The 288358-nt window shown below is 43.5% G+C and overlaps 3 protein-coding genes and 1 non-coding gene across 5 annotated transcripts; 2 read left to right on the top strand and 2 right to left on the bottom strand.

Moving 5' to 3' along the window:
* Window positions 1-15354: 15354 nt before the first annotated feature.
* On the bottom strand, window positions 15355-15426 carry trnah-gug (transfer RNA histidin (anticodon GUG)). The gene has a single exon. It is a non-coding gene; the product is annotated as a tRNA-His (tRNA).
* A 53551-nt stretch (window positions 15427-68977) lies between these two features.
* Window positions 68978-106816, top strand: tbxa2r (thromboxane A2 receptor). The gene is made up of 3 exons (XM_052037724.1): window positions 68978-69166; window positions 98274-99112; window positions 103040-106816. The coding sequence occupies exons 2-3, from the start codon at window positions 98321-98323 to the stop codon at window positions 103289-103291; spliced, it is 1044 nt and encodes a 347-aa protein (XP_051893684.1). The 5' UTR covers window positions 68978-69166; window positions 98274-98320; the 3' UTR covers window positions 103292-106816.
* A 22015-nt stretch (window positions 106817-128831) lies between these two features.
* On the bottom strand, window positions 128832-201715 carry LOC127582735 (PDZ domain-containing protein GIPC3-like). Its single transcript, XM_052038298.1, has 6 exons — window positions 201431-201715; window positions 192470-192655; window positions 189348-189528; window positions 145746-145858; window positions 141988-142069; window positions 128832-129040 (listed from the first exon to the last, which is right to left on the bottom strand). The coding sequence occupies exons 1-6, from the start codon at window positions 201713-201715 to the stop codon at window positions 128889-128891; spliced, it is 999 nt and encodes a 332-aa protein (XP_051894258.1). The 3' UTR covers window positions 128832-128888.
* Window positions 201716-243241: 41526 nt separating this feature from the next.
* On the top strand, window positions 243242-279334 carry peak3 (PEAK family member 3). 2 transcript variants are annotated; one of them, XM_052037721.1, is made up of 4 exons: window positions 243242-243292; window positions 243452-243612; window positions 255371-256071; window positions 273213-279334. In XM_052037721.1, exons 1-4 carry the CDS (start codon window positions 243267-243269, stop codon window positions 274335-274337), a joined length of 2013 nt encoding a protein of 670 aa, XP_051893681.1. In that variant the 5' UTR covers window positions 243242-243266; the 3' UTR covers window positions 274338-279334. The 2 variants fall into 2 exon arrangements, with proteins under 2 accessions (XP_051893681.1, XP_051893682.1); XM_052037722.1 differs by lacking the exons at window positions 243242-243292; window positions 243452-243612 and adding an exon at window positions 244434-244563.
* The last annotated feature ends 9024 nt before the right edge of the window (window positions 279335-288358 follow it).

Below are 288358 nucleotides of genomic sequence, written 5' to 3'. Positions count from 1 at the left end.
GGGAACCCCTCAATAGTCTTATAACAGGGGGGTGGAAGCTGTCCTTGAGCCTAGTGGTACGTGCTTTCAGGCTTTTGGATCTTCTGCCCAATGGGAGGGAGGATAAACATGACATTAGTAAACCAATGTACCAATACCCCACCACCCAAGTCAACGTGGGGTTTATTGACATATGCACAAGTACATGTGTGCACAGGTGCAATGAAAAACTTGCAGCAGCATCACAGGCACATGGCACTAGAGACACAAGAGTCACAAGAAAAGCATAAATTAAACATAAATTATACAAAATTATACAAGAAAGAACACAGAATAAATAAAGTACATTGCAGTCGAATATGATCACCTGCCCCAGACCTCGACTCCACTTCTGTGTCAGTTCCCCAAAGCCTTCAATTAACCAATTGTTCAAAAATGTATCTACCTCCTTAAGTATCTCCCGTGATCTTGCATCCAAAACCCTCTGGGTTAGAGAATTCCTGAGATTCAGCCCCTAGGATTAGTCACTGCATGGAATCAGAGGGCTGAAGCTGCCTGTTTCTGCGCTTGGCGACTCTGTGGCTATTACCTGCCCAGAGTGAGATTGAGATATCTTTATTAGTCACATGTACATCGAAACGCACAGTGAAATGCACCTTTTGCGCAGAGTGTTCTGGAGACAGCCCGCAAGTGTCGCCACACTTCCGGTGCCAACATAGCATGCCCACAACTTCCTAACCCGTACGTCTTTGGAATGTGGGAGGAAACCGGAGCACCCGGAGGAAACCCACGCAGACACGGGGAGAACATACAAACTCCTAACAGACAGCGGCCGGAACTGAACCTGGGTCGCTGGTGCTGTAAAGCGTTACGCTAACCGCTACATACTCCCACTGGGCATTCAGTGCATGCCAGTTCAGTATCAGGTGTGACAAGTATGCACACATAAAGCAGACATTATTTCAGTCCTGTAAGGACCGAAATGTGTCCACTTTCACTCCCAACAAGATCATGGTGAAACTGACGGGAAATTGTGTTTGATCACAAGCCAATCTTCACACGAAATTATAGCATTCCAGAGCGGCTGCCTGGAAGTTCATAGGCTTCTCTTCTAAGCTTTTGCTTCTATTAAGTGCAGAGCCAGGCCACCGTGGGAAAATGTCCTGTCTGGTCACTGAGGATTTGGAAGGGCATCACAACTCCATTTTCATCCAATAGCCCATGTCAGTGACACTTTTCCAGACAAATTCCAGCAGTGACTGGAAAGAATCTCCAGTGTTGGCTTCAATGAACTTTCTGTGGTCTTCATGTGAAGAAGCAAGTCTGACAAGCAGAGACCTAGGCAAGTCTGCTCCAATCAGCTTTGGCATCATTCAGTCTCCCAGACCAGGAGAGTTAATGATCTGAGCTGAATCTCCAAGTTCAAGTTCAAGTTTATTATCATAGGCATACATACCCAGGGTATAAATGCCATGAAAATTAGCTCTTTGCAGCAACGGCACAGTACATTACACACATGACAAATGTAAGTTTACATAAACTTAACATAAATTATACATAACCGACAAAACAAAATAAATATAATGACATGAGTGCAAGTTGAGAGAGAGATAGTCCAGGGTAGTGATAGGGTTTTTCAGGTTAGTTCAAGAACCTGATGGCAGTGAGGAAGAAGCTGTTGTTGAACCTTGAGGTGTGGGTCTTCAGGTCCTTGTACCTCCTGCCTGATGGCAGCATCAAGAAGAGGGCATGGCCCGGATGATGGGGTCCCTGTGATGGATGTCGCCTACCTGAGACATCGCCTCTTGTAGATGTCCTCGATGGAGGGGAGAGCTGTACCCATGATTTTTGGTCTTTGGGGAGGAATGGGAAGGGGAGAGAAAAGTGGGGGTGGGGAAAGTAGGAAAGTGAGGAAAAAGTATGATGTTGACAATAGAGAAGAACACAAGCGAAGAATGAAGGGAGATGGATGAGGGAAGGGTAAGTGTGGGGTCAAGGGAGAAATGTGATTTTTGATTTTATTAGATGTGAAATTTGGAATGTTTGTGTAGTGGGGAATGTTTTTTGGCTGGAAGGGAGACTTCAATCGTTTGCATGCATGGTGTCACATTTTTGTGTATAATTTCAAATCTGACAGTCTGCTGTCTAATAGCTCACAATTCTGCAAAGTCGCACATTCTGTTCACTGACATCCCAGCTTCAAAGGCTGAAACATTCCAGCCTTAAAAGCCTTAATTTTCCCTTCCCTAAGGCAACACAGTCCTGTCTCCATTAAAAATCTGGAAAGACATTTCCTCTAAACCTCTGTGACAATTTTAAATGGAAATGTCCTTCAACACCAACTCCTATCCAGAGAAAATAATCTTTCTCTTTTCACACTGATGAATTCCTCCATTAACTCTCCGCAAGTTTTCTTCACTTCACTGAAAGTTTTCTCAGTATATCACACTGCTCCTCATAGCCACAGCTTGTTGTCCTTGTTCATGTTCTATCGCTTTCAACATACCTTCTCTTGGGCCATGTCTAAACTTCATACCAAAGTATATGGCATAGACATTGCATTGTATACAATGGGACAGGGAGCATCTGCAGAGGGAAGTGGCCAGTCGATGTTTCGGGTCAAGACCCTTCATCTGGACTGTGAATGACCTCGACTTGAAATGTCGACTGTCCACTACCCCCACAGATGCTCCTCGACCCTCAGAGTTCCTCAGCGGTTTGGTTCTTTGCTACAGATTTCTGGTATCTGCAGTCTCTTGTGTCTCCACTGCTTTGTGTGGATGTATTATTAAGCCTTCACACTGAAACGTTAGCTTTCTAGTTATTAATCCTAAATAGAGCCTAGTGTTATACAGCACGGAAACAGGCCCTTCGGCCCAACTGGTCCATGCCAACCAAGATGCCCAATCCAAACTTGTCTCATTTGCCAGCATTGACCCATAACCTTCTAAACCCTTCTAATCCATGTACCTGTCCAACTGTCTTTTAAAAGTTATTAGTGTACCTGCCTCAACCACCTCCTCCAGCAGCTCATTCTACATACATACCACCCGCTGTGTAAAAAAGTTGTCTCTCAAGTTCCTATTAAATCTTTCCCTTCTCACCTTAAACCTATGCCCTCTAGTTCTTGATTCCCCAACCCTGGGAAAAAGACTGAGTGCATTCACCCTATCTATGCCCCTCATGATTTTATACACCTCTATAAGATCACCCCTCAGTCTCCTGTGCTCCAAGAATAAAGTCCTAGCCTGTCCAACCTCTCCCTATAACTCAGTCCCTCAAGTCCTGATGACATCCTCGTAAACCTTTTCTGCACTCTTTCCAGTTTAATAACCTCTTTTCCACAGCAGGGCGACCAAACCTGAACACAATACTCCAAGTGCGGCCTCACCAGCGTCCTGTACAACCGCACCGTGACCACCCAACTTTTATACTCTCTGCCCTGACTGATGAAGGCCACTGTGCCAAAAGCCTTCTTCTCCACCCTGTCTGCCTGTGACTTCACTTTCAGAGAACCATGTACACCAATTTCAGCACAGCCTTTATTTTATAACCAGGTTACGTAGAGTGCAAGTACATTTCATGCACACTAGGAGCCTAAGGGCACGTACCACCAGACTTAAGGACAGCTTCTAACCCACTGTGATAAGACTATTGAACGGTTCCCTGATACGATGAGATGGACTCTGACCTCACGATCTACCTTGTTGTGACCTTGCACCTTATTGCACTGCATTTTCTCTGTAGCTGTGACACTTTACTCCTTACTGTTATTGTTTTTTACCCGTACTACATCAATGCACTCTGTACTAACTCAATGTAACTGCACTGTGTAATGAATTGACCTGTACGATCGGTTTGTAAGACAAGCTTTTCACTGTACCTCGGTACAAGTGACAATAATAAACCAACACCAATACCAACCAATACTTGCCTTGAATCTGAATTTCCTTCCCCTCCTATCACCCGTCATCACAGCTAAATCTCCATTTTAATTTGCTCCCATCCCATTTGTTTCAGATTGGGTTAAAATGACCGCTTTGGTTTTCAACTGCAATGCAAAAACCGCTAGAGGAACTCAGCGGGTCAGGCAGCATCCATGGAGGGAAATAGACAGTCGACGTTTTGGGTTGAGACCCTTCATCTGGACTGAAGGATAGGGATTGAGTTAGCCAGTATAAAAATGGTGGAGGGAAGGGGTGGAGCAAGGGCTGGCAGGTGATAGGTGGATCCAGGTGAGGGGGGTGGTGATTGGCAGGTGAGGGAGGGGAGAGTAAAAATGGGGCCAGAAGCTGGGAGGTGATTGGTGGAAGTGACATATCGCTGAAGATGATGGAATCTGATGGGAGAGGAAGGTGGTGCTTGGAATCAAGGGAGGGAGGTGGGGAGGGCAGAGGGCAGTAGTGTGGAAGTGAGAGGAGAGTACGGGTGATGGGCAGATGAAGAGCTATGGTCTCAGCACAACCTCAGAATAAAGGGACGTCCCTTTAAAACTGAGCTGAGGAGGAACTTCTTCAGCCAGGGGGTGGCGAATCTGTGGAATTCGTTGCACAGACGGCTGTGGAGGCCAAGTCATTGGGTGTATTTATAGGTTCTTGATTGGTAAGGGGGTTAAAGGTTACTGGGAGAAGGTGGGAGAATGGGCTGGGGATAAAAATCAGCCAGATTAAATGGCTGAGCAGACTTGGTGGGCCAAATGGCCTAATTCTGCTCCTATAATCGTATGGGCTTATAGTTTTCACTGCTGACTATCACTGTTTGCTCAATGTTATGGATCTTTCACTAGGACACATCACTTGCCCTACCTGACACAGTGATTGGCATTTGACGTCCAATTTTCCAATTTTAGCAGTCTGTGTTTATTTGTTCACAAAGTGCAGGTGTCAATTCTAGGAAGAGTAACTGAACATTTTTAGAATTCACAGCTTGGTTTGCCTGATGGTTTTACAAAGAGCTTGCTTCAACTTCAGTGTGCCAACTGTTAGATACATCTCTGCATGCAATGTTATATTATGTGTAGTACAACTTCTGTTGTGTCAAAGTGAGATAAGATAAGATAAGATCTTTATTAGCCACATGTACATCGAGACACACAGTGAAATGCAGATAAATAATATCTGAACAACTGACAGAAACAGACGTTGTCATACTTTGAAAAGCTAAATATTTGGATGATATTTCATCATCACAGGGATGCTATGGTTAGATTTGTTTGAACACACTGAACTTTCACTCTTGTGAGGAAGACAACAAGTTCATTGACGTCAAGACTCAATGGGTAAGTGTTGTGCAAGAAGGTGTAGAAGTCAGTCGAATTTATTTTGTATAATTTATCAGGCAGAATAAAGTTCATAACTGGCCGCACTTCACACTTTGGTAATACCTTTCACCCACCCACCTCCGTATTCACTGGCTATATTGGCTCCTGGTTAATTTTAATACTTTTCCCTTGTTTTCCAATCCTCTCTATGGTCTCACCCCTCTCTAACTCTCTATCCTCTTCCAGTCTGAAGACTCTCTGAACTATCCACACTCCACCACCCCTGCCTTCATGAGCATCCACATCGATATAAGATAAGATTTCTTTATTAGTCACATGTACATCGAAACACACAGTGAAATGCATCTTTTGCGTCAAGCGTTCTGGGGGCAGCCCGCAAGTGTCGCCACACCTCCGGTGCCAACATAGCATGCCCACAACTTCCTAACCCGTACGTCTTTGGAATGTGGGAGGAAACCGGAGCACCTGGAGGAAACCCATGTGGACACGGGGAGAACGTGCAAACTCCTTACAGACAGCAGCCGGAATTGAACCCAGGGAACCAACTATGCTGATGGTTGCAAGAATGAATCTGATTTTCTATCGTTGTTATATCTCCAGAGGTAGTAATGCAGTGTTTACGGAGAGAAGGAGTAGCCCTTGGAGTCCTCAACATTGACTCCAGACCTCATGGTATTAAAAACACAGGCAAAAAACCTTCTCCTGATTACCACCTCCAGCCCTCCCTCAGCAGATGAATCAATGCTCCTCCATGTGAACAATACTGAAGGTATTAAGGGCACAGAATGTACCCAGGTTGTCCGTCAGGAAGTGCAACTCAGTAAAAGCACCACAGGCTGAACTGACCAAGTGTGGAAGAATGTAAAAAAATGTTCAAAATGCTCAGCAGGTCAGGCAGCACCTGTGGAGTTAGAAACAGAGTCAATGTTTCCTGAAGGACTTGACTGTGAGACTGGGTCTGCAGCAGGTAGTGAGTGAACTAACGCAAGCAATAAATCTACTTGACCTCACCCTCACCAATCTGCCTGTTACAGGTGCATCTGTCCACGATACAAGTGGTAGAAGTGACCATAGACAAAGTCCCATCTTCACAAGTGTGCCATATGGAATAGATTTAGAACAGATCTGGCAGCTGAAAACTGGCCACCTACCAGTTACTGTGCACCATCAGTACCAGCAGGAATGTACCCCACTACAGTATGTAACCTCGTGTCCTGGTTTATTGCTTGCTGTGCTATTACTGTCGAGCCAGGAATCACCCCTGGTGCGGTGAGGAATGTCTGAAGGGTTTGCCAGGAACAGGACTGTGCGTATCTAAAAATGAAGACACCAGAGACTGCAGATGCTGGAATCTGAAGCAAAAAAACAAGCTGCCGGAGGAAGTCAGCTGGACGAGCAGCATCTGTGGAGGGAAATGGACAGTCAAAGATTTGGGTGGAGACCAGATGAAGGGTCTCAACCTGAAACATCGACTGTCCATTTCACTCCACAGATGCTGCTCGACCCGCTGACTTCCTCCAGCAGCTTGTTATCTTTGTACCTAAAAACGATGAGGTGCCAGCATGGTGAAGCTGCAGTCAACAGAGCAAAGTGACCTATGGATCAGATCAGAGCTCTGCATTCCTACCACATTTTACTGAATATGGTATCAAGACATGACCTTGCACCTTATTGTCTACCTGCACTGCACTTTCTCTGTAACTGTGACACTTTACTCTGTACTGTTATTGTTTTTATATGTACTACATCAATGCACTCTGTACTAACTCAATGTAACTGCACTGTGTAATGAATTGACCTGTATGATCAGTATGCAAGACAAGTTTTTCACTGTACCTTGGTTCAAGTGACAATAATAAACCAATACCATTACCAAATGATACTGGTCAACTGACATCAAAATGAATGGCTGCAGCTTGCACTATCTATAAAATGCACTGCAATTACTTGTCTAAGTTACCCTGACAGCACCTCCCAAACCCATGACCCCTACCACCAAGGGCAAGGGGAGCAAGTAAGGAGGAACACCACCAACTGCAGTTCCCCTCCAAGTACCACCCTGAATTGATAATATGTCGCAGTTCCTTCATCATCACTGGGTGTAAGTCCTGGACCTCCCTATCCAACAGCACTGGGGGAGCGCCTTCACCAAAAGGACTGTTATAGGAAACATGTTATTAAACTAGTAAGAGTGCAGAAATGATTTACCAGGATGTTGCCTGGACTTGGGGACCTGAGTTACAAGGAGAGGTTACGCAGACTAGGACTTTATTCACTGGAACGTAGGAGATTGAGGGGTGACCTGATAGAGGTGTATAAGGTCATGAGGGGCATAGACAGGGTGAAAGCACACAGTCTTTTTCCCGGGGAGTGGGTGCTAAAAACAAGGGGCAAGAGATTTAAAAGGGACATCAGGGGCAGCTTCTTCACGCAAAGGGTGGTGCGTATTTGGAATGAGCTGCCAGAAATAGTGGTTGAGGCGGGCACATCAGCAACATTTAAAAGTCATCTAGATAAGTACATGGATAAGAGAGGTTTAGAGGGCAATGGGCCAAATGTGGGCAGATGGGACTAGCTTGCTGGGCAACACAGTCGGCATAGATGAGTTGGGCCAAATGGCCTGTTTCCCTGCTGCTTGACTCTCGGACCGCAGCAGTTCACCACGTCCTGGTCCAGGGGAATTAGGGATGGGAAATAAATACTGGCTTTGCCATTGATGCCTGGTTCTTGAAAAATAGACAAAAAATATATTTGCTTCTGCTGCCAGTTCTGCTCAAACAATCTCACTCAAACGGTTGGACCTCAGCCTGTTAACCCCATAAGGTCCTCTCTTGTACTGTACAACCAGCACAGTGCAAGTGTCACATACTGAAGGGGGCAAGTTACCACTGTGACATCTTTCAGCAGGAATGCACAAATCATTGTGAACAAAGTGACTGAAACTGAACAAAATTCCTATCCTATGATGTTATGTGGAACCCAGTGTCAGTGAACTTTTCACACAGACTGTCAGATGAAAGGAAATCTTGAAATAATCATTCATACAAACACAAGCTATGCCCTCTAGATCCCTGCAATGTAACAATGTCACCATAGGTCATAGGTTGAAACACAAGTTACAGGAAGGTGCCAAGATGTGTTTACTCGTGTGCCCAACAAGCATTTGGAAGTGCAAACATCAGAATATTGTCAAGAAAATGAGCCACTAACAACCTTAAGTAACACTGATAAACTCGAACCTTTACCCAATTTGAAACATCTTTCTTGTGTTAATGGTTGACTAACAAATATTCTTATATTGGACAGTTCATGGCCTCCAGCAGGAGGCAAACAGAGGGAAGAATGTACAATCAAAATGTATATGGAATGTACAAGGGAGGTGGTTGAGGCAGGTACAATCATATCATTTAAGAAGCACTTGGATAGGTGCATGGAGGGGTGGGTCTTGGAAGGATCTGGGCTGAACACAGGAAATTGGCACTAGCTGGGTGGGCACCGTGGTCGGCATGGACTGGTTGGGCAGAAGGGCCTGTATCCATACTGTATTCCTCTATGACTCTATAAAAGAGAAGATTGAGTCCCTCAATTGTCACAAGTCTGATTTTTGATTCGTATGGCAAGGAGGGTTTGTGGCAAATCTTAAGCAACTTGTCGGAAGCTGTAAATAGAACTTTGGTACATGTTCAGCACTCATTGGAGTGAGTGCTGTCTAAAATCCTTTAGAGTTAAAGAAGGGAAGGGAACTATGGACAAGGTTAACTATCTGTATAAAGACAGAGAGGTGTATGTGAGTATATGTCCTGGGTTACAGTTAAGGGTTAAATCTATGTCAGGTACAGAAGACAAATAGTACTCTAATGCCCATGCCAGTATATGACAGTTTGTAGTGTTTTATGTCATATCTTCAATAATTTCATATCACATCTTACATCACATTATTTGTAGTTGTACTAGCTTCTGTTGTATTTGCTTAGTCTAAACAGGCTTTGAAAAGAATTCTGGATTGTGTTGCGTTGTAAGTCTTGACTAGTTTTACCTAACTTGGAGAGGTTCAGGCTGAACTCAAAGGATAGGTATAAGCGATAACTACCGACACTATTTGACGCCCCTATGGATTCAGGGGTGTAAGGGGAATTGCATTTAGTTGATGATACCCCCAAGATAAGTAACCCGTCTTCACTCACTAATTCACATCCAGAGTACAGGAGAGCAGCCAATGTTCCCTGAAACTGTACCCCAGACTGAATTATTACACAAACACAGCCTGTATTGCATGGAATTTAGAAAATTAGTGGTGATTTGACTGAACTGTGCAAGATGTGAAGAGAAACCAGTCGGGTAGATCAAAGAAAACTATTACTACAGGATGCAAATTGTTCACAAAACGAGCCTGATTTTTCAGAAGTGAGGCTAGAATTTATTGTTACCAGCAGAAGGTATTGGAAATAAGGAACTCTTTTCTACAAATGGCAATTGATGGCGAAGCAATGTCAGTTTTGATTCAGAGACTGATAAGTATTTCCTAAATAGAGCTATTAAGGGAAATAAGCAAAAGGTGGGTCACAGATTTGGCAAGATCTTAGTGAAACTTGTTCAATAACCTATTCCAATTCTCAATTACTAAGTTGGTGTTTTCAGTGGAAAGAAAATTGAAGGGTTTGTTTAGTCTTTGATAAAAACCTATATCATTTTCCACTGATTAATCGGAATAAGTTGCTCCGTGCAGCAAGAAACTGTGGTCAGCTGAAGTCTTATCAGCTGTATTAGCAGTGTGTGATTATTGGTAGCAACAATTTCATCATTTGATGCACAAAACTGCTTCTCGGCAGAAGACTTCAACTCCAGGAAGAGGCCAGAACTGACCTTAACCACTGATAAGAAAGGGCTGAGTGAAAGAAAGATAGAGAAAGCAAAACACAGATAAAAACCCTTTAGTTCATTTAATTGTACTTGCAAATCACAAAAATCTATTAAACACAGGAAACGATGGGGATAAACACTAAGTTAACTGACTTCACAAATCATCAAATACTAGCTTCTGCCAATATCTGTATGCAGTGGACTTATTAAGGAAGAATAAATACTGAGAATTTTATGTGCTGAGGGTAACAGTTATTTCAGGAATATAACTGGGAAAAAAAATGCTTTCTGGGAACAAAGAACCAGACAGTAATATTACAGGCTGATCTAATATGCAAAGGAATTCAGGAGAAAATTCTGTACTTCAAGAGTGGTTGGAATGTGAAATTTGCTATCACATGGAATTATTGAGACAATTGGATGGATGCATTTGTTGGGAACCTGGGGGAGAAAGTATGAGAGGTCACACCAAGAGATAAGATTGCATGTAAAGTTTATATGGAGCATAGATAATGGCAATATACCAGCCTCCCCTCCATTGACTCTGTCTACGCTTACCACTGCCTCAGGAAAGCAGCCAACATTATCAAAGACCCCGCCCACCCCGGTCATTCTCTCTTCCATTGAGCAGAAGCTACAAAAGCTTGAAAACATGCACCACCAGGCTCAAGGACAACTTCTATCCCGCTGTTATAAGACTCTTGAACGGACCTCTTGTATGATAAAGGTGAACTCTTGATCTCTCGATCTACCTTGTTATGGCTTTTGCACGTTATTGTCTACCCGCACTGTATTTTCTCTGTAACTATAACACTATATTCTGCATTCTGTTATTGCTCTTCCTTTTATACTATCCTGATGTATTTATGTTTTGAATGATCTGTCTGGATGGTATGTAAAACAAAGCTTATTACTTTATCTCGGTACATGTGACAATAATAAAGCAATTACCATTTACCCATAAAACCTGTTTAAATGGCATAAGTTCAGGGTAATAAGGGATAGATTTTCAAATGCTGGACTATGGAATAACAGGCAAATTCCAGTAGTGTTTCCACCTTTTTGTTTTGTCCTTGGGCTTAGCTGTCTCAAAGAATCTACGTGGTCAGATTGGGTCCACCTGATTTTATTAGACTATAGACTGAAGCTAGCAGCTCCTCACCTGGACCAGGAAGTTTGGGACTCTTCTGCGATTGAACAACTCCCGAACTCGCTGGGCTGAGATCTGCTGAGGACCTCCCTGCTGCACTTCACCAATGGGCTGCATTTGGAGTCCAGGGGCAGAGAATGAAGCTGCTGAGTTCCCCAGCAGTGGTGATGAGGAACCTGCCAGTTGAACCTACAGAACCAGTCAATCCATTTATTTGAATGGAGATGAAAGGCTCCAATGGAGAAGAGCCTTAGTGGTGGTATATCTTTGATGGGTGTCGGTCCACATCTTTGCTGTATTATGGGATGTATCTTTGAGGGGTGACCTTTGTGGGGATTTGTGAAGCAGGGCTCAAGACTCTGTACAATCGGACAGATCTCAAAGGCTTTTGCTGATCGTTGGTATCAGATTTTGCAGAAAGTTCATTTGTGTACCTGGAATGCAGAGTCCAAAACAAAAGAACATTAAGAAGGAAAGGACCTTTGTGCTTTTATACAAGAATCTCCAAAGTTTCAAGACTAGTACCCTGGGCTTTTACCAAAAACAAATGGTATATATTGTAAAGAAAACTTAACAAACACCACCAAGCCAATGGCCTTCATTGGGGCTTAGAGGACAGGTTGATGTATGAGATTTAGCTGAGGTGTCTGAGGTGTCTAAAAGCCCAGACTCTGTCCATGAGCATCTGACAATTAGAAAAACTGCTGATTCAGGATGGAGGAATTGCTCAGTCATGGGTTGCCCAGCGTTGGTGGGTGCAGTCTCTCGTGCGTGTGGCTGGTAGATGAAGGGTGACCAGGGTCATAATGGTGACTTACACCTTGAAAGTGCCTTGATTAGCCTTTCTCCTGCCTATTGTCTTCCGTAATTGATATGGCCACTCTACCTTCAGCTGAAGTAGGCTCCAGGTTCTAGAATTCTTCCCTAAACCAGTCCATCTCCCACACGTTCTTTAGGAGCTTCCTTAAAAGCCCACCTCCTTCACCAGCTTGTTCCTGTATCACCACACTTACGTCTTCCAACCCTATGTAATATCTCCTGCTTTGGTTCACCATCCATGTCCTTAATTTTTTGGGGATGTTCTACAATCCATTTACATGAACATCAGAAAAAAAACTGTTGGTGCTAGAAATCTGAAACGAAAACAGGAAATGCTGGGAACACCCAGCAGATCAGGCAGCATCTGTGTCTCAAGTTGAAGATCCTTCATCAGAATACCACAGATAATTGTTCTTGTGGCTAAAGTGAGGAGGTCTAGGATCAATCTGGTACAAGGGCATCCACATTATTGGCATCCACAGAACTGTCCACCAATCAAGAGCGGAGATAAAATCCAAGCAATGGTCTGGGATTTCTACACCTCTCCCTCTGGAGTTATGATGGATGAAAATTAATGCATCTCGAAGGCCTTTTGAAGAGCAGGGAATATTGACAGAGCTGATGAACAATTACAAACACATTTGTTCAAAGTTGAGAAAAACAGGGATGCCCTTCCTGTAGATTTTGCCGAGCGCATTTACAGAAAGTAGATGGTGAAGTTCACGGTGCGAGGCAGGGGCAGTGAGAAGGAAATTACCAGCCAATGAATAACATCTCTAACTGTTCCCACTTCCTATTAACTGCAATAATAAACCAAGCCCAGGAAGGAATGAAAACGATGCTGACACAAGGGACTTAAATAACCGGAGGGCAGGAGAAAAGAATTCCCAGCCATGTCAAACCAGAGCAGAACTTAAACTTATGTGCAAATATCATCACCAGAAAGTAGTAAGCCTCAGAAGTCAGCACAGTAGCTTCCTGCCATTTGAGTAACAATTCTTTTTTACCGCACATAAATAGTATTCAACTTCCTATAGTCCTCCTTATGACTATCGAGGAAGATATTAAGATTGCAACAGCTGTCCCACAGACCACTCAACTAACTGACCAACAGTCATAACTCAAATATTATAGCTTGCGGTCATCATTCCAGACTTCTCCATCAGAATCCATGGGTACATTCTGTTCCACTGCTGGAGAAACCTTCCAGAATGGGTGATACAGGAGTGAGTGGCCCTGAAGGCTTCAGTGTTGACTCTGAACACCATGAAGTGTCATGGTGTCTCCTCAGACGCAGGACAGAGAAACATTTACTGATTAACATATACTTCCTTCCTCAAATGCCATAAGACCGTAAGATATAGGAGGAAATTAGGCGATTTGGCCCATTGAGTCCGCTCCGCCATTCAATCATGGCTGATATTTTTTCAACCTCCTTCTCCCTGTAACTCTCAACCCCCTTACCAATCAAGAACCTGTCAACCTCTGCCTTAAATAAATTCAGTGAGTTGGCCTCCACAGGCCTCTGTGGCAACAAATTCCACAGATTCATCACCCTGTGGCTGAAGAAATTCTCATCTCAGTTCTAAAGCTGTGCCCTCAGATCCTAGAGTGACCTACTAATGCAAACATCCTCTCCACGTCCATTCTATCCAGGCCTTTCAGTATTTGGTAGGTTTCAATGAGATCCCCCCTTCATCCTTCTGAACTCCATCGAGTACAGGCGCAGAGCCATCAAACACTCCTCATTTGCTAAGCCTTTCAGTCCAGGGATCATTCAAGTGAACCTCCTCTGGACCCTCTCCTTCGATGCTGAGTCAGTACTCTTCAAGTTGACAGCAGTTGGAAGGGATACTGACATAGAAGGTAAGGGCATAGAATGTACGCCAGATGAGTGACTTTAATGAAGATTACCAAGAGTTGCTACGAGAACCAATACTAACTGAGGTGGCCAGGCTGATATAGCTGCTGGATTGAGAGAGTGGCAGGTAGATTATGGAATTGGTTTGTTACTGTCACATGTACTGAGGTACAGTGAAAAACTTGCCTTGCATACTGTTTGTACAGACCAATGCATTACACAGTGCATTGAGGTAGTACAAGGTAAAACAATACAGAATGCAGAATAAAGTGTCACAGCTACAGAGAAAGCGCTGTGCAGGCAGACAATAAGGTGCAAGGTCATAACGAGGTAGATTGTGAGGTCAAGAGTCCAGTTTATCGTACTTGAAGACCATTCAGTAGTCTTATAACAACGTGATAGAAGCTGTCCTTGAGCCTGGTGGTACGTGCTTTCAGGCTTTTGTATGTCCTGCCCGATGGATGAAGAGAGAATGTCCAGGGTAGGTGGGGTGAGAATAGAAAAGCAGCAGACTCTAGAAAAAGAGAAAATGTTGGAAACACTCTTTAGGTCAGGAAGCACCTGTGGAAAGAGAAACCGTGGTAACATTTCTGGCTGAAAACCCTTCATCAGAGCTGGGAAGGTTTTAAGCTGCAGAGAAGGTGGGGAAGGATGAACAGAACAAGGGGTAGATCCCTGATAGAGTGAGGCCAGTGTTTCCCAGTTGATCCGAACGTTTACGGAGTGGACTGGTTAATAGACTAAGGAAGGCAGCTGGACTGAGAGAAATCAAAAGGATATGTTAAAGCTGTGAAGTGCAGAGCAGAACTGTTGCTGAATCTGAAACCAAATTTTGCCTTAATTGTCCGTCCCATTCACTCTCTGACTTCTTTGTGCATGAACTCTTAACACCGTTCCATCAAAACCCAGCATAAGTTTGAGGAGCAGAACCTCATCTTCCATCTTGGCTCATTGTATCCTGCAGGACTTAATATCAAATTCAACAATTTCAAGTAGCACACTTATTTTTCTGTTTGTATCAGTACTGACCATTTCTGCTGTGAAGTTGTCCATCTAATAAGATAAGATAAGATCTCTTTATTAGTCACATATACATCAAAACACACAGTGAAATGCATCTTTTACGCAGAGCGTTCTGGGGGCAGCCCGCAAGTGTCGCCACGCTTCCAGCATCAACATAGCATGTCCACAACTTCCTAACCTGTATGTCTTTGGAACGTGGGAGGAAACCGGAGCACCTGGAGGAAACCCACGCAGACACGGGGAGAACGTACAAACTCCTTACAGACAGTGGCTGGAACTGAAACCGGGTCACTGGCACTGTAGTAGCTTCACGCTAACTGCTACACTGCCATGGCTGCCCAAAAGTTTAGCTCCCAATGCTGTGTCATTGCCTTACCGCAATGCCATGACTCGGATTCGAACCAAGGTTGCTGCAGCCACAATGCAGAGTACTAACCACTATACAATCATGGCGAGCTACTCAGGAGCTACCGTCACCATCTGTAACATTAACTGTCTTTTCTCTCTCTGCAGACACTACTTGTTGTGCTGGGCATATCTAGGGTTTTCCTATTGGTTTCAGGAACTGAAATGTTAATCCTGTTTCTCTCTCCACAGATGCTGCCTGACCTGTTGAATGTTTCAGACAGTTTGTGTATTTAGTATGAGGGGCAACCTATTTGACCTTGTCCTTACCAATCTACCTAAAGCAGATGGATCTCTCCGTCACATTATTGGTAGGACTGAGCACCACAGTTTCTGGCTGAGACCTTTCATCTGGACTCATGAACCAAAATGTCAACTGTTTATTTCCCTCCACAGATGCTGCTTGACTGGCTGAGTTCCTCCACCATTTTGTGTATTGCTCTAAGATGAAGTAACCTGACTGACTGACACTTCACCCACCACCTTAAACGTTCACTCCCTCCCACACTATCCCACTGTGTACCATTTACCAGAGACATAGTGGACACTTGCCAAAGTTTCTTCAGCAGCACCTCCCAAACCCACTTTGGGAAGACCAACAACATCAGACAAAAGGAAAGGCTAAAATTCCCAAATATCTTTCCATGTTACACAACATCTTGACTTGAAACATTTGACAGTTTCTTCTTATTGCTGAGTAAACATAGAACATAGAGCACGACAGCACAGTATAGGCCCTTTGGCCCACAATGTTGTGCCAACATTTTATCCTGCTCTAAGGTGTATCTAACCCTTCCCTCCCACATAGCCCCCTATTTTTCTATCATTCATGTGTCTAAGAGTCTCTTAAATGTCCCTAATGTATCTGCCCCCACAACCTCTGCAGGCAGTGCGTTCCACGCACCCACCACTCTCTGTGTAAAAAACTTAGCCCTGACAGCCCCCTTATACCTTCCTCCAATCACCTTAAAATTATGTCCCCTCGTGTTAGCCATTGTTGCCCTGGGAAAAAGTCTCTGACTGGCCTCTCGACCTATACCTCTTATCATCTTGTACACCTCTATCAAGTCACGTCTCATCCTCCTTCTCTCCAAAGAGAAAAGCCCGAGCTCGCTCAACCTATCCTCATAAGACATGCTCTCCAATCCAGGCAGCATCCTGGTAAATCTCCTCTGCACCCTCTCTAAAGCTTCCACATCCTTTCTATAATGAGGCGACCAGAAATGAACACAATACTCCAAGTGTGGTCTGACCAGAGTTCTACAGAGCTGCAACATCACCTCGCGGCTCTTGAACTCAGTACCCCGACTAATGAAGGCCAACACCCCATACGCCTTCTTAACAACCCTACCGACCTGCACGGCAACCTTGAGGGATCTATGGATCCCTCTGTTCCTCTTCTGTTCCTAAACGTTCTGAATCTCTTTGTCCAACAGCACTGTAGGTGGACCTTCACCAATGGAGTTCAAGAAAACAGCTCCTCACCACCCTCTCAAGGGGACAATCAGAGAAGGCCAATGAAAGTTTGTTTTCTTTGAATAAAAAAATTAAGATGGACGGAGAGTCCATCTTCCCTGAAATGGAAGAAGATAGCATTTTCTTTTCATAAGGGGATAATTCTGACCTCTAATTTCAAAATAAACCTCCAGCAAAGCATCATTTAAAATGTGCTGATTTTCACATTCATTACTTCAACTGACTTGTACAGAAGTGGAATTATTTTAGAAGCTTCCAGATGTAGTTTACTAATTTGGTTCCCGTGACGACAGCTAGTAATTATTTTGGATGCATATTCGGTTAACTATGTTCAAACCGTTTAAGCTTTGGTTAGAGAACACTTGGAGTATTGTGTGCAATTCTGATCACCCTGTTACAGGAAGGATATGGAGGCTTTGGAAAGGGGGTAGAAAAGGTTTATCAAGATGCTGCCTGGATTTGAGGGTATGAGCTATATGGAGAGGTTATAGAAGCTGATAGAAGCTTATAAAATTATGAGAGCCATAGGTAGGGGAGAGAATCTTTTTCTCAGGGTAGAAACATTAAGTGTTTGAGGACATGCATTAAGGTGAGAGGGAGAAAGTTTCAATGAGATGTGCGGAGCAAGGTTTTTTACACAGAGAGTGGTGGGTGCCCGGAAACGGGCTGCCAGGGGTAGTGGTGGAAGTAGATCCGACAGTGGCATTTAAGAGGCTCTTAGATAGACTCATGAATGTGCAGGGAATGGAGGGTAATAGATCATTTGCAGGCAGAACAGATTTAGATTCGTCATTGTGTTTGGCTCAGACATCGTAGGCTGAAGGGCCTGTTCCTGCGCTGTACTATCCTATGTTCTCTATTGCTGCAACTGGACGGCTTGAGTTTTAAGGAGAGACTGTATAGGCCAGTGCTGTTTTCCCTGGAGTGAAACAGGCTGAGGGGTGACCTTATATAAAATCATGAGGGTCATAGATAAGGTGAATTGTCACTGTCTTTATCCTGGGGTGGGGGGGGGGGGGGGTGAGGTGGTCTAAATCTAGAGAACACAGGTTTAATGTGAGGGGGTAAGTTTTAAAGGGGACCTAAGGGCCAGGTTTTTCACATAGAGGGTGGTGGATATATGGAATGAGCTGCTAGAGGAAGTGGTAGATATGAGTACAATTACAACGTTTAAAAGACACTTAGACAGATACATGGATAGGAAAGGTTTAGAGGGATATGGTCCAAATGCAGGGAGGTGCAACTAGCTCAGGTAGGCACCTACTAATGGCTTGGACAAATTGGGCTGAAGGGCCTGTTTCTGTGCTGTATAACTCCCTGACTCTGTGTTCCTGGAAACTAGATAAAAACATGTCACTAAAGGTTTACTTTGTGTCATTCTTTGTGTCAGTGAAGGAATAATACAAAGGGTTGCATCATAGTGAGCACCTACATTCTCATTTTATCTGTTAAATAGCCTGTTATATCAGAGCAATAGAAGATGCAATAATATGTACTCCTAGTCTTTTTGGTTTGATCTGGTTTGGGCTGCATGTGGTAGGAACCCAAGTATCTGTATCTTCCAAAACTCATATCCAAGTGGAATGTTCAAAGTCAAATAGTGGAAATACATCAGGGTATTGGAACGGGGAAAGGTTTATGGATTTGCTTCTCCTCTATGAAAGAGCTGGAATAGAAATCAGAATGGTTAACATTGGCTATCACGCAGAATCATTAACATGACATAGGAAGTTCCACCTGTCACACAAATGGACATGAAGATATTTTCTTTCTTTTGCTTTTCTTGCCTTTTCCTTCTCTCTGTAACAGAAGTTGGCCTGGGAGTTTTGCTTCTGAACACCAGGATAGAATCAAAGACAAAGCAAACTCTTGCTCTTCAGAAGGTAAGTCGGCAAATTTTGCCGAAATAGTTAATATTTGTTGAAAGATAGGGGGCTCTGATGGAGTGGCTGGAACATTTCCACCATCAGACCAGAGATCCTTGGACAACAGTTTCAAAGGTCCCTACTTTAAGTCTGAGGCTACAAGATTCCCATGCTCTGTCAAGACCCCAAATACTGGCATTCACAAATGTGAGATCAGAAGGTTCCTATCCTCAGAGGGAGGTCCACATCTTCAGTGGGAGAGCCCCCATCAGATGGAAAGCTGGAAGGTCTCCACTTGAAGGGAATATTCAGAGTTGATGAATGAGGCACTTGGACAGTGTTATCGTGACTGGCTTCCAAGTTAGGAGCATTCAAACTAAACCTCACATCACACTCTTCACTGTGAGATTTTGTACTGTATCATAGATTATAGATTACCCAATTGATAAAGGAATAGAGATTTGTTAATTGATTAGTTCTTTATCAGTTCTGCTGTGCTACACCAAAATCTGTGCTCAAGACTGTAAGATAGATACTGTAGGCTGTAATGTACAGCTAGCCTGTTCTCAACATCTTAGTGAGTTTTATTTAATTATAAACCTGTTCACTCTTACTTTCTGGAAGATTATTTTTTACAACTTCCCACCTGAGAACAAGACCAATATGTCAAGTTCTTACAACATCACTCAGTTAATCTATCCATTTCTAAGTTACTTGAAGGTTATTTGATATCTGCAAATAAATTCTCAGATTCTTAAAACTGCTTCTAAAGGTTGAATGCCACCTGTGTTAAGAAAAAAAACTGAATTAATTGTGGCTCTGCTTTGGCTCCCATGGGGTTAATTTATCAACGTGGAAAATATGCATTCTTTATAATTTCCCAAGCCTTTCTCAATTATATCTTTGAATCAGAACTTATTCAGAACAACAAAATCTCCTCAAGTGTCCCAAATTTTCAATTTATTTTCTGAACAATTGCCAATTTTAATATCTGAGAATCTCCCAGCTGGCATTGGAGATTGTCATAGAACTCACAATTATAATCAGAATTGCACATAATCATAATGGAATTCAGGCCCCTATTCCAATGTGTATTTTTTCTGATTTTGATTACTATTTGGCAACTGATAAAACAAGACACGAACTAAACAAAGAGAGACACACAAAGACAATGCCTATAAACTAACCCAATATATTACAACATCCTTCTGATATCTTTGGATTTTTTTCAAGCTACCGGAAAAAAAATCTGAATATAGCGGAGAAAATCAATTAGCACATTTATTTTACTTTAAATTCTATGAAACAAAAACAACCACTAGCTATAACCTAATAAGTTAAAAACCAGATACTGTAGGCTTTCAGGTACCATCTTATCTCTGGAACAGAAACACTTAAACTCACGGAATATTCACACCATTTACATTGTTTACAACCTACAACATGACACAAAGATCTGAACAATGCACACACACGGACCATAAACTTTCAATAATGCCCAGATGGGCTAACAAGTTCCTGGGCCCAACACATTGATGCAAGAAGGCACGACAGTGGCTCTGCTTTGTTAGGAATTTGAGGAGATTCCATATGTCACCAAAGACCTACAAATTTCTATAGATGTACAGTGGAGAGCATTCTGACTGGTTGCATCACAGCCTGGTATGGAGCCTCCAAAGCACAGGATCACAAGAGGCTACAGAGGGTTGTAGACTCAGCTAGCTCCATCTCAGGCACAACCCTCCTCCCTGTCAAGGACATCTTCAAGAGGCGGTGCCTCAAGAAGGCGGCATCCATCACTAAGGACCCTCACCATCTGGGACATGCCCTCTTCTCATTACTACCATCAGGGAGAAGGTACAGGAGCCTGAAGACCCATACTCAATGCTTCAGGAACAGTTTCTTCCCCTCCGCCATCAGATTTCTGAACGGTCTATGAACACTACATCATTATTCCTTTCTTTTTGTACTGTTTATTTATTTTTGTAATCTATAGTAATTTTATACCTTTGCACTGTACTGCTGCCACAAAACAACAAGTTTCATGACATGTATGTCAGTGATAATATATCTGATAATAAATTTTGAGGTTCATGTGCGTATCAAGTCAACTCTTTGGTGTAATCAAAAAAACGATTTATAGCTGTATTTTCAGGGGCTTTTCCTTTCAGAATATATATTGAATAAACTTTAGATGTGTAATTTTCAGTTGCATGCCAAACCACAGCTTAATATGAACGTTGTTTAAGATACTTTTGCAAAAAGCAAATACTTATGTTTATAGATCACATCAGTGTTTTACTGTCAATAATTTACTTTGGAAGAATTATCATAGTTGTGATGTGGGAAATGATGCAAACAATTTGTCTATTGCCTGATGCTCAAACAACAACATAACCCTCACCAGATAAATCAGGGTTTGTTGCAAATAGCAAATTGCTGGAGGAACTCAGATGGTCAGGCAGCATCTGTGGAGAGAAATGGACTGCCAATATTTTGGATCGAGACTCTTTGCCTGGACTTCCAGATTTTGTGATGTTTGCAAATACAACCTGGAAACTGGGGAGGAATAAACCAGAAAATGTTGAACATACACAGCAGGTCAGGCAGCATCTGTGGAGAGAGAATCAAAGTTATGTTTCAGGTTGATGACAAAACCAAGCACTAGGTGTAACCCAATAAGTTTAAGAGCTGTTACTGTAGGCTTTCAGCCACCATCTTACCTCTGGAAAAGAAATACTTAAGCTCATGGAATATTCACACTGTTTGTTTACAATACAAAACATGAATAAATGTTGCAGAGAGAGGGAGGGGTGGAGGGAACAGAGGGAATATCTGTGAGAGGGCAGAGACCTGGAGAAGAAATTACTGCTCTTCTTTCATCAGTGCCTTGCGTTTTTAACAGCCATTTGAGAGGCAGACATCTTATTCAAGGTGGGCTTCTACCGTGTCACATTCATTTAGTGCTGCAAGGGGGCATCAGCCCACAATCTCTCCAGAAGGCACCATCTTCCGAATGAGGGATGAGCCACAGCTGCCAACTGAGTGAGGCAGCACCTTTAACTCCTGTTCTGGTGCTGAGGTAGGTCTCCCACTACAAAATTTGTTTATTTTCTCCCTCTGTGGTGAAGTGGGCTACAAAAATGCTGGAGCCACTGGCATCTAGAAGAGAGAGAAGTCCACAATTTCTTAAGTTCATCTTCTGCTGTGAGCTGAATTTGTTCAAGGATTGTATCGAGCACAAATGATTATGCTGAAGTGAATGCGATTTTCTTGGTTAGATATTACAGCAGTCTCTATAATAGTCATTAGTATATCAATTAATCTATTGAAGATATAGGATTTTAGCAATAGTACTTTCTTAAGCACAGAAATCACATCAATAATATTTTAATAATCTTATGATTATTGCCATTACTGATCATTGTAGTTAGTTGATAGTTGTATATTTTATAAAATTAACCAATTCTGTCTCACTTTTCCTATTTGTTATCTGATATGCAATGCATCTGACCGCTTAGTTCAAGAACTTGTCGCAAAGAATTCTGTCCTGACCTCTGATAAAATTGAAAGCGACATATTTCATGTTTCATTCCATTAACTGTGCTTCATAGTGTAAACATACCCCAGAATTGCAGGAACAACTGTCATTCATACCCTGGGAAAATATGGGTCTGAAATGCTGCCATCAGAAAGGAGTTGCTGGCTTCTGTAATGGGCTTTAAAGAAGAGCCACTCCCACATACTTGCTGCCAACTAAGGAATCTTCAAAGATGAGAAATCCTTTTTCAAAATGCACAGCACAAGAGGGACACTTTGAATCAATGTGACAAGTACAAAATACAAATGTATAAAGAGTGCAAGTGGGAAATGGGCCATTGATCAGAGATGCTCAAAAGAAAAGTTCCCACAGCAGCAGAGCCAAGGAAATGGAAGACAACCCTTGTCGTTGCTGGTTTAGTTAATCTCAGTTGGAGTATTGGAAGGGGTATCACAATTTCACTGAAGTTCTTTCTTTAAAGGCATTCATGTACATCTTATGTAAGCATTGCCATGCAGTCTGTGTCATTCACATTCTCAATTTCCTAGGTGTTAATATTACCAACAGGTTTTCCTGGTCCAACCACCTAGATGCTATGGCCAAGGAAGCTCACCAGTGTCTCTACTTCCCCAGAAGGATAAGAAAATTTGGCATGTCCCCGATGACCCTCGCCAATTTTTAGAGATGCACCATAGAGAACATCCTATTCGGATGGATCACGGCTTGGTACAGCAACTGCTCTGCCCAAGACCACAAGAAATTGCAGAGTTGTGAACACAGCCCCGTCCATCATGAAAACCAGCCTCCCCTCAATTGACTCTGTCTACACTTCCCGCTGCCTCGGGAAAGCAGCCACCACAATCGAGGATCCTTTCCACCCCAGTCATTCTCTCTTCACCCCCCTGCCAATGGTTACAAGATACAAAAAGCTTGAGAACATGTACCACCAGGCTCAAGGACAGCTGCGATCCCGCTGTTACCAGACTCTTGAATGGACCTCACATACGCTAAAAGATGAATTCTTGATCTCTCAACCTACCTCATCGTGACGCTTGCATCTAATTTAACCACCTGCGCTGCACTTTCTCTGTTACTGTAACACTATATTCTGCATTCTGTTATTGCTTTTCCTTTTGTACTACCTTGATGTAATTACGTTTTGGAATGATCTGCCTGGATGGCATGCAAATCAAAGCTTTTCACTGTACCTCAGTACATGTGACAATACCAGATCAATTATAGCACTGAGGAATTTGAAGGCTGCAGACATAAGTGAAAGTCTCTGATTTCAAGAGTGAAGATACGTTGTCTGGGTTTGCCATGGCAACTGGAAAGTAAACCACCTAACCCATCTAAACAGCAAGACATGTTGTCAGTGGTAAAAGCTAGAAAATAGGAACTCAGAGATAAGGACAGGAGGCACTATTTCAATGAAATTAAACATTACAGAGTATGACCTTTGATGTTTTGGTTACGGGCTTTGCATTTGTTGGTATTGAAGTAACATAAAAGCACAAAAGTGCCCAGAAATGCAGAGAACTATCATGTTAGCAGCGTACGAGGACAAGAACTCTGCTTTGTTATCACACCATGCACACATAAATGTACAGTAGGACAAATGGCAAATATCCTCCTGAGCCTGAGAAAATAACAAGCTAAACAACTTTCAGGTACCATCTTGTCTGAAAGTGACTGCAGACGCTGTAATCTGGAGTAAAACAATTGCAGGAACTCAACGAGCAAGTTGGCATCAGTAGGGGTAGTTGACGTTTCGGGTCCAGACCCTGTATCGGTCCCGATGATGGGTCTTAACTGGAATCGTCAGCTATCCCTTTGCCACAATTTAAACAGTTTTATTAACATATGGCTGTTTCCGGGTACACACTGTAACCTTTGGAAATTCAGGCAGTGCATGTTGTCTCAAAGCATTAGCTCAGAAATGTATAGAGCTGTGCATCACATATACCTAAATTTCCTGATGCATTGTGATAGTCAAGATCATTGGAAGTAGAGACACCAGATGCAGGAATCTGGAGCAACACACAATCTACTGGAGGAACTCAGCGGGTCGAGCAGCATCTGTGGGAGGAAAGGAATTGTCGATGTTTCAGGTCGAAACCCTGCCTCAGGAAGTAGAGTGATATCAGAACATCATTTCCCAGTGATGCCTCAGCACTGACTTTAGGTAGCTGAATCAGCATAAAAATGGCGGCGTAATGCAGTGATCAGAACCTAACCTTAACTCTCCACTTGAACTATGAGCCCCCTTTCACAGCCCATTTCACACCAGTTTTTGTGTAAAGTGTAGTTTGAAAGCACATGTGGCACCAAAACTACTGGGAATTTGACAACTTGTCAGGTTACCTCTTGATGTTATCAGTAAACAATGGCTCAGTCTATGCTTTCCAAGCATTAAGATGAACAGGTCTCTGGGTTTGGGCCAAAATCAGTAAATTAACCAACTTACTATGAATAAAATGGTTCAACAGAGAGATACAGTAAACAAACGCAGAGTAAAATACAACAGAGCATGTTTAAGTCACCAAGTCATAGAGTCACAGAGTTGTACAGTGCAGAAATGAGCCCTTCGGCCCATCACATCCATACTGACCTTTTTTGCCTGTCTACACTAATCCCATTTACTCACACTAGGTCTGTACCCTTCTATGCCTTGCCTATTTAATTGCCTGTCTAAACATCTCTTATACATAGTGATCGTATCGGACCACCTCTGGCAGTGAGTTCCAGATTTCAACCACTCTGTGTAAAAAAAACTTCCCCACACCCCCACAAATCCTCTTTAAAACTCCTTCCTTGAACCTGAAACATACATCCTCTTGTTTTTGACACCCCTACCATGTGAAAAAAGATTCAGCCTATCAACCCTATCTGTATCTCTTTCAACTTTATGCACCTCTGCCAAGTCACACCTCAGCCTCCTTCGCTCCGATATAAACAAACCTGGTCTATCTAACCTCTCCCCACAAGTAAAGTCCTCCAATCTAGGCAGCATTTTGGTGAACCTCCTCTGCACTCTCTCCAGCGCAACAACATCCTTCCTATAGTGTGGTGACCGGAACTGGGGGTCCTTGTGCAGGATACCCTAAAGGTTAACCACCAGGTCGGATTGGCAGTTAGGAAAGCGAATGCTGTGTTGGCATTCATTTCAAGAGGAATAGCGTATAAAAGTAAGGAAGTGTTGATGAGGCTCTATGGGGCACTGGTGAGACCTCATTTGGAATACTGTATGCAGTTTTGGGCCCCTTATCTTAGAAAGGATGTACTGATGTTGGAGAGGGTTCAGAGAAGATTTACAAGGATGATTCCCGGAATTAAAGGGCTTACTTATGATGAGCGTTTGTCTGCTCACTGGAGTACAGAAGAATGAGAGGGGACCTCACAGAAACATTTCGAATGTTGAAAGGACTGGACAGAGTAGATGTGGCTAAGTTGTTTCCCTTGGTGGGTGAGTCCAGGAAAAGAGGGCACAGTCTTATGATTAGAGGGTACCCATTTAAAACGGAGATGAGGAGAAATTTCTTTAGCCAGAGGGTTGTGGATTTATGGAATTGTTTGTCACATACAGCTGTGGAGGCCCGATCATTGGGGGTGTTTAAGGAGGAGATTGATAGGTATATAATTAGTCAAGGTATTAAGGGATATGGAGGAAAGGCTGGGAATCGGGGCTAGGTGGGAGAATAGTTTAGCTCATGGTGAAGTGGAGGAGCAGACTCGATGGGCCGAATGGCCTACTTCTGCTCCTTTGTCTTGTGATCTTGTGAACTGCACACAACACTCCAAGCACAGCCTAGCCAGTGTTTTGTAAAGTTGCAACATAGTGTGTGCGTACATCAAACTCAGCTAAGTTACAGACATTCATGTTTTAATCAGAAACATTGCTCCCTGTATTATGACAGTGGTTATATTATTGGTTTGTATCCAGAGAATTCAGCTATTACTTTGAAGACGCAAGTTCTGGGGACAGCTGGGGAATTTAAGTTTGAGGAATCAAGTGGCAATGGAATTTGTTTGAAAAACATCTTTAATCAGTCATGGTTACCAGGGCACAGTTGAAACGTCATTACAGAAGAGACATCTAGTTCAAATCTCTCAGAGAAGGAAACCTGCTGTCTTCAATGGTCCGCTCTGTACGTGATTCCAGCTAAATCAATGTGATAGAGTCATAACTGGCCTCTGAAATGGTCAAGCAAGCCACAAAGTTCAAGGAGAGATAAGCCAGTGTTGCCTACATCTGGTGAATGGATAGAAAAACTCTGAATACAGTAAGTGTGGACTCTGTCTACACTTCTCGCTGCCTCGGTAAAGCATCAAACATAATCAAAGACCCCTCGCGCCCCAGACATTCTCTCTTCTCCCCTCTCCCATTGGGCAGAAGCTACAAAAGCCCGAAAGCACGTACCACCAGGCTCAAGGACAGCTTCTATCCCGCTGTTATGAGACTATTGAACGGTCCTCTGGTATGATAAGGTGGTCTCTTAACCTCACAATCTACCTCGCTATGGCCTTGCACCTTATTGTCTACCTGCACTGCACTGGAACTGTAACACTTTATTCTGCATTCTGATATTGTTTTCCCTTGTACTACCTCAATGCACTGAGTGATGAAATGACCTATATGGATGGCAGACAAAGCTTTTCACTGTGCCTTGATACATGTGACAATAATAAACCAAAAACATATGAATCAGAAACTATCCATCCAGTCCATTTCGAAATCCCAATCTTTCCTCATCAACCCAAAGACTAGCTTTGTTTTTGTTGGGCTTCAGATGTGCTTATATCCTGTGTTATTATAAGCGACGATTATAATAATTACCAAGTTATTTCCTTTTCTTCTTGGACTAAATAATCATTTCAAGATATAAATGATAGGAAGTAAACATTGCAAGAAATAAAGTGAAAGGTTAAACATAAAGATCATCCTTGATTCTATTGTCAAACACCTGCTGAATATCATGTTATAGGTTCTTCATAAACACTATTCCTTCCAGTTCTTAGGAGATTTTCATGTGCAATGTTTAGTAATCTCCTACTGTCTTTGCAGGGTGTGGGGTTTATTTTCATAATTCAGTTTACCATCACTGAAAGTAAAAGTAAAAATTTCAACCATGAGCAGGGATTTCCATTGATGGGAGATATTCATTGGTTCATGGACGATGTGTGGTTGGTTTAGATCGGGAATAAGTGGCATTCCTCTATTTGATTCTGACTTTCCTGCTGAAATATATGTTGATTTTAATCCTTTAGGCTCATTAACATGGCACTGAGCCTCTCCTTGCTCACAGCAAAGGGGAACTGGATGCAAAGTGACTTCTGGCATCCAGAAACATTGGATGCTCCTTTGATATCCAGGTGGAAGATCATGGCGAATGGACCTGAGGAAGGAGCTGGTGGTGGTGGAGGGGCCGGGTGGTTGGTGGGGGATTGGAGGAGGGAGAGCAAGTCCAGGGTATCAGAGACCTATATACTTCTAATGAAACTGAGAGCAACGTCCTCCCCCTAAAAAAAAGGAAAAAAATAACAGAACTTTCAAGTTCTCATCGCAGCCTGATCCTCTGCCTATTTGCTTCAGTCTGGTGAGAAACTATATTACACACCTTTAAAGGAAGACCCACCAGCTTCAGAGAAGCACTTATTGCGTGTGCTTGGGAAAACAGGTTAAAGTCAGGATTGTGGGAACAAGGTGAATAATCAGTCAGAAGAACACTTGGACATTGTAACTGCCCTCCTCCACGAAAAATCTCCATGCCAGGGCTCTGCCATGTTATGAATGGTAAATGGGCAGCATGCTGTGTGTCCCAATGTGTCTCAGTACTTATAGACTTGGAGAGTCATAGAGTCATACAGCTCTGAAACAGGCCCAACTAGTCCATGCCGACCAAGATGTCCATCTAAGCTAGTCCCATTTGCCCGCATTTGGCCCAGATCCCTCTAAACCTTTCCTATCCATCTACCTGTCCGTGTATTTTAAATGTTGTTATACTTCTCATTCTATTTTTTATCTGGATGTCCAAAGCATCAAACTGTGAAGCATAGCCTTGTACGATCCTAACAGCATTGTGCGTATACCCACACCTCAAGGACTGGGAGAGGTTTAGAGGGGTATCAGCCAAACACAGGCAAGTGGGACTAGCTTGGATGGGAAGCTTGGTCGGCATGGAACAGATGGGCTGAAGGGCCTATTTCTGTGCTGTATGACTCTATCACTCTATGACTGGAGCGGTTCAAGAAGGCAGCTCACCATCACCTTCTCAAGGGAAACTAGAGCTGGGCAATTAAATGCTGGCTCAGCCTGTGAAGCCCACATCCCTTGAATGAATATATAAAAACAACAAGGAAGATGAGAGTTAATTAAAAAGATTTTTTAACGCATATGTCAGTAATGACTGCCACAAAATTTGCTGGATTGTAAACACAGTTGGAAGTGTTGGTGATGTGGTTAAGGAACACAGCTGTCTTTGAGACTGGCCAAGCGCTAGACAAATCTTCTACTCCTTTTTATAAATGATTGCAAGAACATGGTGTATGTTCAGTTATTGCGGCCTTTGAAAAGCCTGGTTGGATGCCACCCCTTTATCAGTTAGAACCTGGACTTTACGGCAATGGGGCATGGAGTAGGCAAAGGATTGGAATGGGGTGGTAAGGAGGAGGGGTGCAGAGCCCTCAAAAGGAGAAGGGTAACGATGCAATAGCGGGGTGCTGTTATGAAAATGAATAGTAGATTTGACTCAATGTTTATATAGAGGAGAATGAGGATGGAGGTTCAGCAGAACCTAACCTCTCTGAAGTAGATCATGGCTAAAAAATTTTAGGAGCCTCTGATATAACTCATTTGTTTTCCAACTTTTTTTTTCAGTTCAAGGATGTCTTTCATTATTGCCTTGGTTTTTTTTAAATTATTCAGAGCAAACATTTCAAGTGGCATATTCATGTCAGGCTGCTAGATCAGTATTGCTTATGATTGAGACCATGAAGATTTATCTTAGCTTGTTGAAAATTGTTTAGCTGATGCAATAAATTCTCATGGAACCCTTTGCTAATGTACGGTGAATCCGAGAGAGACTTAATGATATGGAACAAACAAAGCTGAAGTTTAAATTCAAACTATGCAACCATGCTATGTGTGTGTGATGCTGCTGCAGGTAAGCTTTTCATTGCACCTGTGCATACATGTATTTCTGCAGATGACAATAAACTCCACTTTGACTTTGACTTTGAACCCATTCATTTTGTCAGAAATAGTGGTGATAGTGGTGTTTAAGAGACGTTAGACACATGAATATGGAGGCAATGGAGGGATATGTATCGTGTGCAGGTAAAAGAGATTTAGTTTAATTGGATATCATGCTTGGTGCAGCCATTGTGGGCTGAAGGGCCTTTTCCTGTGCTGTACTGTTCTATGATTGATCTATGCACCTGAATGACAAATACTAAGGAAACAGAATGGTGGGTTGGATCTGAATTTAATGGCCAAATGAGTATTTTTGCTTTGCCTCTTAGACCAGTCAATAAATAAATGTTCCAGATGAAAGGGAGTACTAACTTAATTTACAGAGTACAACCAGTTTAAAGGTAAGGCCAATCTCTAGTTGCAGGGTTGGACTGTGTACTCCTGTAGTCAGCTGATTCCAGGAATAACAGATGTCTTAAAGGTTTGATAATACTTGTCTTTGCTGTCAGGTCAAATGATGCATTATCATCATTGGCCTTGGTTCCCTATTGATGCTGGGCTTTTCATTAGGATTAGTTCTATTTAATTATCCTTTTTCTGTCTTTCCTTTACAAATACTTATACAATGCTTTTGAGATTAGTTTTATAATTTCCAATAACCTGTGATGGTAATGCTTAAACACTCCCAGAGATGGTCCTACACTCCAATGTTGCCCATTCACCATCCAGTGGAAGCCATCTTTCACACTTTACTTCTAAAAGTGTCACAGAACTTCAACAGATTCCTCTTAAGCTTTTCCATTACATGAAAAATAATTACAAACCTCCCTTCATTTCCATAATCTCACCTTTCCTCTGTCCTTATCAAAGACTCCTCGTAGCCCAGTCATTCTCTATTCTCCCCACTTCCTTCAGGCAGAAGATACAAAAGCTTGAAAGCATGCACCTCTAGGCTCAAGGACAGCTTCTATCTCACTGTTATAACTCTTGAACAGACCTCTTGTATAATAAAAATGAACTCTTGATCTCTCAATCTACCTCATCATGGCCCTTGCACCTTATTTGTCGACCTGCACTGCACTTTCTTTGTAACTGTAACTGTAACACTATATTCTGCATTCTGTTCTATATTACCTCAATGTACTTATAGTTGGAAAGATCTGTATGGATGGCATACAAAAGTTTCTCACTGTATCTCGGTACATGTGACAATAATAAACTAAACCAATTATCAACCTCCTTATGGCCCCTTCTCTCACTTTAATTTCCTTTGCATTATTTGAGAATTACATGCAATAACATAAATCAAAATAGGAGTCTCACATAATCTATGTGAAACATATTTACTGTGAACTCATGTTGGCAAGTGAAAGTAAGGAGTGCCATGTTTGGAAGAGACAACATCTGAGCTCAGTTTGCTGATTAATCATCCAGTATTGGTTTATCCATAATGTGATATAAGCAGGAAATTCAGAAACACCATGGTCATTTTCCGTACAAGCAACATATCTACCACACTGCACTCTTCAATTTATACTGTGAGCTGTCAAAATCAATTTTTATCTCGTTTGAAATCACATTCTAAAATAATAATACTCTAGAATAATTTACATTTTGCCTCTGAGAATGGGGGCAGAGAAAGGTGGGAGAAAGATAGGAGAGGGGGAAGATTACAAGAATAAGGAAGTCACGTTACAGCTGTATAAAACGTTGGTTAGGCCGCACTTGGAGTATTGTGTTTGCCCCATTACAGGAAGGCTTTGCAGAGGATGCAGAGGAGGTTTACCAGGATGCTGCCTGGATTAGAGGGCATGTGCTTATAAGGAGAGGTCGGACAAACTTGGGTTGTTTTCTCTGTAGCAGCAGAGGCTGAGGGGAGACCTGATAGAAGTTTATAAAATTATGAGAGGCACAGATAGGGTGGAGAGTCAGAATCTTTTTCCCAGGGTAGAAATGTCAAATACGACAGGATATGCATTTAAGGTGAGAGGGGGAAAATTTAAAGGAGATGTGCAGGTCAAGTTTTCTTTTACCCACAGAGAGTTGTGGGTGCCTGGAACGGGATGCCTGGGGTGGTGGAAGCAGATACGATAGTGGCAATTAAGAGGCTTTTAGATAGACACATGAATATGCAGGGATCAGGTGCAAGCAGAAGGGTTTTAATTTAGTTTGGCATCGTTTTTGGCATAGGCATTGTGGGTCAAAGGGCCTGTTCCTGTGTTCTCTGTTCTAAAGGGAAGGAATGGAGCATTGCCAACAGAGAAAGGTGTCGGGGGGGATAGGGGAGGTGGCGTGCTACCCTGAGCCAAAGGCCAAAGGTGGGCAGTGAATCAACTGAGCACTGACGTTCAGTCAAAGTGTTTATCTGGACTCCATCCCTGGGAAAGACTGGTCAGTCCTTAACTGTATCTCCCCTTCCCCCATTCGTTCTCTCCCTACCTCCAGCTCTCCCATTCACTCTCACTGCCTTTCTCATTCTGCACCATTTCCACCCTCTTCCCCTTCCCCCTCCTGAACCCTCCAATATCTCTTTCCTCCTTCCACGCTTAACTCTTTCATTCCCTCACTCTGCTTCTACCTCGCAGCTCCTCCACTCTCTCATTGCCTCCTGTTCATCCTCAAAACAGACATCTGTCAGATATTAACAACCACCATTTAGAACCTGCCCTGAATCCCCACTCTGGGTCCCTTGCCAGCCAGATCAATAATTCAGTACATAAGAGTTTCAAATGCCATGGCAATCATGATCTGTCGAATGTTAGGAGCAGCCTTCTCTTGTTCCCATGTACGACACTAACATGGATATAATCTTGTTAGGGGAAGCACACATTTCCCAGACTGAAATAACTCCCAATCCAAATAAAATATATTGATGCTGGAGCAAAGTTAATCAACAAAATGTAAAATCAGAAAAAAAATGCTTACTAATTTGATTCAGCACCACAACATCTATCAAAAGTTTAACTTGTTTATTATATTAAAGTCAAAGCATGTAAGCATTGTTTCAGGAGCAATTTATTTTGCTTCTGATGACTCTGTATCTTTCTGGTGTGAGATAATCCGAAGGAACGTGTGAGATAAGATAAAAGATAAGACGCAATCAGATCATCACTACAGCTGGCCTGACATCTGTCTCGATGTATAATCGTATTGCTTATCCTTATTGCGACAGAGCTTGGGATCCGTGCATTCCTGTGTGATGCCTAAGCCAAAAAGAGTGAGAAGAATTGATGTCAGACCATGCCCTGAGAATTAGGGCTATTTTCCAATTGGTTCCTCAGGGTCAGCAGTTAATGCATTTTTGGCTCACACAAAAAAATAATCCTTTTTAAGATGTTGGCTCTGGGTTAGTTTACATCTCTAAATGACACATCATGATTCTAACAGTGAAAACAATTCAAGAAATTTGGAACATAAGAGCATGGCCTAATTATATTTTGCCTTTATTTCATCTGGTCCTGACCTATATTTAAAATGAATTCGTCAGATGTCCAAATTTCCAATGCACACTCCCATTGTATGAAATTTTCCATTAGGATCAAAGTAATGGTCAATTAACTAATTAACCAGTTGGGGGATTTTAACATGAAGGTGGATTGGGAAAGCCAGGAAGGTAGTGGATCTCAGGAGACAGAGGTTGTGGAATGTCTACGGGATGGTTTTTTTGGAGCAACTTGTTGATGAGCCCACCAGGGGATCAGCTGTTTTGGATTGGGTGCTGTGTAACGAACCTGAAGTGATTAGGGAACTAAAGGTAAAGGAACCATTAGGAAGTAGTGATCACAATATGATTGAGTTCAGTTTCAAATTTGAAAAGGAGAAGCTGATATCAGGTATATCAATATTTCAGTGGAACAAAGGAAATTACAGTGGCCTGAGAGAGGAACTGGCCCAAATTGATTGGAGATGTAAGCTAGTTGGAGGGACGGCAGAGCAGAAATGGATGAAATTTCTACAAGAAATAAGGAAAGTGCGGGACAGATATATTCCAAGAAAAAAGAAGGTTATGAATGGAAAAGTGGCACAAATGTGGATAATGAGAGAGGTTGAGGCTTAAATAAAAGCAAAAAAGAGGGCATACAAGTAAGCAAAAATTAGTGGGAAAACAGAAGACTGGGAAACTTTTAAAAACTTACAGAAAGAAACTAACAAAGTCGTTAGGAAAGAAAAGATGAATTATGAGAGGAAGTTGGCAGATAATATACAAAAGGATACTAAGAGTTTTTTTAAATATATGAAGAGTAAAAGAGAGACACGGGTAGATATAGGACCAATTGAAAACAGTGCAGGAGAGATTATAATGGATAAAAAAAGAGATTGCAGAGGAACTAAATGAGTATTTTGTATCGGTCTTCACTGTGGAGGACATCAGCAATATACCTGATAGTCAGGGGTCTCAGGGGATAGAACTGAGTTCAGTCAAGATTACTAAAGAGAAGGTGTTTGGGAAGCTAAATGAACTAAGGACAGATAAATCTCCTGGACCCTCGGGTTCTGAAGGAGGTGGCTTTAGAGATTGTGGAGGTATTGCTGATAATTTTCCAGGTATCAATAGACTCTGGCATGGTTCTGGAGGACTGGAAGGTCGCAAATGTAATTCCGCTGTATAAGAAAGGTGGGAGGCAGCATAAAGGAAATTACAGACCTATTAGTCTGACATCGGTGGTTGCAAAGTTATTGGAATCGACCCTCAAGGACGAGGTTATGGAATACCTAGAGGTGCAAGACAAGATAGGTCCAAGCCAGCATGGTTTCATGAAGGGAAGATCCTGCCTGACCAACCTATTGGAGTTTTTTGAGGACATCTCAGGTAGGGTAGATAAGGGAGAGGCTGTGGATGTTGTGTATTTAGATTTTCAAAAGGCCTTCGACAAGGTGCTGCACAAGAGGCTGATTAATAAGATGAGAGCTCACGGAATTACAGGAAGGACATTGGAATGGGTGGAGCATTGGCTGATAGGCAGAAAGCAAAGGGTGGGAATAAAGGGATCCTGTTCTGGTTGGCTGCCAGTTACCAGTGGTGTTCCGCAAGGGTCGGTGTTGGGGCCGCTTCTTTTTACATTGTACATCCATGATTTAGATTATGGAGTAAATGGTTTTGTGGCTAAGTTTGCAGACGACAGCAAGATAGGTGGAGGAGTAGGGAATATTGAAGAAATAGGAAGGTTGCAGAGAGACTTAGATAGTTTAGGAGCATGGGCAATGAAATGGCAGATGAGATTCAATGTTGAGAAATGTGCGGTTGTACACTTTGGTAGAAGAAATAAACGGGCAGATTATTATCTAGATGGGGAGAAAATTCAAAGTACAGAAGTGCAAAGGGACTTGGGTGTCCTCATACAGGATATCCTAAAGGTTAACCACCAGGTCGGATCGGCAGTTAGGAAAGCGAATGCTATGTTGACATTCATTTCGAGAGGTATAACGTATAAAAGTAAGGAAGTGTTGATGAAGCTCTATGGGGCACTGGTGAGACCTCATTTGGAATACTGTGTGCAGTTTTGGGCCCCTTATCTTAGGAAGGATGTACTGATGTTGGAGAGGATTCAGAGGAGATTTACGAGGATGATTCCCGGAATGAAAGGGCTTACATACGATAAGCATTTGTCAGCTCTTGGACTGTACTCACTGGAGTACAGAAGAATGAGAGGGGACCTCATAGAAACATTTAGAATGTTGAAAGGACTGGACAGAGTAGATGTGACTAAGCTGTTTCCTTTGGTGGATGAGTCCAGGACCAGAGGGCACAGTCTTAGAATTAGAGGGTACCCATTTAGAACAGAAATGAGGAGAAATTTCTTTAGCCAGAGGGTCATGAATTTATGGAATTCTTTGCCACATACAGCTGTGGAGGCCCGATCATTAGGGGTGTTTAAGGAGGAGATTGATAGGTATCTAATTAGTCAAGTTATCAAGTGATATGGGGAAAAGGCCGGAAATTGGGACTAGATAGGAATAGTTTAGTTTAGCTCATGAAGCAGACTGATGGGCCGAATGGCCTACTTCTGTTCCTTTGTCTTGTGATCTTGTGATCTTGTAACCAATCTTCCATTTGGATTTTGACTGTCCTGAGAGTGGCCTAATGTAAAACATTAGTAGATGCAATAACATAGCTCTATATTTGTAAAATGATTTGTAGAGCACTGATTTAATAGTACATCTGTTTTGTTATAATGTAGATTTGAAGACGAAAGTTGCCAATGTTTATTTAAAATCCATACCAACATAAGGAATCAATAATGTAATGACAAACACTGCTGGAGGAACAAGACCCAAACAAAGTCTGGAGAGTATTAAAGAGACACAGTCATCAGTTAAACATTTTTCACTTAAGAGTAGAAAAAAACACAGAAAAGTCCTGAATTATTTTGTTTCAGAGGCCTCTCATGAAGGAACCCAATAATGGGACGGATCACTGTTGCTTGTCTCTGGGCCACCATCTGTAACAGAGCCTGGGGCATAATCTTTCCTGTGTGATGATTTAGCTAAAAGGACTGAAATGAATTGATGTCACACAGTATACTGAGGAAAGTAGGTCTGCTTCCCAACCGGCTCCTCGGTGCCAGCAGTTAGCTCAATCATAGCTCCGGAAAGAATCTTTTCCAGACTCTGTCGCTGGGTTAATTTCTTTGAGCATGCCTTCCACTAAGTGCCACAGTGTTGTGACGTACTACAACACAGGCAGCCAGCTACATTCACAGATCTGGGTGGGATATTGAGGGAAAATCTCCCCCTTGGTTCCCATCATTGTGTTTTGCACTTGCTAGCACACTGCTAGATATTGACATGCCTCTTTTTATTGACTTCTTTAATGCATCCCTCTACCAATTTTTATAGGTTAGTGTACAGATGGGTGGATTAACAAGTTTGCGGATGATTCCACGATCGGTGGAGTGGTGGACAGTGTAAAAGGAATATCAAAGAATACTACGGGATATAGATCAGGTACAGATATGGGCAGAGAAGTGGCAGATGGAGTTTAATGTGGGCAAGTGTGAGGTGTTGCACTTTGGGAAGTCAATTGAAAGGAGAAAGTGTACAGTTAATGGTAGGCCCCTTAATAGCACTGAAGTACTGAGGGATCTTGGGGTCCAAGTCCATAGTTTACTGAAAGTGGCTACACAAGTGGATAAGGTGGTGGAGAGGGCATATGGCGCGCTTGCCTTCATTGGTAGGAGTGTTGAGTGTAAGAGTAAGGAAGGCATGCTACAGCTGTATAAAACTTTAGTCAGATTGCACTTGGAGTATTGTGTGCAGTTCTGGTCACCTTGTTATAGTAAGGATGTGGAGACTGAGGAGATGGTGCAGAAGATGTTTACCAGGATGCTGCCTGGATTAGAGGGTATGAGCTATAAGGAGAGGTTGGACAAACTTGGGTTGCTTGACCTAGAGTTTTGGAGGCTGAGGGGAGACCTGATAGACATTTATAAAATTATGAGAGGTATAGATAGGTTAGAGAGTCAGAATCTTTTCCCCAGGGTAGAAATGTCAAATATCAGAGGACATGATTTTAAGGTCAAAGGGGGGAAGTTTAAAGGCGATGTGAGGGGCAAGTTTTTTATACAGAGTGGTGGGTGCCTGGAATGGGTTACCAAGGGGTAGTAGTGGAAGCAGGCAGTTTGGTGGAGTTTAAGAGGCTTTTAGACAGACACATGAATATGAAGGGAATGGAGGGATGTGGATGATACACAGGAGGAGGACATTTAGTATAAATTAGCATCAAGATCGGCACAACATCGTGGGCTGAATGGCCTGTCTGGCGCTGTACTGTTCTATGTTCTATGTTAGATGTTACATGTAGCACTGTTAACATTTGGGATAAGTTTTCCTCTGCTATTACAAATATAATCTTTTCCTTGGCTGCATTGTTTGTTTGGTATATGAGGCATCACCTCACTGTGAGCTGAATGGAAGGAGGCCCTTCAGCCCCTTGCCTACTTTCCCATTCACTCAGGAAATTACTCATCTTCACTTTAGACCCATTTACCCTCTTTGATTTCACAATCATTTGATTCACTTACCCGGCGGAAATCCATCCTTTCTGCTCTTAACATCTAACAACCACGGGTTTTACGAGGAGATAATCTGAATGCGCAGGAAAGTAAGAAGCTGAAGAGAGTAGTGGACTCAGCCCAATAGATCATGGGCACATCCCTCCCCACCATCGGTGGTACCTACAGGAGGCGCTGCCTCAGGAAGGCAACATCCATCGTCAAAGATCCCCACCATCCAGACCATGCCATCTTCTCACAGCTACCATCGGGCAGGAGGTACAGAAGCCTGAATTCCCACACCACCAGGTTCAGGAACAGCTACTTCCCTTCAACCATTCAGTTCTTGTACCAACTGGCAAAACCTTAATCACTACTGCAGTATGGCAACATTGTGACCACCTTGCACTACATTGGACATTTTTTTGTTCTAATTGTGTTCTTTCTTGCATAATTTTGTATAATTTATGTTTGATTTATGTTTTCTTGTGAATATTGTGTCTCTAATGCTATGTGCCTGTGTTGCTGCCACAAGTAACCTTTTCATTGAACTGGTACATATGACAATAAACTTGACTTAACTCAACTTGACTTGAGAAGAGAGTACTGAGTTACAAGCATCTAGTTGGGGATTCTCTTGATCTGAATGAAGGTGCCAGAGGAGAGAGAAGAACAAGAGAGAGGGATGCTAAGGCAGAGCAAAATAACGGACCGCCCACTTCTTCAGGACTTGTCTGTCAGAATCTCAGTGCCAAGTTGAAGAATCTGTTCTCTCTCTCTCTCTCGTGCTCTCTCTCTCGCTCTCCTTGACTAATGTATTGCTGTGTGCCAGTCAAACGCCCACCACACCTACAGAGGTGGTGAGGGCAAAGAGCCTGCAAATGAAGTTAGCAAAAGTAGATGAAATGACCTTCCTGTATCTTGCTGGTATCAGGACCTACAAGATTACCAAGTTCTGCAGGCCATTCATTGGGGTCATAGAGTCATACAGCAAGGAAACAGGCCCTTCGACCCAACTTGTCCATGCCGACTGTGTTGCCCAGGGAGCTAGTCCCATCTGCCCACATTTGGCCCATAGCCCTCTAAACCTCTCCTATCCATGTACTTATCTAGATGGCTTTTAAATGTTGCTAATGTGCCCGCCTCAACTGCTATTTCTGGCAGCTCATTCCATATATGCACCACCCCTTGTGTGAAGAAGCTGCCCCTGATGTCCCTTTTAAATCTCTCACATCTGATCTTAAACCTATGCCCTCTTGTTTTTAGCACACCCTCCCTGGGAAAAACTATGTGCTTTGACCCTGTCGATGCCCCTCATGACCTTATGCACCTCTATCAGGTCACCCCTCAATCTCCTACGTTCCAGGGAATAAAGTCCTAGTCTGCGCAACCTCTCCTTGTAACTTAAGCCCCCAAGTCCAGGCAACATCCTGGTAAATCATTTCTGCACTCTTTCTAGTTTAATAATATCCTTCCTATAACAAGGTGACCAAAACTGTACACAATATTCCAAGTGCGGCCTTACCAATGTCTTGTATAACTGCAACATCACTTCCCAACTCCTACACTAAGTGCCCTGACTGATGGCCAGTGTGCCAAACGCCTTCTTCACCAGCCTATCTACCTGTGATGCCACTTTTGGTGAACTATGCACTTGCACTCTTAGGTCCCTTTGTTCCATAGCACTCCCCAGGGCCCTACCATTCATTGTATAAGTCCTACCTGGTTTGATTTCCCAAAATGCGATATGTCACATTTATCTGGATTGAAAACCATTTGCCAATCCTCAGCCCACTGACCCAGCTGATCAAAATCCCCCTGTAATTTTTCATAACTTCCTACACTATCTACAGCACCACCTATTTTAGTATCATGTGAATTTACTAACCATGCCTTGTACATTCACATCCAAATTGTTCATATGAATTACAAACAACAGTCCCAGCACTGACTTCTGTGGCACACCACTAGATACAGGCCTCCAGTCTGAGAAATAACTCTCAACCATCACCCTCTGCTTCCTACCACTGAGCCGATTATGAATCCAATCCACGATCTCCCCCTGGATCCCATCTGATCTAACTTTCCAGACTAGCTTACATTGAGGGACCTTGTCAAAGGCCTTGCTGAAGTCCATGTAGACAACATCCACTGGCCTACCCTCATCTACCCTTTGGGTTACCTCCTTGAAGAACTCCAAGAGATTTGTGAGACACGACTTCCCACACACAAAGCCATGCTGACTGTCCTGAATCAGACCCTGTATCTCCAAATGTTGGTTGATCCTGTCCCTCAGCATCCCCTCCAGCAACTTACCCACCACCGACGTCAGACTGGCCTGTGGTTTCCTGCCTTGTTTATGCTGCCCTTTTTAAACAATGGTACCACATTAGCCTCTCTCCACTCCTCTGGAATCTCACTTGTGGCCATAGATGAAGCAAAAATCTCTGCCAGGGCCTTCACAAGGATTGAAAGGCATAGTATTTTTTCCACGTCTATTATTATTTTTGCTGACTAGTTTTCCCTCTTTCCCAGTTCTAATGAAGGATCTTTGACCTGAAATATTAAATCTTCTTCTCTTCCTACAGATGCTGCCTGACTTGCTGAGTGTTTCTAGCATTTTCTGTTTTTATTTCAAAGTTCCAGCATCTGCAGTTTTTTTTTGATTTTCATCTTACACATTGTGGGTTCAGTCCCTGGTTGGTATGAGGCCGTTGTATAAATAGCAAGCAAAACATTCACTAAGCCCTTAAAAGGCATATTGATTAGGCTGCAGACAACCTTATGGTTTATAAACCACCTTCAATATAAGTACTATGACACATAGAACTATTTCTTATTGAAGTCCATCCATCAATATGAACATATATCTACTGCCTCTAAACTTCTAATTATCCTTATAAGACATGAATGATTGTTTACGTGGAATTACAGCAATGATGGTCATTATGTACTTTTATTGCAATGGAATCAGTTAACAATATTATAAATTCAGTCTGTTACATGTATGTGCTTGGTTCAGTGACATCAGGAAGCAGCTAGCCTGATTTTAATTTGTTATGGGAGTTCTGATGCACCCTGCATTTCTTGAGGGATTAGTGGGTTCCTTGAGCACGATATTGAATTCCTTCATAATTGGAACCAGATCTCTGCCCTCTACACCAAACACAGGGAAGTTTAGTATAGTGGCTAATCTTTTGTATTCTGTGTTCTGCAGCGGGAAGAACATAGAGAATGCAGAATTATGATGAGATTCACACCCCAATCAGTAGAGTTTTTGTTTGATTCAATGAAATAAAGCATTAAGGGAGAGATGGATAAGGAGAAATGGATAGAAAATTGAAATGAGATTCAGATAAAGAGTCATTAAGTCACAAAGCATGGTAACAGTCCTTCAGCCAGTTAAATCTACACTGGTATTGGGCACCCAGTTACACTAATCCAACACTAATCCCATTTTCATCTCAATGCATCTACTAGAAAGCACACCAATGCCTCTACTTCCTCAGAAGGCCAAGGAAATTTGGCATGTCCCCAATGACTGTCACCAATTTTTTAAAATGCTTGATAGAAAGCATCCTATCCGGACGCATCACGGCTCGGCATGGCAACTGTTCTGCCTAAGGCCACAAGAAATTGCAGAGAGTTGTGAACACAGCCCAGTCCATCACACAAACCAACCTCCCCTCCATTGACTCCATCTACACTTGCTGCTGCCTCGGGAAAGTAGCCGACATAATCAAAGACTCCTTCCACCCGGTCATCCTCTCTTCTCCTCCCTCCCATCAGGTAGAAGATGCAAAAGCTAGAGAACACGTACCACCAGGCTCAAGGACAGCTTCTATCCCACTGTTATCAGACTCTTGAACGGACCTCTTATACGCTAAAAGATGAATTCTCGATCTCCCAATCATGGCCCTTGCACTTTATTTGTCTACCTGGACTGCACTTTCTCTGTAACTATAACACTATATTCTGCATTCTGCTTTATTTTTTTCTTTTGTATTACCTCGATGTATTGGTATTGGTTTATTATTGTCACTTGTACCGAGGTACAGTGAAAAACTTGCCTTGCAGATCAATTCATTACACAGTGCAGTTACATTAGGTTAGTACAGAGTGCATTGATGTAGTACATGTAAAAACAATAACAGTACAGTGTAAAGTGTCACAGCTACAGAGAAAGTGCAGTGCAATAAGATGCAAGGTCACAACAAGGTAGAAACAGGAGGATCCGGTACAGAGAGTCATGCAGTGCTGGTCTGAGGAAGCAGATGAGCTCCTACGTGATGCTTTGAGACAGTGGACTGGTCCATGTTCAGAGACTCAGCTGACAGCCTTAATGAGTATGCCACCACCGTCACAGAGATTATCAGCAAGTGTGTGGAGGACTGTGTACCAAAGAGGACAATACGGGTGTTCCCAAACAGGAAACCATGAATGAACCGGGAGAGCCACTCCCGTCTGAAGTCTTTGAGCATGTACTTCTGTATGGAATGATCTGTCTGGGTAGCACGCAAACAAAAGCTTTTCACTGTATCTCTGTACACGAGACAATAATAAACCAATTACCAATGACCATTTTATTCTCCACACATTCCTATCAATGTCCCACACCACTAGGTTCAAGAACAGTTACTTCCCTTCAACCAATTGACCCTTGAACCAACCTGTGCAACTCTAATCACTATCTCAGTATAGCAATACTGGACCACTTTGCACTACAATGGACTTTTTTTTTGTTCTAATTGTGTTCTTTCCTGTAAAAATTGTGTATAATTTATGTTTAATTTATGTTTTTCTTGTCAATGTGGTTTATCTGATGCTATGTGCCTGTAATGCTGTTGCAAATGAGTTTTTTATTGTACCTGTGCACACATGTACTTGTGTGCGTGATAATAAACTTGATTTTGACTTTGTCCCAGACACTATCACTTACATACACACTAGGGGCAATTTACAGTGGCCAATTAACCTATCAACTCATGCATTTCTTGGCATGTAAGGAGGAAACCGGAGGACCCAGAGATAACCCATGTAGTTGCAGGGAGAATGTGCAAACTCCACACAGACAACACCAGACGTCAGGATTGAAGCTGGGACACTGCTGGCATGAGACAGCAGCTCCACTAGCTGTGCCTTTGTGTCTCCCAAGAGGGGTGGAAGGAGGGGATCAGAATGGAGTATTAATATTAACCGTGTCCCAGCCCTCTACACAGGCTTGGCCACTGGGGCAGACTGTCCTGTTTCATAAATCCTAGAAAAGAGGAATTTGTCTTTCATCACCAACTCTTGTGTGAGAGGATTGAGTGTTGACATTCTCACATTTATATTATTGCCAGCAACTATAATCACACCCATCCCACCACAGCAAATCTTTGCGTTCTCGGAAAACTGGTGATAACATTCCTATGAAGACCATTCAAGGCAATTCTTACCTAATATAGAAATGTAGATTTGCTCTGCTTTCTGTCCCCCCCCACCAATGCTGAGATTATATCCACCTTGAAGCCTTTTTGCTGCCTTTCCCCCTTCCATAAACATCCTGATGTGCTTTTCCATTTCAGAGGATGATTTTCAAGATCCCGGAAACCTATCTACTCCTCAAAATTACGGAGTAGAAAACACAAATTGGGCTCAATTCCAGGGCTGATTCTGAATTCCTGCCCATTTTGATTTCCAGCAGAAAAGATGGGAATCATAAGCATATCTATAAGTCAGAGTCAGGCAATACAGTTGGACCACCAATGTCTCTGACATCTCCACCCACCCACCATTCACCAGAAGCATGAGTTAGGAGATGCTTTGTGGGAGTGTGAATTAAACCACAGAAAACTGGGCATAGGTTTAAAATGTATCATTCATGGTAGATGGTTAAAGGTTTTGTGCTGACAGAAAGAAGTTGAATTTATATAGTGCCTGTTCCTACTTCAATTGGCCTAATACATTTTATAGCCAATTAACTCTTTTTAAAGTATCATTTCTGCATGATTGTCAAGTCTCAATGTCCCGGCAAGCCAGACTATGGCAGTCATAGCGTTTCATTGACAAACTTCTTCTGATAGGGGAATGGGTGCAGTTGAGTAGTAGTTACGTTACTGAACGAGTATCTGAAGACAATTGATGCTGAGATGCGAGTTTGGTAAATTGGTTTATTATTGTCACATGTACCAAGGTACAGTGAAAAACATTGTTTTGCATGCCATCCATACAGATCACTTCATCACATCAGTGCATTGAGGTAGTACAAGGAAAAACAATAACAGAATGCAGAATAAAGTGTTACAGTTACAGAGAAAGTGCGGTGCAAGGCCACGATGAGGTAGATTATGAGGTCAAGAGCCTGTCTTATCATTTTATTGAATGGGGACCATTCAAGAGTCTTTTAACAGCAGGACAGAAGCTGTCCTTGAGCCTGGTCGTACGTGTATTCAGGCTTTTGTATCTTCTGCCCGATGGGAGGGGGGAGAAGAGAGAATGTCCGGGGTGGGTGGGGTCTTTGTTGAATCCAACCGTGAGAGCTGAGGAATTTAAATTAAATAAATCAGGAATAAAGGGCTAATATCTGTAATTGTGACCATAAGAAGACTGAATAGTTGGACCAACTCATATAGTTTACTAATATCCTGCTGATGAGGAAGTATGTCATTCTATCCTGCAAATGTAACATCCTTACTTGTCCTGGCCGATATGTGACTCCAGACTCATAAGTTGTACCTGATTGCTCGAGTTGCCTTTTACCTGGAGGGTAATTAGTGATGAACGATATATACCGACCCTGCCAGTGAGACCAATGTCCTGTCAAAGAATAACCTGTGAAAGAAACTCCACCAGCACCCAGTATGTTAAAGCATGCACTTCTATTTAAATTCAAAGTGCTGCATGGCTATTTTTCACCAGCAATATTTTGAACCTTTCGCAGGAAGCTGTGAGCCCTTAGCATTGTGCTTGCTTCTCACCTCAAGAGACGGGAGCTGCCTTTTGGGGGCCATTATACTGGGGACCCAGAGCTTAAGTTAATTGTGGCCCTCAGGGGACCCACCAAGTCAAGTCATTGCACAGGTACGGTGAGGTACAGGTACAATGAAAAGCTTGCTTGCAGCAGTATTGCAGACACGAATGTTCAATACATCATTGGCACGTGTCTCCCCACCATTGGTAGTATGAAGGCAACATCTATCATCAAAGATCCCTACCATCCAGGCTATGCCATCTTCTCGCAGCTCCCATCGGACAGGAGGTACAGAAGCCTGAAGTCCCACACCACCAGGTTCAGGAACAGCGACTTCCCTTCAACCATTTGGTTCTTGAACCAACCGGCACACCCCTAATCACTACAGTTTTAGCAACAGTAAGACCACTTTGATCACTTTGTACTCTAATGGACTTTGTTTTGTTTTTGTTCTAATTGTGTTCTTTCTTGCAAGTTTTGTATAATTTGTTTAATTTGTTTTTCTTACAAATGCTGCTTATATGGTGCGAGGTGCCTGTGAGGCTGCTACAGGTAAGTTTTCCATTGCACCTGTGCACACATGTACTTGTCCATATGACAATGAACTCAACTTTGACTTTGATTGAATTCTTTGAAGAGGTAACAAAGTATATCGATGAGGGCAGGGCAGTGGATATGATTTACATGGACTTTAATAAAGCCTTTGACAATGTTCCACATGGGAGACTGTTGGTTAGGGCCTATGGGATCCAGGGTTAGTTGGCCACTTTGATCACTTTGCACTAAAATGGACTTTCTTTTTGTTCTTTCTTGTAAAATGCATATAATTTATGTTTAATTTGTGTTTTTCTTGTGAATGCTGCTTATATGATGCAAGTATGTTTTTCATTGCTCCTGTGCATACATGTACTTGTGCACATGACAATAAACTCGACTTTGACTTTAGACAACACACAGAACATAAATTATACATAAAATATACAAGATCGTGAAGAGAAATAAAAGGCTGTGCAAAGCAAGACCAGGTGCCCAATACCAATGAGAAAGGACACGTTACCCCTGGTTGCTGTGTTGACCTTAACCTTTTCTCTCATGGGGAGCAGAATTCAGGAAAACCTGTCAGTTCCAGGATGCTTTCTTGGTCAACATCTACCTTGCGCTCTTTATAAATTTTAGCTCTTCCAAAGTTCTTCTGTCGATGTCCTAACGGATGTTGAGTCCACCCATCACTCACGTAATCACTGACATGCATTGGCTAAGAGTCAAGAAACAGGACCTTCATCCCATCAAGTCTATACTGACCATCAACCACCCATTTGATCCCATTTTATTCTCCCCATCAACTCCCCCCTGGCTTTACTACCCTCCTACTTTGCCAAGATGGTGTCGGAGAGAGTGGCGACTCTTTGCGAGCTACTCTCCTTAGACCACTCTATACCAATTGGGGCAGTTTACATTGGCCAATTAATCTACCAATTCACATGTCTTTGGGTATGTGGGAAGAGACCCGTGCAGTCACAAGGAGAAGATATAAATTCCACAAAGGATTCTGATCTGGCAGTGCCCTAAGTTAGAATTTGCATCAGTGTATTCAAATCCCTCTATGGCCACACATATGGCCTTCTCTGTGACCTCCTCCAGCCTTGCTACTCTCTGGGGTTTCTTCAATCCTCTAATTTCCAAAAGCAATGATGACTTCAGAAACTCTGAGCTGCATTTCTCATTCTCCATCTCTATCTCTGCCCATAAGAAGCTTCTTAACATTCACCCCTTGAGTCAAGTGTATTATCTCTTTTTATGCCTAAATACAACATTTTGTCTGATCTCTAGGAGATGCCTAGCACAAAACAACTTTATATTGCCCCTTTATTGTAATTTATAGAACCATAGAACCATAGAGCCATAGAACAATACAGCACAATACAGGCCCTTCGGCCCACAATGTTATGCTGACCTTTAAACCTTGCTTAAGACTATCTAACCCCTTCCTCCCACATATTCCTCTATTTTAAATTCCTCCATATGCTTATCTAGTAATCTCTCGAATCTGACCAATGTACCTGCCTCCACCACTACCCCAGGCAGCACATTCCATGCACCAACCACTCTCTGGGTGAAAAACCTCCCTCTGATATCTCCCTTCTACCTCCCACCCATTACATGGCTTTAAAGTAACGGGTGGGAGGTTCAGGGGAGATATCAGGTGGAGGTTTTTCACCCAGAGAGTAGTTGGTGCATGGAATGCGCTGCCTGGGCTAGTGGTGGAGGCAGGTATACTGGTCAAGTTCAAGATTTTGTTAGATAAGCATATGGAGGAATTTAAAATAGGGGGATATGTGGGAGGAAGGGGTTAGATAGTCTTAAGTGAGGTTTAAAGGTCGGCACAACATGGTGGGCCAAAGGACCTGTATTGTGCTGTATTGTTCTATGGTTCTATAAACTACAATAAAGGGGCAATATAAAGTTGTTTTGTGCTAGGCAGCTCCTAGAGACATTTTTTCACACAGCAGGGGAAGAGGCCCTTTGGCCCTTTGGCCCTGCTGACCAACAAGCACCCATTGATACTAATCCTACACTAATCCCATTTTATTCTCCTCACATTCCCATGAGCTCCATCACTAGCCTACGCACGAGGGGCAATTTATGGTGGCCAATTAACGTGCCAAATTGTATGTTTTTGGAATGTGGGAAGAAACTGGAGAATCCGGAGGAAACCCATGCACTCGCTGGGGGAACATGCAAGCTCCGCACAGGTAGCAAGTTCAAGTTCAAGTTTATTGCTGACATAGGCATACACACCCGAGGTATAGAACATAGAACACTACAGCACAGCACAGGCCCTTCGGCCCACAATGTTGTGCCGACATTTTATCCTGCTCTAAGATCTATCTAACCCTTCCCTCCCACATAGCCCCCTATCTTTCTATCATTCATGTGGTTATCTAAGAGTCTCTTAAATGTCCCTAATGTATCTTCCCCAACAATCTCTGCCAGCAGTGCGTCCCACACACCCACCGCTCTCTGTGTAAAAAACTTACCCCTGACATCCCCCTTATACCTTCCTCCAATCACCTTAAAATTATGTCCCCTCGTGTTAGTCATTGTCGCCCTGGGAAAAAGTCTCTGACTGTCCACTCGATCGATGCCTCTTATCATCTTGTACACCTCTATCAAGTCACGTCTCATCTTCCTTCTCTCCAAAGATAAAAGCCCTAGCTCACTCAACCTATCCTCATAAGACATGCTCTCCAATCCAGGAAGCATCCTGGTAAATCTCCTCTGCACCTTCTCTAAAGCTTCCACATCCTTCCTATAATGAGGTGACCAGAACTGAACATAATACTGCAAATGTGGTCTAACCAGAGTTGTATAGAGCTGCAACATCACCTCACGGCTCTTGAACTCAATACTCCAATTAATGAAGTCCAACACTCCATACGCCTTCTTAACAACCCAATCAACTTGCACGGCAACCTTGAGGGATCTATGGACGTGGACGCCAAGGTCCCTCTGTTCTTCCACACTGCTAGGAGTCCTGCCATTAACCTTGTACTCTGCCTTCAAATTTGATCTCCCGAAGTGTATCACTTCACACTTATCCAGGTTGAACTCCATCTGCCACTTCTCAGCCTAGCTCTGCATTCTATCAATATCCTGTTGTAATCTACAACAACCTTATACACTATCTACAACACCACCAACCTCCGTTTCATCTTCAAACTTACTAACCAACCCTTCCACATCCTCATCCAAGTCATTTATGAAAATCACAAAGAGCAGGGGTCCCAGAACAGATCCCTGCGGAATACCCCTGGTCACTGACCTCCAGGCAGAATACGCTCCATCTACCACCACCCTCTGTCTTCTATGGGCGAAACAATTCTGAATCCACGCAGCCAAGTTTCCCAGGATCCCATGCCTCCTGACTTTCTAATCAGCCTTCCATGAGGAACCTTATTAAACGCCTTGCTAAAATCCATGTACACCACATCCACTGCTCTACCTTCATGATTTGCCTCATCCTCAAAGAATTCAATCAGGCTCGTGAGGCATGACCTGCCCCTTACAAAGCCATGCTGACTGTCCCTAACCAGCCTATGCTTCTCTAAATGCCCAAAAATCCTGTCTCTAAGAATCTTCTCCAGTAATTTGCCCACCACTGAAGTAAGACACACTGGTCTGTAATTCCTACTCCCTTTCTTAAACAAAGGAACAACATTTGCCACCCTCCTATCACCTGGCACTACTCCTGTGGCCAGTGAGGACGCAAAGATCATCACCAAAGGCGCAGCAATCTCTTCCCTGCTTCCCGTAATAACCTTGGATATATCCCGTTCGGCCCCGGTGACTTTAAATGCCATGAAAGTTAACGTTTTGCAGCAGCAGCACAGTACCATAGAACCATAGAACCATAGAACAACACACAGTACTTTACAAACGTGACAAATATAAGTTAACATCAACTTAAATTAACATAAATTATACATAACTTACACAGTCATCAGGATTAAGCCCAGGTCACGGGCACTGTGAGGTAGCAGTTCGGCTGCTTGTGCAAACGTGTCACATTGAGTAAGCACCACTAACAGATGGACCGCTGATTGGAACAAGGCTTAGTCTTCACTTTGAACAGTCCTCAGTGTCTCCCTGGAGGATAATTCAGCCAAGTCTGTGGCTAGTATTGGGCACAACCCTACTTCAAACACAACCCATCTGGTTTCTATCCATGTCTCCTGAGCTGTGGTAGCTTTGTAAATTAATAAAAAGCAGGAAAAGAAGTTTGGTTTTGTATTATTATGTTTTACTGTCAAGTTAAGAAGTCTGAGGTGTAATACGTTCTCAGAAGACCAAATATATCAGTCTCCTGGAAACGGATCTTATAGCAGACTTTGTAAAAGTGAGCATGATGCATTACCTACTCTCCAGAAGCTAGTTAACTTGAAATGTTCCCTTAGTTACAGGACAATCTCTAAGTAAGGGCTCCTAGCTAAACCCACACAGGAAGGAACCGCCGATTATCTGCAATGAGGCAGTGATCTCTGGATTCAATTAAAGTAAATAACCTGCCAAGACTCAGACAACAAGAGATGAATAGTCTTATTTTAATCAGAAACAAGCATATTTTGGGTTGGTGCTACAGATCCACAATGTATCCATTTCTGGGAAGATTGGTTTATATCTGGAGATTTTCTGGATAAAGAAAAAGAGCGGGCTGCTGGAAAATCCACCACAGTTGGTAGACCTCCCTTCTCTTTCTGTTGAGATTAGAATTCAGCAACAGAAATTATGTTGTGTATATATAAATAGAGAATTAAACTGATGGACAACTAGAAACTCAGGGTCACCCTTGCCAACAGACAGAAGAGAGGTGTTCTGCAAAACAGTCATCCAATCTGTGTCTGTTTTTTATTTCAAAATAAATTTTATTCACAATAAAAAAATAAACACAGTACAAAACTATTTTTATGTCATTTGGTTGATACATTCATTGGTGTTAACATTTTTTTTAACATAGCACCAATGCCGCTTATGTGGCCCTCATGGGTGATGCACCTTTCTGTTGTTTGAGGGGCTTCCCTACTGGATGCAGCCCCTCAATGTCCAGTAGTAGAAGGAGTCTAGATTGTGATCCTTCCCCACAGAGCCTTTCCACTGGCTGCACTCAGCACGTACTCCTGCAGCCTAGAATGTGACATTCGGCAGCATTCCCTCACGGACATCTCGCTGTGCTGGAAGACTAACATGTTTCGGGCAGACCAAAGAGTCTCTCTCACTGTGTGGATGATCTTCCAGCAGCACTTGATGTCCGTCTCTGTGCGCGTTCCTGGGAACAGCCCATAAGTCAGAGAGTCATCTGTTATGCAGCTGCTTGCGATGAACTGAGACAAGGACTCTTGCATCCTTCTGCACATTCTCTTAGTAAATGATTTCTCTAGTGTAAAGGAGACCATATCCTGAGCTCTGAATGCAATACACTAGACTGGAAGAAATGCAAGTGAATCCACTCCAGTTCTGAGCTAACTGTCTGTGTTCTCTCTTTATGATTCCAGTGAGAAATGGCATGATCTTGAGGAACAACATTTCTTGTGTATGGGCAAGTTTCAGCTTTTGGGAACCTATATTAGATCAGACAATTTCAGATACCTTGTTTCTCATGTTTGTATCAGAACAAGGCATTTCTGTAGCAAGGATATCTATTTGTAATATTAACTCTTTTTGCTGTATCCTCAGGCACAAGTGTTACTGGCCAAGTCACGGGTGGTGATGAGTCAGCGTACAGGAGTGAGATGCTGTAATAACAACTTTACGCTTAACATCAACAAAACCAAGGAGCCAGTTGTTGAATTCAGAAACTATCAGTTCTCATTGGTGGGTCGGAGGTGGAGAGAGTAAGCAGCTTCAAATATCTGGGTGTTAATACCTCAGATGACTGTCCTGGGCCCAGCACATTGATGCAGTCATAAAGAAAGCACACCAGTGGCTCTGCTCTCGTAGAAGCTCAAGGAGATTTGGCATGTCACCAAATACTCTAACAAACTTCTACAGATGCATCATGGCCTTGTAAGGCAATTCCAACGCACAGGGATGCAAGAGGCTGCAGAGAGTGGTGGTCACAGCACGGGTCCATCATGGGCACACTCCCCACCATTGACAGCATCTACAGGAGGTGCTGCCTCAAGAAGGCAGCATCTATCATTGAGGATCCCCGCCATCTGGGTCACTGGGTCATGCTCTCTTCTCATTGCTAACATCAGGTACAGGAGCCTGAAGTCCCACACCACCAGCTTCAGCTACTTTCCTACAACCATCAGGTTCTTGAACTGACCTGCACAATCCTAACCCTACCTCAGCAACAGAACACTACGGACCACCTCTTGCACTGCCGTGGACTTGCCTTTGATGTGGCTTTGTTTTTTCTTTGCACTGAGGTCTTGGATTTGCACAGTCATTTTTTTTGCTGTGTGGTATAATTTTATGTATAACTCATACACAACTTATATTCTGTGTGTTGTCTGTACCTACAAGTCTGTGATGTTGCTGCAGGCAAGTTTTTCATTGTACCTGTAGCTCAGAAAGAGTCCCAGTGTCTCCAGACTCCCTCCTTCCCACAGGATGAAATCCATGTCACTTTTTCCTTTATAGAATGAATGCCCCTCTTCCTATCGTCAAGTCATTCCAGTACACTCTTTAGCAAACACTAACATTTCTAGGCAAGGGTCTATACAGCAAGTAGTAACCCCTCCATGACCTGTAACAAGTAATGATTCACATACCATGTAATGTTAATCAGTGGTGATGTGGGTATGGACGTAACAGATATAAGTGTGGTCTTCTTGTTGACGATGGTGTTCCAGACAGTGCACTCCTGGGATGGTGTGTCACAATGGAGAATTCATGAGGCACAGCTCTGTCACTTTAATTCTGTGTTGGCAGTCTCACACTGCCAAAGTTCTGTCAACATTTATTAGGTGCCATTTCCTATCTTAAAGCATCTAATGTAGCCGAACGCGGTGCGTAGCAGAAAAGAAAACTCAAAGACGCAGAGGCTGGACCGGAGCACACTTTACTGACTGAAACAAAACGCGCGCGCTCGCAAAAGTACCCGAGAGCCTCTCCGGCGGACGTGATGTAAGGTCCCTGCTGGAAGGCCCGCCCAGCGGTTAGTCTACGCCACACTCCCACGTATGTGCCCGTGGCCGCCGATGGCGGTTCCAGTCCTGCGGGTCCGGGCCACTACACCACTACCCCCCCCCCAGAATTGACCATTGGGGGCATGGGATCCCCAGTCTGCGTGTCCCTCTTGGGTGGCCTGCCCCGCCGGTGCGGTGAGGGCACCTTCACGGGCTGCCCGATGTCCAAATGCGCCAGTTTGAGGCGGTCCACTGTGAAGGTCTCCTCGCGGCCACCCACCTCCATGACACACGTAGATCCGTTGTGCCGGATCACCTTGAAGGGTCCTTCATACAGCCTCTGCAGAGGTGACTTGTGCATGCCTTCGAATGAAAACATACTCACAGTCCTGGAGATCCTTAGGGATAAAGGACGGTGTAGTGCCATGTCTGGAGGTCGGAACCAGTGCCAGGCTCCCCACCTTGTCCCGCAGCTTCGTCAGCACTTCCACCGGCGTCCCTGCTGGACCTTGGGCCTCTGGCACGAACTCGCCCGGGACCGTCAGGGGGGTGCCGTAAACCAAATCCGCCGAGGAGGTACCCAGGTCCTCCTTGGGGGCCGTGAGGATGCTCAGTAGAACCCAGGGAAGCTCATCTGCCCAGTTGGGCCCTCTGAGGCGCGCCATCAGGGATGACTTGAGGTGCCTGTGAGACCGCTCGACCAAGCCGTTGGCCTGTGGGTGGTACGCCGTGGTGTGGTGTAACCGGGTGCCCAGGAGCTGCTCCAGTGCTGTCCACAACCCTGACGTGAACTGTGCCCCTCTGTCGGAGGTAATGTCCGCTGGGAACCCGAACCTGGCGATCCAGTTTGCGATGAGCATCCTGGCGCAGGACTCAGTGGACGTGTCTGCTAGCGGCACGGCCTCCGGCCATCTGGTGAACCTGTTGACCATGGTGAAGATATACCTGGCACCCTGGGAGATGGGCAGGGGGCCGCCGATGTCCACGTGGATGTGCTGAAACCTGCCGAGTGTCGGTTGGAACTGCTGGAGGGGAGCCTTCACATGCTGCTGGACTTTAGCGGTCTGGCAGTGTACGCAGGTCCTGGCCCAGTGTCCGACCTGCTTACGCAGACCGTGCCAAACGAATTTGTCTGCTACCAACTTGATAGACGCCCGAATGGACGGGTGGGACAGGCCGTGTAGCATGTCGAACACCCGCCGCCTCCATGCTGCTGGTACCATGAGCCGAGGTCTGCCAGTCGACGGGTCACACAGGATCCAAACCGCTGTTGGGCCGAAGGGGATGTCCTCCAACTGGAGTCCCGAAACGGCGGTGCGATAGGTGGGGATCTTGGTGTCCGCTTGTTGTGCCTGCGCCAGCGCAGGGTAGTCGATCCCTGGGGCTGAGGTGGTCACTGAGTGGATGTGGGGACGAGACAGCGTGTCGGCGACCACTTTGTTCTTCCCCGTGATGTGGCGGATGTCGGTGGTGAACTCTGAAATAAACGAGAGGTGCCTCTGCTGCTGAGCCAACCATGGGTCCAATACCTTTGCAAGGGCGAAGGTGAGGGGCTTGTGGTCTGTATCCATGGTGAAATCCCTTCCTTCGAGGAAATACCGGAAGTGCCGGATAGCTAGGTAGAGCGCTAACAACTCCCTGTCGAAAGCACTGTACTTCCCCTCCGGTGGTCACAGGTGTCCACTGAAAAAGGTGAGTGGTCGCCACTGACCCTCAAAGAGCTGGTCCAGGGCTCTGCCGACCGCCGTGTCGGAAGCGTCGACTGTGAGCATCGTGGGTACATCGACTCTCGGGTGTACTAGGAGGGCCGCCTTCACCAGAGCCTCTTTGGTCCACTCAAAAGCTTGCATGGACTCCGCGTCCCATTCCACCTCCTTGGCCTTGCCGGCCATCAGACCAAACAAGGGTCTCATGATGCGCGCCACCGCCGGCACGAACCGATGGTAGAAATTTACCATCCCCGCGAACTCCTGCAGGCCCTTGACCGTGCTGGGTTTGGGAAACTGGCGGATGGCCTGGACCTTGTCCGGCAATGGGGCGGCTCCTTGCTGGTTGACCTTGTGGCCCAAGAAGTCAATTTCCATCAGCCCGAACTGGCACTTCACCGGGTTGATTGCCAGTCCGTGGTCGCTCAGGCGCTGGCAGAACAGGCACAAATGTGCCACGTGCTCTTTGCATGACTTGCTGGCCACCAGGATATCGTCTAGGTAGATGAAGATGAAATCCAGGCCTCGTCCCACCGAGTCCATTAGGCTCTGGAAAGTCTGAGCGGCATTCTTGAGGCCAAAGGGCATCCTTAGGAATTCGAACAGCCCGAAGGGGGTGATGAGGGCTGTCTTGGGCACATCATCGGGGTGCACAGGGATCTGATGGTACCCCTGGACCAGGTTGATTTTTGAAAAGATGGTCGTCCCGTGGAGGTTGGCTGTGAAATCCTGGATGTGAGGCACCAGGTATCTGTCCGCGGTTGTGGCGTCACTGAGTCTTCTGTGGTCCCCGCAGGGCCTCTAACCTCCTGTGGACTTGGGCACCATGTGCAGCGGCGATGCCCAAGGGCTGTCCGAGCGGCGGATGGTCCCCATCTCCTCCATCTTCCGGAACTCCTCCTTGGCGAGGCGGAGCTTGTCGGGTGGAAGCCTACGGGCCCAGGCGTGCAGCAGTGGTCCTTGCGTGGGAATGTGGTGCTGCACGCCGTGCTTGGGGCCGGTAGAGGAGAACTGTGGGGTGATGATGGAGGGGAAATCCGCCAGCACCCTGGCGAACTCGTCACCTGAGAGTGTTACGGAGTCCAGGTGGAGGGCCGGGAACTGGGCTTCCCCGAGCTGGAAGGTTTGGAAAGTCTTGGCGTGGACCAGACGCTGGCCCTTCAGGTCAACCAGAAGATGGTTGGCCCGTAGGAAATCTGCCCCTAGTAATGGCCACGACACCGCTGCTACCGTGAAGGTCCAAGTAAAACAGCTGGGGCCGAAACGCAGTGGGATGGTACTCGAGCCGTACGTCTGGATGGTGGTGCCGTTCACAGCAGTGAGGTCGGGGCCTGGGGCCACAGTACGGGTGTCCATGTCTGAGGGGGGAAGGACGCTGATCTTGGCCCCAGTGTCCACCAGGGAACGTCGCCCGGAGTGTCGGTCCCAGAGGAACAGGAGGCTTTCGCGATGGCCAGCCGTCGAAGCCACTAGCGATGGCCGGCCCTGGCGTTTCCCTGAAAGGCACACGGTGGACAGCAGTGGCGTGCGTTTGACCCCCACCTCTGATGATAAAAGCACCATTGGTCCGAACTCTCATCCTTGTCCCCTGTAGGTCTCGGCGGTTTCGGTTGTGGGGTCTTGGCCTTAGGCTGCGCGGTTGTGGTTAGGCATATGGAAGCCGCTCCCCGCTGCTTACTCTGCCACAAAATGTCTGCCCCGGCTGCAAGGCTGCGTGGATCGCTGAAATCTTCACCCGCGAGGAGGAGGCGAATGTTCTCTGGCAGTTGCTCGAGGAACAGCTGCTCGAATAGGGGGCAGGGCTTATGGTCATCCATGAGCGCCAGCATGTCGTCCATCAGCTCTGATGGCTGGCGGTCGCCCAGGCCATCCATGCGCAGAAGCAGCGCGGCTCGTTCGCGGTAGGAGAGTCAGAAATGCGGAGGAGGAGTGCCTTGATCTTAGTGTACCCGTCCTCCGTAGGTGGATGGTGCAGGAAGTCGATGATCCGGCCTGCCATGTCCTGGTCGAGCGCGCTGACTACGTAGTAGTACCACGTGACGTCGGCTGTAATGCCTCGGATACTGAACTGGGCCTCAGCCTGCTCGAACCAAACGTGGGGCTGAGTGGCCCAGAAAGTCGGGAGCTTGAGCGAGACTGCGTTGTGCAAGTCGTTGGGATTCATGTCGCGGGTTCCAGATGCCGTCTGGGAGCGTCGGGGTCACCAAATTTAGCTGAACGTGGCGCGTGGCAGAAAAGAAAACGCAGAGACGTGGAGGCTGGACCGGAGCACACTTTACTGACTGAAACAAAACGCGCGCGCTCTCAAAAGTACCTGAGATCCTCTCCGGCGGACATGACGTAATGTCCCTGCCAGAAGGCCCGCCCCGCGGTTAGTCTATGCCGCGCTCCCGCGCATGCGCCCGCGGCCACCGATGGTGGTTCGAGTTCTGCGGGTCCAGGCTGCTACACCAAATACTTTCATGGACATTTGGATGTCATAGCAGAAAACATACGCTTTCCAATCTCATGAACAAAATCAGAAAATGCTGGGAAAATCTCAGCAAGTCAGACAGCATCCATGGAAAGAGAAATAGTCATTGTTTCTGGTCTGCAGCCCTGCGTCAGAGTTGGTACAGAGAGAGATACCGGGGGTGGGTCGGTCAGGGGATCTCCTAGTCGGTTTGCTCCTGGGTCTGGCCAAGGTGGCCATTCATAGGTCTGGGAGGCGGGCAGACGAGGGTTCTGCCCAATCTGATTGCCTACCCCTCTTCTGGGGTTACGTCCGTGCCTGTGTGTCCCTGGAGAAGGAACACGTGGTATCCACAGGTACAAAGGGGGATTTCCGGGACCGGTGGGCCCCACAGGGGCTGGAGTGTGTTCTGGATGGTGATGACCGTGTTATAATTTGAAACTGTAAATAGTGTGAATCATGGAATACTGTAATATTGTACTAATGTGATTCTGTAATCACTGAAGAAACCACCTTTGGAAAAGGAAAACGAAAGAGACACAAGTAGGTTCTATCTCTCTCAGTCCCAGTTCTGACCGAGGGTTGCAGACTTGAAATGTCGACTGTTTCTCTCAACACGGATGCTGCCTGACTTACTGAGTCTGTCCAGCATGTTTTGTTTTTGTTTCAGATTTCCAGCATCTACAGGTATTTTTTTATTTTCAACCAGTCTCAGGATATTCCGCTCAGGCACGTAAATTACTTGGCCAGTGGATTACTTAACTGCTGATGTGACAGAAGGAAGAACTTGCAATTATATAGCAACTTTCACACACAGCAAGTTCTAGAATCCATGAAAGTATGCTCACTTAACAAGGTAGGCGCTAGCCCAAATTTTCACATCTACTTTAATTGGTATAGCACCCAGATAGTCCAAATGATGTCTTTGAGTGTTACTGGATAAAGTTTGACCAAACCACACAATGTGTTATTAAAATTGCTGCCAGCTGAAGTGGTGGACGCGGGTTCAGTTGTATCACTTAAGAGAAGTTTAGATAGGAATATGGATGGAAGGGGTTTGGAGGGATATGTTCCGGGTGCAGGTAGATGGGACTAGGCAGAAGATCAGGTCGGCATGGACTGGATGGGCTGAAGGGCCTGTTTTTGTGCTGTAGTACTTTATGACTCCATGACTCTAATAGGTAAGTAAAGGCTTGGTCAAAGATACAGACTTGCAGAACCTTCCTTTCCACTCACAGGAAGAATGAAAGGGCAGAATATTGTTTAAATGGAGAGAATGCTATAATATAGAAAGGTCTGGGTGTTATTACAGATGAAACAGGGAGTTAGCATTTAAGTACTGCAAGTAGTTAATAAGGAATGTGAAATATTTGCCTTTATTGCAAAGTGGTCTCCATAAAAGCAGAGTCTTGTTCCAATGGTGTAGCCATTGGTGAAATTACACTAGGAGTACATAGAACATAGAACATCGAACACTACAGCACAGTACAGGCCCTTTGGCCCACGATGTTGTGCCGACATTTTGTCCTGCTCTAATATCTATCTAACCCTTCCCTCCCACATAGCCCTCCATTTCTCTATCATTCATGTGTCTATGTAAGAGTCTCTTAAATGTCCCTACTGTATCTGCCTCTACAACCTCTGCAGGCAGTGCGTTCCACGCACCCACCACTCTCTGTGTAAAAAACTTACCCCTGACATGCCCCTTAGATCTTCATCCAATCATCTTAAAATTATGCCCCCTCATGTTAGCCATTGTCGCCCTGGGAAAAAGTCTCTGACTGTCCACTCGATCTATGCCTCTTATCATCTTGTACACCTCTATCAAGTCACCTCTCATCCTCCTTCTCTCCAATGAGAAAAGCCCTAGCTCACTCAACCTATCCTCACAAGACATGCTCTCCAATCCAGGCAGCATCCTGGTAAATCTCCTCTGCACCCTCTCTAAAGTTTCCACATCCTTCCAATAATGAGGTGACCAGAACTGAACACAAATCTCCAAGTGTGCTCTAACCAGAGTTCTATAGAGCTGCAACATTACCTCATGGCTCTTGAACTCTGTACCCTGACTAATGAAGGCCAACACACCACATGCCTTCTTAACAACCCTATTGACCTGCGCAGCAACCTTGAGGGCTCTATGGACGTGGACCCCAAGATCCCTCTGTTCTTCCATACTGCTAAGAGTCCTGACATTAACCTTGTATTCTGCCTTCATACTGCGTACAGTTTTAGTTTCCTTACTTAAGGAGGTATATACCTGCATGCAGGAAGTTCACTTGGTTGTTTTGTTGGATTAAGGGATTATTTTGTGAAGAATCATTAAATTGTTGAACTGCAATAAAGGGGGAAAGTTCGAAGGAGATGTTGCGGGTCAAGTATTTTACACAGAGAGTTGTGGGTGCTTGGAGTGCACTACCAGGAGTGGTAGTGGAAGCTTATACAATAGTTACATTTAAGAGGCCCTTAGACAGGCACATGAATATGCAGGGAATGGAGGGATATGGATCATCTGCAGGTAGATGGAATTAGTTTAATTTCATCCATTCCCATGCACACCCATTCCCCACATGTATCTAACCCAACAAGTGGACCCCACATGCATCCATTAGCAGATAACCCAGTCAAAGTTGAGTTCAGAGTTGAGTTTATTGTCAGACGCACAAGTCCATGTGTGCACGGGTGCAATGAAAAACTTACTTGCAGCAGCATCACCGGCACATAGCATCAGACACTCAACATTCACAAGAAAAACATAAGCTTATTTGACCTTCTGGACATCATAAACAAATAAACTCATTGGCCAGAAGAGCACATTTTCCAGCAGTGAATGTTGCCGTGTTTTCACTTCAAGGTGTATACCACCTGGGAGAAAGTCTCCTTTGGGTTCTTCTCCCCTGTCCCATTGGGCGGAAGATACAACTGCGTGAGAGCATGTACACCAGGCTCAAGGACAGCTTCTAGCCCACTGCTATCAGACTCTTGAAAGAACCATTTGGGGTCCACTAGTTGAAAATGCTTGACGATGAACTCTTGATCTCCCAATTTACCATGTTGTGGCCCTTGCACTTTATTTGTCTGTCTGCACTGCACTTTCTCTGTAACTGTAACACTGTATTCTGCATTCAGTTTTCCTTTTTACTTCCTTGATGTACTTATGTACGGAATGATCTGTCTGGATGGCACGTGAATGAAAGCTTTTCACAGTTCTTCAGTATATGTGACAATAATAAGCCAAAACCAGAACCAAAACCAAACTAGGAAGCAGGAGGCACAGGATGGTTGGAATCTTGAAGAATCTTGAAGAAGGGTGCACATGATGAGACTAGGCAGACAACTAGGGGAAATACACTGCCTCTTCTCCCATTTTTACCTCCCGCCACCCTTGCTTCACACCCACCTTAACCCTCCACAATCCACCCTTTCCTCACACCCAATCAAAGTCAAATCAAAATTGAGCTTAAAGTCGAGTTTATTGTCACATGCACAAGTACATGTGTGCACAGGTGCAATGAAAAACTTGCAGCAGCATCACAGGAACATAACATCAGATTCACAACATCCACAAGTAAAACATAAATTAAACATAAATTATACACAATCTTTACAAGATAAAACACAATTAGAACAAAAAAAGCAAAGTCCATTGTAGTGCAAAGTGGTCATAGTGTTGCTATACTGAGGTAGTGATTAGGGTTGTGCAGGTTAGTTCAAAAACCAAATGGTTGAAGGGAAGTAACTGTTCCTGAACCTGGTGGTGTGGGACTTCGGACTTCTGTACCTCCTGCCTGATGGTAGCTGTGAGAAGATGGCATGGCCCAGATGGTGTGGATCTTTGATGATGGATGTTGCCTTCTTGAGGCACCGCCTACTGTACGTACTACCGATGGTGTGGAGGGATGTGCCCGTGATGTATGGGGTTGAGTCCACTACTTTCATGCCCCATACCACACTTTTGGTATACACCAAGCCTTCCCCATGTTCCCCCAACACCTCACTGTCCATTTTCACCCCATGGACACCCTTACCCACACTTGCCAGTACTGATCCCCGCACCCCTCCATTAACCCACACCCAACAATTACCCTTCCCCATATCTATCCCTCCCTCACTGTTAACCAACACTGCACACCCATCCTCACCCCCGCACTGATTATAGAAATCAAGCCCTTCAAAATTGAATGTTGATTCCAAAAAGTAAATGAATGAATGAATGGAAGGAAGCTATCCTTGTTGTGACTGCTGAACTGAGTCATGCAGACACAGAAACTGGTTGATATAAAAGGTTTTTTTTCATTATGACAAGCAGGAATTCTCCTGGAGACCCTCTCAGTAGAGTCTTCCAGAGCTCAAAGTACATCAAGTTTTTATACTCTTAAAAACAAAGATAACAGCAGGTGATTCAATACAAGTTCAATAGCTACAATGACATTGTTTACTTCAATAATCTGTGGTTGACAAATGGTTCCATTGAATTACATACTTACAGTGGGAATACACTGTACCTGATAAGACACCTTTGAATGTTCAAACACCTTTGCTGGGACTAAGTAATCCACATGGTTGGTCCAAACGCTTCTGAGGACAGAGAACCCAGACACCAGATTAGTGAAGTGAGGGTTGATTCCCTGAGTACACAAATATCCCAGTTATTGATAGACAGAGCAAAGGTACCTCTGATCACGTATGATGTGCTAAATGATAAAATAACTTAGCTGGTATGGAAGCTGCCTTGAACTCAGTCACAATGGTGCAAAATGACCAGTTTAATGAGGGCCAGTTAACACACCCCCATTGTCTTACGTTTGGCTGATGCATACGAGAACATGTTGTGATCATGTCAGTTTGCAAACCGTATCACTTGAGCAGCCACCCTCCTGCTGTGTGCAACACACAAAGGAGCTGGAGGAACTCAGCAGGTCAGGCAGCATCTATGGAGGAAAGTGGACAGTCAACGTTTAGGGTTGAGATCCTTCATCAGAGCTGGCAATCTCCACAATACTTGCACCAGAGACAATGGTCTTGATGTAATTTTTTTTGTTCAAGTGACTGTAACTAAGAGCAATGGTCAAGGGTGTAACTGTGTCACTGGAAATTGATCCTCTGTATAAAACAGAGACCATTGGAGTACATCAGCTCAGAGTGTCTGCCAGAACTGTGGATTCCTGAGCAACAGAAGTCACAGCTTCTCGCTGAAATGGGATATCACTTTTTTTTGCCAGTGAGAGTAGCAAAATCTGCTAAGAGCCATTCACAATTAAACCATGACTTTACAAGAGGAAGTTTATATACAGTGGCAGAGGGTTTGTAGCATCTCCCTGGGGTAGGTTCGAACTTCATCTGTGGTTGATGATAAAAGTACAAAGTGTGCTGAGTTCCAGAACACAGAAGACAAAACAGAAATACGCTGTGTAATCAGCAGATCAGTGGAGAGAGAAACTGAATGGATGCAGAGTTTGGTGATTCCCTGAGCAAACCAAGCAGCTGGAAATGATCAGACGTCTTTGATGATGTGTGGGGATTGTTAGGGATTCAGGAGTTATGGAATTATATGAATTATACTGGGCATTAATTCAAACGAGAACGGGTTTTCAGTTCTTAATGTAAATTGCAAGCAGTAATCAGTTTGAAATGAAAAGGGCAGCTTTGTAAACAAACAGTACTGTCTACAGAACGCACAGCGGGAGGGAGACGCAGGAAACTGCAGACGCTGGAATCTGGAGGAACACAAAAGGTGCTGGAGAAACTCAGCGGGTCAGGCAGTGTCTGTGGAGGGAAACGGACAGTCAATGTTTCGGGTCGAGACCCTTCACGTCTTGTTTTCCTTCGCTGTCTATAATTTATGTATAATTGCAAGCTACCCTATCTATACCCCTCGATTTTATAAACACAATCACATTCTGCACTCTTTAACTTCTTTCACTCCAGGGAGAACAGACCTGGTTTCTCCTGTCTCTCCTCATAACTGAAATGTTCCATCCCAGGCAACATCCTGGTGAACCTCCCCTGCACTCTCTCCAGCATAACCATATCCTTCCTATAGTGTGGTAACCAGAACTGCACACAGTACTCCATTTGAGGTCTGACTAGTGTTCTATAAAGTTGGAGCATGACTTCCCTTTTAAAAGGTTCTATCCCACTGTGATAAGACTATTGAGTGGTTCCCTGATAAGATGAGATGGACTCTGACCTCACAGTCTACCTTGCTGTGACCTTGCACCTTATTGCACTGCACTTTCTCTGTAGCTGTGACACTTTACTCTGTACTGTTAATATTTTTACCTGTACTACATCAATGCACTCTGTACTAACTCAATGTAACTGCACTGTGTAATGAATTGACCCGTACGATCGGTATGCAAGACAAGTTTTTCACTGGACCTCGGTACAAGTGACAATAATAAACCAATACCAATACCAAAAGACTTAAGGTCACAAACCTGACTACACTTAAGTACTTACAAAGTGCAGCCACTCTTTTAATGTGGAAAATGCAACAACAAGGTTCGGCCAACTGTGACAAAACAGAAAACGCTGGAATCACTCATTTCAAGGGTCCCCCATTTAAGACAGAGGAGAGGAGAAAATTCTTCTCTTAGTGGATGGAGAATCTTTAGAATTCAATACCCTGGAGGCTGACAAGAGTGGAGGTCCAGCTCCTGAACATATTTAAGGTTGAAATAAATGAACTATAAGGGAGTCAATGGTTATGGGAAGCCAGGACAGAAGACGAGCTGAGGCCAGAGTCAGATCAGTCAAGGACTTTTTGAAGACTCAGGGAGCCATTTAGCGTCAGAGAGTCATACAGCACAGAAGCAGGCCCTTCAGCCCATCATATCCATGCAGATAATGAAGTCCCCATCTACTCTAACTCAATTTACCAGCACTTGGTCAATAGACTTATACCCCTTGGTGATTCAAGTAAACATCCTGATACTTTTAAAATGTTTCCCACCCAGAGAGTGGTTGTGCTGTGAGGCAGCAGCACTACCTGCTGCACCACTGCGCCATCCCCATGTCCTTATGTTCCATGTGGGATGCTGGGATGCTTGGAACCTAAGTTCCCTGTCCTATCATTGTTAGTCGAAGAGACTCGAGCTTGTCTTGCTGCTGTTCCCAGCATGTGGACGTGTCTACTAGGTCAATGCAATGAGACAGTTCCATGGCAAATGACTTGGATTTAATTGGATACCACTACAAAATGGGTGGGAGATCGCAAGGGACAATTAAACAATGGTTGAAAATCAAAAATAAAGCTGCAGAGGTCGGAAATCGGGAGGTGAAGCAGCAAATATAGGAAGGATGTGGAAGCTTTAGAGAGGACGCATAGGACATTTACCAGGATGCTGCCTGGATTAGAGAACATGTCTTATAAGGAAAGGTTGAGCCAGCTGGGGCTTTTTTCTTTAGAGCGACGCAGGATGAGAGGTAACTTGATAGAGGTGTATAAGATTATGAGGGGCATAGATAGAGCAGACAGCCAGCACCTTTTCCCCAGGGCTGCAATGGCCAATACCAGAGGACATCTGTTTAAGATCAGAGGAGGGAAGTTTAGGGGAGATGTTAGAGGTAGTTTTTTTACACAGAGAGTGGACCGCACTGCCAGGGGTGGTGGTGGAAGCTGATACAATAGGGACATGAAAGAGACTCTTAGGTAGGCAGAAACATGGAGGGTTATGGGCTGTACAGGAGGGAATGGTCAGATTGATTGTGGAGTAGGTTTATATAGGTTGGCGCAGCATCGTGGGCTGAAGGGCCTGTACTGTGCTGTACTGTTCTATGTTCTATGTAAAACACAGAGTGAAGTCTGTGGACAGAGAAACAGAGTTAATATTTCAGGTCAAGGACCCTTCGTCAGAAATGTTTCTTTAAACTGGTACAGGGAACACACCACATTTGGGCTCATTAATGTGGCTTTATCATCCATCCAGCTTAACTAAAATGATATCCGAAACCTGGCTGCACAGCCGTCAAATTCTCACACTTCTGGCAACTGCTTCCCATCCCTCCATTTTCCCTCCATTTTCTTTTTTCTCTCCTCCTGATCCACCAACACCCGTCACCCACTCTCTTTCCCCTCCCCCACCTCCTCCGTCTGCCCATCACCCACAAACTCCTCCCACCGGACCCCCCCCCCCACCTCCCTCCCTCTATTCCATGCCCCACCATCCTCCCCTATCAGATTCCATCACCTTCAGACCTTTGTCACTTCCACCTATCACCTCCCAGTTTCTGACATCATCCCCACTCTCCCTCCTCCCTCATCTGCCTATCACCCCCCTCACCTGGATCCACCTATCACTTGCCAGCCCTTGCTCCACCCCTTCCCTCCACCTCCTTACACTGGCCGCCTCCCCTCTACCTTTCAATCCAGATGAAGGGTCTCGACCCGAAACGTTGACTGTCCATTTCCCTCCATAGATGCTGCCTGACCTGCTGAGTTCCTCCAGTGTTTTGTTTGTCTCTGTGTTAACCAAAATATTGCTGAGGTTAGCACATATCCATGAGCTCAGTTCTGTGAGCAGCTAGCAACAGTTTAGTTTGGCTGTTACAGATTCAAGCCATTACACATCTCTTAGAGAGAATTTGTGGTTCCAACCCATAATTGGTTCACCTCAAGACCCTGGTAGCTTGTTGATAGGACACAAGCAATCATCCCAATTTTCCAATGAAGTTCTAGTGGTCGAGGTGGAGACGAAGGAAATGACCTTCTACTCATAGGGGGCTAGATACCCTCCAGGCCACCATAGGTGGCAGTGACAGAGGTGAATGCAAAGAGTCAAAGGTATAGACGCAGTTCTGAAGGAACTTTAATGAACTTATACACAAGTTCCCTGCCTCCTACAAGGTCTCCCTTCCATTCTCTTGGTTCCTCCATCTCCAATGCATTTCTCCAAGGATAAGGTGTTCTCCACAGGTGCCACTGAATCATCTTCCATACTCCTTAACCACAGTGTCCCCTCTATCATCGTGGATAGAACATTTGAACGCATCTGAACTATTTCTCACACCTTTGATCTCACCCCTTCTCCTCTTGGACTGAGCAAGAACTGGCCCTCATCTTCTACCCCACCAGCCTTCACATTCAACAGATCGTCCTTGGCTTCAACAAGATCCCACCACCAGATACATCTCACCCTCCCCTCCTTGTTCATCACTTCTAAGGAATTGGTCTCATGACTCCCTGATCTGGTCTTCAGGACATGTCCGCCACGTCTCGTCATATAGCACTTGCAACCACAGGAGGTGCAACACTTGTCACTTCATCTCTCTGGATAATGATTTGTTTCACATCATACACAGAAAAAACAGCAGGTTCAAATCACATTGTACTATTATTCAAATAGAGATGGAAGTTCAGAAGAAACAAAAAACTTGAATTTAAATGGTTATTTCAGTATATTTTGATAACACTTGGTAAAGTTGCAGAGTTATTACAAATATAAAATAGGATGCAAGTTGGCAGTTTTGATAATTTCTGTGATCCTTGTTAGCAGCCAATCTCCCTTCTTATTTGGTTCACAAGCATGCACCTTGAGTATCCAGATGCCGCCTGAAGATGATATATACCGACCAGACCTACTAATGCCTAGTTTCAGCAATAAAGTAGATAAAGGGTGCCTTTGACTTCCCTATCTTAGGAGCTCTCTGAAAATCTATCACAAAGAATGCTTCTTTATACATCATACTCAGTCAATATCAAAGGTACATACCACTGATAAGACCCTTGGTGTATCCATTCCCAAACTCTTTGAAGATAGTCTCTTCATATAAACAACTGTTTTCACTCCAAATCTACTTCCCTTTAATTAAACAATTCTCCTCATTTTTGGAGGTCACATAACTAGCCATTCATTATCTTTGTATATTATAGCTATAGATCCCTTCTCCCATGTACACTACCCTATTCCCTGAATTCATTCATGGAAGATATTCCTTGCACAAATATTTTGTGTGTTCAGCACACCAGACTTTAAAGACAGAAGACAGGCTCTGCTTTCTATTCACAGTTCTTCAAAGACATTCCATGTATCCCAGAAAGTCTGTATCTCCCTGACACAAAGCTCAACGGTTAACCCTCAACTCACCAGGAAGTTCAATGCGCAACTTCCCACATGTCCAATGCTTATAAATAATCATAGCAAGTAAAAAATTGCTGCCCCACTACAAATTTAGAAACTTGGATATTTTTATTAACACAGGAATATGAAATTATTTGGAATGATTAAGGAAGTTATTTACTTTCTGAGAAGTTATTTGCAGACTTATAGATTTAGTCCACCAGCTCTGTTGTAGGATTGCATTTGCAAACATCTTTCATTGTCAATCTTTATTCTGTCCTCATGCACACAATTTGTACTCACCCACCTCACAGAGCATCATTTCATTCAAACACATGTAGTGTGCATCCATTACACACGAAATAGCATGTGCTAGGTGGAGACACAAGCGACTGCAGATGCTGGAATTTGGAGCAACAAACAATCTGTTGGGTGATCTCAGCGGGTCAGGCAGCCTGGGTTTCAGCCCGAAGCGTCGACCATTCCTCACCTCCCACAGATGTTGCCTGACCTGCTGAGTTTCCCCAGCAGATTGTTTGTAGCACATGCTAGGTGCTGTATATTTCAAAGAAATTACTGAAATGAAGCAATTGAGAAAAAGCCAAACCAGCTGGGAGTCTAAAATTAACAAGCAATTTATTGACCTTAGCTAGTTTCTGGGGATGCAGTTACGAGGATTCTCATAGGGGAGTTTACTAGTGGTGTAAAGGGGCAAACAGTTCATCGAAACATCATCAACCTGAAACATTAACTCTTCTCTCTCTACGGGTACTCTCAGGTCTGCCAAGTAACCCCAGCAGTTTCTGTTGTTATTTTGTTTAAGCAGTTATATTCCCAAATACCATCTGGACACATCTGTCAGTATTTTCAACCTCTAGATCAAGTATTTAAAAATTCATCCTTCATTGTTAATGTTGGCACTTAGTGTAAGCCAACTGTGCAATACATTGCTGCCTTAGATCATGGAATGTAGATCTGTACATCACTGGACAGGCCATTCTGTTGTGCTGATCTTGGTGCCAATTTATACTAAATGTCCTCCTCCTGTGTATCATCCAGTATTACCACTGGTAATACTGGTGGATGAGTAGGAAGTGTATTGCCACTAGTTTCATCTGCTTGATGACCAGTTTAACTAATGGTCAATCTGGCTCCACAAGTGGGTCCTAGAGCGCGATTTGAAAGAGAGGCCAAATTGATTGTGGAGTTTACAGCATGATTGTAAAGCCTCCTTGACATCCTGCAGATCTTCTATGTTATTATGTAAATGCAAATTGCTTCCCCCCTCTTTGTGCAATGCCTTGGGCAGTTGAGGAATATAGTTTATGATCTCATACAATTAACGGTGAAGACCTTTGGAGAAATGGGATTGGTAAACAAGTCTGTTGTTGCTGCCACTCACTTTTCTTCAGAGCTGTTACACTTTACACCTCAAGGATTTTAATGGATTTTTGATGGTCGGTGTGCATTCAATGGGCAGAGTGGCCTGCTTCCAAGCAATATGTCTCAATTAGTCTAAGGCAACCAAATGTGTATTTTCAATGGTTCTATAATAAACATCATATGACCAATGTAGACTTCCTTTCAGCCATTTGGTCCTTGAACCAACCTGCACAACCTCAATCACTACCTCAGTATAGCAACACTATGACCACTTTCACTACTTTGCATTACAATGGACTTTTTTTTCCAATTGTGTTCTTTCTTGTAAAAATTGTGTATAACTTATGTTTAATTTATGTTTTCCTTGTGAATGCTGCTTATCTGATGCTATTGTGCCTGTGATGCTGCTGCAAGTAAGTTTTTCATTGCACCTGTGCACACATGGACTTGTGTCTGTGACAATAAACTCGACTTTGACTTTGACTTTCCTGACTATCATATCACGGCAAAGAAATTAATCAAAATTTAAATAAAATTAAGTTTATTTCCCTCCTGACCTAACCTGCTGAGTTCCTTCAGCACTTTGTGTGTGTGTGTGTGTGTGTGTGTGTGTGTGTGTGTTGCTAAAGAAATTAATCAGACTTTGTCAAATCAATTGATATATTACTGATCATTCTTGGCATTATTGACAGACATTTTTAATTCATTCATCATTTGATACACATTCTTCGATCTCCAGCCAATGGTAATTGGCTTAGTACTGCCACGTGTACCGAGATATAGTGAGAAGCCTTTGTTTGCTTGCCATCCTAGAGGTATAAAGCAGTGAATATAACGCAATTTGAAGGGGATAAGGTACAACAAGTCTAATTATTAGCAGCGGAAATAAGATGTAAGATTTAAAATCGCAGCCCCTACTGACTCCCCTCTCCCCGCTAGAGAACGGAACGAGGGCACTTTTGGCTTTGGGCGAGATTGCCCTGCTGTTTGGGCGAATAGTTAACGCTCACTCTACAAACCCACGCTGCAAGGCAGTGTTCTGAGCAGTGTTGAAGTACATCGTGTTATCCCTGGTCCCTTAACGCTAGCAGCTAGCAACAACATCATGTCCGCTGCGGTAGATTTAACCCCTCCGTGCGGATGTTGGTGAATCTTCTCTATATTTAGAAGGGTTTTCGTTTTCACAGCAACTTGCAAAGTCCGCGGGGCAGAGGAAGAGGCGCCGTCCCCACCTGCCGAGCGGTCGGTGTGAACGGTGCCTGACGGGCGCACCTGACTCACTGAGCCACTCCAAGGGGCGTGGGCTGGGCGGGCAAGATCCGAGCTGCGTTTCCCGGAAAAGGGACGGGCGTGGGATGGAAACCGACCTCTTATAAGAGGCTGGCGACGGATGGGGAGTTCAACCCTCTCCCATCCTTCCTCGGATCCACAGTGAGATCTTCACCCAGCCAGAGCAAGATCTTTTGGAGCGGAGATCCTAACATTGGGGCAGGAATTGTGGCGTGAAGTCTGTGGACGTTACCACATCGGGAAAGTCGGTAAGTCTCCGGGCAATACTTGTGATCAATGTTCAATACTTAATACGTAAAGGTTGATCTGAGATTAGAGATGTTTGTACACACTTTGGAAATCAAACCTCTGTCCCTGAGTTTTGAGGCTTATTCTGTTATAATGCAAGGTGTTATTTCTTAAAGTCCAAACAAAATGCTGGAGGAATCCGCATTTTGTTTGTTGCTCCAGATTCTAGTGTGTGCAGTCTGTCTGGTGCCCGGGTGTCACGGCTCAGTGGCTGCATGCATTCGATGTGGGTACTTAGTTCGCTCTGCTTGTCAATGCTGGAAGTTAAGGTTAGTCCAGAAATTCCATTAGTTCATTGACCAAAGCACAAGTAGAGGTGCTTCAGAGTAACCACAGAGAGTGGTGGGTCGCTGGAATACGCTGCCAGGGGTGGTGGTGGAGATGGGCCAGAGGCGTTTAAGAGGCTCTTAGATAGGAACATGCGTGTGGGGAAAATGGACATTGTGCAGGCAGAAGGGATCAGTTTAGTTAGGCTTTTAATTATCAGCTTACAGACATAAGAGACACTGCAGATGCTGGAAATCTGGAGCAACACACAACATGCTGCGGGACTTCAACAGGCGCTGCCCGACCCGCTGAGTTTCTCCGGCATTTTGTGTAATTAGTTCGGCGCAACATGGTGGGCCGAATGGCCTGTCCCTGTGCTGTTCTCGGCTCCATGTAAAAGTAACAGGGCGCGGGAGGGGCACGTTGTCGATCCGGAGGTGTGCACTTGGTCGGAGTCACATTCGCAAGCCAACACAGTGTGTGATGTAGCGGGAACAAACGTTTCCACCGATACACCGGGCGGCAGGTGAGTTACAACCGCTGAACACACCTGGTGGTAACCGGCTCGCCTACTACGGATTCCCTGAATGCACATTTCTTCAATCGACTCCAATGCTATGGCTTTGCTTTCGGGGCTGTTGTAGGGGTTGGAATAGAAAGGGTTAATAACTAGTTAAATAGGATGTACAGTAACAGCGGGGAATCACTGGTAAACTCCGGCAACAGAGAGATGGGGTGCATGTGTAGCTGGTCCAAGGTACAGAGGTTTGATGATTATGTTGTCACACACCACTGTTGTGCCCGAAAGTTAGGTTTGCTGTTGACTGGGTTAGACTTATGCATAATTATGTGGTTTACTCTGTAATGTAAACCTAGTTCTACTGTAATTAAGGGTGTAATGATGCAGTCGGAGAAATGTAACAAACAAAACTTAGTTCATTGAGTTTTCTGTGTAATCACGGATGCAGAGAGGGGTATAAGGCTGTCCCGAAATCGTGTTGGAGTAGATCAGCTTTGGTGGGCACCAGTTTACAATAAATCACCAACTCCTTTGTCCTTCGCTCCTGCGGGGGCTTGCTTTTTTCCCCCCAATGCTGTTAAAAGAATCGCTGTTACAGTGTATGTGAGAACGTATCCCCATGCCGAAATCGTCTGATGATTTAGCCCAGTAAACGGTGTCTAATAATCAGTAGGAGCGAGCTGGCAGGGAATGTTGGCGAATGCTTCCTCTCCCAGTGATCACATCATCCAGCTTGTCTGCATTAAGGTTTGGGGAAGGGGGTGGGGTGGGGGGGGGAGGGGGGGGTGGGTAGAATAACAGGAAAGTTTGTCAAACAAATCCAACAAATGCAAACCGGAGGAACATCACCTCATATTCTGCCTGGGCAGCCTACAACCTGACGGCATCAACACCGAATTCTCCAATTTCAGGTAAACTGCGCCCCCTCTGCCCCCTTCTCTTGATCCACCCACGTCCTCTCTCACACCCCCTTCTTTCCACCACCACCACCACCCCCCCCCCCCACACCCTTGGTTCTCAGTCTCTTTCCCCTCCCTCACCTGGTTGCATTTACCTACATCCCCGCACTCAACCCACTCGGTTCCCTTGCCCTCCCTTACTGTCCCCATCCACCCACCATCCTTCCCTTATTTGGTTCCACATCACTTTCCATCAGCTGCAGCCCTCTGTTGTCTCCACCCATTACCTCTGTCACCATCTCCACCCTTCCCTCACCTGGCTCCATCTACCCAGCAACCTCCTCCCCACCTGATGCCATCATGAAGAAGGTGTGCCAGCAGCAATCCTTCATTAGGAGTTTGAGGAGATTTGCAATGTCACCAAAAACCCTTGCAAATTTCTATCGATGTACGGTGGAGAGCATTCTGACTGATTGCATCGCCGCCTTGTACGGAGGCTCCGATGCATAGGGTCGCAAGAGGCTGCAGAGGGTTGTAGACTCAGCCAGCTCCATCACGGGCACAACCCTTCACACCATCGAGGACATCTTCAAGAGGCGGCATCCATCACTAAGGACCCTCACCACCCGGGACGTACCCTCTTCTCGTTACTACCATCGGGGAGGAGGTACAGGAGTCTGAAGACCCACACTCAATGATTCAGGAACAGCTTCTTCCCCTCCGCCATCAGATTTCTGAACGGTCCATGAACCCATGAGCACTACCTCGTTATTCCTCTTCTGCACTATTTATTTATTTTGTAATTTATAGTAATTTTATGTCTTGCACTGTACTGCTGCTGCGAGACGACAAATTTCATGTCATATAAGTCGGTGATAATAAATCTGATTCTGATTCGAATTGCCAGCTTCTGCCTCATGCCTCCCCCTCACCTCTTTATGTGGGCTCTCCCGAAATGTCCACCATCCTTCTACGTCCACGGATACTCCCTCGCCCACTGATTTCCTCCAGCAGCTTGTTTTATGCTTCACAAATCATTCCACTGGTGAAGGTTTCCGTTACCACAGCCACACGCTAACTGCACCTGGGGAGGGATGGTTCAGTTAATGGCAGAGACCGGAGAGGCTGCGTTTGTTTCCCTTGCAGCAGAGGAGATGGAGGGGAGACCCAGTAAAGGTGGTTATAGAGTAGATAGTAAGTAACTCTTCCCCATGGCAGAGGTGTCTCAGTCCAGAGGGTTAAAAGTGAGGACTAAGAGATTTAGAGGGGTAAATTGGTTTATTATTGTCACATGTACCAAGGTACAGTGAAAAACTTTGTTATGTATGCTGTCCATACAGACCATTTCGTCACACTAGTGTATTGAGTAGTACAAGGGAAAAGCAATAACAGAATGCAGAATAAAGTGTGACAGTAGCAGAAAGTGCAGTGCAGGCAGACAATAAGGTGCAAAGCCATAACGAGGTAGATTGTGAGGTCAAGAATCCATCTTTGAGGTCCGTTCAGTAGTCTTATAACAGCGGGATAGAAGCTGTCCTTGAGCCTGGTGGTACGTGTTTTCAGGCTTTTGTATCTTCTGCCCGATGGGAGGGGGGAGAAGAGAGAATGTCAGGGGTGGGTGGGGTCTTTGATTATGTTGGCTGCTTTACTGAGGCACCTTCTTTCATTCAGAGGGTGGTTGGAACCTGAAACTCACTGCCAAGGATGTGGTGAAAGCAAAGACTCTCACAACATTTAAGGATCTTCTATGTGAGCCTTTGGAACCCCAGGGCAGAGAAGGCCATGGACCGAGTGCTGGTAACTGGGATTAGTATTGGTACTTGATGGTTAGCACAGACAAAGTGGGCTGAATGGCCTGTTTCTATGCTGCATGACCCTCTGACTAAAGCTAAGAAGATAGATAAAATAGAAAAAAGTCTGAGTTGGAGTACAAGATGTTATGGAAAGCCATCTAAAGCATCAGAAGGCAGAGTCTGAATTCTTCTGTGAAATCTGTTCACTTGTGGCCAACTGCTGGAAATAAGTATAGATTGTCATCAAAAGTTCAAGTACTTCACAGATGCCTTCAGGGAAAAGGACTGGAAATTCCCGCTCCTGTCTAGCCGGCACATATTTCCATCCCCTTGTTATATTGATGGATAACATGCTGCATTGCCGGTGTCACCACCTGCCAAGAGTAATGTAAAGAAAAGTTGCCTTTAAAAGACAATTTTTTTGACTGTAGTTTGAGACATAGGGGTGGGTCAGTGAACAACAGGTCAGTGGGACTGAATTCTTCTTTAATGAGCAGCCTGAAGACCCACACTCAGGAGCAGCTTCTTCCCTTCCGCCATCAGATTTCTGAACGATCCATGAACCCATGAACATGACCTCGTTATTCCTTTCTTTTGCACTATTGATTTATTTTTGTGATTTATAGTAATTTTATGTCTTGCTCTGTACTGCTGCCGCAAAACAACAAATTTCACTTCATATAAGTCAGTGATAATAAATCTGATTTTGATTGTTAGCTTTATTAATCTTCCTTCTTCCTAGGAGTTATTGTATTCGTTCCCAACCAAGTGAATAATAACACGTTTGAGCACCTTCGCTCCATCTGCCGGACCAGCCAGGATCTCCCGGTGGCCAGACATTTTAATTCCGCTTCCCATTCCCACACCGACATGTCTGTCCACGGCCTCCTCTGCTGCCAAGTTGTGGCTAGACGCAGATTAGAGGAATAGCACCTCATATTCTGCCTTGGTAGTTTCCAACCTGACGGCATCAACATCGATTTCTCTAACTTCCCTCTGTCCCCTCTTTTACCCCACCAGTCCCCATCACCCATTCTCTTTCTCCTCCCCTGCCCTCTTGATCTGCCCATCACCCATACACTCCTCCGTCCTGTTCCCCTCCCCACCTCCCTCCCTTTATTCCATGGTTCACTGTCCTGTCCTATTAGACTTCATTTTCTTCAGCCCTTTGTCACTTCCACCTATCAGCTCCCAGCTTCTGATACGATTCCCACTCTCCCCCCTTCCTCATCCGCCTATCACCCCCTCCCCTCACCTGGATCCACCTATCAACCGCCAGCTCTTGTTCCACCCCTTTCCCCCACCTTTTTATACCGGCCATCTCCCCTCTTTCTTTCCAGTCCTGATGAAGGGTCTCAACCCAAAATGTCGACTGTCCATTTCCCTCCATAGATGCTGCCTGACCCTGACCTGAAGACCCAAACTCAGGAGCAGCTTCTTCCCTTCCGCCATCAGGTTTCTGAACGATCCATGAACCCATGAACATGACCTCGTTATTCCTTTCTTTTGCACTATTTATTTATTTTTGTGATTTATAGTAATCACAAATTTATGTTCCTCCAGCATTTTGTGTGTTGCTCCAGATTTCCAGCATCTGCGGTCTCTCTTGTGTCTATATAGTAACAAGAAAGTGAAAGATTCCAGGAATCTTAGTACTCAGAAAATAAATAGGTTTCTCATATCCCATGTAAGTTACAGTCTTGTCTGTTTAACTTTTGCTTACTGACTTGTAGCACTCGTGGGAACTCTGGATCTAGCTTTGAATTTGCTGCATAGTGCTTTTGCCAAGAGTGCTAAGTCTGGCAATTTTTCTGCATGGAATTTTAACTCTAAGAAATCACATCAGTGAATGACTCCTAATCTGAATTATGGGGGAACAAAACTTGCTGTTTTGCTGATCTAAATTAAAGATATACCTTTACCTACCTCCTGCTTTGGTAAATTGGCTTATTATTTGTCAAAGTCAAAATCAAAGATGAGTTTATTGTCACATGCACAAGTCCATGTGTGCACAGGTGCAATGAAAAACTTACTTGCAGCAGTATCACAGGCACAGAGCATCACAATGTTCACAAGAAAAACATAAATTACAAACAATTTTTACAAGAAAGAACATAATTAGAACAAAAATAAACAAATTCCATTTTAGTGCGAAGTGGTCAGAGTGATGCTAAACTGTAGTGAGTAGGGTTTTGCCAGTTGTTTCAAGAACTGCATGGTAGAAGGGAAGTAGCTGTTCTTGAACCAAGGTGCAGTGAAAAGCTTTGTTTGCTTGCCGTTCACACAGATCATTTCATCACATCAGTGCGTTGAGGTAGTGCAAGGGAAAACAATAATAGAATGCAGAATAAAGTGTTACAGTTATAGAGGAAGTGCAGACAATAAGATGCAAGGACATAACGAGGTAGATTGTGAGGTCAAGAGGTGGCAAATACAAAATTATTATTATAGTAAGGTAATTGCCACCTTAAGCAGGAGAATTATTTGAATCATAAACACAAGCTGTCGAGGTACTGCTGGGTGAGCCGTCCTCAGGATGCATCATCAAGAGCACTTGCTTCCAAATCCATTCATGGAACAGATATGGAACCAAGGTCTTGGTTATTAGTAGGCACAATGCCACACAAAGTTAGTGCACCCACAAAAGCTGGAAAAAGCTTTCTCAGCCAGCTGAGCAACACCCCCAGCTTAGCCAGCTGTCAAAACTGTTGAACACACTGAGTATTTGGTTTCAACCATTTAAGAACATTAAAAAACTATTATTTAAAAAAAACATCAAATATTTTTTAAAAATATTAAAATATTTTAAAAGATTTAAAAACTTTAAAACAATAAACACACTTTTGAATCGTATTTATTTCAATATTTGAGAATTAACAAAGTCCAAAATAAGAACAAAAGAGCTAGAAGAAAAGTCAGGCAGCATCTGTGGAGAGAGAAAGAGTTAACACTTCAGGTTGAAGACTGTTGCCCAGAACAGGGAATGATAGGAAAACAAGTTAAAGCTAAGTTACAGAGAAAGGGAGGGAGATGGATGGATAGGAGAAAAGGGGATATCTATGATTGGATGAGGCCAGGGTTGCCCTGAGGATAAGTTCTATTTCCTTATCCACAGATGCTGCCCAACCAGCTGAGGGTTTCCAGCATCTTCTGCTTTTAATTTCAGATTTCCAGCACTTACAGAATATTTTGATTCCCACTTACCAAATTTCCTCCTGATGAAGAGTCTCGACCCGAAACGTCAACCGTTTATTTCCCTCCATAGATGCTGCCTGACCTGCTGAGTTCCTCCAGCACTTTTTATGTGTGTGACACACAATTATCTACACTGTTTTCATGTACAAAAACAGTTTGTACAAGCACAACTTGCTTGTGTGCTGTGGGACACAATAACACTAACAACATTATGGACTTTGGAAAAGTGAAGCGGTGGGGAGATATTGCAGACAGGGCCAACAAGAAATGAACCTGACAATAGCATGTGTGTCTCAGAGAGTGCAGAGAATATTCACAATTTTAAGGAATAGGAGTTTAAAATAGCACAATCTCCTTCTTTGATGTTTAATTTTGCTGAGAATATAGTTAGACCTTTCAGGGTCAATGTGTTTTTCAGATGCTGGTGCATTGCTGTGTATTTACATAATGTTTGTTTTGTTGTGTCTAGATTATTATGAGCTGATTTCAATCATTATTGTTTTTTGTGCTTCCTTCCTTGTTGTTTTTTATTCCTCAACATTTAGGGATTGCAACTGACCACTTGGAGATTGCTGAGCGATGCAGTGAATAATCAAGTACTGGAAAATATTCTTGTGCAATCGAATAATTGTTGAGTTACTTAACATACATTAATCAATCATCTTAATGCCACATGGCAGGACATGTTACTTTTGTGATTAATGTGGTAATTTTCCAATTCCTCATCTTGCTGTTCAAAATGTTATATAAATTTGGCTATTTTCTGTAAAACAATTTTAATGTTGTTTAAAATCAATCGTTGGAAAATAATACAGAACAAACATCTCAGTTTCCATTACGCACAAGCTGTCTGCCATACTTCTTGCTGTTAAGTTTCTTTTTAGTTTGAATGTGGAGTTGCAGGATGATATGTCACTCTGGTACAATGATGCAGGAATGCACTAGTACATGTAGTGTAGAACTTAACCTAACCAGTAACCTGCATTTAACATTTCATTGTATGCTGACAGTGCCATTGAAAGGAATGGCACTGCCCTCCATATACCCCCCATGGCTAGTGAAAAGCTAAGAGGCAAGATGTGACCCCTTAGCCAATGTTGTTTGTATTTCACACCTGGACGCAGTGCTCAGTCCAACTGTGGAGTGGAAGGTCATGCAGCCTCGATTGCATTCTTGACTTCTTCACTGCAATGCGTGGGTGCACCGGTCAGGAACACGCTGATCTGTGTGGTGCTGTCGGCCAGCACTTCTCTGCAGGGGAGCAGCCCGATCAAGGCCAATATTTTTCATGCAGTGAGAGGCTCGGAACCACTGGTATTCAGGGAGATCTGAGCATCCTTGCACACAGAATGTTAGCTTGGAAGTATAGCAAGCAATTAGGGAAGCAAACAGTATGTTAGCTTTTTCATCAAGCGATTGGAGCAAAGGAGGTAAAATATCTTACTGCACATACATGGGGGCTTGGTGAAGCTAGCACCACAGTTAGTGCAGCTGCTCACAGCTCCAAGGACCCATGTTCGATCCCATCCACCCATTCCTCTTGCCTTTACTTTCCTGTAGCCCTTAATATGTATCAGTAACGACATATTAAACAATATTAATGCACTAAATAACGTACATGTATGTTGACGTGCTGAATACACCTATATTATTACACATAGTACTTATGCCCATATACATTGTCGACAGAAGTCTGTGTCTGTCTGTGTGGAGTTGCCACATTCTCCCTGTGTCTGCAGAGGTTTCTACTGGGCGTGCTAGTCTCCTCCCACATCTCAAAAACGAGCTGCTGGATTAATTGGCTATTACCTGTTAATGTAGGCAGATGAACAAGCAGGGAATGGAGTGATACGGATTATGTACAGGCAGATATGATGAGTTTAATTTGGCATCATGCTTGGCACAGGTAGCATGCATCAAAGGGACAGTTCTATGTTCTATGTTCGAATTGATGGAAATTGGTTGAGAGAGTCATTTTTGGGCTACGGGGAAGTAAAGGGGAATGGAGTGGGTGTGATTGCTCTAATGGGAGCTAAACTGAACTGGATAGGGTCCTTCTGTGTTGTAGCAAGATCCCACATGGAATATTATGGCTATGGTCTCCTTACTTCAATAAATAAATAATTGTCTTAGAAGGATTAAAAAAAAAGGCATACTCAATTAATTTATCAGATGAGAATGTTCTATACACAAGTGGGTTTATTTTCCTTATTTAGAAAAATTAGAGATGTATTTATCGTAACAGCATTTTCTTAAGGATCCTGTGTAGTGCTGTGAGGATGTCGTTCTCGTAGAGCAAAGGGAGGTTGGTGACGAATTTCTTGCGTGGCAAACAGTGTATAAAAGGAATGGCACTGCCCTCCATATACCAGCCAAGGCTAGTGTAAAGCTAAGAGGCTGGATATGACCCCTTAGCCAATGTTGTTCGTATTCCACACTTGGACCCAGTGCCATCTATCCCCATGAAGGACATTGTATTAGTAGATTACTTTAGCATGCTGGATTTCTCCTTCTTGCATTTGTGTTTGATTAGACTTGCTAATAAGGTCAAGCTTGTTGTATGGTAGTCGTACTGGTCCCGTGTGATATGAGTTTACCCATTTTCAGTGGCAGGCACGGTAGTGTAGCAGTTAGCATAACACTATTACAGGACCAGTGACCCGGGTTCAATTCCTGCCACTGTCTGTAAGGAGTTTGTATGTTCTCTCCATGTCTGTGTGGGTTTCCTCCGTGTGCTCTGGTTTCCTCCCATGTTCCACAGATGTACAGGTTAGGAAGTTGTGGGCATGCTATGTTGGTGCCAGAAGCGTGGCGACACTTGTGGGCTGCCCCCAGAACACTTGACGCAAAAGCAGCATTTCGCTGTGTGTTTTGATGTACATGTGACTAATAAAAATATCTTATATTTCCTTAAAAGAAAACCAAAAACTCAATGTTGTTGGAAGTCTGAAATAAAAAGAGAAAATGCCAGAAAGAGGCAGCAGCTCAGGCAGTAACTGTGGCAAGTGAAGCAGTCCAGGATCCTTTGTTAGAACCCAAAGTTGTTCTATTATTTTGCACTTCAATGTTCATTGTTTATTCAGTAACTTTATTTCTCTTTACAAATTCAGATGAAGATTTAGTTCAGAAAAATAGTTAAAGGTTACAAGCATAAGCACCAGCAGTGTTTGTGTCTGGCAGGTGAAGAGATGACGCTGTGACTTCTGTACTTTGCAATGAGCAGAGTGCTGCCAAGTATCTTTAAGCCCCTTAGAATTAGAAGTATGTTAACATGTTAATTGTCAGGATTGCAGTCATTTCAATGATGATGACAGAAAAATGGTTTATGTTCCATTTTAAAGCAAAACAAATGTGGAATGGATGTCATGAATCACAATGCTTATGCAATCAGCTGATGACAGGCTGACATTTTGCTTGCTTTGAAGTTGATCCTAACCCTTTAAAAAATTGCTTTTGTTAAATCCATCAGATTTGGAGAAGATCAGATAAAGGGCTCAGCTTTGAGTTCATTTCTGAGCTCAGTTCCTTCAGCTAATACCAGTGGGATTGGGACTTTCCCACAGACATTGTCCAACAAACTAGCATTATTATAGCCTTAACCTAACTTGTTTTTCGCTCTTTCCCAGTCCTGATGAAGGGTCTTTGACCTGAAAGGTTGATTCTGTTTCTCTTTGTACAGCTGCTGCCTGACCTGCTGAGTGTTTCCAGCAGTTTCTGTTTTTATATCAGTATTAAAGCATGTCAGAAAGATCCGTGGCTCAATTTCATCAAATATGTACTTTCAAATAATTTCCCACCCAAACTTGCATTTGGTTCCATAGCATCAATTATGTACAATTTGTGTGTTGTGGTCAAATTGCAAGTGAGTGTTGTAAAATGATTGAAATCCGACACAAGTGTATAAAATTGGAAATGCATTTTGGCCCAAACAATTGGATTGTCAGTACATGTTCTTCAATGCACCCAAACCTTCTGCAAAGTCAGTAACACTATTGTTATAGCATGTCCTGTATCTATTGAAAGGTTAAATCGAGCATTTGAATGCACACATCAGATAGCAGTGTCAGTTGTTGTGGTATAATGCACCTTTGATGTCTGTATGTCAAACATGGCCTCCGGTACACACTTAATCCTAAATTTGAACCACATACAGGAAATCAGGACAAGGGCAGCAGATGCAGAGCCACAGCCTCACTATCTAAGGCATCAATTGCTTACAAGCTCAGGGACTGAGCTTGTGGAGACTTTGTTGGCCTCAGACAAGCCATGCAGTAGAGCTGCAACAGTGTAGACATTCCATTTTTTCTGCTGAGATAACACCTTTCTATTTTTTCATCCAATAATGGGTGCTCCAGTCTTAGTCCTACTAAACTCAGAACAAGAGAGAAGAGACCAAATGCAGAGACTCCTTCAGAGAGGAACACGGAGGAGAAGGGCTTTTACCAACAGACCCTCACCGCAAGAGTTTTCCAGGGGCAGTATTTCCAGCTCCACCTGCCCAAGGTTGATTGTATCCAGTAAATTTTTTCAAAGTGATGAAGATGTCCCACTGCTGGCACAGCTGCTGGCTCACAGCTGCTGACACTAGACTTGTGTGGAGGTGAAGGTCATGTTGGTAAATTGATAAATTGGTTTATTAGGCACATACCAAGGACAGCTTCTATCCCACTATTGAATGGTACCCTTATATGATGAGATGGACTCTGACCTCACGATCAACCTTGTGACCTTGCACCTTATTGCACTGCACTTTCTCTGTAGCTGTGACACTTTGTACTGATATTGTTTTTGCCTGTACTACATCAATGCACTCTGTACTAACTCAATGTAACTGCACTGTGTAATGAATTGACCTGTACGATCAGTATGCAAGAAAAGTTTTTCACTGGACCTCGGTACAAGTGACAATAATAAACTAATACCAATACCAATATATGTACTGAGGTGCAGTGAAAAACAGTCTTGCATACCGTTCATACAGATCAATTCATTACACAGTGCATTGAGGTAGTACAGAGTAAAACAATAACAGAGTGCAGAATAAAGTGTTACAGTTACAGAGAATGTGTAGTGGAGACAGACAGTAAAGTGCAAGGTCATAATGAGATAGATTGTGAGGTTAAGTGTTTATCTTATTGTACCAGGGAACTGTTTAATAGTCTTATAATAGCGGGATAGAAACTGTCCTTCGTGGTATGTGCTTTCAGGCTTTTGTATCTTCTCTCTGATGGGAGTGGGGAGAAGAGAGAATGTCCTGGGTGGGTGGGGTCTTTGATAATGTTGGCTGATTTACCGAGGCAGTAAAGCAGCCAACATAATCACAAGACCCCACCCACCCCGAGAAGTGTAGACAGAGTCCATGGAGGGGAGGCTGGTTTCTGTGATGTGCTGGGCTGTGTCCACAACTCTCTGCAGTTTCTTGCGATCATGGGCAGAGCAGTTGCCACACCAAGCCGTGCTGCATCCAGATAGGATGCTTTCATGAAGGTCATGAACCTCCTGAACTTTGGATCACCCTACATGGTGTCAGTTGATGTGGGCCACACGTTGTAGATAGCAGTGCAGCTCTACTCCAAGGAGGAGGCTTTATCTCACCCTCTCTGAGCGGTAAGTATTAAGCAGTGGGTTTGGGGAACTCAGCGGGTCAGGCAGCATCTGTGGAGGCAAAGGGATGGTCGATGTTTCAGGTCAGGACTTTGCATCGGGATTGAGAGTGCAGAGGGGAGTTGTCCAGGAAAAGAGGTGAGAGGGAGGGGTGAGGCAGGGGCCAGAAGATGACAGGTGGGGCAAGGTGAGGACGGGCTGATGGAGCCAGGTCGGGGAGGGGTGGAGTTGGGAGAGAGCAGCTGATGGGTGATAGATAGAGACAGGAAAGGAGAGAGGAATGGGGAGGGGCACAGATGGAGCCAGGTGGGAGAAGGAGATAGAAGGACCAGAAGGAGCAGTCTGTGGGTGATAGGCAGGTGAAACTAGGTGGGGAAGGAGGATGAAACTGGGTGATGTGGGGGGCTGGAGGGAAGAACTAGGAGGAGAGAGGGAGGAGCACATGTAGTGTCGGACACCTGAAGTCGGAAAATTCACTGTGCGTACGACTGGCTTGTAGACTAGGCATCAGAATATGATTTACTGTTCTTCCAGTTTGCGTTTGACCTCACTCTGGTAGTGCAGGAGGTCTGGGTGTGTGGGTTTGTCCGGATTACGGAATTCCAGAACTGGGGAGTGATGGATTGCACGCATGTGGTGCCAAGTATGTGAACCCAGGGATATCCATTAATGAAGGAAGCTGTGGCCTGGAAGTCGTTGAGTGTGTAAATATGGGTGGGGTTCGTTTCAGTTTCTTCCGCGACTGTGAGTTGTGGTGCTCAGAAGGTGCGAACTGAGCTGCTTTTCAAAACCCTCCAGTCAAGTCTGTGCTTCATCATTGTCTGTTGCGTCCTCCACAATGTTATAGGAAAGCTGGAAAGATGCAAAGAAGATTTACGAGAATGTTGTCAGGGCTCGAAGGCCTGAGTTATGGGGAGAAGTTGGGCAGGCTAGGACTTTATTCTTTGGAGTGTAGGGGCCTGAGCGGGTGACCTCTTAAAGGTGCCTAAAATCATAGGGGGCATAGATAGGGTGAATGCACACAGTCTTTTTCCCGGGGAAAGAGAATCAAAAACTAGGGGGCACAGGTTTAAGATGAGAGGGGAAAGGTTTAAAAGGGACCTGAGAGGCAACTTCCTCACACAGAGGGTGGTGCATGTGTGGAACGAGCCGCCAGAGGAAGTGGTTGAGGCAGGTGTAATAATAACATTTAACAGACACTTAGACACGTACATGGATAGGAAATGTTCAGAGGGGAATGGGCCAAACGCGGGCAAATGGGACTAGTTTAGATAGACGTCTTGGTTGGCATGGACCAAGGGCCTGTTTCCATTGCTATACTCTATGACAATCTGGTAACAAGGAGATACAATCCTTGCTCACTGGTTCATAGCTGAAACATGTCAAACAAGGTAAGTGGTAATGAAGATGGCCCTTCCCTGGATGTGCTCTTCATCTTATCCTCCTTTGGTTCATATGAGGATTATACTCCGCCAAAGGAGGACACAGGCAAAGAGTCAGCCATGTGCAAATAAAACGAGGCTTTCTGCTGTTCAAACATGGGATGAGAGTGACAAGTTAACATCGTTCTACACCAGTGTAAACAATGACCGCTCCCATCAACAGGAAGTCTCACCACTTCCTGTTGTCACTGCTTTCTCGTAACGACTTGGAGATCACCACCGACCAGAAACTGACTTGGTCCAGGGACGTAATTACTGTAAAGGCAAACCGGAGGTTGGGCGTGACACATTGACAGCTCACATGGCATTGAAGGACATTGCTCTCTGCTTGCATCAACAATGAAGAAACTTTAATTCAATCAGCACAAAACATCCTGCTGTACTGCTGTTCCTCTCAAACACCCTAAACTTTTATCACAGTCCACGTTGGCACATTACACAACGTATAATGGATAAATATATAGGCTCCACTTGTCAAATCCTCCTCCCCAGCACAACCTGTCCAACCTTGAAAACCTGAGCCAGCGGTTCCTTCAGTGCTTGAACACCGGAGAGAATGGAATCCACGTTCTGTACCACTTTCACCTCACAATATATATCCCTATTCCCATCTCCAAGGTAATACACAACTCCAATGTCCAACCCTAATTAGAGGTGTCCTGTAACAGCATGAGAAGCTTCCCTCACCAAAAGCACCGAAGCAAGTTAGGAAAACAATTAGGGATGGACAACGTTTTCTGGCTCTGTCGTGTTGTTGCAAGCAGAGAGCATTCTTTATTGCTACACTCCCAGTAATGATCATCTGTCAGAAATACAACAAAATAAAACTTTAATTAAACCAAAACTGGATCATTTTTTTTAACAGGTTGTCCAGGACAGAGCCATTGACTGACCAATCCCATTGACCAGGTGTGGTTATTCATCGTTGAGCTCCTGCTGCCTTGTCTACAGTAAGGTTCAAGAAGGCAGCTCACCACCACTTTGTTAAGGGCAGTTAATGATGGGCAATAAATGCTGGCCTTGCCAGTGATACCCACATCCCCCCCAAAAAATGAATAAAACAAAGTCTTGTTCCATTCAACTTGCCAGCAGAACAGAAATATTTGGGTTTTTTTTTACACAGTGAATGGTATCAAATAGGATTTCACAAATAAGTTTAGTGTCTCTAATACTATATGCCTGTGATGTTGTCGCAAGTAAGTTTTTCATTGCACCTGTGCATACGTGTACTTGTGCGGATGACAATAAACTCAACTTTGACTTAGTAAATGGTTGCTTAATGGTTGGTGTGGACTTAGTGGGCAAAGGGGCCATTTTCCGTGCTGTATGACTCTACAACTCTGTGGTTAGGGGGTTGTAATGGAGATAGATTCAATCATTGAGTCCAAAAGTGAGCTGGTACAGAATGATGGTCCCATAGGTACAGAATGATGGACCAAGTGGCCTCCTTGACCATTCTGTGATCTGCTGGATTGTTTGTGTTTTACCTGAATGCTGATTGGTAGGTTTCACTATATTACCTTCTTGCAACAGTGTTTCTGTAATAAGACTGAACTCTCCTCCTCCCTCCCCATTATTCTGAAGTTTTTCCTGTAAACTCTAATCCTTTCCAAGTAATCCACTCTCAGTGTTTAGAAACAGACCTACCACAGTGATTACTTGCCCGTTCCCTTGTATAAAAATATTTTAACAACACAGTTACTCTTTTCTTTGAAGAACAAAACCTATAAGAAAGTAAGATTAAGAATTCTTTATTAGTCACATGTACATTAAAACACACACTGAAAAACACACACTTCAGGAGATTGAATTCGAAGGCAGAATACAAGGTCAATGGCGGGACTCTTAGAGTGTGGAGGAACAGAGGGATCTTGGGGTCCACGTCCATAGATCCCTCAAGGTTGCCACGCAGGTTGAAAGGGTTGTTAAGAAGGTGTATGGAGTGTCAGCCTTAATTAGTCAGGGTGTTGAGTTCAAGAGCCACGAGGTGATGTTGCAGCTCTGTAGAACTCTGGTCAGACCACACTTGGAGTATTGTGTTCAGTTCTGGTCGCCTCATTATAAGAAGGATGTGGAAGCTTTAGAGAGGGTGCAGAGGAGATTTACCAGGATGTTGACTGGATTGGAGAGCATGTCTTATGAGGATAGGTTGAGTGAGCTCGGGCTTTTCTCTTTGGAGAGAAGGAGGATGAGAGGTAACTTGATAGAGGTGTACAAGATGATAAGAGGCATAGATCGAGTGGACAGTCAGAGCCTTTTTCCCGGGGCGACAATGGCTAACACGAGGGGGCATAATTTTAAAGTGATTGGAGGAAGGTATAAGGGGGATGTCAGGGGTAAGTTTTTACACAGAGAGTGGTGGGTGTGTGGAACACACTGCCTGCAGAGGTTGTTGGGGCAGATACGTTAGCGACATTTAAGAGACTCTTAGATAGACACATGAATGATAGAAAAATAGAGGCTATGTGGGAGGGAAGAGTTATATAGACCTTAGAGCAGGATAAAATGTCAGCACAACATTGTGGGCCAAAGGGCCTGTACTGTGCTGTAGTGTTCTATGTTCTATGAAATGCATCTTTTTTGTGTAGAGCGTTCTGGGGGCAGCCCATAAGTGTCGCCACGCTTCCGGCTCCAACATAGCGTGCCCACAACTTCCCAACCCGTAATGCCTTTGGAATGTGGGAGGAAACCGGAGCACCCGGAGGAAACCCACACCGTCAAGGGGAGAACATACAAACTCCTTACAGACAGTGGCCGGAATTGAACCCAGGTTGCTGGCACTGTAATAGCATTACGTTAACTGCTGCAATACCGTGCCTGCCCTCTACAATAAATTTGTCAGTATATAACTCAGAGGCACACAGATTTAACATATAAATAAAAAGGTGTAATGGTGATATTAATGTGTGATTATTTAATGTATTCAAAGGGAATTATTCTGCCCTTTTCAGAATCAGAATCAGGTTTATTATCACTGACTTATCTGACGTGAACTTTGTTGTTTTGCAGCAGCAGTACAGTGCAAGACATAAAATTACTATAAATCACAAAATAAATAAATAATGCAAAAAAAGGAATATCAAGGTAGCGTTCATGAGTTCATGGACAGTTCAGAAATCTGATGGTGGCGGGGAAGAAGTTGCTCCAAAATCGTTGAGTGTGGGTCTTCAGGCTCCTGTACCTCCTCCCTGATGATAGTAACGAGAAGAGGGCATGTCCCGGATGGTGAGGGTCCTTAGTGATGGATGCCACCTTCTTGGGGCACCGCCTCTTAAAGCTGGTGGGGAGGGTTGTGCCCGTGATGGAGCTGGCTGAATCTACAACCCTCTGCAGCCTCTTGCGATCCTGTGCATTGGAGCCTCCATACCAGGCGGTGATGCAACCAGTCAGAATGTTCTCCACTGTACATCTACAGAAATTTTCAAGAGTCTTTGGTGACATACTGTATCTCCTAAAATTCCTAATGAAGTAGAGCTATTGGTGTGCTTTCTTTGTGATTACATCATTGTGCTGGGCCTAGGATAGATCCTCTGAGATGTTGACACCCAGGAACTTGAAGCTGCTCACCCTTTCCACCGCTGACCCCTCAATGAGGACTGGTGTGTGTTCTCCCGACTTCCCCTTCCTGAAGTCCACAATCAGTTCCTTGGTCTTGCTGACATTAAATCCGAGGTTGTTGTTGCGACACCACTCGACCAGCCGATCTATCTCACTCCTGTACGCCTCCTCATCACTTTATAAGCTTCATTTTATTGTCATCACAGTGAAATTTCATACAAATCCATTAAACATTCACAATTATTTGTTATATTGAATTCTAAGAGGTCAATTTAAATAATTAAGATACTTTAAATTTCAATACTATATGATTTAATAACTTCACTGGCTACGGACATAAACACAAGGAATAAATCCTTATTTGGTGTTTTGGTAGAGATTAATGTTTGGAATTGCTTTGTGGTATGTTGAAGTTATACAATGTTTGCAGATGGTGTTTGTGCATCATTATTTCCACTTTTCAAAAAGCCTTCTTGCCAAAAATTGCAAAGATGTGAAGCTTTGATTACTACAGAATTATCAATTTCCGTGATTGGTCCTAATTATCTTTCATCATTTTGTTCGTTTTGTGTCTGAATTTTTTAAAAAAGAAGTTGGTGTGAATGCCATTACTTTGGTCTCATTCAAAGGCATCACAAAAAAAACCTAAAATGTTTGATGAAAGCATGTTTCAAGTAAACAAGTTGTTGTCCAAACTTTGCAATACTGTAATGTGTTCACATGCTTAAATTCAGCTGCTGTGTACAAGTGTAAATGATAAGTCTCCGATTACATCATTCTCTTGGCTTCCATCTGACTAGTTTTAAGTTGAAGCTTTTTATGGTAATTTGGAAAAATTGTGTCCATTTTAGCTTGGTGCTTTATCCTTTGTGGAAAAAGGGAAGGGTGTTGTCATGGTTCTGAGTGCTGGCCCTCGATTCGGCTCCATTGATGGTGCCTCGTTGTGCAGCACATGGAGTCTATGCACGACTAATCACATAACGAGACACACCTCAGCCCCATCAGGAGACTAGCATAAGAACCCTGGTTTCACTAGGACTAGTTGCCAGAGTGTTTGTCAATCTTTGGGTGTATTTTGTCTCCTGGCTGCTTAGAGCTGCCCACTCTAGAGCAGTCCTGGTTTTGCTGTTTCTCCTACGATATCCTGTTTCTGTGTTGGGACTTCACCTCAGAGCCCTGAGGCAAGATTCCTCCTGGTTGCTGCCTGTGTTTGGTTCTGAAGAAGCATCCTGACTCCAGTTTTGTATTGGTGCACTGCATTTGGGTTCTCTGTGATCTTACCCTTTGTTTGACACTGACAGGTGTCATCTATGTTGCTGCTGTCTGATATTCTTTCTTCTTTTTCATTCAAGGGATGTAGGCTTTGCAGGCTGAGCCAGCATTTAATTGCCCTTGAGAAGGTGGTAGGGAGCTGCCTCCTTGAACCACTGCAGTCCTTGAGGTGTGGGGATACCCACAATGCTATTGGGGAGGGAGTTCTAGAGTCCTTGAGGAATAAAGGTCAGAAGGCGGTGGCACTTAAGTAAAACACATTAAGAAGTAACTTTTCTCCTTCTTGGGCAGTCCTTTGTGACTGAGGACACCTTGCTTCCATTCCAGTTCTGAGGTGGTCAATGAGGCCAACTTTGGAAATATGAACTCTCCCAAAGATGGAGTATGAGGTGCCTGCAGGAGAGGGTGGCTAGGCAGTTTGTGAAGTTGCCCTCCTTTGGCTGCTTGTACGGTGTTCCTGTGTGCATCCAATAAATGGGCATGAGGCTCTCAACACCCTCTTGAATGCAACATGACTGGTCAAGGGCCAGAGATTCCTATGAGTCAGTTGAGGACGTATCCAAAGGGTTAATGTAGAGTTAGCAGTGCTTGGCGGTTTAGGAAGAGAATTCCAGAGTGCACCAACAGAATGAGTAAACTTTGTGTCATCAGAGGAAATGTTGGGAAAAGTAGGTGGAGTGGGGAATTTATGGAATGTGGACTCGGTAAGGATCAAACAGTTATGATGAGTGAGGTCAAGGTTTGAGCAGAAAATGAGGATCAAAAGGTGAGGCAGAATGAATAACTGAAGGGTAGCAGTGTGGAACTTAGTGGAAGGTGGGGTTTATAGCAGAGTTTCAGGCTGGTTTTTACTTATGTAAGAATGAAATTAGCCTTGAAAGCCCAAATGACCAGACTCAAGAAGAGCTTCTTCCCCACCGCTATCACACTCCTGAACCAATCACCTCTCTGACATCCCCTTCCTGGTGGGGCTGCCACACTCTCAGACTCTGAATTCCACCTCTTCCATTATTGTCACTTTAGCATTTCTTTTTGCACTACTGCAGTTTGCACTTCTATGTTTAGCAGCATTCCACCATTTTAAACTCATCACTGTATTTATTGTTTCCATATATACAGTTTACTCTGGGAGCTTCACACAAACAAGGAATTTTGTTGTATATGACAATAAGCTAAACTAACTTCAGTGGCAGAAATCAAGCTAGATAGAGAAAGAATTTAGCCGTGGTGGCTATGCAGAAAAGTCCCACAGGAAGAATTTTGCCTTAGTTTCCTGGCATTAAGTGTGTGGAGCAGTATCGTCCATTGATTACACCCACCTTCAAGTCCACTGGCTTCAGTAGGACTGATGTAAGAGTGATTGCACTCACGGCCAATAGTGGTGTGACAAGCATGACCAATTCTCTTCCCCCCGCCCCCCACCTTGCTTTGGTCGAAGAAAGATGACGATAAACTGGATGGGAAATTGGAGCTCAACCAGCACTCAGACTGTGTATTGTTGGGTTTACCTTTGCAATGCAGTGAGGAAGGGGATTGTTGGGGGAAGACGGAGATGGTCATAGAATCAAAGGAGGTGGAAGGAAATGAAGATGTATGTTTGTGGCACACAGTTGGAAGCAGATTTCATGCTTCCAGATAATGTCACTAAGAGACAGTTTGTTTAAAAAAAGAAAGGTGAACGAAGGATAGATCATGAAGCATAACAGGAATGATTGCGGGACAATGAAAGAAGTAATTGCTAATTCATGGTGTTGTTGGGAACAGTTTAACTGGAATCAGAACAATTCACAGAAGGGAGGTGGTGAAAGGAGACAGAGCTTAATCATATTGAAAGCTACAGTGAAGATGAACAGGGCTGGCAGTTTGCCATGAAGTTCAACATCTTTACTCATTGACGTAATCCTCTCTGATTATTCTGCGTGAGTCTTCATGCTCTTAAACCATTGTTCTTGCCAGAGATCAGATCACCACTGGTGCTAACCACTGCCCCTGCTGAGAGAGAGACAGTCGGTAACCTCTCTCACAGAGGGTGTCTCTGAATCCATTGATGTCACTGAACTTTAATTAAAGATTGTACCTATAAGTTCAAGGGAATACTCTAGTGGTAACTAGGAGAGGAAGTGCATGTACAGTAAAAGAGTATTCTAGAAAGACTTCTGCATAAAAACCATGCATTGAATGCTGAACACTAGTCAAACTGCGGATCCCCTTTGAATGGCAGAGTAGTGGTATCCCAATAGTGTTCCACTTGCTTCGTTATCCAACTACCCCCATTAACTCATCAACCAGATGACCTCTACAACTCATCCCCATGGCAACTCCAGCCTCACCCGATTGAAGATATTACCTTTGTCCTATCCACCCCAACCCCAATTTCTCTGCAATTTAAAATTAACTTGCTTTCTCTTTCCCAGTTGTGAAGAGGGATCTTTAACATAAAACATTAACTCTGTTTCTCCCTCCGCAGATGCTGCCTGACCTGCTGAGTGTTTCCAGTATTTTCTATTTTTATTTCAGGCCTAGGTAGTCCAGGTGACAGCAAAGTTCCATCCAGCACACATTGCTCCCAAACATTTAAGTTCCAAATTGCTCAAATGCTCCAAGTTTTCTTCAGTATGTCAAGTTTTCAGTCTAATAGATGGAGTAAACTGAGTAGTCCAGCTAGAGGAATTACATCCACCAGTAATTAGATCCCAAGGTACTGTGGAGAGATATTTCTACCTCCCGGTCAAAGAAGATGGAAGGGAAATGTTTAGAGAGATACGGGTCAAACGCAGGCAAATGGGACCAGCTTAGATGGCCACCTGGTTGGCATCAATGAGTTGGGCTGAAGCGCCTTTTTTCTTGCTGTGTTAGTCTCTGACTCTGTGACTCTAAGATGCTGTGCCTGTAAGCGGTGCAGGTCATGGGTTGTATATACACTTGTTCACGTTAACCATGCGTTGTGAGTGCCAGGCATGCATGACTGGAGCTCTTAAGTAGACTTTTCTCTACTAGAACCACTCCTACAAGCACTGGGATGGCTTAGGGTGACATGTTGTGAGGAGCCTCAAGGGGCATGGAGTGGTGTGATGGGGACCAAGGCAGTAGGGGTGGAAAGGGTTAGAATACTTGGGAAACTCGTTCACAAATGTAGAGGGCCTCACCTTAATAATGGAAAACAAATAATGTTGCAGATGCTGAATCTTAGACAAAAACAGAAATGCTGGAAGAACTCAAGAGGTGTACAAGATGATAAGAGGCATAGATCGAGTGGACAGTCAGAGACTTTTTTCCAGGGCGACAATGGCTGACACGGGGATATAATTTTAAGCTGACTGGAGGAAGGTATAAGGGGGATGTCAGGGGTAAGTTTTTTTACACAGAGAGCGGTGGGTGTGTGGAACACACTGCTGGCAGAGGTTGTGGGGGTAGATACAGTACATTAGGGACATTTAAGAGACTCTTAGATAGACACATAAATGATAGAAAAATAGGGGGCTATGTGGTAGGGAAGGGTTAGATAGATCTTAGAGTTGGATAAAATGTCGGCACAACATTGTGGGCCAAAGGGCCTGTACTGTGCTGTAGTGTTCTATGTAACTCAACCTGTCGAGCAGCCCCTGTGGAGAGAGAAGAACAGTCAATGTTTTGGGTCAGGGTCCTTTCCTCAGAACTGGGGGGAGAGTGGAGGGGTTACAGTTTTCAAAGCAGAGCTGGGGGGGAAGGGTGAGGTGTAAGACACAAGCCTGTCTGGAGATGGGTCAGGGCAGATCAGGAACATGACTGCTGACTATTAGTGAGGCATTTTCAGGAAACGGAGAGAGAGGTTCGTGCTCCTTATCACCTATCTCCATTATAGAGCAACAAACAACCTACTGGAAGAACTCAGCAGGTCGAGCAGCATCTGTGGGGGGAATGGAACTGTCGATATTTTGGGTCAAAACCCTGCATCAGGGCGGTGCTGATCTCTGTGTGTCTCCATGTGATCCCGTTATCTCCACACAGCTATTCATCTTACACCTCACTCTCTTCCCCCCACCCCCTTCCCCCAGCTCTACGTTGAGAAATATAACCCCTCTGCTCTTTCCCCACTTCTGAGGAAGGGTCCCTGACCCAAAACATGGACTGGTTTCTCTCTCCACAGATGCTGCTTGACTGGCTGAATCCTTCCAGCACTTCCATTGTTGCCTCACCTTAATATAGTTCAGAAATCTGATTCACTGGAGCTGAATTCACCTTCATCTTCTTTAAGACTCCCCAACAATGATGCAGGCAAATCTATCCCTTATGAGAGGGGCCACTTCTGTTAAAACCTGCTTACAGGCTCATACTATCTCTCTGGCTCACCATCCTGTCATCCAATGATGATCAAGGTCACTAAATGATGAATCTGCTGCTTGTCCAGTGCCTTGCTAGGTGAGGTGCAAGAGCCCACACTACACCGTAGATGGCTGGAAGTCCCAATGGCATTCATCAATCAAACTTGCCCCTCAATTCTATCACATAGCACATACAAGTATGTGTTAGGCAATTTCTGGGCCAATAAACATTCACTTATGGATCAATTGATCACACTCACAACCACATCATTTTGCATTTGTGAATGAACCTACTCATCCATCTCCATCCTTTCTGGCCCACGTGCTTTTTTGCCTCACGGAATAATAGAATTAAAACCTCCAAGTTCGTCTTCATCTCATTCGAGCTGTACCACAGCCTCATCTACACTTGTATCTCCCCACCGCACCATTCATTTCTTTCATCCTACCTTCCGTAATCTTGTGGCATAGACGGGGGCCATTGGGATCAAGACTGTGTCGATTCTTTGAAAGAACAGTCACGGTACTCCCATTGCTCTGCTCGTTCCCTGCAGCCCTGCAACTTATTTCCTTTTTTTTGCTATTTATCCAACTCCCTTTTAAAACCTACTGCTGAGTCTGTTCCAACCATCTTTGAGTGAATTCTGGATCATTTTTTATCTAAAACAAAATCAATTGTGATTCTAAATGTTAAATGCATATCACAATTATATTTCTCAGCTGCATTTTAAACTGGGCCTGCATAGCTATAAGCATGTTTATTCTAAACTGGAGTGCTTCTTGCCTTTTATCAAAGACTAATTTTATGTTGCTACGAAATATCTAAATGATCAACCATTGCATATTACAAAATAAGATAAATATTTGTGAGTTAAAATGGCCAGTGAAATCAGCCTTGCCAAAAATGCAAGAGAACTTTGGATGACCTCCTAAAAAGGAAGGTTGTTCCTACCTCGCTGCTGTTTGAAAGCTCAGGAGATCTGCTATCTTTCTGGTTGTGTCTTCTAATTGACTGATTGGAAATAATTCATTTATAATACATGTGCCATGTCAGAAAACCATTTCCTGAGTTCATCCCTATGCCTGGGGTTGAATTAAACCTTGAGCTGGAGTTGAACCTAAGATATGCTTATAGTTTTGTGCCAAAGCAAAACTTCAGGAGATCCATTCATTACATCTATTATAAACATTTATGACAACTGCTCTGCCCAAGACTGCAAGAAATTGCAGAGAGATGTGAACACAGCCCAGTCTATCACAAAAACCATCCTCCCCTCCATTGACTCACTGCTTTAGTAAAGCAGCCAACATATCAAAGACCCCTCCCACCCCAGACATCCTCTCATTTCCCCCCTCCCATCAGGCAAAAGATACAAAAGCCTGAAAGCACGTACCACCAGGCTCAAGGACAGCTTCTGTCCTGCTATTATAAGACTATTGAATGGACCACTTGTACATTAAGATGGACTCTTGATCTCACAAGATACCCCGTCATGGCCTTGCACCTTATTGTCTGCCTGCACTGTACTTTCTCTGTAATTGTAACACTTTATTCTGCATTCTGTTATTGTTTTTCCCTTGTACTACCCTGATGTACTGATGCACTGAGATGATCTGTACGGATGGCATGCAAAACAAAGTTTTTCACTATACCTCAATATCTGTGACAGTCATAAACCAATATACCAACTTACCAAATAAGGTACAAGTGCCATAGACAGAGAGATCAAGAGTTCATCTTTATTGTACAAGAGGTCTGTTCAAGAGTCTTATAAATGTGGCATGTGCTGAGCTGTGTCCACAACTCTCTGCAGTTTCTTGCAGTCTCGGGCAGAGCGGTTGCCGTACCAAGTCGTGATGCATCCGGATAGGATGCATTCTCTAGTGCATCTATAGAAATTGGTGAGGGTCAAAGGGGACATGTCCAATTTCTTTAGCCTCCTAAGCAAGTAGAGTCATTGGCGCATTCTACTTTGTATTTGTTTCCCTGTACTGCACTTTCTCTGTAAATGTAACACTATATTCTGCAATCTGTTACTGTTTTTCCTTTTGTACTAACTCAATGCACTTACGTTTGGAATGATCTGACTGGATGGCATGCAAAACAAAGCTTTTCCCAGTATTTTGGTGGGTGGGTGGGTGCCTGGAATGTTCTGCCAGGGGTGGTGGTGGAGGCAGATGCGATAGAGGTGTTTAAGAGGCTCTTGGATAGGTGCATGGATATGCAGAGAATGGAGGGGTATGGTCTTGTGTGGGCAGAAGGGACTAGTTTAGTAGGCTTTTAATTACTAGTTTAATTAGTTCGGCACAACATCGTGGGCTGTAGGGCCTGTTCCTGTGCTGTACTTTTCTATGTTCTACGTTCTATGTTCTCTGATGTAAAGGAGGTTGGGAGATGCATTACTGATTGGGGAGAATGTCACAGCGACACTTAAAGAGGACATCTCGGAGGACTCATCCAGTGAGGCCATATGGTTAGAACTCAAGAATAAGAAGGGTGCAACCACTATCATGGGGTCATTCTATAGGCCTCTCAATAGCCAGCGGAAGCTAGAGGAATGATATGCAGGCAGGTCATGGGAAGATATGAAAACAGCAGGGTTATTGTTGATGGTGATCTTAAGGGGCTTAGGGCAGAATCTGTTAGTTGTAGAAAACTTTGGTTTGGCCACACTTGAAGTATTGTGGAGATTTTGGAGAGGGTGCAGAAAAGTTCATCAGGATGTTGCCTGGATTAGAGAGTATTAGCTATAAGGAGAGGTTGGACAAACTTGGGTTGTTTTCTCTGCAGCGTTGGAGGCTCAGAGGCGATCCGATAGTATGTAGAAGTACGAGAGGCATAGATAGGGAAGGTAGTGAGAGTCTTTTCCCCATGGTAGGAATGTGAAATACCAGAGGGCATAGCTTTAAGGTGAGAGAGGGAAAGTTTAAGGGCATTGTGTGGGGTAAGTCTTCTTTCTTTTTACACAGAGCGTGGTAGGTGTCTGGAACTTGGGGCTGGGTATGGGGCCTCTGGGGAACAAGGCTACTGAAATAATAACAGGAAGCAAAGAAATGGCATATATGTTCAATCAATTTTTTGCATTAGTCTTCACCATGAAGGACACTGCAAATATCCCTAAGATATTTGCTAATTTCAAATAACAGAAAGAAGCTTGTAAAAATCCCAATCACAAAGGATAAATTATTTGAGAACCTCATGGGAGTAAAGGTGGACGTATCACCAGGACCCGATGGTCTGCCCTCAAGGAAGTGGCAGCAGAGATAGTTGACCCATTAGTTGAAAATTTTCATAACTCACTAAACTCTGGGAGGGTATCAGAAGATCCAAAAGCAGCCAATCTGACTCCCTTGTTAAAAAAGGAAGACGGAAGGCAGGGAGCTATCGTTAGTTTGACATCTATAGTTGGCAAGTTGCTAGAGCCAATAATCAAAGATCAAATCTAATCATTAGGAAAATATACCACTGATCCCTGTACTCATTACACCTTAGCAACCAGAAAAAAGACTCCTTTATGCCTTTTTTGCCTTTTCCATTAGCCAATCTTTTATGCATGTCAATACTTTCAAGAATCCAATTGAAATTAATAATTTACTTATTAACTAATCAGTATATTTTTCATTTCTAACATGATAAAGAAAGAAGCCAATTGGTCCGTCAGGTTCTGCTCATACTCAACAGAGCAATCCCATCAATCCTGTTCTTCCTCTCCTTATTTCCCTGTATCCCTGCAACTTATTCTTTCCCACATTCCCATCAGTTTACCTCTGAATCTTTTGTCACTTACCAACACTAGGAGTAACTTACAGTAGCCCGTTAACCTGCCAGCATGTCTTTGAGATATGGGGGGGAAACTGGAGCACCCGGAGGAAACCCACACAATCAGGAGGAGAACGTGCAAACTCCACACAGGCAGCATGCCAGGTCAGGATTAAACTCGGGTCAATGGAGCCAATAAGCAGCAACACTAACTGCTGCACCACTGTGTGTTGCCTGTTGTTTAATGGATAACCAATAAAATAATGACAATAATTTGTATTATCTGTAATATTATTTTATATTAAATATATAACATACTTACAGTCACCAAGGACCTAAGACCTGTGTATTCAATTTGTCAGTTTGTGTGAATAACTGGTGTTTTGTATTTTTTGAACAACAATCTTTTGGACAAATCACTTCAGAAGAGAATTCCTTTAATGAGTGTTAGTAAATTATGACTAAAAATATAATTAGGGGTGATAAAAGAAGTTGGGCTGCTTTAGTGTACCGTACCTGGGTAGCACAGTGAATTCAGTTCTGACCAATATGCATCTCATTGTAATTCAGCCTGTATTTTGCATAGGACAATTATTGCAGGAAAATAATTTCCCCAGAAAGGGATACATAATTCACTTCTCTTTGTGAGAAGTTGCATGACTAATAAACAATTCATTGATTCAACTTGATATTATATAAGACTCAAGGGCAGGACAGGACCTTATTTCCCTTAAGCCTTATCCATCATTCAGTAACATCCTGACTGATATGAACTTGCCTTTTCCCATAACCCTTGATCCCATGTAGACCAAACATACGTCTATTGCAGCCTTGTTATAATCAATGATTCATTGTCAGGGATAGAGCAATCCAAAGAACCACGATTCTTCGTAAGAAAAAATTCTTTTTTTATCTCTGTCAAAAAAGGGACATTAAGGAACAGTTCTCCTGGAAATTGGCATTTGTCTTCTTATGCAGAAGATAGCAAAGCACCATCCTCACTCTGTTTCGTGGAACTAATGGAATAATTTACTCTGTATTTTAATTAAGAGAACATTAATCATTGATTCTGCAACAAAGATAGAAAGGAAGATACTATGCTCAAAATGATCAAACCAGCTGTATTTTAACGCTAACACAAATTCTTACCAATTTAAATATAGCCTTTAACACTGTCCCTTTTAATACGATTCTATATATTTAAAAGGATTTCCATCTTTAACAATAAATGTTGCTCCTGATATGACAGCCAGGGTTGCCAGCTCAGGATCCTGGTCTAAAGCAAATGTAGCTTTATAACATGAGACTAACTTAATGTGAAACAAGATGCTTTTCTTAATTTGGAGTTTGTAGACCTTGAATTTTTACGGGCTTTTCATTAGTGTTTGGCACATTTCATTGATTTTGCCATTTAAAAAGAGATCAATTTCCCTTTGGTCTCAATAAATTGAAAATTATAGTAATGCAGGTTGAAATCTCTGGTCCGACAACTCCCCTGGTCATGTTTTGAATCTGTACTAATTTACTAACCCTAACTAAGATCTAAAATCAACTAAGATCTACACTACTCTGTAGCTAATTTACCTACCAATGCAACTTCTGCGATCTTAGCTGACAGTATTCCCAATTTACAGAAAGTTTGGGTTATGGACAGTTCTTGGAATCCTGACGTGACCCAGTGAACGTCTATACTTAAAAAGAAAAGTTCTCCTACTCAGAGGAAGATGATCAGGGGCAATTTCTGTGATCCTGTGATGTTCAGGTCCCAAGGGTGCCAGGCCAGAGAATTTCAAACTGCATTCAGGTTCACCATAACAGCTTTATAATAGTCTTATAGTTATAAAACTATTGAATGGTCCCTAGTATAATAAGAATGGACTCTTGACCTCACAATCTACTTCGTTATGGCCTTGCACCTTATTGCCTGCCTGCACTGCACTTTATCTGTAACTGCAACACTTTATTCTGCATTCTGTTATTGCTTTTCCCTTGAACTGCCTCAATGCACTGATGTGATGAAATGGTCTGTACGGATGGCATGCAAAACAAAGTTATTCACTGTACCTCAGTACATTGACAATAATAAACCAATTTACCCATTTACCAACTTAACAATTTATTTCTTGAACAAAATCTTCACCTCCTCTCATGTGAACACACATTTAATTTTTCCACTCTATTTCGACCTGTGTTTTGACCCTCCCTGTCATTTTCATCCCTTTCCTGCATTGATGGCAGAACCCTCAAACAGATGAAATTGGTTGGTGTTCCTTACTGCATCCAAATGAATATAGAAATTATTGACATCATTTGTTGGCTTTGAGTTTTCTTGGTGAAATAAAATTTAAAACAGTTTTTCCAGGTAGGTCTTTGGGTTTTTACTTTTGTTTTTCAATGGTTATTGCAGTTAAAATACCCTTATTGATGCACGCTAAATTAACTTTATTTTCTTGCAGGAATTCTGAAAGTACATAGTGGGAACTTCAGAGAGCTCGGAAACATTATGAGTGAAGTCTCAGTGAAGCCACACATAGGCAACTCAACCATGCTGAATCTAAACATCAGTTCCAATTGCAGTACACATGCTTCCCCTTGGTTTTCAACTGCATTTTCAGCTGTCGGACTTTTGTCTAACCTGATCGCATTGGTCGTGCTAGTAAGCGCTTACAGAAAAGCTCGGAGTAGGTCCCGATCTTCCTTCTTGATTTTCCTGTGTGGCCTGGTTTTGACAGACTTTTTAGGCCTTGGAACAACTGCGTCCATCGTTCTGACGTATCATCACACCAAATTCAGCTGGGAGAAAGTTGACCCTCAGAACCACCTGTGCAGATTTTTGGGATTTTCAATGGTGTTTTTTGGACTCACTCCTCTGTTGCTGGGGGCCACCATGGCAGTGGAGCGTTTTTTAGGAATAAACAAGCCATTCCTGCGTTCTACCAATGCCTCAAAGCGACGTGCTTGGTGCACGGTCTTCCTTGTTTGGCTGTTTGCGTTCTGTATTGGGCTCTTGCCCATTTGTGGTCTTGGACATTACACGCACCAGTGGCCCAATTCCTGGTGTTTCTTCAACATGACAAATGGCACAAGTGATGTTGCATTTTCAATATTGTTTTCTAGTGTGGGATTGTTATCTCTCATACTGTCTGTTTTCCTGAATACAATCAGCGTGGTAACACTGTTCAAAGTTTGCTTTAGGAGACTGGCTGTTGAAAGGAGCAGAGATCACGAAGTAGAAATGATGGTTCAACTCTTGGGTATAATGGTTATTGCGACAGTCTGCTGGGCGCCATTATTGGTACGTATCAATTAATTAGGTCTCTGTTGTTAATTACTGGATACATTGCTAATTGACCTCTCCAATACAGATTAGTAAACACAAAAGCTTATATACTGTGATGTAAGGCAAGACATTCGTCCTCCATCATTAGTGTTAATGTGCAAACTATTGCATCAGTGCATTTTAAACTTCCTTTGAAATTCTCTCAATTGACTTAAATGCAGTGAATTTCAAAGGCAGAGCAGTTAGCACTGACCTGCTTGTATAAGGTTGTTTGCATTAATTATATGGTGGGAATTTCCAGGCCACTTTTCTGGTACTCATGCTAGCTGATAACATCATCCTGTGGCTCTTTAATAAATGAAGGTTTTGTGCTAATTTTGAGTGTATTGGTTGTTGATCTTAGATGGAACTCGAGAAAAAAACCAATTCTGAAGCTCAGCTAAATACAAAACCACTGTGAAGTGGTTTCAAAACACCCAGCTTGGAAGGTTCAAGTATCTCTTGATAATTTTCCTTGATGATGGAGAATCATTAACAGAAGCTCTTGAGTTAAAGCCCTGTCCACATAAAGTGCAGTAAACTGGGCCATTAATTGTTGTCTTGTTATAATCGCTCCTGAATGGCTTCTTATAAATGCTTGAACTGTTTATTTTGGTGACATTATTTTCATCAGTTTGGATGAGAGATTGCTGATAAGACGTTAAACTGAAGCCTCATCTAATAAAAGAAACAAATTGATGTATAGCTTTTCAAGCTCAGGAGCTGAAGGAGCAACTATTTTATGCTGCAGGGAAATTTTGAAGCTGGTTTATACACACCAGGATGGGATAAATTTTAAAAAATTTTTTTTACATTTTATTTACAGCGTGGTAACAGGCCCTTCTGGCCCAACGAGTCCGCGCTGCCCATTTTAAACCCATATTAACCTACCCATACATCTTTGGAATGTGGGAGGAAACTGGAGCACCTGGAGAAAACCCACGCAGATACAGGAGAACGTACACACTCCTTACAGACAGCAACGGGAATCGAACCCCCGACCGCTGGTGCTGTAATAGTGTCGCGCTAACCGCTACGTTACTGTGCCGCCCAAGAAGGCCAAAAGGCCAGATAAACTCCCTTTAATGTTTGGAGCAAAAATTTGCAGATTCTGACAATCCAAAACAAAACAAAATAGAAGCACCCAAAATATTAGGTAGCATCTTTGAAGAGAGAAACCAAAACATGTTTGCATGTTCAAGAAGTAGACACAAAAAATTCTATAGATGCTGGAATCTAGAGCAATACACAAAAAGTGCTGGAGAAACTCAGCAGGTCAGGCAGCATCTATGGAGGGAAATAAACAGTCGACGTTTCAGGCCGAGACCCTTCATCAGGACTGGAAAGGAAGAGGGCAGAAGCCAGAATAAGAAGTTGGGGGGAGGGGGAGATGACATCACAAGCTGACACGTGCCATGTAGAAGAGGCAAAGGGCTGAAGAAGGAGGAATCCGGTAGGAGAGGGCAGTGGACTGTGGAATATAGGATGGGGGAGGGGAGGAGAGGAGATGGGCAGGTCATCAAGGCGGGGGAAGGGAGCCATAGGAATAAGGGAAGACAAAGGAGTTGGGGGGGGGGTGTTAGAAAAAGAAGGGGTGGGGTTACCAGAAGTTAGAGGACTCGATGTTGAGGCCATCAGGTTGGAGATTGTCAAGGCGGTATATGAGGTGTTGTTCCTCCAACCTGCATCTGGCCTCAACGTGGCAGTACTACAACATGGTCAAGAACCCTTGTCAGAGCTGGAAAAGTGAGGAAAAAGATGATGTTTTAAGTTGCAGAGGAGATGAGTACTGCAGGATTCTATTTACCCAATCACTTAAGTCATTCTTATCTTGACATCTTTGTCCTGCATCCCATGAAACACCAACATTCCCCTCTCCAGAGCTTTTTCTCTTGCATCCTGCAACCTCTTTCCCTCCCACCGTCCAGCGACCCTTCCAGGCGAAGCAGTCAGTTGCCTGCACATCTTCCACTTACTGCATTTGGTGTGTGGTGTCATCTACATTGGAGAAACCAAATGCAGCTGAGGTGGTTGGTCTGCAGAACCCCTCTGTTCAATCCACAAGGGTGACCTTGGGTTTCCAGTCACCTGGCACTTCAATCCTCTGTCCCCCTCCCACTCTGACCTCTCTGTCTTCAGACTCCTACTTTGCACCGATGTAAACTCAAGGAACATCACCTCAGCTTCCATCCAACCACATTGCAGCTCTCTAGACTCAATATTGAATTTAACAATTTTGAGAAACCACTTCTTTTCCTCTCTCTCCTCAGATGTGGTTGCACTTTTCACTTTCAATTTGCTTCTTTTCCCTTTCTCTTCTGTATCTAACTGCCAGTTTTTTAAGTAATTGTTACCTTGACAAGTTTGGTCTGAACCTTATCACAGACAATCCCTCTGTACTCTCCACCGCCCCTCTCTCTGCAGCTAGATGCACATCTTTATTCCCACGTTTCCAGTTCTGAAGATGGATCCTTGACCCAAATTGTTGACTCTCCCCAAGGAGCTGCCTGACCTTCTAATTGCTTCCAGAATTTTCTATCTCTTTTTTTAGTGTTATTGGTTAGATTTTGGTGGAACAGAGGAAAAATCACAGCTATTTTATTCAGGCATGGAATCTTTTATAACTAGAGGGCACAAATTTAAGGTGAGAGGGGAGAGGTTTAATAGGAACCTGAAGAGCAACTTTTTCACCCAGAGGGTGGTCAGTATATGGAATGAGCTGCCAAAGGAAGTGGTTGAGGCAGGTACATCAACAACATTTAAAGGGTACTTGGACAGGAACATGGATAGGAAAGGTTTAGAGGGATATCAGCCAAACGTGGGCAAATGGGACTTGCTTAGATGGGAATCTTAGTCGGCATGGACCAGTTGGGCCGAAGGGCCTGTTTTCATGATGTATGACTCTATGACTAACTAACCCAGGAGGCAAGTATGGCCTTTGTTCAGTGTTTCATGTCAAGGAAAACACCTCCCACAATGTGAAAATAGACAGTGCTGTAAAATAACTGAAACACTTTCAGACATGTCTGAAAGATACTGCATGCAGTTCTGGTCACCCTATTACAGGAAGAATGTGGAGGCTTTGGAGAGGGTGCAGAAGAGGTTTACCAGGATACTGCCTGGATTAGAGAGTATGAGCTAGAAGGAGAGGTTGGACAAACTTGGATTGTTTTCTCTGGAGTGTTGGATACTGAGGGGAGACCAGAAAGAAGTTTATAATGATTTATAATGAGAGGCATAGATAGGGTAGACAGTCAGAATCTTTCTCCCAGGGTAGAAATGTCAAATACTAGAGGACGTGGATTTAAGGTGAGAGGGGAAAAATTTCAAGGAGATGTGTGGGGCCGGTTTTTTACAAGGAGAGTGGTGGGTGCCTGGAACAGGCTGCCAGGGGTAGTGCTGGAGGCAGATAGGATAGTGGCATTTAAGAGGCTGTTGGATAGACCCATGAATATGCAGGGAATGGAGGGATATGGATCGTTTGCAGGCAGAAGAGACTTAGTTTAAGTCGGCGCCATGTTCGGGGCAGATATTGTGGGACAAAGGGCCAGTTCCTGTGCTGTACTGTTCTGTATAAAAATGCATTGTGTGAATCTAAAGGTTAGAAAGCAGCGCCTAAGTAGGTTTACTTACTGCAGCACCAAAGGGGACCATGCAGCCCATCAACTCAATGCCAGAATGATTCTCAGCTTTCCAAGCAAACAGAATGAGTCGAAATTTGCTCAATTCAACTTACTGTCTGAGCTCATCCTAATGCCGACTCCCACCCTTACTAACCTGGTTAGGTAGCTCTTTTTCCACTGGCCCAGATGTGATGGGCTGAATGGCCTCTTTCTGTAACAGCATTTTTCCCTGATTCTATGACTGTATGAAATAACACCGGTCGTCTGTTGATTCCCACAGATACTCATCTTCCAAAAGACCTTGACGGATTTGCCAGATAATGTACAACTGGGTAAAACCCTAATCACTTGCATTCGAATTGCCACGTGGAACCAGATTTTAGACCCCTGGGTTTATATATTGTTTCGAAGATCAGTTTTGAGAAAGTTCAACCCGAGTCTACGATCAAGACCTTCAATATCGTCATTATATCCCACTATAAATGCGTCATATAGTAGAAGGTTTACACAAGGCTCAGTAATGACCTCCTAGTGCACAGGTTTGGCTGAATTCTAAGAAGGACTTCCACCAAAGTAGACTAAGATGTACTTATTTGTAAATAATATATGTTGTATTATATTAAACCTGCTTCTTTGTAGTATATGTAATATTGGTTGTAAACTATAATTGTCTCTTTAAGGCTGCCAACCCTTTAAGAATTGTGTTACATGACTAACTGCTCCGTGGGTTGGAACATTATGTATGGAAAGTTCTTGAGGCAGTTTGTAGCAGGCTCTTGATAAACAATACATTAGCTTATTTTGACCACCTTGTGTCTTACACATACATCACAGTGAAATTGGTTAGAAGAACACACTGACCACATATATTTTATCAAGTATTGGTAAAGCACAGAGTGACCTGGTGTCTTGCACAGACGTACACAGGCTTTTGGCTGTAAAATTGATCTCATTTGTGCATTAAAAATGCTTTATTTAAATTCAGTTAACTTTGGGTTAACGTTACACAAAGGAAAATCTATATAATTTGCCATCTGCCATTCAGTGTATACTGAGGTAAACAGTCCACAGTTAAAGCCACATGTTAAGTGATAACTCATTAAAAATATTGGACTAATAAAAGCAAAACATGTTTTTGGTTTTGTGGCATATCAGAGCAATTTGTACAAAAATTGCCATAGAAACAAATGCTTTGTGAAGAAAATTATCAGATAAAAGAGACTTTAGAACACAAAAACTTTGTTGCAACAATTATACATAGAAACAAACCATAGAAAATAATGATGAGAAGGTTTCATATTTTACATATTTATGACATGTTCAGTTTTTGCTCAAGCTTTTAGGTTTTGACTGCATTTGATGTGAACTTGGATAAATATTTCAATCACTTCTATTAATGGTTATATTCCAAAATCACTTTGTTTTCCAGTTGTATAAAACTGTTTCCATACCAAAAACATAGTTTGTGCTTCCAGTGTGATTTTTAACTTGGCAAACTGGGATTAGTGAAGTGCTAATGATTTCAGTGTAGTTTCAATAAACATGCTGCTCCATTTTGTGGCAGTTTTGAGCTTGTGCCATTTTGAAATGGGACCAGAATAGTTTTAATTAGTCCTATGGGATCAAGAAGAGCAAAAGGGCAGGAACTGCCAGCTGGCCTGTGTAAGTATCCCTCACTCCAGAGCTCGCTTGTTCAATCAGCCTCTTACCTCCCAGCCTCCAGCTTGGGTTGATCTTGATGGGCAGCTCATCAGTACTATTTCACCAAGTCTCCTCCCTTGAAATGGGCCTGATGTGTACAGGTGGGGAACGAGATTGGTCCAGAATCTCTCCCATCATTCAATTAATTTTTGGACAAAGACTCTCCAATCAGACTGCAGTGGGTCAGCCAGTCACCCCTATAGGTTTTCTTGTTTGTCTGAAGGCAGTGTGTACACTGGGAACTACTTTAGCAGCCCTATGTACGTTAACACCCATGCCCTCCCACTGTTTCCCCTCCCCTCTCCCCAATGTGATCACTGCTCTAATGATGGCCAAGAGTCGTTTCGCCAAAGCCTTCATCCAATTGTGACCTGACTTTTTTTTTCCCCCTTTGAAACGTGAAGTGAGAAGGAAGGTGATGAGATCAAAATGTGTGATGGGGAGGAAGGATTTGTAGCTGACAGAGGTAAAGAGGAAACAATTTTTACACTGAGTACTTTTCTTATGTGTTATTGCCTGGGAATATCTATGGCATCTGGATCCCATCTACTAGCAACAGGCAAAAATAAGAAGAGCCAATTTTAAGGGAAGGGACCAATTCAATGAGATCACAATGACGTAAAGATTCCAAAACACTGTAGTCACAATTACAGTGAGTTTGCAATAGGACATAGAACATTACAGAACAGTGCAGGCCCTTCGGCCCATGATGTTGTGCTGACATTTTACCCTGCTCTAAGCCTTCCCTCCCACATAGCCCCCCCATTTCTCTATCATTCATGCAGCTATCTAAGAGTCTCTTAAATGTCCCTAATGTATCTGCCCCCACAACCTCTGCCGGCAACACGTTCCACGCACCCACCACTCTCTACATAAAAAAACTTACCCCTGACATCTCCCTTATACCTTCCTCCAATCACCTTAAAATTATGTCCCCTCGTGTGAGCCATTGTCACCCTGGGAAAAACTCTCTGACTGTCCACTCGATCTGTGCCTCGATCTTGTAGACCTCCATCAAATCACCTCTCATCTTCCTTCTCTCCAAAGAGAAAAGCCCTAGCTCACTCAACCTATCCTCATAAGACATGCTCTCCAATCCAGGCAGCATCCTGGTAAATCTCCTCTGCACCCTCTCTAAAGCTTCCACATCCTTCTTATAATGAGGTGACCAGAACTGAACACAATCAGTGAGTGGAGTCAATGCATAAATTGCCTAATAGTAGAAGACAGAGACTGGTTTGGCTGCCACTTAAGGACTTGGAGTTGAGCCATTGGTCTGTTCTGGAAGAGGATGGAAGGTGGAGGTATAGAGAGGTTAGACAAACATGGAGAAAATAAGGTTATAGCTAAGAAAGTAGAAACTGTTATCTACAGATAGCATCAGAGATTCACTGATATAAATGAGAGGACACTCAATAAGAGAAAGGATAGGGTCAAAATTGGAAGAGAATTGAATGGGGAAAGAACAGGTTGAAACATTGGACCACTTGCTTGTCAATCTTAGTGGAGAGGAAGAAGCAAGCTTCATGATGCTAGGAGTCTATGTGCTTAGAAACCATGGAAGAGCAGTATCTGGAGGCAATGGGTCAGGAAAACTCTGGGAGATAATGGCTGAATGTTCAGTGATATGCACATGGTCTAAGGAAGGGATAATGACGTGTGAGATCGATCTTGAGTTCAACTTTAGAAGGTAGAAGTCAGTTTTACAAGTAGCAGCAGCATCACCCTTGTGGGCAGGTTAAATAGTAATGTTAGAGTTAGCCCTCAGCGAGCAGAGTGCTGCAAATTCACGGAGGTTTAGGTGAGTGCAAGCAGCTGGAGGGGGAATATTGAGAAGGTCAAATGCACAGCAGAAGTTTGCAAGATAAATGTCAAGGGTTGAGAGGCTAAAGGGAAGGACATTTACACACGAAGCTATTGGAAAACAGTCACCTGCTCTGCCTCCCCGTTCCCCGATGGAATGAGAGTTTGGTGAATCATGGTGGGTGGAAGTACAATGATTACGCAGCTGCACTTGGTGAATGTTAGGTAGCTGCTTTTAACGTGAGGGAATCCTAATCTGAAGGTCAAGTATGTTGTCCGATGTGAATATGAATGATTATTTAGGGAAGTTTTACTTTAGATCAATAAAATTAAGTCTTATCCACTTTTCTATGGAAAGACTGCATTGACTGTGAGAAATACCTATAATATTTTACATCCTTGTAAAACCATGTGATTATTAAAAAAGTAACAATTTTAATGTGAGTAATAATTGTACTTGTAATGTTTTACCAACGTTCTCTAAATCATATAATTTATTCCCATAGAGTTGTATGCATGATACACATACTGCACATTAAAGATAGGAAATGAACACCTCATTTGCTTTTGGTCATTCATACTGGAAGTGCATTTACCCATGGACTGCACATTGACGTGCTCGGTCCCAACACTGCCCCAGTTGGATTCAGTCACTGATTACCTGGAATGCCCCAACATCCTAGGCTCTTGAGCCTCCACATCCCTCACACATTGCATTGCAGAAGCAATGGCCCACCTTGTCCTCCTGAAGGTTTAACACTCTGCATCCATAAGAAGGTAACAGGAGGATGCACAGGTCATAAGAACAATGAACTTTCTTGGTCACTCAGTGGAAACCATGATCGTTGGATTGTTCACTACACTCCACTTTCTTGCTGAACCCCAATGACCCTCGATTCCCCAATACTCCAAAAAGTCTGTCTCAGCTCTGAACACTTAAGAAAGAATTTTATTTAGAGGAATAATTGACCACTGCACCAATTGGCTTACCTGATTATTTCAAAGGGATTTCCTTCCCAGTCATTAGTGAGTTTCTTTCAATGATCATTACCAGCTTCTTTGTCCCATTGCATCCTAATTTGATCACTTGAATTCAGCTGCCATGGTAGGGTTTGAACACTGGATCAGTAGTCTAGGTCTACGTTATGCTGGTCTAGTAATTTAACACTATGTGACCATATGCATCTGAGCAAGGCAGCAGCTGGGCAGGCCCATGAGGATTGCGTGAAACGCTCCCAAAGACTGTCCCAAAGTGAATCTCAGTCAACTTCTAAAGCACATTTCAGAGGTCCAGTGTCTGAATGACCAAGTATGTCAGAAGCATATACATATACTGTAATAAATAATCAATGACAGCCAGCACCATTGACTGCACACCACAGACACACTAAATCCTTTTGCTGGTGTATGGGTTTAACAGAAAATATTTTAAGGACATCTACGGGAGGAGCTGACTCCTTTGAAAATAGTTTCCTTGGGAAGTGTGTGTGTGTGTGTGTGTGTGTGTGTGTGTGTGTGGGGGGGGGGGTCATGTGTTTGTGTCTGTGTGTGTATGTATGTATATATTGGTGGCATGGCTAAATATATTATGCCCTTTTATCAGGTATCACGGGTAAACACCTTAAAAAAAAGTGTTAAGACCCTGAATACATCCATTTTGGACCTTAACCCAATCAGAGGATACCTTAATGAGAGGGGAGAGATTTAATAGGAACCTGGGGGGCAACTTTTTCACCCAGAGGGTGGTTAGTATATGGAATGAGCTACCAGAAGAAGTGGTTGAGACAAGTTGTGTCTGCATTTGCGCGTGTATGTATGTATGTGTGTATGTGTGTGTGTGTGTGTGTGTATGTGCGTGTGTGTGCGTATTTGTGTATCTGTGTGTGTGGTCTCTGTCCAGTATACTCAGACATCCAGGAGTTCACTTTGTGATGAAGGTCAGTAACTTTGCGAATATGGAATTCATTAACTAACAGCTTTCTAGAAACTTTCCATTAGACCCATTTCCCCACCGCCCCCAGAAATCTTTTATTTTTTCCACCTTCCTTTCTCATTTTAAGACCTTCTAGAAACCCTTTAATATTGACAAAGTTTTTGCTAAAATCAACTTCCCCAGATCTCATAATTAGAGGAAATTTTTTGTCTGCCACACACTACTCCAATCATGCTTGCATCAGGGTCCAAGCTTCATATAATAGAAGATGAAATCTAAACTGTTGGAAAGAACCCCAAATTAAAAATCTCTATAACCTCCTTTCCCTTTTGGATTCTCGACTTCAACCTAACTGTAACTGACGGTACAAATGTCTCCTCATGGTCTGCTATAACGATTGCCAAAGAAATATTTACTTATTCTCAGTCTGGGGTCAACAGTCAAATATCCATCAAATGCTTCAAAGATATTTAAGATCGGCAACCTCACAACCATGATAAGTGATGCAGGAAATGGGAAACATTCCTTTGGCACTTGATGCATTTGATTTTGGGATAATTCTGGGCCAGAATACAAGAAGCTTTACTCCTGGCTGTTCTTAGAGAGTTATAGAGTCATGCAGAACAGAAGGAAGCCCTTCAGCCACCACATATACCCAGCCTGTCAGCATAAAGTGCTGGGTAATTTACTCAAAATGGTAAGGAATGTTACATTGTCCACTGTGGAAATCAATCAACTTGTTGAAGGGAAATAAGGCAAAGACTGCAGCCACTGAAGAATTTTAAGTGGGATAGATTAGATATTAGGTATTTATTTATTAGTCACATGTACATTGAAACACACAGTGAAATACATCTTTTTGCATTGCTAAGAATGTGCTGGGGGCAGCCCGCAAGTGTCGCCACTTTTCCAGCGCCAACATAGCGTGCCCACAGCACTTAACCTGTACGTCTTTGGAATGTGGGAGGAAACTAGAGCACCCGGAGGAAACCTACGCAGGCCGGTGCAATCCTTGATTTCAAGGCCTGACTTCAGAGAGTGAGAGAGTCATACAGCACTGAAACAGGCCCTTTGGCCCAACTGGTCCATGCCGACCAAGATTCCCATCTAAGCCAGTCCCATTTGCCCACGTTTGGCCCATATCCCTCTGAGCCTTTCTTGTACATGTACCTGTCCAAGTACCTTCTAACTGTTGTTAATATTTTCATATATTCTATATTCGCAAAGTTACTGACCTTCATCACAAAGTGAATTCCTGGATGTCTGAGTATGCAGGGCAGAGACCACACACACACAAATACACAGAAATACACAGGTGCAGACACAACCTGCTTCAACCACTTCTTCTGGCAGTTCATTCCATATACTAACCACCCTCTTGGTGAAAAAATTGCCCCTCAGGTTCCTATTAAATCTCTCCCCTCTCATCAAAGTGTCCTCTGATTGGGTTAAGGTCCAAAACGGATGTATTCAAGAACACTTTTTTAGGTGTGACGCCTGATAAAAGGGCATAACATATTTAGCTAAGCCACCAATCTATACATACTTACACACACAAACACATGCCCACAAACACACACACATGCCCACGCACACACACGCTTGGGTACAGACAGCGAGTGCTGAACCAGTAGGGATAAAATTTATGTGAAAAATGGGTGCTTTACACGTCAGTTTCTACGGTGCACTAATTCAGCCTCCAAGACAGTTTGTTTAGTTCACTCTTTATTAGGGAGAACTTACATTTATTAAAAATGCTTTAAATGTTATTTGATATTGGCATCTTTTTTCAGCCCAGTACATTTATGGAGCATTTTATGAAGAGTGCACATAGTTACAAGGTAGACCTTAAATCCCTCAATTATTTTTTTCCCTTCAGGTTTAGTTTTTTGCACATTCCAAACATTCACATTTAGATTTTTCAGCAGGACACATTCACTGGTCTGATTACAAGATGGTGGCAGTCATGATGCAGTGCTAGTTACGGGCTTCTGGTAGCATGGATTCTTGTAGTCTGGAGGTTGAGAAGACAGAGTTGCACGAGTGCTTGGCTATCAAGCTTGCACATGTGTTTCTGTGCATGCCTGAAAACAATTATGTGAAAGGGCTGGCATTAGAATCCTTTATTTAATATATGTATAATATAATCAGTGTTCATACTCCACTGACCTGGCAACATACTTCTCAGGGATTGATCTATGGCACACATGGATCAAAACGTTCCACCAACAAATACAAAACACATTCTGCTCATATTAACTGCACACTGTTTTGTTTGAAGGACTGGATGTGATTACATAGGCCTGAGGAAAGAACATGATCGCAGGAGTAGAGTCGAAATTAAAGTTTATTGTCATAAACACACACACATGTGTGCACAGGTACAATGAAAACTTACTTGCAGCAGCATCACAGGCACAGAGCATCAGATACACAACATTCACAAGAAAAACATTAATTTAACATAAGCTATACATAATTTTTACAAGAAAAAACACAATTAGGACAAAAAAAATGTACATTATAGTGCAATATAGTGTTAAACTGAGGTGGTGATTAGCGTTGTGCAGGTTGGTTCAATGGTTGAAGGGATGCTGCTGTTTTTGAACCTGGTGGTGTGGGACTTCAGGCTTGCCCAATGGTAGCTGCAAGAAGATGGCATGGCCCAGATCATAGGGATCTTTGATGACATATGTTGCCTTCTTGAGGCAATGCTTCATGTAGATACTTCTGATGGTGGGGAGGGATGTGCCTGTGCAGCTTTTTACGTTCTGGCACATTCGAATTGCCGAACCAGACCATGAGGCAACCAGTCAGGATATTTTCAACAGCACATCTGTACAAATTTGTTAGACTGTTCTGTGACATGCCTAACCCGAACCTTCTAAGAAAGTAAAGATGCTGGTGCACCTTCCTTGAGGTCATGGCTGATCTGTACCATAGCTCCGAGAGAAACAGAAACAAAGGATTGCAGCTTCTGGAATCGAGATGAAAAAACAACAAGATGCTGGAGGAACTCGGCAGGCCAGGCAGCATCCGTGGAGAAAAGCAGACGGTCAACGTTTCAGGTCAGGACCCTTCTTCGGGACTGAAGATAGGAAAAGGGGAAGCCCAATATATTAGGGAGAAAAGCAGAGCAGTGATAGGTGGACAAAAGAGGGGAGGCGGGGTGGGCACAAAGTGGTGATGGGTGGAACACCACACACCTCAACCTGCCAAGATACGTTTTACACTAAATCTTTATAATTGGCTGCCCCAAGAACACTCTACACAAAAGATGCATTTCACTCTGTGTTTCGATGTACATGTGACTAATAAAGAAATCCTATTCTATCTTATCCTAATTATGAATCTTGGTAGGCTCTCAGCTCTTATAATGTGTTCAGTTCCAATCTAACCATTTGAAAGGGTTGTCAGTGCCATTCAAAGGATACAGAAGGAAGCTTTTTCTGGTGGGATTGGGAAACGGACACTACAGGTCCTTAGGGCAGTGAATGTCAGGCAGAGATTGGGTCAAGGTGTTCGGAAACAAACGGCTCTAATGATGGAAGGTCTGGGACCCAAAGAGTTGTTGAAGCAACATGATGCAGTATGAGGAAATGTTTTTTTTTTACCCAGTGCCTTGTTGCTGTTTGGAAAACCGCAGCTGGAGGGGTGTTGGAATTCAACGGCAAAGTTCAGGAAAAGGTTGAAGGGAAAGTGGTTCCAGGGCTCTGAGGAAGACAAAGCAACTAATGGAATGCCACGTTTAGTAAGTCAGCATGGGCGATGGGCCAAATGGCCTCCTGGTTGATTCTAAGCTTCCATTTCTTTCCTTCACCATCACCCAGAACCCTCTATGACCTTCACTGAGGAGGCACCTCAGGCCCTGGCCAGACATGTGCCCATGGAAAACGTAGGACTACAGCAAAGTTAGAACACACAAGGTCATGGTGTCTTTAGACAGCAACATTCAAACCCACGGCCTCTACCAGCTAGAAGGACAAGGGCAGCAAAAGCCCGGGGAACACCACCCCCGGGAGTTGCCCTCCAAGCCACTCACCATCCTGAAACATTTCACCATCCGTTCACCATCGCTGGGTCAAAATCCTGGAACTCTCTCCCCAACAGAATTGTGGCTGTACCCACACCTCAGGGACTGCAGCAATTCAAGGCAGCTCCCCACCACCTTCTCAAGGGCAACTAGGGACGGGCAAGTAAATGCTGGCTCAGCCTGCGAAGCCCACATCCTTTCAATGAATATGGAAAAAAGAAAGCGATTTTGGCCCCTGTATCTAAGGAAGGATGTGCTGGACCTGGAGAGGGTTCAGAGGAGGTTAAAAAGAATGATCCTGGGAATGAAAGGCTTAATGTATGAGGAACGTTTGATGTCTCTGGGCCTGTACTCAATGGAGTTCAGAAGGATGAGGGGGAATCTCATTGAAACCTGCTGGATAATAAAAGGCCTGGATAGAGTGGATGTGGAGAAGATGTTTCCATCAGTAGGAGAGTCTAGGATCTGAGGGCACAGACTCAGAATAAAGGGATACCCCCTTTAAAACTGAGATGAGGTGGAATTTCTTCAGCCAGAGGGTGGTGAATCTGTGGAATTCTTTGCCACAGATGGCTGTGGAGGCCAAGTCATTGGGTGTATTTAAGGGAGAGATTGATAGGTTCTTGATTGGTAAGGAAGTTAAGTTTTATGGGAAGAAGGCAGGAAAATGGAGTTAAAAAAGAAACAGCCATGATTGAATGGTGGAACAGACTCGATGGGCCGAATGATTTAATTCTGCTCCTATATCCAGTGGTCTTTTGGTCTAAAGCTTAATCCCACTATCCAGCCCCAAGTCCATACTCTGCGGGTCTTCAAGTGCACCCCCCAAGTACTTTTCACATGTGATGAAGGTTTCTGCATCTCCCACACTCGCAGGTAGTGAGCTCCTGCAAGTTCCTGGGCAAATAAAAGATTTTCTCTTCTCCCTGCTCAGTTGCCTAGATTGGAGCATATTAGCAATAAACTTGGATTGTTTTCTCTGAAGCGCAAAGACTGAAGGGTGACCTGATAGATGTATATAAAATTAAGAGAAGCATAGATAGGTTAGATAGTAAGAGTACTTTTCCCAGCGTGGAAACGACAAATGCTAGAGTGCATAGCTTTGAGGGGGGAAAAGTTGAAAGGAAGTTTACGAGGCCAGTTTTTTATGCAGAGTGTGGTGAATGCCTGGAACACGCTGCCAGGGGAAGTGGTGGAAGCAAAAGCAAAGTTCAAGGGGCATTTAGATGAACAGGCAGGGAGTGGAGGGATAGCAATCATGTGCTGACCGATGTGCAGTTTAAATTGGTATCACGATCGACAGAGGCCTGGTGGCTGAAGGGCCTGTTCCTGTGCTGTATTGTTTGATGTTCTGTGTTCTAATTCCTCAGTTTATTTAAATGTGTGCCCCCCCAGTTTGTGACCACTTTGCTAAGGGAGATAGGTCTTTGCTGTTTATTGATAGGGTGGTTGCCTGATAGGGTGGTGGAGGCAAATTCATTGGGGGCTTTTAAGAGGGGCTTGGATGGGCAAATGAATGAGAGGAAACTAGAGGGATATGGGCGTTCTGGAGGCAGGAGGGATTAGCTATGTCGGCACAACATTGTGGGCCGAAGGGCCTGTTCTGTGCTGTACTGTTCTATGTTCTACTTAGAACGTCATGGTTCTATACAATTCAATTAAGGCTGTCTTCAGCTTCCACCGTTACAAGGGAAACAACTCTGGCCTATCCAATCTTGGGTCATAGCTAACATCTTTCAATGCTGACAAATTCACTTCTTACAAACCTCCTCTGTACCAGCTCCAGTAAAATCACATCTTTCCCATCACGTGGCACCCAGAACTCGATGTCATACTCAAGCTGTGGTCTAACAGTGTACACTGTTTTGCATAACCTTTCTCATTCTGTATTTCAGCCAATGAAGGAAACGTCTGATATTCCTTCTTAACCACCTTTAAGGATCTGTGGACAGACAGTCCAAGGTCCCTTTGTTTCGACACACCACTCACTATCCATCCATTTACTGTATTCTTGTCATGTTGCACCTGCCCAAGTGCATCACTTCATACTTCTCTCCAGATTAATTCACATACACACACATACCCGCAGACAAGTGCACACACATACATAGGCAAATACACACACACACACATGCACTAAAAAGACACAAATACACACACACACGCAAAAACGTGCACACACACAAATGCACACTCATGTACGTTGTACGTTAATGTACATTCTTGTACATTAATGATGGACTCTTGAGCTCACAATCTAGCTCATCGTGGCCCTTGCACCTTATTGTCTGCCTGAACTGCACTTTCTCTGTAACTCTAACTGTAACACTATATTCTGCATTCAGTTATTGCTTTTCCCTTGCACTACCTCAAAGTACTTATGATCTAAAAATGATCTGTATGGATGGCTTGCAAAATAAAGTTTTTCACTGTAACTTGGTACATGTGACAATAATAAACCATTCCAATTCCAACATGCAAAAACGTGTGCCCGCAATCTCTCTCTCTCTCTCACAGACACATACACACACACGCGCGCACACACACACACACACACACACACACACACACGCACACACGCACAACACACTCTCCCCTCCCACCAAGGTGACAAAGATATTTTCAAGCCATGACCTTCTAATGCCTCTCCTTCAAGGAGATCCTTTGTCCCCATTATATGCTCATCTCACCTCCCAGAGCTCTCCACAACTCTCCTTCCATCTATTATGGCCAGTGCTGATTTATGCCCAGGTGGTACACTGGAAATCAACCCAATGCCATGTGCAATATTGCTGGACATTAGCCAGTTTATTCGATGCACACTGAAATTACTTTTGACCTTTCTTCATAATGATCATTAGAACACTTGTGTCAAGAACATTTTCCTAAGTCTTTGAGAATGGCAATATCTTTTGATCCTGATGAGTTTACAAAAGGGCTAACGTTTATAATTTTCATATGCGTGAATTATTTCTAGGTTAGTATTTGGAAAATAATGTTTGGTTAATGGGTGGGGATATGATATTTTTTTCCACGTCACTGAAATACTGTGGCAGCAGACACAGAATGCTTTGGGCACAAGACACTGCTTCCAAACCTTGGCAACCTCAGGGCACTAGGATCCCGTGTATACTGTTGTACTGTCTATGCAGTTGTGTTGGGCTACTCAATAACAATAATAAAGATGGTTCTTCGTATGTTGCATGACCTAGCAGTGAAGAAGGACTTTGTACATTCTTATGAATATTTGGATGAATTGAAAGGTGCCATTATAATACAGACATCATAGTGTCCAATCCTTAACAAAACCACCATGAATCACTCTGTTATTCCTTCACACAGCATGTCTACAGATTCAATTCAATATTCACAAGGGTGTCCAGTCTGAAGGCATTTAAATAGTGGGTGTTAAGATAGGGTGCAGTGATAAGATGAATTGTTGGTGAAAGTGTTAGGAGGAATTATTCCCTTGAACTGCTTACTTATAAATCGCTGTCCTGCAATTTTGAGAGCTAAGAGATTTGCTGGTCCTTTCTGATTTCTTCATCATCGGATTCCTGGTTATCGTCCTTCATCCTTCGATCTTCCAATATTTCCACTTTGGATGGTTCCAATGGTTGCATCTTTTCCATGACAAATCTACGCAGTATCTTGTTACCATCACCCATCTGAGGACATCCATAGAGTCATAGAGTCCCACAGCATGAGAAGAGGACCTTCAGCCCATCTAGTCCAGTCTGACCACCAAGCACCCATTTACATCAATCCTAGGCTAATCCCAAAATATTCTCCGCACTTTTCCATAAACCCCACCAGATTCTACCGTTCACCTCCACTCTAGGGGCAATTTACAGAGGCCAATTAACCTACCAATCAGAACATGTAAGAGGTACAGCCAGGGGAATAATATAATCTGGCACGTTTAGGACTGTGAGAGGGACAATTAGACAGGTTAATATAATTAGTTGATGCTGGAGGAACTCAGCAGGCCAGGCAGCATCTGTGGAGAAAAGCAGATGGACAACATTTCGAGTCAAGATCCTTCTTCAAGACTGAAGATTGGAAAAGGGGAAGCCTGATATATAGGAGGGAAAAGCAGAGCAGTGATAGGTGGACAAAAGAGGGAAGGTGGGGTGGGCACAGGGTGGTGATAGGTACATGCAGGTAAGAGATAGTGATGGGCAGGTGCGGGGAGGAGGAGGGGAGAGCAGATCCACCGGGGGATGGGCCAAAGATAAGGAGAGAGAGAAAAAAAAGAGGCTAGGACAGGGAAGAAGAGAAGAAGCATTGTGTTGGGGGGGTTTGTGGGGAAGAGGGGTGGGGATCACCTAAAGTGGGAGAATTTGATGTTCGTGCCATTAAGCTGCAAGGTTCCTAGACGGAAAATGAGGTGCTGTTCCTCCAGTTTGCGTTTGGGATTCCAAGCAACTGCTGAACAAACAGGACACAGCAGCCAGACATTATGCTCCTGAGAGCATTGTGTTTAAGGAACATTGATCAGGTATGCTAAGGTCTGTAACGGTATACATTGCCACAACTCTGTAAGTCAGGTAGAATGGGCCAGGCCCCTCCCAGATCCTTTATTCCATGGTCCACTGTCCTCTCCTACCAGATTCCTTCTTCTTCAGCCCTTGGCCTCTTCTACCTGTCGCCTCTCAGCTTACTACATCTTCTCCCCCTCCCCCACCCACCTACTTCTCCCCCCTAACCTGGACTCACCTGTCACTTGCCTGTGTGTACTCCTCCCCCTCCCCCTCCCCCCACCTTCTTATTCTGGCTTCTGCCCTCTTCCTTTCCAGTCCTGATGAAGGGTCTCGGCCCGAAAAGTTGACTGTTTATTTCCCTCTGTGGATGCTGCCTGACCTGCTGAGTTCCTCCAGCACTTTTTGTGCATTGCTCCAGACTCCAGAATCTGCAGGATTTCTTGTGTCAACATTCTGGGTTGTTCTCCTGATGCACCAGGTAGTTCAGCTCCGAAATAAACTGCCTTGCTGTTAATGGACCGACAACAGCGTTGATTTTTGAATCGTTCCAACGGCACCACTTTGGGATGTGGGAGAAAACTGGAGCACCTGAAAGAAACCCACACCTCACAGGCAGAACACGTGAACCTCACACAGACGGGACCTGAGGTCAAAATCGAACCTGGGCTGTCGGAGCTGTGCGGCATCAGCACTACCAGCTGCACCACTGTGCTTTAAAATGCTGATTATTTGCTCAGTCGGTGTCCCAGGGTGAATCACTGTTATAAACCCTGTTGACCAAATTTAATTTAAAACATACATAGAATATAATTAATTTGAAAATTCCTCATTAGTTAAAAAAGATTTCCCGGAAAAGCCAATACCCCAGGGACAGGAGAATCTGTCATTCACAGGAAACAAAAGGAAAGCTGTGCTATGATATCATTATTAGTTTTGGTAATTGGTTTATTATTCTCACAAGCACGGAGATACAGTGATAAGCTTTTATTTGTGTGCTATCCAGACAGATCATTCCATGCATAAGTACATTGAGGTAATCTATAGGAAATAAAGGATGCAGAATATGGTTCTGTAGTTACAGAAAAATGCAGTGCGGGTAGACAAATAAAGTGCAAGGGCCACAGTGAGGTAGATTGGGAGATCAGGGATTCATCATTTAGCATATGAGAGGTCTGTTCAAGAGACTGATAACAGCAGGATAGAAGCTATCCTTGAGCCTGTGGTGTGTGTTCTCAAGCTATTTGTATCTTCTGCCCAATGGAAGGGGGGGTGAAGAGAGAATGACTGGGGTGGGAGGGGTCCTTGATTATGTCGGCTGCTTTCCCGAGGCAGTGGGAAGTGTAGACAGAGTCAATGGAGGGGGGGGCTGGTTTACATGATGGACTGGGCTGTGTCCGCAGCTCTCTACAATTTCTTGCGGTCACAGGCAGAGCAATTACCATACCAAGCCGTGATGCATCTGGATAGGATGCCTTCTATGGTGCACCTGTAAAAATTGGGAAGAGTCATTGGGGACATGCCAAATTTCTTTAGCCTTCTGAGGAAGTAGAGGTTTGTTAGAATTAGTGTGGCAGTGAATCAATTTTAGAGCAATGTGTAATATGCCTGAATTTGTCTGCATTCTTAATAGATCTCATAATCGATTTAACATGATGATTTCTAGTTAAGTTAGGTAGCAGATGAATGAATTTTATACAAATATACTGGACATTCTTCTGCTAATTCCACTGATGGGAATTTCCGGCTGTCCAGAATAGGCAATGATTATCTTCAGATGGGTGGCTGTATGATGATATTACTGACTGCTTGGACGTTTCTACAGACTTTGTAGGGTCCATGGCATCCTGTTCATTATCCTGCAAAATGATCATTACAAGTTCAAAAGAAAGGATCAAGAATCAGCTGAGAAAGATCCGCAGTTAGTAGATTCTGAGTAAACTCCGGCTGGTGCCTGTGCCATTGTTGCGTAAATGATTTAGGAAATTCCTAGTGAGGTACAGCCAAGACCACAAAACAGCTTCTATTTTGGTGAAGCTATCAATCCTCACTGGGATAGCAAGTGTGGGAATATAAAATGTCACATGTTTACAGTAGGAGACGGACTACTGAGAGGTTGGGTGACTGGGTGGCTTGAAGCAAGTCCTGGATGACTTGAAAGGAGAATGTTCTATTCCAAATTCTAATCAGCCTGAGTTATTCACAGACTTTCTCCATTTTGTGAAATGTGTACCTTTTCAATGTGTTTCACTATAATACACATTTCTATTTGCCAGGCCGAAATGGCTCTGAGTCTCATTGTTTCAAACACAAGATCATTGCAAGTTTCAATACTTTTTCAGTTAAGAATCAAACACAATTTTAATGTAACCTTGTTACTGTTTACACCTTTAGAGCAATCCAAAGTTAGATACACAAAGAATTAAAAGAACGTTACTACGTAAATACAACCCAAATACAGAAGAATTAATGTCTGCACTGTGCTAAAACTGGTCTTTAATATTGCAAATATTTATGAAAACTCTAATTCCAGAATGCTCCTAAAACATGTGACTTATAGTCACTGATCACAGTGAAAGCTTTGGTTCAAAATCAGTCCCAAAATTGAAATTCAGCCTCAACAAAGGATGTGTCAAAAAAACACAATGATTATCAGAACCCTCTGACAATATATAATTTATGTTAATTTAAGTTTGTGTTAACTTATGTTTGTCATGTTTGTAATGTGCTGTGATGCTGATGCACAGAGCTAGTTTTTGCGACATTTAATACCCTGTGCTTAGCCATGAGGACAAACTTGAACTTAAACATTTCCCATGGATGTCTAGAACCAGGGGATATGTCTTGAAATGAGATTATGACCATTCACAACTGAGATGAGAAGAAATTCTGCCACTCAGAGGGTTGTAATTTTTAGAATTCTCTACCTAAGAGAGTTGTGAAGGCTCAGTTGGTGAACAGAGATCAGTATATTTTTGGAGACTAAAGGCATATGGGATTAATACAGGAAATTGGCAGAGAGATAACGGATCCGTTACAAAATATTGAATAGTGTAGGAGGCTCTGAATCACTTAGTCTTCCATCTAATCCTTCTGCCATTTTGCTACATAGTTACGAAGCATAGTTATGGAGCGTGTTGGGAATATGGTGTACAGATTTGGGAATTGCACCTTAGGAATTGCGGATTCACCAAAACTTTATCTCAGCTCCAAGGGTTCAAAGAACTAACTTGAACTTGGCATGTATTCCCTGAAATATAGAGGTCTAAACTCTTAAATATGTGGTTAGGAGTGATGTAATTGAGGCTCACGAGATCTTGAAAGGAATTTTCTGGGTAGGTAGGGAGAAACATTTTCTACTCGGGGGAATCTAGGACAAGGAGACTTGTCCTTAAAGTTAGAGCCAGGCCATTCACAACTTATACACAAATGGCGTGGACGTATGGAACCCGCCTCTGTCAATTAGCCACAGTTGCTTACTCAATTAATAATTTTAATTTTGAGATCAATAGATTTTTGCTAAAAAATATATATGCATGAAATATATATGCACAAAGGCGGGTGGATGCAGTTAAGAAACAGATCGCCAAGATCTCACTGATGCTGAAGCAGACTTGAAACTTCTTCTCCATTTCCTTCCATTCATCTCTACCACCCCCCACCCACCTAGCATCTGACCCCTCCTCCACCACTCCACTGCACATGCAGAACGACATGTACCCGCCCATCTGCTAGGACAAATATTACTAAATACTGGAGGGTCAAATCATCTCTGAGGTTAATGAATGGGAGCCAAGATATATTTTGAAAAATCTGCTGCTGGTTTGCACAGCTTTTAATTCTTCTATAGTTGTCACCAGGAGCACCAAAACTTTACTATTTCAGAACAACAATTAACTCAAGGGTTAAAAGGTTACTTTCAGATAGTCATTTAGAGTCATACAACACAGAAGCAGGCCCTTCTGCCCACTATGTCTATGACAGCCATCAAGTCCTATCTATACTAATCCCATTTACCAGCACTTGGTCCACTGTCTGCTCTGCCCTGGCAATTCAAGTACTCATCCAGGTGTTCCTTAAACATTGTGAGAGTACCTGCCTCCACCGCCCCTTCAGGCAGTGTGTTCCAGGTAGCCTACGTATCCAACACATCATTCTCCGCCACTTCTGCCATCTCCAACAGGACCGCACTCTCCGCGACTCCCTAGTTCACACCTCCTCCCCCACCCATCCCATTCCCACCCCAGGGACTTTCCACTGCCTCCGCCATGGGTGCAACACTTGCCCCAACACCACCCCCATCACCTCCATCCAGGGTCCCAAACAGTCCTTTCAGGTGAGACAGAGATTCACCTGCACCTCCCTTAATATCATCTACTGCATTCGGTGCTCCAAGTGTGGCCTCCTCTACATTGGCGAGACCAAACGCAGACTAGGTGACCGTTTCGCAGAAAACCTGTGCTCCGTCCGTAACTGCGACCTGCATCTCCCCGTTACCGGTCACTTCAACTCCCCCTCCCACACTATCACTGATATGTCAGTTCTCGGCCTCCTCCACTGCCAGGGGAATTCCAAACACAAACTGGAGGAACAACACCTCATTTTCCATCGTGGAACTTTGCAGCCTAATGGCATGAACATTGAATTCTCCCACTTTAAGTAATCCCCACACTCCTTCCCCACACACCCCCACCATGCTTCTTCTCCTCTTCCTTGTCCTAGCCTCTCTCTCTTTTCTCTTGCCCCTTTTATTTCCTTTTTTTCCGTACCTTTGACCCATCCCCCAGCAGATCTGCTCTCCCCTCCTTCCCCTCACCTGCCTATCACTATCTCTTACCTGCATCTACCTATCACCACATTGTGCCCACCCCACCTCCCCTCTTTTGTCCACCTATCACTGCTCTGCTTTTCCTTCCTATATATTGGGCTTCCCCTTTTCCTATCCTCAGTCCTGAAGAAGGGTCCTGACCCGAAAAGTTGACCACCTGCTTTTCTCCACGGATGCTGCCCGGCCTGCTGAGTTCCTCCTGCATCATAGTGTTTTTCATCAGTGTGTTCCAGATTCCAACCAACCTCTTGGTGAAAGAATTCTTCCTCAGATCTATTACCAACTTACGCTCTCAAATTGTTACAAGACTTCTAGGCTCAGAGGCAGACAATAGCAAATACTATCACACTCCTGTGTAAAGCCAGAATGGCAGTTGTTTGCTATTCGTCAGCATTCACTGCTTCTCTGAGGTTTGACCTTGTCTCCTCCATAAATATTTTATATATTCTTCCACTTGAGATTATTGCTACATGAACTGAATGATGTTGCTTCAAACTTCCCTGGAGTATGATTTTCTGAAAGAGTAATACAAATTACTTTGAAAAATTCTGCATACAGTTAATCTCAATCGATATTACTAATGTTACAAACTCTAGGATAGACCATTAGTCAGATTACATACATAGTGTAAAGTGAACATACTTTAGTGACCCATTATTTCAATATCTCTTAATTCAGCGCTTATAATCAAAAGGTTAATGCCAGCTTAACGTTCAATTAGGTTCAAACCACATAAGGCTACTAAGTTGTTTTATATATTGCAAATATTAGCTAAGTCACACTCAAAGCACAAATTTAAACTGAACATCTCCAATACAGGGCATTCTAATACATACGTAGCTTTGCGGAAGGGTATTCTCCAAATTTTGTTGGCTCGTGGCTAACATAGGATCTTTCTTCTCTCATTCATTATATTTTCACACAATGGAGATGATGTTACTCATATAGAAAGCTGGAACTAGATCTTCCACAGAGAAACCAAACCAAAACTAAAATCCTTTCCTGGAGCCATGATTTTGTAAACAGTCTAGGCTGAAAACTTTGAGTCCATCATGCTTCTGAGGCCAACGTTTTTACTGCCTCTTCTATTTTGTAAACTAAGAGAATGTTTGCTTAGAAATAATCATAAAATGTAAGAAGCTCTCAAATCCAAGCTGAAAATACGTGTTTTCTGGATTAACAACAAACAATTCAAAGCTGAATATGGTTACAAGAACAAAGGTCATTTCAATTCACTATGGAAAAAATGTATTCATATATTTTGCTGCCTTGTTGGTTTTATTTCTTGTCCTTGTGAACACATATTTGGGCATTAACCAATAGGAGCTGGCCGTCATTCATTTATGAGTCCTTACAGTAACTTTGGAGAGCTATTTGACTTAGGGAGAAACAACATTCTAGCTGACACTAATCCTACACTCCTTCAATGTCTGTGCTCTGCCTGTGGTTAGGAGTGGGATTTCTCCACTTATATTTCCCAAGGTCAGCTGCATGACTTAAGCTCAGCTCGAGACATTCCCGATCTGTGTTGGAGATTTTCAAATCGTGAAGGATCTTAATATATTTTGATACATCATATATATGATATATCACACCTCAAGGTTGCCATGCAGGTTGATAGGGTTGTTAAGGAGGCGTATGGTGTGTTGGCCTTCATTAGTCGGGCTGTTGAGTTCAAGAGCTGCCAGGTAATGTTGCAGCTCTATAGAACTCTGGTTAGACCACACTTGCAGTATTGTGTTCAGTTCTGGTCGCCTCATTATAGGAAGGATGTGGAAGCTTCAGAGAGGTGCAGAGGACATTTACAGGATGCTGCCTGGATTGGAGAGCATGTCTTATGAGGATAGGTTGAGCGAGCTCGGGCTTTTCTCTTTGGAGAGAAGAAGGATGAGAGGTGACTTGATAGAGGTGTACAAGATGATAAGAGGCATCGATCGAGTGGGCAGTCAGAGACTTTTTCCCAGGGTGAAAATGGCTCACACGAGGAGGCATAATTTTAAGGTGATTGGAGGATGGTATAGGTGGGATGTCATGGGTAAGTTTTTTACACAGAGAGTGGTGGGTGCGTGGAACGCACTGCCGGCAGAGGTGGTGGAGGCAGATACATTAGGGACATTTAAGAGACTCTTAGATAGACACATGAATAATAGAAAATGGAGGGAAGGGTTAGATAGATCTTACAGCAGGATAAAATGTTGGCACAACATTGTGGGCCAAAGGGCCTGTACTGTGCTGTATGTTCTATGTTCTATGTCACTGTACCACCCATTGGACACTGAGTGGAACTAAAAAGGCCAGTTTCAGGTAGGCAGGCTGTAATCAGTGGGATGCCATAAGGATCAACACCGGGCCTCAGCTACGTACCATCCACATTCACACCTGGGGTGAGAGGACTGAGAGCTACAGGCGGAATTTCACCAGTGATAATAAAAGCGAGATGGGAGAGTAGGTGTGAGGTGGCACAAAGCCTGCAGCTTCTTTGACATTTGTCCAGGGATACTGACAACATTTATTGCCAATTCCTAAGATCCTTTGAACAGAAAGGCTTTCAGAGAGCAGTTAAGAGTCAACCACATTGGTGCATCTGAGCCCTGCAACAGCCAGTCCAAGTAAAGGTAGTAGATTCCAATAGAAGGAGGCCTTTCAGCCCATTGTGTCTGTGTCAGCTCCCTCTCCCCCTCTCCTTGTAACTGTGCAACATATTCTCTCTCACATATGCCCATCAACTCTCTGATTATTTTTTCCATTAACATACATTAAGGCATAATTTACAATACCTGCTTAAACTACCAGCATGTCTTTAGTGTGTGGAAGGAAACCAGAGCACATGGAGGAAACCCACAGGGTCATGGAGAGGACATGCAAACTCTGCACAGGCAGGAGGTAAGGGTCAGACCCGGGTCCTTGGAACCGTCAGGCTGCAGCACCAATTGCTTTTTTAATCACTTGGAACGAAAATGGACTTTTTAGTTTGTTCTAATTGTGTTCTTTCCTGTAATTTTTTTTTCTTGTGAATGCTGCTTATCTGATGCTATGTGCCTGTGATGCTGCTGCAAGTAAGTTTTTCATTGCACCTGTGCACACATGGACTTTTGCACATGACAGTAAACTCGACTTTGACTTTGCTGTGTCACCAAGACATACCGAAGAGACCTGAGTAGAAATGGAAAGGCCACTGTCAGATTGGCAAATTGTAATCAGTGGAATGTCATAAGGATCAACATCAAGCCTCAGCTATTTACCATCAACATTCATGCCTTGGATGAAAGGATTTGTAATAGAAGTAGTTTTGCCAGTGATAAAATCAGCAAGAGAGGTAAGTGTGAGGTAGGACAGAGCTTGCAGCTTCTCTAATTATTGCCAATTCCAAAGATCCTTTGAACAGGGAAGCTTTCGGAAAGCAGTTGAGAGTCAACCACATTAGTGCGTCTGGAGCTGTGTGTCGGTCATCCCAAGTAAGGGCAGTAGATTCCCTTCCCGAAAGGATATTAATGGACCAGATTTGTTTTTACACTACCCACTTGTCTCATATTCATGATCGCTGGTAATAGCTTTTTTTACTCAAGATTTATTTAATTAACTGATTAAATTGTGGGATTTAAAGACATGCCCAGATATTGAAACCAGGATGAGTCCAGTTCCACCCTCTGAACTGTTGATGTATTAACGTAACCATTACACCACCATACTCTGGTGGTTATAAGCAGGTGTGTGGGCAAGAGCTGAGCAGAGGGACTATAATCATGAGGCAGAAAGGATGTCGACCAGAGAACCCAGAGTCAAGGAAAATACGAAGGAATCCAATTTCACTGGGAGAAAGTGTTGCCTCAGCAAGTTGCTGTGATCTAAAATGCAAGCATGGGAGAAGATGATTAAGTTATAGCTTTCAGACTGGAAACACCCTTCGAAGTCAGCTGTTTGGGATTGGGGATGACTTGAAAAGGATGCTTGTCTGAAGGATGTGGTAGTGGCAAATTGGAGGAGTATCCAGAGGCCTAGACTGAGAATCCGGTGACCTGAGTTCAAATCCCACCGTGGTATTTGTGGATTGTTAATCTGGAATTTGCAACAATAACTAGTCTCAGTAACAATGAGCACAAAAACTACCAGATTGATGTTAGAACTCCATCCAATTCTTTAATTCCTTTCAAGGGAGGAAATCTGCCATTCTTACCAGGTCTGGCCTACATGTGACTCCAGACCCATCCCATGTGTCATAGAGAGATACAGCGCAGAAACAGGTGCCCAGCCCATCAAGTCTACACCAACCATAAAGTACCCATTCTTTTATCCTAATCCCACCCTAACCCATTTTATTCTCTCCACAATCCCATCAACTCCCCCAGATTCCACCTGTCATCTGTACACCAGGGACAATTTACAGTACGATAAGATAAGATATCTTTATTAGTCACATGTACATCGAAACACACAATGAAATACATCTTTTTGCATAGAGTGTTCTGGGGGCAGCCTGCAAGTGTCGCCACGCTTCCGACGCCAACATAGCACGCCCACAACTTCCTAACCCGTGCGTCTTTGGAATATGGGAGGAAACTGGAGCACCCGGAGGAAATCCACGCAGACCCGGGGAGAACGTACAAACTCCTTACAGACAGCAGCCAGATTTGAACCCAGGTCACTGGCACTGTAAAGCGTTACGCTAACCGCTACACTACCATGCCTGAACCTACCAACTCGTATGTTATTTGGGATGTAGGAGGAAACCAGAGCACCCATAGCAAACCCACTCAGTCAGGAGGTGAATGTGCAGACTCCATACATGCAGCACCAGAGGTCAGGATTGAACATGGACCATGGGAACTGTGAGGCAGCTGTTCTACCAGCTAACACCCACTGTGCTACTTATGGTTGATCTTAAATGCCTTCTGAGTTGGCCTGAGAAATCACCTACTTGTAGATAGCTCACAGGGATTTAGGGATGGTCAATAAATGCGGATTGTGCCAACATCAACAGATCCCAAAAAATAAATATTTCAAAAATGAAGAGCATCGATTTGCAGAGATCTGTGGAAAGAGCAGAGTGTGGGTGTAGAGACACAAGAGACTGCAGCTGATGGGATCTGGAACAACAAACGAACAGCTGGAGGAATTCAACAGGTCAGACCATGGACCAGAGGAAGAGTCTCAACCTGTATGTGCGGGGTGGGAGGGACCTTTGATTATGTTGGCTCCTTTCGCGAGGCAGCGAGAAGTGTAGACAGAGTCCACGGAGGGGAGGCTGGTTTCCATGATGGACGGGGCTATGTCCACAACTCTGCAATTTCTTGCAGTCTTGGGCAGAGCAGTTGCCGTACCAAGCTGTGATGTATCCAGATAGAATGCTTTCAATTCTGCATTAATAAACATTTGTGAGGGTCATGGGGACATGCCGAATTTCCTGAGCATTCTGAGGAAGTAGAGGCGCTGGCATGCTTTCTTGGCCATAGTGTCTACATGGCTGTACCAGGACAAGCTATTGGTGATATTGATGCCTAGGGACGTGAAGCTCTTAACTATCTCCACCTCAGCGCAATTATTGGTGGTTATAGTAATTGCTACATTGTTAGTTACAATATAAATGATTTCACGAGAGCAAGGAGTTTCATTGCACCCTGGTGTATATAACAGTAAACCAATCTGATTAGAAATGAAAGGATCTGGATGTCAACAATGTGGTAGACACAGAGGCAGAGGCAGTGGAGTTGTTGCCTACAGCACAGTGACCTGGGTTCTTTCATGACCTCGGATGCTGTCTGTGAGGAGTTTGCACATTCTCTCTGTGATCACGTGGGTTTCCTCTGGATGCTCCGGTTTCCACCCACATCCCAAAGACGTGCATGTTGGTAAGTAAACTGGTTGCTGTAAGTTGCCCCTAGTGTGTAGGTGAGCTGTATAAATGGGGGGAGTTTAATGGGAAAATAGGAAGAATAGGTTACGGGAAAGGTGATGGTAGGAATTGCCTTTGTGCAGGCATGAACTCAATGAGCCAAATGACCTTCTGTGTCATGAGGAAATATAGAAAGAGACCTCAAAAAAGGGAAAAAATTCCACTCATGCCTCAAAGCATGGAAGGCAGAATTCACCCGCACAATACTTGCAACAACCTTGATCTCTGAAGGAGAACAATGATTATATTAAATTTCTGGGATTTTTTTTGTAAGTTTAACATGCAATTAAAAAGGTTTCCTTATCAAAATGTAACAATTGACACTTTGTTCAAAATAAGAAACTCAATGTCATCTATCGAATGCAGAAACAGAGCCTTCTGCAGGTTGTCAGGTGATCAATTTGTCAGTAACAAACCTGGGCTTCAGCAGCACAGTTACAATAGGTTCAGGCTTTGGAAAGAGTGCAGAAGTCTGTATTGCTATTAATATTTCTGTATGGATATTAATCATTAATTGGTTTCCGTTAACAATTTAGGAAAACAATTGTTCATTTGACATAAAAATATGAATATTCTTTCACTCTTTGAGGGGTTAAAAAGTAACATAAAATGAGAGTACTAATTACTGTACAAACTCTTGCAATGTAATTAATTTTTACTGAAATATTTTTTGCTGCTCAGTTGCATTACTATGTACTTAGCTGCAGAATACTAATGTAAAAAATCCCTCAGAGTATAGAAGCAACTTTATCCTTTAAACAAGTTTCTTTCAAAGTCAGTCAATAATAGACAGAGTTTTTGAAATGTAGTGGCTTTCAAATATTGCCACTTTATCCAATTATACACCTGCAGGAATTTGGTTCAGTGGGGTAGAAATTCATATTGGGTGTTAGGAGGTGGACAGGCAAAATCACATCAGCCTCTTGGTATAAACACATGTGGTAATCATTACATTGACTTCAATACAGCTGGATATTGGGAAGAGTATATAAATGAAAGATCCATGCAATATTGTCTGTTTCTATGATTCAGCCGTGAAGAATTCCTCATTCAGTGAATTATGCAAAAAACATTTCCCTGGTTTCTGTCCATTTAATAATTGAATTCATTGAACAATAAAGAAACTGAAGTTCAACTCTACATTTCATCTTGAAAAATTAATTTTGCGCCTGGTTTCTGAAACACTCTAGGATCCAAAGATGTGAAGTTAAAAGAGAATTAATCTTTAGAAGAATAATTCATTGTGATACAAATAACTACAATTGTATAGGCTTACTCAAACTTTTCTTAATGCATATTTACTTAAAATGAAAGTTTTTAAAATTTCTAATTAAAGATGATAATAATGGTTCAGATTATGCAACATTGATTCAAAGTGCCTATTTCTGAAGAAAAGGAAGGGTCCAAGAGTTAGACCATACCTAGAGTTGGAAGAATTGCACACATAATGCCTATACATGCTAGATTCGACCATTTTTGGCATCTCCTATTGCTCCCCAAACATCAAAGACAAATTCATCTGGAAATGCAAAATCACCAAGGACTGAGTCCAATGCTTCTGCAAATTCATCTGGATTCTTCTTATCTTTTCCGATTTCCACCATAGTTGCAGCTGGAGAGAGAACAAATAACAAGGATAATTACTTAGTACAGATGCAGAGGATTGAATGGATCTTCTCTGAATAACTAGAACTCAGATATATTGAAGAGGAAGCCGTTACAAGACTTAGCAGTCCAAAAATGCAATTAAGATTTTTTTCAGTTATATTGGAATTGTGGAACAGTTAAGGAAATTATAACATATCTAATTTTCATACTAAGGCATTCAGTCTTAAACTGATGGCAGCAAATGGACATACAAAAAGATAAAACTTTATAAGGAAATTATAACTAAGACAAGATTCCAGCAAGCTAAACGGAGGATGATTTTGGCTTTCTGAATATTATCAAGATATTTTTCTTCAAATCAAGTTAAAAATAATTCGAGTTCTGTTATCTCGAAGTAGGCGAACGGTGGACTTGTGACAAATTCCTTTCTCTTGGTGGTTCACACACCTTCAGTTCGAGCCATTCCTTTGAGTGAAGAGGTTGAAAATTAAAGGCCCATTCGGATGACATATGACCAACCTCTAGCGCAATATTGCAGAGTATTTTGAGGGAATACTGTACCAGTGGAGGTGCTGTCTTTGTGCGACAATGCCTGGTAAAGGCTCAGTTACTTGGAATTATATAGGGTAAATAGCAGAGAAGGAAGGAATGAGGCTCACCAATCCATGTCAACATTTATGTCTTCCTGCACTGCACTTTCTCTGTAGCTGCAACACTATATTCTGCATTCTGTTTTCTTTTTACTACCTCAATATAATTATATATGGAATGATCTGTCTGGATGACACACTAAACGAAAGCTTTTCACTGTATCCCTGTACATGTGACAGTAATAAACAATACCAATGGTCCACTCGAGCTTCTTCCTGTCTTTCCTTATTTATATCTGTCAGTGTAACCTGCTCTTCCCATCTCCCGCTATAGTTGCTCAGCCTTCACTTTAAGGTAATGATACTTTTGCTTCAATTAATCCTTTTGGAAGCAGGTTCCACTATGTCACTACATTTTGGACAAAGATACTTCCTTCTGAATTCTCTACTGGATTTTTTGGTGACAATTTGATAACAAAGGACTGAACTATGGCTGTTTCCTAGAGATCTGCAGTTCACAGCTTTGATTGTGTTCTCTCTCTCTCTCCCCCTCTCTCCCTCTCCTCCTCTCTCCCTCTCTCTTTCCCTCTCCTCCTCTCTCCCGCTCTCTCTCCCTCTCCCTCTCTCTCTCTCTCCCTCTCTCTCTCTCTCTAACTGCCCATGCTCATCTGGATGGCTTCCATCATCAGCCTTTCATGGTTTCACCCCATCAGAGATATTCCCTTTATCCTTTCCATCCCTTCCCCATCTCTTCAACATCTTTCTTTCCCAGTTCTGATGAAGGATCTTCAGCCTGAAACAATAACTCTGTTTCTCTCATACGTATCTATCTAGCAGCCTCTTAAATGCCACTATCATATCTGTTTCCACCACTAACCCAGGAGCCCGTTCCACTTTCTGTGTAAAAAAACTTGCCCCACACATCTCCTTTAAACTTTCTCCCTCTCAACTTAAATGCATGTCCTCTAGAACTTGACATTTCTACCCTGGGAAAAAGATTCTGACTGTCTATCTATGCCTCTCATAATTGTATAAACTTTTATCAGGTATCCCCTCAGCCTTCGACACTCCAGAGAAAACAATCCAAGTTTGCCCAACCTCTCCTTCTAGCTCATAACCTCTAATCCAGGCAGTATCCTGATAAACCTCTTCTGCATCCTTTCCAAAGCTTCCACATCCTTATTGTAATGTGGTGACCAGAACTGCACAGAATACTCCAAGTGCAGCCCAACCAAAGTTTTATATAGCTGCAACGTGACTTCCTGACTCTTATGCTCAATGCCCCGACCAATAAAGGCAAGCATGCCATGTGCCTTCTTTACCACCCTATCTACTTGCATGGGCTATGGACTTGGACCCCAAGATCCTTCATAACATCAGCACTGTTAAGGGTCCTGCCATTAACTATATAATTTCCCCTTACATTTGATCTCACAAAGGAAACATGATGCAAAATCTTCCTTATTTAGATCTACCTAGCTTGATGCTTGATTGTGATATCTCCAAACACATCTGTATGTCCTTGAAATGTTTATGACTTTCTTTTGAATTCCTTTTCTCATTTCAGACATCTGGTTTGGTAATTTAGATTTTTGTAATTATCCATGTTTTTGGAGTGTGCTCAAGAATTGTGTTTTGCTCCAATTTCATCCTGAGGAGCCAGTGCCAGAACAATTACTGCCAACAAATGGGAAATCATTCATACAGGAAGACAAATTCATTAATTTATCTGTGATTTATCACACAGACCAACAGGTGACTCCCAGCGAGCCAAACCAGCTGATAACATGACACTGTTACAGTTCCGCCATAGGACAGAAATCCTTGGCTACTAAATTATCCCAGAAATATGAACATTAGTCAATTAATATTAAAGAATGAAATACAAACTGATATTATTTAGGAGCTCTGTTCTATAAATCATTCTCTTTTGACTGTAACATCCATTTAATCTCCATTATCACAAACACACAGAAACTCGAATTTCTGAAGCTGTTTGTACACACCCTCTGCTGTTCAGAATGGAAATAAATACGAAAAAAATGCCTCATTCTGCAGCATCCACTATGATGTAAGGACTTGCTTTGAACGCTAAAAGGCATATATCACTGTGTGTTTCGATGTACATGGGACTAATAAATAACTATCTAAATATCTAATTATAATCACCAAAGTTGGGATTATTCAGAGTATCCATTTGATAAAGTGGTATAAAGGAGCATCGTGGAGAAAATTAGGGCTTGTGGCACTGAGAATATTCGCAAAGACTTAACTCAGTATCTTAATCTTCTAACGACACAGAAAAAGCCTTACAGCTCATTGTGTCCATGCCAGCTGCCTCTCCCCCTGCTCCTTGTAACCATGCAACTTATTCCCTTCCACATATGTATATCCATCAACTCTCTGATTTTTTTCAATCAAGGTACACGAAGGAATAATTTACAAACCCATTTAAGCTACCAGCATGCCTTTGGGCTGTGGAAGGAAATTGAAGCAGCTGGGGGACACCCACAGGGCCACGGAGAAATCGTGCAAACTCTGCTCAGGCAGGAGATAAGGATCAGACTGGGGGTCCCAGAGAGCAGTGAGGCAACAGCACCAACTGCTGTGTCACCAAGCCACCCAGAGGACACCTGAGTAGAAATCGAAAGGTCAGTTTCAGGGAGGCAAGTTGTACGGCAATTCGAATGTGCAGAATGTAAGAAGCTGCAGAGAGTAGTGATCTCAGACCAGTACATCACTGGCACATCCCTCCCCATCACTGGAAGTATATACATGAGGCACTGTCTCAAGAAGGCAACATCTATCATCAAAAATCCTCTCCATCCGGGCCACCTTCTCGCAGCTACCATCAGGCAGGAGGTGCAGAAGCATGAAGTCCCACACCACCAGGCTTTAAGAACAGCTACTTCCCTTCAACCATTCAGTTCTTGAACCAACTGACACAACCTTAATCGCTACCTCAGTATAGCAACACTATGACCACTTTGCCCTGCAATGGGTTTTGTTTTCTTTTGTTCTAATTGTGTTCTTTCATGTACAATTTTGTATAATTTGTGTTTAACTTATACTATGATGCTGGAGGAACTCAGCAGGCCAGGCAGTATCCGTGGAGAAAAGCAGGCGGTCAATGTTTCAGGTCAGGACCCTTCTTCAGGACTGAAGATAGGAAAAGGGGAAGGGGAGGAGGGGAGAGCAGATCCACCGGGGGATGAGTCAAAGGTAAGGAAGAAAAAAGGGGGGTAGAAAAAAAGAGATATCCCCCGGTGGATCTGCTCTCCCCTCCTCCCCCACACCTACCCATCACTATCTCTTACCTGCATCTACCTTTCACCACCTTGTGCCCACCCCGCCTCCCCTCTTTTGTCCACCTATCACTGCTCTGCTTTTCCCTCCTATATATTGGGCTTCCCCTTTTCCTATCTTCAGTCCTGAGGAAGGGTCCTGACCCAAAACGTTGACGCCTGCTTTTCTCCACGGATGCTGCCTGACCTGCTGAGTTCCTCCAGCATCATAGTGTTTTCATCTAGATTCCAGCATCTGCAGTCCCTTTGTTTCTCTATGTTTAATTTATGTTTCTTCTGAAAATTGTGTCTCTAATGCTATGTACCTGTGATACTGCTGCAAGCAAGTTTTTCATCGCACCTGTGCAATGTGACAATAAACTCGACTTTGACTTTGACTTTGTAATCAGTGGGATGCCATAAGGGCAAGGTTAGGCCTCAGCTATTTATCGACAACATTCATGCCTTGAATGAGAGGATTTGTTATGGAAGTAATTTTAAAAGTGATAAAAAAAGCAAGAAAGGTGAGTAAATGTGATGTGGGACAGAGCTTGCACCTTCCTTAACATTTGTCCAGGGATGCAGACAGCATTTATTGCCAATTCCGAAGATCTTTGGAACAGAGAGGCTTTCGGAGAGCAGCTGACAGTTTCCTGGGCTGGGTGATTGTCTATGGGGAAAGAATGTGTAGACGGGGCTTAAATTTCCTCGAGTTCAGAAGAATCGGAGGTAATCTTACTGAAATATATACGGTTCTTGAAAAGGATTCAAAGAAATGATGGGATGATTCTTGGAGGATATTTATTGCACTGCACTTTCTCTGTAGCTGTGACACTTTACTCTGTACTGTTATTGTTTTTACCTGTACTACATTAATGCACTCTGTACTGCCTCAATGTAACTGCACTGTGTAATGAATTGACCTGTACGATCAGTATGCAAGACAAGTTTTTCACTGTACCTCGGTACAAGTGACAATAATAAACCAATACCAATACCAATACCAATATTTGTCTGCCTGTGACCTCTACAACTTGAGGTGACAACCTAAGAAAAAGGTACCTACCACTCAGACCTGAGAATGGGAGAACTTTCCATTGCAAATCTTTGGGATTCTCTAACCCAGATCTTTGAACGGTTGGTCATTGAATTTAGTCAGTACAGCAAACAGCAGATCTTTAGATGCTAAGAGAAGCATGAAATTCAAATAGAAACTGGGTCAGGCAGCATCTGTCAAATGAGAAACAGGTTTAATGTTTTAGGATGGTGACCTTCCATCAGAAAGCAGATGGGAACAGTGTGGGAAACACTGAGACTGGAGATCACTCCTGACCCTTATCGTAGATGGGAGCAGATTTGCTGGACAAAGTTCCTACTCCTCCTCTTCACCCTTAAGTATATGATTCTATTTTTATTTATTCATTCACGGGATGTGGAAGGCTCTACGGAGCCAGCATTTAATGTCCAACCCTATCCGGCGCCTGAATTGAGTGGCCCAGCAAGCTATTTCAGTCAACCACACTGGTAGGTCTGGAGACCAGACAAAGAAGGATGGCAATTCCTCTCCCTAAATAAAGTTATTAAGCCAGACGGGTTTTTAAGAGAATGGAATAATTTCTTGATTGTCATTACTGATAATGGTGTTTTTACTCCAAATGTATTTACATACTTGATTTTAACTTCTGTAGAGCTGTCTTGGCACTATTGAACCTGTCCCTGGGTCAACAGTGCATACCTCTGTAGACCAGTGTTTATGTTCTTGCTTATCTCAGCAGGATCTTTCTCTGGACGAGGAGTACACAGCCATGGATCATAGTTTTTGAGATAAGCAGAAATATATCCATTGGTGCACAGACCTAAGTAATGTTGAACATTTTTCTTTAAAATTCTGGGAAGAAGGTAGTTCTTGTAACACTGCTCTGCTCTCCTCAATGATTAATTGCAATAATTACACTGTGTAAATCAGCTTCCAATAATAAAATTAGCCAGCAGACACTTGCTTCTGTCTCCACTTAAAGTGGCTGCAGATAAAGTATGGACTGAAGGAATTTAAGGATTGATGACTCCTAATATGGTAAAGTGTGGTTAGATGTTAAAGGCTGCAGGAAAACTAAACATATCTTTTCCCTTGTTTCCGCCAGGAATGAACATGACCTAGCGTGTCAGTATGCACTCTTGGATTAGCTTCTGTCATGCTTTTCTTTTGTTAGAACCAGGTTTATAGAAGTATGAGGGGTTACAGACAGGATAGACTGCAGGAATCTTTTCCCCTTAATAGAGATGAATATAATTACTGGACATAGATTTAGGATAAGTGGGAAGAGATTTAGAGGGGATTTGAGGGGAAGCTTTTCACCAGAGAGTGGTAAGTACCTGGAATGCACTGCCAGGTGGAAGCAGAGTCACTGACAATATTTATGTCGGCACAACATCATGGGCCTAAGGGCCTGTACTGTGCTGTAATGTTCTATGTTAGAGGGCCGTGGAGGCCAAGTCATTGGGTGTATTTAAGGCAGAGATTGATAGGTTCTGGATTGGTAAAGGGGGGGGGGGTTAAGGGTCACGGGGAGAAGGCAGGAGAATGGGGTTGAAAACAAGATCAACCATGATTGAATGCTGGAACAGACTTAATGGGCCGAATGGCCTAATCCTGCTCCTATATCTTGTGATCTCACAGATGCTACTCGACTCGCTGAGTTCCTCCAGCAGACTGTGTGTTGCTCCAGACTCCAGCATCTGCAGTCTCTTGTGTCTCTGACACATTGTTTGCTGCTCAGCCCTGGATAGAGCCAGAAACACTTAAGTCCATGGCCACGGTGACTCTAACACTAAGACTGCTGGCCACTGCGAATTTAACAGCCACCGGCAAAACTGCAACCAGCTGTGAAACGAGGCTCTTGGTGCTCCACTGGGACTTTCCCGAAAGCCTTTCTCATCATGTTCCTCTCGCTCTTCCAGTTTTTCCTCATCTTCCTCGAGCTCGAGGTTTGCTCAGCATCAGCTACTGGCTTCAGTTATCAAGGTTAAGCAGAACACAGCAATGAGCTCTCTGCTCCTGATAGGTGTTCGCAGTGCACAACAATGGACTACGCCTACATTGGAAGACCAACGGTGTTTTCCTGGTGCTTATATCTGCGTGCAACTGCTGCAGTTGGACAGTGCACTGATGTGAGGGCCAGAGATCCCAGGATTTATCTCTCTGGACAGTGCTGGGTGCGGAAAACCTCTAGCAGCTCGGTCTCCCTGCAGATGAAGTCACCATTTGAAATTCCCGGAAGAATGTTGCTGACCATCGGGAAGTTCTCATGATCTATCAGAACAATGAGGGAGGTAAAACATTCCCAGTGAAGAAAAGGTCCAGGTTGATAGGGGAGAATTAAAAACAAACCACTGGAGGAACTCTGTGGGTCAGGCAGCATCTGTGGAGGGAAATGGACACTGGGTGTTTCAGGTCCAGATGAAGAGCCTTGAACCAAAACGTCAGAATCAGAATCAGGTTTGTTATCACTGACTTACCTGTCATGAAATTTGTTGCTTTGTGACAGCAGTACAGTGCAAAGATATAAAATTACTATAAATTACAAAAAAAAAACCTAAATAGTGCAAAAATAAAAGGAATAATGAGGTAGTGTTCATGGACTGTTCAGAAATCTGATGGTGGAGGGGAAGAAGCTGTTCCTGAATCGCTGAGTGTGGGCCTTCAGGCTCCTGTACCTCCTCCCCAATGGTAGTAACAAGAAGAGGGCATGTCCCGGATGGTGATGGTCTTTAGTTGACTGTCCATTTCCCTTCACAGATGCTGCCTGACCCACTGAGTTCCTCCAACTGTTTGTCTTTTTGCTCCAGATTCCAATCTCTTGTGTCTCTAATATATTAAGGAAGCCCGACCCTTGGAAAGCCAACAATGCTGGCAAATCCCAGTGCCCAAGGTGCCACCTATTTAGCACTTAAGTCAGAACAGTGGAAAATATTTCTTTGCATATACAGTGCCTGGTGACCTCTCTGATGCAGCAGATTGAAGGAAGAGATTTCCTATGTTTGTTTGGATGGATTCTGATGCAAGGAAGCCGAGAATCTGACCGGTTGCATTGAGGCCTGGTATGGCAATTCCAACACACAGGAGTGCGAGAGGCTACAGAGGGTGGACACAGCCCTCCCCACCACTGACAGCATCAACAGGAGGCGCTGCCTCAAGAAGACAGTATCCATCATCAAGGATTCCCACTATCCGGGTCATGCCCTCTTCTCACTGCTACCGTTAGGCAGGAGGTACAGAAGCCTGAAGTCCCACACCATATGGTTCAGGAACAGTTACTTTCCTACAACCATCAGGTTCTTGAACCGACCTCCACAACCCTAACCCTGCCTCCGCAATGGAATACTACAGACCACCTCTTGCACTGCCGTGGACTTGTCTTCGGCTGTGTCTTAGTTTTCTTTTGCACAGATCTTGCTTTTGCACAGTTGATTTTTTCACAGCATGGTATAACTTTATGTTTAATTTATGTATAATTTATATATACTGTGTGTTGTCTGTATCTATGTGCCTGTGATGCTGCTGCAAGCAAGTTTTTCATTGTACCTGTACCTCACCGTACTTGTACACATGACAATAAACTCGACTTGACTTGAATCAGTATGACCTTGATCTCCAAGGAGAGAGCAGACCAAGCACATGAGCATGGCTGAAGTCTTCTTGCAAAGTTTCTTATGTCTCTATGCTGGTAGCCTTGGAAAACCCGAACCTGATTGTCAGTAAGGTCCAGGTAGATGTGGCATCATTGAAGAGCCTCGCAGTCGGGCATGTTTTTGCCTCTTGCTGCAAGGTTCCCAATGTGGCCAGTCACTGCCACGTCGACGCTTCCATCTAGTTCAGTGCTGCCAGCTGCGTCACTCATTGAGTGAGTGCATCTAAGTTCAGGGGAAAGAGCTTGCTGATCGTTGAAGCACACTGCGGTCAGTTCTAAGCTGCCCAGTCCAGTGCCCCTGATGTTAGCAGAGTTTCCCTTAAATGGCAAGGAAAGTAATAACATTGTGTGATGTGCTCCTGGTCGCAGGGAAGACAGCCATAGGTTTCATTCTAAGCCAAGGGAAAATATGTACAATGTCTGAAAATTAATTGCCTGGAGTTCTTATCTGACACTGGAAAAACATCAGATGAGCTAATATGAACAGCACACAGAAATGAAAAGGCAAAAGTAACTGCAGATCCTGGAAATTTGCTCAAAGTAATCTGTAGTAAATTGAGTTTGTGTGATTTACACATGGGAAACAGGTGATGGTCAATCCAATTTCTAGGCTATTTGGTTCGAACTCCATGGAATTTGTGTTCAATGAAAAACATACACTTACTCTAAACATCCCAATACAGGTTGTGGATCTCAAATCACCAGATTATATCTGACTCATGCTTTGAGCCCCACAAACATCTTCCATCACTAAGGACCCTCACCACCTGGGACATGCCCTCTTCTTGTTACTACCGTTGGGGAGGAGGTACAAGAGCCTGAAGACCCACACTCAACAATTTCGGAACAGCTTCTTCCCCTCCACCATCAGATTTCTGAACGGTCCATGAACCCATGAACACTGACTCGTCATTGTTTTTTTTTGCACTATTTATTTATTTGGTAATTTATAGTAATTTTATGTCCTTGTACTGTACTGTTGCTGAAAAACAAGTTTCATGACATATAAGTCAGTGATAATAAACCTGATTCTGATTCTGATTCATCTGTAGGAGAGCTGAAATGGACCCTACAATAAATTGAAGGATCTTCTACAGATGCACAGTTGAAAGTATCCTGACTGGTTGCATCATGGCCTGATACGACAATTCAAATGCACAGGAACGCAAGAGGTTGCAGACAGTAGTGGACATGGCCCAGTCCATCATGGGCATAGCCCTCCCCACCATCGAAAGCATCTACTTGAGGCACTTCCTCAAGAAGGAGGCACCTATCATCAAGGATTCGCACCATCTGAGTCATGCCCTCTTCTCGTTGCTACCGTCGGGCAGCAGGTACAGAAGCCTGAAGTCCCACACCACCAATTTCTGATTGGCTAATTGTGAGGCACATTAACCAATAGAGAGTTAGGCTCTAGCCATTTTGGATTAGCCATAGTGAGAGTGGCCAGTGTCTGAGTGGTAAGCACTGAGGCTTTGGCTCATGAGGCTCTGCCAAGATGAGGCTGAGCAGAGGTACAGGTAAGTGCAGGTCTTTTAATTTTCCTCTTTAGTCTTAGAGCAGTCGGCATGGCAGTTAGGGCAGTGATATGCTGCTCCTGAGGATGTGGGAGATCAGGGAGAATTCTAGTGTCCCTGAGGACCACACCTGTAGGGAGTGCACCCAGCAGCAAACTGATTGCACGAAGAAGCTGGAGCTGAAGCTGGATGCACTCAGGATCATCCGAGATGCTGAGAAGATCATAGACAGGGTTTTAGGCGGAATGTAGCTGGCAAAGGGAGTAGGCAGAATCTCCTCAAAAACAAGTATACTGTTCTGGATACTGTTGGGGGGATGATCGTTCATGGGATCAGTCCGTCATGGGAGACCAGTAGCCAGGTTTGTGGCACCATGACTGGCTCTGTGGCACAGCAGGGAAGGGTGAAGGCAGACAGGAAATCTCCTGCCTGACCTGCTGAGTTCCTCCAGCAATTTGCTTGTTGCTCCAGATTCCAGCATCTACAGAATCTCTTGTGTTGCCTGTACATACTCGTTAAGGTGTGAAGCACAGAGCACTATGTGGGTCCCCAGTTTCAGACAAAAGTTTCTCACCTTTGAACTGAGCCTGAAATTCTGCCAAACCATGATCACTCTTTCCGAGGGGATAATAAATTTATCCTTTCTCAGTTCACAATACCAGATCTAAAACAGCCTGCTCTCTGATTGGTTCCTCAGTAAAACTAAAGAGCTGATTGTTGACTTCAGGAAGGGGAAGGAGGGTGAACATGCACCAGTCTACATAGGGAGAATTGCGGTGGCGAGAGTCAGCAGCTTTAAATTCCTGGTGTTATCATATTAGATGACCTGTCCTGGGCCCAGCACATAGATGCAATCATAAGGAAGGCATGCCAGAGTCTTTACTTTCCTCGGAGGTTAAGGAGGTTTGACTTGTCACTGAACACTCTAACAAACTTCTACAGACGTATTGTTGGAAGTCTCCTGACTGGTTGCATCATGGTCTGCTATGGCAATTCGAATGCGCAGGAACGTAAGAAGCTGCGGAGAGTAGTGGGCTCTCTAGAAGGGCAATGTTCACTCCGAGGAACTTGAAGCTCTCAACCCTCTCAACCTCAGCAGCGTTGATGTTGACAGGTGCATGTACACTGCCCCCCCTTCCTGAAGTCAATGACCAGCTCTTTTGTTTTGCTGACATTGAGGGAAAGGTTGTTGTCATGACACCTATTCATGTAAGAAGATTTATTTGCACATGCAGGCAGTCCCAAGATTGCAACAGGTTTCCATTACTGAGAAACTGTTTGTGAGTTGGAATGAACAGAAACAGAGTGTGGGGGAGGAAACAGCGGTGACGGGAGACCGAGCAGGCATGGGAAGAACTGGCCGCCAGCCGGCCTCACTGACTCTGTGAGTGAGCGAGTGAGTCTGCTCAGTCCTCCTGGCTCTGCTCGGCTCCACCCTGCCCAGTGGGCGGGTGAAGAGAAGGCACACGGAAATGCCCCATTCCCACCCCGCAGAAGATTTAAGGTGCTGGGGAGTGGGTATAGAGGAGATGTCAGGGGTAAGTGTTTTACTCAGAGAGTGGTGAGTGCATGGAATGGGCTGCCGGCAACGGTGGTGGAGGCGGATACGATAGGATCTTTTAAGAAACTTTTGGATAGGTACATGGAGCTAAGAAAAAATAGGGGGCAATGAGCAAGCCTAGTAATTTCTGAGGTAGGAACATGCTTGGCACAGCTTTGTGGGCCAAAGGGCCTGAATTGTGCTGTAGGTTTTCTACGTTTCTATGTTTCTATGAAAGATGCCTGCAGCCCCACAGCAGCCGGGAAATCCGTCCCCATCCATCTTACCGGTCTCCCAAACACTCGCTCATATGTACGGGCTGTCCATAAGTCGAGTGTTCGTAACCCGGGGAGGAGCTGTACCGAGCTACAACACTGAAGTCATTTGTCTTTATTTTCAAGTTTCTTTTATATTCCCGTGACCAATGAGTGGTGGATGGAATTAAGCTGGAGTACAAAATATACAATTTTTAATTAGGCCTGTGTAACTAATGAAGCAATTTATGGGTCAAATTGAGAAAGTTAGACATTGAGAGATCAAAGTAATCAGGAGTTATGGTCTGTCTATTTTATAGCAATAGGAATCATAAATGCCTTCCTGTGATCTGGGTCAGGCAATAAAGCTATATTCCCAGCTATGTTCCCAGTTCAGAATCCTTGCAATGAGAAGCCCTGTTTTGTCTCACAAGACTGGATGTCTGTTTCCCACCACCCCAACCCCTCACTATTTTGAAGGCAAGAAGGGCAAGGACATATACATATGTTGCTCTCATTTAGAACCAATTCTCATGCTCTGTATGTGCTCTTATCTATCTCTCTTACAAGGGAACACTATTTTGCAATGAATCATTCTACAATTTCAGTCACCACATTAAAGGAATATATACCTAGCTGTTTTTTAAGAGTTGTAAAGTGGGCAAGTATAAATGTTCTGAAAGATTAATTTGCCTCAGTTGTGAAAATATGATATGATTAATTTTAATAACATGCAAAAAACTATTAGTATGCATTCATTCCAGTAAACTGGTCAATGACTCAATAATTCAGATTTATAGCATCACTTTTCTATAGTAGAATGACCTTTGAAGAATATCAGACTGCACAAAATGGTAGTGCATGACAAACTAATTCATTGAGAGCGGTCTTTGCACTAATATGACTACATTTGTTTGGGTTGAATTTGACGTGAAGGAAATTATGCATGCCAACAATTTTGAAGAGGGAATGAAGAAGAACTAATGTAATGCAGAAAGATTACTGTTTAATCCCACATCATTATACAAGCTTTTTAATGTAGAAAGCCACAATAAAACTAGTCAGATTCAAGACTCACCTAACTCTACGTCCCTGATCCCCATGTAACTCTCCAACAGATCATCCACTTTCTTGGTTGCTTGTTCTTCGAATTCTGTTGGCTATAGAAATAGAAACACAGATAGTTTGCAAATGAAAACCAACAGAAGGCAACTAAAAATGCAATAAGGGGAGAAAAGATGAAATATGAAGGTAAGATGGGCAATAATATGAAAGAGGATACCAAAAGTTTTTTTCAGATATATAAAAAGTAAATGAGAGGCAAGACTGAACATGGGACCACTGGAAAATGATGCTGGGGAGGTAGTAATGGGGAACAAAGAAATGGCGGACAAACTTAATAAGTATTTTGTGTCAGTCTTCACTGTGGAAGACACCAGCAACATGCCAGAAATTCGAGAGAGTCGGGGACAGAAGTGAGTGTAGTCACTATTACTAAGGAGAAGGTGCTTGGGAAATTGAAAGGTCTGAAGGTGGGTAAGTCACCTGGACCAGATAGACTACACCCCAGGATTCTGAAAGAGGTAGCTGAAGAGATTGTGGAGGCATCAGTAGTGATCTTTCAAGAATCACTAGATACAGGAATAGTTCCAGAGGACTGGAAAATCACAAATGTCACGCCACTCTTTAAGAAGGGAGGGAGGCAAAAGACAGGAGATTATAGGCCAGTTAGCCTGACTTCAGTGGTTGGTAAGATGTTAGAGTCCATTATTAAGGATGAGGTTTCGGGGTACTTGGAAGCTCATGATAAAATAGGCCGAAGTCAGCATGGTTTCCTTAAGGGGAGATCTTGCCTGACAAATCTGTTGGAATTCTTTGAGGAAGTAACAGGCAGGATAGACAAAGGAGAGTCAGTGGATGTTATTTACTTGGATTTGCAGAAGGCCTTTGCACATGAGGCTGCAAAACAAGATAGGAGCCCATGGTATTACAGAAAAGGTACAAGTATGGATAGAAGATTGGCTGACTGGCAGAAGGCAAAGAGTGGGAATAAAGGGGTCCTTTTATGGTTGGCTGCCACTGACTAGTGGTGTTCCACAGGGGTCGGTGTTAGGTCCGCTACTTTTCACGTTATATGTTAATGATCTGGATGATGGAATTGATGGCTTTGTGGACAAGTTTGCGAATGATACAAAGATAGGAGGAGGGGCAGGTAGTATTGAGGAAGCAGGGAGCCTGCAGAGGACTTGGACAGGTTGGGAGAATGGGCAAAGAAGTGGCAGCTGGAATACAGCGTAGGGAAGTGTACGGTCATGCACTTTGCTAGAAGGAAAAAAGACATAGACTATTTTCTAAACAGGGAGTGAATTCAGAAATTGGAGCTGCAAAGGGACTTGGGAGTCCTAGTACAGAATTCCCTAAAGGTTAACTTACAGGTTGAGTCGGTAGTAAGGAAGGCAAGTGCAATGTTAGCATTCATTTCGAGAGGACCAGAATGCAAAAGCAAGGACATACTGCTGAGGCTTTGTAAGGCGTTGGACAGACCATCTGGAGTACTGTGAGCGGTTTTGGGCCCATGTGTAAGGAAGGATGTGCTGGCATTGGAGAGGGCCCAGAGGGGGTTTACAAGAATGTTCATGGGAATGAAAGGGTTAATGTATGAGGAGTGTTTAATGGCTCTGGGCCTGTGCTCGCTAGCGTTTGGAAGGATGAGGGGAGATCTCATTGAAACCTACCGAATATTGAAAGGCCTGGGTAGAGTGGATGTAGAGAAAATATTTCCATTAATGGGAGAGTCTAGGATCAGAGGGCACAGCCTCAGAATAGAAGGATGCCCTTTAGAACAGAGATGAGGAGGAATTTCTTTAGCAAGAAGGTGGTGAATCTGGAATTCATTGCCGCAGACGGCTGTGGAGGCCAAGTCATTGGGTATGTTTGAAGTGGAGGTTGATAGGTTCTTGATTAGTAAGGGCGTCAAAAGTTAAGGGGAGAAGGCAGGAGAATGGGGTTGAGAGGGAAAAATAAATCAGCCATGACTGAATAAACAGAGCAGACTCGAAGGGCCAAATTCTGCTCCTATGTCTTATGGAAAAAATATGAACATAATCTGTTTAAAATCACAAACCACTCTAGAAGTCATGTAGTAACAAACCATCTGCTGGAGGAACTCGGTGGGTTGGGCAACATCTGTGGGGGCAAAGGTCATCTTTAAATAAACCAGATGGAAATGTGAGTATGGAGGAGGATGTGGAGAGTTTCAAGGGGGTGTGGACAAGGTGAGTGAGTGGGCGAGAACACAGCGGGTGGAATATAATTGGAAAAATGCGAGGGCATCTTCTTTGGTGAACAGAACAGAAAAGCAGAACATTTGTTAAATGTGGGAGATTAGGCTGTGTTGGTGTTCTTGTCCAGCATGCAGATGCAACAGAAAATTAGGATGGCAAATGATATGTTAGCCTTTATTATGAGAGGATTTGGTTAGAGAAGTAAGGGAATCTTATTGTAATTGTACAGAGCCTTGGTGAGACCACATCTGGAGGGATATGCACAGTTATGAACTGCTTAAGAAAGGATATGCTTGCCATAGAGAGAGTTAAGGGATGAATTACTGGACTGTTTGCCATAAGAAGAGAGGTTGAGTATACTCGGACTGTATTCTTTAAAGTTTAAAACAATGAGAGGAAATCTCATCAAAATGTACACAACTGTTAAAGGGCTTGCTCGAATAATACTGGGAAGATGTTTTCTTTGGCTGAAGGGTCTAGGACCAATAGGTACAGTTGAGATTAAAGGAATAGACCATTTAGGTCTGAGATGAGGAGGAATTTCTTCACTAAGAGGGTGGTGAACCTTTGGAATTCTACACCCAGGTGGAAACTCAGTCATTGAATTCATTCAGATCAGAGATGGATGGTGTTCTGGGCATTGAGGAAATCATGGGATTGAGAAAATAGTGCTGGAAAATGGTGCTGAAAATCAGTTGGTGGCCTACTCCTGCTCCTATTTCTTATGTTCTTTTGAAATATGAGGACACCAGTGAGGCTGATTTTGGTCTCTTCGAAACTCTCCGCAGTGATGATTATTCAGTAGGATTTGTTCATTTTGCACTGGTCTTTGGGATGCATCAGTTTCCTGGATAGTGGTAAGTGTTCACTTCTACACAACACCCTGTCTGAAGTATCTGAGGGCTCCTTCTGGACACGTAAAAAGGGTTGAAAAAGGACACAGACCTTTTAGTGCAACAAACAATCTGCTGGAGGAACTCAGTGGGTTAAGCAGCATCTGTGGGATGAAAGGAATTGTTGACGTTTTGGGTCGGAAACCTGCATCAGCCCCAGATCCTGATGAAGGGTTTCAATCCAAAACATCAACAATGCTGCTTGATCCATTGATTTCCTCCAGCAGATTGTGTGTTGCTCCGGATTCCAGCATCTGTGGTCTCTTGTGTCTTAACAGAAATTGTTTGCCTGGAATTCTTACCCTATTGTTAGCACCTACACAATTCATAAGGGGGAATGTGCGCAGTACTATGTCTCTGAAATTCACTCTGTTGATGCCCATGGAAAGAGTCTTGGAGGTGGAGTGTAGCCCTCTAAGACCACTATGCATCCCATTTTGTGCTTTAGATTGAGATGAATTTCAAAGCAGGTGTTCTGCTGAATAAAATCATTTCACTGTGAAATGGAAATACATGTAAATTAAAAGTTACAGCTAGAAATTCTGCTCCATACATACAAAGTGCACCCATTGCCCACAGTGACATTTTATACAAGGAGACAGATATCTTCACTTCTGATTTGTGCATGAAAAGTTCAGAACAACTATAGCATTACTTACAGCCTCTTCCACAGTTGCAGAGCCTTTTGACCTTAAACGCAAAGTTTCCCGTCCACTGCCAACTTTTCCTTCACCTGTAGACTTGCCGCACTTTGTCCTTCGAGCGATCATATCTGCAAGATGCAGATGGAAAAGTTATTGCAAAGATAAGCTGAGAGAATAAGCAGTGGCACTGGTTCAGTACTGAGACCTGATGGTATAGCACAGAGTTCCTCCACTGTCAAAATTACAGAAGGTGTAGCATAGGAGAAGGTATCCAATCCAAGGTACCTCTACAGAGTCAACAGAAAGCAAAATGAATGGCTAATACATCCACTTTACATTGTCAAATAAAGCCAAAAGTACCTCCAAGAAGTTTAAGTGGAGAGACGTAAGGGACCATAGAAAGAGCAACAGGGTTATAGGTGCACAAAAGATAGAAATAAGTAAACATTGAGTACAGAGGTTGGGACGTTATACTGCAGTTGTACAAGACATTGGTGAGGCTGCACCTGGAGTATTGTGTTCAGCTTTGGTCACCCTGCTACAGGAAAGATGCCATTGAGCTAGAAAGAATGCAGAAAAGATTTACGAAGATGTTGCCGGGACTCAAGGGCCTGGGTTATAGGGAGAGGTTGGGTAGGCCAGGACTTTATTCCTTAGAGTGTGGGTGACTGATGGGTGACCTTATAGAGGTGTATAAAATCATGAAGGGCATAGATAGGGTCAATGCACACAGTCTCTTTCCTCAGGGTGGAGAAATCAAGAACTAGAGGGCATAGGTTTAAGGCGAGAGGGGAAAGATTTAATAGTGACCTGAGGGGCAAATTCTTCACCTAGAGGGTTGTGTGTAGATGGAATGAGGTGCCAGAGGAAGTGGTTGAGACCATAAAATAAAATAATAAAATAAAAATAAGATCTCTTATTAGTCACATGTACATCGAAACACACAGTGAAATACATCTTTTGCGTAGAGTGTTCTGGGGGCAGCCCGCAAGTGTCGCCACACTTCCGGCGCCAACATAGCATGCCCACAACCTCCTAACCCGTACGTCTTTGGAATGTGGGAGGAAACCCACGCAGACACGGGGAGAACGTACAAACTCCTTACAGACAGCGGCGGAAATTGAACCCGTGTCGCTGGCTCTGAAATAGTGTTACACTCACCGTTACACTAAAAGACATTTGGACAAGTACATAGCTAGGAACGGTTTAGAGGGATATGGGTCATGAGGTCCTGATGCAGGGTTTCCTGAAATGTCAACAGTTCCTTTCCTCCTACAGAATCTTTGCTACTGATCGACCAGCTGAGCTCCACACAATCCACATCCACAATCTTCCTGTTGTTGAGCCGCAGCATCCTTCTGAACCAAAATCTCCCACCAACCCGGCCGTTCTGAATTCCCCTTATCCCATTGCCCATCCTTGCAATCCCTCCTCCCTCACTCTACTCCAGTTGCCAGCTGCGCCCTCCAGTTTTTCTGAACCTGGCCTTTAATCTCCATGTCACAACCTGACCTCGGGTTTTCCCATCCTTCAGATTCAGATTAGTTTATTGTCATATGCCCCAGGGTGCAATTAAATTCTTTGCTTGTGTGAAGCTCACAGTAAACATGGTAAATAAAAAAAAACAATAAATACAGCAATAAGAGCACAACAAGAGAATGTTGCAAAGATGAAGTAGTGCAAAAAGAAATGGTGAAGGCACAATAACGGAATAACTGAGGGAGGCAGAATTCAGAGACCGAGAACATGGCAGCACCTCCAGGAAGGGGATGTGAAAGATGCAGTTGGTTCAGAAGTCTGATAGCAGTGGGGAAGAAGTTCTTCTTGAGTCAACGGAGACACAAGAGACTGCAGATGCTGGAACCTAGAGCAACAAACAATCTGCTGGAGGAATTCAGCAGGTCGAGCAGCATCTGTGGGGGGGAAGGAATTGTCAATGTTTCCAGGAAACAGCTAGGAAAGCAGCTAGAATTGTCTACCTTTCCACTCACAGATGCTGCTTGACCTGCTGAGTTCTTCCAGCAGATGAAGAAGGGTCCTGACCCAAAACGTTGACCGCCTGCTTTTCTCCACGGATGCTGTCTGGCCTGCTGAGTTCCTCCAGCATCATCGTGTTTTAATTCCAGCAGATTGTTTGATGCTTTTGTTCTTGAGTCTGGTTGTCTCGGTTTTCAAGCTCCTGTATCTTCTCCCAGAAGGTAGAAGAGAGAAAAGGGAATGGCCAGGGTGGCAGGCATCCCTGACGATACTGTTCGCCTTCCTGAAGCAATGCACAGTGAGGATATACTGGATAGAAGGAAGTGACGAGCCTGTGACGGACTGGGCAGTGTTTACCGCTCTCTGCAGGTTCTGTCAGTCCAGAGCAGTGCAGTTGCCATACCAGGCTGAGATGCAACCTGTCAGGATACTTTCTATAGCGCACCTGTAGAAGTTCAAGAGAATTACACTAATGCGTTTTCATGATCACCACATCAATGTGGAGGGACCAGGTGAGGTCGCTGGTGATGTTATCGCCCAGGAACTTGAAGCTGTTGACCATCTCTAGAGCAGCTCCTTCTCTGCTGTCTCTGAAGTGCCCAGCTGGAAACCTGGTGACAAAGATTTTACCTGTCTGGTACCCCCCTCCCCTCCCCCTAGTCTGCCTACAACGAGGGCGTCTGTAACATTATCGCCTCCACCCCTGCCTCACTCCCACATTACCTTCTCTGAATTCGGACAAAACTTTAGTGTGAGTGAGGTTTTTGGAGTTTGCTGATGATTTTCATTATATTTATTTTGCATTTTTCTGAGACTTCCACTGCAGGAAGCCAAAGTGCCGTCAGACTCAGGACTCATAAATCCTTTCAAAATCCTTGCATTCCCATCATACATTCGGAAACACTGATCAGAGGTGACCTGGATCCACTTCAGCCAAAACAGGTCAACAGCAGATGTGATTTCTCTGGCTCTTGACTCTGCTCTGGACCATCTGGACAACAGGAACACATACATCAGGCTGCTGTTCATCGACTACAGCTCGGCGCTCAACACAATCATCCCATACAGACGCATCATCAAGCTTCAAGACCTGGGCCTATGTACCTCCCTCTGCAACTCTCAGCAGATCTCAGTCAGTGAGGATTGGTAACAAGATCTCCTCCTCACTGACCATCCACACAGGTGCACCTCAAAGCTGCGTGCTTAGCCCCCTGCTCTACTCTCTATACACACATGACTGTGTGGCTAAGCACAGTTCCAGTGCTGTATACAAATTCGCCGATGACACCACTGTTGTTGGACAAATCACAGGTGGTGACAAGTCAGCGTACAGGAGCGAGATGGGTCACCTGGTTGAGTGGTGCAGCAACTACAACCTCTCACTCAATGTCAATAAAACTAAAGAACTGATTGTTGACTTCAGGAAGGGGAAGGAGGGCAAACATGCACCAGTCTACATTGATGGATCGGCAGTGAAGAGAGTCAGCAGCTTTAAATTCCTGGGTGTTAACATATCAGATGGCCTGTCCTGGGCCCAGCACACAGATACAACCACAAGAAAGGCACGCTTGTGTCTTTACTTTCTTAGAAGGTTAAGGAGGTTCGATATGTCACCCTAACAAACTTCTACCGACGTACTGTTGAAAGTATCCTGACTGATTGCATCATGGTCTGGTACAGTAATTTGAATGCACAGGAATGTAAGAAGCTGCAGAGTGTAGGGGACTCAGCCCAACACATCACAGGCACGTCCCTCCCCACCATCGGTAGTATCTACAGGAAGCGCTGCCTAAAGAAGGCAACATCCATCATCAAAGATCCCCACCATCCGGGCCATGACATCTTCTCGCAGCTACCATCGGGCAGGAGGTACAGAAGCCTGAAGTCCCACACCACCAGGTTCAGGAACAGCTACTTCCCTTCAACCATTCAGTTTTGAACCAACTTGCAAACCCTAATCACTATCTCAGTACAAAAACACTTTGACCACTTTGCACTGCAATGGACTTTTTTTTCTTCTAATTGTGTTATTCCTTGTATAATTTTATATAATTTATGTTTTTCTTGTGAATGTTGTGTCTCCAATGCGATGTGCCTGTGATGCTGCTGCAAGTAGGTTTTACATTACACCTGTGCACACATGGATTTGTACATATGGCAATAAACAATCAGCTAAACTAGCCACATTCCCAATACCTATACAGTCTGTATCATAAAGAATGAGACAGGGAACACCACAAACAATGATGAAGAGATCTAACTATGAATATTGATTGGGCATTCCATGAACACCAATGGTCAGACAGAATGGACCAAATATTAGAGTTAATGAATACCCAATCAATGCCATGTGCCCATTGAAGAATGAATCAGAATTCACCCTGACGTGATCAGCTGCCTTAATATTAAGTGAAGATTCTCTAATGAGTCCATGCGGAATTATGATTATTGCAAAATCACAGTCACCTATTCCCCTCAATGTCTTTTATAGCAGAAAGATGACAAATACACTGTAATCAGGGCCAAACTTGCAATAATGTTTGAAAAGTAATGTAAACTTAAATGCATTGGGCCACAAGTAATTATTTTTAATGCATCTACATAACAAATGTGTCACAAGAAAAGATGAAACTTAGGAGAGAAGGGGCAGGAATGTCAATGCAAAAGATTTAGTATGTAAAGAAAACTGGACTTGTAAGGTTATACAACCTGAAAGTCATCAGTTACTGTATATTCAAAAAAAAGCAAAGAAATTGCACAGGGAATGGTAATAAAGACCAAAAGCTGAGCAGAAGAGGTAAATATTAAAGAGGCCTGTAACAATGTGGAGAGAGCCAGGAAGGATTAGGGGAGGATTTCCAAAGATATGGACTTTGATAACTAAAGGCACAACATTGATCAAATGTGAACAGCATTTGGACAGAACACGAATAATTTATTTTCTAAAAGTCTGCAGCCTTCTTGGGAAATGTGTACCTACAGATCTGGAATGGAGGCCAAAATGTTAAACAGAACCAAAGAAAATATAATTTGGAATAGCAGTAAGGATTTGAAATCTGAAATAATTAGTTCTAATTATAACCAAAAGTTTGTGACGGTCAATTTTCCAGGCTCATTGCCACGTAGGCATCTTGAAAAATCAGCTTATTTATATTTGTGCTGTAAAGTTAGCTGATAGGATAAGGACTGTTACTGCAGCTCTCTGCTGATGGAGTGAGATATACTGCCTGGCAGTAGAAGTGAAGGAACTGAAGATGCTGCTATATAAAACCAAGCAGCGACATGCAGCTAAAGGAAAGTAGAACTCAGTTTTAGTGTGGATTACAGTAGTGTAGCGGCAGGCACGGTAGTGTAGCAGTTAGCATAATGTTATTACAGCGCCAGCGACCAGGTTCAATTCCAGCTGTTGTCTGTAAGGAGTTTGTACGTTCTCCCCGTGTCTGCACGTTCTCCCCGTGTCTGTGTGGGTTTCCTCCGGGTGCTCTGATTTCCTCCCACATTCCAAAGACATACGGGTTAGGAAGTTGTAGGCATGCTATGTTGGCGCCGGAAGCATGGCAACACTTGCGGGTTGCCCCCAGAACGCTCTACACAAAAGATGCATTTCACTGTGAGTTTCGATGTACGTGTGACTAATAAAGATCTTATCTTATCATATCTTATTTAAAGATATTTCTCTTTAATAACACCTCAAAATAGTGCAACAATGAGGCAGTGACATGTTCCTCAATCTACACAGCATTCAAGAAGGTGGCCAAGGAGAATGATGCCAACTCTCCTGTACCTTGGTGTGGGAATAATCATCTCAGTCAGTTGTCACAAACCTACAACACATTTACCTTGTGCTACCTCAATGCACTGACGTGATGAAATGATCTGTATGGATGGCGTGCAAAACATCGGTACATGTGACAGTAATAAACCAATTTACCAATTTGCCTCCATAAAGTAACTGCACGCCTGCTACAAGATCGTCTTCCCAACAAGAAGAACAACAGCTTACATTTACACAGCGCCTTTAACAAAATAAAACATCCCGTGGGCATCAGCAGGCAAAAATGCACATGGGGTTGTGTGAGGGAATGGCTACAAAGGCCAAAAGCTTGGCCGGAGAGGTAATTGGTAAAGGGCTCCTTAGAAGTGTGCAGAGAGCCAGAGAGGATGAAGGGAGGATACGGACATTGATGAATGAAGGCATGACCGAAACAAGGACTGATTGTCACTGCAGAACAAGCCTGAACTGCTATGGAAAAGATGGGAGGTGGGTTTTGTCCTTTGAGTTTATTTTCTTCAAGTGAGTGTCAGTGAGCACACATTTGCAAACACTGTACTTGTGAGGACTGTACAAATCAGACAGTGAACAGTGAAAAGATCCTTTACAGAAACCAGCCTGAAATGGCATCTGCCAATGATCAAAGAGTGAACAAGAGAACATGACTGGCTTGGGGGAGAACTAGTAGCAACTATATACATTCAGTTTCACTGCATTACTAAGATATTTTGTAGGGATCTTGGTCGGCATGGACCAGTTGGTCCAAAGGGCCTGTTTCTGTGCTGTGTGGCTCTATGACTCTCTGGTAATTGATAAGATAAGATTTCTTTATTAGTCAGATGGACATCAAAACACACAGGGAAATGCATCCTTTTGCGTTACTGAGAATGTGCTGGGGGGCAGCCCGCAAGTGTCGCCACACTTCCGGCGCCAACACAGCATGCCCACAACTTCCTAACCCGTACGTCTTTGGAATGTGGGAGGAAACCCACGCAGGCACAGAGGAAATGTACAAACTCCTTACAGACAGCAACAGAAATTGTACCCGGGTCGTTGGCGCTGTAATAGCATTACACCAACTGCTACAGTACCATGCCTGCCCACTACATTACATACATCACTTGATTCCCCTCATCACCAATCACAAGCTAATCCAGCACTTTCAGCATTCTTTAATTCACCACGGCATGCTCAACTGTCTTAATATTAAGTGAAGATTCTCTAATGAGTCCATGCAGAATCATGATTATCGCAAAATCACAGCTGCCTATTCCCTTCAATGTCTTCAATGCCAAGTACACTGTAATCAGGGCCAAATTTGCAATAATGTTTGAACAGTCAACTTAAATGCATTAAACTACAAATAATGAGGTGGTACAGGATTTTATGCTGTCCATTGCCTGATTTGCCCACTCCCCATAGTCACAAAAGCCAGGTGATCCATCACCAGTACTTGGCCCTTTATTCTGTCATCTGCTGTTGTCTCTGGTTCCAGAAGAAAGCTGAGAGCATCTGCATTTCCATGGGATTTTCTCTGAATATTTCAGCTCCTGTGAACTTCAGCTCCTAATTTTGGTTCCATTGCATTGAACTTGGCTCGGAGGATCACAGTGGAGCATTAGGATCAACACGAATTCTTCAATGTACCCGGGCTCATCTCTGAAAACCTCTTCACATCTCCCACACCTCCTGTAATGTTACAGCTGCTTCTGCCTTAATGGGATGAACATTCCTCCATCCCAGAGGTTTCTTTCAGCCGTTCTCTTCCCAACAGTTTGGTCTAAGCCAGCAACAACTACCGGTGGTAATGTCTTAGCCTGTCCTTGGTGTTTCACTATCACATCATCAACTGGAACTACTTAAATGTTTGTGCTTGTGTAGGTTCTCAGATTTAGTTGGACCTTTTTAAGTTCAGGTGTCATATTTTCCAGCCACATTTCTAGCTGGGTTCATCAGAGTAACACTGCACTCTGCTTGAAGCTCCAATCTCATATCTCTGCCATTTACCTTCCTGACAACAGTCAGTCGTTCTACTTTTGTTGTGTCAGCCCCCATTACATTGAACATTGTGAACACATCCTCCGCAATTCACTTATCTCCTTTACATGGTGAGAATGAGGTAAACTTCAAAATTTTGAGAACAGTCATTTACGTTCTTACTTTTGTTTGCTCAACTTTTGCTTACTCCTACAAGCACTGGCAAAATAGCTTCTTATGTCACATACAGTATGTGACACTGTTCTTGCCTGAACCAGCATTCAGAAGGCATATATTTGGTAAATGGTCATTAATAATTGATTTATTATTGTCACACGTACTGAGACACAGTAAAAAGCTCTGTTTTGCATGCCATCTGGTCAGATCATTCCGAACGTAAGTACTTTGAGGGAGTATAAAAGGGAAAACAATAACAGAATGCAGAATACAGTGTTTGTTACAGTTACAGAGAAAGTGCAGTGCAGGCAGACAATAAGGTGCAAGGGCCATGATGAGGTAGATTGAGAGATCAAGTGTTCATCTTCATGCTATAAGAGGTCTGTTCAAGAGTCTTATAACAGCAGAATAGAAGCTGTCCTTGAGCCTGGTGGTACGTGTTTTCAAGCTTTTGTATCTTCTTTCCAATGGAAGAGGGGAGAAGAGAGAATGACCGAGGTGAGAGGGGTCCTTGATTATGTTGGCTGCTTTCCCAAGGCAGCGGGAAGTGTAGACGGATCAATGGAGAGGAAACTAGTTTATATGATGTGCTGGGTTGTGTTCACAACTCTCTGCAATTTCTTGCGGTCTTGGGCAGAGCAGTTGCTGTACCAAGACGTGATGCATCCACATAGGCGCACCTGTAAAAATTGGTGAAGATCTTTGCGGACATGCGAAGTTCTTTAGCCTTCTGAGAAACTAAAGGCACTAGTGTGCTTTCTTGCTTTCTCCCTCTACAGCGATAACAGCTGTATGATGTTAACAAATGATGTCTGATTTGCCTGGGACAATGTGATTTGCTACTTGACCCCAGTGCATGCCGTTGCATGGAACAGCCAGCCTCCCTTGCAAGCCCTGCATGTTTTTATTTGCCAATTGCTTGGAAAATCTTCAGTGCATTATGAAAGGTCAGTTTCACCGCCGATAACAACTGCTTCTGAATCCGATCACAAACTCTTAACATCTGTAAGTGTGTTGCCATAATTAGTCTTGTGGTAAATTTCTTAACTCAGCTACATACTTAGACAGTGTTCCATTAAGTTTCCTTAACTGTGCACCAAACTTAAATTTTCTGCATGATTTCACTTGACTTCAGAATAAAGTGATTTTCAACTAATCCACCAGTTGCTTTTTTGGTCATTTGCAGCAAAGAAATGCAACAATTCCTCGCAGTATTCCTCCCTGCCGAGGCTTGAGAGTTGAATGATGCAGATGACCCTACCGTTATGGCTATTTGACTTTTTTTTGTAATGGATATGCTTGTCAGACTTGTGTTCTTTCTTGCAAAAACTGTGTATAATTTATAGAACATAGAGCAATACAGCACAGAACAGGCCCTTCGGCCCACAATGTTGCGACGATATAGCTAATTCCTTCTACCTACAGAATGCCCATTTCCCTCCATTTTCCTCTCATTCATGTGCCCATCCAAGCTCCTCTTAAAAGCCCCCACTGAATTTGCCTCCACCACCCTATCAGGCAATGCACTCCAAGCATTCACCACTCTCTGAATAAAAAACTTGCCCCTCACATGAACAACTTATGTTCATGTTTTTCTTGTGAGTGCTGCTAATCTGATGCTATGTGCCTGTGATGCTGCTGCAAGTAAGTTTTTCATTGCAACTGTGCACACATCTACTTGTGCCTGTGACAATAAACTCAACATTGACTTTGACATTTTGACTTTGGTTTTCGAGGTTTTCTGGATTCTTTTTAAAAAGGTGTCCCTATCCAACTTTGGAAATTTTCTTTTACTCGTCACCTACATGTTACATCTTCACATACAAAGAAGGTGGAAGTTATGTTTTGTCCTTTCAGAAGTTTACTTACTACCTTCAAGTCTGCTGAGTGCATGTCTGCAAGCACAAAGATCAACCAAAATGGTATCTGCCAAAGATCAGACAGTGATACAAGCTCCCAAAATCATCATGACCCCTTCTGACTTAAAGGAGGGCAACTATCAACTTCACACATTCAAGTACTTTACATACATTAGCACAGGAGGAAGGCAATAGAGGTTGCTGGTTAGAGAAGGTTATGGATCAATGGAAGGCCATGGAAGGATTTGCGCACAAGGAAAAGATTTGAGCCATTGCTGGTCCAAGATCCAGTGTTGGAGGTTAAGCATGGAGGTGGTGATTGAAAGAGCTTTGTACAAGCCAGGATATGGGCAGTGAGGTTTGGAAGAGCTGGCTTTACAGAGTTAGTGCAGCCTCGGCCTCCTCCACTGCCTGGAGAATTCCAAGCGCAAACTGGAGGAACAGCACCTCATTTTCCATCTTGGAATCTCACAGCCTAATGGCATGAACATTGAATTCTCCCACTTTAGGTAATCCACCCCCACCTTCCCACAAGCCCCCCACCCACCCCCACCATATTTCTTCTCTTCTCCCCTTTCCTAGCCTCTTTTTTTCTACCTCTTTTATTTCCTTTCTCTCTGTACCTTTGACCCATCCCCCGGTGGATCTGCTCTCCCCTCCTCCCCTGCACCTGCCCATCACTACCTCTTACCTGCATCTACCTATCACCACCTAGTGCCCACCCCGCCTCCCCTCTTTTGTCCACCTATCACTGCTCTGCTTTTCCCTCCTATATATCGGGCTTCCCCTTTTCCTATCTTCAGTCCTGAGGAAGGGTCCTGACCCGAAATGTTGACCGCCTGCTTTTCTCCACGGATGCTGCCTGGCCTGCTGAGTTCCTCCAGCATCATTGTGTTTTTCATCTAGATTCCAGCATCTGCAGTCCTTTGTTTTTCTAGTGCAGCCTAATGCATGTTGCCTGAAGCCACATCAGCAACTTCTTACCTGCACGGCCAATCCTCAGTTGTATTAAAATTTACAACCTTTATTACAACGAAATCTGTACAAATATACACACAAAGGAACTGAAACCAATGGAATGATAGTATTCTAGCATGGCGGCCCATTGGATATTGATGTTTAAACTTTTTAAACCCCATCATTTTGAACCTGCTGGTATGTTTTCCATTTTCAGCCAGGGTCACTCAACAAATCAAGAGCTTGGAAGCTCTGTGCAGAGGAGGGTATTGGTATTGGTATTGGTTTATTATTATCACTTGTACCGAGGTACAGTGAAAAACTTGTCTTGCATACCGATCGTACAGGTCAATTCATTACACAGTGCAGTTACATTGAGTTAGTACAGAGTGCATTGATGTACTACAAGTAAAAACAATAACAGTATATGTAGTACAGGTAAAAACAAGTACAGGTATGGAGCCTTTGGTGAACTTCAGATCAGAACCACCTTTACTTATTCATTGACATTCTAGTTTCTCACTCATGTACGTGCTGTACTGAACCACTGTAGCATGATGCACAATACACAGATAAGTGAGTTCTTAAAACGCCAAAAGAAAGACTCATATTGTTAAAGTGTCATGTCCCAAAGCACTTTACAATTAATGAAGTACCTTGAAGTATAGTTATGTTCCAATGCAGAAAATGGGTCACTCAAATCCTCACAGCAAGCTCTCACATTCACTGTGATAGCGGTCGAGTACTGTGATGCTGCTTGAGAGATTTGTATCAGCCAGGATTCTGGGAAGAACTCACTATTTCTTCAAAATAGTGCCACGGGATCTTACTCATCCACTGGAGAGATTAGACAGAGCTCTGATTTAAATCTCATCTGAAAGTCATTCCACCAACAGTATAATATTGGACTGTGCAGACTAATACAGCCCTACAAACACCTCCTTCTGGAGCATGGGAGACGAAGTGTACGTTCTCTGACATGCCAGAGTCTCTCCGTGTTTTCCTCTGTGTTTTCTAGCACCTCTACTTCCTCAGGAGGCTAAAGAAATTCGGTTTGTCCCCTTTGACACTCATCAACTTTTATCGATACACCATAGAAAGCATCCTATCTGGATGCATCACGGCTTGGTACGGCAACTGCTCTGCCCAGGACCACAAGAAACTGCAGAGAGTTGTGGACACATCCCAGCGCATCACGGACACCAGCCTCCCCTCCTTGGACTCTGTCTTTATCTCTTGCTGTCTTGGTGAAGCAGCCAGCATAATCAAAGATCCCACCCACCCAGGTCATTCTCTCTTCTCTCCTCTTCCATCGGGTAGAAGATACAGGAGCCTGAGGGCACGTACCACCAGACTTAAGGATAGGTTCTACCCCACTGTGATAAGACTATTGAATGGTTCCCTTATATGATGAGATGGACTATGACCTCACGATCTACCTTTCCCCAAACTGTTAACGGTTCAGTTGCCTCCATCACTCAAGTATTAGCTAAGTTACATTGAGTTAATTGAGCTGGGTTAACTGTCTCTTTAAGAGTTTTACTGTTGCTTCACCTTCTTAAAAGAGAAGCATATTTCAGATACTGTTCAAAATTAATCAAATAAATCAATGTTTTATTTTGAATAGTTTCTGAACATTAAACACATCCAAGGGTCTTAGAATTTCCACAAGCAATGCACGAATACCAGGGTATGTGGCTGAGCTATCTGTCAAAGTTCACTTCAACAGCTTTAAAGACATGGCTTGTTTTGACACCCTGCCCCTCCACTCCTCCTCCTCCTCCTCCCTCACCTGCACAAGACCGCCATCATGTAGGATTTCAACGACGAGAATCAGAAGGCCTTTGGTGAGTATCGAACCTGGGTCTCTGGCACTGCGATGGTGGGACAGTGGCACATCCAGTAGAGCTGCTGCCTCACAATGCCAGAGTCCCAGGTTCAATCCTGACCTCAGGTACTGTGGGGAGTTAACATGTCTGTGAATTTGTGAGTTTCCTCCAGCTGCTCTGGTTTCCTCCCACAACTCAAAGACGTGTGGGTTGGCAGATTAAATGGCCACAGAAAATAGCCCCTAGTGTTTGGGTGAGTGATAGAGTCTGGGGATAGTTAATGGGAATATGGGAAGAATAAAAAAATGGAATCAATGTATGAGTGTAAAAGGGTGCGCAATGGTCGGTGTTGACTTCGTGAGCTGAATGGCCTGTTTCTGTGCTGTATCTTTCTGTGACTCTATGATTCTATGACTCTATAAGCTGACACTGACAGTCAACTGGGAATGGAGATGCCTTGCCACTCTGGGAGTCTTTCGGGGCCAATATTAAGACCGTTAAATCTGAATTCTCACAGATTCTGTCCTGCATTCTGTTTTCTTTTACCAGCTCGATGTACTTATCTTTGACATGATCTGTCTGGATGGCATCCAAACAAAAGTTTTTCACTGTATCTCAGTACATGTGACAATAATAAACCAATAAATAAATCAATAAATAACTAATTAAAGCCTGAGGATACAATGAGGTTAATAGTCGAACAAGCTGTATAATTATTCCTGTTGTATTTTTACACAAAGTACATTAAATTCACCCTCAATCACTTGTTTAAACATGTATAATAGTGGCAGATATTTGACGAACTTTGCTTCCAAAATTCCTTGCCAATGCAACCAAATTTAAAAAGTAAATTTAAGAACAAAATTAAAACACAACCACTGGTATGTTGTGTGTTTGCCACAAGCAACTGAGGACAAATTTCGACCTTACCTCATGATGTTGGAATAATAGGTTTTACTATAAGCTGCATGCACATGTTGTAAGATATTATACCAAGCCTACACATTAAATAAACATACTGTCGCACGTATGTATTGGAGAAATTATCAATGTTTTTTGATGTGAGTTCAAAGAAAGATGAGATGAACTCTTCGAAGAGTTTAGCAAACACATAAAAAGATTGGCCAACTCTACATCATCTAATGCAGATCTTCAGACTGGTATCAATGACAGAAAACAGAGTCATTCCGAGGTGATCTGGAAGATATTAGTTCTACCCTTTGCTTGAAAATCAAAACAACTGCAGATGCGGGAAATATGAAATAAAAACGGAAAATGAGATCAGGCAGTATCTGCGGAAAGAGAAGAACAGTTAACATTTCAGACTGAAGACCCTTTGTCAATTCTGATGAAAATCTTTGACCTGAAATGTTAACGGTTTCTCTCTCCACAGATACTGCCTAAATGCAGTGTTTTTCCAGCATTTTCTGTTTTTATTCCACACTTTGCTAGTGTTCTATTTTGAAAAGTCAAATCGAGGTAGGACTTTTGCAATGAACAGACCCTAGGGAGTGCTGTAGAACAGAGGGGCCTTGGAGTTCAGGTACATCGTTCCCTGAAAGTGGAGTTACAGGTAGACAGGGTGACGAAGAAGGCTTTTGGTACACTGGCCTTCATCAGTCAGGGCATTGAGTATAGAAGTTGGGAGGTTATACTGCAGTTGTACAAGATGCTGGTGAGGCCACACCTGGGGTATTGTGTTCAGTTTTGGGCACCCTGCTATAGGAAAGATGATATTGAACTGGAAAGTGTGCAGGACTGATTTACAAGGATGTTGCCAGGACTCGAGGGACTGAGTTATTGGGAGAGGTTGGACAGGCTGGGACTTCTTTCCTTGGAGCATAGGAGATCGAGGGGTGATCTTATAGAGGTGCATAAATTCATAAGGGGCATAGATAGGGTGAATGCACTCGGTCTTTTTCCCAGGGTTGGGAAATCAAGAACTGGAGTGCATAGGTTGAAGGTGAAAGGGGAAAGATTTAATAGGAACTTCAGAGGTAATGTTTTTACACAGAGGGTGGTCCGTATATGGAATAAGCTACCAGAGGAAGTGGTTGAGGCAGGTACAATAACAACTGTTAAAATACAGTTGGACAGTTACATGGAAAGGAAAGGTTTAGAGGGATATGGGCCTAATGTGGGCAAATGGGACTAGCTTAGATGGGCATTGTGGTCAGCATGGACCAGCTGGGCCAAAGGTACTGTTTCTGTGCTGTATAACTCTACGAACCCACGGCCAGATCAGCTATGATCTTATTGAATGGCGGAGCAGGCTCCATGGGCCAGATGGCCTCCTCCTCCTCCTTGACCCTAATAGGCAAATGTGTAAACAGGAGTCATCGGCAGGACAAACAACAAAAGCACCGTGGCACAGTTACCAGTGCTGCTGCCTCACAACCTCAGTGACCCCGGTTCAATCCTGACCTCCGGTGCTATCCATGTGGAGTTTGCATGTTCTCTCTGTCAGGTGCAGGTTAATTGGCCAGTAAACCTACCCTAGTGTGTGAGATGTTGATATGAATGTGGCCTGAATAGAACTGGACTTCTGTAATGGGTGCTTGATGATCAGCACAGACCTTGTTGCCATGGCGCATGAATCCATGAACACCATAATGAATAAAGGAAGGTTTACTGGGGACAACCTTAAGTGGCAGAAGATGGACAGGTCAGGAGTTAAAATTGCACAAGGGATGTACTGGTAGACACCTTTCATTTTATCAAGTTCTTCCGAGCAGTCGGACACAGGACCCTCAATTGCGGCCTTCAAGCAGAGATGAAACTAAGCCGACACAGGCTGCTGGAGTATATTGCTGAAAGAGTGGCCAACCCAATCAGCACAAATGGGTTAAGATTTCTGCCAATCATCCACCTGTAATTTTCACTCAGTTTTTTTTCTCTAGTACAGCCTGATCTGCTGGGCATGTCCCACAGCCTGCCCTTAGCAACATGTCCTCCAGACAAAGACACATAATCTGTCTTCAGCTGCTACATGAACCCATTTGACCTGGTCTTGCCCTACCACAGGCATTTTCTTTCCCAATCCATTCTTCTTCTCAACCTTCTCTGCAATTGACAATTACCCTTTCGTTTTGTCTTTCTTTCCCAGTTCTGAAGGTCTGAAAAGTTAACTCTGTTTCTCTTTCCACAGATGTTGGCTGACCTGCTGAGCATTTCCAACATCTTTTGTTTTAATTTCAAATGTGCAGCATCTGCAGTTTTCTCTTTGATTCTCTTTGAAGAGTGTATTAGAAATCGGAGACTATCCCGGCAGATTGAATGCTAAAGCCTGAGGAGATCCAGTGATCTGCTTCCCAGCAGTGAATGTCCCTCTAAGTACAACTTCCCTGGGTCAGAGAGGATAATCCTGCTACATTTAGAAGGCAGATGGCTGCGGCTTCACATTGAATTAAGACCAAGGAGTGAAAGCACATTGGTGATTGGTAATTGGTTTATTATTGTCACATGTACCGAGATACAGGGAAAAACTTTGTTTGCATGCCATCCAGACAGATCATTCCAAAATATAAGTACATCGAGATAGTACAAGGGAAAAACAATGACAGAATGCAGGATATAATGCAACAGTTAATTTACAGAGAAAGTGCAGTTCAGGCAGACAATAAGGTGCATGGACCATAACGTGGTAGATTGAGAGATCAAGAATTCACCATTATCATATAAGAGGCCCATTCAAGATTCTTATAACAGCGAGATAGAAGCTGTCATTGACCCTGGTTGTACATGTTCTCATGCTTTTGTATCTTCTCATGGAAGTTAACAGACAAAGACATGGTCACCCCTTGTGGAGCAATGAAATTTGAAGGTGAATGTGAACCCAGATTGAGAGGAGTTCACCGTGGAGCATAGCAGGGCAGAGATTGGGAAGCTGCAATTCCGTGAAGGAACTTGAGAATACTATCAAGATCCTCTTGGGTAGGACGTTGAGTGCAGAAGTGATGAGTCAGCAGTACAGTGCGCTCAGTCACAATTTTGGATAACCACAAGTTTACAGAGAAGAACTGACCAGGAGTGCTCTGGAATAGCCAAAGGACCGTGCAAGAGTTTCAGCCACAGATGTCTTGAGTCAAGGCAGAATTGAGTGGAAATAGGTGGTTTTATTTATGGAGCAATTGGTGGTCCCAAGTTCTTTGCAGGATTAAATATGATGCCACAGCTGCAAGCAGTCTCTTCCATTTTCACTTAGTTTCCAAGGAATGGTATGCAATTGGTGAGAGGGGGTCTGAGGGGCAAGATTTCACACAGTGTGGTGGGGGGGTGGGGGGGTGAATATGTGGAACGAGCTGCCAGAGGAAGTGGTTGAGGCAGGTACAACTGCAACATTTTTGGACAGGTACATGGATAGGAAAGGTTTAGAGCCAAATGGGACTAGGTTAGATAGGGATCTTGGTCAGCATGGACCAGTTGGGCCGAAGGGCCTGTTTCTGTGCTGTGTGACCCTATGACTCTCTGGTAGTTGATAATAAAAGACAAGATTTCTTTATTAGTCACGTGTACATCGAAACACACAGTGAAACTGTAGAGTGTTCTGGGGGCAGCCTGCAAATGTCACCACACTTCCATCACCAACATAGCATGCTCACAACTTCCTAACCCATACGTCTTTGGAATGCGGGAGGAAACCGGAGCACCCAGAGGAAACCCACGCAGTCACAGGGAGAACATACAAACTCCTTACAAACAGCAGCCAGGATTGAACCCAGATCGCTAGCGCTGTATTAGCATTACGATAACCACTGCACTACTGTGCCTGCGAACATAGTTTGCAAACATAGTCTCAAATGGGTAATAAAGAGAATGGTTTTAATCATCCCATTCCTTAATTGGAGTAAACTTTTGCTCATCTAATCACTGATATTAGGTAAGCAATCTGAGAGGCAGTGGAGGTGTCAAGAGACGTAGATAAAGCAGAACCAGATGTTGTTGGCCTACGTGTGGGAAGTAGTGGCTTCTTTGGAATGATGGCCCCAGGGTTACAACACGTGGATGAGGAATTCTCTACTTACTGGAATTGTGAGCATCTAAGCCAAACCAAGATTTATTGTGTGGCTATTGTTGGAACATTTCTGTTGTCTATTATAGAACTGACATAGATGGTTACTTATATCAAATTTAAACATATGGCTAACAGATAAATCTAATACCTCGGCACAAGAGACTGCAGATGCTGGAATTTGGAGCAACAAACAATCTACTGGAGGGACTTAGTGGGTCCAGCAGCATCTGTGGGGGGGGGGGGGGGGGGGGGATAGGACCTGTCAATGTTTGGGTCGAAACCTATATCAGGAGGCAATATCTACTCTTTGGAGAAAACTGGAAGTGATTCCGAAGCTGACATGCAATAACAACCTAGCAAAAAGTCAATTTATTTTCTATCCTGTACAAATCCTAAGCACATTCCTGTTTTCAGTAATTGAAACAGGGGTGACTGACGTCATTAGGCAGCAGCACTGGTAACTGCCCCACAGTGCTCCGAATATTGTTATCTTGCTGGTGGCTCCATTACATGTTGTGGAGACGCAAACAAATCGTTTTTTAATGCAATAAAGAACTTACTTAAAATTAACAATATGCAAAACTTTGTGCTTCAGGGTATAGTTTTTGTATTAGCTGTGGAACTATTTCAACCTTTTTTAAAAATTTATTATTTAAAAATCTGGAGGAACATACTATAATTTTAAATTAATTGCATGCTTAGCACATATGGAGTTTCCAGTTTAAACATTGCAATCTTGATGCAGTTATTGCTTGGGCCAGGCAGTTAAATTTGACCACCTTCAGGGAGCTCCTTACACTGCAGATTTACTGTTTTGCTGTATTGTTGTGCATGTTATGTGCAGGTAGACGTGAGTCCTTAACTCACTAAATGCTGTTTGGGGAGTGAAGCCTTCACTGGCTCCCCTCACTTCAGATATCCCTGCACTAATTTAAATTTATTAACTTCTGAAAGCATCCAAAGGAAATATGCCTCTAATCAACAAAACATCTGGAAGTCATTCCTGATCCAAAACCAGGCTGAGTCTTCATACCATGTGTGAGTAGGACTTAAAAGAGAAAATGATGAAGATTCTGAATCCCCAGGCAGTCTTGGAACATCGTGCCCAATGGAAAGGATGAGTAGGAGATCGTGACACAGGAACTATCTTTATTCATGAGTCAGTCTTGAAGTAGTAGTTGAACCTTAACCAACTTATACTGATAACAACCATGGAGACCATTTCCCAATTTCAGGTTTCTAATGAGGATACTTGACTGATGGACAGGAAACTTAGGGGCCCTTGTTTTATTGATCAATGATTGAAAATTGGACCGCTCTTCCCCACAAACCTCTAACATGCTCTAGTCTTCCCTCACCTCCAACCAGATGTCAAAGATACATTCCACAATCAGTCGGATAACTGGGACAGTGAAGTCCCTGGAAAATTCCCTGTATACTGTCTATTTCAGAAATTCCATTCTGCATTAGTGTCTCCATGTTGCATTGTATCACCATCTCTGCTCTGACTTTGGCCTGATACATAGGTCACATCATTCACCAGTGCTTTGAAGAATTTGCCTTTGATCATTTTCACAATCAGACACTCAGAATATTTCACTCTGAAAGTGATAGAAGCAGTGGCTTTATTTTCATGCTGTTTAATGCATGACATTCTTAGACTGACACCGGAATATCCTTAATATGCATTACCATCTTTAAAACTGAAATAAAGCTATGGTGACTGTTCCTGGGGAATAATATTATAACCATAGTTATTTAATAAAAATATCACTCTGTTATCAACCTCTTGAACAAACCTCTTATATGCTAAAGATCTCCAGATCTACCTTGTTGTGGCCCTTGCACTTTATTTGTTTACCTGCAGTGCACTTTCTCTGTAGCTGCAACACTATAGTCTGCATTCTGTTTTTCTTTTTACTTCCTCAATGTACTTATGTAAATTGGTAAATTGGCTTATTATTGTCATATGTACAAGGTACAGTGAAAAACTTTGTTTTGCATGCCATCCATACAGATCATTTCATCACATCAGTACATTGAGGTAGTACAAGGGAAAACAATAACGGAATGCAGAATAAAATGTCACAGTTACAGAGAAAGTGCAGTGCAGGCAGACAATAAGGTGCAAGGACATAACGAGGTAGATTGTGAAGTCAAGAATCCATCTTATCATACAAGGGGACTGTTCAATAGTCTTAAAACAGTGGGATAGAAGCTGTCTTTGAGCCTAGTGGCATGTGCTTTCAGGCTTCTGTATCTTCTGCCTGATGAGAGGGGGGCAAAGAGAGAATATCCAGGGTGGGAGGTATCTTTGATTATGCTGGCTGCTTTACTGAGCCAGCAAGAAGTGTAGACAGAGTCCATGGAGGGGAGGCTGGTTTCTGTGATGTCCTGAGCTGTGTCCACACCTCTCTGCAGTTTCTTGTGGTCCCAGCATGATGCATGGCATGATCTGACTGAATAGCATGCTGACTAAAGCTTGTCACTGTATTTCAGAACATGAGAATAATAAACCAATAAAAATAATAAGTAGAAAAAATACTGCATTAAACTCCAAAAAGCCCAGTTTCATCAAAGATTTAGAATTGATTCCGATCATTTTCTCTAATTACATGTTGTAATATTTAATAACCAACATTAAACAAAAACCATGTTTATGAATGCAACAGAATTTTAGAAATCTTGCATGCAGTATTCAAAAGGTTGAAGAATGATCAAATATATTGTAATATGTCTTTATACATACACAAACTCTAGGTTGTTTAACTTAGTTTTATTCCAAAAACAGATATGAATCATATCAAATTGCTTCTGGCAATTGTAGCATAGTCATTCTGTCCAAAACATCAGGATTTATGTTTCATTTGAGTTCAGCTGCTTTCAGAAACTGATTCCAGTGTCCAAAATCGTGAAGCACTCATAAATTATATCAAATCGCTGAATAATATTAACAACTAATGGACAGAAGGAACTGTGGTTTACTGAGTAGATTCAAGTGGTTGCATGCGTTAAAGAATTTTTTTTCTGCCTTCATCTTGTTCCTATCTGGATGCATCGTAGATTGGTATGGCAACTACTCTGCCCAAGACCTCAAGAAATTGCAGAGTTGTGAATACAGCCCAGTCCATCATGCAAACCAGCCTCCCCTCCATTGACTCGGTCTGCACTTCCCGCTGCCTCGGGAAAGCAGCCAGCATAATCAATGACCCCTCCAATCCCAGTCTTTCCCTCTTCTCCCCCCTCCCATTGGGCAGAAGATACAAACAATTAAGAACGCGCACCACCAGGCTCAAGGACAGCTTCTATCCCACTGTTATCAGACTCTCAAACAAACTTCTAAAGATGAACTCCTGACCTCCCAATCTATCTTGTCATGGCCCTTGCACTTTATTTGTCTACCTGCACTGCACTTTCTCTGTAACTGTAACACTATATTGTGTATTTTGTACCACCTCGATGTACTTATGTATAGAATGATCTGTCTGGATGGCACGCAAGTAAAAGCTTTTCACTGTATCTCGGTACATGTAGCAATAATAAACCAACTACCAGTTGTGGTACCTGCTGCCATTTCTCCAGAGGTAAATTTAGTAAAGTTAATCAATGGACTCAGCTGTGTGATGTAGGGAGTAACGTTGGAAGTAGACTCAGATGCTCTATGCAACTGTGTTAATTCTACTGAACAATTGTAGTCATCAGGGAAGGATTGAGGAGAATTCAGGCAGACGCAGCAAGAAATCTTGCGGGAGAAGGCGGGAGAGTGGGATTGAAAAAAAATTAGCCATGATCGTACAAACACTCTGATTATTTTTCAACACACAAAGCGCTGGAGGAACTCAGCAGGTCGGGCAGTATCTCAGAGGGAAATGGACGTTGATGTTCTGGGTCGAGACCCTTCATCTGGACTGGAAGATAGAGGGGAGATAGCCAGTGTAAGAGGTGAGGGGAAGGGGCGGAGCAAGAGCTAGCTAGCTTGTCACCTCCACTTATCACCTCCCAGCTTTAGACGGCTTTTCCACTCTCCTCTTCTCCACCTGCCTATCACCCTCCTCACCTGGATCCACCTATCACCTGCCAGCTCTTGCTCCACTCCCTCCCTTCCCCTCTTTATATTAGCTATCTCCCCTCTAATGTTTCAATCCAGATAAAAGGTTTCAACCTGAAACGTCGACTGTCCATTTCCCTCTACAGATGCTGCCTGACCCATTGAGTTCCTCCAACGTTTTGTGTGTTGAACTATAATCAGAGTGTTCCTCATTCACTTCTAATCTACCACAAAATCCTCAGCAGTTTCATCTGAGCACTGGTTCTGATATTAAATTTGTATCTTTGCACGCATTACACAGATTTTACACATCCTTTTGTTTGTTCTCTCTCTCTCTCTCTCTCACCACCCTCATTAATCTCTCATCGAGACAACTTCAGAAACAACACACCACCTTGGCAACCCTGGCCTCCACCAGTTGAAGGTGGTGCCTTTGCCTCATCTATACCCTTCCACTCTCTCTGCAATTTAAAACTAACTCATTTCCTCTCTTTCCCAGTTCAGATGAAGGGTCTTTGACCAGAAACATTAACTCTGTTTCTTTTCCCGCTGATGCTGTCTGATCTGCTGAGTGTTTCCAGAAGCTTCTGCTTTTTATAACCACATTTTCAAATGTCTTGTCTCCAGGCCTGGTTAGAGATGGCAAAATATTTACCAACTTGTGTCTCTTAGTACTTACAGCTGAAAGCAAAATGGTTTTATTTTTCCCTTCCGTAATAGTGTTTGGAGTAAAAAAATAACGTTTCATCTTTTCTAAATATTCAATTCACGGTTGGAAGGATCGGAAAAATCATCAGTGGTCATTTTGCCCTGTAATAGCTCGTGACTTAACCCTTATTGGCACTAAAATACTAAAACAGTTAAATCCAACTGTCTCAGTTAAACTGGAGACACAAGAGACTGCAGACTCTGGAATTCTGGAGCAACGCACAGAAAGCTGGAGGAACTCAGCGGGTCAGGCAGCATCTATGCTGGGAAATGGATAGTTGACGTTTCGGGCCGAGACCCTTATGTAACGTAGTCCTGATGAAGGGTATCCGCCCAAAACGTCGACTGTCCATTTCCCTCTATAGATGCTGCCTGACCCCGCTGAGTTCCTCCAGCTTTCTGTGCGTTGCTCGTCTCAGTTAACTCTGTTACTTCTTCACTACAGAAAGGAAACAAAAAGTCAAAGAACACTCACTACAGATTAATCTCCTTTCATAGTACCTCTCCCACTTATTCAACCCCACCTATGAGCAAAACCATTTTATTTTCTGTTGTCATCCAACCACCAGAGGGAGTTATATCAATGCAATCACAAGATGTCCCAAGGGATCCCTGTGTGTCCAAGTGTTACTGGAAGATGCTTATCAAATCTGAGATCAATAAGATTCAACAGGAAAACCCTGCAGTTGTGGAGTAATATCCGGAACAAAAGCAGGAATGTGCTGGAAAACTCAACAGCCAAGGAAGCCCTAGAGTCATAGAGTCATACGGCATGGAAACACATCCATGCCACCCAGCTGTCTACCTGAGCTGGTTCCAGTTGTCTGTGTTTGGCCAATAAACCTCTAAACCTTTCCTATCCATGTACTTGTTTAACTGTCTTTTTAATGTTGTAATTGTACCTGCCTCTACAGCTCCCTCTGGCAGCTCGTTCCAGAGATCACCCACCCACCTACCTTCCCCCTCTCACCTGGACTCACCTATCACCCGAACTCACCTGTCCCCTGCCTGCGTGTTCTCCTCCCCCTCCACCCACCTTCCTATTCTGGTTTCTGCCCTCTTCCTTTCCAGTCCTGATGAAGGGTCTCGGCCTGAAACGTTGACTGTTTATTTCCCTCCATAGATGCTGCCTGACCTGCTGAGTTCCTCCAGCACTTTTTGTGTGTATTGCTCCAGATTCCAGCATCGGCAGAATTTCTTGTGTCCCTGTTTGGCTGCTCCACTGTGAAGTCTCTTCCAGGTACGGCTACCCCGAAGAAGTCCTCCTCCTCTCTTCGACGGGAGTTCTGTGAGACCCTCTCTCATTGCTCCCCCTCTGTGATCTCTGCTGCCCTCCAGCTCTTGGACCAGGTGCGCACCCAGACTCGATCCACAGCCACGTGGCCTTCCTGGGCATTTGCCTCCACTGCCATCTTGTGTCACATGACTTCCAGGCCTCCCAGTTTGGCCCAACAAGGATCTCAGATACCTACGTCCTGTTTCCCTCCCCCACCCACCTACCTTTCCCCCATTGCCTGAATTCACCTGTCCCCTGCCTGTGTGTGCTCCTCCCCCTCCCCCCCACCTTCTTATTCTGGTTTCTGCCCTCTTCCTTTCCAGTCCTGATGAAGGGTCTCGGCCCGAAATGTCAACTGTTTATTTCCCTCCATGGATGCTGCCTGACCTGCTGAGTTCCTCCAGCATTTTGTGTGCGTTGCTCCAGATTCCAGCAACTGCAGAATTTTTTGTGTCTTCGTTCCAGTGTCCAGAGATGTGCGGGGCAAGTGTTTTACACAGAGAGTGGTGGGTGCCTGGAACGGGCTGCCAGGGATAATGGTGGAAGCAGATACAATAGTGGTGTTTAAGAGGTTTTCAGATAGACACATGAATATGAAGGGAAGGGAGGGATATGGATCATGTGCAGGCAGAAGGGATTAGACTAATTTGACATTATGCTTGGCACAGATATTGTGGGCTGAAAGGTCTGTTCCTCTGCTGTTCTATGTTCTAAAATGGAGAAACAGGTTTGGAAAATTCCGAGATCACCCACCGAAGGCCATGACCAAGGATGGGCTCTTCAGGAGGTGAGATATCATTGAGAATTGGAAAGAATTCTTTCCCTCTGTGTTTTGGCTCCACTGGAGCTTTTGGGTCATTTCCACCATTGTCTCAGTCCTGTCCTAATGATATACCTGGAGATCATGGGGAACTGAGAGCAGATGGAGTTGGGTGAGAGGGGAACACATGCGAAGGGGTGTGAGTGGATGGTCCATTGTGGCTCAGGTAGGATGAGGAAGTTCAGGAAAGAGCCAGCCAAGCAGCAAAGATTCAAACTCGATCTGAGACCCTAAAATTAATCCTCAGAGATAAAAGAAGTGCAGAGCTAAAGAACTTCCCAAAGTGCAATCTAAATATAGACATACAATTGAACAGATTAACCAGCAGTCCACTATGCAAAGAATCATTTGAAATTTGTCTCAATGTGGAAGACTGCGAGCCAGCCTTCACGGTGGCAAACCAATATCAACAGAAGGCCACGAATGATGAATTTCACTGCATACCACTTGATATGAGTACAGAATATTTTTAGAATGGAATGGCTGGAGATACAAAATCTCTTGTGTCCAACAAGAGTCACACACAGGGATCAAAGCACAAGAAGTATAGTTACAAAGCAATGAATGCCTAATGTGGTATTGTTGAATTCATAATACTGCATTGTAATTCTAACACTAGCAAACAATGATGTTTACCAAATCAAAATTAAAACACCAACATTCAGCTTATTCTGCAGACTGTGTTGGACCAAATCATTTCACATTATTAAATATCATGCTGAAGTTTCTTCTCTGCCAGTATACCTTATATGTGCCTCAATAATCAAAAATGCAGAGGCACTGTAACAACTTCTTTGACTTATTGTTAAATTACTTAATCTTCTTGGAGTGTTTTGGTAAACCTTGAATGAAAACCAAAACAACTACAGAGCTTTAAATCTGAAACAAAAACAGAAGAATCTGGAAACGTTCAGGCAGCATCGGGGAAAAGAGAAACAAAGTTAATGTTTCAGGTCAAAAACCCTCTGTCAGAACTTATGGTCTTCGACCTGAAATATTAACTGCTTCTTGCCGTAAATCCGGTGCCATTGATTTCATGAATGTTTTCTTTCCCAATTAGATTCCCTGCAGCAAATGATAATGATTACTAAAATGCTGTGACTTCAAAGGCAGCTCAGATACTGGATATTCTGTGCCAAGTGAATCTCTAGAGCATTTTGACCATCTGTAGGCACAAGTCAGGATGTGAAGGAATGCTCTCAATTTGCCAGGATGGCTCACTCAAGATGGATGACATCATCCAAGACAACGCAGCCAGTTTAATTGTTACCACATCTGTTGCCCTGAACAGTTATCCAGGTCCCCCTCAGGTGCACCCTGACTGCAGTGTGAACTATCTACAAACAACATAGACAACGTAGATGGTGGAAGAGAGTACTCTCACAACATTTAAGAAGCAGAGGAGATTTACCAGGACATTACCTGGATTGGAGAGCATGTCTTATGAGGATAGGTTGAGCGAGCTAAGGCTTCTCTCTTTGGAGAGGAGGGGGATGAGAGGTGACTTGATAGAGGTGTACAAGATGATAAGAGGCATAGATCGAGTGGACAGTCAGAGACTTTTCCCCAGGGCGACAATGGCTAACACGAGGGGACATAATTTTAAGGTGATTGGAGGAATATATAAGGGGGATGTCAGGGGTAAGTTTTTTACACAGATTGGTGGGTGCGTGGAACACACTGCCTGCAGAGGTTGTGGGGGCAGATACATTAGGGACATTGAAGAGATTGTTAGATAGACACATGAATGATAGAGAAATGGGGAGCTATGTGGGAGGGAAGGGTAAGATAGATCTTCGAGCAGGATAAAATGTCGGCACAACATCGTGGGCTGAAGGGCCTGTACTGTGCTGTAATGATCTATGTTCCATGTTCTAAGCATCTCGGTTAACACCTGATTTGCCAAGGCATAGAAGGCTACAAGCCAAGTGCTGTAAATGGGACTAATATGAATGGGTATGATGATTGGCATGGAGTAGTGGGTCGAAGCTATGACTGAATAAATCTATGACTTGCTAAGGTTTCTTCAAAAGCATCAGACCCACAACCACCACCAACTCGGAGGCAGTAGGAGCAATCAGAACGCTACCATCTCCAATTTGCCTTCCGAGTCGCACACCATCTAACTTGGATATATTTCGCCATTCCTTCATCACTAATATCATAACTCTGAAACTCCCCACCTGACACCACTGCTGCAGTTCAGAAAGGCAGTTCACCACTGCCATCTCAAGGGCAGTTAGGGATGGGCATGAAGTGCTTTGCCGGTGACGTCCACTGAATTAATTTGCCCATCCCTTTATGAGAAACAGCAGCACTTGAAGGAATAGAACAGAAAAGGCAGAGGCATTAGGAAGCCATGAATTCTTGTACCCGACTGTGGCTGCACTCTTGGCATTGCCCCAATACACCGTACTGCTTTTGGGCCTGGGTGATCTTGTGTTGGATCAAAAATAAAAGTTTAACCTTGAACAAGAGGCTCCACAAATACTCAATGGACACAGATGGAAGAGGCTTTGGCGTCTTTAACTTCAGCTGCACAATATTTTGTAATAGAACATAGAACATTACAGCACAGTACAGGCCCTTCAGCCCACAATGTTGTGCCGACATTTTATCCTGCTCTAATATCTATCTAACCCTTCCCTCCCATATAGCCCTCTATTTTTCTATCATTCATGTGTCTATCTAAGATTCTCTTAAATGTCCCTAATGTATCTGCCCCCACAACCTTTACCGGCAGTGCGTTCCATGTACCCACCACTCTCTGTGTAAAAAAAACTTACCCCTGACATCCCCCTTATGTTTCCTGGATGAGGAAGTGGAGGGGTGGGTTAGTAAGTTTGGGGATGACACAAAGGTTGGGGGTGTTGTGGATAGTTTGGAGGGCTGTCAGAGGTTACAGAGGGACATAGATAGGGTGCAGAGTTGGGCTGAGAAGTGGCAGATGCAGTTCAACCCAGATAAGTGTGAAGTGGTTCATTTTGGTAGATCAAATATGTTGGCGGACTCTTGGTAGTGTGGAGGATCAGAGGGATCTTGGGGTCCGAGTCCGTAGGACGCTCAAAGTGGCTGCGCACGTTGACTCTGTGGTTAAGAAGGCTTATGGTGTATTGTCCTTCATCAATTGGGGAATTGAATTCAGGAGCCGTGAGGTATTGTTGCAGCTATATAGGTCCCTGGTCAGACGCCACTTGGAGTATTGTGCTCAGTTCTGGTCGCCTCACTACAGGAAAGATGTGGAAGCCATAGAGAGGGTGCAGAGAAGATTTACAAGGATTCTGCCTGGAATGCGGAGCATGCCTTATGAAAGCAGGTTGAGGGAACTCGGCCTTTTCTCCTTGGAGAGATGGAGGATGGGGGGGGACCTGATTGAGGTGTATAGGATGATGAGAGGTATTGATAGGGTAGATAGTCAGAGGCTTTTCCCCAGGACTGAATTGGTGGCCACAAGAGGACATAGGTTTAAGGTGCTGGGGAGTAGATATAGAGGAGATGTCAGGGGTAAGTTTTTTACTCAGAGAGTGGTGAGTGCGTGGAATGGGCTGCCGGCAACAGTGGTGGAGGCTGATACAATAGGGTCTTTCAAGAGACTGTTAGATAGGTATATGGAGCTGAGTAAAATAGAGGGCTATGGGTAAGCCTAGTAATTTCTAGGGTAGGGACATGTTCAGCACAGCTTTGTGGGCCAAAGGGCCTGAATTGTGCTGTAACTTTTCTATGTTCTATGTTCTATGCTATATCTTCCTCCAATCACCTTAAAATGATGCCCCCTCTTGTAAGCCATTGTCGCCCTGGGAAAAAAGTCTCTGACTGTCCACTCGATCTATGCCTCTTATCATCTTGTACACCTCTACAAAGTCACCTCTCATCCTCCTCTCCAAAGAGAAAAGCCCTAGCCTTGGACATGCACTCCAATCCAGGCAGCATCCTGGTAATCTTGTAGAAAGCTTGGGTGGGAAGCAAGAGTGGTGTTCAAGTATCCACATGAAATATGAAACATTCTAATTCACTTGCAGTCCCTGATGCTCTTATTTAGGGTAATCGTTTACCGTAACATGAGACTGCTTCATGTCAGTTGTTCCCTGTAGTGGATTTTTCCGTGTAGTCATTGTAAAAATACACCTGCTTTGAGAAGTAAGTGCACACTGATCTGCCGTGGGTAACTGAGAAACCATTCCAGGAATAAAAAATAGAAATGTTAGTCAGTGACAGGAAAGAAAACGACCTTAGAATGAGTTTAGGATAGACCTTAGAATAGAATCAAACACGAGTCTTGATGAAGGGTCTCGACCCAAAATGTTGACTGTTTATTTCCCTCCACAGACGCTGCCTGACCTGCTGAGTTCCTCCAGCATTTTGTGTGTGTTGCTCAATATAGATAGGGACTTGGTATCTGGAATGGACGTGGTGGGTCAAAGGGCCTGATTCCTTGTTGTATGACTCTGTGAATCTAAAATGGCCCTAACCTTTGGTGTTGAACTCAGTTTCTGAAGTTTGGCTCTCTTGACTGCATCTGTGCATCATATAGTGCGCAGATGTTACTGTGTGTGCATCTACAAAATTCAGTTTCCATTGTTCTCATTCCCTCAGAGGACCAGGAGAGTTCAGCCTGGATCCAGTAACATATTGAGACCACTGCCATCTCACCCTTGCTCCAACACTATGCCCAGACTTTCTTTCTTCATCAAGCTTGGTCTGTTACCCGCCAGACAACACAATAACTTGGATTCCACTGTGGGTTTTAATTAGGCTGGAATTAAGGCTGATGTGGATAATTATGGCCAAGAGGAATCTGCGCAAAGAACATACGATGGGATCAATGAGACCAACATGACCTTTCTCTGGAATTACAACAAAAGAACATAAAAACATAAAAACAGAAGCAGGGGTAGACTAATCATTCCCTCATGCCTGCTCCCACAGTCAATAAGCTCACAGCTGATCTATTACAAAAGCCCGACTTCCCTGCATTAACCCACTATCTTTTGGTTCCCTTAATATCCAAAATATATTCATCTATTTTTTTAAGTCAAGTCATGTCAAGTTGAGTTTATTGTCATGTGCACAGTGTACGGGGAGGGACAGGTTCAATGGAAAACTTGCTTACAGCAGCATCGCAGGCACGCAGGTACAGACAACACACAATAAAAATTATACATAAATTATACAAGGAGGAGAAAAAAAACGACATGAAATCAAGACCTTAGAGCAAAAAACAAAGGCACAATCAGAGACACGATCTGGGCAACAGGGACAACACCTCAGGCTGCTATTCATCAATTTACAGCTCAGCATTCGATGTAATCATCCCATCCAAATTTATCATCAAGCTTCAGGACCTGGGCCTCTGTACCTCCCTCTGGACTAGATACTCAGCTTCCTCATCGGCAGACCTCAATCCATGAGGATTGGTAACAACATCTCCTCCTCACTGACCACCAACACAGGTGGACCTCGAAGCTGCGTGCTTAGCCCCCTTCTCTACTCTCTATACACACCTGACTGTGTGGCTAAGCACAGCTTCAATGTCATATACAAATTCGCCGATGACACCACTGTTGTTGGACGAATCACAGGTAGTGATAACTGGAGCGAGATAAGAAACATGGTTGAGTGGTATTGCATCAGCAACCTCTCACAACATCAGTAAAACTAAAGAACTGGTGGATGTCTTCAGGAAGGGGAAGGAGGGGGAACATACGCCAGTCTACATTGGGAGATCAGTGGCGGAAGGAGTCAGCAGCTTTAGATATTTAGATATTTCTTTATTAGTCACATGTACATAGAAACACACAGTGAAATGCATCTTTTTGCGTTACTGAGAATGTGCTGGGGGGTAGCCTGCAAGTGTCACCACTCTTCCGGTGCCAACATAGCATGCCCACAGCTCCTAACCTGTACGTCTTTGGAATGTGGGAGGAAACCGGAGCACCCAAAGGAAACCCACGCAGACACACGGGGAGAAGGTTTAGATTCCTGGCGTTAACATATCGGATGACCTGTCCTGGGCCCAGCACATAGATGTAATCACAAGGAAAGCATGCCAGTGCCTTTACTTTCTTAGGAAGTTAAGAAGGTTTGGCTTGTCACAGAACACCCTAACAAACTTCTACAGATGTATTGTTGAATGTATCCTGACTGGTTGCATCATGGTCTGGTACGGCAATTCGAATGCACAGGAATGCAAGAAGATGCAGAGAGTAGTGGACTCTGCTCAATACACCACGGGCACATCCCTCCCTATCATCGATTGTATCTACAGGAGGCGCTGCCTCAAGAAGGCAACATCCATCGTCAAAGATCCCCACCATCCGGGCCATGCCATCTTCTCACAGCTACCATCAGACAGGAGGTACAGAAGCCTGAAGTCCCACACCACCAAATTCAAGAACAGCTACTTCCCTTCAATCATTCAGTTCTTGACCCAATCAGCAAATGATCACTCGAGTCTAACAACACTATGACCACTTTGATCACTTTGCACCAAAATTGACTTGGTATTTTTTGTTCTAATTGTGTTCTTTTTGTAAAAATTGTGTTTAATTTATGTTTAATTGATGCTTTTCTTGGGAATGCTGCTTATCTGATGCTGTGTGCCTGTGATGCTGCTGCAAGTAAGTTTATCATTGCACCTGTGCACACATGTGCTTGTGCAGATGACAACAAATTCGACTTTGAGACCAATCCACGGTTAATTATTAATTAAGTCATAAATTAATTCTCAAAATATAGTCCATCCCTAATTGCCCTGAAGAAGACAGTGTTGCCTTCTTGAACAACTGCAGCTCTCCTGGGGAAGGTGCTCCTGCAGTGCAGTCAGGGAGGGAGCTTCAGGACTTGGACCCAGTCACAGTCACAGGTCAGGATGGTGAACAACTTGGAGGGGAACCCAAAGATGGGGTTGATCCCTTGCACCTTCTGCCCTTGTCCATCTCGGTGGTGGAGGGAGAAAGCTTGAGAGGTGCAGTCAGAATAACCAGGATAAATAAATGCAGTGCATTTTGTCGATGGTTCACACTGCAAACATTGTATACACTGCTTAGTCCTGGATCCTGTTAAGTTTCCTGAGAGTTTTTGGAGCTGCATTTGTTCAGACAAGTGGAGAGTTTTGCATCATGCTCCTGAATTGTGGATAATGGAAGGACCTTGGGGTATCAGAAGGTGGAGTCACTTTCCACAAGTTACCCTGCCTCTGACTTACTCTTGCTGCCACAGTATTTATGTATCTCACCCAGATGAGTTTCCAGTCAATGATGTACCCCATGATATTGAAATAGACAATAGGAGCGGAAGTAGACCATTCGGCCTTCGAGTCTGCACCGCCATTTTGAGATCATGGCTGATCCTCAACAATCAATATCCTGTTCCTGCCTTGTCCTCATATCCCTTGATTCCCTATCTATCAGAAACCTATCTAGCTCCTTCTTGAAAGTACCCAGAGAATTGGCCTCCACTGCCCTCTGAGGGCAGTGCATTCCACAAATTCACAACCTTCTGGGAGAAGAAGTTTTTCCTCACCTCTGTCCTAAATGGCCTAGCCCTTATTCCTAAATCATGCCCCTGGTCCTGACTTCCCCAACATCTGGAAACATATTTCCTGTCTCTATCTTGTCCAATCCCTTAATAATCCTGTATGTTTCAATCCGATCCCCTCTCAATCTTCTCAATTCCAGCGTGTACAATCCCAGTCTCTCCAACCCTCTCAACATAAGACAGTCCCGACATCCCCGGAATTAACCTCGTAAACCTACGCTGCACGCCCTCTATAGCCAGGATATCTTTCCTTAACACTGGAGACCAAAACTGTACACAATATTCCAGGAGTGGTCTCACCAGGGCCCTGTACAAATGCAAAGAATCTCTTTGCTTTTTGTACTCAATTCCCCTTGTAATACAGGCCAACATTCCATTAGCCTTAATCACTGCCTGCTGCACTTGCTCATTCACTTTCAGTGACTGATGAACAAGGACTCCTAGATCCCTTGTATTTCCAATGAGGGACTCAGTGATGGTAATACCATTGAATGTCAGGGGTAGTGTGTAGACTCTCGTGTTGGAGATGATGTTGCCAGCCATTTTGTGATGTACACATCACATACCACTTAACCGTCAGCCCATTCCTGAATGTTGCCTTGGTTTGCTGCATGTAGACACAGTCTGCTTCACTTGCTGAGAAGTTACGAATGGAATTATATCTCATTCAACTATCAGTGAGTATTCCCCCTTCTGACCTTATCATGGAAGCTGATGAAGCAGCTGAAGGTGGTTGGGCCTAGGACACTGCCCTGGGGAATTCATGCAGTGATGTCCTGAGGCTGAGACAACCACAAGCCATCTTCCTTTGTGTAAGGCCACAGCTACTGGGAGATTTCCCTTTCATTTACCAGGGGTATCTTTATGTCGCACCTGGTAAAGTGCTGCCTTGATGTCAAAGGCAGTCACTCTCACCGTCTCTGTGCAGTTCACCTCTTCGATACATGTATGACTCAGGCTGTAGTGGGGTCTTGATCAAAGTGGTCTGGGAGAAATCCAAACCGGGCATCGATGAGTAGGTTATTGATGATTAGCTTGCTAGCACTAATCATTACAATTTCCATTCCTTTGCGAATGATTGAGAGTAACTGATTGGGCAGTAATTAGGTGAATCGGATTTGTCCTGATACCTAGGCAACTTTCCACATTTTGTAACTTTACTGAAACTTCTTGGCTACATGCACAGTAGTGATAAGTGTAGGTCTTCCGTACAATAGCTAGGGTGTTGCCTGGTGCTGTAGACTTCATAGTATGCAGTGCTCTTTAACTTTGTCTCAATATATTCAGTATATAGAACATTACAGCACAGTACAGGCCCTTCGGCCTACGATGTTGTGCCAACATTTTATCCTGCTCTAAGATCTATCTAATCCTTCCCTCCCACATAGCCCTCCATTTCTCTATCATTCATGTGTCTATCTAAGAGTCTCTTAAATGTCCCTAATGTATCTGCCCCCACAACCTCTGCCGTCAGTGCGTTCCACGCACCCACCACTGTCTGTGTAAAAAAAAAACCTACCCCTGACATCCCCCTTATACCTTCCTCCAATCACCTGAAAATTATGTTTCCTCGTGTTAGCCAGTAACTGAGCCTCTTCTTCCCTTAGGTGGAGAATTCCAAAGACTCACCACCCCTTTGGTGTAGTAATTTCTTCTCAGTTCAGTCTAGAATGACCGAACCTTTATTACGAGACTATGACCCTTGGTTATCGACATCCTAGCCATCTTTGCAACTATTTTCTCAAGCCCCAGAATTTTGTATGCTTCAATGAAATTATCTCTCATTCCTCTGAACCCTTGGAGAGTGCTGACCCTGTCTGTTCAATCTCTCCTCATAGGATGAACCCTAACCCCATAACATTTGATAAAATGCTCTTCATTATGAAAGAGAAACTAGTGTTACGATTATGTTTGAAGGACCATTAAATTTAACAGTTTATGTAAAGCAGCTACTTACTTCCCACTTCCCGATTAACATCTTTGAAAGATAAACAGTCAGAGAAAGTCAATGGATGTGCAATTTTTCTGTGAGTCCAACACTAACAACAGCTTTGTAGATGTTATCTAGACAGAGAACCTTCCACATTAATTTCAACATTTCATAAATAAGTAAAAGGCTGTGGATATATAATGAATAACTGATTATATTTGTATCCTGTTGTTACCAATCAAAACTCCATTTAAGGTCTGAATACATTTGAGCTGACAGTTATTGTAATCATAAAATCAAAAGTACAGCTTTGAAACTTGTGAAGTCATCTTGAAACAACTTCAGACATTTAGCCTTTATCAATCAGCAGCAAAATATTCCTTTTGCTCTATTTTTACCAGCCCTAATTAAAAATGCAGATGTTTAAGCAATTGCCTTTGAAGGTTTCAAATTTAAACAAATGGCTGTAGTTTAAATAGAACGATTAGGGTCACAATTAGACTGTTAACCAGCCACTGTAGGATGACTAAAGATTTTAGTTAGTGGTGTATCTCTGATGAGTGCTCCCTAAGTCATTAAAAATAATTAAATGAGAACAACCTGGTCAATGGAAGAATACTTTCATCAGTAATATGAGTCTAGAAATTAACTCCAAAAGTTAAAGGATCAATGATAAGCCATTACGTCAATCAGCAGTTTAGCATTAAACAACATTTTCTTTTGAAACTCTGCAAATGGTGATGACAATGTTAAGACAGACAGAGAGGGAGATAATCATGGTTCTTGAAGAAATGAAACAATTAACAATCGTTACTCTAACCAATTCATCTTATTGATGTTTGCATTATACAACAGGGATGAAAGTGTACATGAATTGAGCAAATTCATTTGTGAAAATGCATAACAGCTGTTGATAGCCAGATAGTTACAGGATTAATTCCCTGATATATTTTCAGCTGGAGGCAAACCACATAAAGCAAATCTAAATCTATAAAAGCACCAAAACAGATGGTTATATCTGATTTAAATTCAAATGCACTTCTAACTGACCTCACACCATTTGTACAGACATTTCTACTACGTTGTTTCATTGTCTGGGAGTTTTAATGGGTTAGAAAGTAGGGGTGCACCAGCTACAGATAACAGGACAACCAGTTGTAGAAACACTTTAAAACAAAAGAATTCTCTCACTCTTTCCTCTCCTTTCATCTCCTGGTTTGTGCACTTCTGCTGGTCTCTGGTCAATGATCACTATTCTCTTTTAGCCTGCTGGTAGTAATTTATGTTCTGCGTGTTGTCTGAACCTACGTGCCTGTGTTGCTGCTGCAAGCAGGTCTTTCATTGTACCTGTACCTCACCGTACTTGTGAACACGACAATAGGCTTGATTTGACTTGATTAGGGATCTCCCATGGTTAGCGCAACGCTATTACAGTGCCAGTGACCGGGGTTCAAATTCCGCCGCTGTCTGTAAGGAGTTTGTACGTTCTCCCCGTGTGTCTGCGTGGGTTTCCTCCAGGTGCTCCGGTTTCCTCCCACATTCCAAAGACACATGGGTTAGGAAGTTGTGGGCATGCTATGTTGGCACCAGAAGCATAGCGACACTTGCAGGCTGCTCCCAGCATTCTCAGTAACGCAAAAAGACACATTTCACTGTGTGTTTCGATGTACATTTGACTAATAAATAAATATCTTATCTTATTAAGAAATATAAAGGTTTTAACATGGCCAGTGACATATGGTGGCTCTGTCTTTCCATTTGCTGGGATCAGTTCAGATAAGGGGTCTGGGTTGAGCTGTTCAGTCTGCCAGAGAAGGGGAAGCAGCAGCTTCCATCATATCCAACAGAAGGTGATCAGAGAGTGTCTAAGGTCCAGAGCGAACAGAGCAGATACCAGTGGATGGCTCAGCTAGTAGAACCAGTGCCTCACAGCACCAGTGACTCGCCTTCAATCCCAACCTCCAGTGCAGTCTGTGTGGAGTTTACACGTTCTCCTTGTGCTTGTGTGAGTTCCGCCTGGATGTTTCTTTCCAAAGACTTAAGTTAAATGGCCACTGTAAATGGCCCCGAGTGTGTGGGTGAGTGGTAGAATCCGGGGGGAGTTGATGGGAACGTTGGGAGAACAGATTACAGGGAAAATTTGATGGTAAATGGAAAGGTTCATTCTCGGCTCCACTCGGGACATAGAAGCCACAGACAATCTGATGGAGGAACTCAGCAGGTTGAGCAGCATCTGTGGGGGGGGAGGAGGGTGAAGGAATTGTCACTGTTATGGATTGAAACCCTGCCTCAGGACTCCAACCCTGTCACAGATCTCATCACATCAGATCTCCCCTCCACCGTCCCCAGTCTTAGTTTTGGTATTGGTATTGGTTTATTATTGTCACTTGTACCGAGGTACAGTGAAAAACTTGTCTTGCATACCGATCGTACAGGTCAATTCATTACACAGTGCAGTTACATTGAGTTAGTACAGAGTGCATTGAGGTAGTACAGGTAAAAACAATAACAGAATACAGAATAAAGTGTCACAGCTACAGGGAAAGTGCAGTGCAATAAGGTGCAAGGTCACAACAAGGTAGATCATGAGGTCAGAGTCCACCTCATCATATAAGGGAACTGTTCAACAGTCTTATCACAGTGGGGTAGAAGCTGTCCTTAAGTCTGGTGGTATGTGCCCTCAGGCTCCTGTATCTTCTACCTGATGGAAGAGGAGAGAAGAGAGAAAGTCCTGGGTGAGCAGGGTCTTTGATTATGAACTTGGCACAGGCCTTCGATCTGAAACGTTGACATTTCCTTCTCCCCCCACAGATGCTGCCTGACCCACAGAGTTCCTCCAGCAGATTGTTTTTTGTTCTAGATTCCTTCATCTGCAGTGTCTTGTGTCTCCAGGGCATAGCAGTCCACTTGATAAGCACCCCATCCACAACCATTTACTCACTCCTCCATCCACACACAGTAGCAGCAATTTGAACCATCACATCCTTCTTATAGTGTGGCAACCAGAACTGCACACAGTCCTCAAAGTGCAATCTAACCAATGTTTTGTAAGGTTGCAAGGTAACATCCCAATTCTTATATTCTATGCCCTGAGCTATGAAGGCATGCATGCCATATGCCGCCTTTGGTTTAGGTTTTAACATTCATTGAAAGCCAAGGTGCAAATAAAAAGGAACAAATGAAACAGAAACTTTAAAACAGAACAAAAGGTAATTACCTATAAATAAATATTTCAAAGATAGAGCAAGGAGCAAAGATAAAGAAGTGAGATAACGCAACCTGATGCTGGAAGTGTAAGGTTTCCCAATGAATGTCCACGTATCTGGACCAACCAATTTCTGCCTTCAGTGACGTTGCAGTAGGTCATTAATTGTTATGGAGGGAGGGGTAATACCTTTACTTTTAGCAACAAAAGCTATCTACCTATTTTTAACTCAGGCTCTCAAGGAAACATGAAAGAGTAGAGGTTTTACGACTGACTGGGTTAGTCAGGACTGCATAACGTGGAGTTATTGGACTGCAATACTAGCCTTGATTTATAGAGTCACAGAACTGTACAGCACAGAATAGGCCCTTCGGCCCACCATGTCAATGCCGTCCAATGTACCTGCCTACACTAATCCCATTTGTCCACAATCCACCTGTAGCCGATTTCTTGGTGATTCAAGTACTTGTCTAAATGCTTCTTCAATAGTGTGAAAGTATCTGCATCCACCAGCTCTTCAGGAATTCACTGCAAACTCCAACTATACTCTGTATGAAGAATTCCCCTCAGATTCCCTTTAAACCTCCCAGTGCTCACCTTAAACCTATGTCCTTTTGTCTTAGTCACTCCATACGATCCCCTCTGTATCTCCCTCATAATGTTATCTATTTCTGTCAGGTCACCTCTCAGCCTCCTCTGCTCCGGGGTAAATTAGCCCAGCCAGTTATCTCTCCTCATAACTGAGATGCTCCAGTCCAGGCAACATTCTATTGAATCTCCTCTGCATCCTCTCTGGTTCAACCACATTCACTCTCAACAATTTTTCTAGATGCAACATAGAAAGCATCCTAATCGGATGCATCATGGCTTGGTCCGGCAACTGCTCTGCCCAAGGTAGCAAGGAACTGCAGAGAGTTGTGAACACAGCCCAGTCCATCACACAAACCAACCTACTCTCCAATGACTGCCTCCACACTTCCCGCTGCCTCAGGAAAGCAGGCAACATAATCAAGAACACATCCCACCCCGGTCATTGTCCCTTCTCCCCTCTCTTAGACAGAAGATACAAAAGCATGAAGCATGTTCAATCAAGCTCAAGGACACCTTCTGTCCTGCTGTTAGCAAGATTTGAATGGACCTCTCACATGCTAAAGATGAATTCTTGATCTCTTGATCTACCTTGTCGTGGCCCTTGCACTTTATTTGTTTACCTGCACTGCACTTTCTCTGTGGCTGTAACACTATATTCTGCATTCTGTTTTTCCTTTTTACTAGCTCAATGTAGTTATGTATGACATGATCTGACTGGATGGCACGCAAACAGAATTCTTTTCTCTGTATCTTGGTACATGTGACAATAGATAGACAATGGCTAGTGGAATTACACACAAGACTCCAGATGTGGCCTAACCAGTGTCTTATAAAGTTGTAACATGACTCTTATCCACAGGAAATGCCTCTGTCTTAAGTTTCTGGCTCAGTCAATGAACCAGAGGGGAGGTTGAATGTACACCCAAACATAAAGGAGCAGGGTGTAATGGACCTCTGGACAGATTTATCTGAAATCCAGTCTCATCACAGGCATGTGCAAAGGTTTTGGAAGGGGAGAGTGTGATTGTTCAGGGAGCTGTGTGCATTGGGGACTTAGAAGAGATTGAGAAGAAAGTCAAGCTGGAACTGTTCTGTACGATTGGTACAATGTACTTACTATGACTTGAAAACAAAGAGCAAACTGAAATCCAATGTGACCAGATATCAGGAGGCAAGTACAATTGGCTGCTACTGCACCAACATCGTATTGAATGAATTACCAAAAACGAATAATAACCAGGGAGATTCGAACTGCTCCAAAATTGATTGGACAAAAGAAGTAGGCTAAAGGGAACAGAATACAGAGCTCCTACAAAGTGTACTGGATTCACTTCTAACCCAGTGAGACAGAAGCACAAGAGAGGGTTTGGCACTGAATGGACCTGGTAACATGCAGTGAACCAGAGCAGGTAGATCTTGTGAAAGTTGGAACATCCAGGCAATAATGACCATAATACAATCCCCAATAAGATAATTCTTCAGAAGTACACTAAAATGAAGTTAATAATTGAAGACATCTGATTCTAAGGAGCAGTGAATAGAAGTTTGGAAAATTAGATAAACAACATTGGTAAACAATGGGAAGTATTTAAAAGGCATTCAACAGGGTAAGAATATTAGATATTCTAATGAAATACAAGAATAATCTACACTTAATGAGACGCCATGGATGGATAAAAACAAGAACAAAATTAAGGTAATAAAAGAAAAACTATGAAATGTTATTTTCAAGGAAGAGAAAACAAAATATCGGCACATACTTTCAGACTCCAGAGTCCAGACTACCCCTTCCTGAAGTCCACAATCAATTCCTTATGTTCAAAGTCAGCAAGGCCAAGGAATTGATTGTGGACTTCAGGAAATGGAAGTTAGGAGAACACACAGCAGTCCTCACTGAGGGGTCATTTGTGGAAAGGGTGAGCAGCTTCAAGTTCCTGGGTGTCAACATCTCAGAGGATCTATCCTGGGCCCAACACATTGATGCAATCATGAAGAAGGCACACCAGTGGTTCTACTTTGTTAGGAGTTGAGGAGATTTGGTACGTCACCAAAGTCTCTTACAACTTTCTATAGATGTACGGTGGAGAGCATTCTGACTGGTGGCATCACAGCCTGGTGTGGAGGCTCCAATGTGCAGGATCGGAAGAGTCTGCAGAGGGTTGTAGACTCAGCCAGTTCCATCACGGGCACAACCCTCCCCACCATCGAAGACATCTTCAAGAGGTAGTGCCTCAAGAAGACGGCATCCATCATTAAGGACCCTCACCATCTGGGATATGCCCTCTTCTCCTTACTACCATCAGGGAGGAGGTGCAGGAGCCTGAACAATTCAGGAGCAGCTTCTTCCCCTCCACCATCAGATTTCTGAGCGGTCCATGAACTCTACCTCATTATTTCTCTTTTGCACTATTTTATTTATTTCTTTTCTGGTGATGTACAGAAACTTTTATGTCTTGTACTGTACTGCTGCCGCAAAACAACAAATTTCACTACACGCGTCAGTGATAATAAACTTGATCTGATTCTGACATACACAAAACCAGAGAAGTCAGGATTGCAATAAGGTCATTAATAATGGAAAAGGTTAAAATCATGAGTAGTAACAGAACAATGGCAAAGATATTACATAATCATTTTGATTTAGTATTTACCAGGGAGGCAGATTAGATTGGAGATACAAGAGACTGCTGGGATCTGGAGCTACTTTGAACCATAGAACCATATAGCACAAAACAGGCCCTTCGGCCCACCATGTTGTGCCATCCATCAAACCACCCTCACACTACCTAACCCTTTTGTCCCGCATATCCCTCTATCTCACGTTCCTCCATATGCCTATCCAACAAACTCTTGAACCTGTCCAATGTATCTGCCTCCACCACCACCCCAGGCAGTGCATTCCATGCACCAACCACTCTCTGGGTGAAAAACCTCCCCCTGACATCTCCCCTGAACCTCCCACCCATAACCTTAAAGCCATGCCCTCTCGTCTTGAGCATTGGTGCCCTGGGAAAGAGGCACTGGCTGTCTACTCTATCTATTCCTCTCAATATTTTATATACCTCTATCATGTCTCCTCTCATCCTCCTCCTCTCCAGTGAATAAAGCCCTAGCACCTTAAGCCATTCCTCATATTCCATATGCTCTAATCCAGGCAGCATCCTGGGAAAAGAACTGTCAGCATTTCGGTTCAAAACCTGATGCAGACCCGAAACGTCGACAATTCCTTTCCCGCACAGATGCAGCTCAACCCGCTGAGTTCCTCCAGCAGATTGTTTGTTGAAGCAGATTAGATTGAACTGCCAGTGGAAAATAAGATTAATCTATAATAACGTAAAGAAAGAGAAAAGTTATGTAGACTAATCAAAGTAAAAAAAAGGAATAGAACCCCAGGTTCAGATGGATTGCATCCACACACTGAGGAGAACCGATAAAGGTAGCAGAGCGGCGACTACACAAACTTATTAATTTATGAGTAAAGGGAGATGCTGTAATAGAACACCGGCGGTTAGTTAAAGTCACATTTTATTTTAGAACAGTTGGTTTAACATTGGTGGTAGGAAAGATAATGGAATCACTATTAAAGAAGAAAATAAAACACTAGGAAATAAAATACAGTGACATGTAATCTGCATAGATTTCAAAAGTAAAAGAGATCCTTGACCAATATCATTAAGTTTATTTGATAATGTAATTGATAGGAGATAAGGGTAATGTAGTAGATGTAAATTATCCAGATTTCAGTAAGGAACTTCATATGAATAAGGTCAAAGACGCAGAGTCAAGTAGCAAGTGGTAAGATGGACGGTAAGTTGACTACAGCACAGAAAGCAAAGAACATAGGGCTAAGGGCTATTCAGAAAGTGGGGAAGTGAATCAGTGCTGGGTGCACTGTTATTGACAATCTCCATAATGATTTAGACTTTGAAATCAAGATATCACTGAGTTTATGATGGTGGGGGTGATTGGTATTGAAGAGGTCTGAAAACTACTACAAGACTTTAGTAACGGGCAAATTAACGTCAACGTAAATCTATGCAGGATATCACAGTCTGGAAAGAAATAAGGAAGTTGCATATTACTTTGATTGCAAGAACATAAATTGTGGAGATAACAAAGGATTTTAGAATACAAATATATGGACTCATAGAGTCATACAGCACGGAAACAGGCCCTTCGGCCCAACTGGTCCATGCTGACCAGGATGCCCATCCAAGCTGGTCCCATTTGCCAGCATTTGGCCCATAACCTTCTAAGCCTTTCCTATCCATGTACCTGTCCAACTGTTTTTTAAAAGTTGTTACTGTACCTGCCTCAACCACTTCCTCTGGCAGCTCATTCTACATACATACAGCCCGCTGTGTAAAAAAGTTGCCCCTCAAGTTCCTATCAAGTCTCCCCCCTCTTATGTTAAACCTATGCCCTCTAGTTCTTGATTCTCCAATCCTGGGAAAAACATTGAGTGCATTCACCCTATCTATGCCCCTTATGATTTTATGTACCTCTATAAGATCACCCCTCAGTCTCCTACACTCCAAGGAATAAGGTCTTACTCTGTTCATCCTCTCCCTGTAACTCAGTCCCTCAAGTTCTGGCAACATCCTTGTAAAATAAAAGTGGCGATGCTGTTTAATAAGGCCAAAAGCTTAATGGAACAAGTACTAGGGTTTATTTCTGGAAGAATAGAACGTAAAATTGGAGGAGTTATATTAAATTCAAATAAAATTATTGTTGGATCACACGAGGAGTAGTACTGTGCACAGTCCTGATCACCATATTGTTATTGGTATTGGTTTATTATTGTCAAATGTACCGAGATACAGTGAAAAGCTCTCGTTTTGCGTGCCATCCAGACAGATCATGCCGTACATAATTATACTGAGGTAGCAAAGTGAAAACAATAATATGTTAGCAAGGAAAAGGTGCAAAAACAAATACTTACAAGGATGGTATCAAAATTGTGAAGCTTCACCCATCCATAGCAGATGACAATATCAGGTCACTTTTCATTTGAAAAGTAAAGGAAGACAAACCAAATGGAAAACTTTACTATGGAATGTTTTCATTGGAGAAGGCAGAAATCACTAGAATAGAATCCCTGTTAAGAAGGACTGCAACTAATTAAGAGACTTTAAGTAACGGGAATCTACTCACCAAATGAATTTCAGATGATTATTAAACAATTTGCAGATGATACCATAAAACATGATTAATCTCCTAAACATGCTATTTCATAGAACTGACACATTGCACCCTTCGTATGAATTGCATTGCACTGACTTCCATGGACGTTGACAATGCCAGCCCAAAGTGCTCCTGCAGCGGTAGGTCACTATCAATGCTGTAAACTAACAAAGGGCACATTTTTACAGCTCTCAGCAATGGGCAACTTCATCAGTCCAAGCAGGTTACAGAGCAGCCTTTACCAGAGCATTGTATTATTAATGGAAAACCACTCAAAAATAACAATACCAGATATATCTTATCCACATCTTTGTTAGCATAGCCATAAGTTTCCACATGTAACATCAGCTGTGAGGAAAGCAAGACATTCATCTCTTCTTATTAATTGACTATTGTTGAGCACGTCACCATTTGCACCAAAAACACAGGAAAATAGGAGCAGGAATAGGCCACTCGGCCCCTCAAGCCTGCCTCGCCATTCAATATGATCGCGGCTGATCTATGCTGGCCTCAGCTCCTCTTCTGTGCCAGCTCCCTCATACCGTAACTATCATCTCACAATTGTCTATCAATGGAATTGTGTGGCATGAATAAGAGAACTGCAAAATTATTTGTAAAAGGACAGTAAGACATGGTTGAACAGTTACAAGATAGATTGTGGTAGAGGATTGATCAAAGATGTGACCTTCACAAACTGAATGTTATTTTACAAGTGTGAGTGATAACGACAGTTAAACTGGTTTGTTAATTAGCTCACCAAATGCCTTCCTTGGTTCCACCAACGCAAGTACGAATGGTTGACCTTTAGGCAAATCTTTCAACATCTTGGCAACTTCATAATGTCGACAGCCTACTATAGTTTGGTTGTTTATTCCTTCTATGTGGTCTCCCACGCAGACAGTCTTGATTCTATCGATAGTGCTACCTTCCTTAATCCTCTGTGAAATTACAAATTAGTGTTTAGTACAAACAAATATATTCAGCACCGTGAACAAAATCTTTTTTTGTCATACTGATTCACAAAGTACAAGATGAAAAGTCCAGTTTGAATGCCAAGGCTGTGGTAACATGATTTTAAAGTTACTGGAGAGGTTTCAAGAAATCTGGCTATTACTCTGGAAATACCTTCTTTCAGAGGGTGGTGTCATAGAGTTATACAGCACAGAAAATGGCCCTTCGGCCCAGCTGGTCAATGCCAACCAAGATGTCCCATCCAAGCTCATTTGGCCAATAACCTTCTAAACCTTTCCAATCCACGTACCTGTTGTTAATCTTTGGAATTCTCCGCCCAGAAGGGTTATGTATGCTAGACCAATGGGGCACTTAAAGCCGAAGCAGATAAATAACTGAAAAATCATGGAATTGAGGGCCATGGGGACTGGTACAGAAGAGGAGATGAGGCCTCGGACAGATCAGCCATGATCATATTGAATGGTGGGGCAGGCTTGAGAGACTGAGAGGCCTGTTTCTGCTCCTATTTTCTTATGTTCTATCTCATACGTAGATTCATACAGCACAGAGACAGATCCTTTAACCCACCAAGACCGTACTGGGAATTTGACCCAACAGTTGTGGAAGTTAAGTTCAATTAAAAAGTGGAGTACCAAATTAATATCAGTAATATTGGGTGCAAGACCACTGGATTATCACAAAGGCTTGTCTAGTGTGCTAATCATCTTCTCTATTCAGCTTGGCCAGTTTGTGACACCAGACCCACTAACAAAGTTGCTTTTTAGTTGTTCCCCGAAATGGCTTTGAAAGCTATTCAGTTCTATTACATTGCACAATACTTTGCAGAAATGAAGAAGTTAAATCAATCAACAATTGAAGGAAACCTTTGTGTTTGATTTTAGCTGACAAATTATCCTAAAAGAGGTTTTTTGTTCCAATTATCCAAAAAGCTACGTATCCTGTTTAGATGTGACATTCTGAACTTGTGTCAATGACAGCACACAGTGTAAATATATCTGACCAGTTCAATGTATGATAAAGACATTTTTCTAAGAAATTTTGAAGAAAATTAATTACTTGACCAGTTGACATATGTTTTTATCCTAACATATTTCTCAGAAAACTCTTGCCAACTGTTATTGGGACTCAATAACTCATAATGCAACAGAGATCCTAAGAACCAGATTCAGGGAAGGGGAAAAGTAGTGATACAGCATCAAGGGAGAGTGTGACTGGCTAAAATCCATAAATTAATACATTAAAGAAAACATGAAATTATATCTTGTCCAATTTTGTTATCCTCCTTAATGGACAGAAATTAACACGCGTTCCAACATTAATTTAGCACCAACTGTTCGTTGAAACCATTTAAGGAGGTGTTATTAACAAAAGTCAGTACTTTGTGTCCCTCAATGTTTACTCAGAAAAAAATCATGCATAAAGTTACTAACCCAGAGAACATGACACACCTGCTCCCATTATCTGATGTTTAATTTTTTTTTAAATCATGTTTTAATTGCTGATTCTTATCTTTAGTAATGCAGTAATCCATTTAAGGAGTTTAAATTGCTGAGAGACTCAGAAATACCAAAATGCTTCTGCTCTTAGCTTATTCCAATCATAATTCATTTGTATGTTCGGCTGGCGAGAGTAAGAGAAGCAGGAAAGCATTGCGCTTGAGCACTTGTTTAGGTATCTACTGGTTAACAAAATGTCGCAGCACTGCTGAAATCCATGAATTAATTGTAAATGCAATTAATGCAAATATATTTAGTCTCACAACACAAACTACCTCGGCTACCCCTCAGAGCCAGGTCAGGTGGGCAACATCACTGATTTGCAGCAATGGTGCTGGGGTCAAGAGGGTTGAGAACTTCAAGTTCCTAGGTGTAAGCATCACCAATAGCTTGCCCTGGTCCAACCATGTAGGCGCGATGGCCAAGAAAGTGCCAAGGAAGCTAAGGAAATTTGGCATGTTCCTGTTGACACACACCAATTTTCGGAGATTCACCATAGAAACCCCCCTATCCAGATGCATCACAGCTTGGTATGGCAACTGCTCTGCACAAGACCACAAGAAACTGCGGAGAGTTATGGACACAGCACTTCACAGAAACCAGCCTCCCCTCCGTGGACTCTGTCTATACTTCTTGCTGCCTCAATAAAGCAGCCAACATAATCAAAGACCCCTCCCATCCTGGACATTCCCTCTTCTCCCCCCTTTCCCATCAGGCAGAAGATACAAAAGCCTGAAAGCACGTACTACCAGGCTCAAGGACAGCTTCTGTCCTGCTGTTATAAGACTATTGAATGGACCTCTTGCACAATAAAAAGGACTCTTGACCTCACAATCTACCTCGTTATGGCCTTGCACCTTATTGTCTGCCTGCATTGTACTTTCTCTGTAACTGTAACACTATATTCTGCATTCTGTTATTGTTTTACCTTGCACTACCTTGATGTACTGATGTGATGAAATGATCCATATGGATGGCATGCAAAACAAAGTTTTTCACTGTACCTCAGTGCATATCACAATAATAAAACAATTACCAATTATTGGGGACCATGAAATAATTCTTCCAAAAGCTGTCACTGTGAAGTACATTTCTGGTCATCCCTTTCAGCACAGATGTGGGTGGACTGAGGTTTTAGTTCATTTTAGCTGGTCTCCATCTAGTGGTATACTGTAACCATGACTTAAGCATGAATTATCTGATGGCTGGCCACACCAAACTGATTAACCCCCCACCCCCCCCCCAACCTCTCCTCCACCCACCCTCTTGTAATCTCCTCTGCAACTGCACATGCATTGAGTCATGTAGGGTGATTGATGATTGGCATGGACTCAATGGGCTGAAGGGCCTCCATCTGTAGGATTCTATAACTCTACTTGAGTAGCAATGTCCACACCTGCACAGTTTGTACCTTAATGAAGGCATAGCCTGTTCCATTGTCAGTGATGGTCAGACCCAGAGCATCCTCTGACTTTGTCACCTCCACTTCTTTTATTTGCCCTTTCACATGAGCAAAGATGAAGTCCTCCAGTCCAATCTGACCTCCCAGTAATCTCTGCATGTCCACCTTGTGAGTATTTAATGTGCAGAAAAGAATCTGCTGGTCAAAAAAGAAAAAGAAAACTTAAAAAACAACCGTGGATACCTACAGCAGGTCAGTGTTTATTACAAAGAAATAGACTTGTGTTTGAGCCGAGATCTTTACAAAATTAACACTGACTACCAATATTCACCACCAAGCTCGATATTTACCACTGAACCATTTTATCTGGTTGATTTCTGTCACAAATAATCATTAGAAATTAAATTACAGCATTAGCAAAACCTATAAAAGTATCGGCAAAAGGAAAGAGTTAAGTGCGTGATACTTTATATCCCTTTTAGAATATTTGCAAGTGGTTTTACTGCCAACAAACTGCGTTTGAACTGTACTTGCTATTGTAATGGAACAGCGGTAGCTAATATTATGCTGTTGCACAATGAGGGCCACATTCTTAAATGATGCATTTGAATTGCCAGATGTTAAATGCTGCCTTAGACCTGACAAGAACGCTTGTGCCATTAGAGTAATTTTAGAATCAGATTATTTATAGTCATAAAGTTCCAAGTTTTTTAATGGCTTTTCCTGAATCAATCATGAACTGTATCGTAAATTGTCATACATTCCTTTAGCCAACTATCCTGAGTCCTTTATTCACCGAACATAAACGTCTCCTGTGGGTGGATTTCCTGCTCAGTTGTATGAAGATATTAATGTACATTAATGGGCATAAAATATCAATGGGCAAGTCTTTTGCGCAGAGAGTGGTAGGTGCCTGGAATGGGTTACCAGGGGTAATGGAAGCAGGCAGTTTGGTGGAGTTTAAGAGGCTTTTAGATAAACACATGAATATGAAGGGACTGGCAGGATATGGATGATGCAAGGAGAAGGACATTTACTATAAATTGGCATCAAGATTGGCACAACATCGTGGGCTGAATGGCCGGTCCAGTGCTGTACTGTTCTATGTTCATTACTACAGTTCTTTCTTGAATCAGTTTGCTGAGACGTGGGCAAAAAAGATCGACCAAAACATAGTGCAACACTGAGGCTGTCTTTCAGATGAGACCTCAATCCAATACCACGTCTGCATTCAGGTGGTCACAAACATTCCCAGGGCAGGTGAGCTATTCCCAGTGGGGTCTTGGCCAAAAAATTAATTGCAAGTTTCAATCATTCTTGTAAACAGTTGGCCAGTGGTGGGGAGCAGATGGAGAGTTCACCCTCATTCTGTCTCCCCTCCCCTCTCCATCCCCATTCAGTCTCCCTCTCACCACCCCCTCCCTCATATTCTTCCTCTCCTCTTCTTCGTGTAACTCCCACCAAGGTGCCCACCTAAGCTTGCGGAGGTGTATAAAATAATGAGGGGCGTAGGTAGGGTGAAAGCACACGGTCTTTTACCCAGTAAAAGGGAATCAAAAACCAGAGGTCGTGGGTTTAAGGTGAGAGGGGAGAGGTTTAAAAGGAACCTGGGGCAACTTCTTCACGCAGAAGGTGGTCGGTTTATGGAACGAGCTGCCAGAGGAAGTGGTTGAGGAAGGTACAGTAACAACATTTAAAAGAGATTTGGATAAGTACATGGGTAGGAAAGGTTTTGAGGGATATGGGCCAAACGCAGGCAAATGGGACTAACTTAGATGGGCACCTTGGATCTATGACTCCATGACTTAAATCTCTCTCTCTCTCTCTCTCTCTCTCTTTGTCTCTTTCTCTCTCTCTCTTTCTCTCTCCCTCTCTCTCTCTTTCTCTCTCTCTCTCTTTCTCTCTCCCTCTCTCTCTCCTTCTCTCTCTCTCTTTCGCTCTCCCTCTCTCTCTCTTTCTCTTTTTCTCTCTCTCTCTCTGTCTCTCTCTATCTCTCTCTCTCTCTCTCTCTCTCTCTCTCTTTCTCCCTCCCTCTCCCTCTCTCGTTCGGTGGAGTGGAACAGTAGACACAACTCACCCCTGCCAACGAGGCAGCAGATGGCAGGGGATGGGGTTGTGGTCTGAGAATCAGGCTCTGTGCCACGCCGAATATCCTTGCACTTTGCCGGGCATTTGACATCCCTCAGCTTTATGCCTGGGAGGGGATGTACGGAGAGCGACTTCACTCATTTCACTGGGTCCTTGACCAGGTGAAAAATGCAAGCTCAGGGAAGCATTTAATTTTACTTTATTTCAATATTTTGATGTTGCTTGCATTAAAGTGTCTTTACTACATTTATATTTTAGTATATTAATAACTTACTTTCTTAATCATTTAAATATTTTAATTTCTATTTTGGATATTAGGAGAGGTCAGCATGGTTTTGTGCAGGACAGATCATGTCTCACAAATCTGACTGAGCCTTTTGAGGAGATAACTGAGAAAATTAATGAAGGCAGAGCAGTCGACGTGATTTGCATGGACTTTAGTAAGGCCTTTGATGAGATCCAATAAAATAAGATTTCTTTATTAGTCACATGTACATCGAAACATAGAGTGAAATACATCTTTTCCGTAGAGTGTTCTGGGGGCAGCCCCCAAGTGTCGCCACACTTCTGGCGCCAACAAAGCACGTCCACAATTTCCTAACCAGTATGCCTTTGGAATGTGGGAGGAAACCGGAGCACCGGGAGGAAACCCACGCAGATGTACACACAGTGGCCGGAATTGAACCCAGGGTTGCTGGCGCTGTAATAGTGTTACACTAACCGCTACACTACCGTGCCTGCAGATATGGTAGGCTCGTCCAGAAGGTTAAGCACAAGGGGTCTAAAGCATGTTGGTGAACTGGATCCAAAACTGGCTTGGTGATAGGACACTGATGGATGGGTGTTTTTCTGACTGGAAGTCTGTAACAAGTGGTGAACTGCAGGGATTGGTGCTGGGACCTTTGTTGTTTGTAATATACATAATGACTTGGATGAGAATGTAAGTGATCTGATTAGTAAGCTTGCAGATGGCACAAAGATTGGTGGAGTTGTAGACAGCAAAGAAGATTGTCTAAGGATACAGTGGGACATAGAAAAGTTGGAAAGTTGGGCAGAACAGTGGCAGATGGAATTTAATCCAGACAAACACTTTGGAAATGCACTTTGGAAAGTAAAATCCTGGTAAAACAGACCTTGAGATACAAGTCCATAGATTCCTGAAAATGGCAACAGGTGGATAGGGTAGGGAAGTAGGCATTTGGTATGCTTGCCTTCATAGGCTGAGGCATTGAGTATAAGAGTTGGGATGTCATGTTGCAGCTGTACAAAACATTGGTTAGACCGCACTTTGAGTACTGTGTACAGTTCTGGTTGCCACATTACAGGAAGAATGTGGTATCCTGAGAAAGACTGCAGAAGAGATTTATCAGGATATTGCCTGGAATGGAGGGCTGTAGTTATAAGTAGAGGCAGATATAATTACAACGTTTAAAAGCCATATTTATATGGATAGGTACTTGGATAGGAAAGGCATGGAGGGATATTGGCCTAATGCAGGCAACTGGGATCAGTGTAGGTAAGCACTAAGGTCAGCATGGATAAGGTGAACGAAAAGGACCCATTCTGTGCTGTATGAAGGTTCAGTAACAGCTACTTCCCTTCAACCATTCGGTTCTTGAACCAACCGGCACAACCCTAAACACTACAGTTTAGCAACACCATGACCACTTTGAACACTTTGCACTAAGATTGACTTTTTTTCGTTCTAATTGTGTTCTTTCTGGTAAAAACTGTGTATAATTTATGTCTTTCTTGTGAATGCTGCTTATCTGATGCTATGTGCCTGTGATGCTGCTGCAAGTAAGATTTTCATTGCACCTGTGCACACATGGACTTGTGCACGTGACAATAAACTCGACTTTGACTTTACTTTTAAATGCCTCTATGCTGAAAAGTAATTCAAAGGCCTTTGACACAGAAAGCTGTCAAGACGTTCTGGGAAGGGCCTCAGGAATTCACCACCTCAGGCACTCTTGACCTCACGAGCGACTCTTGGGTGCAATGGATCAGTTTGCCCACCACCCACCTGTGACCAGAAAATGTCCAAAGAGGTAGGTATGGGCTGTGGGCAGTGTAACTGGGATCCAGAACGCAGGCTGAATCTAGCATCACCCAGCCTTTGGCCTCTTCCTATCCAGACTCATCGTTCCTCTGGTATTGGTGAGACCACATCTGGAGTATGGCATGCTGGTCTTCATCAGTCAGGATATTGAGTACAGCAGTAGGGGTGTTATGCTGCAGTTGTACATGATGTTAATGAGACCGCATTTAGAATATTATGTACAGTTTTGGTCACCCTGTTATAGGAAAGACCTATTTAAACTGGAAAGAGTGCGGAGAAGATTTATGAGGATGCTCCCAGGAGTCAAGGGATTGAGTTACAGGGGAAGGTTGTCCAGGCTAGGACTTTATTCCTTGGAACACAGGAGATTGAGGGGTGACCTTGTAGAGGTGTATAAAATCATGAGGGGCATAGGGTGAACGCTCAGTCTTTTTCCCAGGGAAGGAGAACTAATAACTAGAGGATGTAGGTTTAAGGTGAGAGGTGAAAGAATTAAAAAGGACCTGAGGGGCAACTTCTTCACACAGAGGGCGATGCGTATATGGAACGAGCTGCCAGGGGAAGTGGTTGAGGCAGGTACAATAATAACATTTAAAAGACATTTGGATAAGTACATTAATACTCCTCTTGATCAGTTAGGGAAGTGGGCTGAGGAGTGGCAAAAAGATTTCAATACAGATAAGTGTGAGGTAAAGCATTTTAGAAAGTCAAACCCACGTGGGACTTACAGTATACTATGAATGGTAGGGCACTAGGGAGTGCAATGGAACAGAGGGACCTAGGAGTACAAGTGCATTGTTCGTTGAAAGCAGCATCACAGGTAGACAAGAAAACGGTGTTTAGCACGCTGGCCTCCATCAATCAGGGCATTGAGTATAGGAGTTGGGACATTATGTTGCAGTTGTACAAGTCGTTGGTGAGGCCGCACTTGGAGTATTGTGGACAGTTTTGGTCACCCTGTTATAGGAAAGACGTGGTTAAACTGGAAAGAGTGCAGAGAAGATTTACGAGGATGTTGCCAGGACTAGAGGGCCTGAGTTTTTGGGAGAGGTTGGCCAGGCTAAGTCTTTATTCCTTGTAATGTAGGAGAATGAGGGGCGACCTTATAGAAGTGTTTTAAAATTATGAGAGGCATAGATAAGGTAGACGGTAACAATGACACAAGAGATTCTGCAGATGCTGGAAATCTGGAGCAACACACACAAAATGCTGGAGGAACTCAACAGGTCAGGCAGCATCTACAGAGGGAAATAAACAGTCGACGTTTCGGACCGAGACCCTTCATCAGGACTGGAAAGGAAGAGGGCAGAAGCCTGAATAAGAAGGTGGGGGGAGGAGCACAGGCTGGCAGGTGATAGGTGAGTCCAGGTTTGGATGGTAACAGTCTTTCCCCCAGGGTAGGGGAGTCCAAAACTAGGGGGCATAGGTTTAGGGTGAGAGGGGAAAGATTTAGAAAAGAACTGAGGGGCAAGTTTTTCACACAGAGAATGGTGGGTATATGGAACGAGCTGCCAGAGGAAGTAGTTGAGGCAGGTATAAGAGGATCATTTAAGAAGCACTTGGATAGGTACATGGAAGGGCGGAGCTTGGAGGGATATGGGCTGAACGCAGGAAATTGGGACTAGCTGGGTGGGCGCTGTGGTCAGCATGGACTGGTTAGGCCGAAGGACCTGTTATCTGTGCTGTATTGCTCTATGACTCTAAAATAGGAGGGATTTAGAGGGATATGGGCTAAATGCAGGCGAATGGGACTAGCTTGGTGAGCACCATGGTCAACATGGATGAGTTGGGCCAAAGGGCCTGTTTTCATGCTGTATTACTCTATGACTCTATCTGCACACTTACTTTCATCGACTGGTGCACAAGGACACCCAGGTCTTGTTGCACCCCCCTCTTTCCTAATCTATCACTGTTCAGATAATAATCTGCTTTCCTGTTTTTTATCTTCAAAGTAGATAACCTCATATTTATTCACATTAAACTGCATCCACCATGTGCTTGTCCAGCTACCCAGCCAATCCAAATCACACACTTTGTGTTGTTTGCAAACTTGGAGATATTATATTAAATTCCCTCATCTAAATTATTAATATAGATTATGAATAGCCAGAGTCCAGGCACTGAATTTCTTGTCCATGGATGCTCAAGTCACATTTAATGGGATGGTTTGTGTTGTAGAACATATAAAACATATAGAACACTACAGCACAGTACAGGGCCTTCAGCCCACAATGTGGTGCCGACATTTTATCCTGCTCTAAGATCTATCTAACCCTTAGTTGGTGGTTCGATGGAAAATCATGACGTAAAGTGTGAGTTGCACATTGGTATTGGTATTGGTATTGGTTTATTATTGTCATTTGTACCGAGATACAATGAAAAGCTTGTCTTACAAACCAATCGTACGGGTCAATTCATTACACAGTGCCGTTACATTGAGTTAGTACAGAGTGCATTGATGTAGTACAGGTAAAAACAATAACAGTACAGAGTAAAGTGTCACAGCTACAGAGAAAGTGCAGTGCATCATCTATTCCTTTCCGCTTCACGCTGGGTTATGTAACACACCATTCGTTGACCGGGACCACTAAACCAGATTGAAAAGGTAAGTTCAGACAAGCAGTTTGGTTTTTATTCCTTATATTACTCAACCTTAATGTTTTTAATTAATACTTGTGACTTTTTAAAAGTTTCACATTGTTATTTTATCTGTTAAATTGTATTGTTTCGATTGATTCCTGTAACAAAAATATTTAATCAAATTTATTATTTTTTCATCTTTTAAACTATTTATGCTTTTTTAATTAGTTAAATTTATTTCAATGTTTTCAAAAGTCTCTGGTGATCAGAGATATGTAGAGTTACAAACACCTTTAAGAGCTGTGAGCTGGCTAAAGGTCATCAGGAGGTGACAGTCTTGGGATCTGCCCAGTGAGTGACTGTGGACCACTCTGCATTTCAAGACGAGTGTAGAACCAGCCCAGAAAATCAACTTGTCAACTTAAATCACTGAACTACCAAACATAATGTATGCCCATGGATATCATTGATATCACATAACTATCTATGTAGTTAATAGATAATAAACTAATAAATAAATAATAAACTATAGGTTTATTATTGTCATAAGTACTAAGATACCCAATAAGTACCGAGATTAGCTAATAAACTATTGGTTTATTATTATCATATGTACCGAGATACAGTGAAAAACATTTCTTGATGAGCCATCCAGGCAGATTATGCCATATATGTAATTACATCAAGGTACTAAAAAGAAAAACCAAATGCAGAATATAGTTTTTCAGTTACAGAGAAAGGAAAGTGCAGGCAGACAAATAAAAGTGCAAGGGCCACGATGAGGTAGATTGGGACTATCTTTAGCATGTGAGAGGTCCGTTCAAGAGTCTGATAACAGTGGGATAGAAGCTGTCCTTGAGGCTGGTGGTATGTGGTGGTATCCAACTACACTCCCAAAATAGCTAGCAAGAAATGCACTATCATTTTGAGGCAGAAGTTTGATGCCTACCATACCAGCCAAGGACAAACATATAGTGTAGACTGCACAGTCCAGAACCAGGTGTGGTGCTCTTTGCATACATTAGGGGGTTAATACCTGTTGGATGTCCACACTTCATGGCTATTTGCCCTGAAGCAATTAGAATTGGCTGCCCACAAGAAAACTAGGCCTCAACTAAAGTCATAAATTTTGAAGTATAAAGCAAGAGTGTAAAGTAAAACTAAAAGAACATTAAAAACATGGTCACATCTGATCAGAGTTCTGAGGAAGGGTCTTCGACCCGAAACATTAACCATTTTTCTTTCCACAGATGCTACCAGACCTGCTGAGTTTTCTGTTTATATTTCAACTTTCCAGCATCCGCAGTTTTTTGCTGATTTTCATTGATGGTCACGTCAGTTCCTGCTATTGAAACCCTCCCACCTATGACTGATTTCTCCCTCCCCCCAATCCCCATCCCTCACTTCCTCATTGCTTCCATGGTTTAGTTTTCAAGCCCACTTTGCAATGAGTCAAGGGCAACTCCTGTGCTTCAGAAGAATGAGACCCAAGGCTGTCTTGTTTTTCAAGATGACATAGGTTTCATTATTCAGGTTCAAAGTCTGTGGACTCCCCCACCCCTCCCCAAAATGGCAGTGCCCAAAGTTCAGAGCTAATTTGTTTGTAAAACATTTCTTTGTCATAATGTTAGCACAGTTGTTGGTCAAATCATATTAAAAATGTCAGCTCCTCCACTGAAATTAATATAGGATTAGTGTAGTTGATAGTCGGCACAGACTTAATGGGCTGAAGGGCCTGTGTCCATAATGTTTCACTCTACGATTCTACATAAGAGCACAGTGAGGAAAAACATACAGGTACACTCATTGAAAGTTGCCAGCATACCACTTAGGAAAGCTGTTGTCAAATATAAAAATTGCAAATGGATTTTGAAATCTATATTTGTATTCAGAAAACATCTACAACTGCTGCTTGGTTTAAGTTCTGAAATCTAAAAGCACAATATTAGATCATTATCCAGAAATAAATTTCTTTCACTGGCAGCTTTTGGTTTTGAGTTGACTATATTAAAAGGAACAATGTTTTTGATGGGGATTTTGGATTGAAGCATAGCATTCCGCGTTCTGTTTTCCTTTTACTACCTCGATGTACCTATGTATGGCATGATCTGCCAAATAAAGGCTTCTCACTGTATCTGGGTACACGTGCCAATAATTAACCAATTCCAAAACTGATACACCAATTCGCAAGCAATACAAAGTTTTGGGAAGAGACTCCTGTCTTCCTCAACTGCACCCACCTCTGTTGGTGAGATCTCAAAGACCTCTGCGATTTTGGCATACAATTCCTTGACGTTGGTGAAGCCTTCGATTCTGCCGGTAGGGCTGCCATGAGCCAGCTGTGTATGAAATATCAGCCGGGGGCGAATCCGAGGAGCTGCGGGAGCAGGGTGTCCAGCAGCCACCTGCCCTTTGCCTTGTGCTGTGGGAGTCGTTTGATTCTCATCAGCACCTCCGTTCTCCATCAATTTGTTCTCTTCTGATTTTGCTGACTTTTTACATTTCCTCCTGGAACCACGCAGCATCTTGGTCTGGGACGTAGAGATATCTGCTTCTGAATAAAAGATGACTTTACCACACATTGGAAGCGTACATGAGTAATACGAGACCTGTTCAGAACTCTAAGCACAAAACCTTATACATAACTTACCAGGTAATCTCATTAAGGGAAAAAGAGAGGCTACAGTATCCCTTCATTAGGATGTTGACTATCAAAAGACAAATTCTAAGCACTGGATTGAGTTTTGCTAATAAGCACAACTGCTTGTGGATTGCAAAGCGTCCAAGTGTCATACTACATCAGCAGTTTTTGCAACCAGATTCTTACAGCATTTTTACTGAGCTTTTCTTTAAATGTAAGTTCATTTACAACAACACCCTGTGAATATGAATGGGGCAAAAAGGGGTCTGCTGAATAATTCCACCATATGTCTAGGCTGAAAGGTAGTTGATCCCATTGAGACTGATCATTTTTCTGCTGAAAATGAGAAAAAAAATGCTTCAGATACTGAAAATCTTATTATTGTTTTATTATCATTACATGTACACAGATATAGCGGAAAGCTTTTGTTTTGCGTGCTATACAAGCAGATCGTTCCATACATAAGCACATCGAGGTAGTAAAATGAAACCAGAATGCAGAACACAGTGTTGCAGTTACAGAGAAAGTGCAGTGCGGGTAGACAAATAAAGTGTAAGGGCCACAATGAGGTAGATTGAGAGATCAAGAGTTCACCTTTATTGTACAAGAGTCTTATAGCAGTGGGATAGAAGCTGTACTTGGGCCTGGTGGTTCGTGTTCTCAGACTTCTGTATCTTCTGTCTGACGGGAGAGGGGAGAAGAGAAAATGACCAGGGTGGGAGGGGTCTTTCATTATGTTGGCTCCTTTCCCGAGGCCACGGGAAGCGTAGACAGAGTCAATGGTTGTTTTGCGTGATGGACTGGGCTGCGTTCACAACTGTCTGCAATTTCTTGCGGTCTTGGGCAGAGCAGTTGCCGGACCAAGCTGTGATGCATCCAGATAGGATGCTTTCTGTGGTGCATCTATAAAAATTGGTGAGTCATCAGGAACTTGCTGAACTTCCTTAGACTTCTGAGGAAGGAGAACAGCTGAAAATGCGAGGAACACCACAGAAGTCACCCAGCATCTGTGGAAAAAGAACCAGGGATAACGCTTAAGGTCGAAGACCCATTAAGTTAACTCTTTCTCTCTCTCCACAGGTGCTGCTTTTCTTGTGTTTCCAGCATTTTCAGTTTCTGCTATTATGATGCTGTCTGATTTTCAACATGAAGGAGCATTGCGCAGAAAATACTCTCATTTATTTGTGTTCGGAAACTATTTACTTTTGGAAAAACAAGACCTTTGAAAGATTTTTTTCAGTGGGGGGTTATTTGTCCAAGTTTTACTTTGCGTTTCAATCATTGCCGCTTCAAAACAAAACCCACATGTAAGCAGGGTTTGAGTGAGTGGGAGGTGAGAAGGGTTAGAGCTCACTTCTGCAAAAGCAAAGAGGGCCCCATTTACATCAACTCCCAGGCCTCGCTAACATGCCTCACGTCCTCTTCCCAGAAGGAAGTGGAGGAAAATGGACAGGAAATGACTGCCAACCTTTGGAATAAAGAGCTGCCTATCGGTGTGAAGGTATGTGTGGGGAGATGATATTTGGTAGAAGAAGGGATCAGCTTCTTGTGAGCCCTGGACACACTAGGAAACTGAAACAATATTGCCTTAAATGTCTTCTCTTCTGTATTACTTGCCCTGCCAGGAACCGGAGAGCTCTTTGCTCAGGCCCTGTCCAAATAGCAGCTGGTTCTACATCATGGAGCCAGACCACTGCCTGAATATGTCAATAAGGACCCACACAGTTTCAGGCAGACATCTTAGCTCCTCATTCAGAAGACTGGATTAAGATTATGGATGGCAAGAGTTGGTTAGCTCTGGGAAAGTAATCCAGGCAGTGTATTTTCCCATCTTCCTCGTTTCCGCCGGAAAACAGGCTGAATTCAACCTTTCCCCACCAATTTCCATGTTGAAGATGCTAAACAAGTGCAAGTAATTGTTTAAAGGCAATAAATGATATATCAGGGGAGCACATGTCTTAATCTGGATAATTAAATCCAGTCATGAATACTCAATCCTCGGAGTGCAAACTAACAAACAGTCCTCTACCCTTTTATTGAGATCTCAATCATTAATTTAATTTCATTACTCCTATTTTAAGTTTAGTTTCCCTACTGGTTTTGTTCTGCATTTCATGTCCCATTTTCCTGTTTCACATTGCAGTTCAATTTGAATTCATTTGCGAAGCCTGTGAATTAAGTACATTTTAAAAATGTGCAGTGGTTATGGCCTTCCTGTCTATACACTCTACTTCCTAGCCCCCATTTTTATCATACTTTGGTCTATTTACCAAAAGAAATCTGAACCCCATCTGAAGACCAAGTTCAAATGTATAGAGTCCCTCTCAAGCCTAAATAGACCAGTAAATGGTCACAAAGATACATCAGAAAATTAATAAAATGTAATTTTCTACTCATTTGCTAATTACTTAATTATAACAAAACAAAGTTGCTGGTTTCTAATTGATGGGCCCATCTACTGAACTGTTAAATAATCTGACAACTTTAATATCACTTTGGAATTATGTACTAATCCACTTGCTATTTTGCTAAAAAAAATTCAGTGCCAGATCTATTGGATGGTGCCATGATGTTGAATGTATTTGAAGCTCTCTTTCCAAACTAAAGACAAAATGGCAGTGTAGTAACATAATACAAGTTTATTTAAACATTGTATGGCTGGAAAGCTGTGGGTATAATTTTACTGTAATAAGATCTGATAATGTTAGAAATTCTCTTGGCATTTACACTCAGTGAATAATTTTATTAGGTCATCAGTTGCATTAAACTGTTGATTAGAGGACTATGTACCTCTCGAATAATTAATTTTAATGATGAATGGAAAGCAAATTTTCGTCAACGCTAAAACGAAAATATGCTGAAAATACTCACCAGGTCAGGCCGCATCTGTGGGAAAAGAAACAAGAGTTAATGTTTCAGGTCGAAAACTCTTTGTCAGAATTTTCAGGTTGAATTCTGTCCACACTAGCGAAAATTATGGAACTGGGACAATCCAACTCATCACACCACTTGGTTCTACCATCTATATTGAAGGCCAACATTAATAATTTATAAGAAGGTTTGCACACTTACATTGACATTGTTAAACCTTTCTCTCAGGCTTACCTGGGTCCTAAGAACCTGAAGTACTCCATTGACTCTTCCCTATTCTTATCCAGGTGTTCCTGCTTTTTCTAGATGGGAAGTACTCCATCCAAAGAATTGTCATAGAGTCATAGAACAGGGAAACAGGCCCTTCAGCCCATTGTCCATGCTGACTATCAAACACCTATTTACACTAATCCTTATTCTCCCCCGGTTCCATCTCTCATCTACACACCAGGGGCAACTTACAATGGCCAATTAGCCTACTAACCTGCACAACTCTGAGATGTGGGAGGAAACCGGACCACCTGTAGAAAACCCTTGCAGGCACAGGGAGAACATGCAATTATCTCTTGTCTTTCTTGCTGTAAAGAATCTGACCAAAGGATGCTGCCTGTCTATCATCACCAGGATGCTGCCTGGATCAGAGAACATGTCTTAAGAGGAAAAGTTGAGCGAACTAGGGCATTTCTCTTTGGAGCGACACAGGATGAGAGGCGACTTGATAGAGGTGTATAAGATTATAAGGGGCATAGATAGAGTGGACAGCCAACACCTTTTCCCCAGGGCAGCAATAGCCAATACCAGAGGGCATCAGTTTATCGTCAGATGAGGAAAATTTAGGGGAGGTGTCAGAGGCAGGGTCTTTACAATAAGAGTGAAAGAGTGGTGGGTGCCTGGAACGCACTGCCGGGGGTGATGGTAGAGGCTGATACAATAGGGACATTTTAAAGACTCATAGATTGGCGCAAGGAAGTAAGTAAAATGGAGGGTTATGGGTTGTGTAGGAGGGAAGGGTTAGATTGATCAGGGAGTAGGTGTTTATATAGGTCGGCACAACATCGTGAGCCAAAGGGCCTGTACTGTGCTATACTGTTCCATGTCGTACATTCAATGTTCTAAATGTTTGAATTAGCAGGTTTCTCGATGTTTTTTGCTATTTACTGTTTTTGCTGCATTTATTTTCAGAATATTATATTTGGTGTAGCAAAGGGATTGCATTGGAATTTAAATTTGATTACACTTGTAGAGGTATGTTAAATACACATACAGAGATACACAGTACCTACACAGATATGCGTGCACGCGCACACGCGCACGCACACACACACACACACACACACACACACACACACACACACACACACACACACACACACACACACACACACACACACACAGATCATACAAGTGCATACACCTTTAATGTTCTTAATGCTTATTGTGTCTGGGAGGCAGATCGTGCCCATGCTCCTGCTCACAACTCCCTGCATGCACCCCTTTAACATCAAGTCTGCCAATAATGGAGACAGTATGATATACATTGCACTGTACTGCTGCCACAAAACACAAATTTCACATCATACGTCAGTGATAATAAATCTGATTCTGATTCTGACATTGGGCCTACCTTGGAGAATACATATGGCTTTGGCTCCACGATTCCAACAGATTTCAGGACATTTCAATCCTTCAAAGTTTTGGCTAACTTTTGAGATTGGTTGTTATGATTAATTGACATCTCCATAATCATTGTATCATCCGACCACCAGGCTGGTATAAGGTAAACTTGTTCTTTAATCTGGCTGTTCCTATGTTGTTAATGTATGTCTTGATTTTAATCATTTGCTTCACTATGGGCACTTCACTGAGTCTTGTTTTATCATCGATGTGTAAAGCACAATTCTTTAGGCACCTATTTAGAGAAGAAACATGCATGTTATACATACCGTTAACCAAGAAAATTAATTCATTTGTTATGGATTTTGAATATAAATTGTACAGTATATAATAGAATATATTCTAACAGGCTTTAGAAAAGGATACAACACCTGCATTGCACACACTTCAGTTTTAGCGGTTGGAAGGAAGTACTGAAAATTTCTTTTTTTCTCACTCTGCAGGTGAAAGTAAAGTATTGAAAACTTCAAAATAAGCTGTTTCTGAGGCATCACACCATTTCAGAACCTTTGAACTGTACATCTGTGCTGCTCTGAAGAGATAAATTTTATGAATGTGAGATATACCGGAAAGAGCGCTTTTGATTTCATATATGATAGTCAATATTTTAGCAAGGACGCAAGAAGAAAGCTCTCAGAATCTCAATAAGTGTATTCATTGGATGCCATAGAAACCACCGTAACCAGAACACAGGAAGCCCTAGCACTAACAGAAGCCTTGCTCCAGCCCATTAAAAGTAGGCCCATGTTACGGTGTGTAAAAGTAAAACATTCAACGTAGGGAATGAAGATCAAAATGGAGCACTGCTGGACATGAAGGGTCGCCAATGGAGAATCATCGGTAATTCTACAAGAGCTGCGCTGGCATTGAGCACATTTGCAGAGTGAAGTATAAAGTCAGAGTCACAGACAGGAAACAAGGGGATTTCGGAAAGACTGCCCCTATTGGTACATCTTCTCTCCCCCTCGGTGATGACTGTATAAAAATGGTCCATTTGTACTTAAGGAATGTCCATTCTCAAGGCCTTCTCATGGGACAGAAAACTTTGAAGATGATCACCAACCTTTCATGTTAATCCGCTGAAGTTGACAAGAATTACTTGGAGCCAGATCACGTTTCAGTTCAGGACTCTTTAGAAGAAGATTCACCGGTGTTGGAGACCATGACATAATTAAATGAAAATGGGTATTTCCTGAGGAAATTTCAAAATGGACAGTAATTATCACAACTTTCCTTCACAAGGTTACAAGACAGCAGCAAAGAAAGGCCTGCAATACAGAAGGTTCCACAACGACAATTCCTCCCCGTCGTACGCTGTGGTGTCTCCCAAAGGAAAGTCGCAGGCGGTCAGACATGTTGCAAAGGACTTTACAGTGACAAGAAGGCAGCAATTCTTTTGTTATCCTCACCCTTCTGAGAGTAAGATGGACAGGACCGAATTTCCAAGTAAGCTTAATGAACCACAATATGATGATGTTCACCCTCCTCCGTTAAACACCAACCAAAAATACAGATCAGCAACAATCAATAGCAACAACAATAACTTTGAGCAGATTTCGGATGAAAACTGTGTGTATGAAAATTTGGATATATACTGGAAACAGCCACATTTTCAAGCATATGCCCAAAATACAATCACCTACACAACTCCATCTGAGCTCTTTGTAAGTGAAGATAGAAAAAAGACACTGAGTAAAGACACAACAAAGATGTCTGATTCTTCAGGTCCTCGGCCTCCGCCGCTCCCTGCAAAGTTGAAAAGGTACTGTGCTCAGCTGAAATCAAAATTTGTACCATACGTAATTGAAAATATCCCTCTGTAAAACATGGCATTATCTCTTAAATGAATAGTGCCCCTCATTTCTCTTTAACGTTACATGCTCCTTCCAGCTTTCAGATGCTTTCCGTGATACACCATGTGCACCATTTATTGCCTGAACTATTTAAGTTATCCCAAAGTAGGAAATGGTATGTAACCAGAGTTTATTGGCATTGCCAATCAAGTGGAGGTTTGTTCATAGACATTATCTGAGAGGATAGGATTGGTAGAAACATGTTCTCGATCTCATATGTGACAAGATATATTAGTGGCTGTACAATCTGATCTGGTTGAAATCATTGGGAATGAATTTTGAGAGTGCAATGTGCAGTGCAGAAACTGCCACACAGCGGTGTGCAGTGCAAAGATGATTTTTTTCCAGACCAAGCTTTGCCGCTTAATTAACATTACCGAAAATAATCCTCCTCTACATTGGAGAAATCAAATTGGCTGACCATTTTGCAGAACCCCTCTGTTCCATTTGCTAGGGTGGCCATAAGCTTCCAGTTGTTTTTGCTGTAGAATTCCCTTAATATAAAAATTGGGACATAAATGGATAGAGTTTACTGCCAGTTAGATACTACAAAAGAATGCCTGCAATTCTGTGGAAGTGGTTTTCCCTGATAAACATTGGGAAAGGGGAACAGGGAGGAATGTGTTGGCGATAGATATTAGATATTTAGATATTTATTTATTAGTCACATGTACATCGAAACACACAGTGAAATGCATCTTTTTACGTTACTGAGAATGTGCTGGGGGTAGCATGCAAGTGTCGCCGCGCTTCCAGCGTCAACATAGCATGCCCACATCTCCTCACCTGTACGTCTTTGGAATGTGGGAGGAAACCGGAGCACCCGGGGAGAATGTACAAACTCCTTACAGACAGCAGCGGGAATTGAACTGGCGCTGTAATAGCGTGATGCTAACTGCTACACTACCGTGCCAAGAGAGGGGATGATTGAAGTTCTGCTGAGGGACAGTGAGGTTCTGCACTGACATGTCCCATTTTAGTGAGCAAGTGTGGGACAGGAGTGCAAAAACACTTCCCCAGTTTCGGGCAAGAAATGAACAAAATGTCTTTTAGTTTTTCTGATTTCCAAGTGAAGGAATTTCCAGCAATTCCACAACTTCATCTCAAATTTAACATTGGGTCATTTATGTTTGCTGAAAGATGGGCAGCACCAAAGCAGTCAGTCACACAACTTAGAGGATTACGCATTCAGTCCTGATGAAGGGTCTCGACCCGAACCATCAACTGTCCATTTCCCTCCACAGATGCTGCCTGACCCACTGAGTCCCTCCAGCATCTTGTTTGTTGTGAGGGGGTTATGCAACAAGACTGGGGCATATGGGTGGACGATGGCTCAATGATCATGGATAATGATAGCAAGTAAGTGAAGAAGAGGCAGAGCCATATTGACAGTGACTGATCATCAGCAGAGGAGAGGACATTGCAGATGATCCGAGTCCATAGGATGCTCAAAGCAGGTGCACAGGTTGACTCTGTGGTTAGGAAGGCATATGGTGTATTGTCCTTCATCAATCGTGGAATTGAATTTAGGAGCCGGGAGGTAATGTTGCAGCTGTACAGGACCCTGGTCAGACCCCACTTGGAGTACTGTGCTCATTTCTGGTCACCTCACTACAGGAAGGATGTGGAAGCCATAGAAAGGGTGCAGAGGAGATTTACAAAGATGCTGCCTGGATTCAGGAGCATGTGTTATGAAAACAGGTTGAGGGAACTCGGCCTTTTCTCCTTTGAGCGACGGAGGATGGGGGGGACCTGATAGAGGTGTATAAGATGATGAGAGGCATTGATCGTGTGGATAGAGGCTTTTCCCAGGGCTGAAATGGTTGCCACAAAAGGACACAGGTTTAAGGTGCTGGAGAGTAGGCATAGAGGAGATGTCAGGGGTAAGTTTTTTACTCAGAGAGTGGTGAGTGCAAGGAATGGGCTGCCAGCAACGGTGGTGGAGGCGGATACGATAGGGTCTTTTAAGAGACTTTTGGATAGGTACATGGAGCTGAGAAAAATAGAGGGCTATGGGTAAGCCTAGTAATTTCTAAGGTAGGGACTTGTTCGGCACAGCTTTGTGGGCTGAAGGGCCCGAATTGTGCTGTAGGTTTTCTATGTTCTATGTTCTATGAAATAGTGACTCTACAGAGGCGGATAGCAATGGAACCATGAAAGGCCTCATTTAAAATAAGGACTTGGAGGTAATCAGAAGAATATTCTACTGGGTATATCCTTACAAGTCTAATTAATGTCTGCAGGGCATTGTTGCATATTTTTTCAAGTGTTTGTTGGATTACATTTCATTGCCTGAACACACGCAATTTGGCATCTGTATTTCCCTTTAGCCTTTCAAGATCTTTCCTTATCAGACCACTTGGGCTACAAGAATTGTGCACTGTAATATAATGTGGCAGGAAGTCTTTTTAACCTGATCTTAGCAGCAGTTGGAGGGTTATGAGTGGAAAATTAAACATTTGCATTTTTGTATAACAGGAAATGGCAGTTTTACTGAAAAGTAATATACTCTCATTTACAAGGTTATAACATCAGTACACATATTAATTGCAATGCTGCCAGTCACTAAACTGGCCAACTGTGCCAACTATTCACTGCGGCATCTTTGGTTTCTATCGCATAACTAATTAAGAGCCTTTTGGCAGAGTAGTGTGTAGATAATTATATCAGCGTTCCCATCTTTCAGTCAACTGCAGAACCATCCATAAAAACAGCCATGCTTCACTGCCTTTCTGTTGCTGCCACCAGAACAGTGTTTGAACAGTACATCAACTTACAACAAATGTAACATGATTGAGGCAGATGGGATTCTGATAGCAAAAGAAGTCCTTTATGAAAACTTACTGCATCATTCAGAGTAACCTACTGTTGTGATGCTGGATTGTCCTTGAGTGGTTTAGAGAAAATAATTGATGTCAGAGTTTGATCCTGACCACATGCTAATCATTACATATGTTACCAGAAGATAATTCTGTTTTCCTTTTCATTGAACTTAATGGAAGCTCCAGTCAAGCAAAGTCAAATTACTTATTCTTCGAACGTAATGCTAAGTACTGAATTGTCAGCTAATAATGATGTGTTTGAGGTCTGTGTCAGAAAGTAAACAGTCCAGAAATGGGATTACACTTCAAAGCAAATGAAAGTGCTCAGGGAGAAAACACCTACATGAGCTCAAAGTCAGAATGAGTTGAGAACGTGCTAAGGGTGGTGAGACAATTCACGCAGAGGTCAATGACAAAGGCCTAATGAGTCTTTGGACTTGCAAAGTTGCATCAGAGTACAGACGGCATAAAGCACAGAAGAGTACGTGGGCATCTATTGGAATCTTTTCCTGATGTATTCATGGGATAGACACATCTCAGGCAATGCAACCATTTATTGTCCAGCTGTAAGTGTCCCTGAACTGTGGCAGTTGTGAAGCAGCCACATAGGTGGGTCAAACATCCCATTTCCAGCCAGATGGGTCTCCTTCATGAGCAGACATAAGAGAACAAAATTTTCTGCAAAAATCCATTTGTTTCTTGGCCCCCATTACTGAGGCCAGCTTCTTTTCTAATGCCAGACTTTTCATGTTAGCTACATTAATTTAAGTAAGGTGTGGCTTTCAAACTCATGTTTCTAGATGAATAGTCCAAGTCTCTGGATGCTAGTTCAGTAATTGAACCAGTACACTACCATATCCAAGCCCCACAATATTGCTGTGAGATTGCAGTGCAAACTCCACATTGTCGGCTCTGACAAGTGAACAAATATAGTGATGGTTATAAGGACATAAAAACACAGAAGCAGGGGTAGTCCTTTCAGCCCTTGTGCCTGCTTTCCCACTCAGTAAGATATCTTATACTGCCACTTCCTCCATACCAACCCCCTATCCCTTGGTCCCGTGAATATCTACCAATCATTTTCTTGAATATATTCAAAGCTTGAGTCAGTAAACCTTCTCAGCCATTTAAGGAGATCATGAATGATCTGATTGTAACTTCAGCTCCACATTTCCGTCGACACTAGTAACCTCCCTCCCCCTTGTTTATCAAGCATCTACCTACCCCATCTTCAAAATATTTAAAGACTCTGCTTCCACTGGACTTTGTCTGATTATACTCAACTTTTCTAAGTGCCTTGCTAAATCACCATAATTGTTCTTAATATCGCCCCAACAACAGACGTTAAACTGACTGGCCTGTGTGTTCTTGCTTTCTGTCTCTCTCTGTTATTTGAATGAGTAATATTTTACAATCTAATGGAACCTTCCCCCAAATCTAGGTAGTCTTGGAAAACTACACCAACACATTATCCATCTCACTGGCCACTTTTTTTAAGACGCTTGGCATGTCCATCAAAACCCAAAGACATGTCAGTCAGCAGTAATTTCCCTCCCTTCCAAATGCTCGATGTACAGCTTTTCCTGGAATATTACTTGAATCCTCTACATTATATACTGATCCAAAGTAAGTGTTGGATTCGTCTATCGTCTCCTTGCTTTCCATTATTGTTTCCCCAAACTTAATTTCCATAGGACTAACTCTCTTTGCTAACTTTTTTTTAATATTATTTATAGAATGTGAAGAAATTCTTACTACATATCAATAGAAAAAAAACTCTTACCAACTGTTTCTTATTTAATTTTTGGCTAGAAGTCTCTCCCTCTTTTCTTAAACGGTGGGGTTACATTTGCTTCCTTACTCTCTATGGGAACTACTCTGGACTCAATGGAATTTTACAAGCTGACGGACGGTGCTTTCACCATCTCCACAGCCATCTGCTTCAGAACCTTTGGTTGCAGGTCATCAAGTCCTGGAGGTTTATCACATTTCAGTCCCATTAATTTCTCTAATTATTTTTTACTGATGCTAATTATTTGAGCTCCACGTTCACCCTTGACTTACAATACTCCACTGTTTCCAAAAGGTTTTCTGTGCCTTTTAGGAAAATGGACACAAAATTTCTTTGCCATTTATTCCCCAATAAAATGTCACAGAGTGGCACAGCACAGAAACTAGCCCTTCAGCCCACCATGTCTACGCCACCCATTTTACCTACCTACACTAATCCCATTTCCCAACATCAGCTCCATAGCCTGCTATGCCTTAGTGATTCACGTACTCTCCAAATGCTTCTTAAATATCGTGAGAGTATCTGCTTCCACCAGGAAGTTCATTGCAGACTCTAACCACCCTCTATGTGAAATAAATCCCCCTCAGGTCCCCTCTAAACCTTCTACTTCTCACCTTAAACCCATGCCCTCTTGCCTTAGACACCCCTATCAAGGGATAAAGTTTTGTTACTCTTCCTCCCTATGTATCTCCCTCAAAATTTTATAAACTTCTATCAGGTGACCTCTCAGCCTCTTGCACTCCAGGGAAACAACCCATCCTACCTAATCTCTCCTTATAATTGAAATGCTCCAATCCAGGTCACACCCTCATGAATCTCCTCCGTAGTCCCTTCAGCACAATCACATACTCCTGTCTCAATCTCTCTGGGACCCACATCAGTTTTGCTTTTGTTTTCTTTTTTTCTACATACTGACAGTCCCCTTCTTTGTCGTTGGCCTGGTTCAGTGTGTAATGCCATCATTGGTGCTCCTGTAGTACTCCATTTCCTGGTAACAGAAGACTTCCCTCTTAACACCAATGTTAATAAGCAACCCTTTAAACTATTCTCTAGCACCCCAGCAGTTCTCAATCAGTTCCATTTGTAGAATTTGCTCCCAGGTATAACTGTTAGATCCCTCAGGTCTGAGCGCAGGTGTTGCTGGTTACAATATGATATCATTTCTTCAAATGAATCCTTTTTTAAGAAATGATTTAGATTTTTTTATCAGGCAGTGACCACTCGACAAGCTGCTGGTTGTGGTCATCAGACAACCGCAAAATTAGGCAGATCAAACAGAAATCAAGGTAACCACATTCGTCAAACTCCACTCGGCCTTTGACGTCTGTGGCCACATTCTGCAGCGTCCTGCAACACTACAAATAACCTGTGAAGGCACGCCCCAATTTCCATGCGATAGAAACGTGTGCTTTGGAAAAACTGCAGAGGAAAATCAGAGAGCTTTACTCTTATGGTGTTGAATGGAGGATTTCATTCCATGCCTATGCACAGGTTAACCTGTTCGTGAACATTCATAGAATGTGTTTAGGAAAGGTTTAGAAGGTTATGGGCCAAACACGGGTAAATGGGACTGGCTTGGATTGGCATCCTGGTCAGCATAGAACTAATGGGCTGAAGGGCCTGTTTCCATGCTGTATGATGCTATGACTCTATAACAGTACAGCACAAGAACACATCCTTTGGCTCACGATATCTCTGCCAACCATGATGCCATATTAAACTAATCCTCTCTGCCTGCACATGATCCATATCCTTCCATTCCCTGCCTGTCCATGTGCCTGTCCAAATGCCTCTTAAACGCCACAATCATATCTGCCTCCACCAGCACCCCTGGCAGCACATTCCAGGCACCCACCACTCTCTGTGTAAGAAACTTGCCCCCCACATCTCCTTGAAACTTTCCCCCTCTCACCTTAAATGCATGTCCTCTAGTAGTTGACATTTCCACCCTGGGAAAAAGATTCTGACTGTCTCCCCTATCTATGCCTCCCATAACGTTATTAAACTCTTATCAGGTCTCCCCTCAGCCTCCATCGACCCTCTCAGACACCAACTATAAGCAGAGCTACAGTGTACCATGATCCAGGCGAAGGAACTTAACCTAAAGTCCACTACACTTTAATCCTAATCTGTCACCTGGAGGAAACAGTGTGAGCCCTGGTCTGATGCCCTTTATATACCCCCAGCTCACTGAAGGGGTGTAAACTGGGGGCCAGTCACAACAGGGTAAATTGTCAGAGCTAAAACAAACATAAATCCTGGAGCTGTAGAAATGGCATGAATCTCTTCCTGCACTGGTTTGCTTGGTTTTCCACTCACTTGCTTGAAACATTAAAGCAGTAGCAAAATGCCACTGTTGTGAACTATTAGTTAAATACCCATTATGGTGTGGATAATCCACTTTCCCTAATACAGGATGGGACTAAGGTAGCCAGAACACATTTGGAAGTATTCTGATATCTTCTGGAGCCTTCTGGATGGAGTTCATAACCAGAGCACAGATTAAAGATATTTGGTCGAACGTTTGGAAGGGAGATGAGGGAACATGTTCTGCCCAGGAGGTTGGTGGGGTCTGGAACTCACAGCCGGAAGGAGTGATTGAGGCAGAAGCTCTCAGCACATTGAAGAAGTGCCTGGATGTGTCCTTAGGGAGCAGTGACCTGAGATACCATGGATCAAGTAATGAAGGGTAGGATTGGGTTGGGTAGCTCTTTTTTGACTCGTACGGACAAGAAGGGTTGACTGACCTCCTTGCATGTCGTACACCTATGATTCCATGACAACAGTTAATCAGCCACGCTCCAGATGCACTTTTAGACACAGCAGAACAACAAAGACTTAGGGTTTGTGGACTTCTGAGATAATAATAATCTTTAAAGGCCAGGGGTAATAAAAGTTGCCACTCTGTGGCACCCAGGCCCAGAGTAGAATCAGAATCAGGTTTATTATCACTGACATATGTGGTCAAATTTGTTGCTTTGTGGCAGCAGTACAGTGTAAGACATAAAGACATAAAAAATTACTATAAGTTACAAAAATAAATAAATCGTGCAGAAGAGGAATAATGAGGTCGTGTTCATGGGTTCGTGGACCGTTCAGAAATCTGATGGTGGATGGGAAGAAGCTGTTCCTGAATCGTTGACTGTGGGTCTTCAGGCTCCTGTACCTCCTCCCTGCTGGTGACAATGAGAAGAGGGCATGTCCTGGATGGTGAGGGTCCTTCGTGATTGATGCCACCTTCATGAGGCACTGCCTCTTGAAGATGTCCTCGATGGCGAAAAGAGTTCTGCCCGTGATGAAGCTGGCTGAATCTACAACCCTCTGCAGCCTCTTTTGATCCTGCGTATCAGAGCCTCCATACCTGGTGGTGATGCAACCAGTCAGAATGCTCTCTGCTGTACATTTGTAGAAATTTGCAAGAGTCTTTGGTGACGTACCAAATCTCCTCAAAGTCCTAATGAAGTAGGGCCCCTGGCATGCCTTCTTTGTGATTGCATCAATGTTAGAATCCAGGATTCCCAAGCTGGCAATTAGGAAGAGCATAGAACATAGAACAGTATAGCACAGGAACAGGCCCTTTAGCCTACCAAGTCTGTGCTGACCTTAGAAAGGTTTTTTTACTTATTTTACTTCATTTTTATGTTTTTAATTGTTCAATCACATTTTAATATGCTTTTGATATATTCTGTTCTTTTATTTGGAAAAGATTATCTTTTTTTCTCTTTTTTAATTTTTTGAAATAATTTTAAAAGGTTTTTTTGAAGGTCTCTGTAGATCAGAAACATTTAGAAACTCTTCCAAAGCTTCACAGACTTTGACAAAAGGTGAGTTTCTGTCTCAGACTTGCCTCCTACTAAAGGCTGCCAGGGTGTCTGGGGAGAGACCTCACGAGTGGAGCTTTGCTGTGCTTGGATGGTCAGCTCCGTGATCTGGAAGTCCGGAATGAGGTATCTGACCCATGTATCTGGACCAGGTTAGCATGCACATGGGACGAGTGCAGGGGCAAATCAGGATGGTGGCGTGAATTAAGCATGATTCAGCATATTACTAAAACTATGCAAAGTTACCACTGTCCTTCATTACTATAGTGACTTCAAAGGTGCTTCACAGGCTGCTAATGCTTTGGGATATTGTAAAAGGCGCCATATAGATGCAGTGTTTTCTTTGTCATGACTGTGTTCAATGGAGGAGCAGAGACAACAGTTAATTGACGCACTCCTGTTTCTGTTTCACGTCTTCTTATGTTCTTCACTGATTGATCACTAGATACCATAAGATACTGGGGCAGAATTAGGCCATTCGGCCCATCAAGTCTGCTCCACTATTCAATCATGGCTGATTTTTTTTAACCCCATTGTCACCCCCTTCTCCCCACAACCCTTAACCCCCTTACCAATCAAGAACCTATCAATCGCTGCCTTAAATACACCCAATGACTTAGCCTCCACAGCCCTCTGTGGCAACAAATTCCACAGATTCACCACCCTCTGGCTGAAGAAATTCCTCCTCATCTCAGTTCTAAAAGGATGTCCCTTTATTCTGAGGCTGTGTCCTCGGATCCTAGACTCTCCTACTAATGGAAGCATCCTCTCCCCGTCCACTCTATCCAGGCCTTTCAGTATCTGACAGGGTTCAATGAGATTCCCCCTGCTCTCCCCCCCCCCCCCCATCCTTCTGAACTTCATCAAGTACAGGCCCAGAGACATAAAACGCTCCTCATACATCAAGCCTTTCATTCCTGGTATCGTTCTTGTGAAGAACAAATGCCAAAGAACAAATATCACTAGATTCTATTGTTTTGGGGCAAAAAAGAAAATCCAGCTTAAAAATTTATCCTTGCTCAGTCCGAAAAGTTTTGACATTGAAATTCCTCTCACCTTTAAAGAACATAAAACTAATGTTTTGCAGTGTTCCCTGGAGTAAAATTCAAATGATCACAAGGATCGAAGAACCATGTTGATTCGATCACCTTTAATTTCCATTGAAGCAGCCTTACATGTGTCCACTACAGGACTATTCATGGTCACAGGTCACAAGCATGCAATTGAATATTGCAGATGTAGCACTCAGACATGCGATGAATGTCATTGGACACCACCGTGCATATCTGGGCACCTCCAAATGCAAGGCCATCATACAGATGCAATCTGGTGTATTTGGGAATCACGCAGTAAGTGCCAGCTCATTTTCAGGAAGAGTTTTTATTCAACTATTCTATCACTTGGTCATCAAAAGTGCAGCACAATAGCACAGCAGTCAATACTGCACATCTCCAGCAACCCCGGTTCGATCCTGATCCCCGATGCTGTGTGCGTGCGGAGTTTACAGGTTCTCCCCATAACTTTTCGTCAGTGCCTCCGTTTCTTCCTCCATCCTAGAAACATACTGACAGGTTACTTGGCTGCTGGTAAGTTACCTCATAGTGTAGATAAGTGGCAAAATAATCAATTGGGGTTGTTCGGCACATGAGAAAGAAGTTGAGGGGTTACAGGGACGTGAGGAGAGGGGGCATGGGACTGATGGGATTGCTCTTCTGATGGACCAAATGGCCTCAACTTCCTTCTGTGTCATGGGAGGTAAGCACCCCACAATAAAGTTGTTGGTGCAACACACAAAAAATGCTCAACAGGTCAGGCAGCATCCATGGAGGGAAATGAACAGTCGACGTTTCGGGCCGAGACCCTTCATCAGGACTGGAAAGGAAGAGGGCAGAAGCCAAACTAAAAGGGTGGGGGGTGGGAAGCTGATGGGTGACTTGTGTCTCCATTAAGTTGTTGGTTCTTGGGCATTCTCACATAAACCCTGTTGGGTATTAGACTACACAACAAAACTGGTAATTTAAGAACAAAGAACTGCAGATGCTGGAAATCTGACATTAAAAACAGGAAAGGTTGGAAATAGTGGATCAAGAAGCATCTGTGGAGAGAGAAACATTTAACATTTTAGTTCAATAATCCTTCCTCTGTTTCTCTCTCCATGGATGATACCTGACCTGCTGAATATTTCCAACTCTTTAAGAATATAAAAAGCAGGAGTGGGGTACTGGCCTCCAGAGATCAACAGAGATTAAATCTACAGGGGAGGGAACGGCAAAGTGGTGCTGAGGCCAAGATTGGATCAGCCAAGACCTAATTGTATGGTGGCAGAGCCCCTTGATTATCAATTGTTAGCGGGATGTTTGAAGCATCTTCCACTGGGAAAGTTAGAATTATTTAGAATCTCTACCATTTCTCTATTTCCCATTATTAATTCCCCAGTCTCATTCTCTAGGTGACTGATGTTTACTTTAGCTACTGTCTCTCCTTCCTCCCCACCTGTAGAAGTCCTTCCTGCCTGCTTTATATTATTCACTATTCACTCTGATGTCCTCTCTACTCCACATTTATTATTTTCTCATCATATTTTGCTGGTTTCTATTTTCCCAATCCTGGCCTGTCACTAATCTTCAACAGTGTACACCTTTTCTTTCAACTTGATACCATCCTTCCCTTTCTTAGTTGGCCACAGATGGAGTATCCATCTGAGAGGGCCCTTCTTTCCAGAATATACCTTTGCTGTATTTTATAAAACATCTCCTTAAATGTCTGCCACTATTGACCTTACACTTTAATCTATTTTTCCAGTAAAATAAAGCCAACTATGTCCCTCACTCCCCTGTAATTGTCTTTATCCAAGTTTAAAACACAAGTTTCTCACCCTCAAACTGACTTTGAAATTCTGCCATGCTATGGTCACTTGTTCCTAAGGGAGCCTATCGTCTGAGATCATTAATTAATCCTGTCTCATTACACAATGCCAGATCTAAAATATCCTGCTCCCTGACTGGTTCCCCTCCATACTGCTCTGAGAAACTTTCTCATTTGCACTCTAGGTACTCACTCAACATTACGCTTGCCAATTTGGTTTGTCCAATTGAAATGATGATTAAAATTGCCTATAATCAATGCATTAACCTTCTAGCAAATCCTTTCCCTGTATTGTTTTCCCTGCTGTTACAATCTATTAATTGCCATAGTTAGTATAATACCTTCCTTATTAACTCTCAGTCCACAGGTCCTGAACTGCTTTGTATCTATGCACAGCACCAGATATGTCTCAGTTGGGTAAATTCTAGTTCTGCTAAGCCAGATAATACAGATCCTCTTCACATCACAAACACCCAACTTATGGACACCCTGTTCACGTGGTCAAATGTTTGGGAGACCGGCGGGATGGATTTGGAATGGGGCATTCCCATGTGCCTTCTCTCCACCCGAGGCTCCACAATCAGGGGTTGGGTGGAGCTGAGCAAAGCCGGGAGCGCTGAGCAGACTCACTCCCTCACTCACAGAGTCAGCGAACCCGGCTGGTGGCCGCTCTTCCCATGCCTGCTCCTTCTACCCTCACTGTTGTTTCTGCCGTCCTCTCCCACGCGCTGGTTCTGTTCATTTCTGACTTATGAGCAGTTCAGGTTACAAACAGTTCTCAGGAACAGTACCCTGTCATAACCTGGGGACTGCCTGTAGCGTAAACTTAAACTTTTTAAACTTTAAACTTTATTTACAGCACAGTAACAGACCCTTCCGGCCCAATGAGTCCGCAACGCCCATTTTAAAACCATGTTAACCCACCCGTACGTCTTTGGAATGTGGGAGGAAACCAGAGCACCTGGAGGAAACCCACACAGACACGGGGGAGAATGTACAAACTCCTTACAGACAGTGACGGGAATTGAACCCAGGTCACTGGCATTGTAATAGCATCACGCTAACCGCTACACTACTGCGCTGAAACTGACACGTTCTTAAGTTTGAACAAGAAACGGCCTGAGAACAACCAGCTAAACCATATGGCTTATTAGCACAAAATGTTAGTAACCTTTCTGCTTCTTATCTCACTGTGACCACGTTATCTGATGAAGCACTGGGTTCCTGTAGTGATGACGTTATCTGTATGTGGCTTTGTCACTAACTTCACAAGGTAGCATGCAAACTCAGCACTAGATGGCATTCTAACCCTTCAGAATGGTAAGGGCTGTAGCTTCTGATCACCTTTAAAGGAGATGCCTGCACTGATCAGGGGTGATAGGGACCCTGATACCCTGACAAGTGGATACCAGAAGCAGAGGAGATCCAAAGAGATCCATTCGCATTGACCTTTAAAATGTCTTTAACAGCTACAGAAAATAATCAGAAAGCCAAATAGAATGCAGAATGGAGAAACAGAGGATCGGTGCTTCGTAGAACAAGTAGGAAAGCAGATTATTTTTTACTTAGGGGGAGTTGGTGTTCAGAGGGGACATACGTGTCCTCATCACTAAAATTAATATGTAGATTTGGTTTATTGGTTTATTATTGTCACATGCGCTGAAATACAGTGAAAAGCTTTTGTTTGTGTGCCATGCAGACAGATCATTCCATACATACTGTAAGTGCATTGAGGTAGTAAAAAGGAAAGCAGAATGCAGAATATAGAGCAGTGCTGGTATGTAATAAAGTACAGGGCCCCTCAAACGATGAAATGGTGTATCACCCCAGAGGGCCACATAAGTGGCAATGGTGCTGTGGTTTTAAATAATATAACACTACTGAATGTAATGACAATGAATGTAAGAGCTTTGCCCTGTTTCTTCTTTTGTATATATTTTTTATTATGAATAAAGTTTTTAAAAGATAAAAAAAACAGCGGGACAGAAGCTGTCCTTAAACCTGGTGGGACGGGCTCTCAAACTTTTGTACCTTCTGCCCGACGGGATAGGGGAGGAGAGAGAATGTCCGGGGTGGGTGGGGGTCCTTGATTACATTGCCTCCTTTCCTGGGGTAGTGGGAAGTGCAGACAGAGTCAACGGAGGAGAGGCTGGTTTGATCCAGTAACCAATAAGAAAGCAAACAGGATGTTGGCCTTAACTACAAGAGGATTTGAGTAAAAGAATAGCAATGTCTTGCTCCGATTAGGTCGAGCTCCGGTGTTACTGTATCTGGAATATTGTGTGCAGCTCTGGTCTCCTGAGGTAAGGAATGATTTATTTGTGATAGAGGGTCTGCAACAAAGGTTCAGAGGCTAATTCCAGAGAAGGCAGGTTTGCTGTATAAGGTGAGATTAAGCCGACTGGGCCTGTACTCTCTAGAGTTTAGAAGTACAGGAGGTGATCTCACTGAAATCAACAAACTTCTTCCGGGCCTTGATCTGTAAGAGCCGATCTTTCCCCTGGCAAAAATGACAAAAACCATGGGCCACAGTCTCAAAATAGAGACCGTGGCCCATTCAAGACAGAGATGAGAAGAACTTTCTATATCCGGAGGGTTGTGAGTCTTTGGGATTCTCTACTCAAGAACCTGTGGGTATTCACTGTGGGTGTTCTAGACAAAGCCTGACTGGTGGTTAGACGTAAAGGGAATCAAGGGATATGGGATCAGTGCTGGGAGGTTTTCCTGAGGTAAAAGATCAGCCACCAATTGAGTGGGAGAACAGACACAAGAGGTCAATTGGCCTATATCTGGTTGTACTTATGTTCTTGTGTTATTATTTTACAAGGGGCTAGAAGCTAATCTCTACTTTTACAAAATCCTGATGAGACCACTACAGGAGTATTGTTAGCATTTGTGTACAGCACACGTTGGAAAGGACATCTTGGCCTTGTAGAGTATGCAGTGTTGAGTTAGCAGGAAAATACTGGAATGCCAGGGGTTAAATTAGATTAGGAAACCGCAGAAGCTAAGGTTGTATTGCCTTGGGTGTGGTGGGTGTGGTTGGAATACAGTTCTCAGGATATTAAGGTGCACTAATAGGTTTCATTCTTCCTTCCAAAGTGGATAATCTCACATATTCCCACATTGTCCCATTCATGCCCATCCACTTAACTACCCAACAAACAATCTGCTGGAGGAACTCAGTGGGTCGAGCAGCATCTGTGGGAGGAAAGGAATTGTCAACGTCTCTGGTCGAAACCCGGCATCAGGTCTGAGAGTGGAGAGGTGAGATGGCCCTTCCCCACTCTCGGTCCTGATGCAGAGTTTCGACCTGAAATGTCGACAATTCCTTTCCTCCCACAGATGCTGCTCGACCCACTGAGTCCCTCCAGAAGATTGTTTGTTGCTCCATATCTCTGCCTCTGCAGTCTCTTGTGTCACCACTGAACTATCTATATTGCTTTTCAGTCAATATGTACCTTCCTCACCATTTGATGACCTATTATTTTTGAATCATCAGCAAATTTGGCTTGGCCCTTTTAAGTCATTAATGTAGATTAGAAATAGCTGAGGCCCCAGCACTAATCCCAGTGACACCCTACTATTTACTGACTGCCAATCTGAAAATGACTCACTTAGGGCAGCACTGCAGCATAGCGGGTAACGCAATGCTATTATAGCGCCAGCGATCGGGGTTCAATTCCCGCTGTTGCCTGTAAGGAGTTTGTACGTTCTCCCCATGTCTGCGTGGGTTTCCTCCAGGTGCTCTGGTTTCCTCCCACATTCCAAAGACATACGGGTAGGTAAACATGGGTTTAAATGGGCGGCGCAGACTTGCTGGGCCGGAAGGGCCTGTTACCGTGCTGTATAAGTAAAGTTTTAAAAAAGAAAAAAGTTTTTATCTGGACACATTTTTCTGTTAGTTGCCCACGTCCCTAACCATGTCAATATATTTCACTCAACCCCATGCACCCTTACCTTGTGCAGTAACCTTGACATGGCACATTGTTGAATGCCTTTTAGAAATCCAAGTACATTGCATCTACTGGTTCCCCTTTATCTACCCTCTTTGTTATATGTCAATGAATCTTGGCAAATTTGCTAAAATGATTCTCATAAAAAATATTGACTCAGCTCAAATGTTTCTGATTTTATGAGTGGTCTGCTATTAGCTCCTTCATAATGGATTCCTTCTTTATGTTTCCCTCCTTTCCTGGAGAATGGCATTACCTTTGCTGCTTTTCAATCCTTTGGGACCGCTACAGAATCCAGGGAATTTTGATAGATTATTGGTATTGGTATTGAATATAGAACATAGAACATAACAGCATAGTACAGGTCCTTCGGCCCACGATGTTGTGCCGACATTTTATCCTGCTGTAAGATCTATCTAACCCTTACCTCCCACATAGCCCTCCATTTCTCTATCATTCATGTGTCTATCTAAGAGTCTCATAAATGTCCCTAATGTATCTGCCTCCACAACCTCTGCCGGCAGTGCGTTCCACGCACCCACCACTCTCTGTGTAAAGACTTCCCTCTGACATCCCCCTTATACCCTCCTCCAATCACCTTAAAATTATGCCCCCTCATGTTAGCCATTGTCGCCCTGGGAAAAAGTCTCTGACTGTCCACTCGATCTATGCCTCTTATCATCTTGTGCACCTCTATCAAGCCACATCTCATCCTCCTTCACGCCAAAGGTTTATTATTATCACATGTACCGAGGTACAGTGAAAATCTTTGTTTACAAGCCATCCAAACAGATTGTTTCAAAACATAAGTACATTGAGGTAGTACAAGAGAAAAGCAATAACAGAATGCAGAATATAGTGTTACAGTTACAGAGAAAGTGCAGTGCAGGTAGACAATAAGGTGCAAGGGACATGACGAGTTAGATTGTGAGATCAAGAGTTCATCTTTAACAGGCAAGAGGTCCATTCAAGAGTCTTACAACGGTGGGATAATAGCTGTCTTTGAGCCTGGTGGTACGTGCTCTCAAGCTTTTGTATCTCCTGCCCGATGGGAGAGGGGAGAAGAGAGAACGTCCAGGGAGGGACAGGTCTTTGATCATGTTGGCTACTTTTCTGAGGCAGTGAGGTGTAGACGGAGTCCATGGAGGGGAAGCTGGTTTTCATGATGGTGTCCACAACTCTCTGCAGTTTTGCCATACCAAGCCGTGATGCATTCAGATAGGATGCTCTCAATGGTGCCTCTGAAAAAATTGGTGAAGGTCAGTGGGGACATGCGGAATTCTGAGGAAGCAGAAGTGCTGGTGAGCTTTCTTGGCCATAGTATTTACGTGGTTGGACCAGGACGAGCCATTGGTGATGTTTACACCTGGGAATTTGAAGGTCTCAACCATCCCCACCTCTGCACCATTGATACAGACAGGGATGTATACTCCATCCCGCTCCCTGAAGTCAATGACCACCTCTTTTGTTTTGCTGACATTGAGGGAAAGCTTGTTGTCCAGAAACCATGCTACTAGGCTCTCCATCTCTTTCCTGTACTCTGTCTCGTTGTTCCATTGTTATTTGAGATGCAATACCACCACTGTCTCTGTAACCTGAGCATGGAAGCCAGCTGGTTGATGGAGCAGGTTCGAGGGGCTGAATGGCCTCCTCCTGTTTCTATGATATAGGGTAGTCCTGCACGTGATCTGGTGCTTGCACTGCCCAGCAGTTGGTGGGACTGCCCTGAGGCAGTGGTCCAACATTAAGTGTTGGCCTTGGTGTGTATGTCATTGAGGCTTGTGACCAATAGAAAGCCTTCCTTTACCCCATCAAACTCACTTGCTCATCTGAACCCAGACTCAACCCTGCACAACAGCAATCGATCTGCTGACCAAATGGTCAAAAACCTCCTGATTTCCTTTTTAATTCATTTTTGGTATCTTGACATCCCTGGCAGAGTCAGTGTTTATTGCCAATCCTGCCCAATACCTGTCGGATATACCCATCTAAAGTGGCGGGTCCTCAAACAACTAACTCATATTTCATATTTCTCACATTTTTCTTCAACATAGGAGGCCATTCACCCCATTGAGTCTATGCCAGCTCTCAGAACAATCCCATCAACACCTTTCCTCCCCTTTGTTCCCTGTAACCAATTCTATCTCACAAGCCCATCAACTTCCCCCTTCTCCAGAGCCACCTACACCAGGAGTAACTTACAGCTGCCAATTAACAAACCCACATGTCTTTGGGAAACCAGAGCACACGGACAAAATCCACTCGGTCACAGGGAGAGCGTGAAAACTCCGCACAGACCACACCCGAGATCGGGAGTGAGGCCGTATCACTGGATCTGTGAGGCAGCAGCACTAAGTGCTGTGTTACTGTGCCCACTGCTGTGAACAGCTAGATGAACCAACCACTTTCAGACTATAAACCTGACATATCAGTGTGAAAATCTGATCGTGCTGCAGCGCTAAGAGAGTGTTAAATTTAGGCTCTGGCTGTCTCCTGTCAAGCATGTGAGAACACATGCACTAGATTAGCAAATTCTCTTTGCTTTCTTCAACTAATACCATCAAAGGCAGGTTCGCAGATCAGATGTGGGGATCAAGCTTTGTTTTTACTGGGATGTGGGCATTGCCGACAAGCCCCGCTTCTGCTGCCCATCTCTCCTTAGAGTCATAGAGTCATACAGCACGGAAACAGGCCCTTCAGCCCTACTCATCCAGGCCAACCAAGATGCCCATCTAAGCTCATCCCATTTGCCCCCGTTTGGCCCATATCCCTCTAAACCTTTCCTCTCCATGTACCTGTCCAAATGTCTTTTAAACGTTGTTATTGTACCTGCCTCAACCACTTCCTCTGGCAGCTTGATCCATATATGCACCACCCCCAGCATGAAGAAGTTGCCCCTCGGGTCCCTTTTAAATCTCTCCCCTCTCACCTTAAACCTATGCCCTCTAGTTTTTGATTCCCTTTCTCTGGGGAAGAAGACTGTGTGAATACACCCTATCTATGTCCCTCATGATTTTATACACCTCCATCAGGTTACCCCTCAGTCTGCTACACTCCAAGGAATAGAGTCCTAGCCTGTCCAACTTTCCCCTATAACTCAGGCCGTTGAGTCCTGGCAACGTTCTCATAAATCTTCTTAGTGCTCTTTCCACTCTCTCCTTGTCCAGCACAAGGTGTTGGTGAGATGCCTTCCTGAACTGTAGAAGGTCCCCTAGTGGAGGGAGTCCCATAACACTTTGGAAGTTCCAGGGTTCAGACCCAGCAATGATGGAGCAATGGTAAGATCAAGATTGTGTGTGACTTGGAAGAAAAACCAGCAGAGAGCGGTGTTCCCGTGCACTCCCTGCCCTTGTCTTCCATAGTAAAAGAGATAATGGGTTTTGCAGATGCTTTTAAAACAGGCTAGGTGAATAAAGAAGATAGAAGAGCTTGAGAACACGTACCAACAGGCCTATTCCACTGTTATCAGACTCTTGAACGGACCTCTCATATGCTAAAGATGAACTCTTGATCTCCCAACCTACCTTGTTGTGGCCCTTGCACTTTCCTTGTTTACCTACAGTACTACACTCTCTCCGTAGCTGCTACACTACATTCTGCATCCTGTTTTTTTTTAACTACCTTGATGTACTTATGTATGGACTGATCTGTCTGGATGGCAATGCAAACAAAAAGTTTTTCACTGTATCTTGGTGCACGTGACAATGATAAACCAATTCAATTCAGCCACTGTACATGGTGATGGAGGGGGTAAATATTTAGGGTGATAAATAGGGTGCTAATCAAGTGGGCTGCTTTGTTCTGGATAGTATCGAGCCTCTTGAATGCTCTTAGAAGCACACTCATCTGGGCAAACAGGGAGTCGTCCATCAGAATCCCGAGTTGTGCCTTGTAGATGAGCGGAAGGCTTTGAGGTGGAAAGTAAGAACATAAGAAATAGGAGCAGGAGGAGGCCATCTGGCCCGTCGAGCCTGCTCTACCATTCAATAAGATCACGGCTGATCTGGCCGTGGACTCCGCTTCACCTACCTGCCCTTTCCCCATCACCCTTAATTCCCCTACTATGCAAAAATCTAACTGTGTCTTAAATATATTTAATGAGGTAGCCTCTACTGCTTTCCTGGGGAGAGAATTCCACAGATTCACTACTCTCTGGGATAAGCAGTTCCTCCTCATATCCGTCCTAAATCTACTTCCCCAAATCTTGAGGCTATGTCCCCTGGTTCTGGTCTCATAACCTCAAGATGGTCACTCATTTGCCAAGGACTACCTAGCCTCTGACCCAACATTTGTAGACACATTATTGATGTGGCTGGTCAAGCTGCAATGTAAAATGAATGTAACATTCTCAGTTGTGTCAGCAGTGATTGCAATTAAGTGCAACTCATTGCACTTGAATAATTTCTGCACTATAGCTGGCGGTGTTACATAACAAGTTTTTTGAGGCTAAATTACAGTTGCCCCTAGAAAGGGAGTAGGGGATACTTATGCAATTAATATGCATGTGTTTGATCCAATACAGGCAGCATGACGATTTTCTGCAGACCTCCCTCTTCTGTTTTTGCTGTGTACAGCCAGTTCTGCAATACTTAAAGCCAACCTGTGCTACATAAAGGGGAGATGTGTCATGCCTGCAGCAAGTTCTGGAACTGAGTGTTGGTGACTGAAGGATTTGTTACATGGGAGAGAATAGAATGCAAATCAAAACAATATGCAGGTGCTTGAAAAATGAAATAAAAACCAAAAATGCTGGAAACACTCAGTAGGTTGGGCAGTCTCTGTGGAAAGAGAAGCAGAGTTAATGTTTCAGGTTCAAGACCCTTTATCAGAAGTGTAAAGTATGTGTGTGCTCCGATCTGTGGCTGCGAGGGTTTCAGCAGCACTGGGTGTGCGAGAGTGCAGTGATGAGTCCTGACTGATAGAGACTGTTGATAACTGAGTGGTGGGGGAGGGATGATGTGAGTAGCGTGTGCAGCTGATGGTGTAGCTGGCAGCCTACAGCACGTCAAGATGCATTCACCAGCCTGCTGTGTAAGACCACTGAGCCTTCTGCCGCACCACTACCTGTTCCTAGGGCTGAAGTCTCAGTGTCCCCACTGCTATCAGAGATTGCCAGGCTCCCCCCCCCCCCTCCCCCCCCCCCCGCTGCATACCCCTCCCTCTCACCTGGAAAAGGAGAACTGGAAGCAGAACTGGGCCAAACAATCCTTTGACCATTTGACAAGATCAAAGCAAATCTTCCTGTCTGTAGCCCACTCCCATCACCTCTCCAAATTTCTATCAATCTCAGCTTTAAATACACTCAATGGCTGAGCATCCACAGCCATCTGCAGACTGAGTGCCAAAGATCCAGGCCCTCTGAGCGTTGAGCACTCTCCCACTGACGGAAACATCCTCCCTATGTCCACTCTATCCAGGCCTTTCAGTATCCAGTCGGTTTCAATGAGATCCCCCCCTCATCCTTCTAAACTCGATCGAGTACGGGCCCAGGGACACCAGATATTCCTCATACATCAGGCCTTTCATTCACAGGAGCATTCTTGTGAATCTCCTCTGGACCCTCTCCAGGGCCAGCACATCCTTCCTTAGATATTGGTCCTAATACAGGATTTTGGGTTTCGACCCTTCATCTGACTAATATCATTAATGAACAGCAACACTTAAAGGGGAGGCTCACCGTGGACACAGGAGGTACATTGGGGTTCAGACTATATCTCAATGACCTCCGAGGCATTGAAGAATGGCCACAGGGATGGGTGATGGGAATTTTGCTGGTTGTAATATATATTAATGACTTGGATGTGAATGTAGGAAGTACCATTAATAAATGTGCAGATGACATGCAGGTTGGTGGTGTTGTGGATAGTCAGGAAATTTGTCTAAGGGTACAGCAGGATATAAATTCAACGGAAAGTTGGGTAGAGCATTGGCAGATGGAATTTAATCCTGATAAGTGAGAGGTGATGCAGTTTGGGAAGTCAAATGGGGGTAGGACATATACAGTAAATGGTAGGGTATTAAGGAATGTTGATAAACAGAGGGACTTTTGGGGTTCAAGTCCATAGTTCCCTGAAAGTGACAACAAAGGTAGATCGGATGATGAAGAAGGCACATGGTATACTTGTCTTCACAGGTCAGGGTAGTGAATATAAAAGTCAGGGCATTACGTTGCAACTTTACAAAACATTGATTCTACCAGTACTTGGAATATTGACACACTACAGAAAGGATGTGGTTGCACTGGAGAGAGTGCAGAGGAGATTCATCCAGAAGTTGCCTGGACTGTAGGACTTTAGTTATGGGGAGGGATTGGATAGAAAAGCTGGGCTTGTTCTCCCTGAAACAAAGGAGATTGAAATACATAAAATAATGAGAGGTAATGATAGGTTGAGTGAGCTAGGGCTTTTCTCTTTGGAGAAAAGGAGGATGAGAGGTGATTTGATAGAGGTGCACAAGATGATAAGAGGCATAGATTGAGTGGACAGTCAGAGACTTTATCCCAGAGCGACAATGACTAACATGAGGGGACATCATTTTAAGGTGATTGGAGGAAGACATAAGGAGGATGTCAGGGGTAAGTTTTTTACACAGAGAGTGGTGGGTGCGTGGAACGCACTGCCAGCAGAGGTTATGGGTGCAGATACATTAGGGACATTTAAGAGACTCTTAGATAGACACATGAATGATAGAGAAATGGAGGGCTATGTGGGAGGGAAGGGTTAGTTAGTTCTTAGAGCAGGATAAAATATCAGCACAACATCATGGCCGAAGTGCCTGTACTGTGCTGTAGTGTTCTATGTATAGATAGGGTAGAGAGTCAGAATCTTCTTCCCACAGCAGGGGTATCAAAAACAAAGAGGGCATTGGTTTAAGGTGAGAGGACGGAAATGTAAAGGGAATCTGAGGGGAACGTCTTTTACACAGAGAGTGGTTAATATCTGGAACTCACTGCCGGAGGAGGTGGTGGATTCAGATACAATCACCACATTCAAGAGGCATTTAGACAGCAACTTGAATAGGCAAGGTATAGAAGGATGCGGTTCTAATGTGGCCAAATGGGATTGGTGTAGATGTGTAAAAGGGTCAGCATGGACATGGTGGGCTAAAGGGCCTGTTTCTGTGCTGCACAACTCTATGACTGAATTCGTCCTGAACTCAGTCCTAAATGCCTGCTCCCCATCCTGATACAACGCCCCTCTTTGACTCTACAACCAAAGGAACAATCTCTCAACACCCACCTCCTCCAAGACTACCTCTAGTGCGGTGCCTAAAATCTTTGTAGTAATACCATTCTTTAATGCCTCGGAGATCACTGAGATATAGTCTGAACCACAATGTACCTCCTGTGTCCACAGTGTCCCCTTTAAGTGTTGCTGACCATTAATGACATTAGCCAGTCCAGATGAAGGGTCAAAACCCAAAATCCTGTATTAGGCCCCATATCTATGGAAGGATGTGCTGGCCCTGGAGAGGGTCCAGAGGAGGTTCACAAGAATGCTCCTGTGAATGAAAGGCCTGATATATAAGGAGTATTTGGTGTCTCTGGGTCTGTACTAGATGGAATTCAGAAGGATGAGGGGGGAAACCTACCAAATACTGAAAGGCCTGGATAGAGTGGACATGGAGAGGATGTTTCCATCAGTGGAGGAGTCTAGGATCCGAGGACACAGCCTCAGAATAAAGGGACATCCCTTTAAAACTGAGATGAGGAGGAATTTCTTCAGCCAGAATGTGGTGAATCTGTGGAATTCGTTGCTACAGAGGGCTGAGGCAGCCAAGTCATTGGATGTGGGAGGAATCTGGAGCACCTGGAGGAATCTCACGCAGTCACAGGATTGAAACCCATTCCCTGGGACTGTAAGACAGTGGCTTGCAGCTGATAGACCCACCGTGTCAGAGACTTCTTTATTAGCAACCACGGACACTCTTTTCTTTACAGGAAATTACCGTGAAGTATTTGCAGAGGTGTCGATGAACCAAGTCATTGGGTGTATTTAAGCAGAGATTGATAGGTTCTTGATTGGTAAGGGGGTTAAGGGTTACAGGGAGAAGGCAGGAGAATGGGGTTGAAAAAAAATCAGCCATGATTGAATGGCGGAGCAGACCCGATGGGCCAAATGGCCTAATTCTGCTCCTACATCTTATGGTCTTATGGTCTTAAAACATCAGCTGTCCATTTCCCTCCACAGATGCTGCCTGACCCACCAAGTTCCTCCAGCAGTTTGTTTTTTGCTCCATGATATTAGCCCTCTCCTGAAGCATGAAGCCAGTGAACATCATAGTTTTACTGGTTCCATGTTGAGGGTCAAGCAAGTGAACAGGTTCTATGAATAGACAAGGATAAATTACACACATGATCCATGCATCCATTCTGGGGAGGTAATTTTATTTAATCCTGTGTATTCCGCAGGAGTACGGTAAAGGGTTCTGGTATAACAGCAGAAAGGATATGTTGTCCCTGGAGGGAATGCAGGATTGATTTTTCCAGTACAATAGCTGGACTCCAAAGTTTAAGCCGCACAAGCTGGTGTTTCCCTGGAGCTTACGCAAAAGGTTGAGTCAACTAAAGGTTTCAGGATATGAAGAGGGATTGATAGATGGATGAAAATAAGCAATCTGGAAATCAAAAAAATCGATAAGAGGAGCTGCTAAGTGTGATCCTTCACTGAAAATGAAAGACAGGTTGGGGAAGTGGCTAGAGCTTTGTAAATAAAGGCATACGAGTAAAAGAGCAAAATAGTCATGATAAAACCTTCATAAAACATTGTTTCGGCCACAACTGGAGTTTGTTTCCAGTTCTTTAGAGAAAATTTTTCAGAGAAGGGAGCAGCACAGTGACACAACTACTAGAACGACTGTTTCATAGCTCTTGTGACTTCCCCAATCTGCCTTTCATTTTCAATGACTCATGTACATAATACCACGTAATCCTCAGAACTCTCTGTTCCTGCACTCCTTTTAGAGTTGTGCCTATATTTTACATTGTCTCTCCTCATTCTTCTTATCAAAATGCAACACGTGCATTTTTCTGCAGTAACTGCCACATGGGCGTCCACTCAGTCCTGACCCCGGCTTCCTGTCTGTGTGGAGTTTGCATGTTCTGTCTGTGACCTTGTGTGTTTCCCCCGGGTGCTCCGATTTCCTCCCACGTCCCGAAGACGTACGGGTTGGTAGGTTAATCAGTCACTGTAAATTGCCCCTAGTGTGTGGGTGAGTGGTAGAATCTGGGTGGAGATGATGAGAATGTGTGCAGTATAAAAATGATGGGATTAATGTAGGATCAGTGTAAGTGGGTGATTGAAGGTCAGAACAGATTCAATGGGCCGAAGGGCCTGTTTCTGCCCTGTATCTCTCTAAGGTGCAAAAGAAATTTATATTCTATGTTTCCTTATAACATAGAAGGAGCACATTCAGCCCATTGGATCTAGACTGGCCCTCAAGAGCAATCCCATCAATCCCACTCTCCTATTGACCTCCCTTCAATTTATTCCTGCTCACATGTTGATTAACACAAAGAATCAAAGGGAAGTTGGTGGGCACATGAGAGAGAATAGGTAGCAGGGGGGCAGGGAGGTAAGGAGAGGGGGGAATGGGACTGGACAGATGGGATTGCTCTGCCAGGGGCCACCATTGACCCAATGGGTCACCTCTTGTGATAGTTAAGGAAGTAAATAAGATGCACATTGCTAAATGGAACAAAAGGAAATGAGCATTTCTTTGATGGAGCTGGTGTCAATGTGGGGAGAATACAATGGGATGGCAATAAGTGGTTGTTTGATGCAGACAGTGGCTGTAATACGTTATGAATCTACAATACCCACCCCCCCCCCACTCCAATTCTCCTACCATGAGAGGCAACTCACAGCAACCAATTCACCTCACAACCAGAATGAGTTACTGAAATGATTCCAGGGGTGAAGGACTTTAGTCAAAGTCAAAGTCGAGTTTATTGTCAGATGCACAAGTCCATGTGTGCACAGGTGCAATGGAAAACTTACCTGCAGCAGCATCACAGACACATAGCATCGGATAAGCAGCATTCACAAGAAAAACATAAATGAAGCATAAATTAGACACAATTTTTATAAGAAAGAACACAATTAGAACAAAGAAAATGTCCGTTTTAGTGATCAAAGTGGTCATAGTGTAGTTAAACTGGAGTGATGACTGGTCGGGCTGTGGTTGAGGGGATCTGACAGAGAGATTTAAAATCATGAAGGGTCCAGTTGGAGCAGTGAGAGAGAAACTGATCCCACTGACAGAAGGATCAAGAAACAGAGGACAAAATATGAAAGTGAAAGGCAAAATAAAAACAGAAGTGACATGAAGAAAATCTTTTTTAATTCAGTAAGTGGTTAAAACCTGGAATTCATCATCCGAGGGAGATTCAATCAGCATTTTAAGGGAAACTGGAGAAGTACTTGAAAGGAAAAGGTTTCAGGGCGATGTAGAGAAGGCAAAAGAGTGCAACAAACAATCTGCTGGAGGAACTCAGTGGGCCGAGCAGTGTCTGTGGAGGGAAAGGAATTTTCGACGTTTCAGGTCAAAACCCTGCACCAGGACTGAGTTGCTCCAGCAGATTGTGTGTTGCTCCAGATTCCAGCATCTGCGGTCTCTTGTGTCTCCAAAAGGGAGCAAGCAACTGCATAGCTTTTGCACTGAGCTATCACAGACTAAATAGGCAGATTACCCCCTTCCATGCTCTAACCTTCCTGTGATCCAACATCTCAACTATAGCATCTGCTGAGACGCAGAACCACCTTCTCCCCCTTTGTAAAGAAGGATGTAAAGTACTCATTTAGTACCTCAACCACACCTCTGACTCCATGAGCAGGTCACCTTTCTAGCTCCAGATCTCCTCTTATTACTCATTTACTGTTTACATGTCTACAGAATAGTCTTGGGTCTCTGTTTGTATTTGCTGCCAGACTTTTCTCCCTTTCACCCATTTGCTTCCTTTTTAACATCTCAGAATTTCTTAAGAATATAAGAAAGAAGAAACGTAAAAACATGAGAAGCAGAAGCAATCAGTTCCTCAAGTGGAACACATATATATTGGAGAAGTAAGATGTAATCTGGCAGGATAAAACCAAAGAATTAAAGAACTAGAAAATCAAAGCCAACTTTATCCCAACAGGTGAATTTCCCACCAGTAGCCCTAATCTGCAGACTGACTTATTGAGAATTGCAAATCTGTTTATTATTGTCACATGTACAAAGGTACAGTGAAAAACTTTTCCACCCTGGTCATTCTCTCTTCTCCCCCCTCCCATCGGACAGAAGATAACAAAGCCTGAAAGCAGGTACCACCAGGCTGAAGGACAGCTTCTATTCTGCTGTTATAAGACTATTGAGCGGTTCCCTTGTACTCCAATGACTCTTGATTGACTTACTCTGATTGATGGTCACCTTGTACCCTGATGAACTCTTGAACTCACAATCTGCCTCATCCTGGCCTTGAACCTTATTGTCATAGAGTCATAGAGCACGGAAACAGGCCCTTCGGCCCAACTGGTTCATGCCGACCGAGATGTCCCATCCAAGTTAGTCCCATTTGCCCGTGTTTGGCCCATGACTTTCTAAACCTTTCCAATCCATGTACCAGTCCAACAGTCTTTTAAAAGGTGTTATTGTCTGCCTGCATTGTACTTTCTCTGTAACTGTAACACTTTATTCTGCATTCTGTTCTTGTTTTACCTTGTACTACATCAATGCACTGATGTGATGAAATGATCTGTATGGATGACATGCAAAGCAAAGTTTTTCACTGTACCTTTACCAATTTACCAGACAGATCATTGCATGCAATAAGTACATTTAGTACAAGGGAAAAGCAATAACAAAATGCAGAATATTGTGTTACAGCTACAGAGAAAAGGAAGCGCAGGCAGAAAATAAGCTGCAAGGACCAATTTTCCAATTCCCAGTCTGCAGACTGACCTATTGCATGCTTCCATTCATTCTTTCTCTTAGCCACTCACTGACTTTGCTTTAGAGACCAGAGAACAAATGCTAAGTTCAAAATCACAAAGCAAAAATGTTCTGGATGAAAAGAAATTCTTTTATCAGCTTCTAATCTGTAACTAACTTTGCAGCCATAACCTGAGGCTACACATTTTGATGCATGGTGACCGTGCCCTGTGCACAGCTCAGCCACTGTTCTCTCTTGCAGTGAAGGAAGCCACCTGACATTTTCAGATAACAACTTTTAAGCCTAATACAGGAAATTTCAGTTATCTCTGGTTTATGTTTCTTTCCTACTACCTATGAGTTTGCTGATCAGATAACTGCATTACAAACCTCACAAAAATGGATAGCTTCTCCAACAGTTAAAAGCAAGAAGTGGTGCTCTACTCTACCATTGAGTAGCACTTATACAATCAGAAAATTTACATGACACCGTGAGTTATCAGCTCAGCAAATGTGACGATATCCTTACATTTTGCTAATGCAGCATTTTTATTTTACATAGAACGTTATAGCACAGTACAGGCCCTTCAGCCCACGACATTTTCTCCTGCTCTAAGACCTCTCTAACCCTTCACTCCCACATAGCCCCCGCCATTTCTCTATCATTCATGTGCCTATCTAAGACTCTCTTGAATGCCCCTAATGTATCTGCCCCCACAACCTCTGCTGGCAGTGCGTTCCACACACCCACCACTCTCTGTGCAAAAATGTTGATCCCAACAAAAGCAGTAGAATTACCAGGAATTACAATCAGTCATACGTTGACAGGAAAATGGAACTTGCAATTAGAACTTGCTTCTGCAGCCTCGGAAGGTCTGAGAGTCTTTCATAGTTAGAATTGATTGCTGAAGCTTGGGTATCATTACTTTGACGACAAACATTGCAGTCAACTTTTGCACAGCAAGGTCTTACCCACAGCAATGAGATAAGAAACTGGTTAGGAGATACAAGAGACTGCAGATGCTGGAATCTGGAGCAACACACAAAATGCTGGAGGAACTCAGCGGGTCAGGCAGCATCTGTGGAGGGAAATGAACAGTCCACGTTTCAGGTTGAGGCCCTTCAGCTGGACTGAAGGGTAGAGGGGAGATGGCCGGTATAAAAAGGTGAAGGGAAGGGGTGGAGCAAGAGCTGGCAGATGATAGGTGGATCCAGGTGAGGGAGGGTGATGGGCAAATGGGGCAGGGGAGGGCGGGAATAGACACAGAGGTTGGGAGGTGATAGGTGGAGGTGACAGAGGGCTGCAGATGACGGAACCTGATAGGAGAGGAGGGTGGATCATGGAACCCTTAACCCCCTTACCAATCAAGGACCTATCAATCTCTGCCTTAAATACACCCAATGACTTGGCCTCCACAGCCCTCTGTAGCAGCAAATTCCACAGATGCAAGGGCCACGATGAGGTAGATTGTGAGATCAGGAGTTCATCTTTAAAAGTCTGATAACAGCAGGATAGAAGCTGCCCTTGAGCCTGGTGGTATGTGCTTTCAGGCTTTTGTATCTTCTGCCCGATAGCGGGGGGGGGGGGGGAGGGTCATGGAGAAGAGAGAATGTCCGGGTTGGGGGCGGTCATTGATTACGCTGGCTGCTTTACCGAGGCAGTGAGGAGTGCAGACAGAGTCCACAGAGGTGAGGCTGGTTTCTGTGATGTGCTGAGCTGTCTCCACAACTCCCTGCAGTTGTGAAAGGTTGGAGACAGGAAATGCAACAGGTCAGGCAACATGTACAGAAAGAGAAACAGTTAACGATTCAGGTCAAAGACCTTCCATGAGCTCTAGAGAAGAGAGAAAACACGTTAGCTTTAGGTACACAAAAGGTAGGACAAAGGGCCAGAAATAACACAAATAAAGATTAAGTGCTGTTTATTTATCTGTGAAATGAGACCAAGTAAGGAAAGAAAGCACAAAGGAATATAAAATCCATGAATGCAGAGCTGGGGGGATTGCTAGGCCTTGCTAACGGAGAGAGAGAAACTGAGCCCACATTACAGGTGGTTGTCCTACATCAGAAATAGCAGGTCTAATAGGTGGAACTAGCAAAGGACAAAGTGGTGGCTGGTGCGGGGGAAAGAGAGGACCAGGGGATCTCTATCCTTGTGGTGGGAGGAGAGGGGCTGAGATCAGAGATTGGGGAAATGGATGAAATGCAGCCAGAGATCCTGCCGATCGAGCAGTAGAAGGAAGAGTGGAAAGTCTCGTCATCAGAGCAGATACGATGGAGATGGTGGAACTGGGAGAACGGAATGATGTCCTTCCAGGATGCATGGTGGGATGATGCACAGTCGAGATAGCTGTGGGATTGTAGGGACTTGTGTCGTTGACTTATCCCCTGGGTTGGAAAGGGAGAAAGAGAGAGGCGGGGGGGGGGGGGGGGGGGGGGGGGGGGGGGGGGGGGGGGGGGGGGGGGGGGGGGGGGGGGGGGGGGGGGGGGGGGGGGGGGGGGGGAGGGGGGGGGGGGGGGGGGGGGGGAGGGGGGGGGGGGGGGGGGGGGGAAGAGAGAGAGAGAGAGAGAGAGAGAGAAATAGGTGGGGGGGGTAGGGGAGAGATAGAGAGAAAGAGAGGTGGGGGAGGAAAAGAGGGAGAGAGAAATGGGGGAGAGAGAGAGTGGGGGGTGGGGGAGAGAGAGAGAGTGGGGGAGGAGAGTGAGAGAGGGGGGTGGGGAGAGAGAGAAAGAGAGAGAGAAAGAGAAAGGAAAAGGAACGGTCTCACATGATCTCTCTGAAAGTGAGAGCAGGGCGGAAATTGACAGCAAAAGTAATGAAATGATTGAGTCCTGTATGGGTGCAGGAAGTAGGCAGGTTGGAGGTGAAGAGACCCTGATTGAAACGTGATGGCGCTGACTGACAGAGGGTGTTGAAAACATGTTAACCACAGATGATTCTTCTGGAGATATAAACAGAAGGAGGTGAATAAGAACAGAGCAAAGAGCGAAAAAGGAACTGAGGACTACACAGATCCCTCTCTCCTCCCATCCAGAGCAACGAAAGTGGTACCTTTGTTCTCATCTCCCACCCCACCATCCTCCTTATTCCGTGGATCATCCTCTGTAATTTCTGCCATCTTCAACAGAAACATCTCCCCTCCTCTTCCAGCATTCCAAAGGGGTTAAATACAGAAAATAGTGGAAATGACTAGCAGGTCAGGCAGCATCTGCGGAAAGGGAAACAGTTAACCTTTCAGGTCAAAGGCCCTTCATCATATTTGCTGTTTTTATTTTAGGTTTCTGGCATCTGCAGTATTTTACTTCTCAATATTTAACATGAATTACCTGTCAACATTCAATTCAGCAGCCCATGTTTTGCCTCATTTAAACTCCAGCCTGTTAGATACTGAAGAATTGAATAAAAACAGCAGCAGGTTACAAAGAGAGGTTGTGTATACTGTGGTCATCATTTACTGGACATGGATGATGTTGAACAGGTCAGTGTTTATGACACGTACCCCGTTGAGCCGAACACTTAAGTTACTTCAGCCCCTTGCTTTGACATAATAGTTTGATCCACCTGAGAGGTTTTCTTGGTCATTTCAGAGTCAACCACGTCAAAAATGAGTCATACGTATGGCATGCCAGGTTAGGGTTCAATCCTGATCTCAGGAGCTGTCTATGTGGAGTTTGCATGCGACTGTATGGGTTTTCTCCCACATCTCAGAGATACATGGCTTTCTTGGTTAATTGGCCACTGCAAAGTGTCCCTCCTGGGTAAATGCATGGTAGAATCTAAGAATGAAACTCTGGGCTTGGGAGTGAGAGTTGTTGGGAATGTGGAGAGAGCAAAATGGGATCAGTGTAGGATTGGTGTAAATGGATTCTTAATGGTTGATGAGGGCAGGCACGGTAGTGTAGGGCAGGCATAATAGTGTAGCGGTTAGCGTAACGCATTACAGCGCCAGCAACCTGGGTTCAATTCCGGCTGCTGTCTGTAAAGAGTTTGTACATTCTCCCCATGTCTGCGTGGGTTTCCTCCGGGTGCTCCAGTTTCCTCCCACATTCCAAAGTATGTACAGGCTAGGAAGTTGTGGGCGTGCTACGTTGGTGCCAGAAGCGTGGCTCACTTGCAGGCTGCCCCCAGAAGACTACACAGAGGATGCATTTCACTGTATGTTTTGATGTAAATGTGACTAAGAAAGATATCTGATCTTATCTTATGTGGACTCGATGAGCCGAAGATTCTGGATCTGTGCTGTATATTTCTATGAATCTATGAATCTAGGATAGGAGATTTCCTTCAGGTGTGAAGCAAACAACAAACTGCTGGAGGAACTCAGTGGGTCAAGCAGGATCTGTGGAGGGAAAGGGACAGTCGATGTTTCAGGTCGAGACCCTTCACCGGTCCTGATGCAGGTACTCGCCCCAAAACATCGACCGTCCCTCTGCCTCCACAGGTGCGGCCTGACTCACTGAGTTTTTCCAGCAGTTTGTTTTTCACTCCAGTTTCCGGCACCTGCGGTCTCTTGTGTCTTCCTTCTGATGTGATTTGTTACGATCACTATTCCTACTATCGGTGTTCTACCCCAGTCTCGATGGGCTGAATGGCCTACTCCTGGCCCTCTCTCTTACATCCTTAATTAATTGAATATAAACTTGGTAGTTACACTAGTAGGATTTGAATGGCCATCTTTATTTTAATAGTGCAGTAACTTAACACAGTGCCACCACCAGGCAGAAAAAAATCCATGTGAAAAGATTAGGGGGCAAACTCAAAATAACTCTGAAAATCATTGAATCAGAGAGTTATTTCAAACTTACTGTTAAGTTTGTTGATTGGCTTGAGCAAAAGCCTAAGAATGGTAAAATGTTAGCTGGCATTCATTGGAGCATAAGAGAATGAGGGGTGATCTTATAGAGGTGTATAACATCATGAGAGGCATCGATAGGGTGAATGCACACAGTCCTTTTTCCCCAGGGTTGGGGAATCAAGAACTAGAAGGCACAGGTTTAAGGTGAGAGGGGTGAGATTTAATAGGAACCTCAAGGGCAACTTTTTCACCCAGAGAGTGGTCAGTATATGGAAAGAGCTGCCAGAGGAAGTGGTTGAGGCAGATACATTAACAGCATTTAAAAGACATTTGGACAGGTACATGGATAGGAAAGGTTTAGAGGGATATGGGCCAAACACAGGCAAATGGGACTGGCTTAAATGGGCACCTTGGTTGACGTGGGCCAGTTGGGCCGAAGGCCCTGTTTCTGTGCTGTATGACTCTATGAATCTATCCGGTATGAAGATCATCACTTCTTTGGTGGTTATCACAGTGGTTCTCCCCATGATGTGCATGATCTGTAATGTTGTGTACTAAACCAGATTAACATATGGAGAAGCTGGCTTCTGCCAATAAACCCAGATCACGTGTGTAACATACAAGTTAGGAGCAAGAGTAGGCCGTCGGGCTCCTTAAACCTGTTCCACCGTTCCATTAGGTCACGGCTGCTCTGACTGGACCTCAACTCAAAGTCCCTTCTACCCACGGTAACCTTTCAACCCCTTCCTCATCAAATATCTACCTAACATTGTCTTAAAAATATTCAAAGACTTTGCTTCCTCTGTCCGTTGAGGGAGAGCTCCAAAAACTCATGACCCTTAACGAGAAAATTTCCACCTCTGTCTCAAATGCAGGCTGTTAATTTTTAAACAATGACCTCTAGTTCTATATTCTCCAGCATCGATAAACATCCTCTTCTCATCCACCCAAGACCCCCTCAGGATCCAATCAAGTCACCATTTAAACTCCAGTTGATACAAGCCCACCTCACCAAACTTTCCTCATAAGACTCTCTGCCCATTCCAGAGATCAGTGTCCACTTTGCAGAATTCTTCTGCCTCTTGCAAGCAAGAAGCCTATTATAGTGACAGACTGAATGTGTTCAATCAACAGGGGCACAATGCACCTACCTCAGATTTTGCATCAGTGGTTAGCAGTAACAAAATGAGAAATGGAAATTTGTTTTAGCCAACTCTTTGCTTTGAGCAGGTCGTCCCTTCCTACAACACTAGCTGCTAGAATGAGTCACCAAGGAAGCAGGACTTGCAATGAACATCAGCTTTTCAATCAACATAAACATTGGGGTGGTATCAGACTTGGAACGTAGAACACAGAACAGTACAGCACAGGAAGAGGCCCTTCAGCTCACACCATCTGCACTGAACACAATGCCAAATTAAACTAATCCCTTCTGCCTGCTCAGTATCCCTCCATTCCCTGCATATTCACGTATCTATCTAGAAACCTCTTGAGCACCTCTGTCATATCTGCCTCCACCCCAGGCAGCACATTCCAGGCACCCACCACTCTCCGTGTGAAAAACTTGCCCCACACTTTCCCTTTAACTTTTCCCCCTCTCACCTTAAAGCTATGCCCTTATTCAAATTCAAAGTTTTATTTCCAGTTGGAAACATCTATATCTTGTACCTCCTCAGGAATGTAATGCTTATTTAAAGCACTTCAGACACATTTAACTAGGGAGAACACATTTTTGCCCCAAACATGAATGACATTTCAGAAATATAGAGAGATATACATAATGCATATGACTTCGGAGCAGGAGTAGGCTACTGAGTTCTTCCCTACCATTTAATAACCCCAACTCCACAGTCCTAACCCCAACAATCTTTCACCCAATGTCTCAACCCCGATAGCACTTGTTAAAGAAAATGAGAGTCTGCTTCCAGTGAATCCCTTGATCCTATTCCTAATGGATACAAAATACAAATGGTGCAAATCTAATTGAGTTACAGCCTGGAGAAAATGGAGCACAAGACTATTCCTAAATCTCCAATCTCTTGGTCTTAATTGTGAACGTGCCCTTGGTGCAGACATCAGAAGGTTCTATTGCAATACAAAATCTAGTACAGGAACTCTTAAATCCTAAAAGAAAATTGGTCTAGTTTGCCATAATAAATAGATATAAGTGGAGGGATGCAAATCAAGATTGAGGCCTAACATTGTTTTGGCACAAAAGCAATCTTGACTATACCTGAACACATGGAGTCACAGAGTTATACAGCACGGAAACAGGCCCTTCAGCCCAAATAATCCATGCTGATCAAGATTCCCATCTAAGCCAGTCCCATTTGCCCACGCTTGGCCCATATCCCCCTAAACCTTTCCTATCCATGTACCTGTCCAAATTTCTTTTAAATGTTGTTACTGTACCCACCTCAACCACTTCCTCTGGCAGCTCATTCCATAAGGACACAAGAAAATAGGAGCAGGAGTAGGTCACTTGAACCATCAAACCTGCCCTACCACTCCATATGGTCCAGGCCGATCTCCCCAGGACTCAACTCCTCTTCTGTGCCAGTTCCTTTTCTCCTTCAATTCCCCAAATCTTCCAAAAAATCTATTTACCTCCAAGCTAAACGCCTAAAATATTTCAGCCTCTACAACCCTCCAAAGTAAGAATTCCTGAAGTAAGTGTTTCACTCTGTCACAGATAGTAACGAGCAAATGTATTCCATGGGTATCCAAGGTTAAGTTTACAGATTTTAATGCACATGAATGCAACTCAATATCCTTTTATATTTGTACTTATAACCATTTTGTGAACATGCAGATAAATCTCTGTAAAGATCCGAATAAGACTGTGAACATTTGTAAAAATAATACCAGTAAACATAATATCAGTCGCAAAGTGAACAGTAATGACACTTGCAAATCAAAAACCCCTTGGCACATCAAGCCGCCTGTCATTGAGTTGAAACTAAGAGCTCATTTACTTTTGTGGTGTGGTGGTTTAACAGAAAAAATTGCATATCCGCTCCACATGACGATTTAGGTGCACTGCACACACATCTGCTTATATATTTGGAGATACAAATGTCCAGAGACAATTCTAAGGACAGGTACCTCAATTGCTTATTTTGCTTTTTGCAGCTTACTGTGAGCACAACCTTGCACTGGTACAGGTTTGTCACATCGCACAGGCAGCTTGCTTCAGAACTTCCTGAATCAAGAAAGAATGTCTGGTCAGTTTAAACTACTGCTTTTTTTTAATCACACAGGGAAAGGTTTGCAGTCAGAATGAGTGGAAGCATCTCAGATGTAGACTCGAGCAGCACTTGCTCGCAAGAGCAAATTTCAATTTCAAATGACTCTGACATATTCAACACTGAAGACTCCATCAGCAGTATAGACTCAGACAGCAAGATCTACGTTAATCTGGGTAAGCCTCACCAGTTTCACGAATAGATGTCTTATGCAGTGCAATCTATATTTTTAGCAACAATATAGTGGTTGTATAAGAGATATTAAATAATAAAAGGATACTAGGAAATAAAAGGCTACGATATAATATTCAGTCCAATTGCAGTTTCTAATTTCTGTTTACCTTAGCTAAAGTCATATTTAACATTTGACATGGTTTAGCAGCTAATAAGTTAAAATTTAAAAAAAAATTCACTATTAATTCTTCAATGCCTGTTACATGAATAATCAGACAGCATGCAACAAATCAGAAATAAATATATTGAGGAATGTAATTGATAGAACATGAAGAATTGACTCCCAGACCCTAAAAAGGACTGTGTTATCATATCCCTTGATGTCTCCTCACCGTCCAATGGAAAGTGCACCCAATATTTGCTATGTCCATAGTTGTGTGCGGCTCTAGATGAGAAATTTTTACCATTGTCTTCTAGATTCTAAACAAATGCCACTTTAGAGGATCTTTTGGATTAGACACTTACTTCACCGTCAGGGAGAAGGGCCAATATAAACTTCTTTAAAAGGACTAAAACAAACAATAGCCATTGTGTAAGAGAGTTACAAGTGACTGTTGAAAGCAACCATAAACGGGTGAGACAGAGGAGAAAAATATCTGCCGTGAATGATAAAGATGTAATTACACCACGTATCAGCTGGCAACATGTGCAGGAATCTATTACTCAAATTGTTAGCTGTTTCTTCATGTTTCCTCTTTGTGTAATACCAAAGAGTGCAGCACCAATAAGCATTCAGAGAGAAATAACATATAAAATTAATGGTAGGAGAAGCAACAAGTGATAAAATAAGACTGTAAAGAAAATATAGAAATTGTTAACAAAACAAGAAGAGCTGGAAACACTCAGCGGGTCAGGCAGCATCTGTGGAGAGAGAAGCAGAGTTAATATTTCAGGTAAGTGACATTTCATCATATTTTAGAAAAGTATTAGATCACTTGTAAACCTTCTGTGCACCATTGCCTCTATATCCTATTCACAATCCCAGTGACCAGAACTGTGCACTGTACTCTGAGTGTGGTCTAAATGAAAATCAAATAAAACGGCAGATGATGGAAATATGAAATAAAAACAGGAAACGCTGGAAACACTCAACAGGTTGGACAGCATCTGTGGAGAGAGAAACAGAATTAACATCTCAGGCTGAAGAATTGATCTAACTAAGGTGAGATAGACAAATACATAACTTTACTACTTTTCAATTCTATCTTTCTAGAAATAAACCTTAGTGTTTGGTTGCCTTTATACCAAACACTGGGGTTTATTTCTGGAAGGATGGAATTAAAAAGTACAATGGCACAATTTTTAGAGTTTGCTGTATTTGTACTCCAAGCTCCACTAGTTACCATACCCAGCCATGCTACAATGATGAAACCAGCAGAGCTGCTGTCTCATAACTCCAGTGACTCATGTTCAATCATGACCTCTGGTGCTATCTATGTGGAGTTTGCATGTTCTCCCTGTGACTGTGTGGGTTTTCCCTGAGTACTTGTGCAGGTTGGTAGGTTAATTGGTTGTTGTGAATTCCCCCTAGTGTGTAGGCAAGTGTAGAATTTGGGGAGGAGGGAAGGATTGCTGATGGGAATATGGGGAGAATAAAATGAGATTCACATAAGTGGGTGCTTGGTGGAGACTAGATGGGCTGAAGGGCCTATTTCTGTGCTGTTTGACTCTAGGACTCTCTATGACTCACCAAAACGAACATTTCAAGTAATAAATGACTTTTGATCTTTCTACATATAACCTTGTATTTGACTGTGTAGCCCTCATTGTCAGCAGCATTTCACTGTGTGTTTCGAAGTAACTGTGACTAACAAATAAATATCTTATCTTTGCTCAGTTTGCAAGCTTATAAACGTCCTCTTCAAATTTGTTGCAGTCCCTTCATTATGGACTCTAGATGGTCTCTTGACCTCACAGTCTACCTCGTCATGTCTTTGCATTTTATTGTCTGCCTGCACTGCACTTTCTCTGTAACTGTAACACTTTATTCTGCATTCTGTTATTGTTTTTCCCTTTGTGCTACCTCAGTGTATTGATGTAATGAGTTGATCTGTATAGACGGCACGCAAAACAAAGTTTTTCAATGTACCTCGGTACATGTGACAATAATAAACCCATTTACATTGACATTTGCAGTATTAACTATGCCCCTCATAATTTAGTATCATCAGCAAATAGTAAATTATTAATGATAAACCTAATGATTGCAACTCCGTCTTGACACCCACTGTATTTTGTGTAGATGTTTTTAATTCTTTCTATTTTTAAGTCAAAATCAGACTGCTTTCTTTGATCAGATAACGTTGTACTGGAACAGTGGCTTACAGAAAAATGATCTGTTTAAATTACTATCAGTTTCAAATGTATTTTGAATCATAGTTGGCAAAAGAAATGTTAAGCTGCATATTTTCTAGCTAGTTTTCAAACGGCATGGAAGAAACTGTCACCACTGTCTTCTGCAAATGTGAAGTTAAAATCTATCCATCTAAAGACATGGGCAAAAAATGTAACTGGTGGCTGCTTTAGTTAGTGGGTGCCAAGCACCTGCAGAAGGCCACTGACAAGCTCAGAAGGCTAGAAACCAGCCCACTGTGAAAGTTACATAGATGTATACAGGATACATCCCATTTACTCAACCCATAAAGTGCTGCTAGAACTGAAGGGGTAGGTTAATCTTCAATCTGATTCCTCGCCTGCTTTTCTCCACGGATACTGCCTGACCTGCTGAGTTCCTCCAGCATTGTCGTGTTTTTCATCCTCGAATCAATCAGCCTGCCTTCACCTCCTTAGTGTGAATGATTGAGTAGAGCTTCCAGCAGGTGGGAATACCGAACCACAGCACAATCCCAACAGAAGGCAAATCGCAATTTGCAATGAATCCATTTGGTTTTCGATCTTGGACTTTACGCTAGACTTTGGGCAGGAGCAGGCAGGTGGGTTGGAGTTATGTGGGACCACTTTTAGTCCATAATAATGAGACAATAGTCACCAATCTCTTAGCAATATCTTATCTTAACTTTGATCTTGGTTCATTTCAAGTCTCGGGTGCCCCCTTCCACACCAACATGCTACTGCCTTTTATTATGGAGTAGGTAAGTGTCTCAATCCCCCATGATTCCAATCAGGGTCAATGGCAGGACGTAGCAGCAGGGAAAAGCCCTGCTTCATTCCACTTTGTTAAAAGTGCCCACTGAAATGTTTAAATGAGAATTTCCTGGTCTCAACTAGTCTTCCTGATCAGCTTCACAGCTAGGATTATATCATTACATTGTGCTCATCCACAGACCCACATGGTAGCAGCTGCTTGCATATAGTTCCATAATCCTTATCTCATATTGGTTGTGAAGAATAATTGCTGTTTGAAGGCTGTTACTTCTTTAAAGATTTGTCACATAACTAACTGCTCCCTGGACTGCAATAATATTTATAGAAAGTAGCAGAGGGGCAGAATGTATGGAGCCCTTGAATAAAGAAGCCATACTTTGTTTTGAGATCTTTCTCAACTGAGTGCATTACCCTGCACACTCCACTCATGGACTTATCGGATATTACAAATCCACAGAGAACATGAGGGGATGAGATGACTTAACTAGTTGGAAAGTCCTCCCATTCACTAATAATAACAAAAGCAGCCTCTTAGAAACTGATTCTAATTGTAGGATCGTTGGACAAATCCTTTGATTTGTATTCAAGTGTGGAGCTTAGATAATACACATCTGTGCAGTAGTAATAAGAAAAACATTCACTTTCTCAGTCAAGAGCTCTTATGCTTAATGGAGTGTAGTTTTCTGATTCTATCTTCCCGGCGGGGATTATACCCATCATTCACACAAATAAATAAATCACAGGCCAACACTTCCCACTGCCTCAGAAAAGCAGACAACATAATCAAAGACCCCTCCGGTCTTGGTCATTCTCTCTTCTCCCTCCTGCCATTGGGAAGAAGATACAAAAGCTTGAGAACACGTACCACCAGGCTCAAGGGCAGCTTCTATCCCACTGTTGTAAGACACTTGACTGGATCCCTCGTCATGGCCCTTGCAGTGTAGTTGTCTACCTGCACAGCACTTTCTCTGTAACTGTACCACTATATTCTGCATACTGGTTTTTTCCCTTTTGTACTACTTCAATATACTAATGTATGGTATGATCCACCTGCATGGCACACAAACAAAAGCTTTTCACTGTATCTTGGTACATGTGTACATTGTGTTCAGTTTTGGTCACCTTGCTATAGGAAAAATGTCATTAAACTAGAAAGAACGCAGAGGAGATTTATGTGGATGTTGCCAGGACTCGGGGGACTAAGTCATGGAGAGAGTTTGAGCAGCCTGGGACTTTATCATTGGAGGGTAGGAGAATGAAGGGTGATATTATAGTGATGTATAAAATCATGACGGGCATAGATAGGGTGAACGCACACGGTCTTTTTCCCAGGGTTGGGAAATCAAGAACTAGAGGGCATAGGTTTAGGATGAGAGGGGAAAGATTTAATAGGAACCCGAGGGACAACTTTATCACTCAGATGGTGGTCCGTATATGGAATGAGTTCAGGGATTGAGGAAGTGGTTGGGAGGTACATTAACAACATTTAAAAGACACTTGGACAGTTACAGGGATAGGAAAGGTTTAGTGGGATCTGGGACAAATGCGGGCAAATGGGACTGGCTTAGATGGGCATCTTGGTCGGCATGGACCAGTTAGGCCAAAGGGCCTGTTTCTGTGCTGTATGACTCTACTACTCTATGTGACAATAATAAACCAATTACCATTGCCCATTGACACTGACTGAAAACAAAATAGCTCTGGCTAAAAACTGGCCGATAATTTAAAGTTGCCAATCACCAACAAAGTGTAATTTCATCCTTTAAACTTCTGAGGGAAAAAAAAAGAAACTTCTGCTAGACTGCAGTGTGACATTTATGGTTAATGGTACATGCACTTCTTACATAAAAACCCAAAACTTTTTAAGGAAGAGAAATAGGCCAAAAACCTATTGCTTTTTGATAAATCTTAACCCCAACTTCCTGTCTTCTCATCACATTGGTCTGCAACTTCCCTCACCAGAAATACGTCCAACTACTTCTTAAATCTAGTTGCAATGCCTGCTGAAAAGTCTTGACCAGAAACTATTCCATAAAAGATCTGCTTTACTCTTCTTCTTACTCCTAACCTGCTCGTGGTATGTCCTCTCATCACCTTGAACATTCACCCATGCAAATTACTTTCATCTGTATTGAATTACACTTCCTACCCATGTTCCTGTCACTTAAATAATCAAGCCCCATTGGACTGTAGCTGAATTGCTCCTTATGATCTCTTCCCATTTTAATTTAGTATTGTCTAAATTTGGAAATGTTGTCTTTAAATTTATTCAATTTATTACCATAGGTTAAGTATAGATAGAGTACCAAGAACTATCCAACAATGCACACTGATGCATTCCTTTTCAAGTTTATCTTCTAGATTTATAAATGCTAATAATAACCAAACATCTGAAAAAATAAAATGTGCTCTTCTTCCCTATTCTAGCTTTATGCCAAAAAACTGATCTCCTTCCTTAGTAGCTACTTCATAGAACCACGTGTGACTGGCTGCTGGCCATGTATGTCAGTCACAAAGCACAATGCACTGATATGACCCGATCTCATCATGGACCACGGTGCAACAATGTGAGTCTTTACATCAAGGGCTGCTCACTGCTGTGCTGTTATTGCAACATTAACTTCTGAAGTTAAGGCCCTCCTTTCCCTATCCCATCAAGGATGTGGCCGAGAACAAATCAGTTTCCCTAACTGTATGGGTCCCATTCTCCTGACAGCTTTTATTTTGTTGGAATTGCCTCCAATAGATTCATTCTTGCAGTTTCTACTTTCAGTATTGGCCACTGTGGACTAAAGCTCCATGTGCCACTTCCTTATCTACGAGTTCCCCATTGTTGGGAAGATAAGTTGTTCCTCCTCCTAGTTTCTGAGGAAGCAACATCGGTAGTTCCATGGGATACCCAGAAATTTAACCTGCTGGGTACACCCATCACAGTCTTGCCTGCATTTGTCTTGCCATTTCCTTATTGCCAAGGTCATGGTTGCAAGGCTGATCTAGCACGTAGTTCCATTGAGAAGTCTATATAAAGCAAGAGGTGAATGACTCTGAAGGAAAGAATTCGTCATAAGGTTTGAAAGTGGAAATTATGTTACAGAGAGAATCCTGTTAATAATGTGGAACTTCTTGCAGATAATCCCAGGAAGAAAGTAAATAATTTTGGCTTTTCTATTATTCCGTTAAGGAGACTTTAAGGCCCAAGTTGTAATAAACATGGTTGCCTTGATGGAGTAAGGTTTGCTCCATCTGCTTATTCTTGTGGTTGGGAGCCTAGTTTGTGATCTAGGCTTAATAGTAAAGCTGCTGACACCTCAGTGGAGCTCAGACAGCATGATAAACCAGTCAGTATTACACTAAGCATGTCAATTGGTTAGATCTAACGGACAGATAATCATATGAGAATGACTGGGAATGGGGCTGAGCTCTTTATGGAAGGGAGCAAAAGCAAACTGCTGGAGGGAACTCACTGGGTCGGGCAGCATCTGTGGTGGGTAATAAACAGTCGACATTTTGGGTATCTAGAGTTCAGGTGAAGGATCTCAACCTGAAACATCGACTGCCCATTTCCCTCCCACAGATGCTGCCCGACTCGCTGAGTTCCTCCAGCAGTTTGTTTTTTGCTCCAGATTCCAGCATCTGCAGTATCTAGTGTCTCCTCTTTATGGAAGGGGTGGTCTCTGCCTTTGTAAAAATGTTCGTGGGCTGTTTTACAAGTGGTCCCCTAAAGGACTGCTGGTTAGGTCACCTGTGAATGAGCCATGTACAGTCCCCCTTTCATAGCTCATGTTGTGTACAGGAGTTTACACTTGGAATACAAAGAGAAATGCTGGACATACTCAGCAGGTCAGGCGGCAACTGTAGAGAGGGGAACAGTTCATGTTTCAGGTCAATGGCCCTCCATCAGCATTTGCTGCCTTTTAGTTGCTTTGTGCACATGTCCTTAACTTGATTCAAGTCAAGTCACACTTATTGCCATGTGCACAAGTACGGTGAGGTACAGTTACAATGAAAAACTTGCTTGCAGCAGCATCACAGGCACGTAGATACAGACAACACACAGAATATAAATTGTACATAACTTATACAAGACAGTGAAGAAAAAGTGTGCAAACAAGGCATTAGTGCATAAAACACAATTAGAAACAAGTGCATGGTGGTGTAAGAGGTGGTCCGTAGGGTTCTGTTGCTGAGGTAAGATTAGGGTTATGTACATCCTTTCGAGAAACTGATGGCTGTAGGAAGGTAGCTGTGCAAGTCAAGACATTAGTGCAAAATAAAACACAATCATGGCAGTGCAAGAGGTGGTCCATAGTGTTCTGTTCCTGAGGTAGGGTTAGACTCTCATGTCCTTTGTCAATGATCACTGAGGGGTTGGAGGTGAGAGACCATGGGATTGAACTCCCTGCAGCTCCATCACCACGACCACCTCCCCTCCTTGCATCAGTCTCTGCCTGTAAATGAAAATTGCAATCGGGATTGGTATTGGTATTGGTTGGTATTGGTTTATTATTATCACTTGTACTGAGGTACAGTGAAAAACATGTCTTGCATACCGATCGTACAGATCAATTCATTACACAGTGCACTGAGGTAGTACAGGGTAAAAACAATAACAGAATACGGAGTAAAGTGTCACAGCTACAGGGAAGTGCATTGCAGGTAGCCTGGAGGTCGGAAGATCGCCAGCCCTGTAAGTAGACTTAAAAGAACTTTATTAGTAACAGTTAGTGACATAGAATTTAAATTTAAAAGTGTAGAATGATTTTCGTAAAAATAATGAGTAGATCTGCAGAGAGCAGCTAGCAACGAGTTGCCTTGCTCCGGCACCATCTTGCATTCCCCACTACGTTGAAAGCTTTTAAGCAGCCTCACATCAATCTCAACAAGAGCTGATTCCCACCAACAACTCAACCATAATATGCCCCAGGTGAGCATTGAGGATTAAATCAGCAACCAACATCCCTTCCCCAACTCCACTTTTAAATAATTGTCTGTCTGTTTCTCATGGGAATAGGTGACCAGCATCTAAATATCACCTTTTCATTTCCTGAGAGTGTTTTGCAACAATTATTTTTTTAAAAAAACTGATTTCTTCATAAGGAACTAACTCCCACAGCAAACCACAATCCCACAGCTGGTTTTTGGAACTGGAATTTCAAGTACATTTTAAAACGGTTAGGTTTTAAGGAAATGCACACATTTTGTTTAAAGGGGTCCAACAAACTAAAAATGAAAGACAGAAGGAAATAGCCTCACTCTATGGGTTTTCGTTGCATGGTTGAATCGAAAATGATGTCACCCTGACTAGCCTTAAAAACAGTACTTTACATTAATGATCATGAAGTCATAGCCTTACTGTTGTCAAATGGGAGAATGAGACAGAGAGAGACAGAGACAGAGAGAGAAAAGAGACAGAGAGAGAGACACACACACACAGGGAAAGGAATGAGAGAGAGAGAGGAGCAAAACTATCAGTGTGGATCAATACAACCAATTGCATTTTCTTCTGTATCAAGACGAAAATATCCCAGCCTTTCCTCATTAAGTTAGCAAGAATTTCTATTGGTCACTCTCACTGTGGAAGCCTAAATCACACTCTCTCTGCTGATTTAGATTGAAAAGTATTGAGGAGTAGAAGCCATTAAATTATGCCGTTATCATCTGGAAACAAAGTTAATGACATATTTACAGCAGAGGTAGAATAGGGAACGTTTGATATAACCATCATTAACATGAGTATTTGCATCAGTAATGGTTGGATGAAATGTCCCATGTTATCAAGAAAGCTTACTTGTCACCAGGAATCTGGCAAGAACTGAAACACTATTCATTGCCTTCTTGTCATGTACTTCATTTCCTCCTGATAGTACAAGTGACCCCGTGTTATGGGGAGGTTGCCTACCTAGATAACAGTACGTGATGTAATTTTCTGTAACATGAAGCGACGGCATCTGCACGTGCTTCAAGAAACGAGAGTTAAAAAAGAAATAAATTTTGTGTTCACACACAACATGCTGAAGGAACTCAGCAGGTCAGGCAGCATCCACAGAGGGAAATAAACAGCCAGTCCTGATGAAGGGTCTCGACCCGAAACGTCGACTGTTTATTTCCTTCCATAGATGCTGCCTGACCTGCTGAATTCCTCCAGCATTTTGTGTGTGTTGCTCCAGATTTCCAGCATCTGCAGAATCTCTTGTGTCCAAATTTTGTGTTTATTTATTTACTTTATTCACATAATGTCTGTGAGAGCGAATTTTATTCTGTATCTCAAATTTTTGGGTAGTGATTTGTGAATTCTGTAAGGGCGAATTTCCATATGCCAGGATCGCCTGTATAAATGAACATGTGTGTTCCCTTAATAGCTATGTGCATTGTGTGGTGTGACTTTTGATGTATTGTTATATCAGATGCTACAATTAGGTGAGTGCTTTCTTTAAGGATCGTGTTATCGGTGGTTCTAACCCTGTTACCCATCCTAGTGAAAGCAACACAAAAGGCCCAAAGGATACTACATTGGCAATGAGTTTAGGATGTTGCTGCTGGAGGGAGATACAGAATAATCATCACAGGTTAGGTAACGGGGATCGAGGTTCCCTCAGAAAAGCCGGAGTGAATGCAGGCAGTGAATGTAGTGGCGAGCTTGAGACTTCAAGCGTCCGGGTGAAGGGTCTCAACCTGAAGCATCGACTGTCCATTTCCCTCCATAGATGCTGCCTGACCTGTTGAGTTCCTCCAGCTTTTTGTGTGCTGCAAGAGATTTCAGCCACTTGCCCTGAGCATGGAATGAGCAAGGAGAGGAAACTTTGTTGTTGAGGTTCTGGGAAAGGACATAGTTGATCAACAGAGTTTTACTGCAGTGATTTAGAGTCATACAGCATGAAAACAGGCCCTTCGGCCCAATTCGTCCATGCTGACCAAGTTGTCTACAAGCTACTCCCATTTGCCTGTGTTTGGCCCATATCCCTCTAAACTTTTCTTATCCATGTACACGTCTAAATATCTTTTGAATATTGTAATTGTACCTGCCTCTACAGCTTCCTCTGGCAGCTCGTTCCATACACCTACCACCCTCTGTGTGAAAACATTGTCCCTCAGGTCCCTTTTAAATCTTTCCCCTCTCATCTTAATCCTATGCCCTCTAGTTTTAGACTCCCCTACCGTGGGAAAAAGACTGTAATCATTCACCTTATCGATGCCCCTCATGATTTTATAAACCTCCATAATGTCATCCCTCAGCCACCTACGCTCCAGAGAAAACAGTCCCAGCCTGTCCAGCCTCCCCTTATAACTCAAGCCCTCCAGTCCCGGGAACATCCTCGTGAATCTTTTCTGCACCCTAAACGATATCCTTCTTGTAGCTGGGCAACCAGAACTGCACACAATACTCCAGGTGCGATCTCACCAATGACTTGTACTCCGTAAAAAAAAAGAAACCAATTGTAGTTGCATAACGCCCTAAAAGAGACATTCGAAGCAAAAATTGTACTGTAATATATAAGCTCGAACACCTCCACTTAGTGATACCCGACGCAGATTGGGGGATCACTTCGTCAGGCACCATCGTTCCGTCTGCTGTACCAGCTGGGAGCTCCCGGTGGCCAGCCATTTTAATTCCAATTCCCATTCCAGACCAACCTGTCTGTCCACGGCCTCCTCTACTGCCAAGCTGAGGCCAGACACTAATTAGAGGAACAGAACCTCATATTCTGCTTTGGTAGTCTCCAACCTGACGGCATGAACATCGGTTTCTCTACCTTCCAGTAACCACTCCCCTCTGCCCCTCTTTCTTTTTCCTTTATATCCCTCCGGCACCCATCACTCCATCTCTTTCCCCTCCCCTGCCCTCTCGATCTGCCCGTCACCCACACACTCCTCCCACCAGTTCCCCTCCCCACCTCCCTCCCTTTACTCCAGGCTCCACCTTCCTCTCCTGTCAGATTCCATCATCTTCAGCCCTTTGTCGCTTCCACCCATCACCTCCCAGCTTCTGACATCATCCCCACTCTCCTCCCCCTCACCTGGATCCACCTATCACCTGCCAGCTCTTGCTCCACCCCTTCCCTCCACCATTTTATACTGGCTAACTCCCCTCTTCCAGTCCAGATGAAGGGTCTCGAGCAGAAACGTTGACTGTCCATTTCCCTCCATAGATGCTGCCCGACCCGCTGAGTTGTTCCAGCTCCTTTGTGTGTTACTCCTGATTTTAGTTGGCGGTGTGGCTGCTATCTTAAATAGGGACAGCTGCATTGCCTGGTTATGGCTGCTATAACTCAGACCCAAAAATATCCAAGTAATGGAGAAAGTGAACAAAGTTTTGCTTCATATCCACATCAAGAAAAATTAACCTGACAGAACATTCACATCCACCAAGAAACAGGATGTGTTAAGTGTGTAGAAATAACTTCAGTTTTATCTAATGATGGTATCCTTGGCTAATCTCCCATGCCAATGAACTCGTTAAAGTGTATGGTAAGTTCTATTGGACATATTATGTAATAATGGTTAAATACAGGGATATGTATTTCTGTTAAGACATTTAGTTTATCTGCAGGAGATTTGTTCTAGCAAAATAACAAGTGTTTTCTTTTTGTCCTTCAGCTGAAGTCCGTTCCAGTACAACTCCTACAAAGACTCTGGAGAGTGTGAGTGAAGCATTAATGGCCTCTCAAGGGAACGCGTATGAAAAGAAGTCCCGCAATGACTCACAACCACCCCCTCTTCCAAAAAAGACCCTCAACAGGACGAACTCAGCTCCGGGAGGGGCTCTGTTGGGTTCAGCGTCGACCAAGAGTCTTCCACCTTCACCTGGATTTCAAATAACCAACCCACTCTATGGCATCTATGAAGGAAAGCCAACGTTTTGGACGAAAACGTGCTTCAGTATGCCTTGTAGTCCACTGAACACCGAAGAAAAGTTTAATCTTTCGGGCGCTTTCAACAGAAAAGCGGGAATGGTAAAAGCTCGGAGTCTAGACGGGGTTACTAGTTGCATTCCTCAGTTAGAGATGGAGAAATTGAACTTCCAAATGTCAGATCTGGAACTACGCTCCTGGATTAACTTTGAAAATCAGGAAGACATTTTCAGAAAGCTTGCCTACCGATGTATGATATCCCTGAAAAGCATTTACACAAAATACACCAAGTTTTTTGTGGAGGATAATATATCTATGCTAAAGTTCAGTGAAAGTGACTGGCCTGATTTCAAGCTGTCATTTGACAAGCCCTGCTGTCACTCCAGAGATGCCATTTACTACAGAGCCCAGTACGTTCGGGAGCCACAAGATGAGTTCACATTGAAGGTAAAAGTCATTTCTTTGTATAAGTTTTTAGAAAGAGAGAGCTAGATTTAAACAACACTATTTATTTGGAACATCCCAGCCACAGAATTAGTTGTGATGACCATGTGGAGTTTGCGCGCTCTCTCGGTGACTGCATGGGTTTCCCCTGGGTGCTCTGATTTCCTCCCACGTCCCAAAGATCTGTGGTAGATTAATTGGACTCTAAATGCCCCTCGTTGTAGGTGAGTAATAGAATCTGAAGTGGTAGGAGGGGGGGAGTTGTTGCAACATGGAGAGGATAAGCTACAGGTAAAATTATTGGTCAGAGAGCTGGCATAGACTCAATGGGCCAAATGTCCTCTTCTATGTCATAAGGAAATCTAGAAGGTCATTGTTATGGTGTAGGTAGTTAATTCGTTGTGATGAATGTCATTGTAAGGATCATCACAAACAGCAGAAAAATATTAGGGGAGATGTTTCTTCCCCATTGTATGTGTTAAGCTGGCAGCATGGTACTGAATGTACATCGAACTCTGCTGCCCAAGCCCAATTTCAGTGGCTCAGTCTGAGTTTTCTCCAGTTGGTGGTTCTATAAAGATCTGCCAGCCAACAGTAGCCCACAAATCTCAACCCACACTTCATGGTCAAAAGTAGAAGTCAGTGACCCTGTGAGAAAATGACAGTGAAGGTTAGTTTATTTGAATATTTTTAATTATTTGCTCGCACTTTACAGAATCAGAATCAAGATTATTATCACTGACTTGTATGTCATCAAATTTGTTGTTTTGCGGCAGCAGTATGGTGCAAAGACATGAAATTGCTATAAATTACCAAATAAATAAATAGTGCAAAAAAAAAAGGAATAACAACATAGTGTAAGATAAGATAAGACATCTTTATTAGTCACATGTACGTCGAAACACACAGTGAAATGCATCTTTTGCGTCGAGTGTTCTGGGGGCAGCCCGCAAGTGTCACCACGCTTCCGGCGCCCACATAGCACGCCCACAACTTCCTAACCCGTACGTCTTTGGAATGTGGAAGGAAACCGGAGCACCCGGAGGAAACCCACACAGACACACGGGGAGAACGTACAAACTCCTTACAGACAGCAGCGGGAATTGAACCCGGGTCGCTGGTGCTGTAATAGCATTACGCCAACCGCTACACTACCATGCCATGTTCATGGGTTCATGGACCGTTCAGAAATCTGATAGCGGAGGGGAAAAAGCTGCTCCTAAATCATTGAGTGTGGGTCTTCAGGCTCCTGTACCTCCTCCCCAATGGTAGTAACGAGAAGAGGGCATGTCCCAGATAGTGAGGGTTCTTAATGATGGATGCCACCCTCTTGAGGCACGGCCTCTTAAAGATGTCCTCGTTGTGGGGAGGGTTGTGCCCGTGATGGAGCTGGCTGAGTCTACAACCCTCTGCAGCCTCTTGCGATCCTGTGCACTTGAGCCTCCATGCCAGGCTGTGATGCAACCAGTCAGAATGTTCTCCGCCATATATCTGTAGAGATTTGCAAGAGTCTTTGATGACGTACCAAATCTCCTCAAACTCCTAACTGCCAGGAACTTGAAGCTGCTCACCCTTTCCACAACTGACCCCTCAATGAGTATTGGTGTGTGTTCTCCCGACTTCCCCTTCCTGAAGTCCACAATCAATTCCTTCGTCTTGCTGGTGTTGAGTGCAAGGTTGTTGTTGCGACACCACTCAAGCAGCCAATCTATCTCACTCCTGTAAGCCTCCTCGTCGCCATCTGAGATGCTGCCAACAACAGTGGTGTCATCAGCGAATTTATAGATGGCATTTCAGCTGTTTTTGTAATTTTTGTAATTTGTAATTAAATTTTACATTGATTTTTGTCTGTTATTTAGTTCCACCTTTGCAGTTTTTAAATTTTGCTGACTAGTAGAACATTAATAAACACTTCCAAAAGCCCGTGTCGGTGGTGAGTTGTCAAAGGCCATCAAGGTGTTCCAAGGGTAGGACCTCAATGTCCCATGCCCGAAGCATGCCCACAGTACAAAGCCTGTTCCACCATGGTGCCCCCTTCAGGTATGGAGGACCAGTGTGCATGTCCAGAACACGTTAGAGGGGAGGAAAGGGGAAGGATGACCTGTGGCAAGTTTGGACATCAAAACTTCAATTGAACCAATTTTCCAAAGTGGAGACTAACACCCATTAGAACAGAGGATGACTTTCTCAAACTGATTCAGAAGTGATACAGATAAGGGGGTGAGAATTGGTAGAGACACCAGGAGATCTTCCTTTCTCTTTTTCACTAGGATGAGAGAGTTGTCCTATCAAGGGAGACTAGATAGTTTGGGTCGGTATTCCTTGGAGTTCAGAAGAATGAGGGGTGACCTTATTCAAATGTATAAGATCCTAAGGAAGCTTGACAGGGTTGAAGTTGAGATGTTTCCACTGGTGAGAGAGTCACAAAAAGGGGGCATAACTACAAATAAAGGGCTGGTCATTTAAAACTGAGGTGCATTGAATTATTTTCCCCACAGTGGGTAGTAAATCTCTGGAAAACTCTCTGCTCCTAAGGGTGGTGGAGACCGGATCTTTCTGGTGCAGATAGGTAAATATTTGAAAAATCAAGGAATTGAGGGTTATGGAGAACTGGCACAGAAGAAGAGTTGAGGGCAACATAGATCAGCCAGGATCATATTGAATGGTGGGGCAAGCTTGTGGGGCCTGGTGACCTACTCCTGCTCCTACTTTCTTGTCAAAGTCAAGGTCAAGTTAAGTATCACATGCACGTCCATGTGTGCACAGGTGCAATGAAAAACTTATTTGTAGCAGCATCACAGGCACATAGCATCAGATAATAGCATTCACATGAAAAACATAAATTAAACATAAATTATACACAATTTTTACAAGAAAGAACACAATTAGAACACAAAAGTCCTTTGTAGTGCAAAGTGGTCATACTGTTGCTGTACTGAGGTGGTGACTAGGGATGCACAGGTTGGTTCAAGAACCAAATGGTTGAAAGGAAGTAGTTGTTCTTGAACCTTGTGGTGTTGATATAGTTTTTGGGATCTTCTATGTGGAGGAGACAAGATTGTGGCTTAACATTTTATTCATAGTGATGGTATGAACAGGGCACTGTTGACAAGTTACAGAAACACCACAAGTACAGCTTGTACAGATGGACATAGTTTCTCTGGGATTTCTGCAGCTTTTCGAGAGAACATCTGAAACAATCTGTTCAAATCCTGCAGGAAACCAATGACTCAGAAAAGAAAGAACTGTCACCGCACCGAGCTTGAGCAAAAGAATATCATGTGAAAGCCCTTCTCTCCTGCTAGCCAATTAGCTTTTGCATTAAGTGCACCAAATGTCAGCTTGTAACCTGATCGTATTTTGATAATTCTGAGCTTTAAAAATAGTTTGAAATGGCGACTCTCCATCTTCAGTGAGCTATCCTTTTGAACTGCTGTAGTCCTTCTAGTGAATGTATCTCCCACGGAACAGGAAAGTGATTTCACAGATTTGGGCTCAGATAATGAAGGAACAGTGACATATTTCAAGTTCAAGTTCAAGTTTATTGTCCTGGACAATGTCATGAAAGTTAGTTTTTTGTAGCAGCAGCACAGTACATTATAAACATGACAAATGTAAATTACATACACTTAAATTAATATAAATTATACATCATTTACATGACAAAAGAAACATAATGGCATCAGTGTAATTTGAGGGAAATATAGTCTGAGGTAGAATTAGGGTTTTTCAGATTGTTTCAAGAACCTGACAGCAGTGGGGAAGAAGCTGTTGTTGAACATTGAGGTGTGTGTCTTCAGGCTCCTGTGCCTCCTGCCTGATGGCAGCATCGAGAAGAGGGCACGGCCCGGATGGTGGGGTCCCTGATGATGGATGTCACCTTCCTGAGACATTGCCTCTTGTAGATGTCCTCGGTGGAGGGGAGAGCTGTACCTGTGAAGGAACTGGCTGAGTCCCACCTCTGTCTATAGCCTCTTGTGTCCCTGTGCATTGGATTTGCCACAGATTAGGTTAGATTAGATGAGATATCTTTTATTAGTCACATGTACATCGAAACACAGTGAAATACATCTTTAGTGTAGAGTGTTCTGGGGGCAGCCCGCAAGTGTCACCACGCTTCCAGCGCCAACATAGCATGCCCACAACTTCCTAACCCGTACGTCTTTGGAACGTGGGAGGAAACCGGAGCACACGAGGAAAACCCACGCAGACATGGGGAGAACGTACAAACTCCTTACAGACGGTGGCCAGAATTGAACCCAGGTCACTACTGCTGTAATAGCATTACGCTAACTGCTACACCACCGTGCCTGCTCATACCAGGCTGTGATGCAATGAGTCAGAATGCTCTCCACCGGACATCTGTAGGAATATGTCAGACTTTGATGACATGCCAAACTTGCAAGACAGTGTGGTGTGGGACTTGGAGGGGAATTCACAGTTGACGGCGCATCAGTGCAGTGGGTGGTGCTGCTGTCTCAGAGCTTCAGCACCCTGGGTTCGAGAAGGCACAGAAAGTAAAATGCATCTCAGTCTCTTGTAGAAAGTGACCCATATGGAACACTAGAAATAACAGCTTTCTCAACAGCAACCTGTTGATATGTGGCAGGGCCTGGGATAAACCAATGCTTCAAACTAGAACTGACATGTACAGACTTGAAAGGGACAATATCAGAGCATTGAGGAAGGATTAACCAGATTGGCTGGAAGCCAATGCTCAGGGGAAAGAGCTGGATGTCAAAGGTTTAAGGAATACATGAGATGTAATGAATTCAGATGAAAGAAATGTATGAGAAAGAGTAGTAGGTAAATAAGAATCATCATAGGTTGATTGAGAGTTAAGACATTGCCTTGGTTGTGGGCATTATCATTTAGGGGGGGAGCGGGATAAAGTGGGGGGTCAATAAATGTTTGTGTGGATCACAAACACCACCGCAGTGGCCTGTGTCTCTGCTGTAGATTCCATGCGCATTGCTGTTGCACAGCTGATCGAGCTGCTGCCTCACAGCTCCAGTGACGGGATTGATCCTGATCTCTGGTGCTTTTTTGTGGAATTTGCACGTCCCTTTGGGCCTCCTCCGGGTGCTCTGGTTTCCTCCCACATCCCAAAGACCTGCGGGTGGGGAGGTTAATTGGCTGCTGTGAGTTGCCCCTGGTGTGTAGGTGAATGGAAGTTTCTAGGAGCAGAGGGTGGGATTGATTGGGAATTTGAGGACAATAGGTTACAGGGAAAATTAGCGGGGAATGGGATTGTTCTGTGAGCCAGCACGGACTCGGTGGGCTGAATGGCCTCCTCTGTCATTATGAAATATAAGGCCACAAGATCAAAGCAGAATTAGGCCATTCAGCCCATCAAGCCTGCTCCGCCATTCAATCCTGGCTGATTTTTTTTCACGGAGACACAAGAGAGACGGCAGATGCTGAAATCTGGAGCAACACACACACAAAATGCTGGAGGAACTCAGCAGGTCAGGCAGCATCCGTGGAGGGGAATAAACAGTCGACGTTTCGGGTTGAGACCCTTCATCAGGACTGGAAAGGAAGAGGGCAGAAGCCAGAATAAGAAGGTGGGGGGAGGGGAAGAAGCACACGCAGGCAGGGGATAGGTGAATCCAGGTGAGAGGGGGAAGGTAGGTAGCTGGGGGAGGGGGGAGACGGTAACAAGTTGAGAAGTGATAGGTAGAAGAGACAAAGGGCTGAAGGACAAGGAATCTGGTAGGAGAGGGCAGTAGACCATGGAATAAAGGGAAGGAGGTGGGGAATAGATGGGTAGGTCATGAGGGTGGGGAAGGGGTAAAGAGGCCACAGGAATGAAGGAAGACAAAGGGGTGGTGAGGTGAGGGAGAAAGGGGAGAGGTTACCAGAAGTTAGAGGACTCAATGTTAAGGCCGTCAGGTTGGAGACTCCCAAGGCAGGACATGAGGTGTTGTTCCTCCAACCTGCGCCTGGCCTCAACGTGGCAGTAGAGGAGGCCGCGGATAGGCGTGCCAGTGTGGGAATGGGATGTGGACTTGAAGTGGCTGGCCACCTGGAATGGAAAGCCTCATCATGGGAACAGATGCGGCGGAGGCGGAGAAACTGGGAGAAGGGGATGGTGTCCTTGCAAGTGACTGGGTGGGAAGAGGTGTCATCAAGGTAACTGGGGGAGTCAGTGGGTTTGTAAAAAATGTCGGTGGATAATCTGTCTCTGGAGATGGAGACAGAGAGATCCAGGGAGGGGAGAGAGGTGTCGGAGATGGACCAAGTAAATTTGAGGGCAGGGTGGAAATTGGAGGCAAAGTTGATGAAATTGATGAGCTCAGCACGGGTGCAGGAAGCAGCATCAATGCAGTCATCAGTGCAGCAGAGAAAGAGTAGGGGAGCTTTACTGGTGTAGGCTTGGAACATGGACTGTTCCATGTAGCTGACGAAAAGGCAGGCATAGCTGGGGCCCGTGTGAGTGCCCATTCCCCCCACCTTCTCCCCAGAACCCTTAACCCCCTTACCAAGGACCTATCAATCTCTACCTTAAATACAGTACACTTGGCCCCCCTCTGCGGCAACAAATTCTGCAGATTCACCACCCTCTGGCTGAAGAAATTCCTCCTCATCTCAGTTCTAAAGGAACGTCCCTTTATTCTGAGGCTGTGTCCTCGTATCCTAGACTTTCCTACTAATGGAAACATCCTCTCCACGTCCACTCTATCCAGGCCTTTCAGTATTGGTATTGGTATTGGTTTATTATTGTCACTTGTACCGAGGTACAGTGAAAAACTTGTCTTGTATGCTGTTCGTACAGATCAATTCATTACACAGTGCAGTTACATTGGGTTAGTACAGAGTGCATTAAGGTAGTACATGTAAAAACAATAACAGAATACAGAGTAAACTACCACAGCTACAGGGACATGCATTGCAGGTAGACAATAAGATGCAAGGTCAAACAAGGTAGATTGTGAGGTCAAGAGTCGATCTCATCGTATAAGGGAACTGTTCAATAGTCTTATCACAGTGGTATAGAAGCTGTCCTTGAGCCTGGTGTTCTGTGCCTTCAGGCTCCTGTATCTTCTGCCTGATGGGAGAGGGGATAAGAGAGAATGACCCGGGTTAGTGGGATCTTTGATTATGCTGGCTGCTTCACCAAGGCAGTGAGAGGTATAGACAGAGCCATGGAGGGGAGGTTGGTTTCCGTATCCAGTATCCAGTAGGTTTCAATGAGATCCCCTCTCACATAGAGGAAAAAGACAGGATACGGAGTAAGATCTGTGGCCAGAAATGAAATTCACAAACATGACTTCCAGGCAGCAGAGAGAAAGAGATAATGTTTCAGTTAATGAACTTGAAAGGTCATTGACCTAAACTATGAACCCATGAATACATACCATGTTTTGTTCGACACTTTATAAAGTTACTGATTCGAGGGTGACTCTGTAAAAGTTGGTAACTAAAGAGCAGCTTATTTCTACATAGAGACTCTGTTACCAATGAACTGTTTCACAGTTTTTAGCCAGCTGCCTCTGTCATTCACTTGTTTCTGTGACAAACACAGTGGTCCAAATATCTCCCTAATGCAGCTGTCTTTGACAGTAGTTATGCTGGCTGTGTATTTTTCCTCGAAAAGAGCACAGCAAGTCATGGCAGTGCCATCTGTTGAATCCTTCCACCATCACAAATTGACCCGCATTATAAAAATACTGTGCACAAACTATCTACAGTAATTTGTTCTTTATGAACATCCAGACTGTAAAGTCAGTGGTACAGCAACACCATTTCTTGATCTGTAATACAATGGACAGAGATATGAAACTGTCTGTTGCATTCCACAAGAAAGGATCTTTTGTTTCCGAAGCAGGCTCTAACACACAATGTACTCAGTCAGGTTAGCCACGTCATTATCTGCATAGCTTTTTGTCTCTGTAAGCTCCAGTCATCAACTGCCGGTAGTTGCTTAGCAATGTGCAAATCATACAAGTCATAGCCTTACAACCCTCGGGGATCTCCGCACTACTTTTTTCTGCCCACTTCCACATCCCCAATTCCCATCACCCTATGGCATTAACCTTTAGAATTTCCTTTGGAAACCTCCTCATCTCCTCCTTCGAGACAAAACTTAATGTGATAGAAAATGAAGCATGAAACAACACAGAATATAAAAATAAATTGCAGCAGTGCATGTAAGAAGGACGAGACTCTTGGTAATTAGTCATTGGTTTATTATTGTCACATGTACCAAGATAAACAGTGAAAAACTTTGCTTTGCATGCCATCCATACAGAAACATACTAAAACATCAGTACCTCGAGGTAGTACAAAAGGAAAAGCAATAACAGAATGCAGAATATAGTGTACAGAGAAGCAGAATATAGAGTTACAGAGAAAGTGCGGTGCAGGTAGACAATAAGTTGCAAGGGCCATGACAAGGTAGACTGTGAGGTCAAAGGTTCACCTTTATCATAAGAGTTCAAGAGTCTTATAATAAGGGGATAGACAGTGTCCTTGACCCTGGTGGTGCCTGTTTTCAAGATTTTGTATCTTGTACCTGATGGAAGGGGGGAGAAGAGAGAATGACTGGGGTGGGAGGGGTCTTTGATCATGTTGGCTGCTTTCCCAAAGCAGCAAGAAGTACAGACAAAGTCAATAGAGGGTAGGCTGGATCTGCACTGGACTGAGCTGTGTCCACAACTCTCTGCAATTTCTTGCGGTCATGGGCAGAGCAGTTGCCGTACCAAGTCGTGATATGTCCTGCTAGGATGCTTTCTGTGGTGCATCTATAAAAATTGATGAGGATCAACTGGGACATTCCGAATTTCTTTAGCCTCCTGAGGAAGTAGAGGTACTGGTGTCCTTTCTTGGCCATAGCGTCTATGTAGTTTGACCAGGACAAGCTATTGGTGATATTTACACATGGAAACTTGAATCTCTCAGCCATCTTGCATATGAGGAGAGACTAAGGGAGCTGGGGCTTTACTCTTTGGAGAGAAGGAGGATGAGAGGAGACATGATAGAGGTGTACAAAATATTAAGAGGAATAGATAGAGTAGACAGCCAGCGCCTCTTTCCCAGGGCACCAATGCTCAGTACAAGAGGGCATGGCTTTAAAGTAACGGGTGGTAAGTTCAAGGGAGATACCAGAGGGAGGTTTTTTTTTACCCAGAGCATGGAATGCGCTGCCTGGGCTGGTGGTGGAGGCAGGTACATTGGTCAAATTCAAGAGATTCCTAGATAGGCATATGGAGGAATTTAAAATAGAGGGATATGTGGGAGGAAGGGGTTAGATTGTCTTAGGCGAGGTTTAAAGGTTGGCACAACATTGTGGGCTGAAGGGCCTGTATTGTGCTGTACTGTTCTATGTGTCCTATCTCCAGCTCAGCACCACTGACACATACAGGGGTGTGTACTCTGCCCTGCTCCCTGAAGTCAATAACTACAGATTTATTAGAGGAAGATTTGGAGAAGGTTATAATGATGACTAAGGAAATGGCAGAGACTTTTGCAGCTATATTCATGGTAGTTGATGTAAAGAACATTTTGGAAAATTTGGGGAACCATTAAGTGATTAACCTAGAGTATTGACAGGGAAAGAATGCTTGAGGGACTCAAGGACAGAATGAAGCTGTGTTAAGTACCAACTTACTGACTGTGACTCCAGCCTGTTCTCCCTTCCTGACACTATGGAGGGTCAGAACAGCTGATGACCAGCTTGCCAGCACCCAGAAAGTGTGCAGAGAGGTGTAGCAGGGCCTCAGCAGGGGATGTGTCTCAGTCGGTGTAGCTCTGGGCCCTGGGTCCCAGAATGGTGTGACAGACAGGGCTAAGAGGAGATCCCCTCCTCCACTCAAATCCGGGACAGAAATATAAAAGTTTTTAAACCGTCTCTGATTTTGAAACACATTTAGAAACTACTAAAAGAGTTGTAATTGATTAAAAATGAATTAAATTAAAATAAAATAAAACAGTAAGAAACTATTCAGAGACACCAGAGACTGCGGATGCTGAAATCTGGAGCAACACACAAAATGCTGGAGGAACTCGGCGGGTCAGGCAGCATCTGTGGAGGAAAATGGACAGTTGACAACTCGGGCCAAGACCCTTCATCTGGACTGATTTCCTTACCTTTTTCCTCTGAATCTCCAGGTCGTGAGTTCCCATTCGGATGAATGGGAGTTGCAGTCGGCACCAGATTCAGGAGGAGAAGGGGTCCCGACGTGCAATGGGGGAATGGGGAATGTTTGGGCTCTGCCACGTGGAATCCAGCGACGGAGCAGAGTGAGAAATGGGCAGCTCCTCTCACTGAAATATGGGAACATATAAAATAGGAGCAGGAGCAGGCCTTATGTGTTTATTGAGAGTGCAGTTAACAGGGTAGATGATGTACAATATCAGATTTTCAGGAAACATTCAAAAACATGGCACACAATAAATTGCTACACAAGATTAGAACTTGTGAGATTGAGGGAGTAATGTAGCAGTATGGATTGAGGATTACTTAGTAGAGAGAAAACAGAAGAGAGCAATAAAGATCGGTTTCAGGTTGGCAGTGCGTAGCTGGTGGGGTACTTCAAGGATCATTGCTGGGCCTTGGCTATTTAAATTCATATCAGTAATTAGGATGAGAGGACAAAGTGCAATGTTCCTGAATTTGCTAGGTTGGAATTTAAACTGTGTCGAGCAGAACCAAGACCAAGACTGATAGACTATTGGGCACTGAGGGAATCAAGGGATATGGGAAATGGTGGGGAAATAGATCCAAGATAAAAGTTCAGGCACGGTCTTGATAAGTGGTGGTGCAGACTCAAGGGGGTTTCTACACCTTTCTCCGGCTCCTACTTCTCATGTCCTTAAAGCTAAATCTTTAACCAAGCATTGGTTACCTGTCACTTTTCTTTATCTGGCTCAGTGCCATATCTTGCCTGATAATGTTCCTGTAAGCCAATACACAAAAAGTGCTGGAGGAACTCAGCAGCTCAGCGTCATGGAGGGAAATAAACAGTCGATGTTCGGGCCAAGACCCTTCATCAGGATCATGTTCCTGTGCAGAGCATTGGGGTGTTTTCCTTCATAAATTACTGTTGTTTTCTTTTCTGTCACGGGTATTTCTAGTCCAATCAGAGTAGAGATAAAGCTCTAAAGCATTAACTTTGGGACTAAAATATTCCAGTAACTAGCTTTCAAACCTAGTAAACTGTCCTTTCAAAATAAGATATCTTTATTAGTCAATGTACATCAAAACACACAATGAAAATCATCTTTTGCATAGAGTGTTGCCACGCTTCCGGCACCAACATAGCATGCCCACAGCTTCCTAACCTGTACATCTTTGGAATGTGGGAGGAAACCGGAGCACCCGGAGGAAACTCACGCAGACACAGGGAGAACATACAAACTCCTTACAGACAGTGGCCGGAATTGAACCTGGGTCTCTTGCACTGTAATAGGTTTATGCTGATCACTACACTACCGTGCCTGCCACTATGATACCTGCTAATTTACACTATTACCCATACCAAATTATACCTGTTCATTCACCTTTTCACTTCCCACCATCCAGGGACCCAAATCCTGCTTATCCAGGTGAAGCAACAATCCACTTTCATTTCTTCCTATGTAGTGTACTGCATTCTGTGCTCCCAGTGTGATATTCTTCAATCAACAAACCAAACAGGCTCAAGGGTACATTTTACCTACTCCAATTACAAGTTCTGATCCTCTCAGGCTCTCAAAGTTAACTCGATAAGCAAGTTTTTGATCACCCACCTTGCAGAGTATGTGGTGTAATGGTGATTTAAACAACTGTATGTATCACATCATGTGTCTTTGAACCGTTGTTATACCAGCCACAGCTATTTAGTTGGGAGTGACTGCCTTCAATGAAAGATATTCTGTTGATAGATCCACCTCAGACATTTCCCCTACAATCAATAAGACTGAACTGTGCATTGAGGTGTGACGTTGCTGATTTAGGGAGTAGCAGGACTGCAATCCATTAAAAAGAGATAAAGAATAGGGTTCCTTAAGTAGACCAGTGACTGTGACAGATGGTGGAGGTGGCGGATTTGTCAGAAAACTCAAAAAATGCAAGTTGACTTGATGCAAGCAAAAAAATGATCTGTAGCTGAGAGGGGAAGGGCAGCAAACAGAGCAATGTGGCCAAACCTGTTGCTACATAATGAGGGCTGGAGACTAAGTGCACCCAGTAAATCTGGAAACCACAGACAAAGTCCCGTCAGGGGACTCAGACCTTGATGGGACATTTTAATCTGTCAGAGATTTGCAATTGTTACAGGTTTGGGAAATGCAACCAAGGGAAATGATGCTACAGTTCAATGAAACAACTGGTTAATCCCTGGTTTGGTTAATCCCAGGACTGGTTAATCCCTGGTCTGGTTGAAGATATGGGACCAAAGGTGCAAGATTCAGACATCCTAAGATCTGGCACTGGGGGGTTGCTCCATGTACAGACTGTACGATGAGAGGACATACATTGTGAAGGACTTAACGGTTGAGGAAGAAATGGGATCATCATCAGTCTGGAAATGACATTTGAGGATGTGAAGCAGTTTCACATGTGGAGTGATTCTGGAAAGTAAATGTTGGACAAGGAAGAAAGGACTGAAATGATGGCTCGCCCTTGTCCACAGCATTAGGTCACCTGGTCACAGGAAGCCACTTCAAGGGGGAATCATTGGGTCACAAATACCCAAAAGGTGGGAAATGCTGGTTCGGCCACTGGGGAATGCCATCACAAAGGGGTGCTCTGCAGGTTGGGACACCAGGCAGCCCAAAGAATAGGCAGCACATTTGCCACCATGAACACAAACACTTTGATCACGATGTGGAGGTGGCTAGCTCACCCCTTCCGGCATGAGCGGTGGGGAATGGGTGAATGCTACTCGAAGTGCGCGGAAGTGTTGCCATTTGATTGTGCAGCCACTGAGGCTCTGAGGTCAGTATTTGCAGCCCCTGGTTTCCCTGAGGAACTGGATTCACAGTGGTCTGCAGTTGAGGTTGGCACAGTTCATCACACACCGCTAATGTGTCCACATACCACCCAGTGTCTCATGAGGAGGCTGAGCACTCTGCCCACCAGCGAGGGAAACACTGAAGCAACGTCATTGGATAAGGAGTCCATGTGGTCCATGAGTCATCCACTGACATCGTGTCTGCTTATGTACAGGACTCACTGCACACAGGCTATTCCAAGTTATGTTGCTGCTTGGTTATTGGTTGTGGAAATGGCTGAGTTTGGTGCAGGCCAAGTAGAAAGGTCTTGTAGACAAAAAGAAGAGGAACCAGAAGAGGTGGCAGATTTTATCAGGATTGGAGGGAGGGCTTCATGTGGGGTATTCCATGAGAGTGTTCAGCCACTGGCCTATGAAAGGTTGTCATAGACCAAGGTATACTGTGGAGGTGCCAGAGGTCAGGAACTATATGGTAAAGATGGATGACATATTGAAAGGTCCCTTTGGATGAGTTGGTACATGCACAATAACCAAGTAGATGGTGATCGAGACCATGACAAGCGGCATTTGAGTTACATGGTAGGTTGATTGCTGCACCTATCACAGGGCAGAACATGAGTCAGAAGGCACTGGAGACCCCAAACCGAGTCAATGACACATGGCCTAAGGAAGGAGATGATCCACCAGAAATGGGAGCTTCTGGATGCTACTTCGGGGTTGCCAAAAATACCTGTGCAGTTGAGAAGATCTCAGGCCATTAGAGTGAATTTATAATTGAATAAGTTGATAACTGTGTATACATATGAAAATACCTAGTCTATTGTAAAACTATGTAGGTGTAAATAATGGATGTTTTTTAATGGGATTATTTCCTTTTCAAATAGGAAGCAGTGTAATGTATATAGTGTAAGAGTTGCATTAAGAACGGAGTGCACTGCGGGGTATGTTCTTGACACATTGTTGCACCAGCCACTACTATGGTAGAAAATCATTGCCTTCAATAAAGGAATATTGTTGATAGCTCTACCTCTGTTATCTGCCTTTGCAAGCAGCACCGATAAGAAGCCAAAAATGCTACTGCCTAATAGTTCTCTGTGTGTCTGATAACATTAGTGTGCACCGTGGGGCATCTTACTGTGCTGACAATGTATCACTAACCATTTACTTGGCCAGACAGCCTTTGTGGCAGGCAAGTTAAACACCTCCCACTGCTCGACGATCTGTGCCAGATCACAATGCACATACATTAACAGCAGTTGGTTAGATGTCCTTCCCCATCACAAGGCGCACTAAGCCACTACTGCAAATGTGGTCAGTGCCAGACAGTGGAAGGCCATCTGACAGCCAAAGTCTATCAGATGGCTCTGCTGTCAGGAAAGGGCAGCATCAAAGTCAATGCTTGGACTCCCGAGCAGTGGACTAGGTGAGGACAGACCCCCTGAAACCAACTTCACGGCTGATCTCAATTGTCCAGTCAGGCCTGGTTTGGTGTGAGTTGCCCATGTTGACTGCCTAGGTGATGTCAATTAATATTTCTTGAACATCATTGATGTCAAAGTTGAGTTTATCGTCATATGTACAAGTACATGTGTGCACAGGTGCAATGTAAAACTTACTTGCAGCAGCATCACAGGCACCGAGCATTAGATAAGCACCATTCACAAGAAAAACATAAATTATACACAATATTTACAAGAAAGAACACAATTAGAACAAAAAAATGTCAATGTTAGTGCAAAGTGATCAAAGTGGTCATCGTGTTGCTAAACTGTAGTGATTAGGGTTGTGCCGGTTGGTTCAAGAACCGAATGGTTGAAGGGAAGTAGCCTGGTGGTGTGGGACTTCAGGCTTCTGTACCTCCTGCCCGATGGGAGCTGCGAGAAGATGGCATGGCCCGGATGATGAGGACCTTTGATGATGGATGTTGCCTTCTTGAGGCAGCGGTTCCTGTACTTCCTGTGGTCTCTGTTCCCATCTAACAACTGGGTGTTACGTGAAGTTCATTTACAAAGCACACAGAAACATTACAATGCACAAGAGGAATTGCAAACTCTGTTTCTGATGCTAACGTCCCACTTAATGGCCTTCACTGCCTCATCAAAGTATTTACCTCAGCTGCCTCAATATTTCACAGCAGAATGAGATAACAGAAACCAATATAACTAGAATAAAATAGCCAAAAGATATTAGTATTCAAAAAAGCTAAAACTGAAGCAATAAAATGCAGGACTTTTTTGTGGTCCTCCCTGTCGGCCTAATTGTTAAATACATGCTTTGTGTAATATTAGGCAGTACAAACTGCGGATTAGATTCCTAACTTGTATTATGTTACAGCAGCAGTTGGTAACTATAATAGACCTCAATGCCAATAAAGCAGATCCAGTGAAACGTCATTCAGTAATAAGCTGCCCATAGATCCCTGTTGCAAGGTACACCACAGCAATGAAGATACTTGATTGTTCTGCAGCGGAAAAGCAGGCTAACTGTCTGATTAAAGCCGTTACTATGTAAATATTCTATCACGAATTGTGAAATCTCCTTCCACCAGTAAGACCATAATTTTGCAATCAGCATCAGGAAATTACCAAACTTTTCATCCAGATCTTTTGGCTTTAGTGTGTAGACAACAGTCAAAAAAAAAGTTGAATTTTTGAGAAGCTTCTTCCCAATATTTATGTGGTAAACCTTAGCTAAAACAATTAAATTTCAGAAATATATTTCTCTGTTTGTGAGGTAAAGTCAGAAGATTTTTGTAACAATTATGAAGAAACTAAGGTAAAAAAATTTAAAGAGTGTGATGGTTTCAAACATTTGCATCAATATAGAGAAAACAGGAAAACAGTTCTTAACTGGACAGTCAGAGACTTTTTCCCAGAGTGACAATGGCTAACTCGAGGGGGCATAATTTTAAGGTGATTGGAGGAAGGTATAAGGGGGAATGTCAGGGGTAAGTTTTTTTACACAGAGAGTGGTGGATGCGTGGAACTCACTGTCGGCAGAGGTGGTGGAGGCAGATACATTAGGCACATTTAAGAGACTCTTAGATAGACACATGAATGATAGAGAAATGGAATGCTATGTGGGAAGAAAGGGTTAGATAGATCTTAGAGCAGGATAAAATGCCGCCACAACAATGTGGGCTGGAGGGCCTGTACTATGCTCTAATATTCTATGTTCTAACTCTTTTATACAGAGTTATAGCGTCATAGAATTATACAGCATGGAAACAGGCCCTTCAGCCCAACTCACCCTGCTGACCAAGTTGCCTCACTGAGCTAGAGCCACAAAGATTTTCAGAAGAATATGGAAGAAAACCTCAAATGATAGACCAATTCTAAATATTTTATAGTTTACCTTTTAACATGGCATACTTTCTTGTTAGTTTAAAGATGGTTTCATTTGGTGACTTTGCTATGGACAAGCAGAGTGGAGATGATTGGGTAATTCCCTTGTCAGTCAAACAAGACCGTACTGCTTTAAGTAACATAGAATTAATACATGCACAAATATTTTTAAACAAATATCCTCCACACACTGGTATTTTTCTGGGATCTATAACCTGTTTTTGATAAGGAAAAAATGCTGTAGTTTCTGTTACATCCGCACTTTATTATGGATTGAATGCGATTGGAATGGATTGAGGGTGAACAGTCTTTTTCTCAGGGTTGGGGAATCAAGAACTAGAGGGCATAAGTTTAAGGCAAGGGGGGGGGGGGGTGGAGATTTAATAGGAGCCTGAGGGGCAACCTTTTCACCCAGACAGTAGTCAGTATATGGAATGAGCTGCCAGAGGAAGTGGTTGAGGCAGGTACACTAACAACACTTAAAAGGTTCTTGGACAGGAACATGGGTAGGAAAGGTTTAGAGGGATATGAGCCAAACGTGGGCAAATGGGACTAGCTTAGATGGGAATCTTGATCGGCATGGACCAGTTGGGCCGAAGGGCCTGTTTCATGCTGTTTGACTCTATGACTCTATGAGTGTCTGTAGGTGGTGAAAGAGCGTAAGGTTTTCATTGGTTTAGCAACAAATGAATATAAATCTATAAGCATTACAAGCGCACTTCATTTAGTTCAGGACACTATACCTGAGTGCCTTTATGATAGTTTCATCTTCTTGTTGCTCTGGAATGAAACCTAATTTCAAAATAACATTGCCTGCTGCTTTATAGTCTGATTGTACACTTCTTATTTTTATCAAATGCAGATCTCCAAAGCTCTAAGTCAAGAATCTCCGGAGATGGAACCAAGCGGTCTCTCAGTACAGAAAAGCCTCCCCATCCATTTCAACGTGCAACAGGTGAGAGGTCTCTTTGTGGCCACTATTCCAGCAAACCTCTCACCTACTGGAGATGCAGCCTTGTGTAGCAATACTTCAGAGACAGAAAGATCCAACGATGAGCCTGGCATTACTGCAGAAAATGCTGAGGCTAATCCAGAGAGCGACCTGAATAATAGGCGCCAGCTTGTGATCATCACACGGGAGACTCCCTACCAAACCATGGCTGAGTTTGTAAATGAGTCAACGTCCCTTCATGAGTCCCAAGCAGATGTCTACGAACGTCAGATAAGCCTCCTTCTTCTGCAGCTGTGCCTAGGGCTGGAACACCTTAAAAATCAGGGTGTTACGCATTGTGACCTACGCTTGGAAAACTTGCTGCTGGTTAAAATGGCTGGCCAGATGTCTGATCCAGGGAGTCAAGCACAAGGTGACAGTCTCCAGTTGCCGAGGCTTGTCATCAGCAACTTCTCCAAAGCTAAGCAAAAGAGCGCTGCCACTGATCAGAAGCTCCACCCTGACCATGCCCGTTTAGCTCCCGAAATGATGTCCTCATCCCAGTACAAAATGGTTGATGAATTTCAGTTAGGCATTTTGATCTACGAAGTTCTGCATATGTCAAATCCCTTTGAGAACACTTCAAGGCAGTATGCAGATGAGGAGTACAATACAAGTGATCTGCCTCAAATCCGCCAGTTATCCAATTACTCCGAAGGACTTCAAAACCTTGCCCACCTGCTCTTGCGAGCTGACCCAAATAAGAGAATACATATCCGTCAAGCAAAAGGCATCTTACAAGCCTTACTGTGGGGTCCATGTAGTAAAGTATTCAGCGTGAACACTGGTCTCAAGGACCCACCACATGTGCTGAGAAGCTGGCTCAATATCAAATGCATCTTGCTGGCGCTGAAATTCGGAGAGCGTTTCCTTGATGAACCGAGCCAAGTAACACTGGAAGACTGGCTTTGCTGTCAGTACTTTGCCTTTGCAACCCCTGAATCAGTGTTTCAGGCAGTAGAAGAACTGCAGATTCTATTGGAAGAAACATGTTGAATAAGGAAACTCACCCTTATGGCTTTAACTCCACAGAATAGCAGATGATTTAGATTAAGCTTCATTTACTCACAAATGTCTGTTAAAATTGATGAATTTGAGTGATGTGACAACCATTAATACTTCAATCTATTCTGTAGTGGTTTTGAGTCTATCCCTGATGGTTTAGTGAATTAAACCGACCACCTTGTGTGACCCTGAATCATCAGATCAGGGAGTAAGCAAGTTTTACTAGCATGAGTTTGGTAAATTAATCTTGTTCAGCGCTGAGTAGGGAGCCCCTTAGGAAGATAAAAGCACCTCAGAAAGTGATCACTATTAGTAAAATTCAGCAGTAGATGCAGTGTATATGTAAATTGGCAAAAGACTGGATCAGACTCTGCTGTGTTGGCTTTTGCAGCCAGTTACCCTGGTAACACTCGCTGTGAGAGCTCACAGAAAGAATGATGGTGTACGTGAGGAATGAGGGAACTGCCGCTCTCACATTACCAAACCCCAGAATAAAATAGATGCACGCAGAAAAAAGCTGGTTAAAGCAGGAGAGTGCATCACGTGCAGGATGATCTGTTGATTTAAATCCTAAAACTAAATGCAAGATGGTCCAAAAATTGTTCAGGTCTTTATCAAGGGTCAAGGGTCAGTTCCTTCCTCACTGCTTGCCCATCACTGCGTGCTCCCTTGGTTTAACCCTTTGTATATATGAACGTACTAAGTGGGATTTACAATCACTACTGTTGCTTTCTTGCACTCATTACTAATATTGCCAACTAACAGAGTGTACTCTACCAATCAAATCTCATTAGTCTCCCTGTATTTTTTACTGTTGCTTGCCACATGTAGATAATAACTGTGGCCACATATTTAAATAACTGCATCTGCAGCATATTTAGCTGGAATAGAACATAAATCATAGAACAGTACAGCACAGTGACAGGCCCTTCGGCCCACGATGTTGTTCCAAACTAATTAAACTAATGACATGCTTAACTAAACTAATCCCTTCCGCCTAAACAGAGTCCATATCCCTCCATCCTCTGCACATCCATGTGCCTATCTAAGAGCCTCTTAAACGCCTCTATTGTATTTGCCTCTATTGTATCACCACCCCTGGCAATTAAACACAGCAACGTCAAAGGAGCGTTGATAATATTTTGATCAGAAAGACTTTGGTTCAGTTGCAGTTCCTCAGTCTGGGGTTTTAGACATTGTTCAACTGGTAAGCTGTAGACGGCAGGCTCACTGCTGATGGAATCTGGTGCTGTAGCTTGCCTACTTCTCTCTATGATGGCAGTTCCTCTACCTATACTTCCTTATTCTCAATATATTTGTATGTTTGCTTCCACTTTTCATGTCCCCTTCTGTGCCTTCCCTCTCAGGCAAGGCCCAGAGACATGCTCCCAGAAGCTCAAGGTAGTGCTGTTGCCTCATAGCTCCAGTGACCCAGGTTCATTCCTGACCTCTGGTGCTGACTGTGTGGAGTTTGCACGTTTTCTCTGTCACCGGGTGGGGTTTCCCCCGGATGCTCCAGTTTCCTCCCAAAAATGTGCAGATTGGTTGGTTAATTGGCCACTGTAAGTTGCCTCTGGTACAAGCAGACGGTAGGAGTATTGAGGGGAAATCGAAGGGCATGCGAAAGAGAATAGGTTACAGGGGGAAAAATGGGGGAATGGGCTTCACGGGATTGCTCTGGGAACCAGCATGGACTCGATAGGCTGAATAGCCTCCTTCTATGTCATAAAGAAACAACATGAGAAAGGTTCCAATTCTGGCCACATTGGAACAAGGGGACAGGTTCCTGCATAAACCCAGCATCAGAAACAAGCCTGCTTGAGAAAAAGATGCAGGTTGAAACTGTCTAGTCCGGCTCCCTTGGGACCTGACCGGTGGCGGACAACAGGAATTGTCCCCTGGTTATCTTCCGCTGAGCAGGAGAACTGTTCTTTTTAAGTACAGTCACTGTAGGCACTCCCCGGTCACGTCAGAGTTCCAAGAACAGTCCATAACACAAAGTTTCCCTCAGCCAGAAACACTATCAGCTGAGAATGCAGAGTTGCACCGGTAGGTTAATTAGTTACAGATTAGTACAGATCTTAGTTAATTTTAGTTAGATCTTAGTTAGAATTAGTTAATTAACATAAATCTGTACTACATATTCAAAACATGACCACCGGGGTTGTCAGACAAGAGAGTTTCCATCTGTATTAAAAACGAAGGCACCACCTCTCACTTCACCCCCCACATCGCTGGGAGCCCATCACACCAGTTCTATCGCAGAATGGGTGCCAAGGTCAAGGCTTAAATCAAGGAAGCTGCAGTGGGAGAGAATCCAGTGACAACTGGCTGGGAACAATGAAGATCTCAGTGGGGAAACACCAGTCCCAAACAGAGAACCCATCACCAACGTAGTAAATAGACAACCTTGAAGTGGGTATGAACTGGATAGCACAAAGCACAGACTTCTCTATACCAATGGAAATCCAAATCAAATGTCAGTTGTGTTTGCAGCAAAAAAGTAGAACATATTGACAAAGACTGCCTTTACCAGTTATTTCCGGGATACACGCCCCACATTCATAACCACAATAGATGCGGTAACCTGGCTCCAGACCTAGACATCAATATAGAAGTTGCTACCACCACAATACCATAAGAAGAAGAGGAAAAACCTCAGGACTTCCGTAAAAACAATGCAAACATTCCTCTTCTGCAACTTAAATACATACTTGTTTTCTAACTCTGCCTGGTTCCACAGAGGGTCACGGACCTAAAACATTAACATGTTCTCTCTCCGCCGATGCTGCTTGACCTGCTGAGTATTTCCAACACTCTTTGACTTCACCTCAAATTTCCAACATTTGCATTCTTTTGCTTTTTTTTCCGCTGGGCTTTGTCTCAATCCTCCTCCAAAGTTACAGGAGAATTCCCCCATGAATCTGAGCTACGTTCTCCATCTGGTCCACCTCACCTTCCAAGAGGACAAGAGATATGGGTGGGGATTCAGCCTGTGTGAAAATGCCAATTCAACTGATGACCGTTAATGTGACCTTTTAGAGTCAATGAGTCACACAGCACAGAAACAGGTCCTTCAAGCCCCCATTCCCATCCTGATCATCAAGTACCCATCCCTACATTGCCACAGACGGCTGTGGAGGCCAAGTGATTGGGATATTTAAAGCGGTGGTTGGTAGGTTCTTGATTAGTAAGGGTGTCAAAGGTTATGGGGAGAAGGCAGGAGAATGGGGTTGAGAGGAAAAAATATCATCCATGGTCAAATGGCGGAGCAGACTCGATGGGCTGAATAGCCTAATTCTGCTCCTGTGTCTTATGGTCTTATACTATTCCCATTGTCCAGCACTTGGTCCCTAGCCTTCTAAGCTTTGGCGAGTCAAGATACTTAAATGGAGAGCCCTACCCCACTAGGACAGAGTGTTCCTCCAGGTGAAAAATTCCTCCCTCAGATCCCTTCTAAATCTCCTGCCCCTCCCTTCAACCTACCACCTCTGGTTTTAGACACCTCTGCTATGGGGAGAAGTTTCGATCTATTCTATCCATGTTCCTCATAGTTTTATATACCTCAATCAAGATCCCCCCCGACCACCATCACCACTCCAAGGAAAATAAGCCCAGTCTCTCCACCTTCTCCTCATAACTGAAAAGGTAAGCAGGAAAAAAGGGGGGGTAGAAAGAAGAGAGACAGGCTAGGAAAGGGAAGAAAAGAAGAGGCCTGGATGGGGAGGTGTGGGGGGTTTGTGGGGAATACTTAAAGTGGGAGAATTCAATGTTCATGCCACATTTCTCCTCAGGTGCTGCCTGGCCTGCTGAGTTCCTCCAGCATCATCGTGTTTTTCATCTAGATTCCAGCGTCTGCAGTCCTTTGTTTCTCAAGTGTCCCATATGCCTTCGCAACCAGCCAGCTACCTGTGCTGCCAGTTTCAGGGATCCTTGCTTCTCAATACTCCCTAGGGAACTCTCATTCAGGGACTATATTCTACCTTTATTAATCCTCCAAAAGAGCATCTCCTCACATTTATCAGAATTAAATCCCATCTCCCATTATTCAGTCCATTTCACCAATTCATCAATATCCTCCTGTAGCCCAAGAGTGCCCTCCTTACTGTTAACAACACCACCAGTTTTACCTTTTGTTCAGAACTGGATTAGGGATGAACAAGTTTTAATAAGAGACACGAGGGACCACAGACGCTGGAATCTGGAGCAACAAACAATCTGCTGGAGGAACTCAGCAGGTTGAGCAGCGTCTGTGGGGGGAAGGGAAATGTCAATGAAGTAGTGAAAGAGAAAAGGAGAAGAATGTGGTGGCGTTGATTGGGGAAGATATTAACCGGCAAAGGGAAAAATCAAAATAAACATAGAGTCACAGAGTCATACAGCACAGAAACAGGCCCTTTGACCCAGCTGGTCCATGCCGACCAAGATTCCCATCTAAGCTAGTCCTGTTTGCCCGCATTTGGCCCATATCCCTCTGAACCTTTCCCATCCATGTACCTGTCCAAGTGCCGTTTAAATGTTGCTAATGTACCTGCCTCTACCACTTCCTCTGGCAGCTTGTTCCATATACGCACCACCTTCTGGGTGAAAAAGTTGCCCCTCAGTTTCCTGTTAAATCTCTCCCCTCTCACCTTAAACCTATGCCCTCTAGTTCTTCATTCCCCAACCCTGGGAAAAAGACTGTGTGCATTCACCCTATCAATGCCCCTCATGATTTTATACACCTCTATAAAATCACCCTTCATTCTCCTACGCTCCAGTGAATAAAGTCATAGCCTGCTTAACCTATATGACTTCAGTGTGAAATTTTGCTAGTGTTTCCCAGTGGTACAACGCTAATCCACTCAATCTGTTTCATTTACCATGCTGTACATTTTATTGCTGATGTTCGTTATTTTCAAGTGTCAATCAAGAGCCACAAATATCATAATGAGTTAAGAATATATTATAATCTTCTGTGATCGGTGTAAAATTTAATTAAAGAAATGTCTGAGTGACTTATTGTATCAGCAGTTGTGGTGTTTACACTGGTCAAATCAGAGGTAATCCCTGGGCACTTTACAGAGTTAATCCAAGGTATCTGGGCCCAAAGTCCTGTCCTCCCATGCACCCCCATCTGCACATAGAACATAGAACACTACAGCACTGTACAGGCCCTTCAGCCCACAATGTTGTGCCAACATTTTATCCTGCTCTAAGATCTATCTAACCCTTCCCTCCCACATAGCCCCCTATTTTTCTATCATTCATGTGTCTAAGAGTCTCTTAAATGTCCCTAATGTATCTGCCCCCACAGCCTCTGCCGGCAGTGCGTTCCACGCACCCATCACCCTCTGTGTAAAAAAATTACCCCTGACATCCCCCTTATACCTTCCTCCAATCAGTTTAGAATTACATCCCCTCATGTTAGCCATTGTCGCCCTGGGAAAAAGTCTCTGACTGTCCAGTCTCTGGACTTCTGCTCCCACTGCCAATCACCTGCCAGACCTGGTTCCTTGGAATCCCCCTGGGAACGTATGACTTGCAATGGCAATTCTCTTTATCCGACTACACCAGGGTAAAGGAGTGGGTGTCGAGTTGCCTTAGCAGAAGGACTTTCTAACACCATCCTCTGAGACCTACCTACAGTCACACTGCATTTTAGTTTATTCATTGTTCAGGGATCTGGGCACCAGTGGCATTGTCGGCATTAATTGCCCACCCCTAACTGCCCTTGAGAAGGCGAGCTATCTTCCTAAACCACTGCAGTCCTTCCGCTGAAAGTCCTCCCCCAGCGCTCTGCAGTAGGGAGTTCCAGGGCTTAGACCCTGCAGAGATGAAGGACCGGCATTATATTTCCAAATCAAGATGGAGTGCACGAAGGGGTACCTGCTTGTGGTGGTGATCCCATCACGCTGGTCTGTCTTGGTGGTAGAGATTGTTGGTTTGGGGGGTGGCTCATGGAGCAGAGCAGTAGATGGTACACACTGCAGCCACTGTGTGCTGGCGACGGAGGGAACAAACATTCATGGTGGTGGAGAGGGTACCAATCAAGTAGGCTGCTGATGTCGAGATTCTTGAAAGTCGCTGGCGCTGCACTCGTCCGGGAAAGTGGAGAGTATTCCATCACAACCCTGACTTGTGCCTTGTAGATGATGGAAGCTGCTTACAGTGTCCCAGGATGTAAGAGCCAGCACCACCATCTATCGATCAGAGTGCGAGAGGAGGGAATCCACTTACCGTATGTCCAGCCATAATAGGGGGGATACGTTGATAAATCTCCATTATTGTCACATGGACCGAGATACGTTGAAAAACTGCTTTGCATGTCATCCAGACAAATCACTTCAAGACATAAGTACATCAAGGTAGTACAAAGGGAATAACAGAATGCAGAATATAATGTTACAGTTACAGAGAAAGTACAGTGCAGGCAGGCAATAAGGTGCAAGGGCCATAATGAGGTAGATTGTGAGGTCAAGAACCCGGACCCTAACCTTCCTCGCACATCTGCCTTTGCACTATTGCAGGAATGACGGACAACAGGAAGAACATCGACAAGTTGCCTTCCATCTCTGCCCACTCTCAGATTCGCTGAACGGTCATTGGTGGTAATGTTAGAAAGCCAAGGGTATGGTCTTCATAGCTGAAAGTGGACAATTCAGCTAAGATAACCAATTGACACAAACAGCCCTGCATGTCCCACAACCTTAACTGTGGGGACTTAAAGTTTAATTTTAGCCAGTGAGAATACCATAGCCACAATTTCACTGCAATATCTCTGATGTGCATGTGGTCTTTGCTGGTGATATATTAGTCATCACGACAAAGCCAACATGGGTGCCGCTACTGACATCATCACCCAATCACTATCCACTGTCCTCAGCATGAAAGCACAGATACTGGGTGGGCATAGGATCAGGGTAATCTGTGATTCCGTCCATAGTTAAACAGGTAAGTATTCATAATTGAGGAACCGAGCTGAACGATGCCATTTAGCCAAGGTATCAGAGACAGCTGATGACCACAGAACCATACCTGGCACTAGTTGTTACCATTACCAGAAGAAAGTGGGGAAAGGCTGAGATTCTGCATATATCTGTGCAAAGATTTAGTAACCAGATGACAAAATCATCCTTTGGTGAATAATACAGGACAGAAGACCTACCTCCTCATTTTAGTTACCTTTGAAAGCTCAAGTAATCGTGTATTTATGATCATTCTGGATGCTCTGTTAGTTTCTACACTCTATAACACCATACCACAGTAGAGGCTCACACTTGTGTGGTTTCCCACTTCTCAAAAGTTGTCTCTCACCTAAAGAGCAAGCCTGAGGAACAGTACATTGTGAAACTGCGGTGTTAATCCTTTCCTATTTTAGATCAAGTTGTCTGTCCATTTACAAACATGACCTTCCAAAAACATAGTGAGATTTACCGTTTACCCAATCCCTCGACAATTTTGCAAAGAAAAGCTTTACGTGAAAGCAACTTTCCAGGCCAGGATTGCCAAGAATGAACGCTCTTCAGGAATAAGACATAGACACGATGGGACATCTGACTTTAATATTCTTTGGTAATGATGCAATGATTAATCTCCAAATTGATTTCAGCAATTTGAGGGAAAATCCTTAGGAGAAAAAGGGATTCCTTTGAACTTTTGTTCGTTAGAGATTTTTTTAAAAACAGCTTTGTGAAGATAATGAACTGCAAAGATGGATGTGCCCATAAAGACCATAAGACCATAAGATATAGAAGCAGAATGAGGTTATTCGGCCCATCGAGTCTGCTCCACCATTCAATCATGGCTGATTTTTTTTCAACCCCATTCTCCCACCTTAACCCCCTTACCAATCAAAAACCTATCAACCTCTTCCTTAAATACACCCAATGACTCGACCAGTAACTGGAAAATGGAGGCATGAGGTCCCATAATTGAAGTTCCTGGGATACATGCAACCGAAGTTGGTAACCCTATCCCAAATATGCATTTGTTAAATTCCACTTGTACACCAGCAAAACAAGAAAGAAAGTGAGGTGCCATGTAAACTGGGAGTGAGCTTCATATAGTCATTACCAACAGCTCGAGGTCCTAGTTGTTTGACCTATGAGAGGTATCTACATTGCAATAGACACCTCCATGCTCAAAACAAATGGAAAGAACCAATTGTTGTTTACAGGCATTAATAATTACCACAGGTTACTCATTAGATAGTGAAATGGGAGTGTCAGAGGTAGCAGATTTTCCATGAAGGAACAACCCTGTTTTTCTTGACTTTACTAAGCAGATCTCAGATGTCATCCCCTTTGTACTTTCTTGACTATATTTGATCAGCTGCCCTGGTAACTCCTTCCTTGGCTCAGTGCCAATCCTCTGAAGTGCCTTGTGTTGTTTTACTACCTTCAAGGTGCTCTATGGTTCCTCATTATTGATGTGGTGTTTGCCAATTCACAACCTCCAATAGCAGATTTCTATTCATCACATGAGATTTACTTGTGTTGTTCCTGCTCAAAAGGTTTTTGAAAATCCAGGTAGATGACTCCTATTTACTTCACTACTTATCTGAGGTTTATTTCATAAAATGTAATCACTGGGAGAAAAAGAAGAAAAGACTGACCTATATATGCCATGCTCGTGACCTTCAAATGTCCCTGTGCATCTTTCAGTTAGTTATGCTTTCTTGGTAACCTTGAATGGTAGAATTCTTTCAAGAGGGAGTTGGATCTATTTCAATCAGGGGAATAATCACCATTTGCAAAAGGAAAGCACTGTAAGAACTCATCAAATTAATTTCAAATATATAAGCTGGGACTTCAGAGAGGTACGTTCCCCTAACCTGCCTGACATTTTCTCTCTATGAACTACATGGTGTTAGGCTGGGTAGGAGAGAATATCTACAAATAGTACACAATTGTAGCTGGATGAGCTAGAGGATCTTTTCCTGTCCATCACTGCTCAGACATTCTTATAATATGTACAGTGGCACAGGCAGTAGAGCTGCTGCCTCAGAGCTCCAGTGACCCGGGTTCAATCCTGACCTCCAGTGTGAAGTTTGCATGTTCTCCCTGGGACCACTTGAGTTTCCTCCAGGTGCTCTGATTTCCTCCCACACCGCAAAGATGGTTAATTGGCCACTGTAAGTTGCCCTGACTGTGTCAGTGAAGTGGTAGAATCTGGGAGGAGTTCATGGAAATCTGGGGAGAATAAAATGGGATCGGTATAAATGGGTGTTAATGGTCGACACAGACTCTGTGATGTATGACCAAATGTAGGCACACAAGTCAGTTTCATCCCTGAATGGCCATCACATCTGTGGAGCCTTGTCCCCAAAGCTATCAAACATACCCATGGGTCACTTGCTGAGTTCAATGGGCATTAACAAATTTTAGCCAGTTTGATGTTTCTCCCTTGTCAGTACCAAGTTATCTCATCTGTTTGTCACACCTCACCGTGAGTAGGCATTGTTGATGGACAGTACAGTAGCCTTTATATGGGGTATGGTATTGTTGTCACAGAGTCACAGTTATACAGCACAGAAACAGGCCCTTTGGCCCAACTTGCCCACACCAACCAAGATGCCTACTTCAGCGAGTCTGATTTGCCTGCATTTGGCCCATACACCTCTAAACTTTTCCTATCAATGTACCTGTCCAAATGTCTTTTAAATGTTGCGATTGTACCCGCCTCTACCACTTCCTCGGGCAGCTCATTCCATATACTCACCCCGTTCTGTGTGAAAAACTTGCCCTTCAGGTCTCCTTTAAATCTTTACCTTCTCACCTTAAACCTATGCATTTAATTTTAGACTCCCCTACCCTAGGAAAAAGAATGTGACCATCCACCTCATGATTGTTGTGATTAAGATTCTGGACCAGAAGCTAGTGTTACAGACCATAAATCCAGAGAAAGGGATTCTAATCTCACTATGGCAATGGCAATGGCAATTTAAACTCAAACAGGCTGTTAAGAAAGCATATGGAGCGTTGGCCTTCATTAGTCGGGGTATTGAGTTCAAGAGCCGCGAGGTGATGTTGTAGCTCTGTAGAACACTGGTTAGACCACACTTGGAGTATTGAGTTCAGTTCTGTTCGCCTCATTATAGGAAGGATGTGGAAGCTTTAGAGAGGGTGCAGAGGAGATTTACCAGGATGCTGCCTGGATTGGAAAGCATGTCTTATGAGGATAGGTTGAGTGAGCTAGGGCTTTTCTCTTTAGAGAGAAGGAGGATGAGAGGTGACTTGGTAGAGGTGCACAAGATGATAAGAGGCATAGATCGAGTGGACAGTCAGAGACTTTCTCCCAGGGCGACAATGGCTAGCACGAGGGGACATAATTTTAAGGTGATTGGTATAAGGGGGATGTCAGGGCTAAGTTTTTTACACTGAGAGTGGTGGGTGCATGGAACGTACTGCCTGCAGAAGTTGTTGGGGCAGATACATTAGGGACATTTAAGAGACTCTTAGATAGACACATGAATGACAGAGAAATGGGGGGCTATGTGGGAGGGAAGGGTTAGATAGATCTTAGAGCAGGATAAAATGTCGGCACAACATTGTGGGCCAAAGGGCCTGTACTGTGCTGTAGTGTTCTATGTTTCTATGTTTCTATGTTAAAATGAATCTGGACTCTTTAAAGTTGAACTGGTCTCAGTAACGACAAATATGGAACCATTAGATTGTCATAAAACTTTACCCTCCTTACTCAGTCCTGCCTTGTTGACTCTTAACTACCTACTTAATTCAGGGGTAATTAGGAATGAACAACTAATAGAGTCATAGAGAATTATAGCGGCACGGTAGCATAACGGTTAGCGTGATGCTATTACACTGCCAGCGATCAGGGTTCAATTCCCGTCACTGTCTGTAAGGAGCTTGTACGTTCTCCCCGTGTCTGCGTGGGTTTCCTCCGGGTGCTCCGGTTTCCTCCCACATTCCAAACACGAACAGATAGGTTAACATGGGTTTAAATGGGCGGCATGGACTCGTTGGGCCGGAAGGGCCTGTTACCGTGCTGTAAATAAAGTTTTAAAGTTTTTAAAGTCTGAAACAGGCCTTTCTGCCCACCAAGTCTATGCTGACCATCAGCAGCCGATCTACTCTGATCCTACATTACTCCCTGTTTTACTCTCCCCATATTCCCCTCAACTCACCTGCATACTCGGTGCAACTTTTAGTGGCCAATTAACCTACCAACCCGCATTGTCTTTAGGATGTGGGAGGAAACCGGAGCACCCGGAGGAAACCCAAGCAGTTACGGTGATGACAGCATTGCTAGGAACATCCACGTCTCACGAATGAAAAATCAGTCTGCCCAAAGCTTCAGAAGAACAGAGGGAGTGGACAAACATGTTAATAAAGTGTTACAAACAGCATCATGGGCTGTTAAACATGTTGATAATTAGCTACACAGCTCAGAGACTGAGAATAATCCTGGTGCTTAAAGGAATGGCTGTTCAGACATTTGGGGAAAATTAATGGATTGTGATGGTGAGGGATTTGTTGTTGCAGTAAGGCTGGCTTATTTTAATGATCCACAAGATACAATTGACCCCTGTTTTCAGTACAAGCTGCCCCCGGGTTAAGAACGCCCATTTTATGAATGGCCCTACATAGGGACAAGCTCCCATAATATATTAAAGTCAAAAGTTCAACGTACGTACATACACGTTCCTATGAATGGTAGAACTAGTTTCTTCTCTCTCTCCACTTTTGGCAATTGTTCATTCTTATCAGTCTTATGTGCTTTTGATACCATTCATCACAATACTGTGAAGGTGTTGTTACTGTATTGAGTGATTTTTTTGTGTATTTTCCAACTTATGGATAAAATTGACATAGGGAAATATGTAAAATCGGAACCCGTTCATTACCGAAGGATGGTCTGTAAATTCTCTGCCCCTCTATAGCATGTGTGCCTTTTTTTGGGAATAGAGACCAAAACAGTACATAGTACACAGGTGTGGTCTCATCAAGACCCTGTATAGTTGTAGCAAGACGTCCTTCATGCTGTACTCAAAACCTCTTGCAATAAAGGCCAACATACCATAAAACTTCTTAATGCTACGGATTATTTGTTTACAGACTCCTGTGTTCACATTCCGTGATTGACATAGAAACCTTGTGGTCTTTCCTACTCTGGGGATGGGTAGTGGCCTCATGCCCACCCATGGGAGAGTTTATCAAGATACAGCCTGCAGTCCAGCCACTATCTTCACTCCTTTGCTCAAAATATTCTCTTCCTTAGCTGGTAGCTTGAACAAACAACCATGTAGGCAACCGTTGGCAACATTCACTTCCCTGCCAACCCTGCAGCCTAGGAGTCCCAGACTGAGCCAGGGACCCTGGGGAAGTCTTGGGTCTCAGGAGGTAGAATCTTCTTGCCACTCAGCAGCCCAGGCACACAGTGGAACTAGATGACTGCCAACACAGGTCGGACGATTCCAGCTCTGGGGGAGTGGGGGACTTCAGCAGGGGAATTGCTTCAATGGCAAGCAACAGACCACTCATAGAGTCATAGAGTCATACAGCACAGAAGCAGGCCTTCAGCCCAACTTATTCGTGCCAACCAAGATGCCCATCTAAGCTAGTCCCATTTGCCTGCGTTTGGCCCATATCCCTCTAATCCTTTCCTATCCATATATTTATCCAATTACATTAACAACATTTAAAAGGTACTTGGACAGGTACATGGATAGGAAAGGTTTAGAGGGATTTTGGCCAAACCCAGGCAAATGGGACTAGCTTAGATGGGAATCTTGGTCAGTATGGATCAGTTGGGCCGAAAGGCCTGTTTCCCTGCTGTATGACTCAATGACTCTAAATGTCTTTTAAATGTCATTATTGTATCTGCTCAACTACTTTCTCCAATCCAGCCACCATCGAACTGGAAATAAAGTCTCACCAGTTACTCCATTGACAGGCTATACCCACATAACCTACAATGTTTTCCTTGAATGAATTAAGGTTGTGTTTTAGTTCCTTCTGCAGACATAGTACATTTCTGAGCATTTCCATTAAGTTGCTAAATGACTGTTGCTCACATTCGGTGACATTAATCCAAATGTTTCAAAGGGTACACTTGTTCTGCACTAGAACTTTAATGTTAAAATATTTCATTGCATTTAATTTGCCAAAAGATTACAGCCTAGGGGATCTGTCGCATGAGGAATGAGTCATGGCTGTTGCCGGGTTTCTGAGGATGCTTACAGGGAATGAAATCCTCTCTGGCTACTGAACATCCCAGGATTCTGCCACGGTGTTCTCGAGGTACCGTGGGTGATGGTTCCTTGCATCACTGGGATGTCCTAATCCTCAGGAACCCCTGACACTCTCTGGGCTTCCAGAAGGAGCAAGTGAACTTGTCTCTGGATTGAAGAGCCTCCATCACTGGGACTCAAGGGACTGAGTTATGGTGAGAGGTTGATCAGGCATGGTCTACTCATTGGAGCGTAGGAGAATGAAGGGTGATATTATAGAGGTGTATTTAACATCAAGAGGGGTGTAGATAGGGAGAATGCACTCAGGAATGGAGAATCAAGAACTAGAGGGCATAGGTTTAAGGTGAGAGGGGAAAGATTTAATAGGAAACTGAGGGTCAGCTTTTTCACCCAGAGGGTGGTCCATATGTGGAACAAGCTGCCAGAGGAAATGGTTGAGGCAGGCACCTTAACAACATTAAAAAGACACTTGGACAGGTACATAGACAGGAATGATTTAGAGGGATATAGGCCAAACATGGGCAAATGGGACTAGCTTAGTAGTCAAACATTCAACAGGTATATTACTTTAAAATTGTCAGGATGGGAACGGATGTTCAAGATAAAAATCACAGGTAGAAATTGCAGGTCTACATGCACTTCACTTTCTCTGTATCTGGAACACCATATTCTTCATTCTGTTATTGTTTTCCCTTGTACTACCTCAGTGTACTGATGTGATGAAATGATCTGTATGGATGGCATGCAAAACTGTACCTCGGTATGTGTGACAATAATAAACCAATCATAACTAGTAGCTTAGATGGGAATCTTGGTC

This window comes from Pristis pectinata, chromosome 24 (genome assembly GCF_009764475.1).
Source record: "Pristis pectinata isolate sPriPec2 chromosome 24, sPriPec2.1.pri, whole genome shotgun sequence".
NCBI lineage: Eukaryota > Metazoa > Chordata > Chondrichthyes > Rhinopristiformes > Pristidae > Pristis > Pristis pectinata.
This window is presented reverse-complemented; position numbering and strand designations above follow the sequence as displayed.

Excerpts from the sequence above, each read along its gene's own strand:
- tbxa2r (XM_052037724.1), top strand. The coding sequence starts at position 98,321 with ATGAGTGAAGTCTCAGTGAAGCCACACATAGGCAACTCAACCATGCTG. Across the intron at positions 99,113-103,039 it reads TCTGCTGGGCGCCATTATTG|ATACTCATCTTCCAAAAGAC; the intron begins GTACGTATCAAT and ends TGATTCCCACAG.
- LOC127582735 (XM_052038298.1), bottom strand. The coding sequence starts at position 201,715 with ATGCTGCGTGGTTCCAGGAGGAAATGTAAAAAGTCAGCAAAATCAGAA. Across the intron at positions 142,070-145,745 it reads CTGCAACTGTGGAAGAGGCT|CCAACAGAATTCGAAGAACA; the intron begins GTAAGTAATGCT and ends CTATTTCTATAG. Across the intron at positions 129,041-141,987 it reads GATCAGGGACGTAGAGTTAG|CTGCAACTATGGTGGAAATC; the intron begins GTGAGTCTTGAA and ends TTCTCTCTCCAG.
- peak3 (XM_052037721.1), top strand. The coding sequence starts at position 243,267 with ATGTCCAGAGACAATTCTAAGGACAG. Across the intron at positions 243,293-243,451 it reads AGAGACAATTCTAAGGACAG|GGAAAGGTTTGCAGTCAGAA; the intron begins GTACCTCAATTG and ends TTAATCACACAG. Across the intron at positions 243,613-255,370 it reads CAAGATCTACGTTAATCTGG|CTGAAGTCCGTTCCAGTACA; the intron begins GTAAGCCTCACC and ends TTTGTCCTTCAG.